General features: G+C 39.8%; 2 protein-coding genes, 1 long non-coding RNA gene and 1 pseudogene across 9 annotated transcripts; 3 read left to right on the top strand and 1 right to left on the bottom strand.

The window, feature by feature from the left end:
• The first annotated feature begins 64,365 nt into the window (after positions 1-64,365).
• RALGPS2 (Ral GEF with PH domain and SH3 binding motif 2) lies at positions 64,366-228,750 on the top strand. 7 transcript variants are annotated; one of them, XR_006815507.1, is made up of 21 exons: positions 64,366-64,504; positions 101,422-101,568; positions 107,121-107,225; positions 108,349-108,399; positions 124,231-124,314; positions 129,379-129,468; positions 141,836-141,928; positions 152,261-152,387; positions 192,217-192,354; positions 193,137-193,227; positions 197,991-198,058; positions 200,217-200,352; positions 201,130-201,281; positions 205,152-205,206; positions 207,580-207,657; positions 209,210-209,315; positions 211,870-211,962; positions 217,679-217,784; positions 220,307-220,398; positions 223,057-223,696; positions 223,747-228,750. XR_006815507.1 is itself a non-coding variant. In XM_045982375.1 (20 exons), exons 2-20 carry the CDS (start codon positions 101,512-101,514, stop codon positions 223,084-223,086), a joined length of 1,752 nt encoding a protein of 583 aa, XP_045838331.1. In that variant the 5' UTR covers positions 64,366-64,504; positions 101,422-101,511; the 3' UTR covers positions 223,087-228,750. The 7 variants fall into 7 exon arrangements, 6 of the variants coding, with proteins under 6 accessions (XP_045838331.1, XP_045838328.1, XP_045838332.1 ...); XM_045982375.1 differs by having other exon boundaries at positions 223,057-228,750; XM_045982372.1 differs by lacking the exons at positions 223,057-223,696; positions 223,747-228,750 and adding an exon at positions 220,979-223,039.
• On the top strand, positions 105,329-105,526 carry LOC123928502 (annotated as a pseudogene).
• On the bottom strand, positions 162,810-186,796 carry ANGPTL1 (angiopoietin like 1). The gene is made up of 5 exons (XM_045982378.1): positions 186,442-186,796; positions 180,059-180,904; positions 166,919-167,112; positions 165,264-165,534; positions 162,810-163,503 (listed from the first exon to the last, which is right to left on the bottom strand). Exons 1-5 carry the CDS (start codon positions 186,449-186,451, stop codon positions 163,316-163,318), a joined length of 1,509 nt encoding a protein of 502 aa, XP_045838334.1. The 5' UTR covers positions 186,452-186,796; the 3' UTR covers positions 162,810-163,315.
• Positions 228,751-228,883: 133 nt separating the features above from the next.
• On the top strand, positions 228,884-233,258 carry LOC123927672. The gene is made up of 3 exons (XR_006815509.1): positions 228,884-229,030; positions 231,847-231,878; positions 233,137-233,258. It is a non-coding gene; the product is annotated as an uncharacterized LOC123927672 (long non-coding RNA).
• Positions 233,259-260,166: the final 26,908 nt, after the last annotated feature.

Here is a 260,166-nt window from a genome sequence, read left to right on the forward strand (position 1 = left end):
GGTTTTCACTGACTTGAGAAAGCCTTTCACGAGCCTAGGAGCAAAAATGGAAAGGGGTGAGAAGAAAACAAAATGGCAAGGGGAGGAAGAAACACCATTTGGGGAAGTCTCGTGTTAATTTGATTATTTTGACAATTATTGCGTTCCGGTTGTGGCGAGATACTGGAGATACAAAGATGCAAAGCAGGAAGGAGAGACTCCGGCTGGGAGGGGTGGACAGACCAACGGACAGGTGCTCTAAAGAGCCACAGGGGCAGCAAATCCTAAAAACAGCGGAAGCACAAAAGAGAAAAGGACTCTTCTCTCTGGAGGGAAGCGAGTGGGTGGGAAAAAGTCAAAGAAGGGCATAGGAGCTTAGTCCTGAGAAATGGTTGCGTTGCTCTAGGCTCATAAATTCCCCCCATTCCAGGTGGGAGCAGCACCGGGAGCAAGAGTGCAGGACCCGCCTGCGCGGTGATCCAAAAGCAAACAGAGTCTGAATTCTCAGAAATGCCTAAGCGCTGGGGTTACAAGCCGAGAAGGACCCCCAGTCTCCTGCCCCAGTCCCATGTCAGGTCTCATTGGCACTTCGTCTCGGAAGCCTCCTGGCTCATTGGAGTTTCTGTAGCACTTGGACTCTTTGTGCCGTTTGTCTTACACTTCCATCCTCTTGGCTCCCCCCACAAACACACACATCTCCCTGCATCCCTAATACTCACTGTGAGCAACCGGAGGGCCAGGATTGGGTCGGAGCAGGCGAGGGTCGCCATGAGTGTCGCTGTTACCCCCTTTGAATGGACCGGCTCAGTTTTCCACGATGCTCTCTGTACCTCGAGTCCCACAGCAGGCATTTTTTTCGGTTTCTTGTATTTTCTTATTTGGAAATTTGAAATGAATAGAAAAGTCGTAATGAGTGAAAATAGTCCTTTTTTTTTCTTTTTGAGTAAAAGTTGCAGACTTCATACTCCCTTACTCCTTAATCCTTCTCTATGTAGCTATGTGTTTCCTGTAAACAAGGATGTTCCCTTCTCCCGTACAACCATCAAGATAGCAACACTGACATTGGTCCAACATTACCATACAGTTCCCCAGATTCTATTCAGTTTCCTCCGTTGACCCAGGTTTACCTTGCATAGGTCCTCACAGTTGTCATTTCTCTCTAATCTCCTTCATTTGCAGGGGAGACTGGGTGGGTTAAGCATTTGCCTTTAGCTCAGGTCATGATCCCAGCATCCTGGGATCAGGTTCCACAATAGCCTCCCTGCTCAGCGAGGAGCCCGTTTCTCCCTCTTCCTCTGGCCTTCAGCTCATACTCGCTCATTCTCTCTCCTCCGCTCTCTCTCTAATAAATAAATAAATAAAATCTTTAAAAAAAAAACAAAACTCCTTCATTTTGGAACAATTCTTCTGTTTTTTTTCCTTTTCTTTCATGACCTTGACATTTTTTTGAAGCCTGTAGTTATTTTGTGGAATGTCCTAACAGTTTGGGTTTATTTGATGTTTCTTGATGATGTTTTTTATGATTTATGTATTTGTAGCAAGAATGCCTCAGAAGCAATGGCTTGGTCTTCTCGTTTCATCATATCAGGAGGCAAATAACATCGGTTTGTCCTGTTACCGGTTTTTTTTGCATTTGATAAACATGGGACCTTAAAGGATGTTTCCACTGAGTCATTCATAGGTATTTTGTAAGGAGATAACTTACGAAGTCTATCATAAGATAGCCTTTTCCTTTCCCCTCCGTTTATTCATTTAATTTTTATCAGTGTAGACTCATGGATTCCTATTTTAATGAAAAGGTTAAAATCAGTAACTGTCATCTATGGTGATGCTCAGATCGCCCCAGGCTTGACCAGTAGGAGCTCATTTTAAGGCAACTCTTTGTCTTGGTGCATTTCCTTACTTTGTAGTTCAGGAAGTTCCTGTCTCATCTTCTGTGGCCCGGCCCATCCCTCTAGTCAACCATTTCTCTAAGAACACTGGTTCCTTTTTTTTTTTTTTTTTAAGATTTATTTATTTGAGAAAGAGAGAGAACACACATGGGGCATGACAGAAGGAGAGGGAGAAGTGGACTCCCTGCTGAGCAGGTACTCCCACCCCCCCCCCAATGAAACTTGATCCCAGGACCCTGAGATCAAGACCTGAGGCAAAGGCAAACACTAAACCAACAGAGCCACCCAAGTCTCCAGAAACCCTGGTTCCTTTAAATGGAAAATAATATTTAGAAGCTAATCCCTGCAAGCTAGGTGTGCTCACAGCTAAGGCTATCTTTGCTTCTGGCTCTCTCAGCAGCTAGAAGTCGGAAATATGTGTCTTTATCTACATGTGTACGTGTGTGCGCACTTGTACGTATCTGTGTGTCTCTGTGTGTATGTGCAAGCGCACACACATCTACACACATCCTACTTCTGTCTCTAGCTATGTCTATGCCTACCGGCAGCTCCGACTTCACACTAACTCCTCCAACTCCAATCTCACACAACAGGGTTTACTCTGGAATTCATTTTCCCTTTAGAAGAGATTTGTAATTCCCCTCCGACTGCAGGAAATCCTCAACGTATTATTTGCTTACTCATCCCTGTATGTCCCCCGCCCCCCCAGATGCCCTGGTCAAAAGCTTGCCCCCTCACCATAGGCCCCCATACCCTGAGGGAGGGAGGGGACTTTTAATCCACAGTGACTTGCATGATCTGAATTAAAACTCTCTGAATTCTGCCCACTTCTGCCGCTGCCTGGACTCTGAGAATCAGTAACGAAGAATCACAAGGTTGACTTTTCCCGTTGTTGCTTAGCAGAGTGAATGTTATTTTCTTTAGCATGCAGTGACTGCTTTAAATGGGTTTTTTGTTTTTTTTGTGGTTTTTTTTTTTCCTGTTGGCTCTTCTCTGCGCGTCTGATTACTCACTGGACAGTAACAGGATTAACCCAATCCATTCAAAGATGTGTAGAGCTCCCAGCTTCTCCCAGGAAGAGTGCATTATAAATATTATAGAGCTGTAAAAACCAGAGCTAGAGGCCAGAGGTCAGCCGATCCCTCCCCACAGCGGCCAGATGGTTGGCTTTTCCGGTGCATTCTCCAAGCCACAGCCTCACATCCTAGATACACATCTTTAAGTCATTTTTGACTCCTCCAGCCGTCATCCACCCCCTCCTCCATGTCCAATGTTAACTTGGAGGCAGGGAGTTTGTTCATACCAGAGTCACTTGGGTCATTTTCCCCTTGACCAGTTCTGCCCCCCACAATGTCCTCACTGTTCTGGAGGAGAGTGGAAATCCTTTCCCGAGAGCTACATCATCCCCACACTTAGAAGTTTTCTTATGGAATTTTCAAAACCAGAGAGCTGCACTGCGCCACGAGTACAAATGAAGTCGAAAGCCCCATTTCTAGGGCACCTGGGGGCGCTCAGTTGGTTAAGCAACTGCCTTCGGCTCAGGTCATGATCCAAGAGTCCTGGGATGGAGTTCCGCAAGGGGCTCCTTGCTCAGCGGGGAGCCTGCTTCTCCCTCTCCCTCTGCTGCTCCCCCTGTTTGTGCTGTCTCTGTCCCTCTCTCAAATAAATACATAAAATCTTGAAAACCCCATTTCTAAAATTACCTTCGACACGGTCACAAAACTTATATGGCGAGGGAAAATGGATGCTAACGGGGCCCACCGCCTTTCGGTCCAGAGCTGACTTTGAGAGGAGCAAGGAGAGCTGCCTGGCAACAGGACGCATCGCTGTGCATAAACTTTGTTTACCGCCAAGGCTGGAGTAAAGGAACAGATGGTAAGAAAATCGGATTTAAAGAAGGGACAGATGCGCCTGCATCGGGGAGCTTGGTAAATCTCTTGGCTTCTGGTTTGCATGCGAGAGTTGAATCTAACCTCCCCACAGCAGTCGCGCCCCTGTTCACTGTTGTCTTTGACTGTTTGCATCTCGTCTCTGTGGATGGTTAATACGGCCTGTTGCAAGCATTTATCTCTTCCCTCCCACGGGGAATGTGTTTTCCCAGGGATTTGTATGTTCCCTGTCCTTTTATGGAAAGCAGTCTCTTGATCGTCCCTGCGACTGTATATCTAAAACTTCAAGACTATTTAAGCCGTTAGCTCTGCTTGTCTATGGAGGATGGGATTATATTTCTATGATCTTAGGACTATTTACAATGAGCATGTATAACAAGGAGAAATAAGCATAAACATGTCTGCGTGATGTGTTCGTAAGCACATTCTCCCCCCAGCCGTCATGCTTCAGCATCTCCCTTCGGTGCTTTTGTGTGTGAGGGCCAAGTTTAAGAGGCTAACCCCCACAATATGTAAAACAGCTATTATAAATGTTACATTAAGGCTGCCCGGGGGCCACTCCCCCCTCCTTCCTAAGGGAAAGTGTATGTCATACTTCAATTGAGATTTTCGTTGACTCCCTCGGGGAGGTGAAGGGGAAGAACACACACATTCTAGCTCAGTGATATATGGCTGGATTTAAGAGCCCCGATTGTTCTATGCTGGAATCCAGTTATAAACATTTTTATCCCCAAATGACCCCTATGCATTTTTAGCAATTCTAGGGCCTTCGTCACTGCCCCACAAGTGACTTCCCTGCAGAGACATGCTCCATGACCAGATGGTCCGCCCATTCCTGCGTGTTGGCAACCAGTCCCTCCTCGGCAGCATCGCATTCTGTGAAAGTCACTCCTTCAGATTCATCCTGAGAAAAAGATTGACTTCTTAAGTAAATATTCTGTATGTTAGAGAAATAGTGCCTTACAAATGGTCACAAGTTGAAAATCAGAGTATCTTAGGGGTACCTCTTGATTTTGGCTCAGGTCATGGTCTCAGGGTCATGAGATCGACCCCCGAGACAGGTTTCACACTGAGCGAGGAGTCTGCTTAAGATTCTCTCTCTCCCTTCCTTTCCTGCCACTCCCGCCCCTGTGTATGCAAGCGTACTCCCTCTCAAACAAAATAAAAGTATCTTACAGGGTACCTGGGTGGCTCAGTAGGTTAAAGCCTCTGCCTTCAGCTCAGGTCATGATCTCAGGGTCCTGGGATAGGCCCCGCGTCGGGCTCTCTGCTCAGCAGGGAGCCTGCTTCCACCTCCCCCCCCGCGCCTGCCTGTCTGCCTACTTGTGATCTCTCTCTCTCTCTGTCAAATAAATAAATAAAATCTTTAAAAATAAATAAATAAAAGTATCTTATCGGATTGACTGCAAAACACCACCAGAACTGGTCTGACCCAAGTCCTTGCCTCCAGGAGTGAACAGGGCCAGCTGTGGCTCTCTGGGCACCAGCGTGATCCTTTTGGATGGTACACAGGTTGCTGCCTCCAAATACCCTCTCCGGTATTCCTCACCAGCCCCTGGGCCACACCTAGGGCTGCACTCTGGAACTTCCAGTTGGCTCTGATGTCCAGTGGGACCCTCTTCACCAATTTCGGGAAAGGCAACATTGGGATCAGAAGCCTATGGCTTGTGGTACCCCAGTCTCCCATAGCACTTGGATTCTAGCCCGTATCAGTGCAGCTTCCCCACCCGGGGCAGAGGACACAGAGGGAGTCCTGGGACTGGAAGTACAAAGGCCAGGCTGAGCATAGGGCATCTTAGGTGACAACTGAACACGGCTGTTTTATGCGAGTCATGTTCTTTGACTGAGTAGTGTTTAAATCTGCCACTGCCTCTGATTCCCTAGCTCCAACACACTAGTCATCAAGTTAAGGAAAAAAACAAGAAACCCCCAGAAGAATCCACTGTGCCGTACCCATTCACAATCATCAGCCAGGAGACACTTTGTTAGGTCTCCCTTTTGGGGGCATCTTTTCCTTTACCTGTTGCAAATAGACCCTACCTTGGGTTCTGTGAAGTTCAAACTTTTGTTTCCATGGGATGGATCTTGAGGGCATTGTGCTAAGTGAAATAAGTCAGAGAAACAAATACAGAATGCTCTCACTTGTATGCAGAATCTAAAACAAAACAAAACAAACAAACTGAACTCAGAGCATATTGGTGGTGGTCGAAGGCAGGGGTGGGGTGGGCGGGAGAGGGTGGGCTGAAAGGGGTGAAGGTCGTCAAAAGGTACAGATTTCCACTTAGAAAATAATTAAGTCATGGGGATGTAATGTGACTACATTACACCATATTAACATGACACGTTAATATCACCATGATGTGTATTTGAAAGTTGCTAAGAGAGTAGATCTTAAAAGTTCTCATCACAGGAAAAAACAATTTGTCATCCCTCTGTGAGTCTGTTTGGGATTCTCTATCCCTTTCCCTCTGCCCCTCCAGCTCATTCTGGCTCTTTCTCTCTCTCCAAATAAATAAATCTAAATACATATATATATCAAAATCTGAATTATTCTTTTTTTTAAGATTTTATTTACTTATTTGACAGACAGAGATCACAAGTAGGCAGAGAGGCAGGCAGAGAGAGAGGAGGAAGCAGGATCCCTGAGAAGCAGAGAGCCTGAGGTGCGGCTCGATCCCAGGACCCTGGGATCATGACCTGAGCCGAAGGCAGAGGCTTAACCCACTGAGCCACCCAGGTGCCCTTGAAAATCTGAATTATTCTATCCTGATTACATATTCAAATTCTCAGAAACCTGCTCAGCTTGGGGCACTTGGGTGGCTCAGTCGGTTGGGTGACCGATTCTTGATTTCTGCTCAGGTCATGATCAAGCCCCACCTTGGGCTGGTGTTCAACTGGGGAGTCTGCTTGAGATTCTGCCTCCCTCTGCTCCTCCTCCCCCCCCTAAAGTAAATAAATCTTCAACAAAAAAAGAAAGAGAGAGAGAGAGAGAGAGAGAGAAAGGAAGGAAGGAAGGAAGGAAGGGAGGGAGGGAGGGAGGGAGAAAGACAACCGCTCAGTTTATCTCAAGAACTAAAGTTCACTGTAAATCTACATATAGTGAAACGTGAGGCAAACAGGGACAGTGGCACGCAGGGGAACTAGACGTCTTGAGAACACAGTGACAGATCCAGCCTGACGGCTCTCACAGCTGTGAGTGGACGGGGTCAGACAGCTGTGAGTGCTGCCTGTCCTCAGATCCCGAGTCTTCCCCTACAGGAAGCGATGTCATATGGGAAACTAAGGCATAGAGTGGCAAAGGAGCATTTGCCAGCGGCGCTGGTTCAGGGTCCCACGTTCCTTCCAGTCACATGAGTCATCGTCGTCCCCCCGGAGGCAGACCTCATGGAGCTTCACTGTGGGGGTGGCGCAGAGACTCCCTGGTTGGCGTCCCCAGTGATTGCTGCGGCCAGAGGACTCTGTATCCTCTCCCTCGGAGTTTTCATTCATAGTCTCAGCAGGTCTGCTTTCAGTGCGGTTTCCCTGGCGCTGCTGGGCAGGGCACACTGGGCAAGTGCCTGGGCGGTACTGTTTGTCCTTAGTGGGGTGGATGTGGCGTCCTTGGAGGGGATAGAAATATAGACACATCACCACAGCATGACAGAGCCGGGAGAAAACAGCAAGCCAGAGGACAGAGAAGTAGTGAGATCGAGTCCCCTCCTATATCGCCCAGAGTTCAGAAGGCCTGAAGGCCACCCCCTGGGGGCTCCTAGAACCAGTCGGGGAGAAATTTGAAGGGACTGGAAATAGGTAGGCATGGAGAATGTGAGACCCAGGGAAATGTTGCTTTTGATGATTCTTTTCTTTTTTCACTTCAGGGAAACATGGATTACGTGTTTGTAGCTCTCACAAAATAGAGCTTTCTAGCCTGTTCCTTTCCACACGTAGATGCTCGCGGCATGTTGATTTAAGTAAACTGCTCTTTCCTTTTCACATCAAGACCAAGGCCCAAAATAGGACCATCTCCTCCACAAAGCACTCGCTTATCACCCGCAGGTTTATGGAGACTCTACTGTGTGCCACGCACTGTCCTTGACACTGAGGACAGAGCCATTACTGAAAGGCACAAGACCCTGCTGGATTGAGACATAGACCACAAGTGGGGAAAGGGCATCTCAGAGGGCATCTGGTCTACCCCTCACCCAACACAGACCTGACCACTAGCCAGTCTGCCTCCGCTCCACATTTCCACCAGGGACCAGCTCTAATTCTTAGAAAGCTCTTGCCTGCGTGGTATAAAATTCTGTTCTCCTGCTGCTTATTGGCCTTCATTTCATTCTCTGGGGCGAGACAAACTAAATTTCCTTTTATCCGACCGCCCTGCAAATACTGGTCTACAAACTCTCGTTGTCACCCTTGCTCCTCATCTCTCTGCCATCCCCCCCTTTGCTCACCAAGCACAGGACAGACCCCCTTCCCTGCCCTCTCCCCCATCCCTGCCTTACCCACTCTCAGCCTCAAGAGCCTGCCACATTTGGACTTCTTCAGCTTAAAATTTATTTGTTCTTTGTGCTTAATCTTCCTTCTTTCCTCCCACTGCATGTCCTTATACGCTACGTCTGTATTTGTTCCAACCTCTGCCTTTGCTTACAGTGCTAGTTGATTGCCATCCTGGGCAAACTAGAATTGGACAGATTGCGGTAAATGTAGCAGCAAGGAGGGGGCAAGTTGGCCCTTTCTTTTGGGCTTTGTTCTGCCCTTGGCTGGGTCTGTGACATCTCTTTACATTTAAATTATTACCATGCAGAATTATTTAAGAAACTAGGTCAGGGCGTTCATATATGTTTAAGATTTTGATCACTAAACTAAAATTGAATAAAACATGTCTACCAGCAAGGTTTTGTACAGACAAAAAGGAAGCAGAGAATTAGTAAATGAATGAATGGATGGATGTTTTCTTGTCCATACTTTTTAGAATCAGTGGTGACCATTTTTAGTTTTGTCCTTCTCATGCCAAATAGATAAGTCAAGTGGATGGTCTTCCGAATCAGAATAACCAAGTTTCGGTTCTTACAATCCCTAGTTTATTTATACTAAATGAATATATAATCCCATCACACTAAACAGCCTAATTAGCAAGCATTTATGCTGTTGAAGCCATGACCCAGTTTCCTGAAGACATCTGTTTTCTAAAAGGATCTTTTCAAACTCAGATTAAAAGATACTACTCAAGTAGGATTGCCAGATAAAATACGGGGCACTCAGCTAAATTTGAATTTCAGATACATGGCAAATAATTTTTTAGTATGCGTAGGTCTCAGTTATCACGTGGGGTAGCCTTATACTAAAATATTATCATTTTTTTACTTGAAATTCAAATTTATTTTAGCATCTTGTATTTTTCTCTTTATTTTCCTAAATCTATCAACCCTGTACCCAAGACATAACCCTTAGAAGTTCATCTCCATTCCCACCCTTCTACTGCTAACCTCCCTCTTCCCCATCCTCCTTCCCATTATATTTTTCTTTCTTTCTGTTTGGATAAAAGACTCAGATCTCAGTTCTCCCCAATATACTGACCTCATTTCAATTCCAAATTGTTTTATTTTTTTCCCCTTTGACAATGTACAACAGGTGAATAGCCTTGTTGACTTCTATTGTGGGATTTTAAAAAAATGTGTGTAGGGTAAAATGCCAGGGAAATCGGCTTAAGCAGCTTCTCAACTGATGACTAAGAATTTAACAGTTGCAAGCAGGTGAAACCAGTCTCACTGTTCAGATGATGCGAACTCCCAGGGTCAGTCTGGGTGGAGATCTGTGGCAGTAAAACATAATTCCTTGTCAACAGAAATGACTTTACTGAATGTTATCTCCAGGCATCTAAAGGCCTTGTGTGTTTAACATGTTTCTTCTTTTCACCTAAGAACTGGATTCATTTCCCTTTTTTAAAAAAATACCTTTAGACTCTATTTCCCTTTCACCCCCAAAGCTCTTGAGACTGTCCATGAAGGTTGTCAGAGAACCCTCCACTGACTGGCTTCTGAGGGCTCTGGGCCATCCCATATCTCAAAAGACTTTGTCTTGACAGTCCTGGGGAGCACAGAGCTGGGACGTGCCCCATTACGACCACCCTCAGCCCGCACGTGGAGTCATTCATGCTATTGTGCCAGCCGTGATTGATTAACCCGTTGTTAATGGGTCTGAGCAGACACATGGGCCAAATTATAAGTATAGGGGAAAAGACACACTCTTCCTTTTTAATTGAAGTAGAATTAACAGAATTTTATCTTAGTTTCATATACAATTTGTCGGCTCGGCATTACTCAATGCTCACCATTCGAAGTATCGTCACCGTCAGTTACCATACGTTTCATCTTTCATCTTTCAGTGTTATGACAGTATCATTGGATTATAGTCCCAGGAGTATTGACTATATTGTACTTTTCATCATCATGACTTATTTTTTTTGTAACTGGAAATTTGTATCTCTTATTCCCCTTTATCTCTTTTGCCCTTCCCCCTGTTCATGTCCCCTCTAGCAACTACCAGTTTGTTCTCTGTATTTATTTATTTTTAAGATTTTATTTATTTATTTATTTGAGGGAGAAGTTGCAAGCAGGGGGAGGGGCAGAGAGAGAGGTGGACGCAGACTCCCGGGTGAGTGAGGAGCCCAATTTGGGACTCGATCCCAAGGTCCTGGGATCATGACCTAAGCTGAAGACAGGTGTTGAACCGACTGAGCCACCCAGGCACCCCGTTCTCTAAATTTAAGAGTCTGGTTTTCCTGTGTTTGTTCATTTGTTTTGTTCTTTAGATTCCACACATCATCATTTCCACACATATAGTATTTGTCTTTCTCAGACTTATTTCACTTAGTATAGTTAGATCCATCATGTTGTCCCAAATGGCAAGATCTCATTATTTTTTTATGGCCGAGTAATATTCCATTGTGTATACACATACCACATCTTTATCCATTCATCAATCCATGGACTTGGGCTGCTTGTGTAACTTGGCTGTTGTAAATCATTCTGCAGTAAACATAAGGGTGCATACATCTTCTCAGATTACTGTTTTTGTTTTCTCTGGGTAAATGCCCAGTAGGGGAATTACTGGATCATATGGTTTTTCTATTTTTAATTTTTTCAAGAACCTCCATACCATTTTTCACAGCGGTTGCACCCATTTATGTCCCAGCAGTATTGCACCAGGGTTCTCTTTTTTCTGTATCCACTCTAATGCTTGTTATTTCTTATCCCTTTGATACTAGGCATTCTGACCAGTGTGATATATCTCATTGTGATTTTGATTGGCATTTCCCTCATGATTAGAGTGATGTTGAGCATCTTTCCATATGTCTCTTGGTCATCATGGACATCTGTATGTCTTTTTTAGGAAGATGTATATTCAGGTCCTCTGCCCAATTTTTAATCAAATTGTTTTTTTGTTGTTGTTGTTATTAAGTTGTATAGGTTCTTTATATATTTTGGATATTAACCCCTTATCATATGTATCATTTGCAAATATCTTCTCCCAATCAGTAGATTGTCTTGTCATTTTGTGAATGGTTTCCTTAGCTGTGCAAAAGCTTTTTATTCTGGGGTCATCCTGATAGTTTATTTTTGCTTTTGTTTCCTGTGTCTGAGGAAACATATCCATAAATATGGTGCTAAGGACGATGTTGAAGAGATTACTGCCTATGTTTCTCTCAGGAGTTTTCTGATTTCAGGTCTCACATTTAGGTCTTTAATCCATTTTGAGTTTATTTTTGTGTCTGGTGTGGGTAAGTGGTCCAGTTCCACTCTTTCTCATGTAGTCAAAAGACACATTTTTCTTTTTTCTCTTTTTTTAAGATTTTGTTTATTTTTTTGACAGAGAGAGACACAGCAAGAGAGAGAACACAAGCAGGGAGAGTGGGAGAGAGAGAAGCCGGCTTCCTGCTGAGCAGGGAGACCAATGCAGGGCTCCATCCCAGGACCCGGGGATCATGACCTGAGCCGAAGGGCTTAACAACTGAACCATCCAGGTTCCCCAAAAGACACATTTTTCTTGTTGAGAGTAGGCTGCATCAACATCTGTGGCGTGAGACTTTAAATTGTTAAGTAATTATTGTCAACATGTTAGACAACGAAAGCTGATTCAATGTACAATTATGTGCTTTACCTCACTGGAAATGATAAACTATGCGGTAGGCTGGTAGCTATGTTTAACAAAATACTACTGAGAATAGTTTAGGAGACTCTAATAAATTAACTTAAACATGGATTCTTAGAGATGTTAAAAATAACTGATTTAGTAGACCAAATATTAAGATACCCATGAGCTTCAAAGAACAAACTTGAGATACTTGATACTTCAGTTCTCACACTTTCATACGTATAAAACTGTCCCAGAGACTTTCCTTAATACAGACCAGTCTTGTGTCCCATTCCTAGAGACTCCCCTTCAGCAGCCTGTGTAGAGTTGTGGTTAAGGGCATGGATTCAGGATGCAGACTAATCTACAACTTTACTTACCTCTGGAAGTCCTCCCCTGCCTCAGTTTCCCCATCTGTAAAATGGGAACAATATTGCCTATTGTGCGCAGTTACTGTAAGGGCTAAGAGTTACTATCTGGGAAGCACTTAGTAGACAAGCTGTAGATGTTAGCAATGTTTAAAAAAACTAACACTCCAGGTGGCCGCCTCCCTGGCAATCCTCAACCCACACTTTCCTGAATGATGCAGTATGGCCCGAGGCTAACTGTTGACTCAGTTTGGGCTGCGCATAAATTAGTTAATCTCTCTGTCCATCCGTTCACTGCCAGTAAAAGAAGTCTGAGAATTCTTAATTAACCCACAGATTGAGTCCTAGAGAAAGGAAGTAGCTACGTTTTCCCCAATAGCCTGGCAGTCAGTGTTCACTCTGCTCTGGGAGAGACCTGGGAACAGTAAGAAATACATGGTAAAAAGGGCTGTGCCGAGACTGGAGGCGTGAACAAAACACTCTGGACCTTTACTCTTGCTCTTGTGGAGAGACACGAGCAGTCACAAGAAGTTTTCCATCTTGATTATCATGACAAGTCTGGGGTACATGAAGCGATTAGAGCACCGCACAGTACCACAGTACCACAGATGTGTGTGGATATGTTTGGATATGTGGAAGCTCTCAATGGCCACAAGTTCCGACTCTCCTGTCTGGCTCCTCCTTCATAAGGCTGGTGGGCCCCAAAGCTCTGACCTCTTCTAACGGATGCTCTCTTTCCAGAGAAAGATCTCTTTGATCTTTGATCAAATGATTGTGCCTAGGTCCTTGGCTTTTTTTATCTCTAACCTGAATTCTCGTTGGGTTGTAGACTCGTGTATACCCAACTATCTACTCAACATCTACACTTGCATGCCTAGAAGGATGTTAAACTTAACATGGGTAAAAATGAACTCTCATTTCCAAATCCGACAGCTCCCCACCCACACAAATCTGCATTCACTTCCTCCCCCAAGCTTTCCCAGGTACTAGACTTAGCACTAAGAGGTCACCCTCGATTCTTCTCTCCCTCAAAACCCTACAGTTTCTGACCTCTGCATTCTCTCCACCCTCTTCTCTTTCTACACTCTGCCTCACATTAGACTTCTTGCTGTTCTAGAATATTCCTGCCTCCAAAACTTCACTTTCCCTTCCCTCTACCAGGAGCACTCTGCTCTTGGTTTAACTCATAGCTGATTTCTTCTCATAATTCAAGTCTCTGGTCAAATATCAAATGTCTTGTCCTCAAAGAGGTCTTCCCTGATCACTATATGGGAAACAGCCTCCACTCACATGGCCATGCTCTAGCCTTTAGCCTGCCTTTTTTTTTTTTTTTTTTTTTTGCCTCATAGCACTTGTCTCAATCTGAAACTATGTGACTTACTTATTGACTTGCTGAATGTCTGTCTCCCACACTAGAACAAAAGCTCCAAGAGGGCAAAGACTTATCTAATTCATCACAGTATCCTGAGTTCTAGAATGGTGGTAACTCGTAGTGAGCTCTGAGTCAATACTTACTGCAAAAATAAGTGAATGAATGATGAATGAATATCAGTAATTAATAATAACAGATTTTTGGGAACCAGAAGCATAATGAATATTAGAATGCTGGAGAAACAGATTTTATTTGGGTTTTGAGGGACTAGATGAAAAGGTGAAAAAAGAAGAAATGGGTTAGCAAGTGCAGAATTAGCACAAGCAAAGCCCAGACATGGCCACGGTACTTGTGGGCAGAGAAACTGACCTGACAAGAGACGGAGAGCAGATGACAGATGCACACGGAGATGGAGGTTGAATGGTTATGGGAAGGTCAGACCGGAGCCAATGTTGAACGTGTCATATAGAGGCTCCTGGGTGGCTCAGTCTACTGGATGGCTGCCTTCGGCTCAGGTCATGATCCCAGAGTCCTGGGACTGAGCCTCGCATTGGACTCTGTGCTCAGCAGGGAGCCTGCTGCCCTTTCCTTCTGCCTCTCCCCCTGACTGTGTGTGCTTGTGCTCTCTCTCTCTCTGTCAAATAAATAATAAATAAAATCTCTGTAGAAAAGAGAGAGAGAGAGGTTATTTGGTGACTTCTTCCAAGGGGCTGACCAGCTGTTGGTGATGAGTGTGTTATCATATAGTGCTTGAAACAGGGAGTGAAGGAAAGTTCTGCCACCAGGACAACACTCAGGGAGAGCCCCGGGAAAAAATAAAGTGTTCTACAGCTAGCTTTCCCCCATTGCTTAAGTAAAAATTCCAGGACGACGACATTCTGCTCTTGGGATATATCTCAGAAACTCAGAGGTCATGGCAGATTCTGAGAATGGGTCCAGCCAGGAGGACCTTACGTCACTCAGTGGTCAGGGAGTAATTCATATTCACTGTAGAATCTGGGAAGCATAGGATCTCGTGTGAAAGCCTGGGGACGAGAGGCTTTCTAACAACACATTGGAGATATTTTTGGGAACATGTCAGTATTTTAATAACTGAAAAATGACCCCAGCAGAATTGCCAGTGAATCCCTTCCTAATTTCGCTCTAGCTCCCTTAAGAACATTGTTTGTTGTGATTTAAAATAAAACTTTACAGCCTCGCCCTGAAGATGCTCATGCTGACCTTTTGCAAAATCATATTTATTCCAGATGTTGTTTCCTGTAATAGTGGTGGAGACTTGGTTTACTGTGAGAAAAAGCTGTAAATGACCTAGATAAGTACAGTAAAACCCAAGGGGCTCAGTTTTTCTATTTTTCTATTAAGATCAAGTGACTAATTAGGTAGTAAGACCTGTTACAGTTCCCTAACTTCCACCTCCCCTTAAAGATGAGAAAGGCATGGGGCTCCTGGGTGGCTCAGTCAGTTGGGGTGTCAGGCCCTTGATTTTGGATCAGGTCATGATCTCAGGGTCTTGGGAATCAAACCCTGCCTCAGGCTCTACACTGGGTGTGGAGTCTACTTGAGATTCTCTCTCTCCCTCTGCCCCCACCGACTCCCCCCTACCCCCCGTGCATGTGTGCTCTCTAGCTCTCAAAAAAAAAAAAAAAAAAAAAGGATGAGAAAGGCACATTTCATAGCACCAAAGCAACACTTTGAAGAATGCTTCAGCATTGCCTTTATCCGCAAGCCTGGAACTAAGCCATTTGTTGCCCTTGAGAACAAAATCCCTCCGCCGTGGCCCTACCATGTCGTACGCCAGCACATCACCATGGGGTGTTGGGGACTCTGAGCTGTTGCCACCCTCTTCCTGGTTCAGCCTCAATGTCTCTCGCGTTGCCTCATGCATCACAAGAGTGAATTTCCTCCAGTGGGTGTTAGCTCACTGGGTACCCATCTCTTTGGCGGGTGCTTCACGTATCATAGCCCAGTGAATCCTCACACGTGACGGTCATAATATCACCATGTTGCCTATTTAAAAAGTAAACCTCAAAGAACATTTTGCCTCCACAGTGTGTTTATTTCAGGTAAAGAATACACTGACCCTGGGAGCTCCCATTACTGGGCTCCAAACTTCCACATTAAGAATAGCTCCACGTGGTCCCAGAGGTGCAACCCTTTGAAACAAAATCAATGACTAACGTAGGAAAGGCTAGTTCTCACTTATGTCAAGTAAAACCGGAATATACCTGGGAACAAAGAAAAATGTTCCCTTCCTCCTCCAGACAGGGACCACATCTTCTTTGCCACGATGTTCACAGTGTCCAGGATGGGGAGCAAATCAAGATAGTTCAGTGAGGGCAATTCACGGGGTGACTTTGAGTCCTTGTATTATAGAGTCTGAACTGGAAGTTTCCTCAAAGTCACTCTGGGCCAGGCCCCCTGCTTCCAAGCATGTTCACAACGACAGATCTGGACTACCTCCCGAATGCCTGAACAGCAACACAGACGGACAATAAGAACAACAAAAAGGGTCTGAAGTAAAATAAACATGATCCACATTGCCTTCCTGCCTTCTTTTTCTAGCCTTTTCTTTTGCTTTTTGTTAAAAAACAGGGATCTGTTGGTGGGAGAATTCCTGGATGTTCCCACAAGCAGATGGCAATGTTCTCTTATTCTCGTGTTGTAGGAACCAGAGAAGGGGCAACAGAAAAGGGAGTGATAGAATCAGAATTAGACTAAGCACATCTGGCCACTCATTTACCCACTATTCCTAATGACCTTTGAAAACTGCAGTATTTGCAAGACTTATTTAACATTATCACTGTACTCCCGTTATAATCAAAAAGTGGACCAGTAAGAGATTTCATTTTGATCCATTCTTTCAACATATGTGTGCTCAGTGCTGAGCATGTCAGGCTGTGGGCTAGTTGATTGGTTCACAGAGATGAATGGAACAGTCCTTGCTGTCCGCTAGCTGACCATCAAGACAACCAAGCAACAGCGACCATGTGGTTTGATCAGTTTCAGGGCATTGGCCTTCCAGGATGATAAGGAAGCCTTAGAAGGCAGTCAGAAGGGGTCATGAGACCAGGAAACATCAGAGCCATGTCCAGAAAGGGGGGGTAGGATTTAGGCGCAGGTAAAGAAACAAAGAAAGTAATTTGATGCAAGTGTAAAAGTCAGGAGTAAAAGACTCCAGCTCACATGGTTGGATATTAATTTGAAAGCAGCGGAGAACTATTGACGAGTTTCCAACCAGGAACAAAAATACCATAGGGGCATTTTGGGAAGATAATTTACTTATTTAATTTTTAAAGATTTTATTTATTTGAGAGAGACAGCATGAGCAAGGAGGAGGGCAGAGACGGAGGGAGAAGTAGGCTCCCCCATGAGCAGGAAGACCAATGCAGGACTCGACCCCAGGACCTTGGGCTCATGACCTGAACCAAAGGCAGATGTTTAATGGACTGAGCCACCCAGGAGCCCCTTGGGAAGATAATTTAGGCAGCAATGTGATACACAGACGGGAAAGAGTCCAGAAACAAGACCAGAAACAGGGATACTAGTTAGGAAGGTATGAAAAGAAGCCGAGTACAAACATACACAGGGCCTAACCAAGGAGCACCAGTGAGGGTGGAGAGGAAGAGGCCAACTGGCCAACTGGGTCTGAAGAAGGACTATGGAAGGAGACACTGTAAAGAACTCCTAGGCTTCAAGCTTGACTTACCAAGTAGATGCTAGTGTCAATAACCAACAGACAATGGTAGGGGAAGGACACATTTGGGGGAGGAGAATGATATGGGCAATTTTGGATATGTTGAGTTTGAGATGTCCAGCTGCGCGTTGGAGCCCTGTTCAGAGCTCAGGAACAAGTTCAAGGCTGGAGATATGAATCAGCATGTGGGTTAGCACCACAGCTGTAGGTTTAAGTTCTACTGTATCAGGGGCTTGCAGGTGGTTTGTCTATAACCCACAGGAGAAATACAGTTTATATCACACTCCTGTGTACATGTACATGCACATAAAAGTTCCCTAAACAATATTTACCATTACTAAGTATAATGGACTATTTTCCTTTTCATTCCTTTTTTTTTTTTTTAATGCAGGTTAGATGCATACTAACGTGTGACAAACTTAGTTCTGCTTGCTCTGGACTGTAAGCTCCTTGTGGCAGGGATCACATGTTAAACAATTTAGATTCCCCAGAGCATCCATTACAGGGCCTTTCACATAATGGATTTTTGTGGAAAGGAGGAAGGGAAGGAGGAAAGGCTGGAGGGAGGGAGAGAGGCTTTCTGATCATCAATATGCTTCAAGACTACAATGACATCTTGTCTCCTCTAAGTCTCTGGAACTTTTATACATAGTTTCTATTTTTTGACACATTTCCAAGAGGAATCAAGCATGAATCATAACGCCTGGGGTGAGACTGGATGGTTTGCTTTTCTCTCCCCACTGCATCCCCAGTACCAAGTCCCTAAACCATACCAAGTATTCTAGGCATAGTCTCCCCTCATCCCAGAGAGCGCACGCACATGCATGCAGAGGGAGAGGAAGAGAGAGAAAATTAAGAAGCCTCCACACCCAGCATGGAGCCTGCACGGGGTTCAATCCCAGGACCCTGAGATCATGACCTGACCTAAAAATCAAGAGTCAGACGCTTAAGCAACGGAGCACTCCCAGGTGCCCCCCAGACATCGTCCTTTAATTGGGACTGGACTACCCAAGCCATGAGCTTCCATGTCATGACGGCAGCTCTTTCTACAAAAAGATTGCCAGGGTCTGTACCGCATGACCCAACCACAGCTGCCTAGACCAGAGGAAGACGCAGCAGCAGCCACACATGCCCAAGAAGGGGAAACAGCAGCCGTGAGGAAACAGGGGCTATGAACAAGCTGAAGACAAGAGGAAGAGCGGACAGGATGGAGCAATTTGCTGGTAGATGCAGGAACAGTTGAAGAAGCAGAGAGTAGTTGAGAAACCGTAAGAGCAGAGCACCAGCCAAGGGCCTGGAGCCAACTTGTGCTCATAGGGACAAGATACGTAATGAAGCCTTGATGAATTCTTCCCTACCTTCCACTCCCCTTGTTACAATTCAGGCTCTGTGAGGGCCGGCTCTTCCTAGATTCCTCTTTCTCCATGAAGCGTGGTTGTCAGAAATGAAATTTCTCCCTTCCTTGCTTTCCCATGTGTTTTAAAAACTCTTACCTTGCAGAAAAGTTGCAAAAATAATATAGAGAACTCCCATCCTCTTTACCCAGATCCATCCTGTGGATGGATTTTTGCCACATTTCCTGTGTCTCTAGTTTTTTTTTGACAACTGAGAATAGGATGCATATATCATACCCCTTTGCCTCTTAATATTTCAGTGTGCATTGCCTTAGGACAAGGATATTTTCCCACATAACCGCGTTACGGGTATCAAATTCAGGAAATTTTACATTGATGTAATACTTTAATTCAGTGTAAAGTCCATGCGTATGTCTATACCACTGCTCACAGCAGCGTATTCACAACAGCCAAAAGGTAGGAACCACACAAGTGTCCATCAGTAGACAGATGGATCAACAGCTGTGGTGTACGCATACAAGGGACCATTATTCAGCCTTAGAAAGGAATGGAATTCAGATTTATGCTATAACACGGCTGAATCTTGAGGGCATGTTAAATAAAATAAGCCAGTCACAATAGGACAAATACTGGTGCCAGTATTTTAACTGGGTGACTCAGTTAGTTAAGCATCTGCCTTCGGCTCAGGTGAGATCGAGCCCCGAATCAAGCTCCCTGCTCACCGGGGGATCTGGTTCTCCTTCTCCTTCTGCTCCTCCCCCTGCTTGTGCTTCTGCTCTCTCTCTTCTTCACTCTCTCTCAAATAAATTAAAAAAAAAAAACCTCAAAAAAAAAAAAAGACAAATAACTCTATGACTCGACCGTATGAGTTAGGTTAAGGAGTCAAAAGCACAGAGACAGAGAAGCGCCTGGGTGGCTCAGTGGGTTAAGCCTCTGCCTTTGGCTCAGGTCATGATCTAGGGGTCCTGGGATCAAGCCTGGCATCGGGCTCTCTGCTCAGCAGGGAGCCTGTTTCCCTCTCTCTGCCTGCCTTTCTGCCTACTTGTGATCTTTCTCTCTCTGTCAAAGAAATAAATAAAATCTTAAAAAAAAAAAAAGGCATAGAGACAGAAAGTAGAATGGTGGTTACCTGAGTCTGGGGGGAGCTATTGGGAGCTATTGTTTATTGGACACAGAAATTCTGTTGGAAAAGATGAAAATGTCCTGGAAATGGATGGTGATGATAGTTGGACAACATTGTGAATGTACCTAATGCCACTTGACAGAACACATAAAAATGGTTAAAATGGTAAATTTCATGTTATGTATCTTTTACAATGATTTTTTAAAAAGCGCCTTGTTCAAATTCTGTACATTGTCCCAATAATGTCTTTTATATCATTTCCCCCTCTGGTCCAGGATCCAGTCCAGAATCACGCATTTTACACATTGCATTTAATCATCATGTCTCCTTATGAGGGTGACCGCTTCGTCCCTGCTCACCTGACTTTCTGGTTTTAGCACGGAAAGTCCCACATCCCAGGACACCACTCAGGTCCCTCCTCTCTGGTCTCCTTTGATCTGCAGCAGTTCCTCAGCCTTTCCTCATCTTTGCCATTTCTAAGAAATCAGTTCAGTTACTTCATAGACTGTTTCTCAATTTGATTTTACTTGCTGTTTTCCCAGGTTACATGTTTGTGGCTGGAATACTATGTTAGTAATTTCACACGCTTTTGGAGTGCGGCGAGTAGAGGTACGTTTGCTCTGCGCTGGTTTGTTAATTCCGGTCATGGTCGAAGTGTGGTCCAGTTTCACAGTCCTGCACCCACTGCTTTCCTCCCCATTCACACTTGATATATTCTAGTATATAAGTGCTCCTTGAAACCTCAAAGAGCCCTAGCAGATGCTAAACATTTTATAGGAAAGATCAGATAGCATCTTTGCACTTGACAAAAGCAAGCATTTCGGGATTCCCTTTCCATTGTCATCGCAGAGCACAATAAACTACTTTCTCACTCCCTCCCTCCTTGACCACCTTAGGGTTTTGAAAAGAAAGATTTTTTTTTGAATTTTTAAATTTTTTATTTATTTTATTTTTAAAGATTTTCTTTATTTGACAGAGAGAGACACAGCAAGAGAGGGAACACAAACAGGAGGAATAAGAGAGAGAGAGAAGCAGGCTTCCTGCCGAGCAGGGAACCCGATGCGAGACTCAATCCCAGGACGCTGATATCTTGACCCGAGCCAAAGGCAGATACCCAACAACCAAGCCACCCAGGCACATCCCCCCTTAAAAAAAAAAAAAAAAAAAAAAAAGATTTTATTTATTTATTTATTTGACAGAGAGAGATACAGCAAGAGAGGGAACACAAGCAGGGGGGTGAGAGAGGAAGAAGCAGGCTTCCTGCCCAGCAGGAAGCTCAACACAGGGCTCAATCCCAAGACCCTGGGATCATGCCCTGAGCCCAAGGCAGACACTTAACTACTGAGCCACCCAGGTGCCTCGATGACTCCTTCCTTTTATTTTTTATTTATTTATTTATTTTTTAAGATTGTATTTATTTATTTGACAGACAGAGATCACAAGTAGGCAGAGAGGCAGGCGGCGGGGATGGTGGGGAAGGCTCCCCGCTGAGCAGAGAGCCGGATGCAGGCCTCCATCCCAGGACCCTGGGATCATGACCTGAGCCGAAGGCACCGGCACCCCTGACTCCTTCCTTTTAAAAAATCATCATGTTGGGGCACCTGGGTGGCTCAGTGGGTTAAAGCCTCTGCCTTCAGCTCAGGTCATGATCTCGGAGTCCTGGGATCGAGCCCCGCATCAGCTCTCTGCTCAGTGGGGAGCCTGCTTTCCCCACTCTCTCTCTGTCTGCCTCTCTGCCTACTTGTGATCTCTGTCTGTCAAATAAATAAATAGGATCTTAAAAAAAAAAGTCATCACGTTACTGGTGAAGAAAGTATGGCTTTCTGTTTGAATTCTGTACTTTGACACTCATCCTCAAAGTGTTGTGTTGGGAAAGTCACACTATTTCTGTGTAGCAGAGATCTTTACCCTTCCTTATCGACTGCCCTGACTGCCATCAGAGTTTGCTGTAGATTTCGTTAATGATTAGTTCCAATGAACATAATTTCTTTATTAATTACCCAATCAGGCTACCAGTGAACTCTCCCAAATCACTAGCTATCATGGGAGGCAGAGCTTTGAGGAAAGAGGCAGATGAGCAAAGTTCTCTCAGCTATTTGAAGGACACAGATGCCTTTGGATGCTGGGAGCGCTGTGACCTTGAATCTAACCAGAGCCTTTATCGTGGTCTAAACATGCCACAGAGTCTCCTGATTTATTATGTTTTCTGCCTCTCTGTGCTAGAATGAAGAAATCCCCATAAAACCGAGGATCTATTTTTCTTTTGTAGATATTCACTGATGGTGCTGCCTGCCCCACGGTGTAGAATTAAGATTTGTTGAATGAATGAATCTGTTCATAATGTAATTAATGCCACTGACTTGTACACCTAAAAATGGCTAAACAGTGTCAAGCTATATGTATTTTGCCACCCCCCCCAAAAAAAAGCTTAAAAAAAGTCGTTTGACACGGATAATGCTGGGTTGCTGCTGTATTTGAAATAATTTCAGTCGATCTGCTCAACTAAGGAAGCAGTCCAGACCAGGTCCTCATCCCAAGAAGAAATGGAGGATCAGTCAGTTTTAAAGCCCCTTGACTCAAGTTTTAAGTGTTTAGTCTTTCAGAGGGGCTGGGAGAGAGAAAGAACAGCAGCTCCTTTAGTTTATCAACTTTCCTGCCTCGCGCCCTCCCTCCAGACGCCCTCCCTCTCGTTCCCACCAGCAATTGCCTTCTGCACTTTTTATAGGCAAAGGCAGGAAAAAATATTAATGTGCATTTTTCTAGCAGTATTCCTGGTCACCCATCTTGGGCTGAGTGCCTAGGTGCTGGGGGCAAGAAGGAAGTTAAGATAGTGCCCCCTCGGATAGCATTGCATACTCTGAGGAATGTTCTCAGATTCCCCTCCCCCAGCGGGGAAGAGTCCATGTTGGCTGGCGATGAAATCTAAAAAGCACAGGATGGAGAATTAGAGCTCAGGGACATTCCGCAAGATAGAAGGAACAGGGGACGATGGAGCTACATTAATCATGTGCACTGGGGAATTCCCTAAACTAGTGTTCGCAAAATGCTTTATGCTCTGCAGAGAAATGTGCAGGCTCCGCAAAGCAGAACATGCAACCGGCCCCTGGTAAAATCAATTATGGATCAAAGCTACTTTCCTTTGCCCTTCAAACTATCTAGTTTGCTTTTTAAATAGTTGAACCCTTTCGTGCAAGTCGTGACTGTGACCCAGATTTCAATACACGATGTCCTTTACCAACAGATCTTGACTTGGAAAAGCCGCTACCCCAACACTGACTCTCCTCCGATGTTTGGAAGGAAAAGAGAGACTTGAAAGGATTGGTAATTAATACAAGGCTTCAAAAATAGAATACTAGGAATATGTTGGGTGCTCCATTTAAAAACAATTCCATTGAGTTTAACACCAAAGTCAAGGAGCTGGTGGAAATTGAGGAAATAATAAGGAATGGGATTCAGAAGAGGGAGCAGTGACGTCTGCTATCATTCACAAATTTTCTGCCTCCTGTGCAAATGTAGATTCAAATGAAGCCACTAACAGATACGGGTCACCTACTTTGTACTGTTTTAATTGATTTACACATTTTATCTCATTTAAGTTACAGTCATATCTATGTCTAACTATATAGATTAGAAAATCACCAGACTCAGGGCACCTGGGTGGCTCAGTAGGTTAAGCATCTGGCTTCAGCTCAGGTCATGATCCCAGCGTCCTGGGATCGAGTCCCGCTTCAAGTTTCCGACTCCCAGTGAGCCCGCTCCTCCCTCTCCGTCTGCCTGCCACTCCCCTGCTTGTGCTCTCTCGCTCTCTCTTTCTCTCTCTGTCAAATAAATAAGAAAGAAAGAAAAATCACTGAACTCTTTTTGAGGCAAATGATTTGGTTCTCAGCTGAGCAATTTCTGTCTCCACTCTTTTTTTCTTTTCTGTTCTTCTTTAAATTATAGGAACAAGAAGCCATTTTAACTTTATTGCAGTACTACTGCTTCTGCGATGCAGGCATGGTTTTTGATATTCTTACAAATGGGGCGTGTGCTTTTGTTGAAAGGCTATGCAGTTAATTATATCAAACTCTAAGCCAATATTTTTAATAACTGTATTTTATTATAACTATAAATTCTAGTTAGAATGTCATACTGTATTTAGTTTAATTGTATGTTTTTCTGGGTTGCAATGCAAATGCTGGCTTTGAGCTAAAACTGTTTTGAAAGTGAGCAGAGAGAGAGAGAGCACTAGAAGGGGGAGGGTCAGAGAGAAACAGACTCCCCGCTGAGCAGGGAGACTGATGTGGGACTCGATCCTAGGACTCAATTCTGGGACTCAATCCTGGGACTCCAGGATCATGACCTGAGCTGAAAGAAGTAGCTTAACCAACTGAGCCACCCAGGCACCCTCAAAGTGGGATTCTAAAGTTTCTGTGACTTCACTGCATCACTGTACTTTATAGTTGTACTCTTGCTATATATTTATTCATATCTATCTTTCTCCGTTTAACTTTATATCTGAGGTATTTCTTCATGTTACCATGTTTCATTTCCTATTTTAATGGCTAAAGCTAACTGTATAAATGAGGATCTTAGGAGAGGACTGTAGCATTGGTTTAGATAAAAAATATTTATCATAAAAGTGTTTAGTTACAAACTTTTCTAAAAATTCATATTTAAGCTAATTTTTGCCCTTTTGTCCAGAAGCCCGTCCCCATCCCTGTCTACCTTCTCAATTTCATATATGTCGGGATTCTCAGACTAAACCTAGTGGCTCAAGCATGTTGTTATCTTGTGGAGGGTTATTGGTGAGAGAAGACTGCAGAGGCTCACAGGTCTGAAGCCAAACAGTTAAGCCTTGGAAAGGATGGATGCTGGCTGTCGGGGCTCTCTTGCCTTCCCCTGCCTTTCATCTTTGCCTGTTGGTGTCATCTCTCAGACTAGCTTCCAATGTGGGCAAAGACATAGCTGCCTTAGGTGCCAATCCTTAAAGCTTTTTGATTAATAGAAAAAGGAATATCTTTCTCCAGCTCAGGTTTAAAAAATATTGGTAAAAAGACATCGATTGATGTGGCTGGCACATTGTACCTACCCAGGGACAGTCAGTGTGCCCAGAGGAATGCCTCACAGTGACTGAGTCAGTGTGGGCCATGTCACTTTCCTCCAAAGTGCGTCATGACTAGTAACCCCATATGACTGCAAGGAGCATTTCCCCCAAAATAGCTGTACTAGACAGACAAAACATTGGATCCCCCCACTATGGAATCAGATCAAACCCTGCTTTTTCCCTTAACCACTTCCGGCCACATTCATTCATTATGAGAAAAGATTCATGGAGCGCCCATCATGTGGTAGGCACTGCGAGGCTCTGGAGATGGCCATCTGTGTTTTCCATCAGTCACCAAATGTTTATTCAGAGACCCCTTGGCCAGACAGCATGCGAAGATGTTGGGGAGGCAACAGCGAGGAAGATAGAAAGGGCTCTGCGCTCTTCCAACATATATCCCGTGGGCACAACACTCTAGAAACAGGTAGAGAAATGAAACAATCCTTGGTTGTGAGAAGAAATGGACACAGTACCATAAGAGGTCGACGAGGGTAGACAGGGGAAGGGGATGGGCTTAGGATGACAAAGGCTGGCCCCTCTGAAGAACTGATCATTAAAATAATTCCCAACACACTGCGTCCTGCTGAATCCCTCACATGCCTTAGCATAGACACTGAGCCCATGAAGATTTGCTAAGCTGGAAGGGAAACTGGGAAAATGAGTATCTAGCTTAGTATAAAAATAGAGGAGATTTTTTTGAAAATTAAGACCTGCGGGTTGAAAGAGGTCAGACTCCCATACAAGTTTTGGAAAAAACACATCATTTAGCAGTCATTAAGAAAAAATGTGTTGACCATAGGAACTGCAAAGTTCACAAGGCTTCAATACACATTTCAAAACAAGCCTAAGAAATAACAATCAAATGTGTCATGGCTATACAACTCATTCAAAAACAAACCCACAACAAAAGGGGAAAAAAATAAGGCTGTTTTGCCACCACATACCTAAGCGCCTCTGAAAATCTGATAGGTATGTTTACTTCTTTGCAAAGACCTTTTCCCCAGAATGGATTTGTTTCTATGAGTAACAAATATATATAGAAAATTAAATTTTTTATTTCAAGATTGCTGTGTACACATGCATAATATTTAACCACATAGTGTCATGAATATGCTCTCTCTGTATACACACACATATAAACGTGTCTATATACATAAAGGCAGGGCTGTGTGGAAAGGAGATGGATTTAATGAGATAGAACTAGGTCCCACGACACCTGGGTGGCTCAGTCGGTTGGCGTCCAACACTTGATTTCTGTTCAGGTCATGATCTCAGGGTCATGAGATGGAGCCCTGTGTCAGGCTCCCTGCTCAGTGCAGAGTCTTCTTGTCCCTTTCTGTCTCCCCACTTGCTCTCTCTCAAAAAAAAAAAATAATAATAATAACAACTAGATCCCAATTCTGGTTCTATTACTTACTAGCTGTGTGATTTTTAAGTAAGTTACTTAACTTTTCACGACCCAATTTTTTTAAAGATTTTGTTTCTTTATTCGACAAAGAGAGAGAGACAGTGAGAGAGGGAACACAAGCAGGGGAATAGGAGAGGGAGAGGGAGAAGCAGTCTTCCCGCAGAGCAGGGAGCCCGATGTGGGGCTTGATCCCAGGGTCCTGGGATCATGACCTGAGCTGAAGGCAGATGCTTAACAATGGAGCCACCCAGGTGCCCCTCAAGACCCCATTTTTCATCTGTGAAATGGAGATAATGCTACCAACTTCATAGGGTTGTTCTGAATTTTCATAACCAAGATGTGCGTTGAGTGCTAGGCAGTATGTGGAATAGAGTAGACTCAAGAAATGGTATTTATTATTATTTTCAGGAGTCCATGTATTACTAGATTGGGACAAGACAAAAATATCATTTTGACTACTTTTGTATTCGAAGAAAGAGCAAATTTAGCATATTTTATTTGTTAGCTAATGATTCTGATCACACTTGAGATATTAGTTGAATAATACTATTTCATTAATATATGAGGAATAGGTCTATTTATGAAATGATTTGAGAAGGTTAACACTGTTTTTCTGTTCTTTCTTCTATAGAGCAGAACAGACAAGGGATATATCTTATTTATGCGTAAATGGAAGACCCAAGTAATATTCAATCAAACGAACCCTTTCAGAGGTCAGAGGAACCTTGACCATTCCTGTGAATGCTGTACATCCGGCTCACTTCCCCATCTGTGGTGTGGGTCAACATGCTCTTTGGCTGGACTGACCTTCACCTCCACTCATCATCTAAATTCCACTTTTCCTCCTTACCTCATTACTCATTCCATCTGCCATCATTGCTCTGGTTTTAAGGAGAGGGGGCTTCCCAGTTCCTTGGTTCCATCAACAAACAACATTTCCTTCCGAATGCCTTAAATTCTTATCACCCTTTTATAAGTACCTCACCAAAACTCCTTTAAATCATTCTACCTCAAACATGGAGCACTTGTTACTTACAGTTCGCTAATCCATGTCCCACCTAAGGCAGGAATCCTATCTGAAGAGTTCCCACTAAATGGGAACTAGAATCTCCTGATTGATACATGTGAGATGGTTCTTTCCTAGCCTTGCCTTCCTTGACAGGAACTCCAGTTTTCCCATGAACCCTCTTACCGGGCTCCTAGAAAAGAAACCCACCAATCTGGATGACACTGGCCAGTGCAGGTCATGGAGGGCCTCTCGGGAGCCTGGACTATTTTGTCTGAACCCAAGGCTCCATTAGAATTTTTGAGCATTCCAATTCCACTGGCTCTCACCAATGACTCTCACCTGTTTTCCCAAACCATTTACCAAAATGTAACACAAACCTCAACACCCCAAACTCTGTAGGTGAAAAGAGAGAAATGTATTTCAGAATATGCTTTCTAAGGATGCTTGGGTGGCTCAGTCCATTAAGCATCTGCCTTCTGCTCAGGTCATGATCCCAGGGTCCTGGGATTGAGTCCCGCATTGGGTGGGGGGGGGGGGGGTCCTTCCTCAGCAGGAAGCCTGCTTCTCCCTCTGCCTGGTGCTCCCCCTCCTTGTGCTCTCACACTCTCTTTCTGAGAAGCAAATAAATAAAGTCTTAAAAAAAAAAAAACAACCCCACAGAATATGCTTTCTAAGAAGGAAATCCTGCCATTTGCAACAACATGAATAGACCTGAGGGCATTATGCTAAGTGAAATAAGCCCGAGAAAAACAAGTAGCACCTGGGATCACTTATACGTGGAATATAAGTAAAAAGTAAAAAATGACAACAGCAAAAAGAATATACTTTTTTTAAAAAAGATTTTATTTATTTATTTGACAGACAGAGACCACGAGAGGCAGGCAGGGGATGGGGGAAGCAGGCTCCCTGCTGAGCAGAGAGCCTGATGTGGGGCTCGATCCCAGGACCCTGAGATCATGACCTGAGCCTAAGGCAGAGGCTTAACCCACTGAGTCACCCAGGAGCCCAAGAATATACTTTTTATTCATTCCTTCTCTCCAGAAAGTCTCAATCCCTTCTGCTTCTGCTTTAGATTTCAAAACAGAATCACCACCTTTTCTTTTCTTTTTTTTTAAGATTTTATTTATTTATTTGAGAGAGCGAGAGAGAGCACGTGCCTGCGTGGGAGAACAGAAGTGCTAGGAGAGGTGAAGGGAGAGGGCTGAGCAGATTCCCCGTCGAGCAGGTAGCACAGTCCAACACAGGGCTCGATCCCAGGCCCCCAGAATCATGACCTGAACTGAAGGCAGACGCTTAACCGACTGAGCCACCCAGGCGCCGCCCAAGTCCATGCTTTAAATTGTCATGCTGTCCTGCTTCGCGAATGCTGGGTCTTGCTGCACATCCATTTCTATCTCTACATCAAGCGTGCTACATTGATTATTTCATATCCTATTTGACCTGATCCTTTATAGATCTGACACCTTATAATGCTGTGTCTCGGAAATCTTTTTCTTAAAAATTGTTACCTAAGTGTACATATACATACATAGGTATTTTCAAAGAAAAGTAAAATCTTCACCGTTGCCTCCTTATATACCAACAAATACGAGCTCACTTGGATTGTCGGCCAGGACAGGAGCTCTATTATATTGAATTCGACAGCCTGAGAATAGCTGTTAAAATAGGATTCGCCTATACTTAATCCTTCTCCAAAAAGGGAAAAATTTAGTCTCTGGGAGATGTTTATTAGTTACAGCAAGAAATATTAGAAATGAGGGAGGAATGTGCATTGGGCTCATGTTAAAAAGTGCTGCTATGACGGGGCATCTGGGTGGCTCAGTCGTTAAGTGTCTGCCTTCGGCTCAGGTCATGATTCCAGCGTCCTGGAGTCGAGCCCCACATTGGGCTCCCTGTTCAACAGGACACCTGCTTTTCTCTCTCCTTCTGCCTGCCGCTCTGCTTACTTGTGCTCTCTATCTCTCTGTCAAGTAAATAAATAAAATCTTTAAAAAAAAAAAAAGTGCTGCTGTGGTCAGAGGCCACTTCTCCTAGGGCCACACGGGCTGGCGCTCTCCAGCAGGTCCTGGGGAGCACTGGGCTGTCTTCTGCTGATTAGATCCTTGTTGCACAGAAATTGTTTTAAAACCGCTATAATTTTGAGGAGGATTCCCTTGTTATTTTATTTTCAAGTATGTAATTTAAAAAAACGATAAATTAAGAAAAGTCACATGATTCCAAAGCCTCAATGTACAAAAGGTTATATGGAGCAAAGTCTCTTCTACTCCGAAAACCTCTGGCAGCTGGTTCCCCTCCTGGGAGGCAATTATCAGTTCTTTCTGTACCTCCCAGAGATATTCTATTACTCCCCCCCAACCCCCGCCTTTTTTTTTTTTTCCTGTTGTATCTTTCCCCTGGAGATCTGTATTTGAGACTTACTATCTTGTTTTGCGCTGCTTTCCTCTGTTTCCTATTTCTTCTTAAAGTAGACAAGGTCAACCTCCCCTGTGGACTTGCTTTCAAATACCAGCTTGTAGTTGGTTGGTACTGGTTTTATCCCCTTTCCAACTCTGGTTGCTAGCTCTAGCTAGAAAGAAGTTGGCGTGTGACAGCTGGTGGTCCCAGTCACCTTCTGATGAATGATGGATGGGACCAGGAGGAGCAACCGTCCCCTAATATCATTAATTGCAAGATTTTTGCGAGCTCAAAATTCTAAGAACTGACAGTTGCCTCCAACTGTTACCAGCTGTTAATTTGGTGGAGGCAGTGGGGATCCGGCTCTCCTTCAGCAAACAATCTGGGACAGCGGCTGGCTCACTATATACCTTCCTTTACAACCTCTGTGACCCTCGATTCTGAATTTCCTAGGCCTAAAAATAATATCCTAAACCCATTCCAGAGTCCCCACATGAATCACTGGGTGCGTGACCTTGCAGAACTAACCCACGCTTGGTCCTCGGTTTCCCATCTGTACCATGGAGGGACTGGATGAAATGAGCTCTCTGCTTCCAACCCTATAATTTCCTAAGGATGGAGTCAGTTGGGGTGCCTGTGTGGCTCAGTTAGTTAAGCGTCTGCCTTCAGCTCAGGTCATGGTCCCAGGATCCTGGGATCGAGTCCTGAATTGGGCTCCCTGCTCAGCGGAGACCCTGCTTCTCCCTCTCCCTCTGCCTGCTGCTCCCCCTGCTTGTGTGTGCACACTCTTTGTCAAAAAAAAAAGAAGAAAAAGAGTGGAGTCAGTCGTTAAATGGTGACTGCCATCCTAGTCCTTTTCTCTTCCCCTCAAAGCACCTGGAACTTGAGGGAGTGAAGAATCCAAGTGCAGTCTCAAACCACTGATATGTCCCCACATTTCTAGTCCAGCTGCTAAGGGGATTCTGCTCTTTGCCACCTTTGGGCTGGAAGGTTTAAGAGCTGCTTGTCTCACGGATGCCAAAAAGTTCTTTCCTAATCCCACATACTGGCATGCATTTTTTAAAAAGCATTTTAAGTTATTATAAAAACAGCATTAATTTTTTAAGTACACAAAGTAGTGGAAAAGGGGTAATCCCCTCTTTTTAAACTGCACCTGTATATATGTAGTTAATATCTATCCAGTTAATAATTCTCACCCAGTGTGAATGCTGTCTTGTGTCATCAGAGTCACCAGAGCGGCAGATCTGAGATGTGCGTGACGGAGACGCATCTCTCTGGGAAAGGCCAACTTGGCTGCTGGTGACAGAGCTTTGCAAGTGACAGTACACTGGGCTGTCACCCTTCTGTGTCATAAAACTCAGTTTTATCAGGATCCACTGAGGTGTCGTTTTCTCAGGACCCAGCTACACAAATCAAGCTCTCAAGAGACCGACATTTTAATCAGATTAAGAAGGTATTGCCCTGTAATGGGAAATGTGCTTTCTCCAGAACCAGGACACTCGGATCTGCTGTGTAGGCAACACCCCCCTACCCCCACCCCCAAGTCAAGTTGCCTGGGGAGAAACTTTTCATCAGATTTGAGGAGCATGGAGGGAGTGAAACGCACGCTATCCTACTGTACGCTATCCTACTCCGCAAGAGAGATTCTAGAAATGCCAGAGTCTCACATTTGGTTCATTTATTCATTCAACAAAGCTTTATCAAGCCCATCAGCAAATTTACTAAGACTATGAAAGCTGGCGTTTCACCACCGCTCACTTGCAAAGGCTCTTCTCAAGACCCACTCAACACATTCATATGTTTTTGTAAAATTTGCCAAAGTAGGTATTTTAAATGCAATCGTGAAGACTTTGATCTCTTTGCAGTCCTGCTTCAGAGGCATGCTTCTTGAGGAGAGTGGCCTTGGAGTTGTCATAGGTGTTTTTAGGATCTTGCAAAGGAACTGTTGACTTGGGGATCAGTTTTGTGTGGGTTTAGTGGCTCGCAATCACTTCTGTAAATAGTTTAGTCATTTCTGGCTTCCCCACGTCAGAATAACACCTGCTTCAACAGCCCAGTGAGCCCATTTGCCCAGCACTAAGACATGAAGGTGCCAAGCCAGGAGTCACATTACAGTATGAACATGGCCTCTTGCATTGAAAGTATGTGCAGAGTGGAAGAGAATGGAGGTTTCAAACATACAATCAGAAGCAAATCCATGGAAAATTCTTGCCGTCTTCACGCATGTGAAATTGTAAGTAGAAAATTTGGTTATCACTAATTCCTATTCAAAATGAAAGTTTTCTGCATCAGGAATAGATGGAATTATGCAGTACATACAATTATAAATGTCATCCTTTTTTTTTTTCCCTCGACAGCAATGGGGCAAAACAGAACCTGTTGGAATCCATGTATTTGTGAGGTAGTGTTATAAACTCGAAATACATCTGTGTGGAAAGTTGAGGTTTTGTTTTGTTTTGTTTAAAGATTGTATTTACTTATTTAATACAGAGAGAGATCACAAGTAGTCAGAAAAGCAGGCAGGAGGGAGGGGTGGAAAGCAGGCTCCCCACTGAGCAGAGAGCCGGATGCTGGGCTTGATCCCAGGACCACGAGGTCATGACCTGAGCTGAAGGCAGAGGCTTAAACCTCTGAGCCACCCAGGTGCCCCAACAAAGTTGAGTATTTTTTTCAAGATTGATTGATTGATTCATTCATTCATTTTGAGACGGAGAGAGAAAGTGTGTACGTGCAGAGGGGAAGGGAGAGAGGAAGAGGGAAGAGAATCTCAAGCAGGATCTGCACTGAGCCCAATGTGGGGCTCAATCTCACGACCCTGAGATCATGACCTGAGCTGAAATCAAGAGTTAAATGCTTAACCAACTGAGCCACCCAGGTGCCCTGAAAATTGAGTATTTTACACATTCCTATTGTTAACATTAAAACAAATTTTTTTTTAAAGATTTTATTTGTTTATTTGACAGACAGAGATCACTAGGCAGAGAGGCAGGCAGAGAGAGAGAGGAGGAAGCAGGCTCCCCGTTTAGCAGAGAGCCCGATGTGGGGCTCGATCCCAGGACCCTGAGATCAGGGCCCAAGCCAAAGGCAGAGGCTTAACCCACTGAGCCACCCAGGCGCGCCCCCCCCCCACAAATTTTTGATCAACCAAGCTAGAAGACAAAATTTTCCTTCTATTCTCCCTTTATAAAATGATAACACAAAATTGTCACATAGAGATTATCCAGATTTTAAAGTGCAGTAAAAATAGCATTATAGAAGTATTTTTTTAAAAAGACTTTATTTATTTCAGAGAGAGAGAGAATGAGTGGGGTGAGTGAGAAGCAGACTTTCCGCTGAGCGGGGAATCCCACACGCAGCTCCATCCCGGGACCCCAGGATCATGACCTGAGCCAAAGGCAGGTGCTTAATGGACTGAGCCACCCAGATGTCCCCTACAGAAGTATTTTTGGCAATAAATAAAGATAGCATGTTGTTTCTCTCTGGATTTTATGAGTGATATTTGTCATCTTTTAAAAATTCACCATGATGAGGGGTGTCTCAGTGGCTCAGTTGGTTGAGCTTCTGACTTTCAGCTCATGTCACGATCTCAGGGTCCTGGGATCCAGTCCTGCCTTCGGGTCCCCACTCAGTGGGGAGTCTGCTTGTCCCTCTCCCCTCTCCCTGTGCCCCCTTCCCCACTCATGTTTGTGTGTTCTCTCCCTTTCAAATAACTAGATAAATAAAGTTTTTAAAAAATAAAAAAATTTTGAAAAATTTACCATGAGGGAATCCTAAAAAAATGAAATAAATATTTTTTCATTAAAAAATGTACTGTGGTGATTTTATTTTCTCATTCAAAATAAAAATTTGCCTTTATACCTTTTTTTGTATGTATGCTGTTGTCTTCTTTTTCTTTTTTCTTTTTAAACATTTTAAAATTTAAATTCAATTAATTAACATATTATTGTATCAACATTACTATCAATTATAATTATTAATTATATTAATATTATAGTAACATTATATTATATATGATTATTATTATATATTATAATATATTTTATATTTTATATATATTTATATTTTATAAATTTTATATATTATTATATATTATTATTATCAGGAGTACAGGTCTGTGATTCATCATCTTATACAATACCCACTGCTCGTTATACCATATACCCTCCCCAATATCCATCACCAAGTTACCCCATCCCTCCACCTCCCTCCCTTCCAGCAATCCTGTTTGTTTCCTATAATTAAGAGTCTCTCTTACTGGTTTGTCTCCCTCTCTGGTTTCGTCTTGTTTCCTTTTTTCCTCTCCTCCCCTATGATCCTTCGCCTTGTTTCTTAAATTCCACATATCAGTGAGATCATACGGTGATTGTCTTTCTCTGATGGACTTATTTCGCTCAGAGTTTCGAAAAGAGTTTCAGGCCCCACAACACTTGGATCTGCTCCTGACTGAGCAGCTGCCATCCATGACGAGTTAGGGTCTAGGAACACAGAGATGAACTAACGTAATCGTTGCCATCAACAAACCTGTATTCCAGTTGAAGCGGGGTGTAAACCAGTAACATGGTACATTGCTGCAGTTTTTATAGGGAGTAGGTAAGATCTTTACAGAGGAAGTGTGAATCTCAGAGGCAGACTCAGAAATGCAACAAGTATCCAGTTCTTTTCTTTACAACAACTTAATAGCAACCCTGAGCCTCCACACTCCGGGTTGGCTGGAGATTCCAAGGGGGGCCCTTCTCTTGCCAGAACTATCCAGGTGTAGAGAGGCTTTCCAGGTCTCTGGAAAATGGCAAAGTGTCTCTCAGCTCTTGCCCATCCAAGTCCTGCTGCCAGTCTTAGCAGCCTGTGGTCTCTTAAAGGCTGGCGGCATTCTGCTTTCGCAGACCTGGTCCTCAAGTCTACAAGTCTTGTGAGGCTGGGGCGGTGGGGCTGAGGTTTTATATCTGTAGATACAACGTGTAGCCAGCCCTGCTAATGCTTCTCTGGGGACTGCTGCTAAGCAGTGTAAGGGTTCCCTGGCTCCCCTTTCCTGGTCCACTTTGCCCTCTCTCTTTTTCTCCAGGAAATCCCACCTATTTTCTGCAAGGGACTTGATATTGTCACCCAGTCCACGAGGAGCCTTTGCAATCACACTCTCCGCTAGATTGTTTTGTCTGGTAAAAATCCCCAGGACAAGGAAGCGTGAAAGAGCCTGCCAATCTGCTCAGACGGGGGGAGAAGAGAAAAATATTGAGACTACAAATGAATATGAATTAAATATGGTGTCCCCAGAGGAGTGAAAGTGTTGTAGGGATCAGGTGTGGGAGAGGGGAGCATAGAAGGAGGTGTGCGTGTCTGAGTGTGTGTGCAGGGGGTTGGATTTGACAGACGCTAACAAATTCTTGCTCTCCAGGTTCCTGGAGAAGCTGAGCAGATCTTTCCCAAGGCCACCTTTTGGCAAATTCTACTCCAGTAAGCTTTGTTGGTGACAATGCTAATTCCAGTCGTGCCTCCCTGAGGTCATCCTGACTCAGTGTGAGGATTTTTTGAACACTTGACAAAGTCTACTAAACATTGCATAGATTGAAACAAACATATAATAATACAATATAATATATATAATATAATATAGCTATATGTCAAGTACTCAAACTTCAAGAACGAAAATTAAACTTCTTCCCTTTCCCCTCAGAGGTAAGGACTATCTTGAATTTTGTAAATAGCATTTCTTTGCTTTCCTTTATAGTTTTTTTTTCCCATTTTATTTATTTTTTTCAGCATAACAGTATTCATTGTTTTTGCACAACACCCAGTGCTCCATGCAAAACGTGCCCTCCCTATTACCCACCACCTGTTCCCCCAACCTCCCTGACCCTTCAAAACCCTCAGGTTGTTTTTCAGAGTCCATAGTCTCTTATGGTTCGCCTCCCCTCCCCAATGTCCATAGCCCCCTCCCCCTCTCCCAATCCCACCTCCCCCCAGCAACCCCCAGTTTGTTTTGTGAGATTAAGAGTCATTTATGGTTTGTCTGCTTTCCTTTATAGTTTTATCACATACGTTTGTTATCCTGGAACACTGTATTATCTGGTTTTGCATCTGTTTGATCTTTATAGAAATGAAATCATAAGGTAGGTGTTCCTCTGGGACACGCTCTTCAGCTCTGTGACTGGTGCGAGGCCCCTAGCACACACGTGTCAGTTTCTCTCAGGAATTTACCCATCAGTGGAATTGCTAGCCCCTATGTGCCTCTTCATTGTTGATTCAGTAATACCAATAGTTTGCAAAAATGTTTGTACCAGTGGTTATGCTTATCAGTGGTGTGTGAGTTTCTTCCCATTCTCCATATACTTATCACACTTGTTACCATCAAATTTTTTAGTTTTAGCCAAACTGGTTATACAGTGGTGTCCCATTATGATCCCAGTTTGCATTTTCCTGACTCCTAAAAGAGTGGTTCATCTTTCCATAAGTTTCTTCTGTAAAGGGAATGTTAGGACATGTTATCCTCATTTTTCTCTTGAGTGGTATGTTTCTTATTTGCTGTTTAGAAGTTATTTTATATCTGGTTATACATAGTCTGCCAGTTATATTTTTGCAAATATCTTCTCTAATTTCATGGCTTGTCTTTACTGACCAGTTTGGTGGTATTATTTTTTTAATGCAGTTGAATATATTAATCCTTTTTTTTGGCTTCATAATTTCTAATTCTTTTTTTTTTAAGATTTTACTTATTTATTTGACACACAGAGAGCACAAGCAGGCAGAGTGGCAGGCAGAGGGAGAGAGTGAAGCAGGCTCCCCGCCAAGCAAGGAGCCCAATGTGGGACTCGATCCCAGGACTCTGAGATCATGACCCTAGTGGAAGGCAGCAGCTAACCGACTGAGCCACCCAGGCGCCCCATGATTTCTAAATCTTGTTCAAGAAATCCTTCCCTACCCTGAGATCATGAAGATATAATCCTGCATTATTATTTTTTTTTTAAGTTTTACAGTTTTGCCTTGTACTCTTATGTATTCAGTCCACCTGGCACTGATTTAGGGGATATGGAATAAGATGAATGTGCAAATTTATCATTTCCCCAAGGGTGATCCATTTTCCCAGCACCTCTTACTGATCCTTTCCCCATGACCTGTGTTCACAGTATAGACCTAGTTCAACTTTTCTCGTCTGTGTGAGTCTGTTTATAGGTTCTTTATTCTGTTTTATTGGTCACGTTGGCTATTCCTGAACTAATACCACACACTTAATTACTACAGCTTTATAGTAAATCTCAGTATCTTGTAAGGCAATTACCCCCAGTTCGCCCCCAACCTTGCTTTTCTTCAAGCTGTCCTTGGCCTCTTCTTTCTCATATGTATTTTTTAAAAGTTTTTATTGTTTGTTTATTTTAAGTAAGCTCCATGCCCAATGTGGGGCTCAAACTCATGACCCTGAGATCAAGAGTTGCATGCTCCACTGACTGAGCCAGCCAGGAGCCCCTCCCATATGTATTTTTAAATTAGCTGAAAAAGAAAAGAAGAACTATGTTTTAATATTGATAGAAATTGCATTGAATTTCTAAAACAATTTGGGTAGAACTTAAATGTGTATGAAATTGGGACTTCCAGAACCTAAAGTGGTATATTTTTCCATTTACATAGGTCATCTTTAATGACTTCAACAAACTTAAAAATAATGTTTCATATTTGTCCTGCACTTCTTGTGTTATATGTTTCTATAAGCTTTATTTGTTATGCTATTGTAAAGGGAAATTTAAAATTTTCACATTTTGGGGAATGCCAGAGTGGCTCAGTCATTTAAGCATTTGCCTTGGGCTCAGGTCATGATCTCAGGGTCCTGAGATCGAGCCCCACGTTGGGCTCTCTGCTCAGCAGGGAGTCTGTTTCTCTCTCTGCTTGTGCTCTCTCCCTCTCTCATTCTCTCTCACTCAAATGAATAAATAAAGTCTTTAAAAATAAATAAATAAATAAATAGATAATATTTTTTAAAATTTCACTTTTTTAAAAGAATTATATATTTGTTTTAGGGACCAAAAGCATACCAGTGGGGGAGGGGCTGAGAGAGAGCAAGAGAGAATTAGAAGCAGACTCCCCAATGACCGTGGAGCCGGACACAGGGCTTGATCCCATGACCTGAAATCGTGACCTGAGCCAAAATCAAGAGTTGGATGCTTAACCAATGGAAACACCCAGGTGCCCCCAAATTTTACATTTTCTAACTATTCCTGGCATATAGGTAATACCATTTTTATCCATTAGCCTTGTTAAGCACTCTTACCAACTAATTACTTATTAATTTTATCTGTAGATTATTTCCAATATTTACCAGTTAGTTTCTTTCCAATCTTTATATATACTTTTTAAAGTTTACTTATTTAAGCAATCTCTACACCCAACATGGGGCTCAAACTCACAACCCCAAGATCAAAAGCCGCATGCCCCACTGATAAGTGAGCCAGGTGCCCCCTAATCTTTATAATTTAATTTTCTTCTTCTTCTTCTTTTTTTAATCTTACTCTTCCCAGCAGGATCCCCTACATGACATATAATAGTGTATAGATAGATGTATAATAGAGTAGAAATAGAAGTGATATGGAACCCTTCATCTTGTCCTCATCTTTAAAAGAATTTTATTCAGTATTTCACCATTAGCTATGATGATTGCTGTAGGATTTTGGTAAGAATAATAGCAAGTGTTTATTACTCTGTAACACACCATTCGAAAACATAATGGCTTAAAACAACAAGTATTTATTTTTCATAGTTCTGTAGGTTGGCTGTGGGGTTCAGTGGGGATAGCTCGCCTTTCCATACTATCAAAAGGGCTGGCTGCAATTTGGACAAGGTTCAAGACGGTACAGTACTGCCAAGATGGCTGGGATACAAGGGTCTCTTTTTCCTCATGGCTTTACTTCTTCTAGGACATCTCTCTTTGACTCATCTATTCAACAGAAACTCCTGACTTTCCTATATGGAAGCTCAGGGCTTCCAAGTGGATCCACAGGCTTCTTAAAGTTTAGACTCAGAAATCATACAAAGCGGTTTCCATTGCATTCTGTTGCTCAAAGCAAATCACTGGGAAAGCCCAGTTTTGAGGGGAAGGAAAGTAGAGTCAACCTCCTGATAGGAGGAGCAGCAAAATACTGTATGGCCATGTTTTTCCAACCTGCCATGTGGCCCATCTTTTCCTGATTTGCTAAAAACTGTGATCATTAATGGACACTGAATTTTTTTTTTAATTTATTTATTTTTATTTGCTTATTTACAGCATAACAGTGTTCATTGTTTTGGCATGGACACTGAATTTTAGCCAAATCTTTTGTTCATTTTTTAGAATAATCATACAAATATTCTCCTTTAATCTGTTAATGTGACGAATTATGTAAGTTGATTTTCTAGTGTTGAAGTACCTTATATTTCAGTGATAAATCCAACCTGCTAAATACAGTTATAAATATTTTGCTTAGTATTTGTACCTTTACATACATAATTAAGACTGAGTTATAGTTGTTGTTGTTGTTGTTTTTAATTTTAGTTCCAGTATGTGAGTTCCAAGTTTTGTTTCTTGCTCTGTCCTTACTTGTTTTGATCCCGAGGTTATCTATCCAAATAGTATAAGTTAGGATATTTCTCTCTTTTGCTATAATCTGGAATAAGTTTTTTTTTTCTTTTAGATTTTTATTTATTTATTTATTTGACACAGAGAGAGAGATCACAAGTAGACAGAAAAGCAGGCAGAGAGAGAGGGGGAAGCAGGCTCCCTGCTGAGCAGGGAGCCCGGTGTGCGGCTTGATCCGAAGACCCTGAGACCATGACCAGAGCTGAAGGAAGAGACTTAACCCACTGAGCCATCCAGGCGCCCCTGGAATAAGTTTTTAAAGATTGGAATGATCTGTCCTTTGAATGTTCGGTAGAAATGGCAGCAAAAACATTAGGGGTAGTGGTTGTGGTAAATGTTTTGGTTTGGTTTTGAGGAGTATTTTAAACACTTTCAAATTTTTAAGAGTATCCTCAGTTTTGGGGGAAACGTTGTTTATTTTTGTTCTTTTTTTTTTCTCCTAGGGTTAAGTTTATTCCTAAGTATTTTATCATTTGTGGTGCAATTGTAAATGAGACCATTTCCTTAGTTTCTCTTCCTTCTACCTCATTAATAGTGTATAGAAATGCAACAGATTTCTGTGTAATGATTTTGTATCCTGTGGCATTACTGAATTCATGTGTCAGTTCTGGTAGTTTTTTGGTAGGTTCCCTAGGGTTTTCTTATAGTATCATGTCACCTGCAAATAGTGGAAGTTTTACTTCTTCCTCACCAACTTGGGTGCCTTTTACTTATTTTTCTTCTCTGATTGCTGTGGCTAGGACTTCCAGCACCATGTTGAATAAAAGTGGAGAGATGGCTGTCCTTGTCTTGTTCCTGATCTTGGAGGAAGAGCTCTCAGTTTTTTACCACTGAGTATGTTAACTCTGGGTTTGTCATATATGGTCTTGATTATGTTAAGGTATGTTCCCTCAAAACCTGCTTTGTTGAGAGTCGGGGTTTTTGTTTCTTGTTGTTTTTCAAAATCTTCTTGAGGAAGTCTTGTTAAGTTATGTTTTTTAAGGAATTTTTCCATTTCACCTATGTTTTCAATTTTATTGGCATGTAATTGTCAGACCTACCTTGTAATGTCCTAACATGTGTAAATGTTCCCTTTTATTCCTAATATTGTTTATTGATGACCTCCTTTTTCTTTTTTTTAATTTAAATTTTTAAATTTTTTAAATTTCTTTTCAGTGTAACAGAATTCATTGTTTATGCACCACACCTGGTGCTCCATTGCAATACGTGCCCTCCATAAGACCCACCACCAGACTCACCCCACCTCCCACCCCCACCTCTCCAAAACCCTCAGATTGTTTTTCAAATCCATAGTCTCTCATGGTTCATGTTCCCCTCCAATTTCCCTGAATTCCCTTCTCCTCTTCATCTCCCCCCGTCCTCCGTGTTATTTCTTATGCTCCACAAATAAGTGAAACCATATGATAATTGACTCTCTCATTTGAAGAACAGTGTGGAGATTCCTTAAGAAATTAAAAATAGAGATTCCCTATGACCCTGCAATTGCACTACTGGGTATTTACCAAAGATACAGATGTGGTGAAAAGAAGGGCCATCTGTACCCCAATGTTCATAGCAGCAATGGCCACGGTTCCCAAACAGTGGAAAGAACCAAGATGCCCTTCAACAGACGAATGGATAAGGAAGATGTGGTCCATATACACAATGGAGTATGATGCCTCCATCAGAAAGGATGAATACCCAACTTTTGTATCAGCATGGACGGGACCTCTTTTTTCTTAATCAGCCTACCAGAATTTTGTCAATTTTATTTACTTTTTCAAAAAAGCAACTCTGACTTTGTTGGTTTTATCTAGTATGTTTTTCCCATTAATTTCTGCTCTCCACTGAGTTATTTTCTTCTTTCTACTAATTTTGGATTTATGCTGTTTGTTGAGTGTTTACCCCATTAACTTTCAAACTTTCTTCTTTTCTGTGTGTACTGCTGCAGCATATTTATTATGATTCAATTATAAATACTTTCTAATTTTTACTATTATTTTTCTTTAATCCTGAGCTATTTCAAAGTATGTTTAATTTTCAAATGTGTGAGAGTTTTCTAGTAATCTCTTTGATACTCATTAATAATTTAGTTGCACTGTACAGAGAGGATGAGGCCTATAAAATGCCAGTGAGTATAATATATTTACATATATTAATTAAGGCCACATTTCATCTTTCTTTCCTAATCTTATTTAGTGCTATTTGTCCTGTTTTGTTCCCTGAGTTTTTGTTGTTTTTGTTTTGCTATCTCTTCTTGCCTTCTTTTGGATTGATTGAATATATTTTTCTTTCTTTTTTTTTTGATTGTATTGGTTTATTTGAGAGAGTGAGCAAGTGGGAGAAAGAGTAAGAACAGGGGAGGAGCAGAGGAAGAGGGAGAAGCAGACTTCCTGCTGGGCAGGGAGCCCAGTGCCTGTGCCGGGGCTCCATCCCAGGACTCCTGGGACCATGACCTGAGCCAAAGGCAGATGCTTAACTGACTGAGCCACTCAGGTGCTCCTGACTGAATATATTTTTCTTTCCATTTGTCTTCCCCTATAATTGCAAGTTATAGGGTCTATTTCCATTCTTTTGGTGGCTATACAGGAAATTTTAGCCTGCATCCTTAACTTACCAAAGTCCAAAGTGTATCGATATCTTTACTTTCCTCTTAAATAACCCAAGAACCTTTAAACATTCTATTTCTTTTTATTTATTTATTTATTTATTTATTTTTAATTAATTAATTTTTTAAAAGATTTTGTTTATTTATTTGACAGACAGAGGTCACAAGCAGGCAGAGAGGCAGGCAGAGAGAGAGGGAGGAAGCAAGCTCCCTACTGAGCAGACAGCCTGACACGGGGCTCAATCCCTGGACCCTGGGATCATGACCTGAGCCGAAGCCAGAGGCTTTAACCCACTGAGCCACCCAGGCGCCCCTAAACATTCTATTTCTAATCTTTCCTTGACCTATATGCTATTGCAGATGTGCTTTTATTTTATATTGATTTTTAACCTAACAAGATCTTATTATTATATACATTATTTTATATGTTTTATTTTATATAATACACATATAATAATATATAATACATATATATTACCACTTTTTTTTTTGCTCTTTGTCTCTTCTTATATCTCAGACTTCCCATTGGGGATTATGTTACTTCTGCTTGAAATATATTCTATAGAATTTCCTTCAATAAATTGGCAAACTCTCTTAATTTTGAAAGATACTTTTTGGTAGCTATATAGTTTTTGGCTCATTGTTTTCTCTCAACCCATTAAAGATATTATTTTGCCACTTTTTGATGTCTACTTTTACTGGTGAGTCTAATTTTTATTCCTTTGAAGATAATTTTTTTCTCTCCATCTTCTTTTAAGATCTTCTCTTTCCCTTTGCAGTTCTGCAGTCAAACTGTGTGTCAAAGTATGAGGATGTTAAAAAAAATTTGTTAATCTTGCTTAGGGTTCTTAAAAACTGACAGCAATGGGACGCCTGGGTGGCTCAGTTGGTTAAGCAGCTGCCTTCGGCTCAGGTCATGATCCTAGCGTCCTGGGATCGGGCTCCTTGCTCGGCAGGGAGCCTGCTTCTCCCTCTGCCTCAACCTACCTCTCTGCCTACTTGTGATCTTTCTCTCTCTGTCTATCTCTCTCTGATAAATAAATAAAATCTTAAAAAAAAAAACTGACAGCAAAATATAGCCAAGGATTGAAATTAGGAAGACCGTTGGGGTCAGATTATGAAAGATTTTGAGAGTCATGCTAAGGAGGTGAGATTTTATTCTGTAGAGTAGTGATCCTCCAGCTTTGTAGCTGTGCACATTATATAAAACTTTTGAAAAGTATGTATTCTTTTGCACACTTTTAAGTTGACATGTATGATTCTCATCATAAAGTCTTTTTGTAAAGATTTTATTTATTTATTTGACAGACAGAGATCACAAGTAGGCAGAGAGGCAGACAGAGAGAGAGGGGGAAGCAGGCTCCCCGCTTGAGCAGAGAGCCAGATGCGGGGCTTGATCCCAGGACCCTGAGATCATGACCTGAGCCAAACGCAGAGGCTTTAACCCACTGAGCCACCCAGGCGCCCCTCTCATCATAAAGTTAAAAATTTTTTTTTTGCTAATAAGGAGAAGGATATATTAAGTATTTTAAAAGCTAAAGTAAGGCGAGGACTGACTAAAATTGGAATGCATTTTATGGTATATTCACTATATCATATTTCGTAAATATTTGTGTGTCTATATACTACTGGAAATACATTTGTGTGCTTCTCAAAAAAGCATGCCAGTAAAAATAAATCACATATAAACCTTATGTATCAGTTTTATTAAATGTGCCTTTAAAATGTTATACTTTAAAACGTTATGGTTTCACTTAAAACAGTGAAGAATTATCTACCTATATGCTGCTTCAAATGTTTTGAGTTTAGACCATTTCCCAGTATGAGATCAATATTGTTTCTAACTTGGAGCTTTACCCTTAACAGAACTCTGTGTAAGACACAGAAAGGCAGAAAGACCCAAGGTATTTGATTAATCATTAAGGAGGCTTCCCTGAAACCAATTGTCGTTCCAGGTAGTGCAAACAGTCACATAGAGGACTAAACAAATTCTACAATGTGACCATGGTGTTAGCTTCCGCCTATGAGAATTCCGTTGATGGCTTTGTATTACTTTGCACAAATTACCTATCGAATATAGAGGGAGAGGGTAGTAAAAACATACAGAGACGTAAATGATTTTCTTTTTTTAAAGGATTTTTTTTTTAAAGATTTTATTTATTTGACACAGAAAGAGAGCTCACAAGTGGGCAGAGAGGCAGGCAGAGAGAGAGGGGGAAGCAAGCTCCCTACTGAGCAGAGAGCCCGATGTGGGGCTCGATCCCAGGACCCTGAGATCACAACTCGAGCCGAAGGCAGAGGCTCAACCCACTGAGCCACCCAGGTGCCCCCATAAATGATTTTCTAACTTTAGTTCTTTTTTCAGTTCAATTTTAGAAATGTAATGACAATGCAAGTTCTCCATTTTCATCTCATATTCGTTCTCTGGTTTAGCTCTAACTTGTTGAAAGGAAACATGTTATGGTAAGACACTAAATCAGTTATTAAAATCTAATCGTTTCTTTTTTTTAATCATGTCCCAGAAAAACAAGATTACATGTTCTAGATTCTAAGTGGCATTCAACTGGGTATATATAGCATCCAGATAAAACAGGAAACATCCAGATTTTTTTTAAAAAGGAGATGTTTAATTATCCATATTTTTCATAAAACACCAAAATAATTAAATATTTAGAAACTTCTAGAGGATTGGCTGAATTTTTCACTTTTTATTCAGACATCATAATTATGAAGACATTTACTAATTGAACATGCACTAAAGCTAGTTCTGAATTTTTGAGTTATCCAAGGTAAGCTACTTTTTTTGCCCTTGAATTTCTCTTATTTTCAAGCTAGACATAACGTTGAACATTAGAGCAGGCAGCTATAGTTCCTGATTGCCTGGAGCCCCTCTTTATTTGGAGAACTGTCCCTTTGTACTTTCTTAGCCCTTGGCGGGTCTCCATTGTTCACTCTCCCCCTATCATGGTGACAAGTAGGTAAACTAGCCCTAGCTAAACAAAGTAATCCAACTCCCCAGGTAAGGTGGTTGGTTCAGCATCCACAACCTAAGATGATCGAGTCCAACTCCTTCCTTAGGAAGGACTTCTTCAACCAGAGCTAGATGTGTGGGGCTGGAAAAATGTTCATCTGGAATGCTATCTTCTCATCTGTAGAAGTAGATGAGGTCCGCACACCAGTAGAAGTTCTGGGGGAAGAGAGGAGGAGGCCTGATTATATGGCTCGGGCTTGTAGATTTAGTTCAGGTTTGACATCGAGTCCTCACATCCCCACACATAATTTGAGCTGGGGCCGCCTGGCTGACTTAATTAAGTGTCCCTGACTCTTGACTTTGGCTCATGAGATCGAGCCCTGCCTTGGAGTCCATGCTTAGCAAGGAGTCTGCTTGAGATTCCCTCTCTCTCCCTCTCCCTCTTCTCCTCCCCTGCTAGATCACTCTTTCTCTCTCTCTTTCTCTCTCTCTCCCTCTCTCTAAAATAAATAGATCTTCTTTAAAAGAGATAATTTGTGTTGGGTTTATAGCACTTGCAAGTGAAGGAGTACTGGTAAGTTCAGACATCTTTCTAATTTATTCACAGATGCAACCATTCACCGTGAAAATGAATATATCACAATGAAGCACATTAAAAACATGGTTGGGTGTCAGTTGAACCCAGGCAGTACAGCAAAGCAGTTGAAAGCCTAGTCTCGGCCCCAGGTGATTGCACATAACCTAGGGCTGAGAAGGGCTGCCTCTCCTCAAGAAACCTGTGCCCTCCAGGTGCCATAGGGCACGCCTCACACACCATGGACCAGGGCTGTTAGCCATTTATCACCACCACAAGGGCACAGCCATTTTCTTAGAAGTATGCTATAAGAAATGTCAACTATTTCTTATGTCTCTCTCTGGACCAACATTAGGAAGAGAAAGGTAGAACAGAAGAACCAAGAAACACGGGAGTGAATCTTTTTCTCTGTGGATGAGAAGAACATTCCTACAGGTTGTGCTTGGAAGGAAAGACTACAATCTAAGCCATCGCCGTGAATCATTTCATTCATTCTCACCACCTACTTGGGCATTTGCTACCCTGGCTTGATGGCTGTCTGCCCCATAATACGTTCTCCAACATTGCTTAAATATTTTCACTTGCTTGTTATGCTGCTCAAAATGTAGAGATTCATTCAGGTTAGATATTTAGATACCCACCCCCCTGGGAAGGTTAGCCTGTGAGCACAGTCTTCAGTATTTGCTTGGATTCAGAGCCCAACTCCATCACTGATGAGAGCATACTGACCTTGGGCAAGTTACTTAACCCTTCCGTGCCTCAGTTTTCTCATTTATGGGGTGCAAATAATAATAAAGGACCTAGAGAGTTGATGTGTTCATGGAGCCGTGCTCGGCACACAGGAAAGCACTTTGGACATGTCAGCTCTCCTTGGGCTTAAGTGTTGACACCTCACTTAAATCAGATCTCCTTCTCTTCCCCTAGTCTAGCTGGGGATGCTTCAGTGAGGGAGCAGAAGTTGGACTAAGGAAGGGGCTGGGGAGAGGGTCGGAAAGCAGGGAATGGAGAGGATCAAGAACAGTGAGGACGGACTTTGCAGAGTGAAGGAAGCTGTGTAGACGCTACAGTTGGAGTGTCCGGGCCCCTAGAATAAACGATATTAGAAAATGGAAGAGAAGGAAAGGAAAGGAAGCAAGAGTGTGCCAAAGTAAATAGCACACGTTTCAAAGCCTTGTCTCGTGTTGACCTGTGTCCAGAAAAGGGGGAAGACATTCCTCCCCGCCCCTTACTCTTGGACTAGTGTCATAATTTAACTACAGTGTGAATGAAATAGAGTGACAAACCTGAGATCCCAACTGTCATTTATCATGTTTCAGCAGGAACTATCTTCTGAGTTCCAAGGAACAGGCTTCAGTGAACTTTTGGAAGAGGATCCATGTGTAAGTTGGGAGCTGCCGGTTTCATGGGGTGGGGATGGGGTGGCGGGGGGCTGTGCAGCTGAGCCGGTTGGCTGGAGAGCGAGCGTTTCCCAGTAGAAACTGGAGCTTGCTGTGGCGGCGTTGTCTGGATTAGTGTCACAGCTCGGGGCAAGAGTCCAAGTCTCCAGGGCTCCACATTTCCGGCAGAGGCTGGATGACCACCTGCCATTCTTTGTAGGGGAATCTGAATATCAGGTAGGAGAGGAAAACGAGGAGATCCTCACGCCTCCTCCAAATCCAAGATTCTACGATGCTACCCTGCCTGATTTTAGACTAGACCATAGTCGGCATCACTTGTTTTTTTTTTTCCTTTTTGTTGCTACCACAACCTGGATCGCAAGAATTCCTCATTGATCAGTTTTTACAATCTGCCCTGAATTTCCAGGTTTTTGGCACCTAGAAGATACAGTTATAAACAACTTTGCATTAGAAGAGCGATAGGGAAATTTTTCTTTATTCTTATTTGAAAGAAATATCCCAAGATCAATGATGTCATTGTACTCTCCTCTACTTGACAGCTGTGGGACTAGCCATGGAGGCGAAATGTACTCTCCACTTGACAGCTGTGGGATTAACCACGAGAGGTGAAATGTGAGCCACCTCCCAGTAAATTCTCTGGTGGGACAGGGAGCTAAAGCAATGACATGTGGCTCCATACAAAGAGAACTGTCTCCTTTCACTGATTAATGGGACATAAGCATCAATGAGATTTATAGTCGGATCGGTTTTAACACAACACAAGAAAATAACAGCGCCAGTAGGCTTGGCGAGAGGACAGATCCTTAAGAATAGCTCTGTGTTGATTTTTCTCATGCAACAATAATTACGTGAATGCGAAGAGAATAATAACCACTATATTAATTGAGCATCTACTATGTGCCTGATGCTGTCTAGTTGCCTTTCCTACATCACCTCTCAACTTCATGGTCGCTCTCTTAGGGAGATTTTATTATTCCTGTTTTTCTAGTAAAGAACTGCAGCTGAGAGAATGTTGTCAGTGTCTTGCCTGAGGTCCCACAGTTGGTAAGGAGATGATAAATAAATAAATAAAATCTTTTAAAAAAAAGAGGTGGGTTAGTAATAAATATAAAGTTTATGATAAATGGAGGAGAATCATCTCGGCTACCTGATTATATTACAAACCATTGTTTACCAAAAATCATGCCTTTAATAAACATTTTTTTCTTTTTTTAAAGATTTTTTATTTATTTATTTGACAGACAAAGATCACAAGCAGGGAGAGAGGCAGGCGGGGGGGGGGGGGGACAGCCTCCCCACTGAACAGAGAGCCGACGTGGGGCTCGATCCCAGGACCCTGAGATCATGACCTGAGTGGAAGGCAGAGGCTTCAACCCACTGAGCCACCCAGGTGCCTCTAAGAAACATTTTAAATTATACTGGTTATTTAGGAAGCCGCTGTAATTCTTTCAGCGTAGAAAGCAGTAAAGTGGAGTGGTTAAGACCACGTGCTTGGAGCAAGACTGTCTTGGATCAAACCCTGGTGTTGCCACTTCCCAGCTGTATAACCCTGAGCTGGCTGCTTGTGTTCAGTACCTGTCCCGTAGGCTGCCATGAGGGTTAACTGATTAAATGCATATGAAATGCTTAGAAAGCACCTGGTCCATGGGAAGCACTTGGTCAATATTGATCAACACTGTATGCAGAATGGTGTATGAAGGACGTGATGAGATTCAAGATACAGTCCCCACTTTTTTTTTAAAGATTTTTTTTATTTATTAATTTGACAGAAAGATCACAAGTAGGCAGAGAGGCAGGCAGAGAGAGAGAGAGGGAAGCAGGCTCCCTGCTGAGCAGAGAGCCCGATGCGGGGTTTGATCCCAGGACCCTAAGATCATGACCTGAGCCAAAGGCAGAGGCTTTAACCCACTGAGCCACCCGCGTGCTTCACAGTCCCCACTTTAAAGCAACTTAGAGACTTGGGGCACCTGGGTGGCTCAGTGGCTTAAGCCTCTGCCTTTGGCTCAGGTCATGATCTCAGAGTCCTGGAATCAACCCCCACATCGGTCTCTCTGCTCAGCGGGGAGCCTGCTTTCCCCTCTCTGTCTGCCTGCCTCTCTGCCTACTTGTGATCTCTCTCTCTCTCAAATAAATAAATAAAAATTAAAAAAAAAAAACTTAGAAACTCTCTGGGAAGAGGAAGCAGCCACTTATAATATGGCTTAGGAAAAGGTACAACATAAAAACATCTCCTGAGGGCAAGGTATATGACATTGTATCATGAATAAAAATTTAGTCTGTAAGAAAGGGAGTAAAAGAGAAAGTGTGTGATGATCTGGATTTTTGAAGAAGTTGCTGGCTTACTACTACAAACATTTTAGTTCAAGAGCTTTGGAAAAGTGACTTGCCCATTATCATTATTGTTAATCTTCATTCATTATATACCTAAGGATAACCTTCTCTGGGCAAAACACCGGCAGAGTGGGAAGGAAGACAACCCATTAGCAGTCTTGTGGTCTAGAAGCTTAAAGTCTTGTTATAAGAAGTTAGATATTAACAAAATACAAGGTGGGAAGTGCCACAGAAAAGGCATTGCTTGTTGGTAATGCAATGGTTTCCAGAAGTTCTTTTAAGTACATTAAAAAAAAACACCCAAAAACAAAAAACACTGAATCTGGCACACCATGGAGCCCGGATGCCAAATGTAATGAACATAGGAGAGATCCTGTTCTTTTTGGAAGGGCCTCCTGGGGTAACAGGTATTGCAACTAGTCTCCCCTGGGCTTTGCAGGGTGAGAGACTGAGTCAGGATACGGAAGATAAGGAGACTCTACTCAATGGGCAAGAGATGAACCAGAAAGAGAATTTTCCAAATTCCCTATCTAGACTGTAGAGCTGATCATCTACATGGGCTCTCATTCTTCTCTCTCTACTTCCTTCCCTCACCACTCCTGGTAGAAAGATTCATTTTGGGAATAAATTATAGATCAAGAGATTACCTGGTGTGAGTCAGACAGAATCAACATTTTCCACTCTAAGAATATTTCTGTTTTAACGACATGAACACTTTTGTGTCCAGACAGTTACTTTCTACACTCTTCTTTTTGCATGGTTTCCCTCCCGTAACGCATTTCTTTTTTAGGAAGAGAGATTTTTTGAACATGTCAAAATTTTCAAATTTATAGTTCTTTTTCACATTGGCTACATTTTTAGTTTATTCCTGATAACATTCAGAGAGGAAACATAAGATTCTTATCAATCTCACTGCAGAGTGGGTTATGTTGGAGGGCCTTCTGTAGAAAACAAATACTACTTAGTAGTTGAATTATTTCTTTACCTGAAGATTTTGTCTTCTTTCTGACTTTTTATCTCCACCTCTTGTCCTAGATCTTGAATACTATTTTTAGATTTGACTTCTGTTTGCTGATTATATAACAAAATTTATATGGTTAATTGAATAGGATTCATATTTCATTGGAAACCTAAGTACCCATTTGGCTGTCCTTAGGGAGTTATAAGAAGCCTGAGAAAATCACATCCGAGAGCCTGCCTAATGGGAAATAGATGTATACAGGTAACATCAAATTTAAATAAATATCAAAGGAAGAGAAGTTGGAAAGTGTTTATAGGAAGAATAGGGTGGAGCTTTGTCCTTTCTGAAGAAAGGTGGAGGTGGAAAGATGATTAATTTTTTGGATCCCACCAGGAGGCTGCCTCCTTGACATCGTAGAAATGTTAACAGGAGAGTGAGGTTTTGTAATGTGAGTTTAGAACTTAACATGGGTTTATCACATAATTAACTCTGGAAAGAATAGGTGTGTTGACTACATGCTGCCTGGGTAAATTTGTGTGAATTCCCTTTCCAGGCGAGATAGGCTCAGTCCAGTTTCCAGGAGACTGACCTGGACATGGGGAGGACAAGGCTACCAGGCAGAAGGGAGGCAGGGCATTGGAAGACATCTGAAAGACAGTGTCAAGGCACAAATCTGGAACAAACTACACGCAGCCTACCTAAGCATTGACCTGATGACTCTGGGCAGCAATTTGGAAACAAGGGAGAAAATGGATATACTCTGTGTAAGCTGGTTCCAAACCTTTAAGTCAACTTCAGTGACAGAAAGAAGCGCTCAGAAATTAACATTTTAACATGTAAAAAATATTATTACTTATAATAGCTGGCACTTAAAAATACTTTCCAAAGCTGTTTTTTCTTTTCTTCTTCCTTCCTTTCTTTCTTTCTTTCTTCCTTGGATTGAAGATGTGATTTCATCTTCAGAATAATGATATGAAGAAAATCAGGGTGAATATTATCACCTTATTTTTAAAGTGAAAGAAACTAGATATAAAAAGAAGGGTTGAGTTGTTGATTGTGGTTTACCAGGACAATGATGACTAACTCCCAGCTCACCAGTATAATAATACTTCTACTAGGATAAACATTGAGAAGTATTAATAAATAAAAGATTAGTTGTTAGTCAGGAGGCTTGAAAATAGTCTGTGTATCATCGTTTGTATTTTAGGTAGCCAATGGTTGGGTTTAAGAAGTAGAGAATAGGGGCGCCTGGGTGGCTCAGTGGTTTAAGCCTCTGCCTTTGGCTCAGGTCATGATCTCAGGGTCCTGGGATCAAGCCCCACGTTGGGCTCTCTGCTCAGTTGGGAGCCTGTTTCTCCCTCTCTCTCTGCCTGCCTCTCTGTCTACTTGTGACCTCTCTCTGTCAAATAAATAAATAAAATATTAAAAAAAAAAAAAAAAGAAGTAGAGAATAATTCCCAGTCGTTTAAGAAACAGACAAGACAGACAGCCAGACACTTAAATACATAGAACAGGGTTGCCTGGGTGGCTCAGTCAGTTAGGTGCCTGCCTTTTGCTCAGATCATGATCCCAGGGTCCTGGGATTGACGCAACATCGGGCTCCCTGCTCCACGGGGAGCCTGCTTCTCCTTCTCCTTCTCCCTCTGCCTGCTGCTTCTCCCTTCTTCTACGCTCTCTCTCTCTCTCTCCCTCTCTCTCAAATAAATAAATAAATAAAATCTTTTGGAAAAAAAAAGAAGTATGGGTAAAGAGGTATACACGCTATAAATATGAAAAGATACCATATGCCATCAGTATTGTCCTGTCATTAAAAACCAAAGACTGTAGAGTGTATATAGTCATTAGAATATTATACTCAGCATTGCTTATTATAGTACAGGGTCTAATTTCGGACATTTCAACCAAAAAGAATGCTAGTGGATTCAGGAATGATTCAGAAAAGAAGTACAAAATTTGTTTTGATTGGAAATTAAGACTTTTAAAATTAATAATAAATGGAGGTATATATATGATATATGATATATAAATAATGATAAATGAACTCAGTAGGTTAAAAATAATTTTTGAAAAGTAAATGTAAAATGTAAAATACATAGGGGCACCTGGGTGGCTCAGTGGGTTAAGCCTCTGCCTTTGGCTCAGGTCATGATCCCAGGGTCCTGGGATTGAGCCCCACATCGGGCTCTCTGCTTAGCAGGGAGTCTGCTTCCCCTTCTCTCTGCCTGCTTGTGATCTCTCTCTCTGTCAAATAAATAAAATCTTCTTAAAAATCAAAAACCACCACAGCCTCCATGCTCACTGTGGAGTCTTCTTGAAACTTTCTCCCTCTCCCTCTGACCTGCCCTCCTGCTCTCTCTCTCTAAAATAAAAAATATATATATTTTAAAAAATTAATATATTTTTAAAAAATTTAAAGACCCAAAAAGGTAAACAGTGGAAAGTTAGTCTCTCTTTTGCCAGGACCCCTAGCTATCATTTCCCCTTACAGGGAGGCATCACCATGATCACTCCAGTCTATCCTACTGGAAATGTGCCCTCTGTGTATAAGCAAATAGCTCCACATCTTGCTTTTTTCAGTGTACTTTAGAATTCATTCCATATGAGTACGTTGGCTGTGCAGTATTCTAGTGATGGATGCAATGTAATTTTGGGGGGCTCTGTTTCGAGTTGATGACATTTAGTATATTTCTAGCCTCTATTATCATCCTTGCATATACATCTTTTTATATGCAAATGAGTTTATCTGTAGGATAAAATTCCTAGAAATGGAATTTCTGGGTTAAAGGGAGTGTATAGGGGTGCCTGGGTGGGTCAGAACGTTAAGCATCTGCCTTTGGCTCAGGTCATGATCCCAGCTTCTGGTTCCCTGCTCAGCAGGGAACCTGCTTCTCCCTCTCCCTCTGCCTGCTCATGCTCTCTCTTGCTCACTCTCTCTCTCTGAAATCAATAGATAAGATTAAATATATATAATATATATATAAATATATGTATTTATATATATAATATTATATATATAAATATATGTATTTATATATATAATATTATATATATAATAAAAATACACATAGCTTTATATATATTTATATATAATATTATATATTAATATATATTATAATAATATATAATATATAATATATATAATAAAAAATATATATAGCTTTAAAAAAATAAAGGGAATGGGGCTAGGGAGGGAAAAAAATGAAACAAAATGGGATCCGGAGGGAGGTAAGCCATAAGAGACTCTTAATCTCAGGAAACAAACTGAGGGTTGCTGGGGGATAGGGGGGAAGGAGAGGGAGTGGGGTTATGGACATTGGGTAGGGTATGTGCTATGGTGAGTGCTGTGAAATGTGTAAACCTGATGATTCACCGACCTGTACCCCTGGGGCAAATAATACATTATATGTTAATAAAAAAAAAATAAAGGGAGTGTATATTTTTAATTTAGAAAGAAACTGCCCAACTGCCCTCTGTAGAAATTTTACCAGTTTTCTTCCAATCAAAAATTTATAATAGCACTGGTTTGCCCACACTTTTAGCTCAGTGTAGAGTTATAACACGGTTGTGTCTAGAGTCTTACTTGCTGGGGAATTTCCTCAATTTTGTCTTCTAACTTCCTGCTGACATCTTTATACTGGCTGTTATATTTTTAATTTGTAAGAACCTTTTCTTTGTTCTTTGTAACTTTTTCATGGTATCCTAGTCTTATTTAACAAATGCAATATTGTATTTTACTATAGATATTGCTTCAACTTTTAAAAAATTTCCTCTTGCTTCACCTTTCATGTTAGAGACTTTCCTAAAATGTGTGGTGGTACTTGATTGATTGTTCTTATTTAAAAATCAGATACCTCTCCTCGAGCTCTCTGGTTTAATTCTCTATAAAACAGAAGTCCTTTCTGCCTCTGGGTTGGTAGGGAGGGGTGGCAGCTTGAGGCAGGATAGGGGCTGCGTATCCAACTGATTCTTATGCGGACTTTTCTCCAATTGCATTTTTTAAAAGATTTTACTTATTTATTTGACAGACAGAGATCACAAATAGGCAGAGAGGCAGGGGGAGAGAGAGAGGAGGAAGCAGGCTCCCTGCGGAGCAGAGAGCTGATGTGGGGCTCGATCCCAAGACCCTGGGATCATGACCCGAGCCGAAGGCAGAGGCTCTAACCCACTGAGCCACCCAGGCGCCCCTCCAGTTGCATTTTTAAAAAGATTTTTATTTATGTGAAAGAGAGAGAGCATGCACACAAGCAGGGGGAGGGGTAAAGGAGAGGGAGAAGCACATGGGGCTCGATCCCAGGACCCTAAGATCATGACCTAAACCCGAGGGCAAAGTCTTAACCACTTAACTGACTGAGCCATTCAGGCACCCTCCATTACATTTTTTTAAAAAGATTTTATTTATTTGACAGACAGAGATCACAAGTAGGCAGAGAAGCAGGCATAGAGAGAGAGGGGGGAAGCAGGCTCCCTTCTGAGCAGAGAGCCCGACGCGGGGCTTCTTCCCAGGACCCTGGGATCATGACCTGAGTCTAAGGCAGAGGCTTAACCCACTGAGCCACCCAGGCACCCCTCCAATTCCATTTTTAAAGGCATTTTTCATCCTCACTTTCCTCAGTCCCTATTGTTGTCTCCAATTACTCAACTTTCTAGAGTTCTAATGTGCGAATCAACTGACTTTTTCCTGCCTTCCCCTTCAACAGTTAATTTAACTTTTCTCGGCTTAGTTAAATCTACTTATCCTTTTTTTTCTATCTTCCAAAATTTTGTTATCCTCTCCTCTCCCATTCTTGTCATTCTTTATTGGAATTTTAGGGCAGTTTTGGGAGGTAACAGATATAAACATGTATATTCCATTCACCATGTTTAGAAGGTGGTCAGTAAATATGTTTTTAATCTATCAGAAGCCCTGCCCCTCTTGCTTTTAATATTTCAAAATTAATAATGTTGACAGGAAAGAAAAATACTGAAACATAAGTAAACATAAGCGATATTTATGTTTTGGTATCTCAGCCCAAAGCCCATTAGTTTTAAAGTGGTTTTATTTTAGTTTCAGGGTGTGTGCTGGTCATGTTTATATCAGTAAATTTAAAATAATTTTTTGAAAAGTAACTGACATATCAGGCTGTTTTTATTTTTGAAGTCATGCTTTCTAACTGGAGTCACAGTCTGAAAGTCAATCTGTAACTAATTTTGCCACCACTGTACTTTCTCCAGTGAAATACTCTTAAATAATAACTACTGTTATACAGATACGGAGACTTTCAAAGGCAGATATAATTGCCAGTATTCAACAGTGAGTTTCAATTTTGTGTCTGCAGGATTAAGTCATAATGAAGAAAGTCTGTCTTGTGAAAAGAAATCTCAATTAAATATAGTAAAAAGTACATAAAATGTATTGGTTGATCTAACAGAAATTTAAAATGCTTATGTTACTAATTTCCAGGAGGAGTAAGAATATTTCTTTCTGGAATGTGAAACCACAGATAGAATTGCATCTCTCCAGGGAAATGGACTCAGTGGTTATGCAGTAAGCTTTTCCCATCTGTAATGTGATAACCAATTTTATTACTGCACTACTATGGGAGAAAACTATCTCCTGCAATGTATTTTTTTAATACACTTGGGTGGACAAAATGAGGAACTGGACCTAAAGCCATTTTTTTCCATTTAACTTTTCCCATTATTCTACAAGTGTTTAGGTTTTTGAAAGCAGTCTTACTCCGGGACTCTTGAACGAGCTCCTATAACCAAACTAAATTCTAGAGAAGACTATTCTTTTTTTTTTCCCCCCCTAAGGATTTTATTTATTTATTTGACAGAGAAAGAGAGCACAAGCCGGGGAGTGACAGGCAGAGAGGAACAAGAAGGCTCCCTGCTGAGCAGAGAGCCTGACATGAGGCTCAATCTCAGGACCCTAGGACCCCAGGATCATGACCTGAGTCAAAGGCAGATGCTTAACTGACTGAGCCACCCAGACACTGCTCTTCTTTGAGAGAGAGAAAGGGCATGCAAGCAGGGAAAGGGAGGGGCAGAGTGAGAGAGAGCATTTCAAGCAGACTCCACGTCCAGCCAGGACCCAAGGTTGGGTTCAGTCTCAGCATCCTGAGATCATGACCTGAGCGGACATCTAGAGTCATTTGCTTAACTGACTGAGCCATCCAGGTGCTTCTAGAAGACTATATTTAAATTAAGAATAGTAATCTATGGAGGGCCCTGGGGGCTCAGTTAGTTAAGTGGCTGACTCTTGACTTCAGCTCAGGCCATGATCTCAGGGTGGTGAGATCTAGCCCTGAGTTGGGCTCTGTGCTCAGTGCAGAGTCTGCTTGAGATTCTCTCTCTCCTTCTCCTTCTACCCCCCAACTCTAAAATAAATAAATAAAATCTTTTAAAAAAATAAATATATATGGGGTATCACATGTCAAATTGTTCATTGTTAGCATAAAGTATATTATAATTAACAAGTATTTTCCATGATTCATTAATGTACATGTTATAGTGCTGTTAATTGACCAGAAGATATAAGAAGCACAGTTTTATAGGGAGACAGTGCAGCCTGGAGACTGAGTCAGCCTGCCTGAATTTAATTCCCAACATTGTCATTGCCTAGCAGCATGACCCTGGGCAAGCTATTGAACTTCTCTAAGCCCCATTTTCTTTTTTCTTTTCTTTCTTTTTTTTTTGTAAAGATTTTATTTGTTTGACAACAAAAATCACAAGTAGGCTGAGAGACAGGCAGAGAGAGAGGGGAAAGCAGGCTCCCCGCTGAGCAGAGAGCCTGACCGGGGCAGATCCCAGGAGACTGGGATCATGACTTGAGCCAAAGGCAGAGGCTTTAACCCGCTGAGACTCCCAGGCGCCCCTAAGCCCCATTTCCAAATGTAATAATATCTACCTTTCACAGTTGTTGTGGGACTAAATAAAATGACACAGGCTAAGCATTTAATGTGTTGTCTGTCTACTGTAAATGCTCAATAAACATGAATCCACAGAGAGAGAGAGCAAGAGAGTGAGAGAGGGATTGCATTATGTTCTCCAGGAGCGTCCATCGATTGGAGAATATAAGAAATGCACATACTGGTAAAAGCATAAGTCGGGATATAATACATTTTCAAAGCGAGAGAATGATACGGACAATAATCTGAGTAGAGGTTTGGAGAAGGGAGATGTCAGTGTGAAATACCAACAGGCACATCCTCATGGAAGGGGCAGAGGCTGGTCTGAAGTCAGGCCCTAAAGAGTTTGGGAATGGACACACGAGAGGGCAAGCAAAGGTGTGCTGGAGTGCAATGATAGGAGTAGGTACATAATTGGTGCTTGTGAGGAGAAATATGTGTTTGTTTATTGAATGAATAAATCGAAGGATGGGGGCGTGCCTGGGTGGCTCAGTGGGTTAAGCCTCTGCCTTCAGCTCAGGTCATGATCTCAGGGTCCTGGATCGAGCCCCCGCATCGGGCTCTCTGCTCAGCGGGGAGCCTGCTTCCCCCTCTCTCTCTCTGCCTGCCTCTCTGCCTGCTTGTGATCTCTCTCTGTGTCAAACACATAAATAAAATCTTAAAGAAAAAGAAAGGCGTGGAGAGTAGCTAAATCTAAGAGTTCAAGTAGGAGTAATTTTTATGTACATAGTTTGGTCTAATATTTGCAAAAAAAATCTGCAAAAAATTATAAGGAACAGAACTAAATGGATAAATAATAAGGAGAGAAGAGAGTCTATGGTGATTCTAAAGCCTAGGAGAGAGAAGGAACCATAAGAAGAGTGGTGGTGACGGAAATGCTGATTAAGGAATTAAAATATTTCGGATTAAAAACAACACCTTTGTTGTTGTTGTTGCTTTTATAAAGGTATACATACTTCTAATAAAAAGCAACAATAGCAAACAATGGAACTCTATGCAATAGAATAATGAGAGTCCCCTTCTCTACCCCCCATTCCATTCTCTCAGGGTAACCACTGTGCTGGTTTTGTTTGCATAGCTTTCCGGGCTGACTTCTACGTATGTACCAACCAAGAAAAGGAAACGGAACACTGGTGTACATAGATTTCACCAACTTATTTGGGTTTTTTCCCACATTGGTTTACAGAGAGCTGTCTTTTCACTGTAAGAAAATATAATTGCATTTACCCACCCCCAGAGGGAGCGACACTTACTATTGCAACTTCGGCTCTTACAGACAATATCTAGGGAGCGGCCCTGCGTAGTTCTTTGAACAGTGTCACAGCACTTTTGCAGGACAAGCATCTATGTGTGAAACTGCTGGAGTAGAGGGTGTGCACATGTAAATCTTTCCTTGCTTTTGGCAAATTGTCCAGCAAGGAGATATGTTCATTTATACTCCTACCATCAGAGTATGAGAGACCTGTTGCCCACATCTTGGCTAAAACTGAATTATATAGATTTTAATAATTGGGCAGTCTTAGAGGCAAAACATATCTGATATGTTTTAATGTGTCTTTATCAGTAAGGATGGACTTACTTTCATAGGTTTTACTAGTCATTTTAATTTGTTCCTCTGTGGCTATTTCAGTTTTAAACATATAGTGTTTGAACTGGTGATGGAATGTCCTCATACAGAGGTCATGGAGGCAATCAGACAGAAGACACGGTAAGAATTGCCGGGAGGGGGGGTTGGGGGGCACACCTGGGTGGCTCAGTCGGTTAAGCAGCTGCCTTCAGCTCAGGTCATGATCCCAGGGTCCCGGGATTGAGTCCGCATCAGGCTCCCTACTCAGTGGGGAGTCTACTTAGTCTTCTCCTTCTGCCTATCACTCTGCCTACTCTCTCTCTCTGTGAAATAAAACCTTAAAAAAAAAAAAAAAAAAGAATTCCCAGGGAAGCAGTGGTAGCTGAAATAGTAAGACCATATAATCCCCCTGTATGATCGTAGATAGAGAATTTAGGCCCACAGGAAACTCAGAGTGCAAAAGGGGAACAAGGGAAAATGATAGAAACTCAGCAGTAGCAGATTAGCAACTATAGACAGAAATAGAATCAAGATTGTGCCATCCTGCTAACTGATTAAGGGATTTTAGGTAAATCTTGAATCTCTGAGGTTCAGTTTCCTCATTCATTAAATAAAAAAATGACTCCTCAATTATAAAATGCATTGTTTCTATTATTTTAACCCAAGAGATGAGACGATTTCAGGGGAGGAGTCAACAAAGCCTGTGGGATTTGGCAGTAAGGTGGTCATTTAAAATAATTATAATGTTAGAGTCTCTGGATTGCTTTTACTGCTGCTGCTTTTTTTGAAATTAAAAAAAAAAAGCTTTTCATTTGGAAATAGTTTCAAATTTATAGACATTTTCGGGGAACACCTAAATACCCTTTACCTGGCATTACCTATTGTTAATGCTTTGCTTGTTTTATTATGTTTTCTCTTCTCTCTCTGTCTCTGTATATATATTTCTCAACCATGCATGCCTCCTAGTCCTTTACTCCTTAATACCACAGCATTTAGAGACACAACCATGGTATAGTTACCCACTTCGGTGATTTTAACATTGATACTTTGATCTAATCAATCTACCACCTGTTTTCCAAGTAAGTCAATAATGTGCTTTATAGAATTATTTCCCCCCACCCCCAGTAAAGGTTCCAGTCTAGTATTTCATATTACATTTAGTTATCATGGTTCTTCAGCTGGATTATGCTCATAGCCTTTGTCTTTCGTGATACTGACAACTTTGAAGAATATAGCCACCCTCCCCCATTAAAAAACAAGACCTAGAATATTCTTTTTTTTTTTTAAGATTTTTATTTATTTATTTGACAGAGAGAAATTGATCACAAGTAGGCAGAGAGTCAGGCAGAGAGAGAGGGGAAGCAGGCTCCCCGCCGAGCAGAGAGCCCAATGTGGGACTTGATCTCAGGACCCTGAGATCATGACCTGAGCCAAAGGCAGAGTCTTAACCCACTGAGCCACCCAGGCATCCCAAGACCTAGAATATTCTTCATTCTTCAAATCTGATATTTATCAGATTCCTCATTCAGCTTCCTCCTTAGATGCCGTGTCCTCTTGGAATCACAAGGCAGACAATGTCCATCTGTCCCTTTGCTCACGACATTAATTTGGATTACCTGGTCAAGATTTTGTCCAGTTTCTGTAGCGTATAATTAGGGTTCTTCCTTCCTTGCAACTAATAGGAAGTCTATAGGAAGAACTGTGAGATGATGCAAATACCCTGTTCATTAAAATGTCTCCTTACATTTAGCATCTATTGATGGTTTTGGTCTTACCCAATCTTTGCCACAATGTTTGCAAAATGGAGATTGTCCAACTCCAGCTCTCCCTCCACACTTACATGTTGGCATTCAATATTCCACTGTAAACAAGAGTACTCCCTTCTTCTCCACTCAATTTATTTATTACTGATATAGATTTATGAATTCCTGGGGCTTTTAATTCTAACCTTATTTTGGATGCAGGATATATAAGGAAACTCCTGAGACGATTATTATTAATAAAATCCCCACTTTCCTTTAAGTTTGGAGAACAATGCCGAAAATTTATATAAAAGAAGTAGAATGCAATAATGATTCACTTACCTGGTAAACCCAAATGTCCAAACTATCGAGGAAAACATGAAAGTTGTCAAATGGCCTTTCGATTAAGTAAATGTCCCATACATATTGGAGTTGTTTTAGCATATTCTGAGATTCTTCCCTCTTATTTTATATATACATTAAAAACATTGTTTGTTTGGTTTCCCAGGCTAATGTGGTAAGACAATTCAAAGGGAGGTGTGTTGATGTAGGCAGGCAGTGGTGTAGCACCATCAGGAAGGTCAATAATGGACACCATCCAGATCAATTAGACTCAAAGGAACTCAGGAACATAGTAGGCCACCATTATTTATTGTATGGTGAAGGATACCAAGTACTTCTAAACTCCCACACACATCTCGGTGTTATTGCTTTTGATTATAAAATACCTCTTGGTCATTAGGAATAGGTTAAACTATACTATGTTTTATCAGTTTAAGGCAGAGAAACTAGTGATATTTCAGGGGAAAAAAATCAATACATGTGGTTTACATTCAGTTGTTTCTAGTGCATAAGCTGAAAACCTCTGTTATCTAGAATATCTAATTATATTCAGGCCCTCACTGCACCTTCTTTATCCTGTCCAGGTCAGTGAGGCATCGCTGAAATCATCTTTAAAGTTAATATTGAAAATTATTAGTTCATGCAAACATTTATTTATATACGAGTTGGCCCCCAGGACTTGTTCTGGGGAAACATTAGTCACCACTAAGTAAATACTTCCCTGCTGATCCATTCCCTGCATAGAGTTGCCCATGTGAGAAACAGCTCAATCTTGAATTAGGCCTTATGCCTTTTGACAGTTGGTACTCATATTTGAATGGGCTGTTGATTATCTTTGTTCTTGCTATCTGTGGCATGTCTCACTTGATTGGGAATGGTGGCAGGCTCTCCTTGTACCTTGGTGTCAGATTTCTGGAGAATGTGTGTCTACCTCTTCAAAGTACTCCCATATATCTTTTCCCTCAGAGTGAATCGTGGGTATGCTATTTTGCCTAGATTTCTAATCAGAACATTGCAAACGTAACCAATAACTTTTTTCAAAATGTCCGGCCAGTATTTATATATTTGAAAAAAGAGATTAATGGTTAGAGAAATAATAGAGGTCTATGTCATTGCAGAAATTCTGTTGGTTGTAATAGAATTAGGTGTTATTGAAATAAGCTTTCTAACTATGACAGTTTGGTTTTCACAGCAGTAATGAGAGGAGTTGTTTGTTGATTTGGTTCTTGCTGTGGTGGTCTCTTGAAATGGCTTGTTCTATATCTAAATGAGTTATTTGGCTTCGCCCTTGGAAATAATTTTGATGGATAGTAATAAAACTGTTACATAATGGTGATTCCTCTGAAACGATTTTAAGCATATTGAATTCTTATTGATTTGTATTTTATATAATGGCATTTCTCTTTTATACATTAGTATTTTTTGTTATACTAACACTGCATATTTCTTGTCTTCTAGCAAAAGCAAATGGAATACATAAAGCAACGTACAGAATTTAACTGTGATAAAAGATGCTCTGATAAAGAAAATTTGCTGCTGGTCCTCTTTAAATATAAAAAGGCATTGTTCCATTTGCATATCAATAATTAGGAAGGGACACTGGCTTTCTAAAATAATTCCCAAGCTATGAAAAAAAAAAGATGTTGAGAATAATTTTTTTTCCATATTTTTATTCATAAATTTTTAATCTCACCAATTTCAGAAGATTGAACTCAACTCTAAAGGTTAATAAAACTATTATTTTAGAGGTTATCAACATGAGAAACAGATTTTGAATAATTATTCCAAACTCAGAAATTCAGTACTACTAAGATTTTAGTATATACATGGCCTGCCTTCTGAGTCACATGCTTTTTTCTCTTCAAAATCCAAATGAAAACTTCACTGCTCTTATGGTAAACTGTGAAAATTATTGGTAGATAAAGGAACACAGGCTTATTTGTTTTTATGAAACCCTAATTCAAGTTTAAAGTAATTCCAAGACATTAAATCTAGAATTCCCCGTTGTTCCTCAGTTTTCTTATTTCTAAATATTTATTTCTTAAAATGGGATGTGTGTGTGTGTAATTGTTGTATGTATTATTATTGGCACATAGTCAACCTTTTCCTTAATCTCTTATTAACACTTAAAAAAGAATAAACATTTACCTAACTTGATAACTAGAAGGATTTTTCCTCCAAGTGCTAATTCTGTTTGCCTGTTGTTTCTTTGGGACTTGGCGCAATTAGCATCTATGGGAAAACTTCCTGTATACCTAACACACTTCCCCCCTTTTAACCAATAGTCTGTTTTCTTTTTTCTAAGTCTATTCTGTTTGAAAGTTGTTTTTTTCCTTCTTTTGGTTTCTCTACTTCTCCCAGTGATTTCATTATGATTCCTTTCAAGACTGTCTTTGAAAGCAAAATGCAATAATATTCAAAACCCATAAACTCTTCCTTCCCTTGTTTTTCCTTCCTACCCTTCCTACTCCTTGTGGAGAGGGGGAGGGAAGGCTTTAAAGAAATAACCCTGTTGAAGGGAAGGGGTTGAAGACATTCTAGCTTCCCTAAGAGTAAAGGGCTAGGATACCAGGAGATCAAAGAAGCATTCTTCAATATACAAGATTAATCATTTCTGCTCAGTGGTTATTAAAGGGAGGAAAGAAACCAAATGGGAACAATTTGGGTTCTCTCGTGTTTTATACCCAATGCTAGTGCACAGTATTCCGTCCGCATCCTAGTGCACGTGGCCTAAAGAGCGAGCTGCGGATCATCAAATAATCATCCATTTCCAAATGGTCTAATGACAGCGTGTATAAAGGTGGCTCACTTAAAACCTTCCATTTATAGTCACGGGGCATCAAATGTTGCTAATTTTAAGTAGGCCACCCCATACAGTGCACTCTCCAGAACAACCCCCTTCCACCATTCATCCCGCTTCTACTCCTTTTTCATTCACAGAAGATATTTGATATTTCAGAATCTTGTTCACGCATTGACGTGAAAATACTTTTCACCCAGAACTCATCTATCTGAGACCCCGGGGATGTCAAATTTCTATTTGCTTGTGAAGCCAACGGCAGTCCCCTGCGTAACCCTTACCAAGGCCTACTTCTAACATTTCCCCAATCTTTGTGCGAGAGTATTGATCACCGTAATTTATGTTCCTACGGCAGTGGGGTGGCTCTGCACGTCCGGAACCCGCTCACTTGCCCGCAGCGACTAATTGTCAAACCACCGCTGGCGCGGGCGGAATACCTCATCTGGGGGCCAAGTGTTTCCAGACTTTGTTCTCCGGCCTTAAAGATGAGGTGCCGCCGCTGAAAGCGACGCACACTAGGGTGGATTTCACCGTGTTGGGCCGCGTGGAGGGAGGAGGTGGCCGGCTGCGGGGGGTGCCCCACCTGTCGGCCCTCCAACCCTTCTCCGCCCCTCCGTTGGGCGGGTAGCGGCCCCTCCCTCCCGCGAGCGCGGGGCCGAGGGGCTGCGGCAAGCGGCGCGCGCCGCGGACACCGGTCCCCCGCGGCAGTTGGGCTTGCAGGGCAGTAGAGCTGCTGGCGCGGCGCGCGCGGCGAAGACCCTGCCGGTCGCGGCGCAGGGGGCACGCACTCGTGCGCTCGTTTGGTGCGCGCGCACACGGCTCCGCCCCGCCCTCCCTGCACGCTCCCGCCAGGTCCGCTCTCCTCCCCCCACCCCCCGGCGCGGACGGGGTGGATCCAGCTCATTCCCCTCCCCCGAGCGGCGGCGGCGGCGGTGGCGGGTGCTGAATGAGAGACGCCGACTGCTCGGGTCGCCGGGCGCTAGCCTAGGCGGTGGCGGCGGCGACGAAGCCTGAAGCCGGCGTCGTCTTCCCATCCTTCGAGGCGACGGCCGCGGCTGCACAGGTCGGTGCTCTGGCCGCGGGCCCGGTGCGGAGCCTCGGCGGGCGGTGCGGGAGAGGGAAGGTGGGTGCGCTGCGCCCCTCGGGCGGCGCGGAGCTGCAGCGGCGGCGGCGCGGGGAATGGCGGCGGCTCCGGCGCTGCGGTGTGGAGCTGCTGGCCGCGGGCCCTGGGGCTGCTCGCCCTCGGCACGGAGAGGGGGCTGCGGGGCTCCGGCTGAGGGAGGAGGGCGCTGGGGGCCCGGGGCCGCGCCTCCCTCGGCGGCTCGCTCTCGGAGGCTGGAGGCGGCCGGGCGGTCCCTGCTCCTGGTCTCTGTGCCGAGGCCGGGGGCGCGGGGGCCCCCTGAGGCAGTCTCGCTCTCCCTCCTGGGTGGCGAAAGCCCCGGCCTCGGCCCGAGCTGCCCTGGCTGCCGGCTGCGCCTCAGCCTCCCTTCAGGTGAGCCGGAGTCGGGACCAAAGCGCCGGGACCACGGAGCCGGGCCACACCCCCTCCCCTGGCCCTGGCGCTGCGCCCCCGAAGCCCGCAGCTGAGCCGGCCGCCTGCTAACCCGCGCCCGCGGTCAGGGTGACCTGTTGCCGAGCCCCCTCAGCCCGGGTTGCCCGCCAGCCCGGGACCCGGAGAGGTGGCCTCGGGCCGGGCGCGCGGCCGGGGGTCGGGTTGCTGCACGGCTGGGAGCGGGAGTATCGAGCAAAGAGATTCCGGACCGATCTGATCAAACACTTGCAAAGCCGGGGTATCTGTCTGCAAATATCTGGAATTCCATTGCAGTATGGGATTAGGTAGGCTCATAAACACCCGGCTTTGGAGGTGATTTGGCAGAAACCCGAGCCAAGCGTGAGGAGCTAATATCTGGAAAATAGCAGTAAACCTGTGCGGAGCTAAATTATCCTCCCACCTGCCCCCCTTGGAGCTCTTTTCCTGTAGCTGTGTGTTGTGTAGACGCAGGCCAGTTTCAGTGTACGTGGGCGTGTTTGGGAAGAAGCTGCGAGCTGATAGGAGGTACCTTAGTACAAATGTTAATTTGTTTGAACTGGGAGGGGTAAGGGAGGAGGAAGAAAGGGCACTGATATTAACTGTGGAGGAGGGGCAGTTGAAACACTAAATTCCTGTTTAAGAGAGCGCTAAAAAGGAGTATCTAATACCCGCTGTTTAAGACCGTAAAGTAGGAAACACAGGCAGCAATTAATTGTGTTTTATCTTTTATGTGCCCTGGATTTTTTTTTTTTTTCCTTCTCCAACGCTTGTAGTTTTTGTAGAGAGCCTTGTTTTTGTACCGGTGTTTATGAATTGATTTTGTTGTATTTTGTATTCACCCGTCAGATCTACTCTTGTTTAAGTCTCTTTGAAGATGACCATCAGAATCTTGGGAAACTTCGATCCATGCGTGTATATTATTGCACTCACAGATCACAGCTTGCTAGCCATAAAGCCTGTTCCATCCAGATAATTATGCTTGTGCAAGTTGGGTAGAATCATAAATATAATGTATATTACTGTACTGTTACTGCTGAATATCTTAACTGTAGAGTTTAGAATTATGAAGGAACTTATCCAAACGGTGTTACCTTAATAAAAGTAACTTCTCTAATTCAAGCTTTGTGAGTATGAAGTTTATAATCTAGCTTTAAAAATTTGGAAAATAACTTGTCTTATTAGCTTAAAGATCAAAAAGGATACTAGATGCCTTGTATAAATAATTTCAGTGTAATTTATTCGAAGCTTGGTTTATTTTCCCTTTTTAAAATTCAGTGTAGTTTTGAAATAGTAAGATCTATCTTTTTTTTCATTTTATTTAACCTTTAATTAAGGACTTTTCAAAATACTTTGTGTGGTCTCCGGAGATACTGTTCACTTTGTCTAAATTATTCCATAATGCAACAGAACTCTATTTTTTATTTTATTTATTTATTTGACAGAGAGTTAACAAGTAGGCAGAGAAGCAGGCAGAGAGCGGGGGAAGCAGGCTCCCTGCTATAAGCAGAGAGTCTGATGTGGGGCTCGATCCCAGGATCCTGAGATACTGACCTGAGCTGAAGGCAGAGGCTTAACCCACTGAGCCACTCAGGTGCCCTGCAACAGAACTCTAAAGATAGCGTTTGGTTTATCAAGATTATAGCGTGCCTTTTCTAATATATGTGTATATTTTGATATCAGAAAGAAAGAAAATTTCTTGAGGAAAAAAAAACCTAAAAAACTGACTTTGTGAATCTTTTACTTTGTGTGTTACACGCCAGTAATAGAGTTGTGTTTTCAAATACGTAGTTTGTGTCTTTTCCAGTTTATTATGTCATTGTAATTGAGACTCTGGTTGTTTGTACCCAGGGATGGATATATATATATATAAGTGAAAATGTTCTGTTGCAACTTAAAACACTTAAGCTTTAGTCTAGAAGCCCAGTTTACTCATTCCCTCATTCATTCATTCCACACATATTTATTGAGTACATATTTGGTGCCAGTTAGGTGCCTCCGTATTTTTGATACAACAGAGAAAAAGACAGATCTGTGCTCTGGTGGAGTTTAAAGACAAAATGGGTAAATAGTCTATTATTCATTGTCAGATAAATGCTGTTTGTTTAATGTTAGTTTTAAAGTTTAAGAAGTAAAAACTCCTGTGATCAGTTTTGGTTAAGGATATTGTTTGTGTTTTTTGTTTTTTTTTTAAGATTTTATTTATTTATTTGACAGAGAGAGAGATCACAAGTAGGCAGAGAGAGAGGAGGAAGCAGGCTCCCCGCGGAGCAGAGAGCCCGATGCGGGGCTGGATCCCAGGACCCTGAGATCATGACCTGAGCCGAAGGCAGCGGCTTAATCCACTGAGCCACCCAGGCGCCCCATATTGTTTGTGTTTTTTCCTTCTAAGAATAGTGGGAATTATTACTGAGTGAACAAAAGCATTAAGACAGTTGTTTAAGAAATATGCTGAGGTTTATATACATTGGGTATCTGGTTCCCAAGTATAACCAAAAATAAACATTATACCTGAAGTCAGATGATGTGCAGTTTGCATGTGGTTAAACAACTTTAGTCTTTTGGTTTGTATAGTTAAATATTTGCTAAAAATAGTCTCTCTTGGCACTTACTTGTTTATGAGGAAGTCTAATTTTTTTTTTTTTTAAGTCTAAATTTTTAAAAACATCATCTTTTCTTGGAACGCCTGGGAGGCTCAGCCTGTTAAGCCTCTGCTTTCAGCTCAGGTCATGATCCCAGGGGTCCTGGGCTGGAGTCCTGCTTTTGGCTCCCTGCTCAGCGGAGAGCCTGCTTCTTCTCTGCCTACCTCTCCCCCTGCTTGTGCTCTCACGAATAAATATAATCTTAAAAAAAAAACAGAAAAACTCGTTTTCTTTTTCTGGCTATGTGTGTGAGTGGACCAGTGTCCCCACTCTTCTTCCATAGAATCTGATAGACATTATTGCTGAGAAAAATTTGAACGTGACAGTTTTCTTTTTTGTTTAAAATATGATTATTGGTGTAGTTCTTTGCGATCACAAAGCTTTTTAATATGTATTATTGATACTTAAATATATGGGTACTTCTCATTGACAGGACTGCTAACTTTGTTGTTTTAAAGATCTACTTATTTTAGAGAGCATGCACGTGCGTGAGTGCGCGCTTCCGGGGGAGGGGCTGAGGGAGAGGGAAGTAGAGAATACCCAAGCGGACTCCTGCCAACTGGAGCCCTTGTGGGGTTCAGTCCCAGGACCTGGAAGTCATGACCCCAGCCAAAATCAAGAGTTGGATGCTCAACTGACTGAGCCATCCAGGCACCCCCCAGGACTGCTGTCTTTGTAGGCATTGTTATCTCTATTTTAGATGTGAAAGCACAAGGCCAGTAAGCAAGCAGTCATCCTAAACCTCAGTTGTCGCTGTTACAGTACTGCAGTACTCCATCTTAGGACGGTAGAGCTCGGTGGGGAGAGCATCAACATCAGTGCGTACATGGGGCGCCTGGGTGGCTCAGTGGGTTAAAGCCTCTGCCTTCCGCTCAGGTCATGAGCCCAGCGGGGAGCCTGCTTCCCTTCCTCTCTCTCTGACTGCCTCTCTGCCTACTTGTGATCTCTCTCTCTGTCAAATCAATAAAAATCTTAAAAAAAAACAAAAAACCAAAACATTAGTGCGTACAGTAGTTACTGGTCTGCTTTTCCAGAAATTTCTAAATAACATTTAAACTTTAAACCCTACTCTTAATTGAAACAGTTAGTTGAATTTACTTTCTTTTTGCGAGTTAAACTTTAAAACCTATTTAAAATCCAAAAGTATCGCTATTACAGGATTTCTTCTCCTTTGTTGCCCCCAGTTCTTGGTCAAAAATGAAGAGGTAGACCAGAAGAAGAATGGTGGGCAGCAAACTTTATTGAGTGATAGTACAAAGCTCCTGACGCAGGAGGGGGACACAAGAGGGTTCCTGATTTGGCATTTAGATTTAGGGTTTTTTCCTTGTTGTTGTTTGAGTGCGTGTGTGTGTGTGTGTGTGTGTGTGTGTGTGTGAGAGAGAGAGAGAGAGAGAGAGTATGAGAGAGAGATTGTGAACAGGGGGAGGGGAAGAGGGAGCAACAGACTGCAGAGCAGGGAGCCCTGTGCCAGTCCCCATGTGGGACTCAATCCCAACACCCTGGGATCGTGACCTGAGCCAAAAGCAGTTGCTTAACTGAGCCACCCAGGCACCCCTAGAACTAGGGGTTTTTATGGGCTTGTTGGCAGGCGTTGTTTTAATCTGATTAACTCTCCCTGCTCCTGTCACCCAATCAGGTTTTTTGTCATATACCTATCAGTGGGAGAGGTGGTGGGCTCCTTATAAAATCCTTCTAAGGGTGGTTTCCTCTTGGGGCTGGGGGGTTTGTCCCTGCCTGCCTTTCTTCTGTCATTCATTATCACTTATTTTGCTGTATAAAAAAGACAGAGATACTTTTGGTGTACTTTTAAGGTATAAGTATTTTGAGAATAAGATACATTAAAATCCTACTTTTTGAATATGAGGTTCTATTGTATAACAACCATATTTGGGATAAAGTTATCCCTTCAACCTTAATACATTTTTTTTTTTTAGTTAATTTTCAGTGAGAAGATAATTCAAGAGGTTGAAACTCTACCTCAGCCCTCTGAGTGAGGGTCCTTTGAAAGGAAAACGAATGTTTTGCATTACCCTATAAATTGTTTCTTTAAAGTCTTATTCCCAATGTTTAGTGTTCAACCATAGTGAGAGAATGAAGATCGGATATGATGAATTTTGGTAACTTGGAATTAAACTGAAATCCTTCTTGGTTAATGTGTTGAGCTTTTGATTTAGGAAAACTTCTAACAACATAGTTAAAATATAAACATCTACATATTCTGTCGAAAAAAGTTTGAGTATAAATTTATGTGGTAACTTTAATACGTAATGGCTAGCTATGGATATAGGAAGAGTATAAATAGCGGTGTTCCTATGACTTAGGTCGAAGGTGCCTAGCAATTTATGTGCCACTACTGAGAACTTCTAGGGTAGGCTCTTGAATGATACTTTGCTTTGGAGTATGAGAGGCTTAAAATGAAGCTCTCACCTTGAACTTACTTGATACCCTCCTGTAATCCTACTTTCATGACGTTTTCTCAAAACACATTTTCATTTTTAGGTTGATTTCCTTTTTGCTGATTCTTGGAAGGACCCCTTTTCTGAAAACCCTACTGAAGTAGCATCCTTATCACACTCTACCCTTACCTTTATTTTTCTTCACAACATTAATTTAGCTGACATTCTAGCATACATTAATTTGTTTATTATTTTCTTCCCTTTGGGTATAAGCTTCATGAGGGCAAGGGCTTTTTTCCTGCACTGTTGTGTTCCTAGCACCTAGAAAAGTACTTAGCACATGGTCAGTACCTAGGTAATATTTATGGTGAGTGAATTAACTGACCTTAAATGACACAAAACCCATTTTTTTGTTTTAAAAACAAACACATTAATTGTTGACTTTAGATAATACAACTGCAGTTAAAAAGAAAATCGTACTACAGGACTTAAAATGAAAAACACCATTCCCTGCCTCATCTTGGTATAACTTTCTTCTTATGTTCTGCTCTCAGAGCTATCAGTTTTGATACTTTTAGGTGTTTCTTCTGCTATTTACTCCCATAGTTTAAAATACTTTTTGTGGGGCGCCTGGGTGGCTCAGTGGATTAAGCCGCTGCCTTCGGCTCGGGTCATGATCTCGGGGTCCTGGGATTGAGCCCCGCATCGGGCTCTCTGCTCCACAGGGGGCCTGCTTCCTCCTCTCTCTCTGCCTGCCTCTCTGCCTACTTGTGATCTCTCTCTCTGTCAAATAAATAAATAAAATCTTGAAAAAAACAAACATGGTTTAAAAAAAAAATAAATAAAATACTTTTTGTTTTTCAATTTTAGATACTATCTCCTGTCTTGCTAGTGTGGGAGTTGAGTCTGTGTTTAGGATTCTTGGGCCATCTTGAACATCTCCTTTTATCTCCCAGTAGTATATCATGCTTTTGGTTAAAGCAGTGTTCACTTTTCACATTATTATGACCTCGTAATATGTTCACCATTGAACTTTGCAGTGTACTATGATGATATTTCTTGGAGTTAAATTTTTTTTCTATTCAAGTTTTGCTTAGTTTCCCATTTGTCTCTGATTTTTTTTTTTTTTTTTTTTTTAAGATGCTGTCCCGGTATGTTTAAGCACATCAGATATTTGATTGCTCAATTTTTTAAAAATTGGGAAAAACCTTAAGTCTTTCTGTGCTTTTGCTCAAATCTGCACTGTGGTTCTCGACTTCTGCCACCCAGGTTTAGCCCATGATTTGCCTTCAGGATTCTGAGTTCTCTTTGTCTTTTGACTGTGTCAGAGCCTGTGGTCTCCAGATCCAGCCTTCCTCTTTCTCCATTTATACCTCTGTTTTAGAGAGATGTATAAAACATCTTTATACATCTTTAGAGAGATGTATAAAGTTACAGAGATGTATAAAACATCTTTATACATCTTTAGAGAGATGTATAAAGTTACAGACTTTATACTGTAAACTTTCTTTTTTTTTTTTTTTTTTTTTTTTTTTTTTTTTAAAGATTTATTTATTTGACAGACAGAGACCACAAGCAGGCAGAGAGAGAGAGAGAGGAGGAAACAGGCTTCCCGCTGAGCAGAGAGCCCGATGCGGGGCTCGATCCCAGGACCCTGGGATCATGACCTGAGCCGAAGGCAGCGGCTTAACCCACTGAGCCACCCAGGTGCCCCTATACTGTAAACTTTCTGAGAGAGAAACTTTCAAGAGAGAGAATATATGAGGAGGTGAAATTTTTGATATGTTTGTATGGCTGAAAATAGCTTGCTTCCATGCTAATACCTGGTTAATAATTTGGCTGGTTTGGGTATAGAATTCTAAGGTAGAAGAATTTTCCCTGAAGATTTAAGGGATTGCCTTATAATTTTCTAGTTTCAAGTAGTTGTTCGAGAGTCTTATGCCATTCAGTCTTCATCCTTTATAGGTGACCTCTCCCTGTTAAGATCCTTTTTTTTTGGTCATGAGTATATCTGATACATCACTGATACTGTATGTCTTGTGTGGGTCTTACTTTATTTCTTGTGCATGGAACTTAATGGGCCCTTGCAACCAGCTCTGCCCATATTAGATGAGAGGAGAGATAATCTATAGTAGTCAGCAAAGTTTTCTTCAAAGGGCTAGATAGTAAGTATTTGGGGCTTTGTGGGCAAAACAGTTTCTTACTACTACTCAGCTTTACTTTAATAGCCTGAAAGCAGCCATAGATAGCATGGGCATGATTTGCTGACTCCTGATCTATGTGCACAGGTGGAAGGATTAGCCTTTGCTTTAATAGGAGTACAGAGAGGTTATAGAAACAGGAGAGAAGATGAAATACAGTTGACCCTTGAACAACACAGAGGTTGGGGCGCCAACTTCTGTGCCATCCAGAAGTCATATATGATCTTTGACTTCCCCAAAATTTAACTACTAATAGCCTATAGTTGATAATATAAACAGCCAGCACATATTTCGTATATTGATATGAATTATATACACATTCTTAAAGTAAGCTGTACAAAAGAAAATGTTACTAAGAAAATTATAAGAGGGGCGCCTGGGTGGCTCAGTGGGTTAAAGCCTCTGCCTTCAGCTCAGGTTATGGTCCCAGGGTCCTGTGATCGAGCCCTGCATCGGGCTCTCTGCTCGGCAGGGAGCCTGCTTCCCTTCCTCTCTCTCTGCCTGCCTCTCTGCCTACTTGAGATCTCTGTCTGTCAAATAAAATCTTTAAAAAAAAATTGTAAGAGAAAATACATTTACAGTACTATACTGTATTTATTGAAAAAAAATCCACATACAAGTAAGTGAACCCACACAGTCAACCTTGTGTTGTTGAGGGGTCCGTTGTTTATAGGCACAGACATGATAGTGGTGGCCTGGGCAAGGTTTCACCTAAGGAAAACAAGGTCACTGGTTGAGGATAAGGAAGAATAGGAGTCTATATTAGGGGTTTGAAAAGAGGGAAAAATACATGATATAGTCCTCTTTTTTTTTTTTTTTTTAAGATTTTATTTACTTATTTGACAGAGATCACAAGTAGGCAGAGGGAGAGAGGAGGAAGCAGGCTCCCTGCTGAGCAGAGAGCCTGATGCCTGAGCAGAAGGCAGAAGCTTTAACCCACTGAGCCACCCAGGAGCCCCTATAGTCCTCTTACAAAGAGTGGAAAAGAGAACAGAACAGAATGGGGAAATACAGTGTGATTGCGGGGCAGCAGCGTGAAGGGCCCACTTGAATGTCATGTGCCTGACTTTCAAGAGGAATACATCTAACATCTCGTCATTGTAAGATATCTTACTTTATTTTTTTTATTTTTTTTTAAGATAGGGTTATTTATCTCCTCAAATATTTTCATATGTGATATGTACATATATGTGTATATATTTTAACGCATACAGATTTAGCCTATATAATGCTTATATCTAGAGCAACGCCAAAAGAAAGTACTATAATTTTTTCCCCACGTGCAGATTTTGATTTAAGAATCATTCATTTGGGGGCGCCTGGGTGGCTCCGTGAGCAGGCTCCCTGCATGGGGCTCTCTGCTCAGCGGGGAGCCTGCTTCCCTTCCTCTCTCTGCCTGCTTGTGATCTCTGTCAAATAAATAGAAAAATCTTTAAAAAAAAAAAAAAAGAATCATTTGGGCGCTTGGGTGGCTCAGTTGCCTAAGCAACTGCCTTCTGCTCAGGTCATGATCCCAGAATCCCAGGATCGAGTTCTGCATCCGGCTCCTCTGTTTGGCAGGGAGTCTTTCTCCCTCTGACCTGTCTTCCTCTCATGCTCTTTCTCTCTCAAATAAATAAATAAATAACTTTTTTTTTTTTTTAAAGAGTCACTCATTTATCTGTTCATTTTAAAAAAGTCTTGGGGGTGCCTGGGTGGCTCAGTGGGTTAAGCGTCTGCCTTTGGTTCGAGTCCTGGGATCGAGCCCGTTCAGCGTGGAGTCTGCTTCTCCCTCTCTCTGTTGCTCCCCTTGCTTATGCTTTCTCTCACTCTCTCTCCTGCTCTCTGTCAAACAAATAAATAAAATCTTAAAAAATAAAAGTCTTGGAGTGAGGCATTTGAGTGGCACAGTTGGTTGAGCCTTGACTCTTCGTTTCTGCTCAGGTTGTAATCTCAGGGTTGTGAGATAGAGCCCTGCGTGGGGCTCCCTGCTCAGCAAGGAGTCTACTTCAGATTCGCTCTCTCTCTCTCAGCTAAATAAATAAGTCTTAGAAAATGCTCTATGACAGGGTGCCTGGGTGGCTCAGCCGGTTTAAGCATCTGCCTTCTGCTGAGGTCATGATCCCAGGGTCCTGGGTTCTAAGGTGATGAAAATGTTCTAAAATTGAGTGGTGATGGTTTTACTTACCGTTAATCATGCAATTATTTTTTAAAGTTTCAATTCCAGTATAGTTAACATGAAGTGTTATATTAGTTTCAGGTATACAATATAGTGATTCAGCAATTCTGTACATTAGTAAGTGCCCATCATGATAAATGTATTCTTAATCTTCTGAATTACACACTTTAAACAGGTGAGTTGTTATGGTATGCAAATTATATCTTAATAAAGCTGTTAAATAAGTCATGGCAAAAGTAATCAGTGATGTGAGGACATTGCCATCATATTTGAGAAAAGCATGATGCAGAGGAATATATAAAGTATCTCATTTTTGTAAAACAACAAAAACCTAATGTATGTGTATTTGTGCATGTGTGTGTAAGTGATCTAGGTGATCTAGTAAGGGTAGAAAAATGTTGCACACTAAATATAAAGGTTTGTTACTAGTTGGGCTAAGGTGAGGAGAGGGAGAGAAAAAAGGAAAAAAATAACTGAAAGGAAAAGGAATTGATTTAGAGAAAAAAAACCCAGCATATGAAACATAATCTCAACTATGTAAAACATAAATCTTATAATGAAAATGGTATGTGTATGTGGTGAGATGCCAGATTTTTTTTCTTGTATTTTTTTGGGTTGTCTGATCCTTTTTATTAATAGAAATGTCTAAAACAAAGTTAGGAGACAGTGCAAATAAAATAAGTTATGAAACCTGAGAAAACATAACTGCTTTTTTTCATAACTCCCAATAAGACACAATCCAAATGTCCATTGACAACAAAATGGACAGATAGTATGTACTATGCTTTACATTGGAATACTACACATCAGCGAAAAAGGACTACCACCCTTCCTAGGAAGTATGGGTAAATATCACAAACGAAATATTGAGCAGAAGGCAGACACAGAGTATATACTGTATGATTCTTTTATTTTGAAGTTCAGGAAGAGGTCAAACTCCCCCGTATCGATAAAATCAGGGTAGTGTTTAGGGGTTGAGCCTAGAGGAGCAAGACTTCTAGAGTACTGGAAGAGTTCTGTTGTTTGTACAGTGGTGCTTACATGGGTGGCTATATAGTAAAAATTTCTTGAACAGTGTACCTTACATAAGTACACACTTTAGTCTTTTAAAACTCAATTTAAAAAAAGATTTTAAAAATCTGGTCCTCGTATAAAAACCTTTGTATATTTGCCAGCTATATTTCAGTTAAAAACAAATCAAAAAAATTTTAAAATTAAAACAAGGGAGGAAAATAGTCTTTGTGTACTTCCAGGAATATTTACATGACTTTCAAAGACATTTTCTCTATACTATAATTTTTAATGGTTGAATACTATCACATTATGTAGATGTATAATTTTTTTTTTGGCAACATTTTTTTAAGGCAATCCCTTATGGATATATAGGTTGTTTCTAACTTTTATATATTATAAACAGTGAAAGTTAGCATCTATTTAAAATAAGTCTTCCTGTACTTTTCTGATCATTTCCCTTATGAATTCCTAAAACAAGGGTTGCTTGTTTGGCAGTTAAGTACATTTGAATTCTTTCCCATTGTGTATAAGTGTCTCCGTATGCTATCACTGATTTGATGGTAAGCTTTAAAAGCACACATATTGATCTCTTTTGTGATAAATGCTTCCTGTTTTAATTTGCAGTTTTAAACATTTGCAGTGGAATTTTCATTTTCATGTTTTTGGTTGTTTGTGCTACATTCTCCAGTTTCCTTTTTTTTTTTTAACCTGTTTTCTTACATTCTTTCAAAAGCGTAAGTCTTTTGATTTAAAGTCTTTTTTTTTTTTTTTAAGATTTTATTTATTTATTTGACAGCTAGGGGGAGAGAGAGCGAGCACAAGCAGGGGGTGCAGCGGAGAGGGAGAAGCAGACTGTCAGCAGGGAGCCCGATGTGGGGATCCATTCCTGGACCCTGGGATTGTGATCTGAGCCCAAGGCAGACACTTAACCAACTGAGACACCCAGGTGCCCTTGATTTAAAATCTTTTAATGAAATAAATCAAATACACAAAAAGTATATAGACTAGTACAGTTAACCCCTAACTTAAATGCTACATAACCAGTGTAGTGGAAACACCCTCTTAATTAACATGTAAGAGCTTTTTATTTATTAAGAATATTTAGTCATTTGCTGTAGATGTTTCCCCTGTTTTACCTTTTGTCAATTCAGTATCTTATTGAGTCTAAGATGGCTTCAGTTGTAAGATACACTATTTTATGTACAACTAAGAATAAATATATACTTATGCTATCAGTTAAACCATGACATACTTGATTTTAAGAGACATCCTGATTTCAGAGATGTTAAAAGGTGAGAATATACGTATCTTAGAGTTGATGAAATAATGTTCACTGTGTGTGTCTTATATTTTCTTTAGTCAGTTATATCAGTATCTTGTTTCTGTTGTTAGTCCTAGAAAGACTTTCCTATGCCAATGTTTTTTTTATCACATATGTTTACTTCTAGTATTTTTATGGCTTAAATGTTTTTCATCTTTAATTCATCCAACTTTAATGTAAGATCTAGTTCTTGTCTTTATCCAGTTGGATAGCCAAGTGTCATAAAGATGATGCCACTAATGATTTTTTGAACAAGAAATGACATACTTCAATGTGCTTGCTTGAGAAACATTAATATGCCTGCGGATTTTGGTTGGGTCTAGTATCATTTGCATTTTCTATTAAATGTGCATCCTAACTTAGAGTTTAATTTTCATTGAGAGGAATGTGAATGTCAAAACTATGATTTCATGTTGCCTTAAAATTCTAATAATGCATCTGAGTGTTCTTGGAATCAGTCAAATAATTTTATAATTTTGATTTAAAATAATTTTTTTTTTCAACATAGTGGCTTTAATCCTGTGCTTAAAGTTTGTATGAATCTGGGCAAGTTTCTTTACACTCAACTTACCAATTTATAACTGGGCATTAGAGTATCTTCTCATAGGATCATTGTAAGGATTAAATGAGAGAGTGTAAGCAACGTATTTAGCTGAATTAGTTCTTCACTCTTCCTTTTTCAGGACCTTGAAGATCAAGTGTAAACACAGCTCTCATAGCTGGGGTTACTCTAGATTTTTAGGGTTACTGAAGTAAATTATTTGTTAGACCTCTTCCAGTCCTTATTTAGATTCCTGAGATTTGACTAGAACATTTCTGGCCAGGGAATTGGTATGTAAGTTTGATCAACATAGCTTATAAAAGAATAATCTGTAAGTTGTCAGTAGGATAAACTCTGCTACTTTTCAGTTTTGACTTGTGGTTGTAGTTTTTGTAACTTTATGTGATTTAGATCCTGTCTCTTAAAGCTGGGGAGACCAGGGAAGTCTACTAAAAGTAATGTTTTGAGGATATCTTACAGATAAGAAATTGCACTTTTGACTTGCTTGTTTTTATCGATAGTAGTTTTGAATATTTTAGGTAGGCACAGTGCAGTGTTATCGTAGTTTTAAAATCTTTGACCTTGCGCTCACATCTTCTTGGTGAAAGATGAAATCTTACATGTGAAATCACAGTAAATAGCATAAGACCATATGTAGTTATGTGTCAGATTGAAGAGCTGTTGACAGAGGGGAGGAGACTCAGTGAGGGGAGGGCCAGAGTGTTCCTAAATGAATGTGTTTCATTGGGCACCTGGGTCGCTCGGTTGTTTGGGGGTCCACTTCTTGATTTCAGCTCAGGCCATGATCTCTCAGGGTTGTGGGATTGAGCCCTGCATTGGGCTCTGTGCTGGACATGGGGCCTACTCAAGATTCTCCTCCTCTCTCTCTCTTCCCCTCTCTTAAAAAAAAAAAAAAAAAAAAAAAAAAAAAAAAGTTTCATTAAGTATAAAGAGTATAATTAGGAAAACAGCACAACTGAAGAGAAAACAGTGAGAATTAGTTTTTTTTGGCATGGTTTGGATTGAAGAATTTATTTGCAGTGGGGTGGAAAATAGTTACATTTGATAAGGTGGGACAAGATTATTATTAGGTGGGATGAGAAAAGAATTGGGCATTTGTACTGGGAGAAGCACAAAATTTCAAGTGAGAAATCATGAGGTGTGAAAGAGACAAGCCCAGAGCAAGAGATTGAAGATTTTGATTTCTGGCTCTATGGATACTCTTCTTCCATTATTGTAGTACTTCCATGTTTCCTGCCCTTCTCGAGACCACATCCAGTCTTTTCCCAGGAAAGAGTACAGGCTTTGGTGTCAGACTTTTGGTGGTAGAATTCTGACTGTATTCTTTTTTTTTTTTTTTTTTTTAAGATTTTATTTATTTATTTGACAGATCACAAGTAGGCAAAGAGCCAGGCAGAGAGAGAGAGGGGAAGCAGGCTCCCTGCTGAGCGGAGAGCCGGATGCGGAGCTCGATTCCAGGACCAGAGATCATGACCTGAGCCGAAGGCAGAGGCTCAACCCACTGAGCCACCCAGGCGCCCCGAATTCTGGCTGTATTCTTTACTAACTTGTGGCCTAGGGCTAGTTAACTTCTCTGTTGCAGTCCTCATCTATAATATGAGCATCATAAATAATAGCTTTCTTTATAGGATTGATAGGAAGATTAAATGAGATGACACAAAGCTTTTAGAATAATGCTAAGCATATAACAAATATTCAATAAATAGCATATCTGTATGATGTTGTATATCATATACATGTCATAGACATATATAATGCTACTTAGGGTAACTTGAATTTCTTAAAGCTTAAAGAGCCTAAGAAGTTAATTTTCTTGCACATTCACTTAGAGTAGGGCAACCCAGGTGTAGGCAGGGTAAGAAATAGTATTTTAGGTATACAGCATTAAAAAAATGCTATCTTAAGTAATTTGACTGTCTTGCTGTCTTAAGTAATTCTGGTTAGTATGCTGTTAAAAGATTTTTACACAGCACTTCAAGTGGTATAATATCACTTGAAGGTAGACCATGTGAGTTAAAGGATGTATACCATAAATCCTAAAGCAATCCTTTTTTTTTTTTTTTTTAAGATTTTATTTACTTATTTGACAGAGAGAGATCACAAGTAGGCAGAGAGGCAGGCAGAGAGACAGGAAGGGAAGCAGGCTCCCCGCTGAGCAGAGAGCCTGATGTGGGGCTCAATCCCAGGACCCTGGGATCATGACCTGAGCTGAAGGCAGAGGCCTTAACTCACAGAGCCACCCAGGCACCCCAGCAATCCTGTTTTTTATTTTTTTATTTTTTTATTTTTTTTCCCATTTTATTTCTTTTTTCAGCGTAACAGTATTCATTCTTTTTGCACAACACCCAGTGCTCCATGCAAAACGTGCCCTCCCCATTACCCACCACCTGTTCCCCCAACCTCCCACCCCTGACCCTTCAAAACCCTCAGGTTGTTTTTCAGAGTCCATAGTCTCTTATGGTTCGCCTCCCCTTCCAAATTTTTTTTTTTTTAATAAATGTATAATGTATTTTTATCCCCAGGGGTACAGGTCTGTGAATCGCCAGGTTTACACACTTCACAGCACTCACGATAGCACTTACCCTCCCCAATGTCCATAGCGCAATCCTGTTTTTTAAAAAGTTATAGATTACTCCAACAAAGGAGATAAAGTGTAATCAGAACATGTAGTTACTTAAAAAAACAAAACCCAAAACAACAACAAAAAGAAAATACAGTGTTTTAATCCAAAAGAAAGCATTAAAAGTGGGGGGAAAAAAAGTACATGGAATAAATACAAAAAATTAGTAAGATGACTTACACCTAACCATATCGATAATCATGTCAGATATAAAAGGTCTGAAAATACAGGTTAAACGGCAGAGATTGTCAGATTAGCTAAAAAAGCAAGACCTAACTATATATCCTTGACTATAAGAAACATATTTTATTTTATTTTAAAAATTTTATTTATTTGTCAGAGAGTGAGTGAGCTAGAGAGCACAATTAGTGGGAGCAGCAGGCAGAGGGAGAAGCAGACTCTGCACTGAGCAGGGAGCCGGATGTGGAACTTGATCCCAAGACCCTGGAATCATGACCTGAGCTGGAGGCAGACACTTAACTGACTGAGCCACCCAGGCATCCCAAGAAACATATTTTAAACTTAAAAGTGCAAATAGGTTAAAAGTAAACACTGGAAAAAGATATACATACTTAAATAATAGACAGAAGTAAGAGTGGCTGTATTAGTATTAGACAGAGTAGACTTCATTTGGAGCAAGGAGTATTTCCAAGGATAAAGGATATCATTATATAATGATAAAGAAGTTGGTTAATTAAAAGGACATAACAGTTCTAAATATTTTTTGCCTCTAATAAGAGAATTTCAAAAATACATTAAAAATTGATGCAGCTCCAAAGAGAAGTAGTCAAATTCTCAATTTTAGTTGGAGATTTCAGTACCCTTCTCTGGATATTGAAAATCACAAAGATACAGAGGACTTGAAAAATAGTGTGAACCAATTTGACCTAATTAACATTGATGGAATATTTCTAACAACACTCGAGTATTCTTCTCAGTTCTTTTTGTTTGTTTTTTGTTTCAGGGCCTCTTCTCAATTCTTCTTAAGTACATTTTCCATTATGGACCATATTTTGGGCCATAAAACAAGTCTCAATAATTTAAAAGGATTGAGAATATATGTTCTCTAATCAGTGGAATTAAATTAGAAATTGTTAGCAAAAACCTGGAAATTTTATGAATACTTGTAAAACTAAGTAGTATAATTATAAATAACCTGTGGGTCAAAAGATAGATCAAAGGGAAATTAAAAAAGCATTATGTACCAAATGAAAACACAGCACACCAAAATTCATGAGCTGCCACTAAAGTAATACCTATGAAGGAATTTACAGCGCTGAATGCCTATATTAGAAAAGAAAAAAGACCTGAAATTAATTACCCCCCACTTCCACCTTAAGAAATTAGAAAACAAGCAGTTTAAACCAGAGTAATTGAAAAGAAATGGTAAAGATCAGCATGGGGAAAGGTATAGAAAACAGAAAAACAATAGACAAAAATCACTGAAACCAAAAACTGTTTCTTTGGGAAGTTCCATACAATGAATAAAGCTTTAACCAGACTGACTAGTTTCAGGAATGACAGAAGTGACAACACTACAGATTCTAGACAATAAAAGGGAATATTTAAACATTATGCTTATAAATTTTACAATAAAGATGAAATGGACAAATTCTTCAAAAGACACATACTACTAAACTTCACTAAAGAGGGAATAGATGGGCTGCTGCGTGGCTCAGTCTCTTGAGCATCTGTCTTTGCCTCAACTGGTGATCCCAGGGTCCTGGGTCTGAGTCCCATGTCAGGCTCCCTGCTCAGTGGGGAGTCTGCTTCTCCTTCTCCCATTCTCTCTCTGCAGCTCCCCCTGCTTATATTCTCTCCCTTGCTCTTTTGCTCTCTCAAATAAAATCTGTTAAAAAAAAAAAAAAATTAGGGGCGCCTGGGTTTAAGCCGCTGCCTTCGGCTCAGGTCATGATCTCAGGGTCCTGGGATCGAGCCCCGCATCGGGCTCTATTCTCTGCGGGGAGCCTGCTTCCTCCTCTCTCTTTGCCTGCCTCTCTACCTACTTGTGATCTCTCTGTCAAATAAATAAATAAAATCTTAAAAAAAAATTAGAATGAATAGACAACCTGAGTGGTCTTGCCTTTGTTAAAGAATCCAATTGAATTCTGTTAAAATATTCCCACCAAAAAAACTAGGCCTGGATAGCTTCACAAGTGAATTCTAAATATTTAAGGAGCAAATTATACTCATTCTAAACAAATACTTTCAGAAAATTGCAGAAAAAGAAATACTTCTTAACTGACCTTTACCTATAAAGGCTGACATTACCTTTATTTTCAAACTAGATAAAGACAGTAGGAGAAGAGAAGAGACTACACAGAAATATTCCCCATGAGCATACATGCACAAATTCTAAACAAGTTATAGTAAATGGAGTGTAACCATTTTTAAAACAAAACATCATGACCAGGTAGGGTTTATTCCAGGAATACAAGGTTAATTTAGCATTTAAAAAGCAATCAGTGTAATTCACTCTGTTAACGAGCTAAAAAAGAAAAGCAGTGTGGTTCAATAAATGCAGAAAGAAAAATCATTTGATAATCTTACCTCCATTCCAGATAGTAACTGAGCATATTAGGATTAGAAAGAAACTTCTTCAGCCCAATAAAGGACATCTCTGAGAAAACTACAGATAATGTAATTTTAATGGTAGAAGACTAAGTGCTTTCTCCTTAAGACCCAGCACAAGGCAAGATTGTTTACTCTCATTACTTCTGTTCCTCAATGTACTGGGGGTTCCAGGCAGTGTAGTCAAGCAAGAAAGAAAACAAGTCTTTTAGAATGGAAAGGAGGAAGTAAAAGTGTCTTTCTCTGCAGATTACAGGACTGTAGAAAATCTTTTGGAAACTACAGAACTACTAAAATGTAAGTGAGTTAAGTAAAGTTTCAGAGTACAGGATTGATATATAAATATCAATTGTACTTCTTAAACTAGAACAGTTAGCCATTGAAATTTAATAAAATCACTACCATTGGCAGTAGCAACACAATTGCACAGCATTGCTGAACAAAATCCAAGAGCACTTAGATAACTGGGGAGGTAGTCCTTGTTCATGGATTGGAAAGACTCATTGTTGCTAAGATGACAGCTATCCCCAAATTGATCTCTTGATTCAGTGCAATCCCATTCCATACTCTTAGCAGGCTTTTTTGTAGAAATTGACAAGCCAATTCTGAAATTCATGTAGAAATGAAAAGGACCTAAAATAGCAGAAACAACTTTGAAAAAGAACAGAAGTTGGAGAGTTAATACTCCCCAATGTGTCAATTCATTATAAAACTAATCAGAACAGTATAGTATTGAGGTAAAGATAGAGAAATAGATCGGTGGGATAGAAGAGTCCAGAAATAAGCCGGTGCATATATAGACAACTGAATTTTAACCAAGCACAAAGGCAATTCAGTGAAGAAAGGATAGCTCGTTTGACAGATGATGCTGGCACAGTTGGATATCCATATACAAGTACATAATCTTCAAACTGTCTCTTGCCTGCAAAAATTAGCTCAAAATGAATCATAGACCTGAATGGAAAAACCTAAAATTATAGAACTTTTAGACAAAAACAAGAGAAAATCTTTGTGATCTTGAGTTAGGCAAATAGTTTTATTTAATTAATTAATTGATTTAAGGCAGATCTTTTCAAATGTAATACCAAAAGCAGGATTCATAAAATAATACACTGATTAAATGAACTTTATCAAATTAAAAATGTGTGCTTTTCAAAAAATATTAAGAGAATGAAAAGACAAGCTGTGGAGTGGGAGAAAATACTTGCAAATCAAATATCTAAGGCTTTACATCTAGAATATGTGAAGAACTCTCAAATATTTATCTATAACCTATATTATATGTATTAGTCATTAGAGAAGAATAAATGAGAATTGTAGTGAGCTACCAATACATAATTATTAGGATTACCAAACAGGCTAATTACCAGGTGTTGGCAAGGGTGTGAAAAAACTGGAATCTGTACTTTACTGTTGGGACTGTAAATAGTACAGCCACTTTAGGAAATAGTTTGTTTCTTAAAATGTTCAATATAGACCTACTAGCTATTCTATACCTAGGTATTCATAGCAGCTTTATTTGTAATAACCACTAAAATCCAGATGCTCATCAATAGATGAATGACTAAACAAATTGTGATATATCCGTTTGACTTAGTAATTAAAAAGCATGGGCTGTTGATATACACAGCAGCACAGGTGAATCTCAGAATAATTACCTTGAATGAAAGAAACCAGGCACCTTGGGAGTAACTGGGTATGTTCATTCACTATCTTGATTGTAGAGAATTTTTTCATGGGTGTTTACTGTGTACTTTGAACACGTGAAGTTTACTGTATAAGGAAAGCTGTTTTTAAAAAGTGATGTGATAAAGATCCTAATATAGATATGAATTGATAAAAGATTTACTAAAAACTTTATATAACATAGATCATTGCTGTATCTTTCACATAATTATTTTAAGTACACATAAAGCAGGAAAAGTCCGTTGAAATCTTTTTCTTAGAAATCAAGAAATTTAACTCATTTGCAACTGGTTCTCAGCTGGGGTCATTTTGCCCCCCATGGGACATTTTTTAGTATCTGGAGACATTTAATTATCAAAACTGTTAATAGCTTTTGGTGGATAGAGCCCATTGATGCTACCAAACAGCCTGCAGTGCACAGCACAGTCCCCTTCAACAGAGAATTGTCTGGTCTCAGATATCAGTAGTGCTAGGGTTGGGGTGCCTGGGTGGCTCAGTGGGTTAAGCCTCTGCCTTTAGCCCAGGTCATGATCCCAGGGCACTGGGATCAAACCCTGAATCAGGCTCCCTGCTCACCGGGGAGCTTGCTTCTCCCTCTCCCTCTCTGTGAACTCTATCTCACTCTCTCACTCTCTCAAATAAATCTTGAAAGAAATAGTGGTAGTGTTGAGAAACCCCAGTTTAGAGTCATTGTAGCCACTTACTATTTGAATCCTGTGTATTCCTTTGTTGAACGTATTACTGGTAAAACAAGTTGCTAAACAAAAATCTTCGGAGAAGGTAGTGTCTTATACTTTAGGGAATGTGTGGATGATGTATTTATGAGATTCTTTCATTTTTGAAATATTAGTATTTTTTTAAGGGATTATTTATATGAGAGAGCGAGAGCACAAGCAGGAGGGGGAGAAGGAAAGGGAGAGAGCATCTCACGTGGACTCTGCGCTGACGGTGGAACTTGACCTAGGGCAGGATTGCACAGCCCCGAGATCAGATCTGAGCCAGAACCAAGGGTCATTTAACTGACGGCACCACTCGGGGGCCCCAAAAGCTACCTGAAGTTGATCTATTTGGATATATTGCAGTATTTGTTTTCATATCATTTGAAAAAAATGTTAAAACATCACCACTACCATGTGTGTAATTTCCCAACCAAGCCTGTAAGAGGCATTCAGTAGAGCCTAATTTTAATCAATGGACTAAAACTGAGTTTTTGTTTGTTTTTCAAATAAGTGGCTATTTGAAATACAAAATTTTAGGTTTAAGTGTCATTAATTTAAAATGCTTACCTGGCCACCTTTTTGCTCATGTTCCACAAACAGACCAAGACTCTTGTTCTCAGATCAGACACTTGAGCAGTTTTACATCGTGATACTTGGATCTTCGTATTTTCTCTTTTTTTCCATTTTAAACAACAAGGGAGGGAGCAGGCAGATTTGAGTGGAAGAAAGAAGGCTAAGGACAAGGATTTGGATTGGGGTTGAGAACATTGACTCTTAACACGTTACTTGAGTGGAGGGGTATTTTTTCAGTAGAGTCGTTTTTGGAATTCTGTATATTCGATCTGTTTAGCAGTAAGTTGCAGCTGCTGCAGATGTGTGTGCGGCTGCCTCAGAAGACTGATGTTACACGGTTGAATTTGGGAATACCCTATTCTTGCACTAGAGGAGTGCTCTCTGAAGTAGAATCTGTCCCAGGTTTTGTTCTAGATCACAGATCTGCAAACTTTCTATAAACGCCCAGACTCTAACTACTTTAGGCTTTTTTTTTTTTGGCAGGCTGTGCAGTCTCTGTTGCATCTATTCAGGCCTCCCTTTTGGGGGGCGGGGTGAAAGTAACCATAAACAATACATAAATAAAGGAGCGTGTCTGTGTTCCAATAAGAATTTTAATTTATAAAAACAGGGCTTAATTCAGTTTGTGGTCCCTAGTTTGCCAGCCCCTGTTCCACACCATCAACATTTTGTGTTGGGACAGTTGGTATTGTCTGGTCAGTTCCCAGTGGTAGCTGGTTGCAAATGGGAGAAAGCAGTGCCCTTTTACTTGTAGCTGCTCTGAGGTTCCGAACAGCCTTTAGAGATGATGGTATGGAATGAGTGAATGACATGAGCTACAAAGGAGAAGTAGAATGTCAAGGCATGCTTACAGCTTTGCTCACTCACAACCCATATGCAGATGTTCAACAAATTCTAGCAAGTTTACTTTTGAGAAGTCTGTGGAATTAGGTTTGAAAAATGTATATATAATCTCCTGGCTGAAGTAGGGCAAATAACCTCCTTATTGCTGTCTCTGCTTTTAAGGTTCTCTCTAATCTACCGGCCTCCACGCATGTTGCCAGTTTGTTTTCTGAAATAAAAGTGGTATGGCACACTTCCCTGCCTGTAATTACACGGTTAACTCCCAGTCACCCAGAACGGTGTTTCCTAACCACTTTTTATCTTGAGTCCCTTTGAAAATCACTTAATACCTGTGGAGCCAGGAAAATTAATTTTTGTGTTCATTACATAATTTTTATACTTTGGGGGAAGTTGTATATTTCTTGGCCCTAGGATTTAATTCATGGTCTCCTAGTTAAGAAATTCTGATTTAGAGAGTAAAGTGCATGTTTCTTTCCATGCTGTTGTACGCATTTCATGATCTGTCTTCAGTCTGTCTTTGCAATTTATTGTTGTGTTTCTTTCTTTCCTCCCATGCCTTCACTCTCTCTCTCATACACACACACACACACACACACACACACACACACACACACACACACACACACAGGTTTGATTTTTTTTTTTCCCCCTGCAAAGAATTAACCAATATTCTCCTGCCATGCCAGTTTCTCCCATTCCTTTGTCTTTGCAAGTATTATTTTCTCTTGCTGGGAATGTCCTTACTACTTCCCCTCCATCTGCCCAGTTTCTAGTTGTTCAGACTCATTTCAAATATCAGATTCTTAGTGAAGACTTTCCTGACATTTCCTCTTTGTCAGACATAAGTAAGTATGAAGGAATTGTAGCCAGTGACACATGTAGGGAAGCCTGCCTTTTATGGCATTGGGGTGGGGAAGAGAATGAGAAGAGGAAACCTTTTAGGGAAGATTTCTTTGCTCTTAGGATGTATCTCTCTCCTTAACTTCTCTGAGCCTCAGTTTCCTAAGTTGAATATAGTAATATTTACCTTGGGCTGTTAAATGAAGAGCAGTGTTCCAATCTCTGTAGCACCTCAGTATTTATACAGGAAATTCTCTTCTTCTGGTCAGTGAGTGGCCCAGGAACATATGCAGGAGTAAACATTTTCAGAGACCCACTTTGTTCAGTTCTGAATAAACTGTCCTAATGGAAAACTATATTGTAAATTTACTAAAATGAGAAGATTTCTCCTAATCCTTCTGCTGAAGTTATTTTAAGGTGTATGTACAAGATACAGGTTGGCATGGGGCGCCTGGGTGGCGCAGTGGTTTAAGCTGCTGCCTTCGGCTCAGGTCATGATCTCAGGGTCTTGGGATCGAGTCCCACATCTGGCTCTCTGCTCAGCAAGGAGCCTGCTTCCCTCTCACTCTCTCTGTCCGCCTCTCTGCCTACTTATGATCTCTCTCTGTCAAATAAATAAATAAAATCTTAAAAAAAAAAAAAGATACAGGTTGGCATGCAAATATTTGTGTTGATATAGGCATCGCTACTTTTAAAAGGCCAGTGGGATTTTTACTGTTGGAGTACATGATGCTTTTTTGGCCAGTGACTTGCTGATAGACTGGATCTCTGTCTTTCACAAATTAACACTTATGGTTTTCACTGTTCTGTGAATGACTTGACTAGTGTATGACATAATGATGATTTGTGATTTTGCTGAGCGCAGATGTGTTACTAGTCCATCATGCTGTTTTCGAAAACCGACCTCCGTGCTTTGGAACCAGAATATAATGGGAAGAGAGTTTGGGATAAAGAGGACCGATAGCTTTATTGCTTTGACGGACAAAGGAGGTTGCAGCAGGCTAAGGTCTTCGAAACTGCAAGCCGGCCTGGAGGAAGAGGCTGGAGGGATTATAGGGAAATCCAGGACCCTAGCTGGTTTTTTTTTTTTTTTTTAATATTTTTATTTTATTTATCAGAGAGAAGGAGAGAGAGAGAGAGCACACAGGCAGGCAGAGGTGGAGAGAGAAGCAGGCTCCCTGCCGAGCAAGGAGACCATGCGGGACTCGATCCCAGGACCCTGGGATCATGAACCGAGCTGAAGGCAGCGGCTTAACCCACAGAGCCACCCAGGCGTCCCCCTAGCTGGTTTTGACAGGAATTGTGTACATGCTGCTGGCCTGGTTGATCGTGTTTTCAGGATAGTGCCCAGAAGGGTGGAGGGGAGGTTTTCTGAAGAGAGGAAAAAGATTACTTAGTTTAAAATTGAGCCTCCTTGCTGAAGCATTACTCCAGCCATTTTGATTTTTGTTCAAGTTTATTCTTTTAAGTGGTTTCAAGCCAGGAGGCATGTCTCTGTGGCATTGATTATGCTCTACTTTTTTGTGTAGTAACTTTTGTTGCCAGTCCTGTTGATGCTTCCCAAGCCAACTCCTCGTGCTGGTGACCAAAGGGAAGCTAAAAGTAATAGTTCTAGAAAGAGGAATTTTGAACAGAATAAAGTGTTAAGATTCTGTGGTGGCTTAAATTAATGGTATAAATCAATCTACTTTGCAATTTGTATGGCAGTGTAACAAGTAAATTACTTCACAATTTTTAGATTCATTAAAAGGCTTGTAGAAGTAAAAAAAAAAATTGGTTATACTTTAATGTGCTATACGCCATAGTAGAGTAGTAGTTTCGAATTTGGGGATTTTTCAGGGTTTCCTGGGACAGATTCCTCATAAACATCGAGGTTCTGTTATACTTGAAGTCATCACAGTGGTAACTATTTGTTGAGACTTCTGAATTCAGTAGGAGTGACTAATGGTCTCTATGTGTGTGCAGTATAAATCATTCCTTCTGAATGAAACTTCTAAGATCATATAAGTTAGTAGTCCATTTATAAGGACTCTGTCTCTTACTGCCTACAGGATAAAGTCCAGGCTTTTCTTTTTGCTGTAACAACCATTGCCCTTTATACCTACTTCTTCAGACACAGTTCCTCAAAGTTCTCATCTCTCTCTTACATTTTGCCCTTTTAATTATACTGTGCTTAACGATTGGCAGTTCCCTAAATGCCAGTGAGAAAGGATTTCACCCTTCCTAACCTTTGTACATGCTATTTCCTGTGTGTGTCCTTTTTCACCTCATGAACTTCTTTTAGAAATGAAAATGGAGAGAAATCAGGTGTTCACCCCCAGGTTTTCATAGTATTTAGACATTCCATTAGGGGTTTGTTAGGGGTTGGGTAATTTGGTATTGTAGAAAGTGCTGAGGATTAGTGAGCAGAAGACTTGCATTTAAGACCTACCTGTGTGACTAGTTGATTTTATGTGAGCTTGGCCATACAACCTCCCCTGAGATTGTTGTCTTCTGTAAAATCAGGGAATTAGAATATAATCGTGAGTAAGCAAAGTTGCCTTTCCCCCCTCTTCCTTTTCTTTGTCTTTACTTCCATTTTTCTTCCCTCCCCTTCTTTCTTTCTTGCACATTTGAAGACTACAACAGTTTCTACGACTTGCTAATAAATTATACAGCCATGATTTTTCAAGAATGGGATGTAGGGCCTGTCCTGGGAGTAACATAAGGGGGAAAACTTGGGGATTTGAAATGTATCCTAAATTGGGATCTCCAAAGTACTTTCTGCCTCTTAAATAAAGTCATCTGTTTATTCTTTGTATTAATAACACGAGGCAAAACATTTGGGTTCTACGTAGCTTAATTCTGAAAGGCTGTTCTTGAGACCATTTTGACTGTGAAGTCAAAAGTGACCACTAACGCCATCTGTTGGTGGGAAGAGTTGTACTTTTTAAAAATTGGATGTACAGTTTAGTATCTATGAAATTTTGCAGATTAAAGTAGGGCTTCCCCCATACTTTTTATTTTGAAATAATTTCAGGGTTTTTTTTTTAAATTTTGCCCTGTTTGCTTTATCATTTAGTCAATTCTCCCATACATACACATGCCGATTTCTCGAAATATTTGAAATTAGTTTGCATACCTCATACCTCTTTTCTTGACAGTATTTCATTTGTTTTTCTTAAAAACAAAATTATTCTTTAAGTAACCACAAGTAATCAAGTAACCATAAGTAATCAAATTCAGGAAACTGATACAGTACTTTAATCTGTAGTTAATATTCTGATTTTGTGAATTTTTCCGATATTTTAGAGCATTTACTGTCCTCCAGTACAGGCTCTTTAGTTGTCATGTCTCTGGAGTTTCCTTTAATTTTTAACAGTTCCTCAGCCTTTGTTTGTGCATCATGAAACATTGAGATTTTTAAAAGAACAAATTCATAGAATGTTTCTTGGTTTATTTCTGTCCATTTCCTCGAGATCAGATTCAGGTTATGCATCCCCAGCTCATACTCATACGTGCTGTGCCCTTCCCAGAATATCCCAGCAGAGCCCCATGATGTCAGTCTGCTCCTGGGTGGCGGTGGTAATTTTGATCTGCATGCTCAGAGTGTTGTCCTGTTTCTTCACACAGTGTTGCTACTTATTTTCTTCTTGCAACTTATAAGCAGTCTGTAGGAAGACACTGTTTTTGTTTTAACCTTTTTTCTAATGAAAATAATGTCTTTGTAGAAATTTTAAAATATACAGGTAAGCCAAAGTTAGGGGAAAATTGACTTGGAAAACTGGAGAGAGCTCCATTGTAGTGCATGTTGATGTGATCTCTGATGTCCACTGTAATAATGACAATGACAGCCAGAAGGATTATACCTTAGGTACAATTTGGCAAATAATTGTTTTACTCATTTAGCAGCATGCTGTGAATATTTTCCCATGTGTCGCCGAGTTTTCTTCTGTGATGTTTTAGAGACCGCGTAGTGCTGCACTGTGTATTCCTTTGCTGTGCGTCACTGTGTGCTGTTCAGCTTAGCCTTACCTTTCAGGTACCGGAATCTCTCAGGTGTCCAGGCTATATAGTTGCTCTTCTTTCTAGGCTTTTGCTTTTTTCTTACAGCCTGAGGGAAACAGTGCTGTACTGTCAGCTCATGTGAAGTTTTCACTCCGACCATGGAGCCCTGACTGACTGTGCTGTTTGTCAGTTCCACAGGGTGATGCTACCACACTCCCAGTTCTTTCCCTGACCATTTCCGGGCCTGCAGTGGTACACTTCTGCCAAATATATAAAGCTTTTTCAGATTCAGCTGGATTGTTTTCATGCTTTAATTGTTCATATTATATAATATGTTGGGTTTTTTGTTTTTTTCCAAATGTGTGGTATTATGAGTTAAATGGACTTTCATGAGCTAGTGTTCTGAGCAGAGCATATGGCTAAAATGCACACACACCCGCCAAAACCAAAAAGATACAAGACAGAAACATTTGGAGCACAGACCAACTTTTTGCCTGTATCTTTCTGTTATCTGAATTCTAGTTTACCACCACTTATATTTTGGGCCAAGTTTCATGGGAGATCTCGGAGCACTTATGTATTAGAATCACTTGGCAAATTATCTTCAGTGAACCTTCTCTACTGGAGGTGGAGCAGAACCTTTAAGGCATTACTTAAGACTTCCCCGTTACTGTTTAGTCATTTGAAAATCTCTCATCAAGTATTTGGTTTTGGGCCAGTTAGGTACATGGAAATACAAGCTTTCTGTATAGATATAGGCCAGTTAATAAATGGATCATCCCGTTATTTCTACACTTGAGTACCAAATCACATCTGAAAGGCTTAGGTGTGGAGTCTCTTTACTGACGTAAGGTAAAACCATTTTAATCCTAGTGTACTTTTTAAAGTAGCTTCATTTTTTTAAGCCTTTCTTTATTTGGGAAATAATAGTTGCTATTTTATAGGTGGTGGGGTACATTTTATATGGGTCAGTTACTTTTCTTTGCCCATTGTTAATATATGGACTATACTTCAGGTAGCGTAATAAGGTAGCATTGTGATAGGTGAAACAGTTTTCTGCTATCTTTACCTTTTTCCTTTTAATTTAAGATCTTTGTTTTGAAAATAATCTTTCTTCAGATTCTCATACACATCTTGAGTATGTACCTAAAATATTTAGAAATAAAATATATGCCTGGAAAAAATATAAACGTACCTAACTTAAATAATAGTTTGGTAAGTGATCTAGCAGATAGTCTTCTGGGAAACGGTTTAGTTCTTTTGACATGAGACTTCTAAATGTGTGGATTAATTTAGACATTATCAGCTGTTTTTTTTTTCTTTAGCAATGTGGGTGGTGTGAAATTGCTAAACCTGTCATTGTGGTTGGCTTACAGTGATTGAAGTTTCTCCAGAAATTTGTCTTTTTTCCCTTAGTTTGGTGTGTGCTTCTTACCGTATGAATTGCTGTCATTAAAAAAAAAAAAAAATGCTTGCTACCCCTTTGATTAAGAATGAATTGTAGTGGGGCACCTGGGTGGCTCAGTGGGTTAAAGCCTCTACCTTCAGCTCAGGTCATGATCCCAGGGTCCTGGGATCGAGCCCCGCATTGGGCTCTCTGCTCAATGGTTGCCTGCTTCCCCCTCTCTCTCTGCCTGCCTCTCTGCCTACTTGTGATCTCTGTCTGTCAAATAAATAAAAAAAATCTTTAAAAAAAAAGATGAATTGTAGCTTAGAATTTTTTTATTACTTAGTCTACAATACTAGGAATAAATGGAATAATTTCAAGTTGTGTGCTTTTGAATGAATTTATAAAATAATTTAGAACATTTATGTTTAATCTACACATACAAATTAGTTTCTCAAGAGACCCCTCGTCATTAGCTTCAATGGCTTTGTATTGCAGCATATTCGTATGGTTTTTTGTGCTGAGAGATACAATTGTTATTAGTTAACATGTTTATGCATTTACAATTTCTAAGAAATGAATATTTTTTAAATAATGTTTTTAATCATTTAGTAAATTTCTTTTCCAGTGTACTTATGTCTTTCAAAATGGTTCATTTAGAGGAATAGTTTACGCCTTTCTGATCCATTGATTTATATTGTAATTTTAACATGCTTCTGGAATTCAGAAGTAGAAGAAGGGCTCTTAGAGGTGTGCCTCATCCTCCCCTTTTTTCCTTTATTTAAAATTTTATTTATTTATTTTTTATTGACATATAATGTATTATTCGCACCAGGGGTACAGGTCTGTGAATCGTCAGGCTTACACACTTCACAGCACTCACCGTAGCATATACCCTCCCCAACGTCCATAACCCCACCACCCTCTCCATAGCCCCCTCCTCTCGGCAACCCTCAGTTCTCTTTTTCTTTTTTAAGTCACATCACTGATGGATGGACTTGGAGCCTCTGCTTAAATATTAGCAAAGTTCCTTACCCAAGGCCTTGTAGCTGGCTGATAATGCCTAGATCAGGATTTGAACCCATGACTTTCTGACTCCAAAGTCTGTGTTCTTTCCATTATACTATACTATTTCTAGATGCACGGAGTTTTTCCTATGATTTCTTTTAATTCTTACAAAATCTCTGTGAGATATATTTTGCCATCACTTGTTTATAAATGAAAAAAAAACAAAATTCAGAGATTAAATAACCCAGCATAATACATCTGGTTTAAGTCCTAGAATTTAGTATTCCATATCTCACGATTTTACCACTGAACTGCCTTTTCTGTTGCTTGTTTGGTCTGCAGTGGGGGCAGGGGAGTTTTGGGAGGGCCTTGCTCATAAATTGACAGGACTTCCATTAACTTTTTGTTAATGTCCTCTGAGATTTGCCATCTCTGTGGCACCAGGGATTCTGGTGCTGGTAAGATGGTAAGATGAAGATGACTGATGTGAGGGGGTACCATGTGAACAGGGGAGAGCTTGTACAAGAGAAGACTAGAAGAGGGTCCTGGAGAGCAGAGATTGGAAACGCTTGGGTAGGGAAGGGGCCTGCACACCACTTCGATACTTTGCTGGTTTTGGCAAAAGGTGGAAGAGTGTTGTTTCCTACTCACCTTCCCTAAGACCCAGTGGCATACCTCTGGCATATTAAACCTTGAAATATACTGGTTTTAGTTCTCTAAGCTCAGTTCCCTACTTAGATACCTTTCATGATTGCTAGTGCCTGTCCTTTCACTTCTTCAGCTCTTTCCAGAGTTAAGCGCAAGGGTTCTGCTAAGCCAGCAGGCGAGCACTCCACACTGTACCTTGTCTCTGGGCCATCTTCACGTTTGTATTTGCACCTTTGTTTATGGTGTTCTTACTTCTCCTTTCTTCCAACTTCAGCTTGTCTGTCTTTTTAAACCCAAACATCATTTCATCCTGTAGAAATTCCATGACTTTTGAGCTGAATAGAAGTGTAACACGTAGTAGTATTCTGATCATTTCATTTCCTGGTCTTTCCCGCTCTAGCCATAATGAACTTGCTTAGAGTAGGAACAACCTTTCAGGTTCCCTTTTCTGTTTCCCTCCTTCCCTTATTTTGTTCCCCCCTCTTCCTTCTCCCCTCCATCTTTCCTTTCTCTCTTCCGTACCCTCCTCCTCTGTCCTGTTTTTTTTTTCCCTGTCTATCCATTTATAAGTTCATCTCTTTTCTGTCTTTTGTTTTTCCCCTCTGTCCTCCCTTTTATCCTCCTTCCAGCTGTCTTTCCCTACTGTGTAAGCAATCACCTATCCTCTGAACTCTAAAAATGGGATATAATGAACCTATGAACCTTCATAGGTTCGTTTTGACGATTGAGAGCTTTTTTTAATGAAAAGTACTCAAAGCAGGCCTATGAAGTAATAAGCACTCCTGGATGTTAACCTTTGTTTGTGGTTGTTGTACTGATTTGTGTATTCCAGTTTAAACAAATGATAGGACCTGCTATAAAGGGGGATATAGTTTTCCTTTTTTTGCATAAAAGTAGATAATTATTTTTAAAAAGTTGTTATAGAAGTTAGTTTTGAACTTTTAAACACTTTGACAATCATCCAAAAATATCAATTGTATTAACAATCATGACTAAGATAATTATTTCTACTTTGAGAAAAATTATTTTCTCATGTTTTACATTTTTAAATACATTACAATTGCTTGCCGTATGGACTAATTTTTTGGTAAATTCTTTACCTAAAAGTGTCTTCGCTGTCTCTTGAATGAGAATTCAGCTGGGTGTGGAATTCTAGGTTGACAGTTATTTTCTCTAAGTACTTTGAAGATATTTTCTTTTCTTCTGTATGCATTATTTGTTGAGAAGCTTTCCATATAATTTTGTTCCTACGTAAGTAAAGTGTGTTATTCCACTTGCTTCTAAAATAAATACTCTCCAGTGTAGAGTAACATATAGAATATGACTCTCTTTATTTTTCTTGCTCAAGACTTGTGATTCCTGAATAAGAAGAGTTTGTCTTTCCCATGCAATGGGAACTTCTCAGCCTTTATCTCTTCAAATATTGCCTGTCTTTTCCTCCTCTAGAACTCCTCTTAGACTGTGTTAAATCTTATTATTCTGTTTTTCATTTCTCTTGATCTCTACACATTTTCTGTATCAATAATTCTTTGTACAGAATTTTTGCATAAATTCTTCTACATTTTTTAAAAAGATTTTATTTATTTGCCAGAGAGAAAAAGAGAAGGAGCACAAGCAGGGGGAGTGACAGGCAGAGGGAGAAGCAGGTTCCCCGCTGAGCAAGGAGCCTGATTCAGGACTCGATTCTAGGAGCCTGGGATCCTGACCCTTGCTGGAGGCAGATGCTTAACTAACTGAGCCACCCAGGTGTCCCTGTCTTGCATTCTCCATAACATCTTGTTTTGTTTTCAGTTTTTTCTTTTAAGGCTGCTGATTTTAATCTCTCCTGTTTTATAGCTCATCTTAAGTTCTCAAAAGGTAATCTAATAATTGTTGTGTTTCCCATTTTTACTTGTAATGTGTTGTTTGCTTTATAGAGTTGGTAAATTTTTATTTTGATCTTGCTAGTGGGGCTTTATTTGCAGGAATCACATACTGCCTTTTTGTTCCCGTCATCTGCCTTGGGTTCCAGGAGTCTGGCTTGTGAACTTATTTTTGTGAATTTCTTGTCTGAAGGATCTTGAACCGTGCTGATAGTATAAATTCACATTGTGTGTCTGCTGGAGTCTGTTGAGGATTACAGATTGTCATTTTGTAGACAAATTTGTGGTCAATCTCCTCTAGTCTTAATGTTAAGTTCAGGCCAAGACTGATAAGTGTCCTTATCTTACACCAGTATCTATCCATCCATATCCATCTACCCACTCTTCCTCCCTCCCTCCGTTCCTCTTTCTTTCTTTCTTCCTTTCTTTCTTTAACCATTTTACATTGATGGGATAGACCATCAATATGTCTGGCTTTATTCTAGGTAAAAGTATGGTTGGGTAGAGTGGGGAGCAAAGTATGTGTCTCAATTCTGTTCTCATCTCTTGGTTGCCTTTTCTATTCAATTGGGATCAAAATTTAACTTACAGGGCGCCTAGGTGGCTCAGTGGGTTAAGCTGCTGCCTTCGGCTCAGGTCATGATCTCAGGATCCTGGGATCGAGTCCCACGTCGGGCTCTCTGCTTAGCAGGGAGCCTGCTTCCTCCTCTCTCTCTGCCTGCCTCTCTGCCTGCTTGTGATCTCTCTCTGTCAAATAAATAAATAAAATATTTTTTTAAAAAAATTTAACTTACAATTCCTAAATTTCTTTTGTATTACAAAGATTTTTTTTTAAAGATTTTATTTATTTATTTGAGAGAAAGAGCTCACAAGCAGGGGGGAGGGGCAGAGGGAAAGGGAGAAGCAGACTCCCCATGAACAGGGAGCCCTGGGATGGGCTCTGAGACCCTCACCTGAGCAGAAATCTCAGGACCATGACCTGAGCTGAAGGCAGAAACTTAACCCACTGAGTCACCCAGGCGCCCCAGCATTTTTATATTGTTTATTAGCTATATTGCTGGAAGTAGAAATCCTCATCATATTCTTTTAGATGTGTGTAGTATTGTATGTATTGATTATTTTTTGATTGCCATTCACCCTATACTTTAATTGGGCATGTATGTAATGTCCTGTGAATGACTGCTTTATTTATTCATTCATTCACTCTCTTATTTATTTTTTATTTTTTTAAGATTTTATTTATTTGACAGAGAGAAATCACAAGTAGGCAGAGAGGCAGGCAGAGAGAGAGAGAGTGGAGAAAGCAGTGCGAGCAGAGAGCCCGATGTGGGACTCGATCCAATCCCAGGACCCTAAGATCATGATCTGAGCTGGAGGCAGAGGCTTAACCCACTGAGCCACCCAGACACCCTCATTCACTCTTTTAACAGATACTTATTAAGTAGGTAATTGAGGTCAAGTATTGTGTTCATGTGCCTGAGTGAAAAGATAAAAAATAATGGTTTTTCTGTCGTTTTGTTTTAAATACGGGTTTTTAATATCTAGGAATTTTAAATGCATTAAGGAAATACACAAATAAATCAGTGGGGAAAGATGGCATTAGAATTTTGACAAAAGAACAGTGGAAGCACAGAGGCAGGAGACTAATGATGTCTCCCCAGGAAGCAGTGGGGGTCTCATATAACCCTGGGCGTACATCAGAACCTTTTTCTTTTTAATTTCTTTTGTTAAATTGAACTTTTAAAGGGTGGTAAATAGCAAATATAATCTTGCTTAGTGTTACACTGGGGAGGGGGGAAGCACCGGACTGCAGGGTTCCATGTGGGGCTTGGTCCCAGGACCCTGAGATCATGACATGGGCAGAAGGCAGATGCTTAACCGAGCCACCTAGATGCACCCGGGCTGTTTAAATCTTTGGGCCTTTCCCAAGTGTCAGGTAAAATACGTCTTCAATACTCACTTAAAAATAAATGTTAAAGGAGAGCAAGTTCTGTAAGAAATTTTAAATATCGAACTGCAATTATGGTGTTTTAATACTAACCTGTTTTTTCTCATGAAACTTACAAGAATATTATTAATAAGAAGATGTAGTTTCTGTTGAACCTATTGCTTCTATTTTCACCTTTCTTACAGTTTTCCATTTGAGTTTCTTAATGTGGTTGTATGTAAGGGCGTTAAAGTGGTTCTTACTTTTGTAAATAGTGCTTAAAGTAGCTATATTTTTCTCTTTCTCCAGAGTTTTCATAAGGGGAACTTCCAGGACTAAGTTTTTAAGCCAAAGTGTATAAGCATGTCAATTCTGTATTGTCTGAATGTTTCTAAAGAAATTGCTCTGATTAATTGTATTTCACTACCATTTCCCTTATGGTTGCTTAACTCTTTTACAGTATGTTTTATAAAACTATTAAATTTCTTTAGCATAATATTCTTAATGATGATAGCATAATTTATTTTAGAAAAGAATATGTAACTACTGCTATGAAATGAGGTTAATCAGTGAGAAGTTGACACTTTGACTTTAATCCTTTGTTCATTTGGTTAAAAAGTACTGGTTTCTGGTGTGATTCTCATGAGAAGGTGAGGTGTTCAGGAGACTGAATAAGCCTGCAGTTTAATAATCTAATTCTATGACTTCAAGCAAGGAACTAAATCTACACATTTCAGATTTCCTGTTTGGGGATTATATTGCTTGGAGAGAAGAAGTATCCTTGTTTTTGGATTATAATTGCTTAGAAAGAAGCAATATGCTTGTTTTAGGATTTAAACCCAAAAGAGATTAACTGTCTATAGAAGTTTTCAGAAGAGAATAAGTAAGAAATAATTTAATTAAGAAGAGAGCTGTTGTGATGTCGGTAATTATAAATGATTGTGCTATTCATAGCACTAGGAAAAACATGTATTTGTCTTTAATTTGAACTTTCCTGTGTGCAAAGCACAGAAAGGTCCTGAAATACATACTAAAAAATAAACCCATTTCTTTCTCTAAGGACTTAGTGTTTTTATGGTATCATATGAGGTTTGTTATTCTTCAGCAGTATTAAATACAATTGACATGTAGTACATTTATAAATAGTTCTGAATATGATTTTCTTTAAGGTATGCTTTGCTGTAATTATTGTTTTTTTTTTTTTTACATGTAACGGATTTTAATATAACCTTAATATTTGTGGACTATTTGAGTGGCATTTTAATTAAAACCAGGCAAAGGAAATTTGATTCTTTAGTTATAGTTTAAGGTGTGTAATGTCTTGGGCACCTGGATGGCTCAGTTGGTTGAGCGACTGCCTTCAGCTCAGGTCATGATCCTAGAGTCCCCCATCAGGCTCCCTGTTCAGCAGGAGGTCTGCTATCTCACTCTGACCTTCCCCCTCTCATGCTCCTTCTCTCTTTCTCTCAAATAAATAAATCTTTTTTAAAAAGACTGCTTTTTTAAAAAGATATGTAATGTCATATAGTTTAAAAATATGTAATTTTTATTTCTGGTCTGTATTATCTCATTTTCAGTAAATACTAATATATATATTAGTATATATAAAATCTTTTTCTTAACACTAGGGGGCACTCTTGACTTATGAATTCATATCTAAATGACACTTTATGCATAGACTGGGATGAAATGAAACTGAAAACATGTCATTAATAACTGAGAGGCTTCAGAGAGAATTTGGATTATCATTTAATCATTTTATATAGCAGTGTAAATATAAGTTGATCCTTAATAGTGTCATAAGGATAATGAAGCTTACCAAATGAAATGCTGTAGATTAGAGGAAATTAAAGTATTTCTGTGCTCTGTTCACTTTTGCATTGATTTTCTAAATGAGTCTAAATGGTTTAAAAAACCTATTATTTCTAATATCTTTCTCATTTAAAAAAGAGTCTAGCATCATGTTTTGCTCATAGCAGGTACTTAGAGTATATCTGAAGAAATGAATATTAATTTAAGATGTGACTAAAGGGTGCAATCATTAGTAATAATTTTTAAGCATTTGAAAATCAGCAACATGTTTTGCTACATTGAGGAAACATTTTAGGCATTTTCATTCACTGTATTTGCAATTAGGATTTTGGAGATCTCCACCAACATGTATTTTGCCAGAGGTGTATTAAGGTTTTTGTCTTCTTTAATTTGAAGACTCTGTGGAATTTCAGTTTTGTGTGGTTTAAGTAGATAAAATCTGCATGGTCATTATTGTGCCCTTAACATGTGTTAGCACTCTTTTGTGGGTTTTGTATATATATTCATTGCTCTTCACTCCAACTCTGTGAGGTAGGTACTTACTGTTACCTTTAATAATAAGGAAACTGAGCCCAGAAGAGTTAACTGTTTGCTGGGTTCAAACTTAGGCAATCTTGTTCTAGAGTCTTCTAGATCACTCTCCTATATTGCTTCTCCAGAGAGAAAACTTAGCATCAAAAGAACTATTATTGCTATTTCAGACTCAGTTCTTAAAGTTGGTAGAATTTAATATACCTATTTTATAGGCATTTCTCATTTCTCTTATGCAAAAGGGTTCTTGAAATTAAAAGTTGAAAAGGGGCCCTGAGTCCCTTTGCTCCTGTCATTTTACGGAGAGGAGGAAATTCCATCCTAGAAAGGTGGAGTTACCAACGTAGTGCTATACAACGAGTTACTTGTGGAAAACACAAGTAAATACTCTGACTTATAGTATAGTGGAAAGAAACGTGGTGTTGTGGAAATAACATTTGACTGGAATTTCAGATGGCTTCAATTTTATTCTTGGCTCTTCATTGACTGGCAGAGGCTCTGTTTCCTTGTGTTATGTGAGCATTAAAAATGTCCTCCTTAATTTAGTCTTACTGGCAGTTGTGAAGATCAGTGAGATAATGATTGAAGATACTCAATAAACTTTAAAACTCTGTACAAATAAACATACCATGGTCGCTGTATGACACGTTTCATAATATTATCAGTTACTTGTTCTGTCTTCATAAACCAGTTTATCAGCAATGGTACACTTACTGTTGTCGCTTTATAGATGTCATTTAGATCCTGCAAGATTTCTTGAGTTATGCCTTGTGTTACTCTGCCACATGTTATTTTACACTTTTTATTTACTAAGAACTAAAAAAAGTTACTGAATTTTTCTCACGATAAGTGAAAAATATATACTTATGCTTTACTGATGAAGAACACAGCAGTAACATGTTTTGAGCAGTAACATGTTTTGAGCCCATTGGGTGTTTCTGACCATTTGAAAAGAGCATGTAAGATAGTCCTTGAGCTGGATTTAGTAATTTAGCTGAAATAAAAAATAGATTTCAGTAAAGTTTTTTATTTCTTGGCATGTTCTCAATACAGTGTTTTATTTCTTGGCGTGGTGATAAGCATGGATTTGTTGTCTCAAACTTCCAATAAGACAGGTTTAAAATTTTCTGTTTATTTTTTACAGGAATAATAATGTATTTGTGGCCTTGGACATTGAAGCAGTCAGTCTTCTGTTGCTGTTAACATAGCGTCAAGGACTGATGTTGTGGGAAGCATGGACCTGATGAACGGGCAGGCAAGCAATGTTAATATTGCTGCTGTTGCTTCCGAGGTAAGACATTTGAGAAGGTTAGCTGCACAGTTTCTTACCTGACATTCTAATTTTTCAAGCATTATGATTGGTCACAGATTTAAATCAGAACTTGAGAAGAAGAGCTATACATTTTTTAGTTTTAAAAAACTTTTTAATTATGCCATTCACACATTTACTATACATCTTAGAAATTATTAATCCTTATCCATTTAAGATACTTGACAAATAATGATTACTTAAAACTTTTTCTTGAGTTTAGTTTTAAAGGATATGTAGAATGTCTTTTTAGGGTGTTTTTACATTACATGAACCTTGAGGCCAATAGTACAAGTGAGAATGAAATATTCTTTTATTAAAATCACATAATTTGACACCATCTAGATCCTTTGATTTGAGGCCTGTTAAAAGAGTCAAAAACCATTAGGCTGAAATGTTGGAAGGGATGTGGCTTAGAGTGTAAAAGATGGAGGTGAAGACTGAGCTAGATGCCCATCTCTCGGGTTAATGTGCTGTGATTTTACTTGTGCTTCCTATTTTTTTTCTTTTTTTGCTTTGTCTTTCAATCCAGGGTACTTGCCCGTTTTCCTTAGTAACTTTAGTGTCTAGCTCCTATATTTCTCCTTTATTTTTCTCTTACTATAGATGATGAGAATAATGTCTATGACCTTCTACTTCCTTAGTCTCAAAGTTCATTAATAGCTTCAACTCCATTTTGCTCCAGCCAGTTACTTAGGCCTTGGTAGCAATGAAAATAGTCTGTCTATGGTTTTGATGATTCTTCTTATGCTGGTGATTTCTGTATTTCTATGTCTAGCACTGGCTTCCATCATACATTTTTTTTTAAATAGAGTACATTTTATTTTTTTTTTAAAGATTTTATTTATTTATTTGACAGAGATCACAAGTAGGCAGAGAGAGATAGACAGAGGAGGAAGCAGGCTCCCCGCTGAGCAGAGAGCCCCATGCGGGGCTCGATCCCAGGACCCTGGAATCATGACCTGAGCTGAAGGCAGAGGCTTTAACCTACTGAGCCACCCAGGTGCTTCCCATCATACATTTTTATTAAGCATTTCTGATGGACCAGACATTTTATGTATAATATGAACAAAATGAAGTTACTCATTACTGTTCTGCTGTGCAACCTGTAGAGAAAATAGTGCAGCCCCTTTCTCTGACTTCTGTTAATAGCATCACCGTGTCCCATCACTGTCTGTCTCATCACTGTTTACCTGCCTTCTGAGTTTAATCTTTAGATTTCCCCTTTGCGCATCACAGCCGCTTGCTCATCCCAGCGGGAGAGAGCGCACTAGCAGAAGTTAGAGCCTTCTGTAATTTATCATGGAAGCGACAGCCCATTCTCTCTGCCATGTTCTGTTGGTCACAGTGCTGCCACACTCAAGTGGAGGGAATCACACAAAGATGTGAGTGCCAGGAGACAGAGACTGTCACTTGGCAGCCGTCTGAGAGCCTGTCCAGACCTCATCGCTAGGATCCGGTCCTTTTCTCCTTATTTCTTCCAGTGCCATCTGAGTTTGGCCATTATTTCTTATTTATGTTACTGCAGCAGGCTTTTAGTTTGATCATGTACTTCCATTCTCTTGGTTTTGGTCCATTTGACTGGAATTCAATTTTAATATTCTTAGAATACAGCTCTTAAGCTTTATTGTATCCCCACTGTCTGTGGTTCCCCATTGCCTACTAATGAAATACAAATGGCCCTAAACCTTTTATTCAAGACTTCGTCAAAGTGACTCTAAATTTTCTTTTTAATCAGTTTAAGCCCCACTAATTACTGACTTGAAATTTCATTCTAATGAAAGAATACTACATCTTGCTGATGTTTGTATTGACCATTGTTTTCTCCTACTTTTGTTACAGTTTTCTCTGTATCAGTTTTTCTACATGGCATTTCTCTTCTCACTCCAATGTGCCCCTCCTTCTCTGCACAAAAAAAGACATTTGGCTGTCTTTCAAACCTACTTCAAATGCTACACTTTCAGCAGTCTTTTCCTGATCTCCTAAACAGATAGCTTTCCTGTTTTGAAACTATCAGTTAAAAAAAAACCCACTTTTAAAATAATTTTTTCCATAAATTTACACATTGTTCTTCTTTCTCCTTGAGAAAGAGATTATATTACATGTTTGTATATATGTCTAATATTACATGTATGTTTACTTGGTATTTTTATAACCATATTTTTTGACTATGTTAAGTGTGTATGTGTGTGTGTGTGTGTGTATGGCATTTATAACTATATATCCTGAAACATTTGGTCTAGTATTACAGGAAACAGTATATAATTATTTGTTAAATAAAATAGATCATTTTACTTGTGTAAAAAAAATCTGTTACCTTTCCTAAGAAGGTAAATGAACTAACATCAGGCTCAGAGTAGTATAATTTAGTACTTGGTAAGTGGACAAAAAGGCTGTCTTTTAAATTTTTCTACACTGTGGCAAGAAAGTAAAACTAAAAATACATATTCTTCACCTTCTCTTAAAATACAGACCTATTAAGATATCAAAATGCAAATGTCCCATAAATCTGATAAGCTTACAGAATGGATAAAATACTTGATCTGGGTGATGGACTTTCCTGTCTCAGTATCTTTATATTTAACTTTTACTAGAAGCTCCTGACATCAGAAGTTGGAGTGAATTTTTTTTTCAGCTGTTGAGAAGTATCAGTGGTTTTTAGTCTTGTCTCGAATAAAGAATTACTACTATTCCCTTAGTGGACATTATGTGTAAGTACTGTGTAGCTTATCAGTACCAGCTTATTTATTGGTATTGGGGAGGCAGATGGAAGCATCTGGCTCATAATTTGTTAAGCCTCTCCTAACAGCTTATAAGAAAGAAAAAAGGAAAGTGATTACTTGTTTGATAAGTAATGAAATTGCCATTATGATTTGCTGATTTATCTTGAATGAGTTAAAAACTTGGAGAAAGTTACGTTTAAAGTTAATGTCTTTACTTGACAGAATGTATTTAGTTATTTGGTCAGAAACTGATGTCCGATATTAAGTTAATACATGTTAAATATGTCTGATAGTGTTAAACTGATGTTTAACATTATGAATAAATTTCTAAATTAGTCTTGGGATATAAAATAATACTGTTGACATAAGCTAGCCATAATTACAGAGAATAAACACATGAAATAAAATACTACATATAAAATCTGATTATGGGACTTTGGGTTTCTGCTCATATATGTAAAAGAGGTTGGAATTCATCATTACTGCCTTCATAACCTGAAAAAACTAAACAAACTGAAACTCAGTCACTCTTAGCGCTGTCAGAAAATTGATGTCATAGGGCAGACTGAGAGTGATGACCCAAAAACTGGAGAGAAAGGCAAGTAAAGATTTAGTTTACCAGGAGAAGAAATCACTGAAGCCAGAAATGGGTAGGAACACTTAAGCTGTAGTTGAGAAATTGTGGGAGGCTACAGTGTGGACACCTTGAAGTTAGAAACTCCATTCCCCCAGCCCCCACTTTTGTGTTTTACCTCTAGAAGCTCTGCCAGGTTCTCACAGGGAAGATCAGAGAAAAAGCCCTTACTGCTTCTAGCAGGGGGAGGGGAAAATAACCATTTTGAAGTGTGCCCAATACATTCTGTTCTCCCCTGACCTCAAGAGAAACCACTTCACCAGAGCCTGATCTATTTGAAGGATGAGAAATACCCAACTCCAGCCGCCTCCAGCCTTTCTTTCTCACTTTCTACGGGATTGGCAGTGGCTGTGGGGTATTGAGAGGTATTTGAGGGCACAGGCCCAGCTTTGTGCAGTGGCAGTATCGTAGCCAATGAGGTTTATCCGAGGCGTGATTATTGCTAATTGAGGGCACAGGCCCATTAAAAGACCTGACTATAGGTCTTACAGAATACTTCTTCCTCAGTACTTTACCACCACGTAACAGGGCGCTTGTGAATAATGAAGGAGTATAGCTGAATGACTGGCAAGGAACAGATTCTATCCAAGAAGGAGTTTTTAGAGAAACCAAAGAACAACACTAGAGGAAATTGAAGACCCAGACACCTCAAGTACAACAAACAGTAAACACAGCGTAACTCCTGCCTGCATGCAAGTATATATCCTTACACTAAAGGCCTATTTACCTCAGTTCCTATTACCCAATACATTATGTCTGGGTTTCAGCAAATTATAAGGCCTGCTAAAAGGTAAGAAAAACACATAGTCTGGAGAGACAAAGCAGCTAACAGGGCTAGAGTCAGAGATGGCAGAGATTTTGGAATTAATCAGACTGGGAATTAAAATAACCATGATTAATAATGGTAAGGGCTCTAACGGAAAGAATGGACAACTTGGAAGAACAGATGAGTAAGGTAAGCGGGAATATTGAAATTCCAAGAATCAAAAGAAAATATTAGAAATCAAAAACATTGTAACAAAAATGAAGAATAACTTCCTTCAGTTTACCAGTGGACTGGTGGTCACCAGTCTGCTGACAAAAGAATTCATGAGCTTTTATGTCAACAGAAACATCCCAAACCGAAATGCAGAGGGAAAATAGAATGAAAAAAAAAAAAAAGAGGAATAGAATATCCAAGGACTGGGGGAGAATGACAGAAAGTGTAGCATATATGTAACGGAACTACCAGAAGGAGAAGAGAAAGGGGCAGAAGAAATACTTGAAATAGAATAATGGTTGAGAAATTTCCCAAATTAATGACAGGTCCTTCCTTTGAAATGATTTTGATAATCAAAATTGCTAATGAAAGTGAAAGAAAACATAAAAATGAGGCGTAAGGACAAGTGCTCAAAACTGATGTCTCACAGGGGCTAGGCTGACACGTGTATTATACATTGGTAACTGAAACTTTGGGGGTTTTTTGTGCCACTAACTGTAACTTAATATCCTGCCTCCATTTAATAGAGCATGATCTAAATGTTCTTACGGCAATGATGCTCTGATTTTAGCCCACTGAGGCAGAATACATTTTTATTTCATGGTATAGATGTGGAAATAGAACAGAAATAAGATTTTTCAGAGCCAAAAGCCACGTTTTGTTCTACATGTAGTAACAGCAAATCTGAACTTGAAATAGTAACCTTAAAGCAGAAAATCCTTAAATTTGTAATATAATAAGAATAGTATCAATTGTCCTATCACAGGTGTACATCACTTAGCAAATACGATTGGATTATTTAATGAAGTCCTGTTTTCTTATGCTTTAAGTTATGAAATGTTTGTCTTTTTCTTTAAAAATAATGTTTCTTTAAAAACATTATTTATAAATTATAAATAGCAGTATTCTCCTCCCTAACTTCCCTCTACCTCATTTGAGAATCATCAGTCTTGTTAAAATCTTTAATATCTGTAAGACATGGTAGGATGTCAGGATGAAGAAACTGACAGACAAGAAGAGGACTCCAGAACCTAGAAGTTAGATTTCCGGTTGCCTGACCCTGTGTCTAGAGCTCCTTCAGCTAAGCAGCGTGTTGTCCCCAGTGTTTCACTTTCCTTGTGTTGAACGCCGATCGAGTTTCCATGGCATTGATTGGGAAACAGTATTAAAATGACTGCATTTTCTTTCAATTTAACAGAAAAGTAGCAGTTCCGAATCATTAAGTGACAAAGGTTCCGAACTGAAGAAAAGCTTTGATGCGGTGGTATTTGACGTTCTTAAGGTTACACCAGAAGAATATGCGGTAAGCCTCCCCCCCCCCCCACCGCCCCCAAGTTTTTGCACATACCTTACACATTGATGCTGTTGAGCCAAGGCGCAGAGGAGGCGGTTAAAAAAAACTGAATGTGGAAATTGATGGAGAGAGAGTAGCACAGCAGGGGAGCAAGCAGAGGGATGAAACGGAAGGGAGGAAATGCTGCGGAGAGCTTTAGAGCAGCTTCCTACCTTAAACCTTTGGCTTGGCGAGAAAGAAACTTTTATAGTAGGTTTTGCCCCCTGCCTGTAACGCCCTCTCCAAGCCAGCCAGCTGTGCTTTATCGACCCATGTAAGAAGTATTTTTACATTTTTGTAAATTAAAGAAACGGAAAAATGAAATTTGAAGGCATTGCAATATCATGAAAGATACCTAGAAAAACATTTATTTCTTAACTGATGTGAATGTTCACTGAAGTTCTCCTTCTCCTTTAATTTGTTAACAGTGCACTTGATTTGCTATTGTTGAATGCTCTTGCATTCTAGGAATAAACTGTGTTCAGTCATAACATACTATTCTTTGGTATATTACTGAGTTTTAGTTTTACAGCTGTAGCCTTAAGTGAGACTGAGATAGGTCCACAGGTGTGTGCAGTCCAACAAGACCAGTGCTCCAAACCCTGAGCTGTGGGCGCAACCCATGTGTAGTCTTTTGACATGCGTTGCCACGAGAATACCTGCCATTGATTTTTATAAATGGGGAAGAAAACTTTATTAACATCAGATTTTATATTACTCTTTGAGGAAATACGACTTAATAATCACCATAATACTGCTCCATGAAATCAGTAGATCTGATTTTTTTGTTTGATTTTGATTTAATGTATGACTGTGTCCAAATTTTTAAAATCATTTTTATTTTCTAACTGTACCTCATTTATCTCATTAGAAGGTATGAATAGGTATGAGATAATTTGAAATAATCATATTTAATAATGACATAAGGGCATATTTTCATTTCCTGTAATCCCTTGTAAAATTGCCACTTTTTTCTAATAAAAATTTGAGTATTCAGTATATTTTAGTATAGAATATAATTTTAGTTTAGAATATATATCATGTTGTAGAATTCCTAAGGACAAATTGTCATTTTTTTTACCATTTATTTCAGGGTCAGATAACACTAATGGATGTTCCAGTATTTAAAGCCATTCAACCAGATGTGAGTAGTTTTAAGAACTTTCCTTTTAAATATACAGAATGGTTACTAATAGTATCCCAAATTAAGAAGTTTTAGAAACGTCAAATTCATATTAGTGTTTAAATGTTTAAAGCTTTTGATGTGACTGTCCATATAATATTCAGTCCTCAGAAACTCATGTGGCAGTCATAGATAAACATCACTGAGTCATAGGTAGGACTGTTTAAATCATTTTGGTTGGTTGGTTAGGCTTCATCACTCTTACAAGGGGTGAATAGACTTAGGTTAACTGATTTACCCAAGGCTTTGAAGCTTTTTCATAGGACATTGGGAATAAGAAACTGGGTTTCACGACTCACTCCAGCAGTTTTTCCCCTTACATCTCTTATTTATGACTTTGTAATATGACAGTGGTTAACATTTTGGAGAGAAAAGGGAGGATCATGGAAGGCATTTCTTACTTATTCTATATCTACCTGCTGGAAGCCATTTATTACGCTCTGTGTGTGTGTGTGTTCATGCCTGAGTGTGGTAATATCTGTTTTACTGATGAGAAAACAGGTTAACATTGTCTTTGATGCACAGCTAAGTGTAGGAATTGGGTTTTAGACTCTAAAAACTGATGCTTTTTCCACTCTTACTAAGTAAGAATATAAGTTTGATTTTGTACCCCAAAACTGAGTAAGTGATGAGGCACCTGGATGGCTCAGTGGTTAAGCATCCAACTCTTGGTTTCAGGTGAGGTCATGATCTCAGGGTCTTGAGATTGAGCCCTGCATTGGGCTCTACTTTCAGTGGAGTCAGCTTGAGATTCTCTCCCTCCTCCCTCCTTCTCTGCCCCTCTGCCCAGTCACATGTGTGAGTGCACACACACAGTCTCTCTAAAATAAAAGCTTCAAAAAAAAAAATTCAGTATTCAGTACCATAATATAGATAATTTTTTTTCAGTTCTTTTGGGAACAAGATATAGTATATGTGTTGTATATATAAGTATGTAGTGGCCCTGAACACTAATTATTACAAGGAGTTGGAGAAAACATCTGTGTCTTAGGTGGTATAGACAGTATTAGTCTTGTGACTTTCAAGTAGGTTACTTAATGTCTAAGCATCTCAAGTTTGTCACTTACAAAATGAAGGGCTGGGCCTAAATGATCTCTGAGTCCCTTCATTTCCACAGTTCTGTCTATTCCTAACATTTACTCCATACCCGAGAATTCTCTCAGTAGAACCATTAGATTAGGAATAGGAGAAGCAATGTATTCTACACATAAAGCAGAAAAAGAAAATGGCTTTTGTATATAGATGACAAAAACTGGGCACCTGGGTGGCTCAGTCTGTTAAGCATCAACCTTCAGCTCAGGTCATGATCCCAGGGTCCTGGGATCGAGCCCCCCATTGGGCTCCATGCTCAGCAGCTAGCCTGCTTCTCCCTCTCCCCCTGCCCCTCCCCCCGCTCGTGCGTGTATGTTTGCTCACTCACTCTCTCAAATAAAATCTTTAAATAAAATATAAAAACTGAAACATTAATTTCTTCACATCCCTGAACAAAACAAACTAAATTTTCTTTACAAATATTACATTTTCGGGGCGCCTGGGTGGCTCAGTGGGTTAAGCCGCTGCCTTCGGCTCAGGTCATGATCTCAGGGTCCTGGATCGAGTCCCGCATCGAGTCCCGCAGAGACCTGCTCTCTGGTCAGCGGGGAGCCTGCTTCCCTTCCTCTCTCTCTGCCTGCCTCTCTTGTGATTTCTCTCTGTCAAATAAATAAAATCTTTAAAAAAAAAAAATTACATTTTCTTTGCCCTGAAATTTGGCCATCTTATCTTTTGATATATTTTTTCCTTTTGAATAAATGGCAATGGCCATGTTGCTATTTCCTATGAGATTAGTGCTATCCAGTGGAAGTACAATGTGAGCCACTTAACGTAACTTTATATTTCCTAGTAGCCACATTATGAGCCAAAAATGAAACAGATGAAATTAATTTTAATAATTTTAGTTAACCTACAGCATCTGAAACAGAACCACTTCAGCTTTTGTAACATTATTGAGGTAGTCCGTCGTCTTTTTTTTCCTCTACTAAGACTTGGAAATTCAGTGTGTACTGTATAGTGAGGACATGTCTTTGCAGTAGCCACATTTCAGGTGCCCAGTGGTCATTTGTGACTAGGAGCTTTGGACATTGAAGTTGTAGATAATGATTACTGAAGACAGAGAATTCAAGTCAGTATGGGACTTCTTTATTTTCCTGGGACATCTAACACTAACTTGTGAAATTTAAAAGTGAACCTTAAAATTCCTTTGGCCCCAATCCCTTATCTAACTTAATACCAGTCTCACTGATTTTTTTTTTTTAAACATCCTGAGTGTCTTGTCTATGCCTTCTCTTTCTGCTCTCAACATCCCAATCCAAGATACCATTTTATCCCAGCTGTGTACCTCTTACTGACCTACTTGCATCCACTGACCCTTCTAAAGTCCTCTCTGTCCAGCACCCACGGTAATGGTTTCAGACATCAAAATCTCATATGATCCCTCTTCTTAAAACACTTTAGTGGCTTTCTGTTGCTCAGAGGATAAAGACAAACTATCCTAATAGGGTCTACAAATTCCTCATAGTTTCTGGTCTAGCTGCACTGGCCTTTTAGTCCCTGTCACCACTGATCTTGTGCATATCCTGATTAACTCTTCTTCATCCTTCAGTTCTCAGACCAAGTTTGACTTTCTCAGCTCAGGTAAGCTTTTCTTGTCTTCTGCAGATTCTCCTAGCACTCTCCGCTTCTTCACTGGATATGTCAGTTGCAAGTTTACATTAATGTTTTGTGATTCAGCAAGTATTTGCTGAGTGTCTGTTATATGCCAAACATTGGTTTAGTTCCTTGAGGCACAGCAGTGAACAGACTAAAATTCCTGCCCTGGTGGATCTTACATTTGAGTAAGGTGAACTAGATAGTGTGTCATGAAAACCATAAAGCAGCCAGAAGAGAACAGAGAGGGAGGGCGGTGGGAGTTTCAGTTGCAGGTAGGGTGGTTTCAGGAAGCCTTCCCTGGGAAGAGGCCGTCTGAGCCAAGACCAGAAGGAAGTGAGAGAGCAAATCATGGGTGTTTGGGGAAGAGTGTTCCAGGTAGAGAACAGCCAGTGAGCTATATGAGGGAGGGAGGTAGAGTGAGGGCTAGATGTCATCCAGGGCCTTGCAGATCATTACTCTGAAAGAGATGGGAAGCTCTTGGAGGGTTTTGAGGAGTGGCAGTTTCTGACTGAGATTTTAAGTAGCTCTTCAAGTCACTTCTGGCTGCTGACTTGGGGGTGGGACTGGTACTAAGACTGAACTGTGAGAGACAGTGTGGCTCGGGTCAGGATGGGAGTGGACGAGGTGATGGTAAAGTTGTCAGATACTGTGTGCAAGAGGAGTCAGGGATGATGCCAGGCAGGGTTTTTGGCCTGACACCAGAAGCATGTCGTTGATACTCTGAGATGGAAAATTGTTATTATTGTGTTCACAACTCCTGGGGCTGCCGTTCATACAGAATATTATGTGCAGTGCTGCCTTGTGGAGAAAGGCCAGAGCAGCAGCTGGTGGAGGAAAGAGCAAAGCCAAACTTTGGACGTGTTTGGGTTTATATGTTCGTTAGTATGCAGAGTTAGGTAATACGTAACTGTATTACTGTCCAGGTTTCAAATGTAGTTTGAGAGAGGTCACTGTAGAGGTATTTCAGGTGTGGGTGAGGTTACCAAGAAGGTGAATATAGATGAGAAGAGGGGTCCTAGTTAGTGTTTAGGTGGAACTAGCAAGAGATGAAAAAACAACAGCAAGTGATTTAGCCAGAAAGTCAGGTTATTAGTACGGAATTTGATGAGCCAAGTGAAGGAAGTATCTTTAAGAAGGAAGGAGTGGTGAGGTATAAAGTGTTGTTAATCATGTACTTATTTATTAATTGCTTGCTGCTTCCACTAGGTTTTAAGCTACATGAGGTCAGAGACCGATAATTTTGCTGCTTTTATCTGTCTGACATGTGGTGGAATTCAGTAGTTAGAATGAGAAAATGAATATAATATTCAGTAAATACTTGTTCAGTGAGAGAATGTTTTCAAAAATTGAAGGAGTAACTATTGGAAGATGTGATGTAGCACAAAAATATTCTTGTTAGGTGTTAGTCTCATATAATCAAGATTACGTGAAATCTGGCAGTATAAGGAGAATTTTGTCATCTGGCAGAAAAATGTTTTCTAATTTACTATGAAATATTTAAGACCTACAGCAAGGCATAAAGACTAATAAGATGAACCCCTGTGGACCCACCTAACCAGTCCTGTTGAAGCCATTCTGCGTTCTCCCATGTTTGCCGTCATCCCTCCTCCCACCAAGGGTAGCCACCATCCAGTATTGATCTATATCATTCCTGTGCTCACTAAATAGTGAGCTCTATTTCTCTAAGTGTATGTATTCCTTAGCAATAAATGCTGTTGCAGGTTTTTAATTTTTCATGTAAATGGTATCTTGTTGTTGTCTTTAGCTTGCTCTTACGTTCAGCATTGCTGACCAGCACTGATGGTAATATCCACACTCCAGTGCACTAATTCCTGAGTTGTGGAGCATCTTTGTTGTGGGATATCTTTGAGTCTGTTAATGACCACCAGTTATCTGAAATGTTTGTACAGATGTTGTTTGTCATGTCAAAACTCTTGCTGTTGACAAATTAATAGATAAAGCCATGAAGTCAGTCTAGTGTATTAATCTTTTTTATTAGCATAAATGGTGTTTACCTCATTATATAGTTATTAGCTTCACTAAAGAATGAAGACTTTTGTTAAATCAAAATTTAACCTCAGATATTATGAAAAGAGAGCATTATCCCTGAATCTAATAAATTTATCTTGTGATGCATTTACCCATTATGTCAGTATTTAAGTCCCTATATGACTTTATGTAAAACTTTTTTAAAAAGCATGTATATGCTTTATGAAATTTTTTAAAAAGATTTTATTTATTTGACAGACAGATCACAAGTAGGCAGAGAGGCAGGCAGAGAGAGAGGAAGGGAAGCAGGCTCCCCGCGGAGCAGAGAGCCCGATGTGGGGCTCGATCCCAGGACTCTGAGATCATGACCTGAGGCGAGGGCAGAGGCTTTAACCTACTGAGCCACCCAGGCGCCCCTACTTTATGAAATTTTAAAAGCTCTTTAGTTATCCACTGAAACTATTAATCAGAACTCACTATTATATGTACATATCCCTGTGTAATTTATTTCAGGTGGTAATTCAAGTTTTCTAAAATGAAATCTGTACAGAATTTGAACTTTGAAGAATATTTCTTCTTAATCCAGCTGTATGACTTGGTGATTGAGTGCAGGTTGGTGATTGCACCAGCCAGGTCTCACTCGATTTTTTTATAATAGAGGCAATTTGAGTCACCTGGAACTCACTGAAATATATATCTCTCATTAATTCAGTTCCCTAAGTAGACCCTATAATTCCTACCAGTTTGTGGAATTCTGTATTCCTCAGTCTTTTGTGTTAAGTACAGTTTAGGTGAACTGGTTCTACCTAAACTTGTCCTTTAACCCACTGAGCCACCCAGGCGCCCTACCTAAACTTGTTCTTAACTTGTAGGAAGGAAAGGGCACCTTGCAAAGTGCAGCCACCGTCTCAGGCTCTGGCCACTTACCTGCACAGTGCCTGTCACACAGCACACTGCAGAGTTGCTCAGGGGGAAAAGGAAAAATTCCACGCCTTTTTTTTCACTGTAGAAACTATCTCCCTTATCTTGGAACTGGCACAAAAATTGTTTATGGTACAGGGACTGTACTTAGTCATCAGTAGAATACTGGCTAAATAAAGTCACATCTTTAAGAGCAGATATGAATCAAACAAATGCTAAGTCTGGTTTTTCTCCAACCCTGTCTCACATTTGAAGTTACCTCAGATCGAAAGAAGAAAAAAGAACAGATTTTGGTACTTTGTTTTCTTAGTTTTTTTGTTTTATGGTCAGAAGAATGGAAAACATGCTTAACAATGAAAAGAATTTAATGCTACAGGAAGGTTCATCAGTGATACAGAAAACTCTTTGGTAGGAATATAACTACAAGAAAAGGTGTGCTCCGGTTTTATTTTTAAAGATTCCCTGTCTACGTGGTATGCGCCATCTGTGCATTATTATTACATTCAGAACCAACCCTAGGAGTCACTCCTTTCCCTTTTCTCTCCATCCTATTTCCCCTGTTCTCCAATTGATTTTACTTCCCAAAAAACTTTTCTCTCCTTCCCCATCTCTGTCAGCTCTGAACGATACATATATATTTATTTATTTATTTTTTTATTTGACAGAGAGAAATCACAACTAGGCAGAGAGGCAGGCAGAGAGAGAGGAGGAAGCAGGTTCCCTGCGGAGCAGAGAGCCTGATGCGGGGCTCAATCCCAGGACCTTGGGATCATGACCTGAGCCAAAGGCAGAGGCTTTAACCCACTGAGCCACCCAGGCGCCCCTGAATGATATTTATTAAAAGAGTACCGTGTTTTCATAAGGCTGCAGCTCACTGGCTCTAGAAATATGAGCACTCCTTTGTGTCTGTGCAGGATTGTTGGGCCTGAGACAGGTCTCAGCACAGCCAGTGCTCTCTGTACCGTTGGCTCCCTCTCCACTGGAACACTTGGCCCTGATTCCCAAAGCTGCTGCTACAGAAATCCTAAGAATCTTCATGTCCCCACTGACCCAAGCAGCATGGCCAAATTTGGAAGGTTCTATGGATGCTGATCCATCTCACACAAAACCCGCCTTTTCACTCTTCTTCCCTCCCCTTGCTAAGCAGCCCTCTCTCAGTGGTGGGGAGAGTGCACAGTGATACCGTTGCTGAAATGGTCATTACAGTGATCACAAAGAAGGAAAAAGTTTAGCAGTTTGATCATTTATAGTCTACCATTGTTAATGTGTCCTTACAACTCTTATTTCCATGGAGTTTTGTATCTCTGTCTTTTTTTTTCTTTTGTTTAAACCAGTTTTGGGCACAAATTGCCATGTATTTTGCTGCTCTTTTTTTTTTTTTTAAAGATGTTTATTTATTTATTTATTTATTTGACAGAGAGAGAGAGAGAGAGAGAGAGAGAGATCACAAGTAGGCAGAGGGGGTGGGGGAAGCAAGCTCCCCGCTTAGCAGAGAGCCCCATGCGGGCCTTGATCCCAGGACCCCAAGATCATGACCCTAGTCGAAGGCAGAGGCCCAACCCACTGAGCCACCCTGGCACCCCTCTTTTTTTTTTTTTTTTTTAATCAGTGTCTAACCTTCATAGCTCTGAATGGGTGCTCAAAATTTTTTAATTATTTAATTTCACTTATTTTAGCCTTTTGAATCCCCAAAGAGGATTTTTAGTGGCAAAGCATAAAAGCAGGGAGCCAGAAGACTCGCAGTTTTTTTCAGCTTTGCCATTTATAGATTGTGCCATTAATAGAATCTATTTCATATCTTTGGCCTTTTTAAAAAATTACCGAATCTATGAAGTAAAGGATTTTGGACTGTTGGTTCTTTAGAATACTGTTTAGGTCTTTCAGAATTCCTGGAAGTAGGATTGTTTTTATTGGTGACTTCAGAGTAAAAGCGACAGTTAAGGGTAGTTCTCAGTCAGTAATAAATATAATTTTGATCAAAGCTGCAGGAGTCTTAAGCAGCTGATAAGGGTCGAGTGGTGTTAGGGGATGTTATCCTCTCACTAGATAAATTCCACAAGGGCAGAAACGTTTGTCTGCTTTGTTCACTGATACGTCTCTAGTGCCTAGAATAATATCTGTTCAGTATTTGAGTTCGGTAAGTAACCATTCCAAGGCTTTATACTGTAGAGCCCACAGGCACGTCATCTCCCATTGTTTATCGTGTTTGGAATCATTTCCGCAAAAGTCTGTTACTAGTCCAAGAATGTGACTCTTTTAAAATAGCGTTCTTTCTATGGAAATAGGAGTTTTGGGTTTTTTCCCCACCCACAATTAAGAAAATTTTCAGGTTTTTTCCCCTAGTATGAATTATTTAATGCTTAGTAACAGCAGATTACAGATTTTGTGCATTCAGTAATTTCTGGGGTGAATTTTCTGTTATTTAGTTGAAGCTCAGCTCTTGTTAAGGTTTTTCCGTATTTCATACACATAGGATTTTCTTGGCGTGATTTCTCTTTTGATCATGAATGTTTGTTTTCTTTTAGAAAGCTCTGACATGTTTATAGGGCTTCCCTCCAGTGTGAGTTCTTTCATGTTGAGGAAGGAATGACTGCTATTTTGAAGGTGTATTACATTTATGGCTTTTTTGGGTCTTGTCTATTACAAATTCTCTTATATTCTATAAAGCTTATATTTGTTCTGATGACATTGGTATGTTTATTACATCAATAGGGTTTCTCTTCAGAATGAGTATTTTATTACTCAGCACAGGACGTGTTATGACAGAAAGTTTGCTTGCAATCAGACTTTCTTTCTAATCGCAATTCTCTGGTGCTTTTGATCATTCTTAAAGGGTGAACTGTGCTGGAAATCTGTACTGTAGTCATTACACACTGGATAACGTTTGCCTCTTTTACGAGGTTCTCAAGTGTTCGTAAAGTGTCTGGCTCTGACTGAAGGTTCCTGACATGTATTGCATTCAAAGAAGAAAGTTTCACACTTTATTATAAAGTTCTAGTAAGTCATTTAGATTATTTCAATAAACAGACATTATATACAGAGCAGAGATACACTAGAGATTGAGGAAGAATTGTGATGAAATGAGGAAAAGTACATAATAGGTAATTCTGACTCTTACTAAAACATTTCTGAAAAACTTAAAGTTGATATATAAAACTGATATTTCTGACAGTATGTTGAAGGCCATTCTGTATGCTAACATTTTTGTGTATGTTAGAGACTAGAATCTTGGCAACGTCCCAGATTCCAAAATCAGGAATACCATAATTCTGTGTTGTTGTTGTTGTTTTTAATGAAAATTATCATTTGCATTAGAATTAAAATGTAAACAATTCATGAATATGGTGAGAGGTTTGAAGAAAACAAAGATGACATGAAAGACTTGGAATTTTCTGTTAGAAGCAAGGTGGAAACCCTTCTGTATGTTATATTATTGCTGCTCATCACCATGAGTGTGGTGTATTAAGCTTAGGCTTAGAAAAAAACCAGAGAAGGAAGGGGGAACATTGTTGATTACGGGAGTGGGTGTATCATGGCATCAGTGGTAGCAGAAGGTAGCTCCTGCCTTTATCTCTGCTTTCATTCTAGGGGCAGCTGTAATATGTCGGGAGGAAGGCAGAGGGGGAACAGAGGATGTGACTACATTAGAAAAGAAAGTGATACTTTCGATTTAACATAACGCATTAAAGTTTTATAGTTTCAAAACTTTATTCTGTTGATTAAAAATACAGGAATCATAACGAGCACATCATCTGTGGCTGAGACTTCTTTCTAAATAGCCATATAGGCTGAATGCTGATGGAGATACCATCTCCCTTTAGAGCTTTGCATCTTTTGAGCAGAAGAGTACCTTAGCATAATGACCTTCTTCTGTGTGTCAGCTGTACTTCAGTGAAACAAAAAAAAGGTCTTCTTTCGAGGATTCTCTGCCCCACCCCCCGCAGTCTTTTATAGATTCCATCACTTTTTCTTGTCTTCTCTCAATCTCTGTCTACATGCTGGTCTATATTGGCCTTTTCTCTTCTTCTATCTTTAGGTATCCCTACAACATCACCCTTAGAGCAGTCCTTTTAAGAGTGTTGGAACCTACAAGATGAAATTTAGAGCAAGAATTTGACTTTACAGAACAAACCTACAAGAGACATAAGAGAAGCTGTGACTCCTGTGAAATTCAGTAATTCTTTCATAGGGTAGGTGGTCGTGAGTTGTGGTGTTTGCTCCCCACGTGCTTCCAAAATAAACTCAGTGGAAAGTCGGGCTTCACAGTTTTATGGCTCAGAGTGAGCCCATGAGTATTCTTCCACATATTCTTTCGATGACCATTTAAAAATTGCATTTGTATCTGTGAATTGCTGTTAGATTTCTTTTTACTGCCTGATTTTAAAATTGTAAGTTAATCCATTTGAACAGGTTTTAAGAGGTATCAAGGCTGGTGTATTTCATTAAGCCTTTGCTAAAATAGAGGCTTACTTACACAGTATACTTAAATCAGTCCTATTCTTAAGCCAGACTCTTAAAAAAAAATCATTTGAGTCACTAAGCTTGCTTTTTGGTGTTCATGGGAGATGTTTTAGTATCTAATAACCCTTGACTAGGCTGATATGTTGTCAAATGCAAGATACCACTGGTGGGAGAATTTATTTCTCAGATTGCTTATAGTGTTTTCTGGAGGAAGATCCTGGAGTCTGAGACAAAAAGAGACAGAGACAAAGGGAAAAGCAATTTTTTTTTCCTCACAGAGTTCTGTGGTTGTTGAGAGAGAGGTGGGGCAGGGCAAAATTCCTTTAAGGCTAGCTAATGTAAGTGCTGGTCAGGGTTTAAGAAGAAAGTAATGAATTCATTCCTGGAGTCCCAATGCAATTCCAGCTCCATAATTCATTAAATGAGATTTTTTTTTTTTTTAAAGATTTTATTGACTTATTGGACAGAGAAAGAGAGAGAGATCACAGGTGGGTAGAGAGGCAGGGAGAAAGAGAGGGGGAAGCAGGCTCCCCGCTGAGAAGAGAGCCCCATGTGGGGCTTGATCTCAGGACCCTGAGACCATGACTTGAACCGAAGGCAGAGGCTTAACCCACTAAGCCACCCAGGTGCCCCATTAAATAAGATTTTTATTGTTGTTGACTTTTTATTTTGAGGTAATTACAGATTCACTAGAACTTGGGAAAAAAATCGTACAGGGATAATAATAGATTCATAGATTATAGATTCATAGGAAGTTGCAAAAATATTGCAGAGAAGTGCCACTCACCCTTCACCAGTTTCCCCTAGAAGCTACATCTTAATGTAAGTATGGTACAGTAGCTGGACCAGGGAATGGACGTTTGTACAACACGTGCCTGTATAGTTCTGTAACATTTTTTTCTATGTATAGTTTTGTCTAACCATCCCCTCAGTCAAAATACAGAACTATTGCAATACCACAGTGATTTCTCTCCCTTGTGTTAGCCCTCTTTAGTCAGCCAGTCCCACTCCTACTCACTCCCCACCGTCCTTAACTCCTAGAACCACTAATCTGTTCTCCATCATTGTAGTTTATTGTTGTATCAGATGAAATATAGCATCATCTCAAAATGGAAATCCTTTCTGAAGCAGAAGCTACTGTTTTAACAGGTTTTAAAAAACCTGCTTGTGTCTTACATTTTCTGATTACAGATTTCTTTATTTTTTTTTAATATTTTATTTATTTATTTGACAGAGATCACAAGTAGGCAGAGAGGCAGGCAGAGAGAGGGGGGCGAAGCAGGCCTCCCTGCCGAGCAGAGAGCCCGATGTGGGGCTTGATCCCAGGACCCTGAGATCATGACCTGAGCCAACGGCAGAGGCTTAACCCACTGAGCCACCCAGGTGCCCCTAATTACAGATTTCTTTAAAATGGTGGGGTCCAGTGGAATTTTCATCCATTTGCTACCAACTACATGGAATCATTCATCCCCACCTGCTTTCTGTCAGCTTAGTTAAAGGGACAATGCATTTTTTCCATTAAGTTAATGATGTTGAAATATACTAAGAATTAGATGAATTTTTTATCCAAATTTTTATCCATTTTTATCATTTTTTATTTGAGGAGTCAGAAAAGCATTTGGAAGTTTTTAGTGTAAAAAAAATAAAGCTGTAGTTCACTGATACTTTTATCTGGATTCCTTGTTTATTATAATTTATAATAATGATGAAGATAGGTTCAAAGGAGTTGATATGTATAAAACACTTAGACTACTGCCCGGTGTACAGTAATCTCTGTAGTGTTAACTCTACTTTTACTGCTGCTGTTAAGACAGCCGTTCTCAGGCTGAAAAGGCCTTTCCAAACATAAAACCAGAAGATGAAATCACACAGAAGAGGACAATATAAGTATCAGCTACTTTAAACAAACAGAAACCAGGCCTCAGTACGCACATAAAGAAGATTGGGAAGGTGTGTTTTCACAGATTGTCTGTGGTGGGTTTATAGTTGGTTCATGGCCCCACCCTCCCTTTTCTCTCTTTTTAACAAACGTAATTACTCTTACAATTGGGGAAATTAAAGCAATGAAAGGGGATAAATATACCCCGATTCAGTAAGACTTTTAAGAAAATGATACTCGGTAATAGTATAAATGACTCAGTATTTCAGGAGGGCAGTTTGATGGGTATCAAAGCCTTGAAAAAGTTCATCCTCTTTGACCTAGTGATTTTACTTCTAGGACTGTAAATTTAGGAAATGACCAGAAATGTGAGAAAAGGTACAAGGATATTCATTAGTTAGAGTGTAGCCTTCTAACAGGAGGGTGAAATTCACTTTCTGTGTAAAAGTTTGTTACTGAGTTTGAACTGTTAAATGGCTACATTGCGTAGTTTGATAAGTATAGTATCAATTTGACACAGACACTTTGATCATGGCATTAATACAAATTTGGGAATAATACTAATTGGTTAAAAACAATTCAGTATTTATAGATGTAATCCTAGGAAATTGTCCTAAAATATGATGTCTCTATATAGTTATATTAATATATATTCATATAGTTAAATATTTATATTTTTAAAATAATACTTTGTAGTAGATGTTTTTAATATAGTTATCATGTCGTTTTTACATTCATATAATGTCTGTCACTATTTTCTATCTATACAGGGAGGTAATGTGAAATGGATATTTAGGCTCAGTAACAAACAATTCTTTTTTTTACTGTTGTTTTATATTTTCCTCCAGTAATTTCAAATCTGAAGGTTGTAATCTAGCTTTAGGTTTTAAAAAAGTTAGTAATTGGTATCTTCAGAGCATTTATTGCTTATCTACTGTGCTGAAGCAGTAATTGCTGTTTCTTCTCTCAGTGTATTCTCCATCTCAGTTACTTGGGCCAGAAAAGAGAATTTGTGTATCTCTGGATACCTCATTTCTGGCTTATGCTATATAGATCCAGTTTTGATCAAGGCCTGCCTGCCTCCAAAATATCTGAATCTACCACTTTTTTTCAGTATTCACTGAAATCACGCCAGTCAAGGGAGTAGTACTTGTGTTTTTGAAGTATTGTATCATCATAACTATTTCCTCCATCTTCCGCTTAGACTGTTTCTTTTTATTTCTGTTTCTAAATTTTATGGAAGATAGGAGTACATCACATTTAAGAAGTCACATATTTTCATCAGCCCCATCCTCGAGCTGCATACCCATCCAGTGTCTTGGTTGTTCCTCCTTGGAGGAGTTTATGTCCAGTTTTCAAATAATGCATCTAAATGTCTATCGTTTATAATTTTTAAAATTTTGGATATGATTTATTGACTCTGTAGAAGATGATTTCATAGTCTTACATTCTGTTCCCCTGACATTTACACAGTTCACTTCCTCTTCTTTTTTGCATGTAGTTATGTCATAATTTTGACATGAATAAGTAATCATGACTCAACTATTCTTTACAACTGAGCCGTGCTTACTTACTTAAATTTTGTTTTCCTTGAGCTAATAACTTAATTAAGCTTTCTCTGTACTGGTCACTAATTTTTCTGCCAGTGGTGAATATAGTGAATGCCTTCTCAGTGTGTTCAAACTCTTAGACATTTCTTCATCTTTGAGAGGCACCCTTCTTGTAATTTCTGTCTTCTTGCTAGTTAATGTCTGAGCTGTTGTTCTTTTTTTTAAAAAATTAATTTATTTATTTGACAGCGAGAGAGGGAACACAAGCAGGGGGAGTGGGAGAGGGGAGAAGCAGGCCTCCAGCTTTGCAAGGCGCCTGATGCAGGGCTTGATCCCAGGACGCTGCAATCCCAGGATCCCAGGACCCTGAGCTGAAGGCAGGCACTCAATTGACTGAGCCACCTGGGTGCCCCTAAGCTGTTGTTCTTAAGCTCTGCCCACAGTTGTGTCCCAGGATCTCCCTTTACTGTTAATCTGGGTATTCCTAGTATTTCCTTTCTATTTCCTAGTATTTCTATGTTTGTTAATAAGTTTCCTGGATCCCATGTTTTCCTTTATCTTAATTTGCTAGTTTGTTTTAAGGAACCATATAATTTTGCTGGCTCTCTGAGAATAGGTACATAGAAAACAAATTCTCTGAGACTTTCATGTCTGAAAATCTCTGCAGTATATTTTCATATTTAATTCACATTTTTGTTGGACACAATTCTAGGATTTTGAAGACATTATTTCAGTTGTCTTCGACTTTCAGTGTTACTCTTGAGGTATCGATGCCTTTGATCCCTTTTTCTGCCTGTAATCTATTTTTATTTTGCTTTGTTTTTTAATCTTACTGATTTATAATCCCTTAGTTTCTAATACTCTAAACTTTTTGATGTTAGGCCTTGATTTTGAGGTGTGTGTGTTTTTTTTTAATTTACCCCATTATAAAAGGCATGAGATAGGTCTTTTCCTGTCCTTAAGGTCTAGAGGCATTAAAAAAAACATTTTGTTAAGTTATTTTTCTCTGTTCTTGTTATTATGCAGACATTGACTCTTATGGACTCTATAAACATAATATCTTGTCTCCTATTTTGAGTTTATTTTGTAAAAGATTTTATCACCTTTATCTCACAACTCTTATGTTGGTTTTTAAAATCTCCCTTACCATGTTTTTCATTTCTAAAAGCTCTGTTTTGTCCTCTAAATATATCCTCCTGTTTTTGCCTAATGGGAGCAATACCTTAGCTATCTGAAAGTAATAGTTGTATGATTTTTTTTTTCTGTTTTTGTTTGTTTTCCTGCCTTAACTCAGTTTGCTCAGATTAGATAGATAGATTTCCTCAGATCGATTCTGTCTCTTTCTGATGTGGTTACTGCATTACAGCAGGGTTCTTCACCTGCTTTGAACCTTGGACCCCTTTGGCACCTGAACAAAGCCTATAAGAAGCTGAATACCTCTTTAAAATCAAAGGAATCAATTCTATGAAAATATGCTTGTCAACACATTTTTATAACTGTTACATAGCAATATATATGTGCTCCCTTATTAACCCATTAAGATACTGAGATAATGAGCTAATTTCAAACTAGTGATAAGTATAAATGATATTTTTGGACTGTCTATACCAACTGTAATGTGATATGAAAATTTTTTATCAGTGACAAAAGTCACAGGTATTGTTAACTCTTCTGTAATCTGTACTCTGCATTTATAATTAAAAGGAGTGTTATATCAGAGGTTAGTATAAAATAAAAATTTAATTTTTTGACATCCAGATTTATTAAGCCCTTTGAATTCTATTGACAGACCCGGTCAATAGAATTGACACCCTGGAGTGTCAATTGGGGTGAGACTCCGTGGGGTGTCTTGATACCCCGGAGTATCAAGAACTCTTTTTTTAGAGGTTTGATCACACATTTCGGGTGGTTGCTTGTCAGCTCAAAGAGTGAGGTTCTGGGAACCTAACTGAAAGTTCTGAGTAACTGAATCGGGCTTGGCAACTACTAGGCTTCACTATACATTGTAGGAAGCTCAACTTTCATTATCTGGGATGATTTGGGATTCAAATTGCTTCAAAGAAGAATCCACCAGTTTCCCTGTAGAGTGTAACTCTAGTCATCTGTATTCTTATAGACAAGTAATTTTCCCTCTTACATTCTACTAGTAGAATTTGTTTTTATGATTTGAGTGGTTATAGTATTAGATACGTTCCTATTAAATGGCTGTAGGAAAGGACACAACTGTCTTTTATGTTTCGAAACCTTTAATATAATAAGAAAACTAGGCTATTTAATGAATTTATTTTTACTCATTTTTTTCAGGAGCTTTCAAGTTGTGGATGGAATAAAAAAGAAAAATACAGTTCTGCACCAAATGCTGTTGCCTTCACAAGAAGATTTAATCATGTGAGTTGCTTGTAAAATTTTGATTTTGTTTTTGAAATTCAGTTCCTTAATATATTTTCATTAAGAAATAGTTTAACTTCTCACGTCAATGCTGGAATATTTTCAGCCACTGTCTCTTCTAACATTGTCTCTCTGATGATCTCTGTTTTTTTCTTCTGTAATTTCTCTTGGAAATTCTTTTCTACTCTCTTGCTCTTCTTTTCTACTTGCATCTTAACTTACCATGTTTTGTATGTACACCCATTCTGAATGGTTTCTTCAGATCTATATTTCAGTTCACTAATTCTCTTATAGATAGGTCATACCTGTTTCAAATCTGTGTGCTTTTACGCTAGTGTCATTTTTAATATTTCTTAAATCATTTTCAACATTTTACAGTATAATTTCTATGTTATTATCCAAAGACCTGGGAGTACTAATTCTGTGTTATTTTTGCTGATCCTTATACAACATGGTTTTCTTATGCATTTTGTAATTCTAGATTGAGAGCCCTTGTTCATTTAAGCTTTATCTGTGCTACATCTATGGGAATTCTGCTGCTGCTTAGTTTGAGGGTATATCTCTTCTGAAATGCTTTTGTTTGCTTTTGCTGGTACCAAAGACTATAATGACTTAGTTAAGTTCTTCATAAGTTTTGGTTGGGAATTTCCATATGTTATATAGTGAAAATTTAAACTTGAAATCCACTTAAGAACTAGTTACAGATTCTTAAGAAAAACTTATTTTTCTCCATCTCCTGTGTTTGTCTTCCCCTGCCAGTAAGTGAATTGTTTTAGCCTACAGGTTCTCCAAGATCATAGCACTTTGAAGATCCCTTAGATATGAACATCGTAGAATAGAGATGGGCAACTTGTATTATGTCTTAGGAGGAGTATTAAATCCAAAGCCCCTAAGTCACTGAGAGAAAATCCTCCATGGGTAGCTGCAGTGCCCTTTCTTTTAACCACAGCTTTGCCTTTGTTTCCTCCCTTTTTTCCCCCTTCTTTTTGCCTCTAGAAGAAATCCTTTCTTTCAAGTTAGTCACACATTTAAAAAAAAAGTTTGTTGTCTTTAACCCAACATTTCTAGAAGTTTATATAGCAAACAGTTTTTCAGGTTATTTGGTTCACTGTATTCCCCAAAATGAAGTGGATCAAAGTTCTTAAAAATGAGATTAAACCATTAAAATAGGGTATAAGGCAACCATGTCTTTCACTGAATTTTATATTCAAGTTATATAGTTATATATTCAGATTTTTCTGAATTGCTTAGAATTTGTCATCATATAAAATTTTTTTGCTATACAAAAACATTGTTATAATATTCACAAATAGGACTTTAGATTTTAAGCCTGTTATTCTTAAATAAGCCAAAAAGTTGCCAGAGTCAAATATGTCACGTTGTACCAAAAGCCTTTATCCTTATTCCAGGTTACGGTTGATCCTACAGTCTTACTTAGTTGGTCCATTACTCTGTTAATTTCTCTGAGCAGGATCATAGGTTTGAAATAGCAAATTATGAAAGAAGTTAGTCTTTTAAAAGGAATCTATCTGCCCGATTATTATTATTTAAAGATTTATTTGAGAGAGAGCAAGCATGAGGGGGGTGGAGGGGCTAAGGGAGAGGGAGAAGCAGACCCCTCACTGACCAGGGAGCCCAATATGGGCTTGATGTGGGGCTTAATCCCAGGACCCTGGGACCTGGAGCCAAAGGCAGATGATTAACCAACTGAGCCCCCCAGGTGCCCCTTGAAGTGCTTTTATAGACACATTTTCCTTCATCTGGTATTTGCTTGCCCAGAGATTCATTTCCTATAAGCAAGGAAAGATAAATGTTTGATTCTTCCCCTTTATTTAATAATTTTGAAGATAACGAATTGGTGTTCTGTCTTTCTCTAATAGTGACCAAGTAGTTTTTTATTTTTAATACCGTTATGAATTCATAAATTTAAATGCATATGATATGTTTCAACCCATTGCGGTTATTATCTTTATTGAAACTAATACTCCATTTTTGGCCAGTGGAAGTCTTTTCAAGTTGGCATTCACGTCCTTTGTCATGACCCTAGTAGTATTGAATAGTTTCCTTGCCATCTGGTATACAGAGATGTTTCAGGTTCATTTTGCCCATTACCTGTCCCTGGTCTACAATCAACATTTCTTTAAAGTCCTGGTTTCTTACTGGGGGTAGTGGACCTGGATGCCAGGAATGCTCATTGCTGTCAGAATGACAGCTTCTGTGCCTTTTTCAGCAGAGATAGCTAGGATATCTGTGAATCATACAGATAACATAGACATACAACTATTTAAAGATAAATCATCTCATTAGTTCATATTGATACTTTTAATTCAGATTCAAGACTAGGGTTTTACTTCCAACTCTTCTGTATTACATCCACATGTTCTTTCTTCCACACCCAGAATTCTGGTTTTCAAGGAACACAGGACATGATGCAGTACCCTATCATATACTCATTTGCTTTATCCTACTTAATAAACAAAAGGCTCAGAATAATACTAATACCAATAATGTTCCTATAAACAGATAGATGTTTTGCAGACGTTCTGTTTTTATAATTGTACTGTATATTGTCTGAGCATATAGGCATTATATAATGCAGTCTCTTTTAACTCTCTTTTAGTCTTAATTCTTTGAAAAAGTACCATCCTTGGGGCGCCTGGGTGGCTCAGTGGGTTAAGACCTCTGCCTTCAGCTCAGGTCATGATCCCAAGGTCCTGGGATCGAGCCCCACGTCGGGCTCTCTGCTCCGCGGGGAGCCTGCTTCCTCCTCTCTCTCCGCCTGCCTCTGCCTAGTTGTGATTTCTCTCTGTCAAATAAATAAAATATTAAAAAAAAAAAAAACAACTTTAAAAAAGTACCATCCTTATGTTGGTGTTTCTTTAGGCATTTTGGTTGCCTGAAGCTCATTCTCTGTTACAGTACTCAGGAAGGACTCATTAGAACAGTAAGGCCCGAATTCTTTTTTTTTTTTTTTTTTTTAAATATTTTATTTATTTGACAGAGAGAAATCACAACTAACTAGGCAGAGAAGCAGGCAGAGAGAGAGGAGGAAGCAGGCTCCCTGCGGAGCAGAGAGCCCGATGCGGGGCTCGATCCCAGGACCCTGGGATTATGACCTGAGCCGAAGGCAGAGGCTTTAACCCACTGAGCCACCAGGTGCCCCAAGGCCCGAATTCTTGCATACTGACAAATTTTCCTGTCCTCTGTATGAATTTTTTTTTCCTTGATACTATGTTACTCCATTTTTTTTTCCTGACAGTGTTGCTGTTGAGAAGTCTGATGATAATTACATTTTCTTTTCCTTAAAAATTACTTGATCTTTTTGTCTCTGGCCAACAGATTTTTTCCCAGTAATTTTATTGAACTGTATCTTAGTGTTGGTCATTCTGGATCAGTATTCTCAGGTGTGGTTGGCTTTAGCTGCGTCTGTCAGCTGGAGAGCACCTACACTTAGCCTTTCCAGCATGGTGGTCTCAGGTAGTTGTACTTCTTACATGGTAGGTAGTTCAGGAATCTCAGACAGAATGTTCCAATAATCAAGGCAAGGCCTGCATGTTCTTTTATGACCTTGTCCTGGAAGTTAGCATCAATTTCATTAATCTTCTGTTCATCAAAGTAGTCACAAGCCTGTCCAGATGACATGGAGGTAACATATACCCCAACTTCCAATGAAAAGAATGACAATAACTTTTTGGCCATGTTTTAATATCTTGATCGTTATTAGTCTTAAAATTTGTCTCACATTAAACTTTTTTTAAAGATTTTATTTATTTATTTAACAGACAGAGATCACAAGTAGGCAGAGAGGCAGGCAGAGAGAAGGGGGGGAAGCAGCTTCCCTGCCGAATAGAGAGCCCGATGTGGGGCTCGATCCCAGGACTCTGGGATCATGACCTGAGCCGAAGGCAGAGGCTTAACCCACTGAGCCACCCAGGCGCCCCCATCACATTAAATTTAGTTAAGTCAGTGATCATGCAGTTTAGATTGAGTTCACAGGTGATATAGGCTATGGTTGTTGATCAAATATCTAAAGTATAGCTTTTGATATATTTTAGAAGTAAACTTTATCAGAATCAGGGATAGTTATTGCCAAATATAGTAACAAATATGAAGGTGGTTTTGTAAAATATATAAAATTTGAAATGTTTCTCACTAAAACAGGGAGATGAATTGTGAGGCAGTGGCACTATATTTTGCACTGTCATTTCTTACTAATATACTCTGATTTTAGACTTACAGAAGTGTGAGCCAATTGATAGTGCTTTGATTTTCTTTTCATAGTAAATGAATTAAAAATGTTACATTATACCATATGGTAAGCAAACTACTTTGATCAGAGTGGATTAGAGCCTCTTAGTAGTGTTATAGATAGATCTAGTATGCCTTCTGATGAATTATTTTTAATGATTTTGAAAAGAAATTGTGAATACAGTTTATCGAATTAGAGAAAGCATTACATGATTTTTTAAAATACAATCTTAATTTTAGAATGACTTGGATACACTTTTCTTTATGATATTTTATTTTATTTCATTTGTACCAAGAAACACTTGGGATTCTTCACACAGTTATGCTTGATGTAAATAAATGGCAATGTGGGATTACACAGCCACAGAAAAGCATGCTATAAGTAGCATTTTTTATAATGTCTTCTCTTAGAGCTTATCTAATTCTGCCACAGTGTTTCAGAATACAGCAAAATCACATGTATTGGTATAGTGTTTTTCTTGTATCACTCCAATTTTATTGCATTCTTCTCTTAGCTCTTTTCCTTCAAAAGTTGTTTGCTTTTACAAATGAAAAATCATAGTGATGTTTTTATGTGTGTGGTAGTACATACATATATATATATATCTGTCTCTATGCACATACATATCTCATATGCATATGAATTGTATGCAACATCCAAAGATTGGGTATATAGCCAACTGGGTGGTGTGCTGGGAAAGAGAAAGTATGGTTTTTTAACCAGCTACAGGTAGTTCATCAAGTACTTCCTGTCATTAATTAAATCCTAGTGAGTAAAGAGTCTTGCCATTCACCTATTTTCCTTTTCATTTGCAGGTAAGCTTTTGGGTTGTTAGAGAAATTCTTCATGCTCAGACGTTAAAAATTAGAGCAGAAGTTTTGAGCCATTATATTAAAACTGCTAAGGTAAGAAAGACTTCTGTTTTTATTTTTTGAGTCCAGTCATTCAGCACTGTTTGTGAGTGAATGTCTGCCTGTGACACCTTATTTACTATTAACTGACCCTGGAAAATAAGGCCTGTTGATCAGTATGTCAGTTTTTTTAGTTGGGTGTCTGTATTCTTTGCCTTTTCTTTATTCCTCCTCTCCTCCTCCCTCTTATATCTTTCCTCCCTCTCTCAGAGTAGCTGGATTATATTATTTATTTGACTGGATAAATTGGCAGAGATCAGATTATGGTGAAGTAGGATACAAAATACTGGATGCTTGTGCAGGTAATTGGGAAAGCCTTACGGGATTAAGTAGGAAAATACATATCAGTTATTTGCTTTTAAAATATATCACTGCCAACATTGTAGAGAATGATAAGACTTCATTTATAAAAGAATAATATAAAGAGGATACTCACCAAATACGTTAGTTGAGTACTTGTCGTAGGGCATGAGTAATAAATGCAGCAAGAGAAAAGGAACATGGACTTCAAGGATGGTCAGAATTTAGAGAGGAGGGTGAACAGGCCATTTCACAAGAGGATGCTATTACTTTATTAAAATGCATAAAAACTCCAAACTTATGTTAAGTTCACTAAAAGATGGCATAATTATAGCCATATTCTTCATCATTCTTGTGGTAAATACATAACTTACCGTGTGTCCGAATGAGAGTGGACTAAAATGAGGATATGATTTTTACAGTTTTAAATTATTATAATTACTGTAAAATTGTAATTGCTGTGAGTTGTAACGCTTCTGTATTTTCCTTGAACACCTGGGAACAATTATATTCTAACATTGTGTGGCACTAGGGGGCAGAGCTAGCTTTCTAAATATATTTTATGGCAGTGTCATAAAATTTATAAAAACGCTCTGTGTGATATGTTCAATAAGTAATGAGTTTTAGCTAACAAATTCATCTCTTTTCTCCACAGAGTCTGAATTTGTTTTATTGTTTTCTGGTATTTTTGTGTATGTGCTTTACATGTTCTGTTCAAAACCACCAAATTCTGCCTATCAGTCTTCCTGTTATCCTCCTCATCAAGTAATCATTTAGTACCAGTGCAGATTCTTAGACTTTAAGTTATTTTTGACAGTAGTTGCTTTCGTCCCAAGTCCTAGTAAGTTCATACTCTTTTTTGTCATGCACCATCTCTTAAAATCCCTCTGTTCTGCGCCTCTGCCTTCTGTATTCAGTCTGTATAAAACTGGCAGGTCTTTTTCTTCTTTTAGTAGATTTTATCAGGGTTCTCTAGAATGGGAGGATAAATATACATATATATAAAATATATAAAGAAAATTAAGGAATTGGCTTCAGTAGTTGTGGGAGGGGGCTGGCAAGTGTGAAATCGATTGTAGGGCTGGTGGACAGTCTAGAAATTCTGGCTGGAATTGAAGCTGCAGTCTTTAAGCAGATTTTTTTTTTTTTAAAGACTTTATTTATTTATTTGACAGAGAGAGAGAGATCACAAGTAGGCAGAGAGGCAGAGAGAGTAGTAGGTAGAGTAAAGAGAGGGGGGGGAATGCAGGCTCCCTGCCAAGCAGAGAGCCTGATGTGGGACTCAATCCCAGGACCCTGGGATCATGACCTGAGCTGAAGGCAGAGGCTTTAACCCACTGAGCCACCCAGGCACCCGGAAGCTGCAGTCTTGAGGCAGAATTTCTTCTCTGGAAAACCCTGGTTTTTGTCTCTTAAACTGTTCCAGCTGATTAGATACAGCGTACCATATTATCAATGTAATCTCTTTTAATTAAAATCAGCTGATTATAGATGTAAACTATATCTACAAAATTGCTCCACAGCAATGCCCAAATTAATGTTTGATTAAATTACTGGGTACTATTGTCTAATCAAGTTTGATGAATAAAACTGACCTCAGAGACACACAAAAAAATTATAAAATAGATTAAAAGTAGCAAAAGAATGGTAAGGTGGATGTCCATGTATTCACTGCCCTCTTTGAATTCCCACAGGTCTTCTCATAGGTGATCCCTACCCTCTCATTACAAAAGGAACTATTGCCCACAACGTTCTTTGCTTTTCTTTGATAGTTTTTTATGTGTGTGTGTGTGTGTTCCTGAATCTCATATTGTTGTATATGTTTTTCAGTTTTATTTAAATTGTTTCCAAATTACATTTATACTTTTAAAACTTGGTTTTTGTTTTGTTTTAAGGATTTTATTTATTTATTTGACAGATGGAGATCACAAGTAGGCAGAGAGGTAGGCAGAGAGAGAGGGGAAACAGGCTCCCTGCTGAGCAGAGAGCCTGATGTGGGGCTTGATCCCAGGACCCTGAGATCATGACCTGATCTGAAGGCAGAGGCTTAACCCACTGAGCTACCCAGGCACCCATAAACTTGGTTTTTTTTACTCAACACTGTTACTGCATGGTTTGGGGTATATCTCTGTTGTAGAGTGCCCTCTTGTTTGCATATACCAAAAATTCTTCAGCATACTCTAGCTTGGATAGTTTTCAGGTTTTTGTTGTTACTATCACTGCTGCTGTAAAGCTTTCTTGTGGGAGTTTCTTGGTGCTCATGTGAGCATTGAAGCCCTAGGAATATAGAGAGAACAGATAAATTACTTTTAAAGAAATGACAGACAAATAACCTGCATTGAACGTGATGAGATTGAACAATTTTTTCTCTGTTGGCCATTTAGGTTTTCTCTCTTGAAATGTCTGTTCAAGATCTTTGAACAGTTTTCTTTTATTTATTGATTTTTGTAGGAGGTTTTTTTTTTTTTTAAATTTAAATCTAGATGCTAGTTCTCTGTTAAGTGTTTTCACATGTATGATGCTATTTGTGACTTATCATTTTTCATGTTATGTTTTGATAGGTATTCTTAAGTTTAGTAGTCAAACTTACTGATCTTTAATTTTTATTGTCTTACTTAAGCATATATAACTTAAAGTTTTCTAGCTTTGACTTTTGTACTTAAGTATTTACTCCATGTGGAATAAATTTTTTATGTAAGTATGAATATGGATTACTGTTTGTATTTTTCATTTGAATAATTCTGGCACCATTTTTTTATTGACGTGTAATTGACATACGGTATCCTGTTAGTTTGAGGTGTACATCATAGTGAATCAATGTTTTTATACATTATGAAATGATCTTAATGATAAGTCTAGCTCCCATACAAAATTATTACAATATTTTTAAAATTATTTCCTATATTGTACATCACATTCCCATGATGTACTTATTTTAGGACTGGAAGTTTGGACCTCTTAATCCCTTTTACCTGTTTTGTCCACTCCCCCAAACCCTTCCCTCTGATAACTGACAGCTTATTTTCTTTAAATCTCTTTCTGTTTTGTTTGTTCATTTATATCGTTTTTTAGATTCCACATATAAGTAAAATCATACTGTATTTGTCTTTCTGTGTCTGATTTATTTCACTTAGCATAATACCCTCTAGATCCAACAAGATAATCACAAATGGCAAGATTTCATTCTTTTTTATGGCTGAGTAATACTGCATTGTATCATATATACCACATCTTTATCTGTTTATCTATCAGTGGGTACTGGGTTGCTTCCGAACCTTGTCTGTTGTAAGTAGGGCTGCAGTGAACATAGGGGTGCATATATCTCTCTGAATTGGTGTTCTCATTTTCTTTGGATAAATACCCACAAACAGAATTGCTGGATCATATGGTAGTTCTGTTTTTAAATCTTTGAGAAACCTCCACAGTGCTTTCCATAGTGGCTGCATCAATTTATAGTCCCACCAGCAGTGTGTGAGCAGTGTTTCCCCCACATACTTGCCAGCGCTTGTTATTTTCTGAGGTTTTTTTTTGTTTTGTTTTGTTTTTAAATAGTAACCAATCAGCACTATGAGAGGATATCTCATTGTGGCTTTGATTTGCATTTCCCTAATAATTAGTGATGTTGAGCATCTGACACCATTTTTTTTTCATTTTATTTATTTTTTCAGCGTAACAGTATTCATTCTTTTTGCACAACACCCAGTGCTCCATGCAAAACGTGCCCTCCCCATTACCCACCACCTGTTCCCCCAACCTCCCAGCCCTGACCCTTCAAAACCCTCAGGTTGTTTTTCAAAGCCCATGGTCTCTTATGGTTCGCCTCCCCTTCCAAATTTTTTTTTTTTTTTAATAAACATATAATGTATTTTTATCCCCAGGGGTACAGGTCTGTGAATCGCCAGGTTTACACACTTCACAGCACTCACGATAGCACTTACCCTCCCCAATGTCCATAGCCCCCTCCCCCTCTCCCAATCCCACCTCCCCCCAGCAACCCCCAGTTTGTTTTGTGAGATTAAGAGTCATTTATGGTTTGTCTCCCTCCCAATCCCATCTTGTTTCATTTATTCTTCTCCTATCCCCCTAACCCCCCATGTTGCTTCTCCATGTCCTCGTATCAGGGAGATCATATGATAGTTGTCTTTCTCCGATTGACTTATTTCACTAAGCATGATACGCTGTAGTTCCGTCGTCGCAAATGGCATGATTTCATTTCTTTTGATGGCTGCATAGTATTCCATTGTGTATATATACCACATCTTCTTTATCCATTCATCTGTTGATGGACATCTAGGTTCTTTCCATAGTTTGGCTATTGTAGACATTGCTGCTATAAACATTCGGGTACACGTGCCCCTTCGGATCACTATGTTTGTATCTTTAGGGTAAATACCCAGTAGTGCAATTGCTGGGTCATAGGGTAGTTCTATTTTCAACATTTTGAGGAACCTCCATGCTGTTTTCCAGAGTGGTTGCACCAGCTTGCATTCCCACCAACAGTGGAGGAGGGTTCCCCTTTCTCCGCATCCTCGCCAGCATCTGTCATTTCCTGACTTGTTAATTTTAGCCATTCTGACTGGTGTGAGGTGATATCTCATTGTGGTTTTGATTTGTATTTCCCTGATGCCGAGTGACGTGGAGCACTTTTTCACGTGTCTGTTGGCCATCTGGATGTCTTCTTTGCAGAAATGTCTGTTCATGTCCTCTGCCCATTTCTTGATTGGATTGTTTGTTCTTTGGGTGTTGAGTTTGCTAAGTTCCTTATAGATTTTGGATACTAGCCCTTTATCTGATATGTCGTTTGCAAATATCTTCTCCCATTCTGTCAGTTGTCTTTTGGTTTTGTTAACTGTTTCCTTTGCTGTGCAAAAGCTTTTGATCTTGATGAAATCCCAATAGTTCATTTTTGCCCTTGCTTCCCTTGCCTTTGCCGTTGTTCCTAGGAAGATGTTGCTACGGCTGAGGTCGAAGAGGTTGCTGCCTGCATTCTCCTCAAGGATTTTGATGGATTCCTTTCTCACATTGAGGTCCTTCATCCATTTGGAGTCTATTTTCGTGTGTGGTGTAAGGAAGTGGTCCAGTTTCATTTTTCTGCATGTGGCTGTCCAATTCTCCCAGCACCATTTATTGAAGAGGCTGTCTTTTTTCCATTGGACATTCTTTCCTGCTTTGTCGAAGATTAGTTGACCATAGAGTTGAGGGTCGATTTCTGGGCTCTCTATTCTGTTCCACTGATCTATGTGTCTGTTTTTGTGCCAGTACCATGCTGTCTTGATGATGACAGCTTTGTAATAGAGCTTGAAGTCCGGAATTGTGATGCCACCAACTTTGGCTTTCTTTTTCAATATTCCTTTGGCTATTCGAGGTCTTTTCTGGTTCCATATAAATTTTAGGATTATTTGTTCCATTTCTTTGAAAAAAATGGATGGTATTTTGATAGGGATTGCATTAAATGTGTAGATTGCTTTAGGTAGCATAGACATTTTCACAATATTTATTCTTCCAATCCAGGAACATGGAACATTTTTCCATTTTTTTTGTGTCTTCCTCAATTTCTTTCATGAGTACTTTATAATTTTCTGTGTATAGATTCTTAGTCTCTTTGGTTAGGTTTATTCCTAGGTATCTTATAGTTTGGGGTACAATTGTAAATGGGATTGACTCCTTAATTTCTCTTTCTTCAGTCTTGTTGTTGGTGTACAGAAATGCAACTGATTTCTGTGCATTGATTTTATATCCTGACACTTTACTGAATTCCTGTACAAGTTCTAGCAGTTTTGGAGTGGAGTCTTTTGGGTTTTCCACATATAGTATCATATCATCTGCGAAGAGTGATAGTTTGACTTCTTCTTTAGCAATTTGGATGCCTTTAATTTCTTTTTGTTGTCTGATTGCTGAGGCTAGGACTTCTAGTACTATGTTGAATAGCAGTGGTGATAATGGACATCCCTGCCGTGTTCCTGACCTTAGTGGAAAAGCTTTCAGTTTTTCTCCATTGAGAATGATATTTGCGGTGGGCTTTTCATAGATGGCTTTGATAATATTGAGGTATGTGCCCTCTATCCCTACACTTTGAAGAGTTTTGATCAGGAAGGGATGCTGTACTTTGTCAAATGCTTTTTCAGCATCTATTGAGAGTATCATATGGTTCTTGTTCTTTCTTTTATTAATGTGTTCTATCACATTGATTGATTTGCGGATGTTGAACCAACCCTGCGGCCCTGGAATAAATCCCACTTGATCGTGGTGAATAATCCTTTTAATGTACTGTTGAATCCTGTTGGCTAGTGTTTTGGCGATAATTTTTGCATCTGTGTTCATCAAGGATATTGGTCTGTAGTTCTCTTTTTTGGTGGGATCCTTGTCTGGTTTTGGGATCAAGGTGATACTGGCCTCATAAAATGAGTTTGGAAGTTTTCCTTCCAATTCTGTTTTTTGGAACAGTTTCAGGAGAATAGGAATTAGTTCTTCTTTAAATGTTTGGTAGAATTCCCCTGGGAAGCCGTCTGGCCCTGGGCTTTTGTTTGTTTGGAGATTTTTGATGACTGTTTCAATCTCCTTACTGGTTATGGGCCTGTTCAGGTTTTCTATTTCTTCCTGGTTCAGTTGTGGTAGTTTATATGTCTCTAGGAATGCATCCATTTCTTCCAGATTGTCTAATTTGTTGGCGTAGAGTTGCTCATACTATGTTCTTATAATTGTCTGTATGTCTTTGGTGTTAGTTGTGATCTCTCCTCTTTCATTCATGATTTTATTGATTTGGGTCCTTTCTCTTTTCTTTTTGATGAGTCTGGCCAGGGGTTTATCAATCTTATTCTTTCAAAGAACCAGCTCCTAGTTTCATTGATTTTTTTCTATTGTTTTTTTGGTTTCTATTTCATTGATTTCTGCTCTGATCTTTATGATTTCTCTTCTCCTGCTGGGTTTAGGGTTTCTTTCTTGTTCTTTCTCCAGCTCCTTTACGTGTAGGGTTAGGTTGTGTACTTGAGAGCTTTCTTGTTTCTTGAGAAAGGCTTGTACCGCTATATATTTTCCTCTCAGGACTGCCTTTGCTGTGTCCCACAGATTTTGAACTGTTGTGTTTTCATTATCATTTGTTTCCATGAATTTTTTCAGTTCTTCTTTAATTTCCTGGTTGACCCATTCATTCTTTAGAAGGATGCTGTTTAGTCTCCATGTATTTGGGTTCTTTCCAGCTTTCCTCTTGTGATTGAGTTCTAGCTTCAGAGCATTGTGGTCTGAAAATATGCAGGGAATGATCCCAATCTTTTGATACCGATTGAGACCTGATTTGTGACCCAGGATGTGATCTATTCTGGAGAAGGTTCCATGTGCACTAGAGAAGAATGTGTATTCTGTTGCTTTGGGATGAAATGTTCTGAATATATCTGTGATGTCCATCTGGTCCAGTGTGTCATTTAAGGCCTTTATTTCCTTGTTGATCTTTTGCTTGGATGATCTGTCCATTTCAGTGAGGGGAGTGTTAAAGTCCCCTACTATTATTGTATTATTATTGATGTGTTTCTTTGATTTTGTTATTAATTGGTTGATATAGTTGGCTGCTCCCACGTTAGGGGCATAGATATTTAAAATTGTTAGATCTTCTTGTTGGACAGACCCTTTGAGTAGGATATAGTGTCCTTCCTCATCTCTTATTATAGTCTTTGGCTTAAAATCTAATTGATCTGATATAAGGATTGCCACCCCAGCTTTCTTCTGATGCCCATTAGCATGGTAAATTGTTTTCCACCCCCTCACTTTAAATCTGGAGGTGTCTTCGCGTCTAAAATGAGTTTCTTGTAGGCAACATACTGATGGGTTTTGTTTTTTTATCCATTCTGATACCCTGTGTCTTTTGATTGGGGCATTTAGCCCATTAACATTCAGGGTAACTATTGAGAGATATGAATTTAGTGCCATTATTAGCCTGTAAGGTGACTGTTACTGTATATTGTCTCTGTACCTTTCTGATCTACTACTTTTAGGCTCTCTCTTTGCTTAGAGGACCCCTTTCAATATTTCCTGTAGAGCTGGTTTGGTGTTTGCAAATTCTTTCAGTTTTTGTTTGTCCTGGAAGCTTTTGATCTCTCCTTCTATTTTCAATGATAGCCTAGCTGGATAGAGTATTCTTGGCTGCATGTTTTTCTCGTTGAGTGCTCTGAATATATCATGCCAGCTCTTCCTGGCCTGCCAGGTGTCTGTGGATAAGTCTGCCGCCAATCTAATATTTTTACCATTGTATGTTACAGACTTCTTTTCTCGGGCTGCTTTCAGGATTTTCTCTTTGTCACTAAGACTTGTAAATTTTACTATTAGGTGATGGGGTGTGGACCTATTCTTGTTGACTTTGAGGGGGGTTCTCTGCATCTCCTGGATTTTTTTTTTTTTTTTTTTTTTTTTTCCCTTTGCCATATTAGGGAAATTCTCTCCAATGATTCTCTCCAATAGACCTTCTGCTCCCCTCTCTGTTTCTTCTTCTTCTGGAATCCCAATTATTCTAATGTTGTTTCGTCTTATGGTGTCACTTATCTCTCGAATTCTCCCCTCATGGTCCAGTAGCTGTTTGTCCCTCTTTTGCTCAGCTTCCTTATTCTCTGTCATTTGGTCTTCTATATCACTAATTCTTTCTTCTGCCTCATTGATCCTAGCAGTGAGAGCCTCCATTTTTGATTGCACCTCATTAATAGCTTTTTTGATTTCAACTTGGTTAGATTTTAGTTCTTTAATTTCTCCAGAAAGGGCTTTAATATCTCCAGAGAGGGTTTCTCTAATATCTTCCATGCCTTTTTCGAGCCCGGCTAGAATGTTCAGAATCGTCATTCTGAACTCTTGATCTGACATATTACCCATGTCTGTGTTGATTAGGTCCCTAGCCTTCGGTACTGTCTCTTGTTCTTTTGTTTGTGGTGATTTTTTCCGCCTTGTCATTTTGTCCAGATAAGAGGATATGAAGGAGCAAATAAACTACTAAAAGGGTGGCAAAGACCCCAGAAAAATGCGCTGTAACCAAATCAGAAGAGACCCCTAATTGTGGGGGGGAGAAAGGGGATAAAAACAGGTTCTGAAAAAAAAAAGAAAAAAATTTAAAAAATAAAACAAAAAAATATAAAAAAGAAAGAAAAAATATATATATTTAGATGAACTAGTCAAAAAACATTAAAAAAGAAAAGGGTAAAAGTTTTAAAAAATTTAGCAGAAGAAGAAAAAAGAAAAAAGAAAAAAAATTGAAAAAAGAAAAAAAAAATTGAAGTAGCCGCAAGACTAAAGATCATGGGGAGAAAGCCATGAGTTCCGTGCTTTGCTTTCTCCTCCTCTGGAATTGCTCTGCTGTCTTAGGTATTGAACCTGCTTTCTCCTTGATAGATGAACTTTGTCCTGGCTGAATATTTTGTTGATCTTCTGGGGGAGGGGCCTGTTGTAGTGACTCTCAAGTGTCTTTGCCCGAGGCGGGATTGCACCGCCCTTACCCGGACTAAGTAATCTGCTCGGTTCGCTTTTGGGAGCTTCTGTTCCCTGAAGGCTTTCCGTAGAGTTCCGGAGGACGGGAATGAAAATGGCGGCCTCCTAGTCTCCGGCCCGGAGGAGCCGAGAGCCTGGGGCCCCACTCCTCAGTGCGCCCCCAGAGGACAGCACCCAATCACTCCCGTATCCCCAGCCTCTAGCCGCGCTCCGAGCTCACCCAGCCCACGACCAGTTCAAGGTAACCCTGAGCTAAGAGTTCAGTCCTCGGCTCTGTCTCTGCAGCCGGCTTCTCCGTTCTAATACCTGGGAGCTCTCCGACACTCCGACACCCCCGATCCTTCTGTGACCCTGTGGGGCCTGGGGCCACGCTGACCCCGCGTGGGGTTCACCGTGGTTTAGCCTCTGGAGCAATGTCCCTCAGTGGAACGGACTTTTAAAAGTCCTGATTTTGTGCTCCGTTGCTCCGCCGCTTGCCGGGAGCCGGCCCCTCCCCCCGCGGTCTATTCTTCCCGTCGTTTTAGATTCACTTCTCCGCCAGTCCTACCTTTCAGAAAGTGGTTGATTTTCTGTTTCTAGAGTTGCTGTTCTTCTTCTCTTCGCTCTCCCGTTGGATTTGTAGGTGTTTGCAATGTTTAGATAAGCTATCGAGCTGATCTCCTGCTACCTGATGTAGTCTCAGGCTGCTACTTCTCCGCCATCTTGACTCCTTCTCATCTGACACCATTTTTAAAAATCCTTTGTTAAAGTGATCTTTATTTTATTTAACCTAGAAGTCTCTTTATGTTTCCTTGTTCTTAAAAAAGGCTATTCCAGTGGTGCCTGGGTGGCTCAGTCAGTTAAATATCTGCCTTCAGCCCCATGTTGGGCTCCCTGCTCACTGGGATGCCTGCTTCTTCCTCTCCCCACTGCTCTTGCTCTCTCTCCAAAAAAAAGGAAATAAAATCTTTAGAAAAGTACAATTCTAGACTTACAGATTTTTGTATTTGCTTTTTGTTCTTTACTTTGCTTAGGATTCCTTGAGCTTCCTGACCCTAAGAACTAACAATGTCTTTTCAGTAATCTGAGAAAATAATCTGCCATTACCGCTCAGAAGCTGTTTCTACCAGTCCTTTTTATCATCTTCTGCATCTCTGACTAGATAAATGTTGGCCTTTTTTCTGTACATTTCATGTCTTTGTTTCACATTTTTAAAAAAACTGTCTTTTATGTTGCATTCTAGATAGTATCTTCATTTAATCTTCATTTCTCTGAGGCCTATACTTGATGTTCTCCATTTGTGAATTCTTATTTCCTTATGTTTTTTAATTTTCCATTTTTTAATTTTCTTAAGCTTAAGCTTTTATTTTTATTTATTTTTTTAAAATATTCATTTGACACAGAGAGCGCAAGTAGCAGAACAGCAGGCAGAAGGAGAGGGAGATGGGGAGCCCAAAGCGGGGCTTGATCCCAGGACAGATCATGACCTGAGCTGAAGGCAGATGCTTAACCAGCTGAGCCACCCAGGCACCCCTTGTTTTCCATTTTTTTAAAAAATTGAGTCTGTTGAGTTCATATTTCTGAAACTTATGGGAATTCTTTGAGACCTGAGTTAAGGTGATATATTGGTCAGAGATCTCCAGAGAAACAGAGCCCTTCCCCTTCCCTTGCACTAATGTTCAAAACAGGCATTTTGCTTTGGAGTCTCTTGGTGGTGGGCAAGGACCATTCTAAATGACTTTCAGATAGGACCATTAAGATGTAAGTATGTGGTAGTATGAGGAAATCAGGGAAATTAACATTAAATGTCAAGTAGCTCTCTTGGCAAACTGATAGAACCTAATGTTAGAGAGGAGTTCTGTAAGGAGACTATAAAAAGCAAGGTCAAGTATTGGGAAGCAAGTGGATGTCCCAACACGAGTGAAGAACAAAGGATCAGAGGATTCAGGCAGGAGGAAGCAGGAAATAAGGACTATGGAAAGCCGGTTTGAACCCTAACCCTGGAATTATGAGGGTACTGAGTAGGAAACTAGATCAGGATCCTTTCTTGAAACTGGGATAATAAGGCGGAGGCTTAGTATTTCAATATAAGGAAGGAGACTCCTTACTAGAAACTGGGGTGCATGATCATACTGGGTAAGCCTTATACTGAGCCATAACTTTGGTTTTCTTTCTTTTTTTTTTTTTTTTTAAAGATTTTATTTATTTATGTGACAGATAGAGATTACAAGTAGGCAGAGAGAGAAGGGGAAGCAGGCTCCCCGCAGAGCAGAGAGCCCGATGCGGGGCTCGATCCGAGGACCCTGGGATCATGACCTGAGCCGAAGGCAGAGGCTTTAACCCACTGAGCCACCCAGGCACCCCAACTTTGGTTTTCTTAATATATTATGGAACCAGAGGTAGATTTGTTCCCAGAGCTTGGAGACAATGCCAGGTTAGAATATGGAGGTTCTTTTGTGGGCCAGAATCAACTTATTGTAAACATAATGGGTACTCCAAAGACAAATTTCACTGATGAGGGTAAGAAGTACTAGAGCACTACGAGTTGCCTAGATTTTACTTGTTAATCTAAAGTTATCCTTACTGTTTTTCATCTCCCCTCCCCTTTTTCTTAAATCTTCAGAAGCTGTATGAGCTGAATAACCTTCATGCACTTATGGCGGTGGTTTCTGGCTTACAGAGTGCCCCAATCTTCAGGTTGACTAAAACATGGGCGGTAAGTCATCTTCCTAGTTAATGAAAGGGCTAGACTTCCTGTTAGAAATAAAGATGTATTTATTTCTTCTGTAGTTCTTAGTAAGGTTAATACTAAAATAGATAAGAACCTTTAAATTAGTTTATATTCTTTTTTCCTGAAGCCTACATTTTCTTCTTTTAAGTGTTACACTAGACTTGTCAGGTAATTTTGGGTAAAGTATAGCTTGGTGCTTGCTTTTTGCCATTTAGTAAATCATTTTTGTAGAATCTATGCATTTTCAACAACATAGCATTTCATGTTTACTGATGGGAAAGTATAATTTTTCTTTTTGCATTTAATATTAGTAATTTTTGCATTTAATCTTACAAAGATTAAACTTTTGGAAAATTCAAGGAACATCTAAATTGCAACTTTTAAGGAATATTTACTTACTTAGATTTTCATTTTTTTTTTTTCAGTAAACTTAGATTTTTTTCCCTCAGGAGTAATGAAAAATCTCACAGCTACCATGGGACTATGCAGTGTTGCTGTACATTCTGATACATGTTAATTGTATTTGGTTCTGTCACTTTAACAAGGTCAGGGTGTGAATTTTGACTTCTGCAAATCTATGTACTTTCATATTTGAGTGACATGGTACTGGCCTTGAGCTTTAGGTATTTTTCATTTAGACTTTATATAAGTAAAATTTGAGATCCAGTTAAATCTGTTCTTAGTGGTATTCTTTGGTGTAAGGAGTAATGATTTTGTTTATTACATTTTATACAAAGGGTTACTGTATTCTTGGGGTCCTGTGATAAAGAGATGACCAACTTCTAAAAACTTTTTTTTTTTAAGATTTTATTTATTTATTTGACAGAGCGATCATAAGTAGGCAGAGAGGCAGGCAGAAAGAGAGTGGGAAGCAGGCTCCCTGCTAAGCAGAGAGCCTGATGCGGGGCTCGATCCCAGGACCCTGAGATCATGACCTGAGCCGAAGGCGAGGCTTAACCCACTAAGCCACCCAGGCGCCCCAGACTTTTTTTTTTCTAATAAAGTGTAACCATTTTTATTTTTTTTTTATTCTTTTTTAGATTTTATTTATTTATTTGACAGACAGAGATCACAAGTAGGCAGAGAGGCAGGCAGAGAGAGGAGGAAGCAGGCTGTCCACAGAGCAGAGAGCCCGATGCGGGGCTCGATCCCAGGACTCTGGGATCATGACCTGAGCTGAAGGCAGCGGCTTTAACCCACTGAGCCACCCAGACGCTCCTAAAGTGTAACCATTTTTAATTAGCCTAGTGTTGCTTTTACTCTTCATAGTATCTGAAGAGATAGATGTTTCTCATGAAAACCAGGGAGGTTTTCTGTATTGGAAAGACATTAATATCGAAGAGCTTATGATCCTCTTTATATTCTGTGTGTGTTTTAGAAGCACCTGGGTGAAAGTTTTCTTACTTTAAAAATTGCTCAATTGTTGGTCATCTGCCTTAGGCTCAGGTCATAACCTGGGATCGAGCCCTGCATCAGGCTCCCTGCTCAGCGGGAAGCCTGCTTCTCCCTCTCCCGCTCCCCCTGCTTGTGTTCCCTCTCTCACTCTGTCTTTGTCAAATAAATAAATAACATCTTTTTTAAAAATTTATTATAAGATGACCTTATCTCTTTTCTTAAAACTTGAATTTCATTGGTGACTGGAAATAAAAATACACAGTAATGATTTCCATCTTTGGAGTTTTAGGGTAAAGAATTATACTCTGATTTATATTGGGGCTTAGAAATGAGATACATTTCCCTCAAGTTAATTTTTACTTTCTTGAACATATTTTTGTCGTCTCTCTCATATATTTACATGAAAAAGAATTTTCATTCATTAACAGTTCATTATTAATCTGAATAAAATTTTTATTGTTTACAGTAAATTGTAAAATAGTTTATACTGTAACAGGCACTGATTGCTTGGCATACAGCAGTAAGTGATTCAGATAAAGTCCTACTCTGAAACAGCTAACATTCTACTGGGAAAAAATAAACTGTAAAAAGTAATGATATTTTAAATAGTGATGAATGCTCTGAAGAAAAAGCGGGTTAAATGGGTTAGAAAAGAGAAAATAGGGAAGTATTTTATATAGTACAATCAACCCTTGAACAATGCAGGGATTAGGGATGCCAAACCCCCCTGCACAATAAAAAATCCACATAAAACTTTTGACTCCTTCCAGACAATAGCCAGCTGTTGACTTGGAAGTCTTACCGATAACAGAGTCGATTAACATGTATTTTTTTATGTTATATGCATCATATACTGTATTCTTAAAATAAGTTAGAGAAAAGAAAATGTTACTAAGAAAATCATAAGGAAGAGAATATGCATTTACAGTACTCCGCTGTAAAAAAAATTCATGTATAAGTGGACCCACGGAGTTCAAACCCATATGGTTCAAGGGCTAATTGTATGTGGTAAGAGAATCTCTGTTCCATGACAGTTGCCTAGAGAGCTGGAAGAACGGAGAGAACCATTTGTGTGGAAATCTGGGAGAAGAAAATTTCAAGCAGAGGTGATAGCCAGTACAAAGGCCCTGATAACATTCAAAGAAGAGCAGGGCAGTCAGTGTTGAGAGAGTGGAGTAAGCTATGGGATAGTTGATGGTAGGAGATGAGTGAGTCCAGAGAGGTCGCATCAAATCAAATAATGGAGATGCTGTTTACTGATATTCTGGGGGTATAGGGAAGGAGTGTGTTGGTGGTGGGGCAGGGAGGTTCTCTTCTTACACATACCAAGTTTGAGTTGGCTGATAAATATCCATCTGCAACTGTAAGGTCAGAGTGGTATACAGGTTTAAGGGAGGAGTTAGGGCTAGAGATATATTTATCTTTTTGATCATCAGCATAATGGTATTATTTAAAACATGAGGCTGGATAAGGATCACCTCAATTATAAGTACAGATGAAGAGCCCTGGAAGCCTCCCAAGATTTAGAGATTGGAAAAATGAGGACTCAGCAAAGGAAATATTACAGTGGGAGTTTTCCACAGTCAGGTAATGAAACTGTTTCAAGGAAGAGTGATCATGGGGCGCTTGGGTGGCTCAGTCATTAAGCGTCTGCCTTCGGCTTAGGTCATGATCCTGGGATCGAGCCCCACATCAGCCTTCCTGCTCGGCGAGACTGCTTCTTCCTCTCCTTCTGCCTGCTGCTCCTCCTGCTGTTCTCCCTCTTTCTCTCTCTGTCAAATACGTAAATAAAATCTTAAAATTAAAAAAAAAAAAGTGATCCCACATGTCATATGCTGTTAGTAAGTTGAATTAGGTGAGAACCTTGACATGGGCACTGAATATGGGCAGTTGGATTGGCAACTTTGCCACGAGTGGTTTCAGTATAGTGGTGGACCAAAAACTGATTGGATTTGAGAGGATGTGGAGAAGAATGTGAGACAGCAAATACAGAAAATGCATTTGAGGAATTTTATCGTAAAGGGCAGGGTTGAGGTGCTGCAGAGAAATCTGACAGCTACAGGGGGATGTAAGACCAAATTTTGTTTTTCGAAATGAGGTCCTTGACAGTATGTTTGTATGCTGGTGCAATGACCTAATAGAAAAATGGTAGGAGAGCGAGAAGTTAGTTACTCTAGCAATACCCTTAATCAGGCAGGAGGGAATTGATCTGGTTCTGGAGTGGAGCAGGAACAGTTTATTCATTTTAACAGGAGAGAAGGGGATGCATTTGGTTATAGATGCAGGTAAGTTGGTAGCTGTGGTGGTGAGATTCTATAGAAATTCCTCTGATACTTGTTTCTTAAGACATGTAAAGCAGAGTCACTGATTGAGAGTGAATGGGGGAGAGGTGTTAGAGGTTTGAAGAAAGAAGAACAGATGAAAGTCATCTTGTGAAGAGTATGAGAATGAATTAACTAGGGAAATAGGGTAGGTTTGGTATGGTAGGCCTTATGATTGAGATCTTTGGTCATAAATTAAAGGTGAAACCAGTCAGCGAAGCCATGTAGTCTCCAATCAGGTGTATGATTCTGTATATACCAGGTACCAAGAATAGTCAGATTCATAGAGACAGAATGTAGAAGATGGTTGCTAGGGGCCCAAAGGAGAAAGGAATAGGAGTTACTGTCCAGTGGGTGTCTAATTTCAGTTTGGGAAGATAAAAAGAGTTCTGACCATGCATGGTTGGTGGTGATGGTTGGTTGATAAGGTGAATGTACTTAATGCCACTAAAGTGTACACTTGAAAATGGTTAAAATGGTGAATATTATGTATATTTTACCACAAGTTAAAAAAAAGTTTATTACAGTGACTGAATATACAAACAGTACACAAAACCAGTTGTATTTGAAACAGTTTGAAAATGTCACTTGAAAGGACACCTTTTACGGTATCAGTAAAAGAAACACAATAGCAAACAATATATGGGATAACATATGCAAGACGTTTTTTCAAATAGCGATCTCAGAATAATTTGCCTTTGGTTTAAATCTGACCAGTATAGTCCATGAAACATTGCTCAATCATCCCCAGAGTGAGTGGTCCAGAGTAGACCATGACAGGTGATCTAGCTGATTAGCTTCTTCCTTACAGGTTTGTTTTTCCAAGGCTGAGGGCTGGGTTCTGTTTCTTTGCCATGTATTTATAGTATCAGCCCTTAAATATATGTAAGATGTATATGCAGAAAACTATAAAACTTCACAGGAAGTCATTAAAGACCTAAATAGATGGAACAATATCCCTTAGTCATGGATAGGAAATCTTAAAGATGCCAGCTTTCCCCAAATGTATGTAGAGATACGTGCACCTTGAATCAAAGTCCCCTTCTGGGACAAGATTGCTTATAAAATTTACATGGAAATGTAAAGGGTCAGGATAGCCAACTTATTTCTGAAGGAGAAAATGGGGTTGAATTGAAGACTTTGACACAGCCCTAATAGATATCAAGATATATTGTATTATTTAGGTAATGTACAGTTAGTGCAGGTGTAGACATGTCAACCAGTGGAACAGAAGAAAGAACCCCAAAATAGATAATTGCTTTTATAGAACTCTGATATATGATGGTGGTGGCATTATAAATCAGTGGAGAAATGAGGGTCTGTTTATTAATTGGAGCCAGGAAATTGATTATCAGTTTGGGGAAAAAAAGTCTTTGTTAGATGAATTAAAGACTTAAACATGTGAAATGAAAAATGTGGAAGCTTTCAGAAGAGAAAAATAGCTTAATATCTCTCTGGCTTGGTATGAATAGATTCTAACTTGGAATCTGTAAAGGTATTTCAGATAAGATACAAAAACCTCAAACAGTGAAAGAAAAGATGAAAAAATTTTACCACATTAAAGGAAGAATTTCTGTTCATCAAAGGATATTTTAAAGAAAATTGAAAAGAAGTCCCAGAATGGGGGAAAATAATGTGAAGCAGTTGTAACTGATCAAGAATTTATATCTGGAATATAGATATATATGAAGAAATCTCTTAAAAAGCAAAAGAAAAAAGAAAAATAGAAAATGATAGTACCTCAGAGAAGAAGATATACATAGGGAAGCGGTGAAAATGAGTGAACTACAGCCACACGTAACATTATTGGTGGAACTTCAGTGTCAGAACATTGAATGAATAAATCCAAAGATTAAAAATAGCATGATATTGTTTGGTCAAAAATCAAATAAAATTTAGGAGAATGATAGGCAAAATTTAGGAAGGAGATTATTGGATACTTACAGTCAAGGGGAATGCCTGGGTGGCTCAGTTGGGTAAGCATCTGCCTTTGGCTCAGGTTGTGATCTCGAGGTCCTGATTGAGCCCCACATGGGATTCTTCCTACCTGTGCTTATGCTCTCCCTCAATAAAGAAAATCTTAAAAAAAAAAAAAGTCAAGGGATTTAGGTATGGAAGGAGCACATATGTAGATGTGTTATTGGTGTATGGTTCTTAGGAAAATTGATACGTATGTGTTTGTTAGGAAATTTAAGAATAAATCAATTTAACAGGAAAGCCATATCAGAAACTAATGATAATTGAGTGTCATGAACAAAAGATAATTAACCTGCATCCAAGGTTCAAGATAAATTAATTATGCAAATGAACACATTTGTACGTATTGTATGGGGATACAAATCAAGGTGATGAGGGGTGATCTGGGAATCTTATATTTCTTATGGTGAATGACATGAATAGGGGTTCATCCAGATTTTCCAAAGTAGATTCTTATGGTAACATGGTGTAGAGATCTGGCCAAGAACATTTGGAGTTCCCACATTCATACATCAGTGAACATGTGAAGAGCTCTGCCCCTGGTTGTCATGCTCTTCACCAGAGGAAGAGTGTAGTACCTAAAACATGCAGTTGTGAACCACTTTGTTTTCCTATTTTTTTGGTGGGAAGAGTATAGTGAAGTAACATTGTAGGGGTAACATTAGGAACATCAGAAAAAGATTTGAAAAGCGGAAAAAGAATCAGGACTTCGTAGATAAAGCTTTGGGAGCATTGGACGAGTTTCTGAGATATCACTGGAAACACCTTATTTTAACATCTAATTAATTCTTTTGTCCATGCTCTTCCTATAAATAGTCTTCCTGAAAGAAGGCTCTGTGGTCCCACACCAGATTGAATCCTTTTAATCTGGCTATCGATTATTATGAAAATTCCAAATATAGGTTATTTTTATACATACTATTTTTTAAAGATTTTATTTATTTGAAAAAAAGATTTTATTTATTTGAGAGAGAGAGAGCAGGGGGGAGGGGCAGAGGGAGAAGGAAAAACAGACTCCCCACTGAGCAGGGAGCTGGATGCAGGGCTTCATCCTGGGACCTTACGACCTGAGCCGAAGGCAGATGCTTAACCAACTGAGCAACCTAGGCGCCCCCTTTTTATACATACTAGACCATGTAGTTCTTTACCAGAGTTCTGTTTCAGATGTGCCAAAATCAATTGTGTTTCTTCTGATATTGTACCAGAGTTTTAGAGTGATTGATTTAAGAAAAAAGGAACAGGTTTACTGTTAACCCTGCCACATCACATCACCGTATTTTCCATATCCAAATACTCTGTTAGGTGGGAGAAAAGGGATGGTTGGACTTCCAGGTAACAGCAGAGATTTGTGCCTGATCTTGAAAATACTAATAAAGGATGTTGAAGCTGGGCCAAGCAAAAGATTATGCAACTGCTGTTTTAGACCGTGGGCTATCTATCTAAAATATGAAAACAAAAGACTCCTTAAAATATTTTGTTTTGAAGAAGGAGGAATACTGCTCAGATAGATTTCTGGTACAGATTATCTGAAAATAATCTGCATCTTGGAACCTATGAAAAAAGAAATTCCAATGTGAATCCCAGTTGTACTCTTTGTAATACTCTATATAAAAGAGTAGTGCATTTGGCATCAGAATTGTCTTTATCTTCAGAACCAGACTGAGACACTGAAAAACAGGATGTCTTTGTGGGTGGATGACTGAGAGAGTATTAGTATGTTCTGCTTCTTGCTAATCCTGTGATCAACTTTGAATCTCTGTCTCCTTATCTCTAAATTAATCTTCAGATTTTCTGTTACCCTCAAAAATTAGATGAGCATTTTATAGGTGGACATATTTTGTATCCTAAAATATAACATTTTATGACATAAAGTGAAGTTTATTACATCATAATGAAATAGAAACTTCGTATATTTAAAGAAAAAAATACTTTTTTCCAGAGTCTTTGAAATACTTAAAAACATACTTTCTGAATTTTTTCATTAATATTTTTAAAATACCCTTTCTTAACTCAAGGATAATTAACATACAGTGTTAACATTAAATATGTTGCAGATGTACAATACAATGGCTCCACAGTTCTGTACATTCCTCAGTGCTCATCAAGATAACTGTTTTCTTAATTCCTTCTATTTCACCCATCCATTTCTCCTCTAGCAACCCCTAGTTTGTTCTCTAAGAGTCTGGTTTTGGTTTTTTAGGGTTTTTGTTTGTTTGTTTTGGTCTCCTTTTTCTTTTGTTTATTTGTTTAGTTTCTTAAATTCCACATGTGAGTGAAATCATATGATACTTTGTCTTTCTCGTATTTGATTGATTTCACTTAGTATTATACTCTCTGGGTCCATCCATGTTGTTGCAGATGGTAAGAACTCATTTTTTAGATATATATATATACCGCATCATCTTTGTCCATTTACCTGTCGAGGAACTTTGGGTTGCTTCCATATTCAACTACTGTAAATAATGCTGCAATAAACATGTTCAAGGAGTACATATATCTTTTCAAATTATTTTTTTCATTTTCATTGGTTTAATGCCCAGTAGTGGAATTACTGGATCATATGATAATTTGATTGTTAATATTTTGAGGAACTTTCATACCATGTTCCACAGTGGCTGCACCAATTTACATTCCCACCAATAGTGCATGAGGATTCCTTTTTCTCCACATACTTGCCAACACAAAATACCAATAGCATCTTTGACAGAACTAGAACTAATAGTCCTAAAATTTGTATAGAACCACAAAAGACCCCAAATAGTCAAAGCATTCTTGAAAAAGAACAAAACTGGAGGCATCACTATCTCATATTTCAAGATATACTACAAAGCTGTAGTACTCAAAGCAGCATGTTACTGGCACAAAAATAGGCAGATAATGGAACAGAAGAGTCCAGAAATAAGCCTGTGCTTGTGTGGTCAATTAATCTGTGACAGAGGAGGCAAGAATATACAGTGGGGGAAAAGATAGTCTCTTCAGCAACTGGTATTGGGAAAACTGGACAGCTACATGCAAAAGAATGAAATTGTGCCACTTTCTTATACCAGACACAAAAATAAACTCAAAATTAATTGTGAGACATGAAACCATAAAATTCCTTGAAGAAAATATAGGCAGTTATTTCTTTTGCATCAGCTGTAGGAATACTTTTCTAGGTATGTCTCCTTGGCAAGGCAAATAAATACAAAATTAAATTTTTAGTACTACACCAAAATAAAAGGTTTCTATACATCATCAAAATAAAAAGACAGTCTATTGAATGGGAGAATATATTTATAAGTTATATATCTAAGGAGTTAATATCCAAAATATATAAAGAACTTACACAACTCAACACCAAAAAAAAAAAACCAAATTTGAAAATGGGCAGAGGACCTGAATAGACCTTTTTCCAAAGAAGACACGCAGATGACCAACATGAAAAGGTGCTTAACATCACTATTCGTCAGGGAAATGCAGATTAAAACCACAGTGAGGTATCACTTTACACCTGTCAGAATGGCTAAAATCAAAACCACAAGAAATAACAAGTAGTTAATACTGTTTTGGGTAATTGACCTTCTCTTTTATTCCCCTAGATTGTCTCCATTTTCCTCAAAGGACACTCACTGCAAATCTACCCCCCATAAGCTTCCTAAAACAGTGCAGTTGATTGTTCATCAACTGTGTGAGGTAGCACTGATCAGCAGGATCAAAGAAAAAGTGTCTTGTTAAAAATCCAAAAGTGTGAATCACAGTTTTATGGTTATTGTTAGGACTAGTGAAGAAAGGTTGTTACTGAAACCACAAAATTCAGTATTTATCTCTTAATGATTATGCAAGAATGATCTTCATCTTTGAAGAGGCAGGGGACAGTGTATTAAAGTATTTGGACATTTGAGGTGGATATGAACATGTAATTATTTTAACTTAGGAAAGTGGTCAACAAAATCGTTCAACCATTTAAAATAGTGAAGGGTGCCTGGGTGACTCAGTTGATTAAGTGTCTGCCTTCAGCTTCGGTTATCATCCCAGAGTCCTGGGATCAAGCCTTGCATGGCATCAGGCTCCTTGCTCAACAGGGAGCCTGCTTCTCCCTCTGCCTGCTGCTCCCCCTGCTTGTGCTCTCCTCTCTCTCTGTCAAATAAATAAAATCTTATGTAAGAATAAAATTGTGAAGATGAGAAATAATGTATTATAATTTGCTACTTAGTTAATGATTTTGTGTACATACAAAGGATATTATAATTTTTAAAAAGTGGATTTGGTTGCCCCCCCCTTTTTTAAAGATTTATTTGTTTATTTTTAGAGATGGAGAGCACGAGTTGGAAGAGCACAGGCATAGGAAGAGAAAATCTCCAGCAGACTGTGCTGAGCAAAGAGCCTGATGCAGGGCTTGATCTCATGGTGCTGAGATCACGATCTGAGCTAAAATCTAAGAGTTGGTTGCTTGACTGACTACACCACCCAGGCACCTCTGGGTTTATAATAGACATGTCTGATTTTGTTATATTTATACACTACCAGAGTATAATTGGAGAAGGTATAACTCTGAAATTTAAATTTATAGTAAATACAGCTTCAATTCTTTAATATAATAAAATGGAATTTGGGAATAACTTAGACTTTTCTGTTTGTTTTTTAGTTACTAAGTCGAAAAGACAAAACTACCTTTGAAAAATTAGAATATGTAATGAGTAAAGAAGATAATTACAAAAGACTAAGAGACTATATAAGTAGCTTAAAGATGACGCCTTGCATTCCCTATTTAGGTGAGTAATACCACTGTGTGTTCATTATGCCCAGTTGTTCTGTCTTGATTAATCAGTAATTTATATAAAATCCAAGGTATTTTAAAAATGTGTGTATATCCTTCAAAGAAATTACTGCAAGATTGTTAAGTTAAAAAAATTGACTAAAGAAATATGTTACCTTGTTACCTGGGATGTATTTTCATATTAAATTAGCTTTGGCCCTTAAGGTTTTTCATAGTATTTTTTCGTAAGATGGACCGTGGGGAGAAAAAAAATAAAAAAATAAAGATGGACCATGGAAAAATAATACATTTTAGCTCTTTTCATAATGCTTTTAAAAGAGTGAAAGTGTGCAATGAAGTTTAATGCCACAAAAACATTTAACATTAACTAAAGAAATTATCTAAAGATTTATTGAATTTATTTTCAATATCATGAATATGTATAGTTATTATATGTATATAGTTGGCAGATCTTTTAGGGTAAAGTGTGAAAAGCAGTCTTAGTGAATGTTGGTATCGTCGTTTTCCTGGGGAAAAATTTATTTAGCTGTGAAAAATTAGCTAGGTGCTGAGACAACCAAGTATGTATTTTGTATATCATTTCACTAAGAATTTATCTCCTTATGTATATTTTACAGTGTTTATAAATTCCAGGAAGTATTTAACCAATAATATTACAAGATTATTTTCAAGAAAAAAGGAATAATGCTTTGTTATGTGTTTCAATGAAGTCTCAAACTGCCCATTTAAAAATGTATATGTAAATTTAAATACAGAAAATATGTGATAAGATGCTTAGCATATATTAAGATAAATTGGTTTGATCTTGTGCAGAGAGTAATCAGATGATAGAGTTGTTTCTTTCTAGTAACCTTTTTGTCCTCTGTCTCCATTGTCTTCATGTAATTACTCACACTGGGTTTCATAGTAACTATTTTTGAAAGTAATTGAAAATCCATTATTTATTTAAATGTCTCAGTGTTATCTTTGAACTCTTTATGATGCCCACAACTAGAAAACAAAGTAGAGACAGAGGCAATTGATAATACTCTCATTCAGCTCTAATAGAGCATCAGTCTTAGTTTTTCAGAGAAAAGTAGAACTCACTAGAACCATGTAGGACATGATAGGATTCCAGTGAAAATGGGCAGTGTTGTGCATTCTGATTGAAGGCAGAATATCCCAAGCATAGCATGGATAATGGCCACTACATACCAGAATACTATGCTGTTTCTTTGCTCAACAGTGCAGGGCTATAGTACACATGACTCCATCAGAGAGGCTCTAAGCTAGACGTTAGGAGAGACTTTCTGCGTGTGCTTCGCTTTTCACCATGGCCTTGGTTGTGCCCGCTCTTCAAAATGTCATCGGCAGTACGGAGGAATAGAAGATTTTTAAAAAATCATCAATATCTTCTTACTCTGTAAGAACATAACTTAAAGAACATTAGACTGAGAATCAGCAGCCCTCAATTCCAAAATGACTCTTCTGTACTACTAACCTTTCAAGTCATTGAATTGTCTTCTTTGAGCCTTGGTTCTCTTTACCTGGAAATAGCACACAAAGGACCAGATTCATGCTCTTCTTTAGCCTGGATGGGACCATGGCAATTTCTTCTGATTCACTTACTTTATAATTTAGAAAATTAAGGTCCATAAGGCAGAAGGCATGGCTTATAGTCGTAAAACCAAGTTCCTGATTGATCTGCATTCTAAGTCTTGATCTGTAATCTTTCCAACTGTCCCTGTTCTCATTCCAAAATTGACTGATTCTATGATTGTATTTGTTTCTCATTGAAATGTTTTTCTCAAATTCTACAATTTGTATCTTTTAGAAAAGGAAATTAAGGTTCTTCTTTATTGAAAATGAGCAAATGAATATAAATCTTGGTGCCATGATGTCTAGGTCAGGAGTCTGCTTTACATTTTTTCACAGCAGAGACTTTGGTACAGGATTTGAAGTTGTCTGTGCATGTACATACATTCTTGCCCTGTCATGCACATATAGAGGAAAGAAAGAGAAGGGAGCAAACCACCAGTGTGACTAGACTTTAGTGGGAACTGGGAAGGTTGTTGTCTTTTAGAGAGCATACTTATTTTCTCCCAGCCTTGGTACTGGCAACAGACAACAGTGATTATTCCTGTGAGTTAAAGCTAATGAGGCAAATATTGAGGTGCAGAAGTTGATTTGGAGAAAATATTAGAACCATTATCTTGCCTGTATCTTCAGTTTGGTCTCCAGTGATTGACTCCTCCTCTTTTCAGTTCACTTCCATTTTCTATGTTCTCATGCTCCAGACTCTTCCTTCTCACCATTACCATGTAATTCTCCTTCACTTTATACCTAAGCTAATAAAAAGTATCCTATTCTGGGGTGCTTGGGTGGCTCAGTGGGTTAAGCCTCTGCCTTCAGCTCACGTCATGATCTCGAGGTCCTGGGATCGAGCCCCGTGTTGGGCTCTCTGCTCAGTGGGGAGCCTGCTTCCCCCTCTGTGCCTACTTGTGGTCAAATAAATAAATAAAATCTTCCAAAAAAAAAAAAAAGTACCCTATTCCTTTCTCTTTTTCTTGCTGTTTTCTTTTGCTCAGCACGCTCTTATCTCCCTTTTCAGTCATAGAAATGTTTCCAGTAGGGCGACCGTTGATTTCCTAGTTGAAATGTTTGATAGGTATTTCTCAAGCCTCATATTAATTTTGTGAGGTTGATAGTAGATATTTATTTCTTGAAATTTTCTAGTAGTAGCAACCATTCTCTTGGTTTACCTTCTACATTTCTGGCTTTTGTTATATTGACTCCCTATTTCTCTGTTTTTCTTACATCCATTCTTCTAAAACTCTCAGGCCACTGCTTTTATTTACGCTGTACTCCCTGGAGTGGTCTCATTGAGACGTCTGTAATTCACCCAATGGCTCCCAAACCTAGTCTAGCAATTCTGGTACATCCAGCTGTCTAGCAATTACCAGTGCCTAGAAGCATTTTAGATAATCAAATACCGACTGAATGAGATCTCTATAGGTAACTAATTCAGCGTGTTTAGGAGTAATTTCGTCATCCTTCCTCCTTCCTCTAAACCTGTCTTATCTCCTCACTTAGTCTACCAGTGAGGTGGTATGGCATTATCTATACCACTCCACTGCACTGAAAACCTGGGGGTTTTACTGGAATTTTTCTCTGATTCTCATGTTGCCTAATGAAATGAGATTGATGTTTCTAAGAGTTATCCAAGAATTAGAAACCAAAAGGGGAAAAAACAATAAGCAGCTGAAGTTAAAATAGAGAACATATTCTTTAGCATCTACTTAATTTTATGTGTTGGTAGTCTTCATGTGATTTTTCATCCCTTCTCTAGTTTGTAAATAAACATCTGAGACTATGAGATAATTGTGGAACATTTGGCAATATAAAGTTGGTAGATGGGAGAAAGGAAAACTTAATGTTTGTTAGGTAAGTTACTATGACTAAGTTTGTTTCCATCTGAAAATAGTCTTTTTAATGTAGAGACAGTTTGTGGTACAGCAAACCTTGAAATTAAATGTATCCATCTTTCAAATCATACATGCTTTTTCTAAGAAAATATAAAACATTTCAATTTATACAACTTTTTGACCGTTTGATTTAATATTTAGGCAACTGGTTTGTTTTTTTCATTGCTGATCTTTAATACTGAAGTGTTTTAAAGAATGAAGACTAAACAACAGCTTATATCTTGTTAATAATTTGCTTTTTCCATATTTTATTCTAATTTAAAATTAATGAGGACTGTGGTTTTTATATTTTATATTTAAGTTGTCTTATTTCAGAATCCTTTCCTACTCTTAGGAAAATTGCCCAAATGTCAACATTTGCAAGATGCTGTTGGATAGGACAGAACTTGGCCTAAAAGGACACCTGGGTGGCTCAGTCAGTTAAGCCTCTGCCTTTGGCTCAGGCCATGATCCCAGGGTCCTGGGATCAAGCCCCGCATTGGGTTCCCTGCTCAGCGGGAAGACCTGCTTCTCCCTCTCCCTCTGCCTGCTGCTCCCCCTGCTTGTGAACTCATTTGTGTGCACGTGCGCGTGCTCTCTCTCTCTCTCTCTCTCTCTCTCTCTCAAATAAATAAATAAATAAAACCTTAAGGAAAAAAAAACTTGCCCTAAAGATGTTGGAAAGATGGTACTCATTATGCATACTGGTAGCTCCTATTTAACTATCCCTCCTCAGTATACAGAATTCGCATAATGCCACCCTTTATCTGTTATGTTGCAAAGGTTCTTATGGAAAGAGTGTATCAACAGAAAGAATCTATAGTTCAGAGAAAAGGTAAAGACACATCATGTTTGTTGATGAGAGAGGGGATCCAAACTTAATGATGTTGCTTCAAAGCACTATGACCAAAACCAACCATTCTTAGAGAAGCTTTTAAAAGGAGGTGGCAGTTTGTATGCTGAGAAAACTCTTATTTTGATACTGCCAAATTTATCTACAATTCAATGTGGATTAAATTATAAGAAGTTAAAATATTTTCTTGGCTTTCAACTCATCATCCCTTGAAAAAAATTGTCTCTTCTGTTGGTTTGCATTCAAGGTAAAAATTAGTCAGCCTGGACAATATAGTGAAAAATTCTTAGAATAAGGATGCAGTATTTCTGGAGAGAAATAGTTTGGCAAATCTCAAGGAAAAAATTGTTTTATATGAGAATTATTGCTTTAAATCTGAAAATTATTAACAGCACTCATTTGTTCTTGTCATTGGATAAAAATCTTAAGGGGCTTATTGAAGAATTTGGTGTCGGAAGTTTTGCTTTGCTGGAGAGAGAAAAATAGAATGTTGTGCAAAAATGAAAATTTTAGTTGTATGAAACATAAATATTCTTTTGTGTGCATATCCTAGCCTCATTTCTACTTACTCATGTAGTTTGAGGAAAAGACAGTAGCTTAACAAGCTTAGGATGTTTTCTGGGAAAGAAAGCAAGCAGAAATAAAACAATAGAAATAATTATTGTGGTTAAGTTATTGCTTTTGATCAAGCAGAAGCAAAGAAGTTTCTGTAAAATCTCCTACCTTTCTGTAGTACATCAGTATGTTGTGTTGATGCATCTAGGTGTGACTCCTCTTACTCTTGTAAGATTCTCTCCCCCCATCACACACACTTAATTTTTGATTTGTTTGATTTTCATAATAGACCTTTGTGGTTTGTTTTTTTGAGAAAAGAAAAGCTATCCTTATAATCTTCTGTAATGTGGTGTCCCTTCCATTCTTGATTCTCAAAAGCACCATTTTATTTGTGTTTCATTCATCTTTCTCTCCTTTGGCAGTGTAAGTTCTTATCTCTTGGTTCAAGGCTTTATCTTTAGCATCTGGAACAAAAAGAATGCACTTATTTATTGGTTGAATTAATTAATGATCCCTTCCTGGCTCTTGTCATTCTTCTAGTAACTTTATTTGTTTTAAATACAAAAGATTGATTTATGAGTCAGTTTTGTTTATCAGCTTCCTACCCACCCCAGTTTTCTTTTAGTATATCCACCGGCCAGCCAGTCTTTGCTCAGCAGTATGCATGGTGCCACAAAATGAACTTTGTCCCCGCCCTTATGGAATTTAACATCTCTTTAATACCAAAGGCTTAGATTGACATCATTACCTTGTGAAAAATCGCTTCTCTGTTCTTTGTCGTGGAAGTAATACATTTCATTGCCAGGCCATGTTCGTGGTGTCCTCTTTGCACCTAATGAGATGTTTAAAGGAAGCATGCCTAAACTTACAATGATCTTCTGAATTTATCTGATCCTCTTTTATTTTTCAGTGTTTTTCACCTGCCTTGATCTCTTAGTACGATACAGTTCTTTATTTTACTTTATTTTTTAAAATTCTTTTTAAGATTTTATTTATTTACTTGTCTCAGAGAGAGAGAGCAGAAGCAGGGTGAGTGGCTGTCAGGTGGAGAGGGAGAAGCAGGCTCCCCACTGAGTAAGGAGCCCAATGTGGGACTCAATCCCAGGACTGGGATCATGACCTGAGCCGAGGCACACACTTAACCGACTGAGCCATCCAGGCACCCCTATTTTACTTTAGTTGTAGAAATTGCTACTAACCTGTGTACAAATATTTTTCAAAAATACTGTTTTTAGGGCGCCTGGGTGGCTCAGTGGGTTAAGCCGCTGCCTTCGGCTCAGGTCATGATCTCAGGGTCCTGGGATCGAGTCCCACATCGGGCTCTCTGCTCGGCAGGGAGCCTGCTTCCCTCTCTCTCTCTCTGCCTGCCTCTCTGCCTATGTGTGATCTCTCTCTCTCGCTGTCAAATAAATAAATAAAATCTTTAAAAAAAAAAAAAAGACTTAATAAAAATAAAAAAAAAATACTGTTTTTATTCACATTTTTATTCAGATAATTTTTACAAAATCCAGAGCTGTCTGCAGCTCTGTGGAAATTAACGAGTTTTCCCCTTCTCCTTTGGTAGAGTTTTACTTGCTTAAATGTATAAAAGGCTCTAACACTGGGTCTCAAAAATGTCTAATGGTCAAAAAATGTCACTGGCTTTTGGTCTTTTAAGACTTTTATTCCCTTTTCCTTTCTTTGATTTGATTTGTAGATCCTGTACACCATGGAGTACTTTACCTCCTCCTTCTCACTGGATTATGTATTGTATTCTGAAACAGCAGTAAAGCATGTTCAGTCACTTTCTTTTGAATCCCAAGAATGAGCTCTAACCAAATGGCAGCTAGCCCCAGCTTTTTCTTCAGCCAAAATTACATCTGCATTTTCCATTACCTCACTTACATGCTTTTTGCCCTCATTCTTTTTTATATATTTAAAATTCCTCTAACATTCTTTAATGATAATTTTCTGAGGTTTACTTTAGATCACTTGAGAACTTGTGATATAAAAAGGTTGGGGCTAGGGTTACATTAACTTCTTTACCCTGTTCATAGTCTTTCTTCAAGAGCTTTTATCTTAAAAATAAATAATGTGTAGCAGCTATACAGATCTACATTTTAATTGTAAGCAGAATCAGATTCCCCCAGTTCCAGCAGCTTTGCTGGTGGCATTTCTGTTTGTTGATGTTTCAGTAATTGCAGCAAAAACATTTTATAATTTTTTTGAGCAAACCTTAATGGGAAAAGAAAAATAAAAATCTTAGTAACTGACATTTATTTAGTACTTAATTTTGTGTGCCTGACTCTGTTTTACATAAATTATCTAATTCTTAACAATTTTATGAGGTAAGTAATACTATCATTATTCATATTTTACAAGCGAAGAAACAGAGAAGGGAGGTTAAACTGACTTGCATATAAAAATATGCATTATAACTATTTCATTTATAGTTCAAAGAAAGTATTAGGGCATAATATTAGTATTTTGGGAATTTGTATTGAAATTAAAATTTTGAGCTTGTCTTTCCTATAATCATCTATAAAATTACAACTTAATAACTATTAACCCCACTGATAAAATTAAGTGAACTTATTTTTAAATGGCTTTAGGGGATGAGGGGGAAGGGACTTGGCATTTTAAATACCATCATTCTTTTCTAACTTGGTTATCTTTCACAGACACTAAAAGACTAAAATTTTGTTAAGGTATAATTTTAACTTACTATTAAGTATATAAAAATCATATTAGTACAAGTTTATAAATAATTTGAAATTTTTCATAATTTAAGAAGTTTTTATACACTTACTATATTATTACCAGTAGGTGTCCTAAGAAATAAAACACTAGAAGAATTAGCACTCTCAGGGCACCTGGCTGGTTCAATCGGTTAAGCATCTGCCTTCAGCTCAGGTCATAACCCCAGGGTCCTGGGATGGAGCCCCATATCGGGCTCCCCACTCAGCGGGGAGTTTGTTTCTCCCTCCCCCTGCTCATGCTTGAGCTTGCTTGCTGGCTGTCTCTGAAATAAATAAATAAAATTAAAAAAAAAAAAAAAGTATTAGCACTCTTATGTCATGACTCATAGAGTCAAGGGAGCACTAGACTGAAAATTTGCTTGTTATTCTCTACCAGGCTTAGAGACTTGAGGATAAGTTTATTTGTAGATACCTACTGAATTTTAAGGCATTGTCTAATGTTAGCATTATTCAAAATCGGAAGTTTTTAAAGTCTGTGTCAGAGATGCCAAGTTTCCTAGACATTGATGGTATCTCCCATTGAGTATAGAATAGCATCTAAATCATTCTTAGGATAAGTTTCATTTCATTTGTTAAAAATAACTGAAGGGGTGGAGGGTGGGAGGTTAGGGGAACTTGGTGGTGGGTATTATGGAGGCCACGTATTGCATGGAGCACTGGGTATGGTGCATAAACAATGAATTCTTTACACTGAAAAGAAAAATAAATAAATAAATAAATAATAAAAATAACTGAATCCTTTTGTAAACCAGCTCCAAGATTACAGTTCAGTCATATTGAAGGTAGGGCAACCATGTCTTTATTCCTAGATAACCTGCAAAGTAGCTAGCTATTGGACACAAGTGACCTATTTAATCTCTCAGAAGATCCTCATTTGACTGAAATTCCTACCATGAATATCCTCACCTTAGTTTTTCTTTATCTTTTCTTACAGTCTGGTTTCTTCGCTAACTGTCCTAATAGCATGACATAGCTCTGTTAGGTTTGCAAATGAACATCATGGATCAAAGTAATTTTATGTCTGAAAACTTGGGTAGTATTTCTTTTTAACACATTTGTTGATCACCTGCTCTATGCGAGGCACCATGGTAAGTGTGGCAGAAAGTACATAGATGAATAGTAATAATCTGACAGCCAAAGTCTACAGAGTCTTTACATTTTACCACTATAATATACTACCTCATTTGATTTTTGCAGTAACCACATAAGCTAGGTACTGTTCATATCCTCATTTTATAGGTAAGAAAGTGGAGTATAAAAAGCACCCAAGGTAGCACAGCTAGGAACTTGATAGAATTAGGCTACAAATCCAAGCAGTACTGACTTTAGAACCTACCCTTAGCTGTCATACAACTCTGGTGCTTATTCCCTGCTCTCCAGAAACTGCAGAACAGAGCTATATAATGTCTGCAAAGGAGAACTGAGTGGGCCTAGTGGCCAAGACAGTTCAGCATTCAGCCCAGTTTTCTAGTTTGTATGTGGACTTCACATCATTCTAGTTTAAGTAATATATTCCTTTTCTGTGAAAATTCTGTAAGGCTTGCCTTTGATTGGGTTTTGGATGTTTAAGTGAAATGCTGTAGGTCTGTCAGTAAATGGAATACCCTAGGAAAATTTTACTAAGATTTGATACAACTAGATGCCTAATTTGTCCCAGAAATCTTTTTTTAATATTTTTTAAAATTTATTTATTAGAGAGAGAGCACAAGCAGAGAGGAGGGGCAGAGAGAAAGGGGAGAAGCAGGCTCATTGATGAGCAGGGAACCCAATTTGGTTCTCTGTGCCAGGATCCTGGGATCATGTCCTAAGCTGAAGGCAGACGCTTAACTGACCGAGTCATCTGGGGGCCCCATCGCAGAAATCTTACAACAGATTTTTTGTTTTTGTTCTGGGGGTGATAGGAGGGACTTCAAAACCATTTGAAGATGACTGTTAGGTAAAACAAAGAATAAAAATACTATAAGGTTTTGATGTTCTCTTACCTTCTTTCATCAGAATTTTAATTTTAACATGTGACAGAAAAAATACCGGTCATGTTGGTGGGCTTGAGTTGTTTAAATGTCATCTTCAGTTCTGATTGGGTTTTCTTTTTGCTTGAACAAAAGTGGTGAGATTTCTCTAAATTTTTAGTTCACAAATGAAATAAAGAAAGGTCATCTGTAAGCAATGAACATGTTTCTGGAAGGAAATTATTCCAGAAGATCAGTAATAAAATTGTTAGATCCAGAGGTGAATAAATCACACACACACACACCCCCACCCACCCACCCACCCACACACACACACCCCCACACCCACACCACCCACCCACCCACCATAAAATGGAATTAGCGAATTGGACTAGCCAAACCCCTGTGGATTCTCTGAAGCTATTCAGTCTCAGTATTGGGAAAATATCTAACAGTTCCTTGAAATTGTATTAGTCCCACCCATCAGTATGCAGTAATGGCTTGTAAAGCTCTCCAAGCTTTCTGACTTTCGAGTAGCAGATTTGGGGGTGTGAGCAAGAAAATTAATAAGCTTATAGTTATAATTCAGATCTGAAAACCTTTAGCTTATTAAATTTTTGTAATACCAGTATTTTGCTGATACAACAACACAAATGCATTTCAGGAGATTTTGATATTCAACAAATCATATGAAGATGATACGAAAAAAATCATTTGTCTATTTCTATTTTTGTAAATTGACTATTTAAATATTGCATACATTATTTTTGTTTTAAAATACCTATTTTAATACTGTGGGTCACTTAATTCTTTTGGGAAATTGGCATATAATATGTTGTCAAGAATTCAGATATAATCATTTCATGTGAAAGGCACAAATTCGGTTTGAAATAACTTTTATTCAATGCAAAATGTATTTTCTTTTGGCAAAACTAGAGTTTTCTCTAATTTCCTGTCTGTAATTTTATAAATAAAATGTATTACTTGGCTTGAAATCTTAAAATTACTTTTCTATTGGAAGTTAGAGCAATCTCATAAAGTTTTTAAATAAATTGTTCTTGAACATGTATTCAGTTTTGATTTAAAATAAAGCTAAGATTTGTTATACATTGTGGCAAATATTTACATTTTATAAAACAAGCTTTACCTGTATTTAGTCAGTATAGTTTTTAAAACAGGATTATGGGTACAAATAACCTTCTGCAGTATATTGAGGAAAGATGAAATTACATTCATAAGTCCCCCTTTATAGTTACGATAACATTCATTTTTAAAACTGTATCTGTAGCAATGAATTGTGCAAAACAATATACATGTAACATTTACATTTTTAGGAACTGAAAAATACAGAGTTCTGTGTCGTTTAAGTTGGAGACTGTCTCTCTTCAGTCAATAGGCTTGATCATCATCTGAACTGCTCTCAAGGAGTATGACCCGCCTCGATATTCAGCCCAAAAAATTCCATCTTGGTACTTGCTTCTGTAATGGCCTCCTCTGTACCATACTCCATTTAGGTTAGAATGCGCACAGGCATTGTACCACCATCCTCCTTTATGAAAATGGGCACAGTTTCCTTTGAGGAAAAAAATAGAGATATCAAAGTAAAGGTTTCTTCTATGTGCAGTACTCTGCAAACCATCAAAAACTTAAGCTACCTTTGGGACTATTTGAGTTTTTCTTACTTATTTCAGTTACCTTTTATCTTTGTGGTTTTGTTTCTTTATTCATTCTGTTACTGCTCCTGAAGTATCAGCTACTTGAAATATCACTTGAATTGCCTTCATCTTGCCCTTTGCTTGTTTACTACATGCTTTTTTTTAACTAAGTGATTTAATTTTTGGGTAGCAGGGTAAATAAAACACAAGTAGCGTTTGTGAAAGAGAAAGGGAGAAGGGAGAGTTTGGGAAGGAAAGATACAGAGTTGCTAAAAGTAAATTTGGGAAAATTCAATTATTAAAATAGCACAAAACAATATAAAAGAGAATAACCCTACCAGTGGTCAGATGTGTTTCTGTAAATATGGTGTATACTTTGGTTACATCTCTCCCTTTTTTCCTCTTTTGCCATTGTAAAATAGGTTAACATAGAGACCTACATGTTTCTGGCCAAGATACAGCTGAAAAGTAGATCAGTTTGCAGGAGGGATATCTCTTTATCGGGGCCACAAATCTGGGTTGAAAAGGCAAAAGCCTAGGTGGCTCAGTCGGTTAAGCATCTGCCTTGGGGTCAGGTCATGATCCCAGAGTTCTGGGATCAAGTTCCACATCCTGCTTCTTGCACAGTGGGGAGCTTGCTTCTCCCTGTCCCTCTGCCTGCTGCTCCCCCTGCTTGTGCACACTCTCTCTGTGACAAATCTTTTTTTTTTAAAGGAAAAAGTATATGAAAATTAATGTTAAGAGCTTTTTTTTTTTAAAGATTTTATCTGTGTGTTTGTTTGTTTGTTTATTTATTTATTTGAAACTCCGCTTGCATGAACAGGAGGGGAAGAGCTGCAGAGGGGGAAGCAGGCTCTCTGCCGAGCAGGGAGCCCACGACCCTGAGATCATGACCTGAGCCAAAGGCAGATATGAGCCACCCAGATGCTATAGCGTTAAGTGTTAAGTCTGGATTGCCTAACTGATTTTAAAGAGAATATTAATTTCCCCACTGAGTAAAGCTTTTTTGCTGTTCTACCACATGTTGCAGTCGTACTATTCCCTTCCATGTAGATACTAAGAAATGCCTTTATCAAAGCCATATCCCCAAATGGCTGGCCTCCTTCACTCCCTTCAGGTCTTTATTCAGATGTTACCTTCTCAAGGTAACCTTTCTTGGCCACTCTGTATAAGATAGCACCCATTTTACCCGCTGCTGCTCATCACTCAGTGTTCCCTCACTGGTTTTATTTTTATTAGGGTACTTGTCACCACCTGACAAATCATTTTGTCTCCTGGAGAATAAGCTCTAGAAGGGCAGGAACTTTTTTCATTGCTGTATCCTTAGCACCTGCAACAGTGCCTGGCATGTAGTAGGTGTTTAGTTAGTAGTAGTTATGGATTTCAGGCATTGTTTTGTTTCCAGGTGAATTGAGTTTTTGCTGTTTTCCCCCAAACCCCCATCCCAACCCCTGGTTGGAATGATAGAACTTTGCTTTTCATAGAGTTCATTCACACTTTGGGCTTGCCTTATAGAAGAGATACTAACCTTTTGGCAACTTGTGTAACCTGTGATTGAGTCCAAAATTACCTTTCTGGAAAGATTCTTAGTACCATATACTTTAATAGCAGGGTTCTCTGTAATGCATATAGAAGTTGGTCATTCTACAAAGAATACACATCAGTTTTTCTTACTCACCTGCATACATATCTTTATCTCTGTCCAGTGTGGTGAACTGTTTACCATTATGCCACATCATGGAGTCCCCTGCATTTCCCTGGTAAGTTCCCAGACGCAGTCTAAAGAATTCACTTTCAGGTTCTAGGCGAAAGCTGCTATATTCTGCATAGACTTTTTTGTCACTCCAGTCTTCTAATTCAATCAACAACTTATAATTATCTTGATTGCTAAGCATATAGATATTTTCCAGTCCAAGCCAATATTCTCCATCAATGTTTCCAAACCCTTTCTGTTAATAAACAAACAGCGTGAGGACATAAATAAGTATAGAGACAGTAAACTTCTTTACAGATAAGTTTTAAACCTTTGATAAATATTTGCCATTTAAGTGGTTAGGTTACCTGATTTTTACAAGCCCCACCTAGTCATTTTGTTTTGTTTTGCTCTCCTTACTTTGTCTATTCATTTGAACAGCTAGCTTCAAACTTTATAGGTAAGAAAAAGGCAGAAGAGAATGAAAGTTATTCCTAGCTACTAAAAACATCAACTAATAAGCTACCCAGATCTCTGAAAAGGATTCCTAATCTCTCTCATACACAAAGAGCCAAAATTTTCTTTCTTAAGAGTATGTCTGTAACTGTCCTCCTCCACCCTGATAGTCAAACAAAAAGGATATTTAACATCTTATGATCACTCAGTAAAAATGATAGTATTCTGTTGTTAAAGCACATTGTCTTCTTTAGCTCTGTTATAATTAAATATCAGAAGATACAGCAGTAATCTTCAGAGTTCCACCTTGGAAAAGTTGTCGACTCTTTTTTTAAAAAATAAATCAAGGAACTCTTCTGTTTCCATAAGCGTTCACCACAGTAGGTAAACAGCACAGCCTAAGGCTCAGTAAACATCATCTTAACACTACCTGTGTTCTCAAGAAGATTGTGTTGCAGGACTTTTTTTCGCCTAGTTACTTGCTTAGAAATAACGTCTAACATGGATGTATTAATGTCTCAGTTTTAACTGCCAGTAAAATGTCACCTAAAAGTGAGTAATCACATGACTTACGTAATTCTGAATGAAGAATTGACCATGTAGAAAATGTAATCTCACCCATCTGCCGTCCTTGAACTGGAGGGTGTATACCACTCCTACAGTTAGCATGTAAACGTCAAAATTATTAACAAGGACTGGTGCTTACTTTTCCAAAATGACTGCTGCACGGCTCTGGTCCCGTTTGACAGTCAGCGGTACATTACTTCCCAGCAGCACCAGCCTCTGGGGTTAGCAGTTTACAACATGAGGGGACAGTTATCAGAGGTAATCAATCCTAGAGAAATGGTCATTTTTTGAAGTTCTGTAGTTCATATTACTTAAATACAGTTGCTGATCATAACATGGTCATAAACAAAAAAGCAGTTGTCTTTTTAGAAAATGGAATCAGCAGTAGTCTTTGCTAAGAATTAAATATATGTATAAATCATCCAGACTGAAAACGGGCAGTTTAAAGGATAACTTCAGATTCTCTTTTACCTTTTCATTTTGACTTTAAAATTGGAGAGTAGATAATGAAAAATAAGTGGATAGTTGTTTTTAAACTGTATTATTTATTTGCACAGAATGGCTACTTCTGTAAGAGCTGCTGTGTTCGACTTTCTGGATCGGAATCACTGATTTACCTTATAATTTTCCCAATTTCTGAAGAAGTTGACAGAGCCGTCTGTTCTTTTCTGAATAACAGTCCAACCCCCAGGATCCAGACTGTTCTCACACCATAACTGTATTGGTCCATTGCTGTTTCCAGGTTTAATCATATAAATCCCACTGACTGAATGTCCAGCTTCTTTTGCATGCTGACAGTCTTTGAATGGTCCTATAATGAAAATGTCATTGATTACCGAGAAACTTAATAGGAACAGAGCCATATTGAGATAGTTTTTAATCAAAAGTCTTCCCTTTATAGCTTTCTTTATAAAGATACCACTTTTTGTCCGTTATATACACAACACATAAAAGTTTAAGAAACCAAATAAAAGAATTACCCCAGTCCCACCATATGGAAGATTAACTTGTTTCGTTTTCCACTGTTCTTGTGAGTGTTTGTCCATAGAAAAACATTTTTATATTGTCATCATTCTGACACACAGAAAGTTGGATTCTGTCTTTTAACAGAAATTGCGGTGGGACTGCAGTCATTTTGACACTTCTAGTAGCTGTAATATAAATTTTTAACATTGATACATCATTGTTTATTCCTTTGTCATTGGATATTGAGGTTTCATCTGATTTTTGCTATTATAAAAGTATACAAAGTGTCATCTTACTGTCTTCATTTTTTTCAAATAATTACTTATAAAAATGCTCTGGGATTGATCTACTGGATCAAGAGGGTGTGAACACTTTTACAGCTCTTCATAGTGCCTGGTTTACAGTTTCCAGAATTTGATTTCTATGAAACACACTAGTCCCTTGAGGTACTGAGTGAAAACGGCCAACCATGGTCAAATAAGTTTTATTATTGCTAAGTATTATATTACCCTTTTGGAAACCCACAGTGTGCATGCACATATGAAAGATGAAGAAGCCCTGAAATAAACCAGAGTTCCCCAAACTTAAAGAATCTGTTAACTTTTTTCCCTCATTCAACAGTCCATAAGAATACACTTCAGGAATGTTGGCAAAATGCCTTTCTTTCTAAAGAGTTGTATCAATTTATATGACGAACAGTAATTTTCTTATTTAGTCTACACAGTGACCCTGTGATCGTTTACAGATGAGCTGTAGATGCAACAGTTAACTCGCCTGAGGTCCTGTATCTTAGAAGGTAATAAGCCCTAGACGTAAACCCATTTCCTTCTAATCCCAGAGTCCATGCTCTGAACTGCTGGCTGCATTTGCTCTTGTGTTATTTTGTAGTTTTATGGGTTCCCTCCCAATTTTTAATACATGAGTAAGTTCTTCATATCTTTTAAAATGGTAAAACATTTTGTGAAATGTTTTGTAGAGGAGCTGACTCTTGAGCTTGTGATTTCCACATTTTTTGGATCTAAAGAAAGATTGCTTCTAAGTTTTACTGAACAGTCTTTAGTGGCACCATTCTTCAGTATTTTGATCAGTTGTTTTTTTATAAGCATGTAAAAGTATTAAGTGATTCAGAAATAAGAATTACCCCACAGATCTTTTAGAACAACACAAAAAAAGTATAGAAAACTCAGTTGTCAAACTTTATATTTTACTAGAAATATTTAAATTTTGACGTGTAATTTTTTTAAAAATTATGTGAAAATAGAGTTTAGTCAAGTAAAGCTCATACAAGAAAATCCTCACTATAATGCTAATAGGATTGTTGAAATTTTAAGAAATGTGTTATCTGTACTGTGCCAATATATACAGGATCCATTTGGGACTAATTGGGGAAAGATTCATCTCATTAAATAAATAATTACACAATTGCATCATTAGAAGGGGTTCTTAGAGACTGAACTCTTGCCTCTAGATTGCTCCTTGAGGATGGTGACTATTTTCATTTTTCTTCTGACTGCACATTATCAGCATTTTAACTATTGGCGGGTAATCAGTAACTTTTTTTCAATTGAAATTCAGTTAATTAACATATAATATATTATTTGTTTCAGGGGTACAGGTCTGTGATTCATCAGTCTTACACAACACCCAGCACTCACAACACATACCCTCCCCAATGTCTGTCACCCAGTCACTGCCTCATGGCCTCCCCATCCCCCTCCGCCCACCCCTCCCCTCCAGCAACCCTCAGTTGGCTTCCTCTCATGGTCTGTCTCCTTCTCTGGTTTCATCTTCTCTCATTTTTTCCTCTCTTCCCTCTGATCCTTTGCCTTGTTTCTTAAATTCCACGTTATCAGTGAGATCATAAGATAATTGTCTTTCTCTGATTGACTCATTTCACTTAGCATTAATCCCTGTAGTTCATCCACGTCATTGCAAATGGCAAGATTGCATTTTTTCTGTCAGTCATTTTTTAAGTAATTGAATTAATTAACTTGCCTTCACATTTTAAAGATTTTACTTATTTATTTGACAGAAAGATCACAAGTAGGCAGAGAGGCAGGCAGAGAAAGAGAGGGAAGCACACTTCCTGCTGAGCAGAGAGCCCGATGGGGGTCTCGATCCCAACACCCTGAGATCATGACCTAGGCCAAAGGCAGAGGCTTAACCCACTGAGCCACCCAGGGGTCCCGCCTTCCATTTTAAATACAGGAAAATTGAAAACCACAGACAAAATCAAGTAAAACCCACTGAGCCACCCAGGGGTCCCGCCTTCACATTTTAAATACAGGAAAATTGAAAACCACAGACAGAATCAAGTAATGATCTATTTCTCTAGCCCACATTTTAATGTTTTATCGAGATTTCTGTTTCAGAGTTTTTATGATACAGTGACTAAACACTACATAATACTAGTAAAAATTTTGAGAAACTACCTGTAAAGACTTAATGCTGTCTTTCTTGGGTTACGTTTATTTTAGGTATGGAATTTTTTAGTTCTAGAGTTTAAGTTTGTTTTTGTTTTTGTTTTTAAGTAGGCTTCATGCCCAGCATGGAGCCCAATGCAGGGCTTGAATTCACAACCCTGAGATCTGAAATTGAGTTGGGTGCTTAACTGACTCAGCCACCCAGGCACCCCTCAATATGATTTTTTTTAATAGTTTTTAATTTCTCTTCTGCAATTTCCAAGCTTTCATTCATTACAAACATATCCTTTAAGCTATAATAACTACTTCAAAAATTCTTGTTCCTTCTGTTCCTAGCTTTCTAAGCGTTTTATCATGATGGGCTTTGGATTTTGTCAAAAGCTTTTTATTTATCTACTGAGACAACAGGGTTTTCTTTTTTTGTTTGTTAATAGGTAAATTCTGTTGATTATTGATGTTAATTAAACCAACCTTGTATTTATGGGATAACCTTGACTTGGTCATAGTGTATTATTATTTTTAAAGGTTACCAGATTGCTAAAATTTTGTTGAGAATTTATGCTTCTGTATTCATGAAGATACAGGTTAGCCTGTGAAAGCTTATAAATAGGTTCTTAAGCTAGGGAAGACTATGATAAAAGTAACATTTTTGAGCTTATCAGAATGGCCATAAGTTAGATCATACTCCATTAAAATTCAGTGTGAATTACTTTTATATTATCTACCTTATCAGGTACTGAATCTAAATTACAAAGTATTCAGAACTTTTTACACAATACTTTACAGAGTAGTCATCATCATTAACTGTTAGTAGCCTTCTTTTGTCCTTTGTTGCTATCCCTAACGCACAGCAGTAACTTCTTTAAATTTATATAATACATATAAATATACATATTTATTATATAAACTATATTATATAATATATAGTTTATATAAATATAAACTTTAAATTTATTAAATTTAATATGGCTAATCAAAGATGAATGTATAGTCATGCCTATTGTAGAAAATAGTGTATTCCTGAAAACCCTCATGTTCTATAAAATATTGCACCAAAATTAACAGCTGATGTTAGCTGTTAATACTCCCAATGAGCCAGTATGACCTCTTTGTTTTACTGATATTCTCCTTCTTTTTTACCAGTCATATATGAGCTACTAAACATTACAGAAACATACATTGTAGTCAGATAAGAGAAGGATAGAAAGGTTGTAGTTCGGATAGGATGAAATGTATAGAACTTTAATTTTATATGTGGGAGTGAAATAGAAGGAAAAATAAAGTCTAATTTCCGGGTCCATTCTTAGATTACTTTGTGTAATGCATGGTAATATATTCATTTGTTTACACATACAACTGTCCATGGCAACGATTATATCTTGTGGTTGCCTTTCCACAGGTGAGGCCCACTTAGAAACTCAAATATTTATTGAACTCAGTGATTCCTGGAGCCACCGTGGTTTCCAGAATTTCCTCAGTTGTGCATTTTTTTCCAGATGCATCTATCTGCATCAACAATAGGCTAGAAAATTTTAGGCTCTGGTGGTATAGAAACAACCATAGAGTCAAGTGGGAAGTTGGGGAAATGGCAAGTAAAGAGAGAACTCCTTAACAATATGATAGGGACTTTGATGGAGTTCTGTAGGGCACATGGGACACTGGCCAGAAATAACTAACCCAGATTAACAGAGATCAGAGTCTACCTATATGTGAGCAGAATCTTGAAGATTGAAGAGGAGTTAGGCCTGTGGTAAGGTTAAGGAATCTGATCACGGCCACACATGAGTCACCAGAGCTGAGGGATGGAATCCAAAGAGAGCTTGATGTTACAGAGGAGTTAAAAGTCTAGTACGTCTGAAATGTAAATGGCTACGGGGGATACTTGGAGCCCTTGAGGTTGGCTGTAGAGTTGAAATTGATTCTTCAGTGTAGCCACACTTTTTCTAAGTTGTCACTTCCGGAATAGCCAAGGATATCTGAGGAACGTTGCTCTTATTTTAAACTCTGTTGTAGTTAATGCACACATGTAGTCTTGTTGGAATCCACATAAATATCTCTCATTTCAGAAACTTGTTTATTCTCACAAATATCACCTTTATGTTGTTTATTTTATGAATGTCATTCTTCTAAATATTTGCTCTGCACTCATTTAATTATAGTTTTGACAATTTACGTTTTATATTTAAGGATATATTCAGCAGTTGGACTTTCATTAGGTTATTTGAATAGGTTAAAATACTTAGAAACATCAAGCTTTTGAGTGTTGACAAAGTATTTGTAAAATAGTATTTGTTTCTTCTCTGCTATTTAAAAGGCCCTTGGATAGTTAACCAAATTGGAGAGTTTGGGGTTTCCTAAATCCGCTTTCGTTTGATAAGACTTTATTTTATACAAATTTAAAATGATCTTTAGGGGCTCCTGGGTGGCTCAGGGGGTTAAAGCCTCTGCCTTTAGCTCCGGTCATGATCTCAGGGTCCTGGGATCGAGCCCCACATCGGGCTCTCTGCTTAGCAGGAGGCCTGCTTCCCCCTCTCTCTCTGCCTACTTGTGATTTCTTTCTCTTGCTCTCTGTCAAATAGATAAATAAATAAAATCTTTGAGGGAAAGAAAAACCCTTTTCCAGAACATGTGGATAAAATTAGTAGTACTTTCAGCTACTTTTTCTCCTCAGTAAAGATAGTAATCAGAATTTAGTATTTATTTGTATTCATTTTTATAAATCATTAACCTGTCTTAGCCAGTGTGTATTGTTGATCTTAACAGAAATATTTTTTCATTACTATTTGAATAAGTAAAGAATACTTACTTTCTGCCTAGAGTTAGAATATGACATTCTCATATTAAATGTTTCTTCTTTCTCTACCATAAAAATCATTGCCTAATAGGAATTCTTAAATGATTAGTAGAAAAGTAACAGCTTTGTTTTTGAGAGGTCAGATTTAACTTGCAGGTTTGCATATTATTAGGAATAAATTAATTGACATGCTTCAGGAATTTGTTCATAGTGGTACACCATACAGTATAGACTGGAAGTACCTTTCTTTTAAAATAGGAGTTTTATTAACCTTTTCCTTGCATTGAGTGATCTTGAAATAGTCTTCATCTTTGTTGACACACAATTGGACTCTTCTTAAGGCAGGAAACTAGAATTCTGTACATTGAATTTGAAGGACCAGTGTCTCTCTTCCTCAGTTTATCTGATGATTAAAAGTTTGTATTGGACTAACAAACTCCAGTTAATAGATCTGATTCATAGAAAGAAAAATACTGAACAGTCATGCTACATTATTTCCCAAGGTGTATTTCTCATTAAGAACCCTTATTTTTAAGTCAAGCAGAGAAAGTCAGTTATCATATGGTTTCACTTACTTGTGGATCATAAGGAATAACATGAAGGACATTAGGAGAAGGAAAGGAAAAGTGAATTGGGGTAAATCGGAAGGGGAGATGAAGTATGAGAGACTGTGGACTCTGAGAAACTGAGGTTTTGGAGGGGCAAGGGGTGGGAGGTTGGGTGAGCCTGGTGGTGGGTATTAAGGAGGGCATGTATTGCATGGAGCACTGGGTGTGGGTGCATAAACAGTGAATCTTGGAACACTGAAAAAATTTAAAATGAAATAAAGATGTTTAAAAAGGGGAACCATATTTTGCCCAGAACAATGGGTTAGTTAACAAAATTTTTTCATACTTGGAATTTACCTTTACTGGGAACCATCTTTAACATTCCTGGTTTTTTTTCTGCAAAAAAAAAGGGTTTAATTGCTTAAGTTAAAAGGTAAATCCTTCCCTTTCTAAAGTTGTTGAATTCCTCATTTATTTTCTTAACTTTGTTCCATTCCTGTGCTCTTTGTGATAGGAGAAACAGGACAAAAAAGATAATCAGTTTAGAGCTTTCAAAGAATTGGTCAGCAAGTACAATCTTCCTGAGAGGTAAACTTTTTAATTGGGTTGTGAGCGAAGTATAAGATAAATATATTTGACAGCATTTCAGAATGGGAAGTTTGAGGCAAATACTTTCTGAAGCAATAATAGATTCTTCCATAATGTGGATTACTATGTTTATTAATCTCTAAGTTTCAAATGCAGTTTGCAACCCAAGCATATATTTTTTAATTACAAGAGTTTATCAATTGTTTCTCGTAACTGTAACAAGAGTCATATTCCAATGGTCCCTTTGTCTAAACAGTCTTTAGTTTTTCCTTTTTAAGTGTTAATATATGAGTATTCCACTGAAATCACTTGCATCTTTAAAATATACCAATAAGAAGCATTATACATATTTGAAAATTAGCTTATCCACTGAAAAGCATATGAAGTTTCTAATGACTGCTTTTAAAGCTTACCTATTCTGTCCCCATACATGGCAAAGCAAGGCACATATAGGGAAGGGCACAGAAAAGTGGAATAATTAATGATGGTCAGACCATACACAAGCATGTTTATATGCATCACCTCATTTAATCACAACAGTCTTCTTAAAAAAGTCTTGCCAAAATCCAGATTTCCTGATACTCAGATCTGTGCCCTAACACAGTGTGCAGGAACTTTCTCAAGTCCATCTTCCTACAAGCGATAAACTTATTTTTATAAATATACCATTTGTAAAAGAGTAATGTGTTTTGTTTTGTTTTTTATAAAAGACTAACCCAAAATGTAGCCACTGAATAATATTAACAGTTAACAATTTTACTGATGGCAATTTGCCAAGTGTGTAGTTAAATTCTCAAATATTTTATTTTTAAGCTGGAGGGAGAGTAACATTTCTGGAGATAATTATTTTTAATCTAACAAAAGTATTGCATTATTTGCTTTAAGTTCATTTATTTAGTTTGTTTTGTTTTAGAAGATTTTATTTATTTGTCAGAGAGAGCGAGCACTGAAGGGGGAGTGGCAGGCAAAGCAGGCAGAGGGAGAAGCAGGTTCCCACTGCAGGACTCGATCCCAGGAGTATGGGATCATGACCTGAGCTGGAGGCAGACACTTAACCGACTGAGTCACCCAGGCACCCCTTGCTTTGAAATTCACTGTAAGTTTTTTTGAGGTGCATTTTTCTTATAACCATTTTAAAAGAAAAATATAAAATTGTCATTAAAACACCTTTTTAGAAAAATGATGGTAAGATATAACAAAGTTTACCAACTTATCATTTTTAAATGTACAGTTCAGTGGCATTAATACCTTCTCTTTGTTGCACAACCAATCTCCACTAGTCTTTTCATCTTGCAGAATTGAAACCCTGTGTCCATTAAACAACTTTCCATTCACCAGCCGCCATTCTACTTTCTGTCTGTATGAATTTGACTTCCCTAGGTATGTTGTATTAGTGGAATCATACAGTATTTGACTTTCTGTGACTGGCTGAAGCAGTAAACTATTACTAAACTGTAATAACAGTTTAATACTTTTAATACTTGTAATAATAGTTTAATACTTAAACTGTATTTTAAATAATACATACACATTATACATTTAGAGACTTTAGACTTCTAGACCATGTTCCCACACAGAGAGTACAGTAATACAAATTTCTCGGTGCCAGAGCGTCTGTAAGTACATGCGGACCATTCATCTTTGTCCCTTTTGTGCAAGTACCCAAACAGCTCAGACATATTTTCCAGTCTGATTAGAATAATATGCACACAGATTTTTGCACATTATATATAAAGAAAAGAAAAGGGCAAGTCTGTTTATTATTGTTAATAGTAATTTATATTTGATAGGAATCATAGAATATTAGAACTAAAATGTGATGTTACAGTTGTCCAGTCCATCCAACTCATTATACACATGAGAGAACAGATCCAGACAGGCAAAGTCTGTTATTAACCCAAAGGTTAATAACAGAGGAAACAGGTTTTCTTAATTCTATGCACTTTCTCTTTTATGTTTGCTAGTGTTCTAATGACCATTCTTACAGTGTAGCTCATTATGTCCTTGAATATCAAAGACCAATATTTATAGAACAAAATAAGTGAAAAGTTAATGTCAACAAGTAAATAGTGAATACCAAGTTATATCTTCCCTTAATTTTTACATTAAGGATTGGTAAATAGGAATATAAACACCATTGTTTTATTAAAACAAAAGTCTGTTTAATGGGACTTTCGATATGCTGAATCCCTAACATGGGATTTAATTCTGAAATACAGGATTATTCCTGCACTATAACTCAATGTATAATAAAATCTAGAACTGATAGAGCTCATTTTGTATAAGCCTTTTAAAATGTATCAGTGTATGAATATGTGAATAATAATTTCTCTGAGAACTGATGATACCATCCACTTAAGATTAAAAACCCACAGAAAATACTCCATGGTGGTCATCTCCATGCCTACCTAATTGTACATTCCATCAGTTAAAAAAAAAATCCACAAACTCAATTATGTTTATTTATGTTATATGAATAAACTACTTTGCTGAGAAGTATACATTAAAAGCTTAAACAAAACACATACTTTTCTTTTTTTAAAGATTTTTATTTATTTATTTGACACACACGGAGAGAGATCACAAGTAGGCAGAGAGGCAGGCAGAGGGGGGCGGGGAAGCAGGCTCCCTGCTGAGCAGAGAGCCCAATTCGGGGCTCGATCCCAGGACCCTGAGATCACGACCTGAGCCAAAGGCAGAGGCACCCACTGAGCCACCCAGGCACCCCAAAACAAATACTTTTTAAAAGATTGTTTAAAATACATATTTTTTTCTTTCTATACCCAGTGGATCATTTTGTATACATCTTTCCTTTGAAAATCAAAGGGTATGAGGTAATAGTGATCATCATTTACCTAACAATGGTATCGTAGCCTGTTGTTACTGACAGAACAGTATAAATTGAAGGATACAGTACAGTAGAATGTACTAAAATACTTTCATGAAGGTCTGTGGAATGACAACTTTACAAAGCTCTATGAAAAATGTAGTAACAAGTTAAACCAACATTTATTTAGCATCTGCAAATGAGATAGAATATCCATCTACTAGGAAGGAGCTTACATTATAGTTGGAAGGCATTTTACTTAAATTGTGTGTATTTGAATGCTGTAAATACATGTGAAGATATGATAATTCAAGAGGGAATAGAAGGAATGTTGTGTGTGTGTGTGTGTGTGTGTGTATTTTTAAGATACTTATTTATTTATTTGTCAGAGACATAGCGGCACAAGCAGGCAGAATGGCAGGCAGAGGCTGAGAGAGAAGCAGGCTCCCCCCTGAGCAAGGAGCCCGATGCAAGACTTGATCCCAGGACTCTGGGATCAAGACTTGATCCCAGGACTCTGGGATCATGATCTGAGCCGAAGGCAGTGGCTTAACCGACTGAGCCACCCAGGCATCCCTGTTGTATATATTTTATGTTCCAGAGAAAAGAGACATTCATGGAGAGGAACAATCACTTTAAGCCTGAGGAAGTCAACAAGGGCTTCAAGGAGGAATTGCTACTTTTATTTTATTTTATTTTACTTCACTTTACTGTATCTTATGCCTGAGCCTTGTGATCTGATAGGCAGAAAGCATGGTAAATATTTCAAAGACAATGAATTGATTCATTTTATTGAAGCAGATGGTTTTTGTGAAGGAAATTAGTAGAAGGAAAGCTAAAGAAGTTTCATTTGAGGAGGATATTGTTTTTACCCAGGCTAAGCAAAATGCACATTTTCTGTCTGTAATGGGGAACTGCTGAGCAGAAGTGTGATGTGATCAAAGTGGTAGTTTAAGAAGATAGATCTGTTGGCAATATAGAATATATTCTGGTGAAGACAGAAAATGGAGCTAGACTAGTCAACAAACTATTATACCATTCCTAATAAGAGTTAACATTTTGAGTGCCAGGCCCTATTCTGAGCACTCCTCAAGTGTTAAATTCTGGAGGTGAGTACAATTATTATCCTCTTTTTTTATAGATGAGGAAACTGGGGCACAGAGCAGTTGCCCGCCCACCCCACCCCACCCCATCCCAGTGTTACACAGCTGTAATAATCCAGAAGTCTCCATCTTCCAGGTGCTGCTGTAAATAACTTGGATCTTGGAATTATGGCTCTGAATAGAAATGAGGGACAAGGGGCACCAGGGTGGCTCCCTTAGTTAAGCGTCTGCCTTAAGCTCAGGTCATGATCCCAGGGTGCTGCTCAGCAGAGTCTGCTTCTCCCTTTCCCTCTCCCTCTGCCGTCCCACCCCACCCGATGTCCATGCGCACGCGCCTGCTCTCTCTCAAATAAATAAAATCTTAAAAATAAATAAATAATTGGGGGACAAGTCCATGAAAGAAAAGCAGCATGGATAGAACTCTGCTGACTACACGTGTGGGGCAGGAGGGAAGTGACAGGGATGAGCCAAGCAAATTCAGAAATACGGAGCAGCATGAATCACAGTAGAGAAATCAAAATCAAATGACCTGTCAATCTTAGTAACAGAGATTTATCCTAAGGGTATAACCACAGAGAAAGAAAAAGCAAAGTTGTCTTTTAAAATTATAAGAATAGTGATTACCATGTTAACAAGAGGGGGGAAAAAGAAAGACTTGAAGATTATTACGGAAGGGTTAACTTTCATTTCTGTTTGGATAATCAGTGAAGCTTTTTGAAAAGCTTATTACTATTTTCTAGATTTTCTTCAATAAATATGTATTACCTCTATAATAATTACTTCTAAAAGGAGAATGCTAGGCTGGGAAAAGGATTATTTTAAGCTTCAGTTATTCATTCACTGATTCCTCAGATATCTATTGTAGTGCTTGAAATACGCTGAGCGCAATGTGCCAAAACTTGATCCTGGCTAGATGTTTGAGACCGTTCACTCTTCCAGAAGCTTTCAGTCTAGCAGGAAACACACATGCAAACAACCCTAGTGTAATGAACTACCCTGTTCAAGGCATAGTTAGCAGTTTGGGGAAAGAGCCATCGAGATATGTTTGTTTGAATCTGGGAATGTGTAACGTTCAAGATACTATTTTACTTAAGACTTGAAAGCTGCCTGGTTGACAGATAAGCTGGAAGAAGGCATTTCAGGAGAGGAAGCAGCACCGTGTGCAGTGATGGTAGAGCATCCAGATGCAAACATTCAGCACCGGTTAGAATCAGGAGGGAGAGCTCTAAGCAGGACGCATTTGAACAGTGGTGATACTTGGAGCCTTGAAGGTGTGTGAGGCCTGTAAAATAGGGAATCTTGAGGCAAACTTCTTAGGCTGTAGGAGAGGAAGAAGATGCAAATGAAGGACCTAGGGAGGTAGGAAGAGTCAATATTACGATGTGGATGCCCGAGAAAGCAGGGATGTGGTCCATGGTTCCACAGCTGCAGAGAGGTGCTCATGCTGTGTGTATTTCCAGTCTGTGTGTTGCTTTTCGAGGTCTAAAATTGTTCCATAGTCTGCGTGCAGTTTCATGTGCTGCCATTTCAGTAAGTGAATGAACTATGATTTGTTTTTTAGTTTTGGGCCTTTGGGCCTTTGGCCCACTCTGAGGAAACAAATCAATTTGTAAAGATTCAGGAGAATGCTTTATGAGAAAATGGATGTGGGGGTAAAATATTTAGAAAGTTAGCAGTGAGTGTACTAAACTGAAACAAAGGTAAAGTGTTCATCTTTGTATTCTGGGCACTTAGATCAGTGATCAACAAGGAAGGAAAGGGAGGAAGGAAGGGAAGGAATTATGAAATAGACGTATGGATATTAAGATAAATTCTAGGGTTTTTTATTATCATAGTGAAAACTTACTTATACATATGTGGGTATAAGATACAAGTTGTAGTTTATTTAGTCTTGGAAATTGGAAGGGATACCTTTTCCTCTTAGGACTGAGGTCAAGAAGGCATGGATGTTGTGCAGATGTTTTTAAGATACGCGAGAAGAAGGAACCTAGGACTAGGTAGACTTCATCTCACTACAGCAATAGATGATGTGTGTCTGAGAGTGGAGGTAAGGAGGAGGTATAATTACAGGCTTAAGGAAAGTGAAATCAAATTTTTAAATGTTCCTTTTGGGGAGGAGGAGAATGAGAAGAGCAGCAAGAGGTAAACAAAAGGATTGTTGAGCAACAAGAGGACCCAGCTGGAGGCTGATGGGATGGTTGTAGAGGTTAGAAGTGGATTGTGGACTCATTCCTGTCTTAATGCTAGTAACTTAGATTGTAACTTAGATTGTAAGAATTTGGTTGGAAGGTAATAACTTTCCTCACAGAATACTCTGTTTTTAGGAACTCTTGGACTCAGAGCTGAGAGATGTATTTAAGTTCAATTCTTGATTAATAGAAAACAAAAATGTTCATGTATAATTACATCACCAAGATGAAGAATAAAGACTTATTATGTGCATTGTTTCATAAGCCATAAAACGTATTAACCTCATACTTCCATTTTTAACAGTAAGAGGTAACTTACCTTCATTGATGAAAGTTACTGGTGGTATCTTGAAGGGACTTTTGGTGGGAGAAGTTCCCAGATCAGGTGGTGGCATTAAGTCTCTGGGATAACCTGGATCCCTCTGTATCTCGTTACCCCCCAGCAGTCCGGGAGTGTATTGATGACTGTTAGGGATATGCTGTGGCACTACCTGAACAAGAGGAGGAGACACATGGGGGTCTTGTCGGGAAAATATGTTCAAGCACTGTTCTTCCAACGCAGTGATCATCACAGACTGGTTATTGACGAGATCAGTCAAGGAAGCATATTTCACCTCTAGTTCCCTGTACCTTGTTGCCATCTTCAGCATTTCTGTAGTGACATTGAGGATTTTATTTTCCAGCTGGGAAAGTTCAAGTGAATTATCCCTCTTACGGATAATCTCATGTAGTAGTTGCATATAGAGCTGAGTAACACGTGAGTTCATGTTACGGCTTTCTTTCCTCAGCAGCTTTACCTCATTGACAATGTTTCCATCTACATCCACCACCAACTGCAGGACGTCTATCTCCCGCTTCTGCCTAGAGAGCACGTCCTTCAGGTTTTCAAGGTCCATCCTGGTGATCATGTCTTTAATGGTACTTGAATCTTGCCCTTTGGTATTAACACAAATTGGCCCTGTAATTTTTTGTTCAGGTACCAGGAATGTGTATGCACATTTCTTTACTTCCTCTTTACCATCTGTGGCACGAGGGTATCTCCTCTGGGATGTTTTTTTTATTTTGAACTCTCCTCCTCCGCAGTGTCCAGTGCCCGTTAGTAGGAAGAATAGCACACTTAGGGTCCAGAAAAAAGCCTTCATTTTGAAATGAGGTTGTATGAAGTCTTTTAAAAAACAAACCAATGAAAACATAAATAAGTAAATAAAGTAGAATAATAAACATGAGCAAAACCCAGGATGTGTCATCTTGCAGTCAAGATGATATTGTTACTAGCTGGTTGTATTATATTGGGGTTAAGAGTAATTGTTTATATTTGAGGTGGTCCATTAAAAAAATAAACAAAAACTAATAAAACCAGTGTGCTCCAACAGAATTCTCAGCCGTGTGTGGATTACATTGCGTGCACTTCCTAATTTATCAAAAATTGTTAAATATACTATTTCTTTTTTGAATTCAAAATGTGTTACTAGAAAACTGCATTAAAGTTCATGCCTTTTCTTAAGTAAAAAAATAAACCGATGAAGGGGAAAAGTAAAAATCAATTTTAACCTATTTTTAAAGTCAATTATATTTAAAAAATAAGGGGAAAACTGGGTATCTATTGGTGTTACTAAACTGGGCCAGAATTAATGTTATTAATTTGTTAAATTCAACACCACAGTGCGTTTGCATTTGCCTAAAACTTAGGTTTCAGAGAATAGCTCTCCAACTACCACCTCACAATAATGCTTTTTATTCCTCAGTTCAGTGCCCACTGTGTGCAGAGGCATAGGGTTAGTGTTCTTGGGTGCTTTGAGACCCTAATAAGACACTTTTCTTACCTTTGGAAAGTTTACTTATTGTCTGAAGGCCCTGAAAATGATACACAATGCTTGTAAGGCATTGATTAAAACATTCTTTCCTGACTAGTATTAAATATATTTATTTATATCTTTTTTCATATATTTATTTTAGATTGTATTTATTTATTTGAGAGAAAAGAGAATACAAGCAGGGGGGGAGGCAGAAGGAGCAGCAGTCTCCCCACTGAGCAGGGAGCCCGATGTGGGGCTTGATCTCAGGACACTGGGATCATGACTTGAGTCGAAGGCAGATGTTTAACTGACTGAGCCACCTAGGTGCCCCTCTTTCCTAACCAGTATTAAAGTTAATAGCAGGTGACTTTATTAGTTATTATTTTATATTTATGTGGTTTTAGTTAAATCGGCCCTCTATAATAAGTATCTTTTTTATCTGTCAAAGAGACATATTTTAGACATATCTCAGACCAGAAAGTTTCGGCATTATGTTTTTTGTTTTTGTAGCCTGTCCTTTTGGGATTAGTGACAAGTTTAAGAACGAGAGAATGTTTACAGTCATTATTGTGGGTAATTGTGTTTTCTGAACTATAATCATATAAATGCTGTAAGCTTACATATGATTTAGCAGGGTCATTCTTTTTTTTTTTTTTAAGCAGTTTAATTCTTATAACAGAGAGTCTACTGAACTGTATTTTATTAAAATTTCAGGACTCTCTGTAGTTGAGTATGATTGTTAGAGTTGGAAGGTGCCTTCAAGAACCTCTTTGCACCCGTGTACATTTTGAAAGCCTGGACCACGCAAATCGGTAGCATTAGAACCGGGTCAAGGATTCAGGTTGCCCAGCTCCTCGTTTCAACATTGCTAGCAGTGGCATGCATTGCTGGCGTGTGTGCTTGGAGTGTTTCATTTTTGCTGTAACAGAGAAACACTTGTCCCTCATAGTACAGTTTCTGTAGAAACACCAGTACTCGCTCTTAAGAACCGAAGCTGCTTACTGTTTCACGAGTTACCTCCCTCGGGAGTGGTAGCAGTAAGTAGAGTGGCTGAGACGTGCCGCTTCCCTCAGCCGCACAAGCAGGCTGCTGGAGCACATGCCCACCGTCCCCCCTCATAAACTGGGTGCCTAACTGCTGTTTCTGAAGGATGGCAGTGGAAACACTAAGGCAGAAATCTTCTGTCCCACTTTCCACCCAAGTTCTTGTTTTTTTGATTTGAGAAGTCAGGTCACAAGTTGTTTATGCCTACAATTAATAATACCAATGCAGTAATAACAGTATTTCATACTTCTTGGGTTTTTTCCTTGTTTTAAACCCTTTTGTATGTATTAAGTAAATTACTTATAACTCCAGCCCTTTGAGTAGATTATTACAGTCCTCATCTTCAGTGAAGGACTGGCATCCAGAAATTAAGGACCTTACCTGGAGTGTCACACAGCTTCTGAGAGACGGAGCCAGAATCTGAACCTAGGCAAAAGACTCCAGAGTTGATGTTTCTCTTTTTCATTAACCACTACCACATATGGTGACATATTCTGTCCTATTTTCTATCACCAAGAGCATAACAATCTCTTAATGCTTGTTAACTATTTGCATTTACAACAACACTGTGAAATAAATGTATTCTCCTTTTACAAAGAAATAAAGTCCCAGAGAAACCAGAATTAGCACTCACATTGGATTCAGTTCCTCTCGTAACTTTTCCGGACCTGTGAACTTTATCATAGTCATGCTGTAACTAGAGAGGAGCCTTAACTTTGTGCTTCTTGTTTTTCAGTCTTTTTCTGGTTTGTAGGTCTTTACATGGACCCATTACTTATTTATGAAAAGGTATTTGTGAATCGTTTTTGTTAAGATGTTTGCATCGTTTTTCAATCCCACACTTTCTGCTGTCATTCCTTCCCCCCGTATGTATAATTACTACTTGATAGCTACAGAACTAACTTGTGATTAGGAACCCTCCCCCAAAAATGAAGGTTCTTACAATCCATGAAATATGGACTCCAACTGCTTTCATAAAGATGACTGCTCCTTTTTAAACCATGTCTCCTTTGGTGTTTTCAAATAAATGGTGTTTTCAAAGTGGAGTGATAATGAAAATACAGCAGAGTGGATGGAGTGTAGAAAATCATTTGTCTCTCACTGACATAACCAAGATAAGAGGAATGAGCACAATAGTATTCCATATTTGTATCAGAGGCCGTCTGCTGCTTGGTGATGAAAGTGCACTTGGATGAGTACTTTTAGTTTTTTGTTTTTATATTTTTGCCTCTGATGTCAAGAGAAAATTTAGACCTTAAAGTCTTCTATTTTATAATAAAAGGACTTTTATTGTACTAGAGTTACCAATAAAAGATTTTTCGTTATTTTGCAGATTCGTGGGATTTAGATGTGGTTTATTTTTAAAACTGGGACAGTAAAATGTACAGTATTTCTCCTACATAGTTAACTTACTAGTCCTCAGATTCACTCATTTCACTTTAATAATAGAATGGAAATTCTTAGACTATAAACTTATTTTATTTAAATAATCTATGAAATAAGCTACCAAAACAAGGGAAATTCAGAAGCTGTCGTGTAACTTCAAAACAAGTAGACTTCCATGAGCAGTATTCTGATTGGAACAGCTTGTATTCCTACCAGACACAGATTTGTATGGGACAACTAAGAACATGTAATCCAAGACTGTTATTGTGACCTTACGTCAGTGTTGTCGTGAAAGAACAAAGATGAGAAATTAAAATAGCAGTAGCTTCCCTTTGTTGTGGTCTGCCTTGGCTCTTCATGGGCTCCTGCACTATTAAATCGTAAGATAAATCATCGTGTACCAAAAGAGAATCTGACCTAAGTATTTAAAGGAGGCAGCTAAACATTTGTTCTTAAATAAATATAATTCCTTTGACCTTATACAAGTAGTGACTTCGTTGTCACCTAAAGAAGAATAAGGAGACACATTTCTGAAGTAGTAGACTAGCTACGTCATGAGTAAGAACTGGTTTAAAAATACTTTTACTGTTACATTTTCTGAAAACATTCTCTTATTTAATATTTTCCCACCACATTCTGTTTTAAAAGTGTAAGTTCTATAAATCTGTGTTACCTCATAAAACCTTTCTGTATATGTTAAAACTTTCCTAGGTCCCAAGAGAATGTTATAAATTAGTTACAGTATACTTGGGTTTAAATCAATGCCTTTGCTTGGTTGTTTTTAGAAAAAAAAAGGAGGGGGGGGAGTCCATGCTTTGAGTTAATTTTCTTGGTATTATTTCTCTTCATAGTTGTTACACTGCCAGCTAGTAGAAGAAATAAAAATCAGGATTTACTTCCTTTCAAAGATGGCAAATGCATAGAGGCATTTAACTGGCTGTGTCACGCACTAAAAACAGTGTGAGGCAATGAACCTAAATTTATGAAGCATTGAAGATGCTTTAGATACTTCTAGATTGTGAATTATGTTCTGGGAAAAGACTTGAGAACAGTCTCATCCCCTGGAGATATTAAAGAAAGGGATAGTAGTTATCTTTGTGTTTGGGGTTTCAGATTCTATGCTTGCCTTAGGCGTCAGTAAGAACTGAAGTTTAATGAGGTTCTGCACTTTTCATAGGAAACAGCAACAGAAAAGAGAGAGATGGCAGTATTGCTTGGACATTTTATCAGTTTCTTTTAAAATATGTTCAACAGAGATCCTCCCAGGATTTAGAGTATGAATCTTTAAGGAAAAGACATGAAAGTAAAGTTGGAAAAAATCTGAGTTTTACAGTTATTTGCTTATTGAAGTTTCTTACCATTTAATGTCTTTAGTTTTAGAAAAACAGAGGATCCCCCGATCATAAAAAAAATACTTAAGTGTCTTTGGTGTTTAAAGCAAACTAGTGATTTTGCTAACTAGTAATTTTATTTTTAACAGTTATCATAATATGATTAAAGTAGAATATTGAAAGAAAGTAGAATATTGAAAGAAACCTCTTGCTTGGTTACCGAAATTATGTCTATCTAAAATATATATATTTTTGGTCTTTTGATCATGTAATTAAGTAATTGTACTTAAAACAGTTTAAGTAATTCTATCTTCTGGGTTCTTATTTTCTACAGTTATTGCTGACTACTTACTTAATACTTAAGTCCCATTTTCTTTTTTTCCGTAATTCTAATCTGCAAAGTTTTAGGTGTTTTTTTTTAATGTATCAGTAACTTTGCTTTCTTAAGTAATTCTAGGAATAGCAGTTTTAATTTCTGTTACCCAAGTCAAATAACTGTTATATGTAAACCTGAAAAGTTATTTAAAATTCTAGAGTTTTTGCAAGAAACACCATAGACTTAGTTTAAATCTTTACAAAAATTTCTGCTTGATATTTGGTTATACTATAATTGAGGGATTGTTGCAAAGCCTTTCAGTTAATTTTATATCTTTTTAGCTGTGTTTTGTAGCTATACTTTAAGATAAGATCTCCAACAGTATACATGATCTGCTAGCACACACACACTGGAATTGCGGAGAGAGACTAATGTTTACAGCTCTTTTCTTTTGTTTGTATCCCTTTGTTTTTAAATCACCGTGTTATAAACTTTATACGTTGAATCTGTTACTTGTTAAAATTTGTTTCTGGTGTCACTAAAGCACTTGTTTTCTGAAACCTAACATGTATGTAGCAATGTATAAGCATATATACCAAATATTACTAAATTGAACCTCAAAACATGCATTAATCATCACAAAGTACATAATGATCAGTTTTTTAACATAAAGGTGCAAAAAAAAAAAAAAAACCCAGCCCTTTTTCAACTAAAATAAATTGTTAGTATATTTTTAAATTCTTTGTTTAATAAAAGATTTCGAAATTTCTACAGATGTAAAATTTTGAACATACACAGAATGTCAAAGAAAAAATAAATATTAAAATACCTTTATGCATCTGTTGATAAAGCAGACCCAGAAACTTGCTGCTCTTTTTCTTGCTTTTAAAAATCAGTGTAGAAGTTTGTTCCTCTGTGACTTTAATGGCAATTGCATTTTTGCTTTGGACCGTCAAATCCAAGCTATAATAAGGAACTTCTTTTTCTTCTTAAAACACTATAATCAATTGAACTTGACAAGCCACCTATGTAATTTTAAGTAGTATAGTGGAAGTTCTGGTCTGTGGGCTGTCTTTAATCCGGCAGAGAAAGCATTGTGGCTTTGCTCTGTCTGCCACATGGAGAAGTGCAGTAACCAGCCGCAGCTGACCCAGATCGTACATACAGCACCCTCGAATAGTGATTCCCTCTCTTTCTCAGTAAACTCAAGTTCAGCCCACATACTACGTCACTAAAAATTGCTGGAGACTAAGGGGGAAAATCTCCTCCTTAGGATTTCCTCTCTGTAGCCTTAAATAGGGGTGGGGGTGGGGGGATCAGCAGGAGGTTGAATAGCTCTGAACAAGGAGAGACTGTGTGCAGGTTGAAGGAAGGGCACCATCTGGAAACAAACTATCATAGTTCAGCGGGCAATTATAAAACAAACATTTTAGTCTGCTGGCCAGAGATCTTTTAACTTGAGTACTGAAAAAATAGTACTCAACTTCTCAGAAATAGTAAAAGGCTGATAAGTTTGGTTTTTTGTTACAAAGAACAAGAGTTAGACTTTGTCGCCGGGCAGCCACCTAAATAATGTAATACTCTTTATATTGTAGAGAATTTTTAAACACTTTACTAAGTTGCCATTTCAGAAGGTTTTAAACATAGACAAATCTTGATGTTGTTGTGATATATCTGTGTAATGTCTCTTAATAAAACTGTTCATACATACAATTACTAAATATAAATGAAAGTCTGTATGTGAAATTCATTAATGTAATACGTCGAAAATTCTGATGTTATATAATGTCACTTCCTGCTATTCTAAAAACATGACCCCTCTTGTCTGAATAAGGTTATTCTTAGTAGTTGATGTTTTGAGATTTAAAAGCAAACATAACTCTGGCCTGAAAAAAGAGAGTTCTGACTCCCTGCTGGTTCTGTGGATTTAGAAAAGTCTAGAGAGAGAATTAGTAACTGTTCAGTACTAACTGTGCTATTATATTTCATTAAACCCAGAAGTGTTGATTAAGTAGCTCAGTAGCTAATGAAACAAAAATTGGGGCATCTTAACTGATTTGGTACTTCAGTACTAAGTAGTAGAACAGGGTTTGAATCTAATTCCAAAGCATTGTGCCATACTGTCTCTCCTTGGATTCTATAATTACTGATTGCTGCTTCTAGGTAAAATTTTGCAGGGCTTCTAATTTTTATATATACCATGTGCTTTCCTCTCCTTGCTGTCTTAGCTTGAGCTGTTTTTTCTTTCTGTCGAACCACATTGTTTATTTAAGTCAGCCCAGTTTCTCTTTCACAGAATTTGTTTCTTTAAATTCTGTGACATATATAGGTATACCGGGGTTACAAACTCAAGGTGTACAAAGACAAATGCTCACAAGAATGAGGCAAGTAATATAAATAAGTGAAATAAACCAGAAGTAAAGTAACAAAGGAAAATGAGTTAGGACAAACCGGCATCCTTGAGGTTAATACGGTGGGATCTGCATTCTTCTCAGCTGTGCCTCATTATTGCCAGATCTTCCCATTTTTTAAGAAGAGATAATCACTTAGATATTTCCTGGTTTTAAAAACATTGGGACAGATAGAATGCCAGCTTTTAGGCTCTGATGTATGTTACATAATGTATTACTTGATGATTCAATATTACTTGATCCTCTTGTATTCACTAATAACCTAATATGGGAGAAAATGCAAGATGGTAAGTTTCTCCTGAACTGTTCTACTTTAGAGTAGTTTTGAACTTTCTAACTTTAACAATTAGTAATATCTCTAACCAAGGTAAGAAGTTGGGATGTCATGTGTTTTGAGACAAATAATGATTAGTTTGGCATGTTAAATTGAAAATTAAAGATTTCAGTTCTAAAAAGAGATTTGAAAAGTCATTGGCAATTAGGTGATGGTTGAGGCTACAGAAGTAAAATAATCCAGGAAAGGAACATGCAGAGTGAGATTAATGACAGAACCATGGAGAACACCAATTTCTAGGGAACATGAGGAAAAAGAAGAATGGGGGGGGTGGAGCTAGGAGGGTCCAAGCCATTAGAGCCAGTAAAGCCCCAAAGAACAAAGGGAATAATAAAAATACTGAGACACTAATGAGCAGCGGGAGACCAAGAGAGATGTTTAAAGATTTAATAATGAGCAGGTCCCTTATACCTTTGTTGGAGTAAATGTCAGCAAGATACAGATTTCAGACTATTTTTTTTAGAGATTTTATTCATCTATTTGAGTGAGAGTGTACGAGCAGGGGGAAGAGCAGAACATGAGGGTGAAGCGGAAGAAGCAGACTCTCTGCTTAGCAGGGAGCCCAGTATGGGACTCAATCCTAGGACCCTAGGATCATGACCTGAACTGAAGGCAGGTGTTCAACCAACTGAGCCACCCAGGTACCCCAGATTTCAGACTGTATAGTAGGGTGAAAAGTGGATTAAATTTAACTGCCAAGTGGATTGGTTTCCACAATATATTAAGAACTTAGAAATCAGTAAGAAAAAAGACAACCCTGAGGAAAAAATGGATAAAAGACATTTCATAGAAATATAAATAATGTAACCTCATTACCAATCAAGAAAATGAAAATTAAAACACAGTGAGATATTATTTTATACCTATAAGTGCTCGCTTCGGCAGCACATAATACTATTTTATACCTATAAGATTGGCAGAAGTGGAGAAGACTGATAATATCAAATGTTAGCACAAGAGTGGATAAGTAGAAACTTAAATGCTATCAGTGGTAGTGTGAATTAATAAAGCTTTAAAAACCAGTGGAGGGGGGGCACCTGGGTGGCTCAGTGGGTTAAAAGCCTCTGCCTTCGGCTCAGGTCATGATCCCAGGGTCCTGGGATTGAGCCCCACATCAGGCTCTCTGCTCTGCGAGGAGCCTGCTTCCCCACCCCCACCCCCCACTGCCTGCCTCTCTGCCTACTTGTGATCTCTGTCTGTCAAATAAATAAATAAAATCTTAAAAAAAAAAAAGTGAAGTTGAACATTAATAAGCCATATAAATGCCATATACATAATATAGTATGAGATATATCCTAGGAAAATTCTTGTACGTGTGTCCCAGGAGATATTTATAAGAATGTCAATAGCAAAGTGTAGGGAGGGAGGAAGTAACTTTAAAGTATCAAATAAGTAAGTGAATTGTGATACAGTTACATGTTAATATATTCTCAATCTAAGGAATTACTGCTGCATTTAACAACACAAATAACTGCTGGAAACAAAATGGTGAGATGCAGCAATCACAGAAGGCCATATTTTTAAAAATTTAACAAACACCTATAAATTATTTACTGTGTACCTATGTTTACGAATGTTATCATTGAATTTAACCATAAGCAAAAGTAAATATGTTGTGCAGGGATACAGATAGATGTCTTGGGAAAAACAAAACAAGGGAATAATTTTAAGTTTTGGAGTAGTGGTTAGTTACCTCTGAATGGGAGGCAGGGAGATGATACAGGGAATGAACAGTACAGGTGATGTTGTACTTCTTAACCTGCCTGGTCATTCACCGGTATCTATTACATTGCTTGATAACAACCAATATTACATGAGTTAGAGTATACTTTTTAAAATGGTAAAATCATGATTCTTAAACACAAAATGAATACATGTCACGGTTTTATTTAAATCATTAAATTTATAAGGGGATCAGGAGGATACTGCAACCATTTCAGGAGAGAATTCAAAGTACCACACCTACCATATAGGCACTAAGAATGCTAAGATAAATGTATACATAGTTGCAAAACTGGTCAACATCCATAGGGCATTAATCATTTACATTTTACTGAACATAAGGCATTGGCATTTCTATGGACAGGAGTTTGTATTAGGCTAGTTTTCAAAAACTTACGGAGTTTGTCAGATAGCTCAGAAAGTCCGGAAGGATACACTGGAGATAGGACACCTGGTAATTTTTTTTTTTTTTTCCTATTTCAGAGTCTATCATAATTTTTTCTGACTCACTTAAACTTTTATATGTGTCAAATATTTCATTAAAACGAGATGAAGGGTTAAATCAGTGGAGGAGTCTCTATTTCTCTTTTAAGCTGTTTGTTATAGAGAAAGGGAAAGGGGTCCTGTCCAGAGGAGGAATCAGTTGTGAACAAAGAGTTACCTTGATTTTGTTTTCTTCAAGAGAGGAGGTGTAAATGTAGGCCTCCACTCCGCTCCGGAAAGGAGCCCACGGCAGGTGAGGAGGCTGTCGTGATTACATTCAAAATCACAGTGGAGGGGAAAAAGGGATTCTTCTTCCTCTGAGATTGAAGGAAAAGCAGCTAAGCTAAAGATTCATTTGAAGTCATTAAAAAAGAAGTTGAGAGTCTCTAAAGTAAAGGAAGTATTTATGATAGATGGCATTAATAATACCATTAAGACTTCCTGAATGGAAAAAGAATGAATAGGATGAGTAAAAGGATTGCCAACCCAAGATTTTAGGTTGTTTTAAGCACCTATTGTCAAAACACTGCAGGGGATTTTCATTTTCTTAGAGTGCAAGATAGAGCAAGTGCCTTAAATGAGTTTATAGTCGTGAGCAGATAAGGTATAGAGTTTAAACAGATTATAAAGTCATAAAAATTACCAAGTGAATAGTATTACAGATATTGTATGAATTTATAACGGGGTAGTGGAGAAGCTAGGGTACAGGTATTACAGGTATATACTCCGAGGTCTAGCTCTGTTACTAACAGTTCACATGGCATTAGTCTGTCAATATCTGTGGACCTCAGGGGTTAGACTGGACAGTTTCTACATTCCTTTCTTGGAGTCTGTGAGAAAACTAAAGAACAGTTGACACTGATCTGGATATTAAATAAAATTGAGATGGGCAGAGATAAGTCCCGGAAATAGTCAAGATGAAAGAAACAGCATGAAAAAAAACACAGGGCTTTTTTGGAAGGCAGTGTATGTGATACATAGGTGGTTTTTTCAGAGTCCGTGAAATGTGCAGTAATGAGGTTAAAAAGTAGGAAAGTGTATTTAATTATAGATGTCTTTCTTAATACACTTTACATGTGTGGTCTTGCATATCTAGAACTGGTAAAACCAAGTTCTATTTGGAGGTTTTGTTGGCACAGAGAAGTGGGGCAGTGGGGTTGCAGTGGGGGAAAGAGTTTCAGTTTGTAGTCACATGCACTGTTTCAGAAATCCAACTGTCAGTCTTCAGAACAAGACAATATACAAACACTTCATGTCTAATGCCATGGGAACTGCTATAAAGTTCATCGGGAGCGCCTGGCAAGCTCAGTTGGTAGAGTACGTGACTCTTGATCTTGGGGTTGTGAGTTCAAGTACCCCACGTTGGGTGTAGAGATTATAAGTAAATAAACTTTAAAATAGAAATAAAAACAAAATACCCTCATAAGAGAACATTTACAACAACGTTTTTTATGTATCTGACCCCAAATCCATGGAAACCTATGCCTCAGTGATTATGATTTAGCAAGGCTGTGGTGTATTAACAATAAATCCTAAATACAGCATATATTAAAATGTAGTGATGAGCTAGCTTTTTTGTTTTCTTCTTCTCATTTTTATCATGCTCTTCCAAACGACAAGTAAGAAAACACTCATTTATCTCATTTTGTTTCAGGTATCTATTTGTCAGATTTAACATACATTGATTCAGCATACCCATCAACCGGCAGCATTCTAGAAAATGAGCAAAGATCAAATTTGATGAATAACATCCTTCGAATAATTTCTGATTTACAGCAGTCCTGTGAATATGGTACGTTTCTGGGGAGTAATTATGCTGTGATTCTTTTGACTCATTTATCTGAATTGATAGCCATTTTTGGACAGCAGGGAACATCATCCTACTATAAAGGAAAATAATGATTGTATAATATTTAGCATCCTGTTTGATATCTTTTAAGGAGTTGAAGTATTTCATATTTAAAATTTTGTTTTATCTTTTTTCTTTTGTAGCAACTTTGCTAACATAATTTATAAGATTATTTTCTGTTATCTTCATCTCATTTGATATCCCTGGTTACAGAAATAGTTCTTACATTTTTCAGTTTGGGAAGGGACTAAGACCTATGATCCTTGTAACAGTTGACTAGCTTTCTTAAGTTCATCATTAAATAAATAACCAATTTTTTGTTCAAGAGTATTTAATGGGAAAACATGTAGAAAGAACTTACACAAGCCCAGATAATGAGAAAAAGTGTAGTATTTTTTTCTCATTTTTTATGATGTTTGGATGCGTTCAGCTTGGTAGGGAATAAAGATAACCATTACTGGTATATATTTTTAAAATGTTAAAAAAAAAAGTGAGTTTACATTATCCAATTTATTTAATCTGTACAAACAGCATAAAACTGTAATTTTTAAAATTACGATCAGTTTTACATTAAATAAAATCTACCTCAGTAGTGTCTTCCTAGAGTTTTAAATTTTGGTGCCATGCAACCTTAATTTTTCTTAAGTATGTATTTCTCAAATTTACTTTTAAAATTCTAGTTAAGATATACTGCATCAGATAATTATTTATCACATTTTGCCTAGATATCCCCATGTTGCCTCATGTTCAAAAATACCTGAACTCCGTTCAGTATATAGAAGAACTACAGAAGTTTGTGGAAGATGATAATTACAAGTAGGTTGGATCTTCAGAAGTGGTTTAACTTTGATCTGTGTTCTACCCTTTCGTCCCCATGTGTTTAAACATCTGAATTTTATATCATGCAAATGCCTAATCCAGCTTACAGTGCTTATAGTGATAAAGATATTTGTATACATTTCTTTATTTTATTTTATTTTTTTTTTTAAGATTTTATTTGTTTATTTGACAGAGAGAGACACAGCGAGAGAGGGAACACCAGCAGGGAGTGTGGGAGAGGGAGAATCGGGCTTCCCGCCGAGCAGGGAGCCTGATGGGGAGCTCGATCCCAGGACACTGGGATCATGACCTGAGCTGAAGGCAGACACTTAACGACTAGGCCACCCTGGCACCCTTATGTATTCTTAAGCACTTGATATGATTGAGACAATTTACAAATACCTTATCTGTTCTTTTGTTTAAAAGTGTTTCACTGTTCTCAGGTTGTTGAGAGCTGATCTTTGATAGTTCCAGTATAAATGTCTTCCTTTCTTTATATTCAAGCACTGAATCTTTATGGAAATTTATCTTATAATAGATTGAAAAAATAATGAAACCCTCTATAAATAGGAAAATTATTCCTTTTGTAATGGTAATTTTTGGACACATCTTTGAATTTGTTTTCAGTTGTTTTATGGATTGAGACAATATTGAACCTTCCTACCTCTAGAGTAGAGGCATGTGTCCAGTACCACACTTAACCTTTTCTCTGTTATAGCAAGTCCTTTATTAAAGATTTCAAAAATCACTTTTAAAATACAGCTGCCCATTTCCTTCTTTTTAACATCTACAGTTCTGCCAAGTTAGGAAGGATTTTTACATTTTAACCTTTTTTATTTTCAGTGAATACTGTACCTCTTAACTGCCAGGTTTTAGGATTTTTTTTTTTTGTTTGTTTTTTGTTTTTTCAAAAGATGGAAGGACAAAGAGTTTATATCTCTTGAGGCTTCTGATGCTTCTTGTAACTTCATTTGTTAATTTCAAATAAAAAGTTTTTGCTTAGCTTTATTAATGCAAATTCGTCCCAAGCTTTCATTTTACTTTGTGTCTTTTACAAATGTTTTTTCCAATAAATTCCAATAAACTTCCATACTTATACATACTTCAAAAACTTACAAAGTGAGAGACTAGGTTATTTTTCATTATTAATGCATTATATAAAAATTTTCTTGTATGATGTGATTATCAACTGCCTTGTTCCATTAAGTTTCAACAGTTTTCAGTGAATAAAGTACCAATAAAAGGCTACAAATTCTGGAAAATAACTAGAAATAAATTCTCTTCAAAGATTAAAGCTCTAGATAATATATATTTAAATGTATCTAAGATTTTATTAACGTTTAAAAACACGTTTATTGGGGCACCTGGGTGGCTCAGTCAGTCAGGCATCTATCTCCCTTCAGCTCAGGTCATGATCACAAGATCCTGAGATTGAGTCCCCTGTCAGGCTGCCTCCTCAGTGGGGACCCTGCTTCTTCTCCCCCTCCTTCTGCTCCCTCTGCTTGTGCTCTCTGTCTCTCTCTGTCAAATAGATAAATAAAAATAAAAACACCTTTACTGCCATCTTTCCCCCATACCATAATATTACCACTTTATATTTCTGTATCAATTTTTATTTTATAAAAGATTGTTACATAGTAGTTCATTTGAAAATGTCTGAGGTCAGTGGATCAGCTTTTCAAGGCTGCAGTTTTTTCATAGATTTGTTGTCGCCCTGGGTTAGGGGCTTCTTGCGTTTGATGGTGTGTATCTTATGTTTACCACTATTTCTTCCATCTTAGCTCTAATCACTGGCATAGCACAAAACACTCATGTTTTGTCTGGTGAGATATCTTAAACTCAAAATATGATTAAATAGTTGTTAAAAATTTCTATATCTGGCTCAAACTTGTTGAATTTAAAAGAAGTTAAAGTATTTAATAGTGAAGTCTAAGAAATTATTGCACAGTTATAGAGGATGGTAAATTTTTATTTACTGTGGTGAAAGTAAAAGTGTTTAGTTAGGCTAATTCTTACTTTGTGAAAAAGGTACAGTAGCCAATGAAGCCATTAAGTAGCTTTAACTGTCGGTTACTGATGTGCGATACCTTCATTTTTGTAGGAAAGCTAATGCTGTTGTACTGATTTCTGTTTTCATGAGTGGCTAGAACCAGAATGGCCTTCCCATTACAGTCATTTTAACAAATAGTTATTAAGCATTTGCCATAGGTGAGTTTTTTGTGCTACTTGCCAGAATTATAAAAACAAATTCTTGTTCTTGCCCTTAAGAAGCTCATCTCATACAGAACACATGCACAAGACAGATGATGACAAAGCTGCGCAGACGTGACTGTGACAGATGACATATGCTCAGGGTGCCATGGGAACATAGATCCGGGGCGAGACCTAACTCAGTTTTAAGTGGGAAAAATGAGGGGAAAAAGAACATGAATGGTTTCAGGAGACAGTGTCACCTGAGGCTTATTAATCTTAACAGGCGAGTAGATGGTATCTCCTTGTAAGGAGGGAGGAAAAGTGTTCCAGGGGATGAAAGGATCAGAGGATTAGGGTGGGAAGCAGTGTTTTTGCTTTGCAGAATGCTCAGTCACTTGGCAGTATTGGGGCATCAGATGGGAGACTGAAGAAGACAGTTTTTTAAAGATGCAGTCGTGTTTTAGGAACCTTCTAATTCAGTATGCTGAAAGTCAGCATTTTAAGATAAGAGCCATTAAAATGATTGGGAAAAAAAAGGTCTTTCTGACGAGAGAGATTTAAATAAAAATAACACCTTTGGTTTATCCAAGGCTTCATCTATCTATAGGCAACCAGTGTAGACACTACAAATTAATGCGTGGAGTTTTTAAGATTTTATGTATTTATTTGACAGAGATCACAAGTAGGCAGAGAGAGAGGGAGGAAGCAAGTTCCCCGCTGAGCAGAGAGCCGGATCCCAGGTCCCAGAGATCATGACGTGAGCTGAAGGCAGAGAGAGGCTTTAACCCACTGAGCCTAAAAACACCCTAATGCGTGTTTTTTAATCAGGATGGAAATCTTCCACACTTCCTCCATTTTAATACTGAACATAATCTCTTTTCTTGGTGAACCAGCGTCACTGTTCCTGAATGGTGTTTTGATGATGAGGTAGGCGCCCACCCTCTGACTTGACTGCTGCGCTCTAAGATGCTTCCGCTTTTTGCACTGCCGACAGCGGCGTGACTCACCCGTAGCTTCCTCTCTGTTCCTTTCAGTTGCAGTTCTGCGTTAGGAAATTGTAGTTATTTTATTTACTTCTCTGTCCTCCACATACTAAACTGTAAACTTCTCGAGGGCAGGATACTCTTGTCTGCCTTAATCTTTGTTCTGTTTCAGTGCAAAGAGCACAGTGCCCAACACAAAACAGGTGTTCAATAGCTGTTGATCAAATGAATGAATTCAGTATAGTCTGTAGCCCAAATAGTTAAAGTAAACTGCTCCGTAGAAAGAAAAAGAACAGAGAGTTCTGGTTAATCATATATCTGTCTGTTCAGGACTACATTTTACACTGTCAAATAACTGGAATAGAATCACATATAATTCCATGTGAGGTTATCAAGGAAATAATAAGTTGAGAACCTATAATAGATTTATCATGATGCGTATCACTTGTATTGTATAATTTCATTAAAAAAGCTCCAGTTGGTAGAATGCTTTTTTAAAAAAAGTATTAATATTTAGACAAATACTTAGTAATAATAGGCTTTGTGGGCTATACCAAAGTATTTTCTACAACTGCTGTATTATCCTGTTTCTTGAAATGACATCTACTGATAGGAGTCATAATCTCTTTTTGCTGTGGAACTCAAAACTGGATATATAATCCTAAATGGAACTTACGTATCAGCTAATAAGCTTTTACTTGGGACGTGGATTTACCAGGAATTTTGCTAACAACTTTTTTATTATTAAAGATCTTTTAAGGGGCACCTATGATCCCAGGGTACTGGGATCAAGCCCTGCATTGGGCCTTCTGCTCAGCAGGGAGCTTGCTTCCTCCTCTCTCTCTGCCTGCTTCTCTGCCTCCTTGTGATCTCCATCTGTCAAATAAATAAAATCTTTAAAAAACAAAAAGATCTTTTAAGAAGTTGAATTGGGGGGCGCCCGGGTGGCTCAGTGGGTTAAAGCCTCTGCCTTCAGCTCGGGTTGTGATCTCAGGGTCTTGGGATCGAGCCCCATATTGGGCTCTCTGCTCCATAGGGAGCCTACTTTCCCCTCTCTCTGCCTACTTGTGATCTCTGTCTGTCAAATGAATGGATAAAATATTTAAAAAAAAAAAAAAAAAAGTTGGATTAGTTGTTTTGGGGGATGTTTTGGAAATTTTCAGTGCTACAGAAGTCATTTGTCTGTCCAGCAACAATTCTAGAAGTAATTTGTGTAATACATGAAAATTCCTGAATTTAAGTGTCAGGTATCAATATAACTTTAAGTTAAATCACTACTTTTTAGTCATTCATCAAATATTTTTAAATGTGTTGAACCATTTAGTTTGGGGGAAATTTTTCTGTTTTTAAGTATAACTTTTTAATGTTTTTTTTTTTTTCTCTGCCTAATATTTCTAAGAATGACCATAAGATATGCTTTGTATGAAAGAAAGAAGAGATTTACTATTATTGAAGATTGCTCTTGAAGAAAAATATATAGCTGAGATTGTTATTAAAATGCTTTATTTTTTGTGAAGAAATACATAATTTTAATATTGTCAAATGTTAATCATTTTATGTGTTTTGTTTATTTTTAAAATTCAGGCTTTCGTTAAAGATAGAACCAGGGACAAGCACGCCACGCTCTGCTGCTTCGAGAGAAGATTTAGTAGGTTAGTGTGTAGTTTTTTCTGATTACTGAATAACAAATCAGATAACCTAATAAGAAAGAATATGCTCCAATGTAAATAAATACTTAGCACATTTTATAATGCATGCAAAAATTTATTTTTGGTATTAAAATATATCACTTTGGCTTTTTTTGTTTTTTAATTAAGAAGTTGTTACTTGGAGTTTATAGTAATGTACAAAAAAAAAAACTCATCAAGGAAAATACATACAACAAACAGAAAAAGGTAAGTAAGTGTTTATAAATACCTGTTCTTTTTTTATTAAGGATACACTATCCTGGTCAGTGAAGGTTGATGACATTAAAATTTTCTGTGATTTCAGTGGAAATTTTTATTAACGTGAATAATTATGGAAATCAGTTTTAGTAACATTTTAGCAATTTCACTCTAATCCTGGCCAGGTACGAAAAATAATAAAAAATAGTCACAATCCCATAATTCACCTATTGCATTATAATGGGGATAATATATGTGTACCACACATAATTAAAAATATAAAATTGGGGAGAATTGTTCATTGTTTGAGAAATTTTTTTCTCAAATAAAAAAATAAATAAATTTATTTATTTGACAGACAGAGATCATAAGTAGGCAGAGAGACAGTGGGAGGGAGGCGGGAGGGAGGGGTGTAGGAAGCAGGCTCCCCACTGAGCAGAGAGCCCAGTGCAGGTCTCTATCCCAGGACCCTCGGATCGTGACCTGAGCTGAAGGCAGAGGCTTTCACCCACTGAGCCACCCAGGTGCCCTGTTTAAGAAATTATTAATAAGTACTTTTTTTAAAATTTCAAATGCAGGGGGCGCCTGGGTGGCTCAGTGGGTTGAGGCCTCTGCCTTCGGCTCGGGTCATGATCCCGGGGTCCTGGGATCGAGCCCCGCGTCGGGCTCTCTGCTCCGCGGAGAGCCCGCTTCCTCCTCTCTCTCTCTCTCTGCCTGCCTCTCTGCCTGGTGTGATTTCTCTCTGTCAAATAAAAAAAAAAAAAATAAAAAAAAAAATTTCAAATGCAGACTTTGGCACTAAACTTCATAATATTAGATACCCTGTAAGTATTTGGAGGCCCATTCAATAAGGTGTGGAGGAAGCAAGGGGGCAAGCCATGATGATACCCAGGGGGAGAGTATATTAAAAGCAGTGGAAAACATGGCAGTCTGAATCCCTTAGATTTGCTTTTGTTTTCTTTGTTAAAATGATATTTTGCAAATCTTTATACTTTTCAAGTTCTGGTTTTTTAACTCACATAAGTCTGAACAGTGTCAAAATAGATTGAAATTCCAACTTGAATGCTTGACCTGCCCGATATGCTCTTTCTCCAAGAAGAAGCTAAAACTAAGAGAGAGAAGCACTGTGTAAAATTAAATGAGCACTGAACTGGGACTCCTCTGTGTGATTAGTTCCAGGCTTAATCTATGATTGTGATATTCTGGGCCCATCTCTTCTAATTCTGCTTCTTCCTCTTGAAAAGGGGCAAATACTAATACTGCCTGCTTAGTGCAATAAGATAGAAATTAACAGATTTTGTATGTTTTGGATTTTGTGTTTTAAGACTCAGAAAGCAAATATTTTTTTTTTTTAAGATTTTATTTATTTATTTGACAGACAGAGATCCCAAGTAGGCAGAGAGGCAGGCAGTATGGGGGGTGTGGGGGTAAGCAGGCTTCCCGCTGAGCAGAGAGCCTGATGCCAGGCTCGATCCCAGGACCCTGAAATCATGACTTGAGCCTAAGGCAGAGGCTTAAACCACTGAGCCACCCAGGCACCCCAGAAAGCAAATATTTTAATGTTCCATCAATTAAATAGAATTAACTATATCATTATCTTAAAATTTAAATCACATTTTATATTTTCTATCAAGGGATTAAAAAGAAAACAATCTTTGGGGTGCCTGGGTGGCTCAGTGGGTAAAGCCTCTGCCTTCGGCTCAGGTCATGGTCCCAGGGTCCTGGGATCGAGCCCCCCATCGGGCTCTCTGCTCAGCAAGGAGCTTGCTTCCTCCTCTCTCTCTGCCTGCCTCTCTGCCTACTTGAGATCTCTGTCTGTCAAATAAATAAATAAAAAAAAAAAGAAACAATCTTTTTGAAACAATCTGAAAAATTTCTCTCCCTCTCTGTCTCTGTCTCTTTCTCTTTTGCATTTAATCGCTAGGTCCTGAAGTAGGAGCATCTCCACAGAGTGGAAGGAAAAGCATGGCAGCTGAAGGAGCCTTGCTTCCACAGACGCCGCCATCCCCTCGGAACCTGATTCCACATGGACACAGGAAGTGCCATAGCTTGGGCTATAAGTCAGCATTTTTTCAGTTTATCTTTCAGATTTTTAAGTTGTTTCCAGTTGAATTTGTTTTCTCTATGTTTTATTAGTTAAATATAGTTTTATTTGTATAACAGTAGTTTTTTCCTGATTTAGTAAAATATCTTCTTTGCCTGGAAGCATTTAGTTCTTCTTTTACCTTAATTTGGAAATAAGCTTCTCCCAACAGTGCCTGCATTTGGGAGAAATAAATGAGCTATATTACAGAGTATCATCATAAATAAAATGAGGAAAGCAATTGCCCATTCTCCTTTTAAATTACAACTTTATATCAAAACAGTCATTGCTTGTCTTAAAAAGTAGGTCACCATAAGGAAAGGTGTATAAAAATTACTCCTTTCATTCTTAAATACAATGAAAAGGAAACTGATTTTTTGTTTAACACTGTTACCTTTGCAAGATTGTTTACTCAAATGGGGCCCGTAGTTTACCTTTGCCATAATTTTTGTGAAAATGTAATAGCTGTTTCCCAAAAGTGAATGTGGAACTATTTTTAATGGACCCAAGACTCTAGATGAAATTAAAATATTACCTGTTACATAAGATAAGGCCTGGCCTGGTTTCCTAAAAGTTAAACTGTTAATTTTAGGCTTTTATGGGAATATCTATGTGATATCTTAGCATGAGAATTCAAAAGTCAGCTTAGGATAGCAGGTAAATGTTCTATATCTTGAGTCTTTAAGAGTATCTTTTATATCCTGAATTACCAACAATAATAAAATATATGAAAAATGTTTCTCTTTGTTTCCAGTTTCATTCATAAAATGAACACAGCAGAGTTTAAGAGTGCAACGTTCCCAAATGCAGGGCCAAGACATCTACTAGATGACAGCGTCATGGAGCCCCACGCACCATCTCGTGGCCAAGCAGAAAGTTCTACTCTTTCTAGTGGAATATCAATAGGTGAGAAATACTTCTCTGGAGGATTACAATGTATAAAAATGGGATTTTTAATAAAACATTTGAAAAAAGGTCACTAATCCTAACATACATGATAAAAGCGAAATAGCAGTTAGATATAGGATCATCTTACTAGTACCTACTGAAGTTAATAAAGAAATCATCGTGTTTTTAAAAACTGCATGATATTTTTGACTCCAATTTGAGGAATGGTGGGAAGAGAAGGTGGACTGGTTGAATTGGTTGTTTTATGCAGTTTGGTTGTAGGAATGAGGAAAGAGGTAGAGTTGGTATACTCCCAGTTTTTTGGATTAAGCAGTTAGTTAAATGATGATACCATTGCCATGATAGAGAAAACCAGAAGAGCAATCATTTGTAGGTATTTGTGAAGGATGACTGGGTTTGAGGAGTTTGGAATCCTATTTTGGACATGTTTGGTCCACATGGAGTTGTCAGGTAACTGAATATGTGACTTGAGCTCAGTGGACTCAGGTTAGGTCTGTAGATATTAAGTATGGGTATTTGCATATTTAGCATAGTATTTCAAGCCATGGGATTGGTTGAGGTCACCAAAGGAAAGCATGTAAATAAATAGGAGAAGACACACTAACATTTAGAGGTCTGATTAAATTACCTTTTTTTTTTCTTTAAAGATTAATTTATTTTAGAGTGAGAGAACATAAGCAGGCAAGGCAGAAGGAGGAGAGAATCTCAAGCAGACTCAGTGCTGAGTGCAGAGCCTGATGCGGGGCTCGATCTCATGACTGTAAGATCACGACCTGACATGAAACCAAGAGTTGGATGCCACCCTGTTGCCCCCTAGTATTTTTTTTTAATAGATGCATCATCAAAGGAAGTACAAAGAGGGATCAGTGAAACAGGAATAAAAGTCAGGGTATGGTATCACAAAAGCCCAGTAGAAGAGGTATCTCCAGGAAGAGGGAAGTATTTAATGTATCACTATCAAATGCAAGAAAAAAGATGAGGATGGGAATTGATCAGTGCATTTGGCAAGATAGAAGTCATTGGTGACCTTGATAAGACCTGCTTCATAAAATAGTGGCATCAGAGCCCTGATTAGAGTAGACTGGAGAACGAGAAGCCAGGGAATAGAGATGAAGGGGACCAAAAAATTGGGACCATACTGGAAAGGGATGTGAGGTTATGAGGAAAATTTGTTTTTACTTCCTAAACTTTATTTTCTGAATCTTTTAGATGAGCATTATTTCTTTTGATTATCGGAAAAACCTTCCTACAGTGTTTTGTTTGTTTGTTGTTTTTGTTTTTCTTAAGAAGGAGTAGAGGAGGAAAATAGCTTCTCTGATTTAGTGCCTGCTTGCTCAAGGGCTAAGTCTATTATTATTAACAGGATCATCTCAGTATTGATGAATAGTCAGTAGAAAGAAGTCTAAGAAGGAGTTCATTTTCTTAAACAAATTGACTTCCTTAACCCTTTAAAGTTCCAAACGCAATGAACAAAACTGCCTTAGAGCTTTCCAGCACCATTCAGCAATATTTAAATTCCAAAGTTTCCCTTTTGATAGGTACAGATGATTAAATAATGATAAAATTCACAAAATAGAAGACAAGTTAGCCACTTCAAATACCTCTTCACTAATGCTATAAGCTGTTTCTATGCAAATATCAACCTCAACCTGAAAAATAATGCATAGTGTAATTTTGCAAAAGAGAGAAGAACTTTCTTCCCATTAAAAATTTGTTACACTATGGAATCTGGCATGCCACTTAAACCAAAGAATAATTTTTAAAATTACAGCTCAAGTATATATAATATTTGACTTTTCCTCATCATAAATTTTTTTTTTAAGATTTTATTTATTTATTTGACAGAGATCACAAGTAGGCAGAGAGGCAGGCAGAGAGAGGTGGGGAAGCAGGCTCCCGGCTGAGCAGAGAGCCAGACATGGGGCTTGATCTCAGGACGCTGAGATCATGACCTGAGCCAAAGGCAGGGGCATAACCCACTGAGCCACCCAGGCACCACCCCCCCATCATAAATTTTATAATGATAATTCTTTAGTTTATCTGTGGCTTTTTCACTGATGTTCTTTTGGTTTTCACAAGATAATTATCTCATTATTTCATTCAGTTACAGTTAGTGTCTCAGTTTGGAGGCCTTTCTTTTAGAACAGGAAAAGACTAGGGATGCCTGGCTAACTTAGTAGAGTGTGCAACTCTTGATTTGGGGGTTGTGAGTTTGAGCCCCACTTTGGGTGTAGGGATTACTTAAATATAAAAAACTTTTTTAAAAAAGGAAGAGACTTTTAATTTTGCCTTTGTATTTATTTATTTTTATTGTAGGGCTGTTAAGTGGGTAAACAGTAAAGATTGTTAAATCCTTGTTTGTAAATTAGAACATTAGACGTAGATATTGCACGGTTTTTGTTTTAAAGCTCTATATTCTGGAAAGAAAGAAATTTACAACCATACATGGTAGATGTTACACACACAATTTATAGTTAAAAAAAGGTTTTTTGGGGCGCCTGGGTGGCTCAGTGGGTTAAAGCCTCTGCCTTCGGCTCCGGTCATGATCTCAGGGTCCTGGGATCGGGTGTCTGCGTTGGGCTTTCTGCTCAGCGGAGAGCCCGCTTCTCTCTCTCTCTGCCTGCCTCTCTGCTTATTTGTGATAAATAAAATCTTTAAAAATAAAAAAAAAGGGTTTTTTCCTTAGCTGTAGCTTTAATCTACAATATTAGTCTGTACTATGGAGATTTTGAGAAAGTACTCCACAGAAATTAACCAGTGCTTGGGACAGTGACCTCTAACATGTGGTGTAGAAGGCTTAGATAACCTAAAGTGGTCTTGCCCAGCTAAGAGAAGCATATCCACTCTGAGTTTCATGCTTCTAGAAAGACTTACATTTTTCTGCAAATAAGTCATAGTAATTATGATTGAATTTTCAGTGTTTACCATGTAATGCTACAAATCAAAAGATAATCTACAAGACTCTATTCCAGTTTCTTATCTGAACCACACAACCAGAAAATTTTTTCCTGTTACTGTTAACTCAGTTCTTCCAAGGATATTATATATAACTAGTGCCACTCTAAATACATAAATAAGGTATTAATCCATCACCTACAATGTGTACCTTTTAGCACTGGAGTTTGTGTCTCTTACAGAACACTGGTATGAAAGTCTCGTAGACAGTTCACTTGATATATAAGGGAAGATTAATCACCAGTTTTGTTGAGAGCCAGAATTATCTTTAAAATAACATTTAAATCAGTATAAGTTGTTTTAGACTCTCTAAGTTTATTCCCCTCAGTTTTTTCTTTAGTTAATGTGAAACTTTATATATTTAACTGCTATTCTGGCTAAAGAGAAAGTTTTTGGATTGTTACAGCACCATTTTTTTTTTTTTTAAATTTAGGGATTCCATCCTCTTCTACCTTGCCTCTGAAGGCAAAAATTAAATTTCATTAAGCTTTTTATCCTTAGAGTAATAAAAGGTTTTAAAAGGCTTATAGAGATAAAATAGAGCATGAACCTCTAAGAATTTCTCAACTATATTGGTCTTAAATTTTGACCGTATTTTTAAATTTAAAAAATTTTGTGCTTATGGTACATTCTCTAATGGTAGAAAATTGTTTATTAACATAATGTGAGCTGTAAGTAGCTCCACAAAAATGTTCTATGCTGTTTTGTTATTTTAGATAGTCTTACTAAATCCCAACGTACTACAGAATGAGCCTAACAGCATTAATACTAGAAGGAAGAATTAATATGTGGACGTTCACCCACGAATAACATGACTGTCATTTTAGAAGTACAATTAGAGAATCTATTTTTAAAATACAAAATTAAACTGTAATTCTGATGTTTAAAAAATAGAATAACTTTTGATTTTAGGTAGCAGTGATGGTTCTGAACTAAGTGAAGAGACCTCATGGCCTGCTTTCGAAAGGTAAGAGTTGTTCGTTTGAACTGCTTCAAGTTTAGTTTGTCTTTCTTAAAAGATGTGATCATATGCATTTTAACAGATAATATTTGTTACATATCTGTAAGGGACTATTTATATAAGCTTCCACCTGGTGGCAGAAATTAAAGTTGATATTTAAGTCTTAGCTAATAAATACATGTTTATTTGGTGACTTGATACATACTTGAACTTTAGTGCTTTTAAAATTATAAATTTAAAATCGTAATAACCAGTCATAGTCAACTTACCTACTTATGGTTTAAAATTATTTCTTTAGTTCATTTAAGTAATTTTAAGGCATTAAGTAGCATAGCCTACTTCATTCTCTGCTACCTTGTCAAGGGCAAAAAGACTTGGTATTAAATTATACTATAAGTAAAGCAGCTTGAAGTTTGAATTTAAATTGACATTACCTCGGAGTATGTACAGAGTGCACAGATTTCTACTGAAATCCTGTAAGGCATACTCCCTTCTCCTTTCTTTATTGCTTTAAGCTTTAAAAGTTGCCATCTGCCTACAGCGTGTATGCTAATATTGATCTTCGAATGTAAGATCTCCTTAAAAATGTAGCCGAACAGTGCAAATAATTTATTTACTAAGCATCCATTAGGACTTTTATATTGTCCTTGACCATTTCAGTTCTTCTATTTTTATATTTACAGGATGCTTGACTCTTGCCAAAATAATTGCTCCCTTTTGTATATAAACTGAGCAGCCTAAGTTTCTGAGCAGCTTTGAGGGGCATATTGAAATTGATGGTGTTGAAAATAGTTATCTAACTCCGTATCAGTCACTTTTTTAGTAGAAAACAATTTTATTGACTATCCATAAATGATACTGGAATTGGTTAATTTCATGCTGTCTAATTGGAATATTATATTCTTATTTGTCTGTTATGTGATTAAGATTTTATTTGTAGACCCAGCATTTCAAAGTACTCTTGAGCCTTTCTACTCTAATTATCAGTGTTCCTAAGTCTTACTGTTTTTGAGGGGCCTTAACAACTTGTTTTTGCATACTATTTCTCTTCCAACTTTTGCATTCAGTCTCTTTATTAGGGTTTGCCTGAAACGAGAAAAACACAAGTTGCCTCTGGCATGCTGTCTGTACAAGTGATTTTAGTTCTCTCCCTCCAGGAAGAGCATCATATGTTGATTATAGAGTGTATTGTAATCTTTAGATAAAAAACATTGAAAAAAATCATTTCTCTGTTTGCACCAGGATGGTGTTGTATTCAGTAATCTGGTCTCATCCCAGCAGGTTACTTTTGAAGAAAGTATTCAACGGTGTCACCTTCACATCTCAAAACAATATATTTCTTCTATGACACATGTTTTGCTTTGCAGACGTTTGCAGCTAAAAAAAAGTCTGTACTTGTGCCAAATTTAAATCTGTGGCTTTTGGAATTTTGAGAGCAAATTAATGCTTCCCGGCAGGATTCAGACATGGAATAATAAACAGTAAATAAAGAGCTAGGATTTTTTAAATACTTGTTGTGGAGAGTGAATTCGAAAATAGTTTTCTGAATGTTGAACATATCACTCTCTGTCCTTGTTTCCTACAGAGACATCAAATATGTTGCTGTTTAAGTTGCTAAAATAATGCTTTTTGTTTTAAATCACATTAATCAACAGTGCAACCTTTGGCTTTTCCCAGGCAAAGAAGTGTTGGTGATTCTGTGTGTGTGCGTGCATGTGTGTGTGTGTGTGTGTGTGTGTGTTTATTTCCTTTGTTAAGTATTACGTGCCATTTTGGATAAATATTATCTCAAGCCATTTTTATCATTTCTTGGCTTTACCATTTATTTCAGTTGATGTAGAAATAAAATAATGCCTTTTTACTCAGCTTGTCTCTTTTACTAGTTTTTTGGATTTAACGCAAAGGATAGAGAGGAAGATATAGATGTTTAGGCCACATTAATTTTAAGTTTAGAGCCCACATTGCTTTTAGGTGTCTTCATAGGGACATATCATAAAAATGAGTTATTTATATAGATCCAGATACCATTTTTAAACTGGAGTCCAAGAACTGGAATAGAAACAAAAGGATTTTTGAAGTATTTTCCAGGTTTTGATAGTGCTGGTTATAAATAACTCTCTAATTATCTTAGCAGATTTGTGAAAGCAAATGAATATAAAATGTATGGTATATACTAAGACCTGTATTTCTAGAGTCAGTAGAAGAAAACATCTTTTTTTAAATCTGTGCTGCATGCTTAAAAAAAGAGGAGCAACCACATACTATCCTTTTGTAGGATTTAGAAAACTGTTTTAGAGGAAGAAGTTGTTAATATTGTTCTAGGTATTGTTGTGAATAAATGCATATGTAATATATACGATTTATAATGGAATCCAACAGGAACAGATTATACCATTCTCTCGGCCCGGTGACACGAGTGGCACGAAATGGCTATCGAAGCCACATGAAGGCCAGCAGGTACAATCCCCCTGCATTCAGGGGTCACAGAACTCCCCTCTGGTGTTGGTGATTGGCTAAATGGGTGTGATTTCACAGTATCTCTGTTCTTTCTCAATTAATTGGCTTAAAAACTAAAAAAATACCCACAAAAGCTTTCTTTCCAAGATTTAATCTAGAGATAAATTTGAACTTTTCTTTCTGATCCACTGAGCTGATTTCAAAATTAATTCCAACTTGGTGGCCTTATAACAGCTGCTGGTTCGTGGATAAGCATTATTCAAAGGCTACTGTCACAGCATTTACTTGGCCAGTAAGTCTCCAGTTCATCTTTGTTAAGAATTTTCCATATATACTGCAGGCTCTGAATTTCGATACGTCTCAGTAAATACTATTTGTGCTTTTAGACTCATTTTGTTCAGTGGTTTATTAGTTAAACCGGGTCTCTTTCTGTACCATATTAGCTGTGGAATTAAATGAGACTGTTAGATTGACATGGGGCTAGAGGTTGCTGGTAATGGGTAATCAGCCACTTCATAATACAACAAATAAAATAGCTAACTTCAGAAGTAAACTTTCTATCAGTTTGGTGTCTAATCTCTTTGTGTATACCTGCCTGAATATAAATAGCCGTAGCATGAAATTTCTAGTGGTCTCTTGGTTTTTAAGTCACTTTGAAGACACCTAAATAATCATAACGGGATAACCTGGCAATCTTCAGTTTTCTTCCCTGCTGTAGGAATTCTGCAGTTCATGTCAGATCCCCAGAGAATGACAGATTTTTATTAGTGTGTATGTTTTAATTGACTTGTAGAAGTTACTGTTGTTTTAAATATAGGACCTAAGGCAGTTGGGTAAAGATATTTAAATGTTTAGTTATTTTGTGGTGGTTTTCTTAAGATCAATGAAAAGGAAATAATTGAGTTTTGGAATTATTCCTTTCTTGGAGAGCTGTTAGGCTATAATCAAACACTTATGCATTGAGAGCATTTAAATGTCATTACAACTTAACTGCAGTAGACTCGTTTTTTAAATAGGTTGTTATTGCCTATACCACTTCTCTCACCTGTTTTAGAATTAAGCATGGGTTTTCTTTTTCTTTCTATCTTTTTTGAACTTCTGCTCTTTTTGCTTTGAATTTTATATGCCTGAATACTTTTTTTTTTAACAAAAAGAATCCTCACCTTTCCTACCAGGACTTAAAGTTTCTAATGGGAAAAAATGTTTACAGCAGTGATGCAAATGTGGCATGTTAAGAAGAAGAAAAAGTCTTAAATCCTTACTTTAATCTTCATTAAAGTGAATCACTCTATTCTTTCTAAATTACATTTGTTCAGATATGTAATAAAATGTGTGTTTTTTAACCACCTGCTGAGTTTAATAACTTCCTGATTAAACTTTTGTGACAGCTTAGAAATTTTAGATCAGTAAGCCTTTATAATTAGTCTTCTAATGCCAAGTACAGTAACAAGGTTTTAAAATTACGAGTAATTACATTTCAGTTAAGTACCTACTTTGTAACTACTATACACAAAAGGTCTTACATGTTCTTTTTTTCATTCCATTATTATAGTTCTGCAGAATCAGAGGATTTGGCAGTGCATTTATATCCAGGAGCTGTTACTATTCAGGGTGTTCTCAGGAGAAAAACTTTGTTAAAAGAAGGCAAAAAGCCTACGGTAAGATCTTGATGTACTATATTTTAACACATCTTTAAAAATAAGCAAACATATAGGACCCTAAAAAATATGAAAACAATGAAATAAAACCAGATGTATAGTACACTTGAAATCATTGGAAATGCGCATTTGCCTCACCGGGTTTCTTAATTTAGACTTCAGTTAGATCATACATTGAGGGTGCTCCCGTACTCCTCTCCATCCCTTAATACAGTTCTTATACAAAACCACTTCTCGGAGAACCTTGAAAGTATATGCTGTTATGAAATATTTTAGTAATAAGTTTAGGAAAGATAAAGAATAGAGAGTAACAACCCCCAAAAGTGGAATGCAACCAGTTTTGTTTTGTCAGTCCTAAGTTGTTTATTTAAATCTCTGTAATGCAGTTTCATTTTCCTTCATAGTAAATGTCCTCCAAACCTTCGTTCTGTTTTTTTTTAAACAATAAAAGTTTAGTGGCACAGAGCCTTTTGTAGATAACTTAGAAGTTTCTTCTTTCCCAGCAGCAGCAAGCAATTTGACTGCTAACGAGAAAAGACTTTTTTTTTCTTTTCTCAAGTAATAGTATAATTTACCTGTTTTGGAATAAAAACTTCAGTGTGTATCCAGACTTAACACTTTCGAAGATAGGAGAGCTTCTTCAAATGTAAAAGTGGTTTACATCTAAGCAGTCTGATTTTGCTGCTTACGTCACGGTAAACCTTGGGCACACATAGTCGAGAAGCTACACGAGGCCAGCTAGGAGAAACTAGGAGCAGTGTGTCAGCTGGGGCATTATGATGCTGTTGCGTGCTAGATGCTGCAAATAGAGCAGCAAACAAGATGAGGCCACATGCCTGCCTTGTGCAAGTGACATTCCAACGAGACAGAAAGTAAGCCCCTTGAAATAAGGTGATGGGATGGCAAGTTGAGAGGATGAGGAGAGGCTGAATGAGCAGGAGAGCCAGCCACATGAGGATCCCAAGTTCAGGCAGCGAGAAGGCCCATGGCCCTGAGGCAAGTGGAGGAGACGAAGTCAGAGAGGACAGTCGGGGTTGCTTGATGAGGTATTAGGTACGGTGTATGAGAGAGAGCATGAAGGTGAACGTGGTGTCAGGGTTGAGGGGCCAGTAAGTCTTGGCTAAGTTCACTTAACTATGCATTTTAAGTATAGAAGTGGAGACGTCAGTTTGTCTCTAAAAAGTACAGTTCAGAAGTTCTGCCAGAGATGGTGGCCAGAGATGGAGATTTGAGTGCTGTTAGCATACAGATGGTATTTAAAGTATGGGACCAGGTGAGACCGATTATCTGTGAAGAAAGTATGGCTGGGGAAGAAAAGAGGGTGAGGACAGAGTTCTATAGCACGTCCGGGTCTGCTCTGAGAAGCATAGAGGAAAACGAAGGAACTGTTACCAGAGAAGCATAGAGGTTACAGTATTTCATGAAGAAAAGAATGACTAGCCATGCCGGCTATTGCTAAGGGGTTGAGTGTGGTGAAGAACAGAGACTTTGGGATATATCAGGGATCAAGGACCTTGACAACAGCAGCCTCACTGAAAGCAAGCTGAGGAGAAAACGGGCAAGAGAGAAGTAGAGTCAGGGATTAGCGACGCCTTGCAAGGAGGTATGCTGTAAACAGGAGCAAAGAAATTGGGTGCTCTCTGTTGGGGCAGGGGACGGGCAGTGGAGGGATTTTCAGTGATGGGAGTGCTGTGAAGCCTCATTTGTGTAATGATGGGAGAGGGAGAGAAATCAAGTCAGTGGAGAGAGGAGTAAATTACAAAAGCAGATTTCTTGAGGGAGTGAGATAGTAGGATCTGGAGCATGAAAGGAGGGTCGAGTTTCTCCTTTGATAGAAGGGGCATTAGCTCTTCTGTTGCAGCAGGAAGAAAGGCTGAGTGGGTGGGTCAGCAAACAGATACTTGGTCTGGGGAGATGAGGAAGTCCTAGCCAGATTTCACCTATTTTTCTCTGTGTGTGTGCAGTGCTGTTAGAAGGGAATGGAGGACTAGGATTTTTAAGAAAAGGAATGAAATGGTTGTCTCCAGAGAGAAAGAGTATGATGACTTGATGGGGTAAAAATGAAGTACTGTTGATTCCTTCATGAGATTGCTGGTTCTAATTTTACCAGTTGGCACAGTTTGATGTTTCCAGCAATATTCAATTACTATAATGTGCCGAGTAATCAGACTGTTAGATTTAAGTAAGGCTGGCGTTCTATCAGGAGAGAGGGACAGTGAGATTCAAGTATTTGGAAGGGAATGGGTATAGTGCTGGACCCTGTGGTATTGGCTAAAAATGAAAAAAGGAGAAGGAGGCTACAGGATGGGGAGGCAGCGGCACGGCTCGATAATGCTGAAAAGTGGTATGATTTTTTATGAAACCAATAGTTATCTGAATAAAAGTAGTAATGGAGTCTTTTTGGTGCAAGTGACAGGAATGTGGGAGGTAAAGATTTCGGAACTGATTCAACTCGAGGCTGAGGCGGCTGGAGTGGAGCTAGAGGTCATTGGCACTAAGAAAGTAAAGAAACTGAGAAGCCAGTGGTAATATGTTTCTGTGTTTGTCTTTCCAGGTAGCATCGTGGACAAAGTATTGGGCAGCTTTGTGTGGGACACAACTTTTTTACTATGCTGCCAAATCTCTAAAAGCTACAGAAAGAAAGCATGTAAGTATTCCTCCTCTAAACTGCTAGCCGAGGTTCAGTGCCTCTTCATGGTTGTAAGGAAAGTAGTCCTAATGGGATGCAGCAATTTGGATTTTTTCCATATTCTAATCCAGAAGTTCTTACGTCTCTTCCTTGTGTGACTGTTGTGGTAAAATTACTTCTATTTAGTAAGACCATTCCAGGAAAGGTCTTGGAATAACTTCCCTATTTAGAGGTTTCTTTTTTTGAATGCTACTTTTTCATCAAAAGGTCAAAAGTGCACATTACTGCTGTCTGTCTTGGCATCAAAACCTTCCCAGGCCTGAGTTTCTTATTCAGAAAACAGTTGAAAACTATTGCTTTGGAGTCTCAGTTCATAATCTGTAAAAGTGAGAAATTGAGACCGTCATCTAAAGATCTTTCCACCTCTGTCTCAGACGGAGTGGTTTTGCTCAACAGTGAAGAGGAGTAATTGTTACTCTCCCTATTATAGTCCACTTTCTTGTGTTGCAAATTACTTAGAAGAAGCCTCTCAATGCACTTATTCTCCAAATGTAGAGCCTTCCTATAAATCTTTTTTGCATGCTGTTTTGTTTTTATATGCTAGTGATCCAGTCTTTGAAAGAAAGAAGTTTTCCATGTTGCATTAATAAAATCCCCTTGAGAAGAATTTTATTTCTAAGTCATGTATTTTGGAGTGAAATTAAGTGGTTTACCATACTGAGGAAAGGTAATCCACTAAAAAAATGGAGTCCTTTTACTGTGTGTAAATGATCAGTGACGTTGCATAATTCAGAGATGCTCTTCTCTATTCTTGTGGTTCTGGTTCTTTATAATCAAACCAGAAAGGTGCATTTTCTGTTCAAGTGAATGCCGTAAGTGCCCTGAGATGGTATCACCTTCCTTCCTTCCTTGCCACTCCCACATCTATCGTTGTCCTGAATTTCACATTGATCGTTGCCTTCCTCTTCTTCAGAGTTTACCATATATGTTCCTTAAACAACACATGGCTTCATTCGTGGACTGTACCTGCATGGAATCGTATGAATTCTCAAGTTCTGTCTTGTTTTGTTTTGTTTTGTGTGTGTGTGTGTTTGTTTTTGTTTTTGTTTTTTGAAAGGGAGAGGGTAGGGGAAAGGGCAAAGGGAGCGTTGGGGGGGGAGGAGAAATTCTTAAACAGGCTCTATGCCCAGGGTTGAGGAGCCTGATGTGGGGCTTAGTCCCACGACTCTGAAATCATGATCTGAGCTGAAATCAAGAGTCAGACACTTAACAACTGAGCCACCCAAGCACCCCTGAAGTTCTGGCTTTTTGGCCCACTAATATTTTACAGTTGTTTAGGTACAGTCCTCATATTGAGGTAAAGGACTGTTTTTTGTAGTCTGGTTAAAGTGACTATTGCTCACACAACCCACAGAGTTACACAGACTAGTTCCACCAAACATTTTGCAGAGTAATTGCCTGATCAATACTGCTATCCTCAAAGGGAGGAAAAAAGGTTGCTATAACGAAATTAAATCCTTTGTCTTCAGATATAGTTAACTTTTCACATAGCCACTTTGAGATGCTTGGCTTGATTTCACTTAGTTGACAATTATAAAAAAAAGTAGCTATTCAAAATTAAATTTTTTTTATTTTTTCCTAACTTTTTAGAAAGAAGCCAAATGAAATTAGAGCGTAGTGGTTTGTGAGGAAATCAAATGAGTGCCAAGGAAATGGACTATATTCCTAATCTTTTTAAAGTAAAACTGTTCAGTAAAACAAGAAATTGTAAGAACAACATAGAAGGTAGAGCGACAGGCTCCTGATTATATTACAGAATCAGATTTAGAAGAGATGTGGCACAGAACTAGAAGCAATGAAGGAAAAAAATTATTAAAATCATTTTCAAACAAAATACAAATTGCAAGAAAATAATGGCTATCTACAAGCAACAGATAAAGGATTAAAATGTATTCTATAAACAGAGCACCGCCTGTGTGGTGTTCTTGCAGTTTAACTGAATCTAATCATGAAGAAACAGTCAAATCCAGATTGTGGGACATTGTACAAGACAACTGGCTTGGATTCTTAAGACCAAAATTTGGTGGATGGAGGGGGGTGAGGGGAACAGGAGGACTCTTACAGATTAAAAGAGACTGAAGAGTCTGAAAGATAAATGCAGTGTGTACTCTGGTTGAATCCTGGACGTAATGTCTTTTTTTGTCTTTTTTTTTTTTTTTTTACAAAAGTCATAATTGGGACAACTGAAAAAATTTTAATATGGACTTTATAAAAAATGATATGTCTGTTAAATTTCTTAGATACTTATATTGTAGTTATATAGAAATACATTCTTATGCCATACATGCTGAAATATTTAGGACTCAGTTTTATGATGTCTGCAGTTCAAAAAGATCAAGCAGATGCACAAAATGTAGATTTGTGGGTAACCACTGTGGCATTCTTTCAACTTCGTAGTTTCAGCCTTTGAAAATTAAAAGTCAGAGAGAAAAAAATTACTAATGAAAATATACCTGTTCGTTTAAGTCTATAAATGCAGAAGGGGGAACTCCAGAAGCCCACAAACCCATAAGTTTTATACTTTTTTTTGCCTCTGAGGAGCAGAATAGGCTTGGCAGTGTGGACTAACTGCGGAGACCAAAGGGGGACTCGTATTTTTATTTTTTTTATTTTTATTTTTTAAAGATTTTATTTATTTATTTGACAGAGATCACAAGTAGGCAGAGAGGGAGGCAGAGAGAGAGGAGGAAGCAGGCTCCCCACTGAGCAGAGAGCCTGATGTGGGGCTCGATCCCAGGACCCTGGGATCATGACCTGAGCCAAAGGCAGAGGCTTTAACCCGCTGAGCCAGCCAGGCACCCCAGGGGGACTCCTATTATGTCTATTTTTAGATGGGCTTTTTTTTTTTTTTTTTTTAAGATACTATGTATTTGAGAGAAAGAACACAAGCAGGGGTGGTGTGGGGAGGGGCAAAGGGAGAGGGAGCAGCAGAGTCCCCGTTGTTGAGTAGGGAGCCTGACACAGGGCTCAATCATGACCTGAGCTGAAGGCAGGCGCTTAACCAACTGAGCCACCCGGGAGCCCCTGGTTGGATATCTTAAAATGAAAACACTCACTGTAAAAATACCCTTTAATGGAAGTTAATTCATTGTTTTTAAAAAAAAAAAAATGTACAGGTATGTTAGAACCCATTACTGTGTGGTGGAGAGGAAATAAATACTGTTTGCTTAGTTAAATTTTTAAAGACCAAGACTGCACCTGAAAAGAAATCTGTAATAAAACTGAAGACGTTCCACAGCTCCATGAGAATAAAACAGACACTAGAAAAAGGGAAAGAGGAGATAAATAGAAGATGAAATGTAAGTGGCTAATAAACATGAAAAAATGATCAACCTTATTAGATACCGAAAATGCAGATTAAAGAAGATCCCCTCTTTTGCTATTAGGCAAAAAATTTGAAGATTCTTAACAGAGACTTGGCCATGGTATAGGGAAACATAGACTATTGTCCATGATTTTCAGAAATTTAAATTGGTATTGCTTTTGTGGTGGGCAGTCCTGAATAAGCAATTTAGGGTGAATTTAGGGTGAATTTAGGGTGAATTGGCATCTTTACGAGTCAGACCATCTTCTTCATCTCATAGTATTTCTTCATTGGTTTTTGTCTTCTTGGATGGATGCCTTTCATCAGTTCTACTTCTGGATATCTTTTGTCACGTGTATTGCTAGGTGCCTCTCTTAGAAGTGACTTTTCTATTTCTCATGTATAGAATTACAGATGAGAGACACCTGCGTGGCTCAGCTGGTTAAGCGTCTGCCTTTGGCTCAGGTCATGATCCCAGGGTCCTCGAATTGAGTCCCACATCCGGCTCCCCGCTCAGCGGGGAGCCTGCTTCTCCCTCTGCCTGCTGCTCCCCTGATTGTGTTTTCTCTCTCTGTCTGACAAATCAGTCAGTCAGTCAGTCTTTAGAATTACAGTTGATTTTCATACTGATCTTTTCCAAGTGTCCTGGTTGTGCTTTCTCTTTCTCTCCGACCAGATCTGTCTGTCTGTATGATTTTCATACTGATCTCTTCCAAGTTGTCCTTGCTCATCATTCTTAACTCATTTGGTAGATACGAGTAGATTTTCTTTGTCAGTATTATGATCTGTAAGTAATGGCATTTTACTTCTTCCATACTCTTACACCTTTTATTTCCTTTTTGTTATCCTGTTAAGCTGACTTAGGTCTTCAGATTCTCTGTTGAATTGAAGCAGCAATGATGGGCATCCTTACCTTGATACTGATTTTGAAATGTTTTTAGCATTTTACCTTTGAGTGTGTGTGTGTTGCAGGGTTTTGGTTTGGGGATTTATTTATTTATTTATTTATTTTTGGTCTTTTCCTGCTTTATTTTGGTTTGGTTTTTGTGTAAGTTTTGGTTTGCTTGGTGGATACTCTCTATTGAATTAGAAAATTCCTTTCTATTCCTAGTTTGTCACAAATACACATTATATTTTTGCAAAAGCTTTTTGGGTAAACTGAGTTGAATGTATTTTTTTCCTTTTTAATCTGTTAATATGGTGATTTAGTTTAATAATTTTTCTGAGGTTAAATAGATTTTCTAAAGTTGAACTCATCTTGCTTTCTCGAAATAAACCCAATTTAGTTGCCTTAGTTGATTTCTAACATTAAACCAACTTCACATTCTTCAGATAAATCCAAATTGGTCATCATATATCAGTTATTTTGGGGTTTTGTTAAGATTTATTTATTTATTTTAGAGAGTGAGAGAGAGCATGAGCAGGAGGGGCAGAGGGGGAGAGAGACTCTCAAGCAGACTCCACACTGAGCGTGGGGCTCAATGTGGGGCTCCATTTCACAACCATGAGATCACGACCTGAACGGAAACTAAGAGTCAGACACTCAGCCAAGACTGTACTACCCAGACGCCCCATTAGGTTTTTTATACACCATTATTTTACTTAATATTTTTTCATTTATGGTCATGAATGAGATTAACCTAATTTTCTGTTCTTTTCTAATAGCTCTTTTTTCTATTATATTTTTTTCAAGTATAGAAAAGTAACAAGCATACTAAGAATACCTTTTTAAAGAAATAAAGTAAGAAAATATTATTAAGAATTGTCTGGGTCACCAGGATGGCTCAGTCTTGATCCTCAGGGTCATGAGTTCAAGCCCCATGTTGGGCTCCATGCTGGGCATGGAGCCTACTTTTAAAAAATTTTTTTTTTGTTCAGTAGTACTGCTCATTTAATAAATCATCAGGTTTCAGATAATAACCCTATTACATTGTATACTTTAAAGTTATGCTGTGTTATTTGTTAATTATATCAAGCTGGGTAAAAAGAAGATAGCACCCTGATTAAAATGCAGGTGTGTTTCCTAATAAAGGAGGGGTTTGGGGCAGCATAGTAAGGAACAAAAAAGAAACCACAGATATGAATTTATTAGACCCAGCAACAGATCATGCTTTTTTGGGACTCGAGACTCAGATAGTTAGGTTTTGATGAAGATTTGAAGCTAGGAAGGATCTGAAGAGTAGTAGACTATCTAAACGGGGCATGCCTACATGGAATTTAGTAGTAAGTAAAAAGACTGTGAGCAGACTTGACCAACATGAAGTCACAAATCTCTCTCGCGGGAGAAACTGAGAATGTGCTTATCCTTAATTTTTGCTTAGGATGTGCCATAAATTTGGTGTTTCCATTAATGATCTTTTTATCTCTCAGTTCAAATCAACGTCAAATAAGAACGTATCTGTGGTAGGATGGATGGTAATGATGGCTGATGACCCAGAACACCCAGATCTCTTCTTGCTGACTGACTCTGAGAAAGGTGAATCATTAGAATATCTAGTGTTTAAGGTACTGCAAGTATATAACATTCAGTTGGTCCAAACATAGTTTAATTGGAATACTTGACCAGGAGCATGTTTAGTGGTTTTATCTTTTGGGAAATAATCCTGTCACGTAATGTGTAATAATAATATCAGTATTTTTGGTATCAGTATCTATTATAAGCATATTTTCTTTGCTGTGTGGGCGTAAGCTTGCAATTAAAAGCCCAGGTAATCCTTAGGGAGCTCAGAACCAAGCCAGGGCGGGAGGAGGGAGGGAACTGGGGAATCAGTTACCTTAAAATCTCAGACATTTGCTATATATACATAGGTAGTACCCCTTCATCTGCACCCTGAGATAAATTGTTTTTCTTAACTTCTGAATGTGGCAGAGGTTTTCCTCTGATTGTGTTCCATTATTTTTAATTAAGCTAATTGGTTATTTAACTCCTATCACTTTCCAAATAAGTAGAGTTGATAGTTAATACTTTGCTTACAATGTAGGGAGAGACTTATGGATGGAATTATTGACTATTGACCAGAGGAGTTGTTTTTTTTTTTTTTAAAGATTTTATTTATTTATTTGACAGGCAGAGATCACAAGTAGGCAGAGAGGCAGGCAGGGAGAGAGAGGAGGAAGCAGGCTTCCCGCTGAGCAGAGAGCCCGATGCGGGGCTCGATCCCAGGATCCTGGGATCATGACCTGAGCCAAAGGCAGAGGCTTTAACCCACTGAGCCACGCAGGCGCCCCGACCAGAGGAGTTTTTTAAGCGGATCAGAGAAGTTGGAGGGTGGGCCATGTAGAATCACACCGTGTGCATCTCTAAGTGGAGGCCGCCGGTGCATCCTGATGTGATTGCTGCTCTTCCTTCATGACAACTGCCAGCTGTTGATAAGCACCTCAAAGGAAGCCAGACAGCAAACGCATTCATATCTGCCCAGAATCTTCAACTACAGCAGCTCACCACTGAAATGATAATTATTGACTATGCACCTATAATTTGACCTCTATTCAGAATGTATTTTGTATCAACAGATACTCTGCTTTTAGAATAGTAAAGCATTTTAAGTGAAAACTTAAGCAAATATGTTGTATATGGAAAAAAATAATAGTAGCAGAATGTCTCATTTTGAGATGTATAGATTGAGTTACGGAGCAAGAACTTCCTATTCAGCATTCTGATTTCAAAGTCCCTGCTCCACCCCCAGATCTCAAAGGCATTATTCATAAAATTACATTTTAAGGAGATCATTTTCATTGGGCTTAGTTAACAAATTCTTTCTTTCAGTTTCCCTAGGGTGGCATGATAAAAGTATTTCCAAATAGCCAAGGTTTTTGTGCCATCTGTACTAATTGGTCTTTCAGAGCTGGGGCGGGGTGAGAAAGTAGATAAATGGCAGCCGTGGGCAGCTTTATTGTAGGTATGCCTTCAATTCAAATCGTTCTCATGTCCACGTCTGAGTTCAGCAAATAAAGCAGTATTATTTAACATTAAACATTTGGTGAAAAAACTCTTGCTTCTAAAAGTGAAAAAGTTCTCTGAGTGTTCCAGTCTCAAAGGAAAGCTCCAGCATGCGTAAAGGAAGGTCAGGCTCTTGGGCCATTGAATGCAGTAAAAAAGGAGGGAGTAGAATTCAAAACGAATTGAGAAATAAAAAAAACTTAGGTCAGTAAAAAAAGGGAATAAAGCTCAGCTTAGGGCAGCCTTCAGTACGTAAATCCTTTCTTTTTTCAGTTTATCACCTCAATACACACAACCGTATAAGATATATTTATTATCTGTCAGTCTTGAATTAGTCAATGCAAGTTCTAATATGCACAGCACGGATGAATTTCTGATTTTCTAAAGGAGGAAAGTGACTCTTCAGATTTTCCCAGAAATCTGTGATAATTTCGGCAAACGTAACTAACACCTAAAAGCATAGTTGATGTTAGCTAATTAATCCTTAATCACATTATATACCTCTGTTTAAGTGTTAAACTTGTTAAAGCACTTTGCCTGTAAAAAATTAATATCAACATATTCTGTACTCTCAGTCCCACATACAAATCTAGAAGGGCCAAACAGTTCTTTTATTTGGGTATACTTTACTGCAAAGAACATTTAAGGAGACAAATATGGTTCTCTTCACATTCATAAACAGCAAAATGGTGACTTTCTGAATAACTGATAGCGTGTGAACATAGCATAGAGAACTCTTTTTTTATTTGTATTAGAAAATCAGCACTGGGTGTTGTGCAAAAAGAATGAATACTGTTACGCTGAAAAAATTAATAAAAGGGGGAAAAAAAAAAAAATATGATCACCCCCATGGGGGAAAAAAAAAAAAAAAAATAAACTATCAAAAGTCCGAAAATATTAAAAAAAAAAAAAAAAAAAAAAAATCAGGTGCTAGAGACAGAGAATTCTGAAAACTGAGAATTCTAGTTGCGTTTTATTTTGCTCCTTGATATCAGGCTGAATTATATGTGAGGATCCTTAAAATTTTATCATTTTTCCCTTGTTTCTAATAACCTTAGGAAACTCATACAAGTTTCAAGCTGGCAACAGAATGAATGCAATGCTGTGGTTCAAACATCTGAGTGCAGCTTGCCAGAGCAACAAGCAGCAGGTGAGCGGCAGCTCCCAGGCCTCAGGACGCTCATCCCTGGGGACCATGTGTAAGAGAGTTCCAGGGGAAGTCATCAGACTAACATGATGCATGAAGCAGAGAAATGATACTGTTTTTATTCTTTTTCTTATTGACAGCAGTCAGCAAGGTATGAAGTCCACGTTTTAGTGAGGAGATAGTCAATAAAATAATGAACAAACAAAATTTCAAATGCTTAAACTATGTAGAGAACAATACAAACTGTATAAGGAAAACAGAATTATATGATACAGAGGGATAAGAGTAGACACAACTTAAATAAATAAGAGTGAGCAGCAGAGATCTCCCTGAAGACATTGATAGGAGTGACAAGAAGGAACGGCCTTGTGAAGATCAGGGGAGCAGTCGTCTGGTCGGAGGCACAGAGAGTTCAAAGTTCCTGAGGCTGGAAGGAGCTTAAGGTGTTCAAAAGAGGCAAATGTAGCCCATGTCAGTAGAATATAGGGAGAGGCAAGAAAAAATAGAGCCCCAGGGAGGTAAGACTTAGATGGCACTGTAATAAAAATTGTTCTGATTCATCTTTATTAATAACTTGATACAGCTTCCTGTGGTGGCAGCAAAACCCAGAACCATTTGGATTTGTTTGTTTTTATTTCACCAAAACAAAGATGGTCTAATTCAGACACTTCTCAGCTGCAGAGGAGAAATGAAGCCATGGTGTTGATTTCCCCAGACCCTGTTGCAAATCTAAAGTTGAGCGATGAATTAGTAGAAAAGATGTGAAGTAAACATAACTACAGTTATGGAAATACACGTAGACCTTTTGTAGGCTCGTTTTTAGTTGGATATATTTGAAGACCATTGACTTCAGGTACTGAAATTCAAAAGTGTACAATTAAGTGTTATCCATGACTTACTTTGATACTATAAGACACGACGTAAGTTTATATCATCTGTTAAAAGTTTTTTTCACCCTGTACTGTCAGGACCAAAGTTTTACCCCTTTTATGATAAAGGAAGAAGCTAAGTCTCAGAAATGCTGAATGACATACACAGGGTCAGACAGTCAAATATCTTTATCTTTTAGGTCCATTCTTTTTAAACATTATTAGAATAGGCTTTGTTCTCTTAGAATTTTTATTTCTCATATATATACACACACGCACACACACACACACACACACACACATATATACATATATGAATATATATGAAAGACTGCTAGCAGCATTGGTATCATTTTTAGTACCCTCCATTAAGGACATGAAATGCCATAGAACAAAGTCTACTTTTTTGCCTTTGTCAAGTTAGGATCTGGGACAGAATGAAAGAAACAGACCTTCTTTTGCCTAGACTGAGCTTATGTGCAACTCAGCTTACACTTAAAGTGTGCTTAAAGTATTAAGTGTCATTTTTTTTTTAAATCTCAGATTTCAAGATTAATCTAGACACCAACATAAAGGTTCAGTTTCTTTCACTGTATTAACAGATCTTCCAGCTGAACAAGTATAAGTGGGGTTTTTTTATTTGTTTGTCCATGTACTTGGGAGAATCAGAGTAGTAACAAATATATAAATAGAAGCTGTGAAATATGAAAATTTTTGGTAGAAGACTCTGATTCATTCAAGTACAATACCTTAAGTCACATTCAAGGGACTTAGGAGGAAATGAACTTATACTCTGTTTAAACATGGGTTTCTTAAACCAGACCTGAGAAGTTATACTTTTAAGTACTTGAGCATTTGTATTGCACTTGATTTATGATTCAGTTATGATTGTGTTATTACAGAAGGTGACACGTATAAAAGATTCCCCCCTTTTTTCCTTGAATATCCTAGGTTTTCAGAAAAGATTACTGAAGGGATAGCTGTTGAGCTGTTTTAAAGGACAGAGAAATGACCACTGAAGTGGGAGTCTCTCTCCCACTACAGGTTTACAAAACAGTAAGGGTTAAGAGTGTTTTTAACATGGTGAAACCCTCTTTAGTCCTTGACTGGAGGACCCATCAGCTGATTTTCAAAAACAAAACATATTCATATTTCAAACATTGATTGTGGGATTTCTCTTCACTACAATGTGGACTTCATGTCTTATTGTTGGTTTCTATAAGGAATTGAATTAAACCCGGTCCAGTCTGTAAGCCTCACACTGTAACCTGGTGATTTTTCAGAGTCACCAGGTGTCAGATCACAATTTATCTAGCGATGAGTTTTATTCTTTCATACTTAATTTCATGATGATTTCACAGATTTTTAGTAATGTTCATTATAAAATCATCCATGCTGGATTTTAAAATGTGCATGTAGGAATTCCTGGTAATACAGATAATGAGAAAACAGATAATACGTACATTTGCCAGAGTGTCACCCTGACGAGAGCCATGCATCTTGTTCGTTTGCTCACTCAGTGGACATCTGCTGAGCGCCCTGTGGTAAACAAGAAAGATACTGTCTCCATCCTTACTCCGTTTTCAGTTTTCTGGAGAGTATTAACTCAGTGATTTTCTCAGAAATGTTCTAGCATATTTTATTCATTATTCATAAATGATTGCAGTACCTTCTGTCAAATTCCTTTTTTAAAAAAGTTATCTGGGATTAAAGTAGCAAAGAAAGATAAGAAATAGTACTTTGAAAAGCACCTTTTAAATACTATCAGTTTTGTACTGCTTATATTTTTAAGGTTCCTACAAACTTGATGACTTTTGAGTAAAAGCCTAAGAAAGAAGCGAGGTGAACTATTGCCCCTAAGTGAGAGCAAGTTGCTGATCAAAGCGCCAGCTATAAGCCAGCTCTGCGCCTCGAAGAGCCCAGAGGCTGTGTCTCAGCCTTTGGAGTTCTGAACCAAAAAAGCATTAATTTCAGGGAATGAAGTGAGATATTCCCAGAGAACAAATTGGAGTTCTAAAACAAACTGCCATGGACCACGCTTCTTTTCTCTGAACTGACCTGCGGAAACCACTGCCTTAAAAGAATGAAAGGAAAACCAACACGAAACACCAAATAGTGTGTGTGAATTTTCTGGCGGTGCTGTGCTGGAATAGATCGTAGCTAATTTGCATTTCTTTTAACTTTGTACTCATTTTGGAGGGGGGAATCGCCTTTTTTTTAGATACACTTTAAAAAGGAAAAACATTTCTTATGGGTTATATGAGGGGCTGGTGTTGAACGGAGGTATGAAGATGCTCTGCCCGAGTGGAGTGGGGTGCTCCCAGCCGCCTGACCTGGGGTTGTGGGGGCGCTCTCTGCTCCCAGTCATCTGCGGCCTCCCTGGCTCTCCCACGGCTAGAGTTTCAGAATTAGACATGTTCATAATATGAGTTGTTGGGGTTCGCTTGGGATTGAGGGCGGGGGTTGTTTGGAATAAGGGGAGTTGGTTTTTTTTTTTTTTTTTAAACACTAACTTTGGAAATTTAGTACTGTATGGGGAACATTATTTCCTACAGGAGGCGTCAAGGCTGTGAGTGTTTGTAGTCCAGACACTTTTCAAGTGGGCTCCAGAAAACATGGTTGTTTTTAACTGGGTTTAAAATTTAGCTTTCTAGATGAATTCATTGTTGGACTACAGATCTGCTTAGGAAAGAACCGTAATCCCAGTCTAAACTTTTCTGGGATTTTACAGTAATTACATTTTTTTCAAGTTAATTGAATTATCCCTTCTACCAGTCACTGGTGATTTTTGTTGTCAAGATGATATACTGATCTTTCATCAGGATATTTCCTTTTACAGTGTTTAATGTACACAATGCCATTTTTTTTTATTACTCATGTTCATTATTTTTGTTAACTATGAGATTCAGGGTCACATTTGTTTAAAAAGCTTCCACATATGTATTTGTATATGTATTTTATTATAAAGCACACAAAATAGTTTTAAAAGGGAAGAAGGTGAAAGATTGAGATTCTGGGAATCTTAAGTATCAAAACTTGCCTTCCTATATGTAACTTTCCTTTATTACAAAACACTTTTCTAAAACCGTACTATAGGTCCCAGCCATGAAACCATATTTTGTCAGTAGTTGACCAAGCTGTTTTGGGAGAGCTCTTCCATGCAACAGTGCGTTTAATTTCCAGAATAAATGTTGAATTGCAGAAAGAAAGAAAAAAGTTTCAAGGTGAACTGCCTTCGAGTTTTAACAAAAAATGGCATTTGAACAAAGGCCACATGTTAGATGTAGAAACTCATGGGGCATCCTATTTTAGCCGTGGCCCAGAATAAGAAATGCTTTTTGACTGATCTCTTCCAATAAATTTGTAATACTTTGGGCCTCACATAAAATTTCTCACATTTGCACTCTTAAAGAGTTTCATACTTTTTTTAAAATCATCTTGAGGCCATGAAGCTTAAATATTAAATAGAAAATATTGCTTGCTCACAGAATAATTAGCTAGGAGTCTATCCAAAGGAAAGTAGAAGAGCTTTGGGAAAGGATGTTAAGAGTTAAGATATTTTTCTCATATAGCACAGTTAGAAATTACCATTATTTCAGGTTTTGTGGACAGTTACATGGACTGGAGAGGGCAGAATATTGCCTATGCTAAGTGATTATTCAATAAATGATCTCCCAAGCTTAACCCACGTTGGGTACATAGACACCACCTGCATCGCCAGCAGTATTACTATATAGACCTTGCACATCTTTCTTCCATTTTACATTTTTTTTAAATTCCTTAATTTGTGTATTTCTCTTCAGAAATAAGTGTTTTTAACAGTGTATGTGCTTTTTAAAAATACTGTGGATAAGAACCCTGTGGATTTTTTATGATTGTTTTGTTTGTCATAAATAAGCTACTAGGTACATTTAACCATATTTGGTTTAACCATATTTGAGGAGGTTTGCAACTGGAAGTCAGAGCCTGACATCACACCATGCCAAAGAGAGAGAGCTAAACTGGAAGGTGTGTTTGATATTTCAGCTCTAACATTAAGAGATATGTGCACAGGGAAAGAATAGTGTTCAGATTTGGTGAATAGTCCCCGGATAGAATTGTGGCCTCCAACTGAGCAAAACTCTTAACTGTGCAGTAAAAGTAGACATTGTTCTTCTCTCTTCAAATCTGTCTATTCAGAAGATCAGACAGTGCTTTTGAAGATTATTTTAGCATTTGAAACAAATGGAAACCAGTGAGCAACGTGAATTGAAATAGCTTAGGTGAATTTTTGATCTATAATTCACCAAATGACATCATAATTCAAGCAAAGAAAATAGGACACCAAAATATATTAAATATTTACGTAGTTTATTAGTAGGAAGATGAAATTTTTTTCCTCTTATTAAGCTTGTGCTTAATAAATTAGTAAATTAGTGACTCAAAAGCTTGAAATTTCTATCATATTAAGCTCATTTGTTTCTCTCCTAGCCAAGAACAACTTGTTGGAAATTCCATTATAATTTAAACTTAAGCTAATTTATGAAAAGCATAAATATTGGCATACAGTCTGGTGTAGTAGTATATAGTACTAGCCAAAATACAGTTTGAGGCACATCTCATTTTTTCCACAGTTTATCTGACCATGAAAGCTTATTTTTCCACACAAAAGTAACATCAGTTTTTAAAATACAACTATAAAAAGAACTATACAACTATACAAACTATAGTTATATAGTTTATACAACTATAAAAACAATAATGACCTTCAGAGTACTAGTTTCGGTTTCATGCCCCCTCTGTGTTTGGACTTTGCTTTATTTTTTTCAGAGGTATTATTTTTACTATAATCTCCAGACTATAAGCTTTGAAAGAGAACTGATCAAACACACCTTCTATAGCGTTTTCTTCACTATGTAAATATTATTTGTATAAACATAGCAAAAAGGGATCCAAACAATATGAGTATATATTTTTTTCCTCCCTGGGTATGTGTTCCAAGGACAGTTATTTTTCTGCGTAGAAAACGCCATATGACTGTCGCACTACCTTTTGTGCGGGCTGTCTTGGTATTGGGTATTTCCATATGTCAAGAGTTGGGGTATTCTTCGCTCCCAAGTTTTTGTAAGTGGCTTGATTTCTCTTCTAGATGACTTCTAGAAGAGCCCAAGGAAGCACTGCTGTTATAGCAGGGGAATGGTTGCTGACTGTGGTGTACACAGCCCACGGATTAGTTTAACCGCAGACCCCGGGATTACTAGAATTTACCTGGCCCCCTGAGTTGAGCAGTCTTCCAAGCTTAAACCCATGAGCTGTACTCCTTTCCAACTGAAAACACCTTCCTAAAACTATACAGCTTTAATTGGAAATCCATAATAATAATAGTAGACTTCATCCATTAACTTTTTAGAAGAATATATCCACTATTGATTTCCTTTTTGTTTTCTGAGGCACATTCCTTTCCACCCATTCTTAAACCACCATAGTACCACGTTCTGCCAACAAGGGGAGCAGTATTGCTTCGCAGAGATCATCTCTAATAAAAGAAGTCTGCTTCAGAGGCTTTTGAAATCCTTGGATCCCTTTTTGAAAGTGAAGATGAGCTTGCCCGGGCCCCGGGGGCCCGTGGCCCTGCTGTCGCCTGAGCAGATGACACAGAGCACATGGGGCGGTTTGCCTGGCCTACCTGGTGACCCTCTAGGGCTCGCTTTCATTTTCTCTCTCCTTTTATACTACTTTTTCAAACATAGTAAATTTATGATTTTACAGTCAGATGGGTATTCTGTTTTTTCTAAGCTTTAAGATGCAGACATTGTTACTTAATCACGTTGATGAGCATTATTTTTAACGTGAAGTCAACCTTTTCAAAATGATCTAAGTCCTTTTTGGTCTTGCTCCCCTAAAAATGGCTTGTAATTGAAGTGACTTTTTTCCCCCCCATTTAGAGGATTCTGATGAAAGATCTGTACATGCAAACTCTTAAAAGTTGCTGAAAGCAATTTCATTACACCAGTATCTCAAGCTGTAGTGTGGGGAAAATTTGGTCAGTGCCTTAACAATTTGAAGACCAATTTTAGGGCATCGAGTATGACGATAATCATTTGCCCTCTTAACTCCTTTTATTTCAGGAGTGTGTGCTATCCCTCTCCCCACCAGCTTACTCTTTGTCCCGGCAAGTGTAAGAGAGTCTGTAGAGATGCCTCTGGGTCATTGCCGCAGCCCTCCAGGTCATGAGTCTTTTCAGACTAACTCCCTCCCTGCTCCTCTCCTGATGAAAAACCCACCAAATCAACCTTTAGATGAGCACTTTTAAGAACAGCTTTGAAGCGCATCCATCCAGCTGAGTTTGTTTCTATGTTGTGTTGGTGGTGGTGGTGGTTTTGAACATTGATTTAATTATAAGGCCCTTTAGAAAATCCTAGAGGAATACATTACAGCCAGAAAGATTTGTTTGGGGTCTTATTAAAGCTACTGAAGTCTTGTCATGAGATACAACCAAAAATGAAGTTGAGATTGGTTCATTCTTAAATTTAAATTAAGACTCAGAACAAACAGGCAGTCACTTAACCTACCAGATACTGTTTCTTTAGAACTACCATGGCAGGAACATGAAAACAATTCCAATATATAAATTTAAAGGGAAGCTAAGAGACTACACTAGCTTGCTTCTCTGAGACTCCTAAAAGATCTGAAGCTACTGTTCAACTGAGTCAAAATGATATTTTCACATTTTTTAAGGGCCAGTATGTTCTGGAATAGGGCAGTAGACATAGTCTTTAAAGCCAGATGAAGGGTTGACTGATCTTGAGGGTTAGTAGTAGTAGTTAAATTTTGCTTCTAGCATTTGGCCTGTGATGTGGTGATGGAATTAAAGGAATGGAATGTATAGTTAGAGTGCTTTGAAAGGATTGAAGTTTTTTTTAATAGACCAGCTGAAAATTTCATAAATGTTACGTGCGCTTTAGATACCAGTTAACAAATACTCCGTTTCCTCTAAAGATACTGTCACCTATTAGGACTGTTCGCAAATACAGTCCAATAATCATTGACTTGTCAGGCCTGACACAGTAGCTGATTGTAAGTCACCAGACTCTCCAGAGTGCCAACCTCTTAATTGTTGACAAATGTGCTGTTTCTACAACCCACTGAAGTGTGTGTATGTGGGGACCGGGTGGGGAACTCGTTCACAGGGTAATCTAAAGGAGATAAACAGATAAAAAATCTGTGGGGGTAAATATCTGATGATGATGATGATGATACACAGGAAAACACAAGCCATTTTTATTCTTTATCCCAGTTAACTTGAGGTACTCTAATGATGAAGCGCTCGATTGCACTATGACCTCCCTGAGTGATGTGCAGCTTGGTTCCTCTCTCACTTTTTGTTTCTCCTTAATATGCAAATGTGAGTGTGAGATCTTCAGTGTGTTTGCATAAGCTAACTTAAAATGAATTTAAGTACAGTTTTCTGAAATATTTCTATTGAAATAAATTACTTAAAAATGCAGATTGTGTGGAGGTGATTTGTTGCCGTATTTACATTTCTATCATTAACTTCTAAAGTGCATTTTATCATTAAGTTTTAAATAAGTGCTCTAACTTGATCCTTTGCTCATTCTAAACTAGTTGGCAAGGGTTTTTCTTGGTACAGAAAGCTGCTGTCTGGGTACACTTCAGTAGTTCTTCCCTGTCCTGGAATGAGGATGCGCTCGGCGTGCCGACGGATGGGGTCTGGAGGAGTAGGGGCCACAGGTCCGGTACTTCCAGCGTCATCTTCCCACTCCCAGGTATATGATGTGGTAGGAGCGGTCCCCAAAGAGGCCTTCTTTGCTAGTACGTACTGTATTTCATGGTTTCTCAGAAGTACAGAAATAGCTCTCTGGAGTCTCTTCCCGTAAGGTATTGGCTGAGATGTTGGCTATGCCCTAAGAATTCCTCATGAGTTTGCCTCTAAGAACTAGTTTTCAACAGTTTCTTCACCTCTCTAACGGCCTTTGAAAATTTTCGGTGTCCCTGAATTGGAACCAAAAGAGAATGACAATCCTCCAGTGGGGCCAACCTGGCTTTACTACTTCACACATCACCACCTTTGTCTGGCAGGAGCTTTCCATATGTGCTCGGTTTCTGGGTTCCCTTTTCTGCTTCAGTAGTTGTTGGTCTTTGAGCCAGGACAAGCATACTTGCACCTCAGAGATACTGTATTTTTTACAGACCAAGGTTTGTGGCAACCCTGCTTCACACGAGTCCGTCGGCACCATTTTTCCTACAGTACTTCTCACTTTGTGTGTCTGTCACGTTTTGGTAATTCAGTATTTCAGATTTTTTTCATTATTATTGTGCTTGTTCTAGTGATACATGATCAGTGATCTACTACTGTAATTGTTGGAGGGCGCCACAAGCCATGCCCGTTTATAAGACGACAGACAATTGAGCAAATGTTGTGTGTGTTCTGACCACTCCACCAACTGGCCGTTCCTCCCATCTCTCTGTCCCTAGGACACAAATATGGAAATTAAACCAGTTAATAACCCTGCAGTGGCCTCTCTCTGTTCAAGTGAAGGGAAGAGCTTTAGGTCTCTCACTCTCAATTTAAAAGCTAGAAATGAGCTTAGTCAAAAAGCCAAGATAGGCTAAAAGGTAGATGTCTTGCACCAAACAGTTGGCCAAGTTGTGAATACGAAAGTAAAGTTCTTGAAGGAAATGAGGAGTACTACTTCAATGAATGCACAAATGACAAAAAAGCAGAACAGCCTTAGGGCTGAGATGGAGAAAGTTTTAATAGTATGGAGAGAAGATAAAACAATCACAACATTTCCTTAAACCAAATCCTCTTCAGGAGCAAGGCCCTAACTCTCTTCAATTCTCTGAAGAAGGAGCGTGGTGGGAAGCTGCAGAAGAAAAGTTGGAAGCTAGCAGAGGTTCATTAATGAGGTTTAAGGAAAGAAGCTACCTCTGGGGACGCCTGGGTGGCTCAGTTGGTTAAGCAGCTGCCTTCGGCTCAGGTCATGAACTCAGCGTCCTGGGATCGAGTCCCTCAGCGGGGAGCCTGCTTCTCCCTCTGACTCTGCCTGCCTCTCTGTCTGCCTGTGATCCCTCTCTCCCTCTCTCTCTCTCTCTGACAAAAAAAAAAAAAAAAAGCTACCTCTGTAACACAGAAGTACAGGGTGAGGCAGCAAGTTATCCAGAAGATCGAGCTAAGACCTGATGGAGATGAAGCCTTATCTTGGAAGAGAGTGTCATCTGGGACTTCAATAGCTAGAGGAGTCAATGCCTGACCAGGGGAAAGCTGGCTCTCGGTCCGGGTGCTCATGCAGCTGGGACAAAACCTGGATGACAGCACCTCTGTTTACAACATGGTTTACTGGATATTTCAAGCCCACTGTTGAGACCTAGTACTCAGAAGAAAAAAAAAAAAAAAATATATATATATATATATATAAAACGGCTCACTGACCATGTACCTGCTCACCCACGAGCTCTGATGGAGAAGGACACCAAGGTTCATGCTGCTTTCATGCCTGCTGACACCACACTCATTCTGCAGTTGTGGATCAAGGAGTACTGGTTTCTAAGTCTGATTTTAAAAAAAATAAAATTGTGGGGCACCTGGCTGGTTCAGTCAGTGGCATGTGCGACTTGATCTCAGGGTTGTGAGTTTGAACCCCACCCTGAGTAAAGAGATTTTTAAAATCTTTTTAAAAAATGAAATAGTTTTCGTAAAGCTAGAGCAGGCGCAGATAGTGATTCTTCAGACGGATCTGGGCAAAGTAAATTGAAAACCTGGAAGGGATTCACCATTCGAGATGTCATTGAGAATACTCAGGATTCATGGGAAGAAGTCCAAATACCAACATGAGCAGGAGTTCGGAAGAAGTTGATTCTGCCCTCTCACAGATGACTTGGAGGGGTTCGGGCCTTCTGTGGAGGAGGTAACTGCTGAGCTAATGGAAATAGCAAAAGAACCAGAAGTGAAGAGAGTGGGTTTTGTTGTTTGTTTTTTTAAGATTTTGTTCATTCATTTGGCAGAGACCACAAGTAGGCAGAGAAGCAGGCAGAGAGAGGGAGGGAGTCAGGCTCCCCGCTGAGCAGAGAGCCCGACGTGTGGCTCCATCCCAGGACCCTGAGATCATGACCTGAGCGGAAGGCAGAGGCCTTAACCCACTGAACCACCCAGGCGCCCCAAGGGAATGGTTTCTTAAGATGGAATCTAGTCCTGGTTAAAATGCCATGACGATTATTGAAATGACTACAAAGGATTTAGAATCTGACATAAATTTAGTGACAAAGCAATGGCAGGGTTTGAGAGGACTGACTAATTTTGAAAGACGTTCTCTTATGGATAAATGCTATCAAACAGCATTGCATGCTGCAGAGTAGTTGTCATGAGAGGGCCCACTGATGTGGCAGACTTCATTGTCCTATTTTAGGAAATTGCTCAGATGGTGGTTAGCATATTGTAGCGATGGAGTATTTTTTAATTAAGGCATGTACTTTGGTTTTTTAGACATAACGCTGTTGCACATTTAATATACTATAGCACCATGTAAACAATTTTTATATGCACTGGGAAACCAAAAAAGTCATTTGACTCACTTTATTGCAGGGGTCTGGAATCAAACCCACAGTATTTCCAAGGTAAGCCTATAACCATCTTGTTCTCCAAATTTGCCTTAGAATTCTAGGATCATTGTGTCAAGATCAGTGAAAAACACTGTTGGTATTCTTACTGGAATTGCTTTGAATTTATAGAATTAATTTGAGAATTAGTAGTTTTTAAACATTCCCCTTATGAAATAGCTCAGCATTCATTTTTAAGACTTAACATCCATTGCCTTATTGGACTCCCCTATCTTGTTCTGATGGTTTGTCCAGTATGATCCTTTTGTCATATGAGCTGTAAATAAGGTGACAGATTGGGAGAAAATTTTTGGAGCTTGTAAAACAAAGGATTCATACCAAGAACATGCAAGGAATTTTTGCAAGTTGGTGAGAAAATGAATTCTGTAGAAAAATGTGCTAAAGGATGTGAATAGACAGTTTATAGAAGGAAACCCATGTGGCTAATCTGTGAAAAGATGTTCAGCCTCACTAGTAGAGAAATGCAAAGTAAATCACCAGGGAGGTATCACGTTACATCTGTCAAACTGGTGAAAAATAGGCAGGTAATACCAGTTATGGTGAGCTATGTGGGTAGGAGTGTAAGCTGGTAGGAACCATGCCAGACACCTTGTGGACAATATTAGGGAACTTGTATTTGTATATAGAGCACTCCAACACTGCACGACCTTGAGCAAGCACTCAGCCTTCTCGCTCAAGTTTGTCACGTGTGGAATGTCCACAACAGCAGAGCCCACTCGTGGAGTTGCGAGGCTAAGCGCCTCAGACCCTTAGAGCAGGACTCCCTGACCCTTAGGCAGCACGGGCAGTGGTAGACTTGGGGTCCCTGTCACACAGTCTGCTCTTCGACTCAGGTGCAGGGAGTGGGATTAGGGAGAAAGGGGAAGTTTTAAATAGAGAAAAACAAGAAAAGCCACCCATGAAAGAACCCCTGCCTATTACCGTTGATTACGAAGACCAGGAAGTATGTCGCCCACGTCCGGGCCTATTTAAAACAGTGGCAAAATTTAACTTAAAACCATGATTTCGGAATACCACCCCAGACTGGTTAAGTCTGAATCTGTGGTGGGTGCCTGGTGCATGCTGAAGCTTGAACTCGATGTGGGTTCCTTTGCCCACGTCCCAGGCTCTGCAAGAAGTAACAGTTGCTGAATCCGCTGTGTTATTCCCTAATAGTCAGAGTCAGGGTTTTGTCCCGATTAGGTTCAGAAACTTAGCATCTATATATTAAGCTGTTGTAGAAGAAAGACAAGCAAGTTGCTGTTTTTATTGCCAGTAACTATTCTGAGATTTTAATATAAAAGCGGACTCTCTGCTATTATTTGTGAGAGAAAAACCTGGAAATTCACTGTGAATCCTTGGATCGGCGTCCGCCAACCAGTAAGTCCTGGAGCAGCCATGTTTCATGATCTCATACGACCTAAATCATTACCAAGTCTTAAACCGCACAAACACGCGGTTAGAATTTCTATTTCAAGATAGGTAAGTGGTTGTATTTTGAATGTGATCGTATCTCACTGGGTGCTGGGAATAGACCTAAAAACAGTCTAGAGTGTGGCCTGTTGCGATCTGCATGGAGACCTTTGATTCTAGCCTAACTTGCTATGATATAGCTAATGAAGTTCTAGGGCTCTTGGCAGATCAAGGTAACTTACTGCACTTGAGTTACAGAAATAGTAGTGATTCCTTAGTTTCACTAAATTAAAACTGATTCCCCTCTTCCAAGAACACTCATTTCCAGTTTCATGGTTTTCTGTCCTTAAGAGGCTTATATTCTGTTTTCATATTGGTTAAGTCGTCCATGGATGCCCTTTGTTCTCTGAGCTGACAGGGGGAGGAGGGCCTTCTGCATTAAAGGGACTTTCATAGGGACCCTTCCTGTTCCTGATGGGGACTTGAGGCTGGCTGTCACGATTTAAGCTTATTTTATCTGCTTCATCTATCTTAACTCATGGAAAAGGGGAAAGGACAGTTTTAACAGAACATATCAAATGTTGAGTGTTTCACAACATAGTGAGCTGTGTGTTTTGAAGCCATAAAAGGGACTTTCAAGTAACACTAACCTGCAGTATTTAGAAACCATTGATACATACTTGTTGCCAAAGGAGGTAATGAGCTTTCCAGCCTCATTTAAGCCCTAGGAGTAGATAAGGAGGCTGGGTGGCTCGGCCAGTTAAGCATCTGACTCTTGGTTTTGGCTCAAGTCATGATCTCAGGGTTATGAGCTCGGGGCCCACGTTGGGCTCCAGGCTGGGTGTGAAGCCTGCTTGGGATTCTCTCTCCTTCTACCTACCCCCTCCGCTTGCAGGTGCACTCGGGCTGTCTGTCTGTCTCTCTCGCTCGCTCGCTCTCCTCTTCTCTCTCTCTGAATAAATAAATCATAGAGTGGAATATCCCCAACAGTGTCTAACCCAAATCATCTCTCCTCCCTTATGCTTCTGTTTTTACAGTTTAACCCGTCATGTTAGGTTTTGGTTTTTGTTCTTCATTTTATTTCAGTGTATGAATCTCACTTTTGGATTTCTATGTAATCATTTATAGTATAATTTTCTGCCTTCATATTTATTTAGATCAGTGATTCTCAACCTTGGCTACAATTTAGAACCATCCAGGGAGCTTTTAAAAATCCCAAAGCCCAATCTGCACACCAGACCAACTCGTAAATAAGAATTGGTAGGGGGAGAGGCGGGGGGATATGATCTATGCATTAATAATTTTTTAAAGCTCCCCAGATAACAAGAATGGGTAGCCAGGCTTGGAAACCAGCATTTAAGTTGTTGGTCTCTAAACGTTCCAGGGACTTTAGAACAGTAGCTTTCAACCTTCACAGGGCACCAGAATGCCCTGGAGGGCTTGTTAAGACAGATTTCAGGGTCCTGCTCCCCAAGTTTCTGCATCAGCAGGTGCAGGGTAAGGCCTAACAATGCGCCTTTCTAACAAGGTTCCAGGCAGTGCCGATGCTGGGTCGTGTGGTCCACAGTTGGGGAACCATTGGAACTTAGAAACTGGGATAGAAGGGAGCACTGGAGTGTCAGGTGAGAGCACAGCTCCATCTCTGAGTGTGATGGGACGCCATCCAGAGCAGGACCGGCAGCGTGGGGTGGGCGGGACCCAAGGGGGAAGATATCACCCCCAGTCAGGGGAAGCTTGGGATTTTGCCAAGGAGGCAGAGTGCGTGACTGAGCAGCAGAGGAAAAACCTTCACCTTTATCAGATCTCGGGAAGGTCAGGTCCTCCTGCTGCTCGGGGCTGGTTTCTGTAAGAGTGAATGGGTGACTCAGCCGCTGGCACAGTGCATTTACTCTCAAAGGAATTATTTCAGAACATCCACGATCACCTTTTGCCCTCTAACTACAACAAAATAGCCTGAAGCAACAGGGGAAAAAATTACCTTGTATTTGAATGCCTTGGGCAGGGCCATTCAGTCCAGACCCCTGCAGACCCCCCCATCCCTTCCTATAGTCCCAAGACCGATTTTCTCCACTCATTTTTTACGGACCTAGGTGTTGTAATGTGATCCCTGGAACTAGGCTCCCACTTTATGACCAAGAGAGAAGCTGGCCAGAAAGCAAAGCTGTCCGCAAAGAGAAGGGAAGATGGAAAGAACCTAGGTCCTTAATGATTTCCTTGTGCTGCTGAATTAATCCAAGCCTACGAGAGCCTGACTTTTAGACTCCTGTATAATAATAATCTTCTTTTAGGAGAATAAAGGAAGTGAAAGAAAATGGAAATAAAGGAGTAAAAGGAGAGAAGAGAAAGAAGGGATAGGAAGAGGAGGAAAAACAAAAAGGAAAAAAGGCAGGCTGCCTCTAAGACTCTTACCTGTGCTAAGGAATGATGTAGCTGGAAAAAAAAATGCTAGAGAACTGTCTCACGATTTCTGCTTGTGTTCCCCATCTATTAAATTTTTAGAAGTGCAACCAGGTGGTATTCACGATCTCAGAACAGGGGAGAGAAAGACCTATTCCTTGTGGGTTTTTTTTTAACTCAAGTAGGGAGGAAATGCAACCTCCACAGGCAGCAAGGACATAAGCCCCAAACTGGGTCGGGTGTCCTGGGAAGCCCGCTGAGCCCAAGCCAGGCTGTGCCTCCCGTGGTCGCGGGGCCTCACACCGCCTCTGTCCCAGTGCCCACTCCGCAGCGCTCCTGCTCCAAAGGAATGTCCTGTTCCTTTCCTCGGGGAAAGTGAGCCCACGGGGAGGTGCACACAAGGCCGGCCTCTTCCTCCCGGGCAGCCCCCTGCCCTCTGTGGGCCCTCTTCTCCCTTTGCTAGCGACAGCACCAGCTTCTATGAGATGCCGAATCCTTAAACTGCTGAAGCCAGATTGTTTCCCTCATTGCTTTTGTTTTGATGTGTCTTAAAATAATTAGGCTTTTACTCTCAAATATTTCCATTCCCCGCTGCTGGCTAATGAGGCCTCTGTCACACAGCCCCTGGGCGAGGCGTGCTACTATGGTAGCCAGTAAACAGTGGCTAAACAAAGCCCAAGGCTTGCTTACGATGTGTTCTCTCTCGTACTTGTCTGTCTTCTGTCCTGAGCTGTGTGCTTGCTGTCAAAAAGGGTAACCTGGGGCACCTCTGGGCAGTGCTTTAAGGAAGGCAGCTCCTTGAATCTTTACCGATGGCTTTCTTGAGACATCTTAATTACCCATTTATTGGTTAGCTAGTTGGTCTAGGAAGAAGTCTTTCTTTATTCTTGGAAAGGGTGTACTTGGGAATGTCCAACAAAAAGCAGAAGGCGCTAAACTCATGCCGTGTGCCAGATGCCGGGGCATCAGAGGCTGCCTCTGGGCGAGGTTCCCCCAAGTCAGGGTGGGAACCAGGAATGACCACGGGCCCCGCGAGCCGCCACCTGCATGAGGCCAGCCGCTGAGCTCAGACTTCGGAGGTCACTGCGAAGAAGGGACCCATTTCTGTGTCTGGGGACGGCGACCGGCCCGTCACCCAGTCCCTGCGCTGCGAACCCAAACCCTCCCCAGGCCAAGGTGACTAAGCAGCAGTCTTCCTGCCGGCCTCTTCTCTGGTGCTTCCCTCTGTCCTCACGGCGCCCCTGCAGACACCAGCCAAGTCCCTGGCGTCGTTCACAGACACTGTGCAGTGGGATTCAGCCTCTCATCGTTGACGACGTGGTCATGATCTTATACGCAAGACTTCATTTATTGCTCGTAACCCAGAAAGGGAGGGATAATTCTGCCCAGATCACAACAGGAGATGTCAGACGTTAAGGAATTTGTGGAGCCAGGATTCAAACTCTGAGGGGTCTGGTTCTCAGCCCTGCTAGCGGCACAGACACGCGGCAGATAATGCGATCTATGACGTGACTCAAAGAACAACCCAGCATCTTCCTGTTTTAATTATCCTTGCTAATAACGGTTTCTGAAGAAATTCGTGTGGTGTCAACACACAGACGTAACTTTTTTCTCTTCGGGCCTGAGCCTCCCTGTGGGCCTTGCACTTGGGTCCCTGGAGGTTTGCAACCGCACTGCACGCAAGACCGAGAAGTTCGCGCCGATAATCCTGAGTCGCTTAAATGCCACATGTGCGTATGAGACCAGGGAAGCTCTACTTATTCGGAGGGGGCCCTGCACTATGACGGGGGGCGTCAGGAGAGGTCGGGAGGAACGGGCAAGACCTACGTGTGGGTAGGATTTAGGGCAGAGGAGAACTGAAAGCAAGAACTGGTAGTACACAACTGAGGCTGGGAAGAGTTCACGCCGCCAAGTGGCAGGACATAAAAGTGGACACGGGTTAGACCCAAGCTGCTGAGGGCTTTATCTGCCGGGATGAGGAGTTGGACGGTGCTGGGAGAATAGGCAGGAAGGAGTTGTGCTCCAAGAGTGGGACAAAGCGGGTCTGTCCCCAAGTGGATGCACAGGGGGAAAAAAAAAGACTGCAAAGCATTTTGAAGGAAGCATTCCCCCCACCACCACCTGGTCCCATGCCCCACGGTCCCTGCACTATGCTGAGCAGGACAGCCAGTAATGATGAATCCCTGAGCCGTTGGCAGGCGACGCTGGACCTCGAGAACCACACGATGACCTTTCTGGAGCCAACGTGGGACCTTCACTCCCAGGAGCCTCCCTGCTCAAATGCCCATTTCCCTTGACTCGTTCTGTCGACTGCGCTTAACCTCCCAAGCCTTTAAATCAGCACGAAACAGTTCCTCGTTACTGAGGTTATTGCGAGGTCAACTGAGAGAATGCATGGAAAATGCAAAGCACGGGGCCTGGCGCGAGTGAGCAGTCAGCAGATGGGAGCCGCGGGTAGGATGGCTCTGCTCCCTTGGTCAGCGGAAACCGGTGCCTCCCGGGTGATGAGCATGCTTTTGGAGGATGTGCCTGCTGTGGAAAGTGGCTGTGTCACTCTTTCTCTGGGAGATGTTAGACACAGGCAGACAGCAGAATGTGCCATCAAGCAGATTTAAAGTACCACTTTTGGGGCGCCTGGGTGGCTCAGTGGGTTAAGCCGCTGCCTTCAGCTCAGGTCATGATCTCAGGGTCTTGGGATCGAGCCTTGCATCAGGCTCTCTGCTCATCAGGGATCCTGCTTTCCACCCCCCGCCCCGCCTGCCTCTGCCTACTTGTGATCTGTCTGTCAAATAAATAAAGATCTTAAATAAATAAAGTATGATCACTTTCTGGGGCTTCCTGTAAGGTAAGCTGGACAGAGGCCACTCTCTCACACGAGGGGCAGAAGTCATTCCATGCTGACAGCAAAGCATGACTTCATAGTTACTTACATTGTACAGACAGACGTGGTTTCCCCTTTGTGTTTATGCTCTGAGGCCCTGGAGCCAAGCGGTCACGGGTCGCTGGGTGGGACTCAAGGATGCTTTTGGATCCCAGCTATAGAGGTCATGTCCCCAGAACACTAGGCAGACCCTTCCCATAAGACTTGACTCCTCCTCTTCCCCAATGCACTGTGCGCAGGAGGAGCAGAGAAACTAACATTTATCCAGCTCTGTATGACCGGACACCACACTGTGCGTTTGACAGATGCGATGTTACCCCGTCCTCACATCAGTCCTGTGAGATAAGGGTTGTTATCCACATTGTGGATAAATGAGAAGATAGAGTCCTGGTTGAAAGGTCTTGCCAAACCCACTCCTTTAGCCAGTGTTGCAACAAAATCCTGTCTTGTGCATCTGGCTCGAGCCCCTTCTTTCCTGCAGGTGTTCCTCCCTGCCCCTCACCACCACATTGTCCTCAGGCCTCACAGTAAGCCCAGTACTGCTGTTTCGACCATCCAAGTTCAGCAGCTTTTTTGTTGCAGGAATCGTGAAAGGTTTGTAGCCGCATAATGGTGATTTGCTGTAAGAATAACCTCTAACTGCATAATTGGGAAAGAATGTAAGCCCTGCAATGTAAGCCCCAAATAGCATCGCAGGTCATGACAGGTAAATGACAGGTTGAACGAAAACAAAAGCCGTAGGACAGAGTATGGGAAGATGTGGTGAAAAGGAATTTCTTGCTCATCACTCGAGTGGAGTGGCGTGAGAGTCGAATCAGACACACAGAAGATCCAACAACAGAATGTTAGTCTCCTTTAATCATGCTGTTTACAGCTCGATTCCAAAGAGGATATATTTGCACTTCTTGCCTTTTCAAATGTCTTTGCTGATAAAGCTAGTCAATACATCGAGTGTCCCTGTGGTCGAGGTACCCTACATTTCATAAAGGACGGAGGAGGAGGGACCGTGTCCCTGCTACAGAACACGTGGCACTGGAAGGAAGAAGTGGAGAGGAAGGACTTGCGTAAGACAGAATATGTACAAAGTAACTTACCAGCAAGCAGAACCAGAACCAGGACATCTGCAGGTGTGGAGTTGCTGGGTTACACTATTCCATGGCTCAAGTCGAGCCTCAGAGGGCATCTGTGTCCCAGGGCGGGTCTGGTCTAGATCAGGCCCTTCGCTCTCGGGTTTCAGGAACCTCATGTAATGGGTCCCCCCAAGACTGACCAGTCCCCAAGAGGTGAAATCCTGCCAGCCAAACTCACCACGGACTGATAGAAAAACCAGAACGCTGGTTGAACTGACTGACAACAGAGGACGTCCTTTCCAATTGCTGCTCCAGGGCCCCCTGCGACAGCAGTGTACCAGAAAAAAAGAATTAGCATTTTAAAAAATTACTTTTTATTTCAGCATTTAGTTCAGCATGCAAGGGGCTTGGAAGTCACTTCAGTCCTAACAATAAGTTAAAAAAAAAAAGTTGAAGAACCTGAAAAAGCAATTCTTTTAAGATCCGTAAAAAAGGGGCGCCTGGGTGCCTCAGTGGGTTAAAGCCTCTGCCTTGGGCTCACGTCATGATCCCAGAGTCCTGGGATCAAGCCCCACATCAGGCTCTCTTGCGTGGCAGGGAGCCTGCTTCCTCCTCTCTCTGCCTGCCTCTACGCCTTCTTGAGATCTCTCTCTGTCAAATAAATAAAATCTTAAAAAAATAATACAAGATCCATAAAAGAAGGAGGAGGGCATAGGACATAGCACTGCCCTCAAGACAGGAGAGACAGGTGAATACAGGCATCACAGCTCGCCAGACAGATGCAGGAGCGGCGACCAGCCGAGAAAGAGCGGAGAGAACTCCAGGTAGGAAAACATGAACTGTAGTTGATGATCTCTGGAGGCTCAGGGTGGACACCTGAGAGGTAAGAACCCCAGGAGGAACCTCATCATGGGCGAGAGGGAAGGGGCACCCTGCTGCGAAATTTACCTCCAGTTTCCCACAGTAAATACCTGGGGAAAATGACCCTCTTGCTGCCAGCATGGGCAAAAGGAACCATTTTGAACTTTGGCCAAGCACTCTTCTTCTTAAGGCCTGCCCTTGGGAAAAACTAGTGAGCCAGAGCATAGCCTGCTGGGGTATTATCAGAGCCTAGCTGACCTGGGAGGAGGCTAATACCCCACGCCAGCCGATTCTCACCATCTTGCCCCAGCTAAGGGGAAAGGAAAAAAAAAAAAAGCAAAACACTTGGGAAGTTCACGGTCCAGAGGTATAGGCTCACTAAAAAGGCTGGGACCTAGTCATAGGAGTGTAGAATGCCTCCCCTCCCCTGACACCTCACCACCTCCTTTCTAAAGGGCTATTCGGAGAAATTTCTCTTACCCAGGGTGTTGTGTTCAGCTATCCAGAAAAAACTGCAAGACACACAAAAATCAGCAAATATGATTTGAAGAGACAGAGCAAGCATTAGAACCAGATATGGCAGGGACGTTGGAATTTAAAGCAACTATGATTAATATGCTAAGGGATCCAATGGTTAAAGTAGACAGCGTGTAAGAACAGATGGGCAATGTAAGCAGAGAGATGGAAATCCTACGAAAGAACCAAGAAGAAATGGTAGAGATGAAAAACACTGTAATAGCCATGAAGAATGCCTTTGATGGCTTAACAGGATCCTGGACACGGCTGAGGAGAGAATCTCGGAGCTTGAGGATATCTCAGTAAAAACCTCCAAACTGAAGAGCAAAGACAACAGAGACGTTAAAAAAATAACAAATTTAAAAATAAAACTAAAGAAAAAAAAAGAACATTCAAGTTTTGTGAGACAACTGCAAAAAGTGTAACATACTTGTACAGGAGTCCCAGAAGGAGAAAAAAGAAAAAACAGTTGAAAAAATATTTGAAACAATAATGACTGAGAATTTCCCCCAAATTATGTTACACATCAAACCACAGATCCAGGAGCTTGGAGGACACCAGCAAGATAAATGCAAAAACAAACAGAAGAGTGAGAATCCATGCCTAAACCTATCATTTTTGAACTACTGAAAATCAAAAAGAAGCAACCCTGAAAGGAACCAGAGGGAAAATACACTTTACCTATAAGAGGAGTCAAAGTACAAATCACATCTGCCTTCTCCACAGAAACCATGCAAGCAAGAAGAGAAAAGTGTTGAGAGACCAAAACCACCAGCCTAGGATTCTGTATCCTGAGAAATTATTGTTCGAAAGTGACCAAGAGAAAAGTATTCTCAAGGAAAAATTGAATTTGTTGCCAGTACACCTATCTCGCAAGAACAGTTAAAAGGAATTGCTTAGAAAGAAAAATAGATTAGGAACCCAGATCTACACAGAGAAAGGAAGAGCACTGAAGAAAGGATAAGTGAATAAAGTGAATAAAGGATAAGTGAGTAAAATTAAAACTTTCTTTTTCTTAATTGATCTAGCAGAAACCAGTTTGTTCAAAATAATAATAGCAGCAATGCCTTAGCTTATGTGTGCTCATGTATGTGTCTGTGTATATATATGCTTATGCATGCTAGTATCCAAAAATCTATAAAGAACTTATCAAACTCAACACCCAAAGAACAAATAATACACTCAAGAAATGGGTAGGGGTGCCTGGGTGGCTCAGTGGGTTAAGCCTCTGCCTTCGGCTCAGATCATGATCCCAGGGTCCTAGGATCAAGACCCACATCAGGCTCTCTGCTCAGAAGGGAGCCTGCTTCCTCCTCCCCCTCTGCCTGCTTCTCTGCCTACTTGTGATCTCTCTTTCTCTCTGTCAAAAATAAATAAATAAAATCTTAAAAAAAAAAAAGGATGGAGAAAAATATACCATGCTAATCCTAATTAAAAGAGAGCAGGAAGAGCTACATTGATTTCAGACAGAGCAGTTCTCAAAGTAAAGAAAGTGATCAAGGATAAAGACAGGCATCCCGTGATGATAAAGGGCTCAGTCTCCGAGAAGACATAACAGTCCTCTGCATGAGGCACCAAACAGCAGAACAGCACTACACAATAACTGCTTGTCAAGCAGGAATCGGGAGTAGATAGTGAAGCGTGTGGGGCTCGGACTGTGGTAGAGTTTGGAATGCCTTCTCTACCATTCCCTTGACACCCCTGGACACACACTTAACTACATTCTTACTCCTCAGCCCTCTTTTCCCAGGCTCTACACGGGATAGTTCATACCTACTTTTTTTTTTTAAAGATTTTATTTTATTTATTTGACAGAGAGAGAGATCACAAGTAGGCAGAGAGGCAGGCAGAGAGAGAGGAGGAAGCAGGCTCCCTGCAGAGCAGAGAGCCCGACACAGGCCTCGATCCCAGGACCCCGAGATCATGACCTGAGCTGAAAGCTGAGGCTTTAGCCCACTGAGCCACCCAGGCTCAACCCAGGGCTATCTCCTCTTAATGGAGCAAACCGTGAAATGCTCAGCAGCACACATGCAAAACCTCCTTGAAGGCAGGTTGTGTCTGTAGATGATTCTGTTAGCTTCTCCCTTCAACAGCTGACACCTTCTGATCCTGTCCCCAAATGCTCTCTACTGCCCACATAGACAGCCGATGTGTTATGGACTCTAAAAGTGCTAGAAGATTCTGGAGGGAAAGAGGAACTGAATTCATTTTGGCCTGAAACAGAGGTCTGGTATCATATAGTTTTTCTTCCACGTCTAATGCAGCTCTAGTGTTCCGATAATTCACAGAGCACCTCCTCTCTTCTCTGAATTCTGTCTCCGTCTGCTGGGGCTGCTAGTACAAAGTACCGTAGACTGATTTAATAGACATCTACTTCTCACAGTTCTAAAAGCTGGGAAGTCCAAGATCAAGGTGCTAGCAATTTCTGTTCCTGGTGAGAACTCTATTCCTGCCTCACAGACAGCTGTTTTCTTGCTGTGTGCTCACAAGAAAGAGCTCTGGTCTCTCTGCCTCTTCTTAAAAAGGCATTAATCTCAAGGGTGCCTGGGTGGCTCAGTCAGTTAAGCGTTGAACTCTTGGTTTCGACTCAGGTCATGATCTCAGGGTTGTGAGATCAAGTGCTGTGTCAGGCTCCTTGAAATTCTCCCTCTGCCCCTCCCCTCCCTTTTAAATAAATAAATCTTATTTTTTTAAAGGCACTAATCCCACTAAGGGGGCCCCACCCTCATGCCCTCCTCTAAAAATCGAGTTACCTCCCGAAGGTGGTTCCTCCAACTACCATCACACTGGGAGTTAGAATTTCAAAATATGAATTTGGAAAGGACATAAACATATAATCCATACAGATGCCCACTGGTCCCGTCATACCAGGCATTTTCTGTGAAACAGGGAAACAGTGAAGAGTTTTCAGTTCTCATGCAGTCATTGGTATAGAGCCCAAGGGAATGGTGGAACAGAGAGGTTTGTCTCCTGACCAGCTTACTAAGTGAGCTTCACGTAAAGGGTAAAGGAAATTAATGTGCCTAGGTTTTGGAACATGGTTTTGGTGAGGATTGTCCAGGGTCTTTTAAGGCCATAATTAGAGAGCAGACCAGACCTTTCCATTCCTCATCTGGGCTTCTGGACTCCAAAGTGTTGCCTTTCTCCAAAAAGGAAAATTAAAAACACAAACTCTCGAGTGGTTTGATAGTAAGTCAGCCCAGCAAATTTTACTTTCCATTAAAAGTCACCAGCTATCATGTGCTTAGCTTTAAATGGAAATAACTTGCTCTCAAAGAACATTTTTCAGTTGATGTCACTTGTGAGTTTTATTTTCACCTAATGAAAAATGTATTCGCATTCGTGTGGCTTTGGTGACAGGAAAGCCCTGGACAGAGGCCTGACTGGGTGATCTGCCCACGCCTGCCCCAGGAAACTTATTGCTCTAATCACTCAGTGGATTCCCGGTGCCTGGAGGGGGCTTTGGGGAGCAGGAGGGGCGGGTGCCGAGATGGTAACCATCTGCCTTCTGGCCTGAGGGTCTCACAGCACTCCTCCCCTTAAAAAAAAAAAAAAGAAAAAGAACCACTTCAACAAAAAAGTGCGTTTAAGTGTTGAAGAGGTTTGGAGAGGGGAGTGAATTAAGGTGATGAATGGTTTTAGGAAGGCGTGTTTGCTGAGAGGCTGCTGTGGCTGAGGCAGGAGCCCTCCCCAAGCTCTTCTCAAAGGAAGCGACCCGTGGGCCCTCCTCCCGCTGAACCCAAGTGCCTAGAATCTCTGGTCTGGTGGCGGCTGGAATCATCTCTCCGGACTCTCAAGTACAAAATGAAAAGAAACCTCTAGGTGGACCGGCTCTGAGGCCTGAACCCTGTCGTACGCAGTCAGGACTGCGGCATCTGACGGAGGCGCCTGGTCCCCCAGGGCTGCTTGGTGTGGGCACTGTGACCAGCCTTGGGGCCCAGCAGATGGACGAGGTGGGAGGGTGACAACCAGGACCCCCAGCTTTTCCTACTGGGTGGTCCCTAGTAGGAAAGACAGAACCGGGGTGTCCCTACCGAGGAAAAATGACCCAAGGGGACCAGAGACATGGGGAGCTGGTTAAGCCCTGGCTACCAGGCACCAGGGAGACGGCCTTCCACTGGACCCTCAGAAAGGACTGTCAGGCCTCCCCGGCCCCCGACGTGAGCACACCCGCTTGCTCACAGGTGCCCACACATCCCAGGCCTGGGGCTGAGCTCCTCACGCTCCCAGGTCCATGCTCAGAAGTGAAGAGTCCACAGACACCCGAGCCCGGGGCTGCCCCCAGGGAGGACTTCCCTGGCAGCTCCCGTCTGAGCGGCTGGGGCCAGCTCCAGGAACACTAAATTCTAGCTGCACTTCGGCCAAGGCCTGGTTACTTTAGATTCCCTCTCCTCCCCCCGTCTTCTGGAGCAGGAGCCAGCCAAGGGATTCGTCATGTTTCCGAGCTCTACCCTGCTGCTTGATTTATGCCAGAAAGGGCAGGAGCGCAGACTCCAGAGTAGGGCGAGGCTTCGCTCCGGGGTGGGCAGTGGAGAGGCACTGGAGGTCCTGTCACCTGGGGGTGGGGGGCGTGGGGGGCGGCACTGACAGGGTCCCGGGCTTTGAGATTGACCCTTCAGCTCAGTGAGGGCGGAGAATGACAGGCTCCACCGACGGCAGGTGGGACAGAGATGAGCTCTCTCCATCTCTCTGTTTCTGTCTCTGTCTCTAGTGACATGTGGCCATAAACGGAGTAAAGCTCTCTTTACCCTCTTGGTGGGCTTCACCTAAAAGGGCTTTTAAAGAAGTTTCCAGCCTTCTCCTTCGGGACATTGGATGTGGTCTCTTTGGCCAAAGAGAAAACGAGTAACAGATGAAGTCCACGCAGAGGAAGAGGCCAAACCGAAATGTTAATCACCTCGAAGTATGTGCTGCTGCCTCCAAAGCCTCCCTTGGCTCTCCTCGGAGGCTCCCTGATTGGGGACGTTTCCCCCGTGGGGTAGGGGTTCGCCGCCATTCTCTGGGAATGCATTTGAGGGTCCCACTTGCGAGAAGATAAAGCGCTGTGATCAGCGCGTCTACTGGGCTCATGCCGGTGACTTCAAACGGTTGAAATACCGACTGCAGCGCTTGCTTAAACTAATACTTCTGCGACGCTCTCATAAAAGCTCGGGACGCTGTCATCCAAGATGAATAAAAATGCCTCTTTTTATTGCACTGCATATGAAAACATGAGATCATTGGAATATATTTAGAGTGAGGTTTGGCAGCCTATACATGTTTACGGTTCTTGGACTCGACGCTCTCCTGTGAACCGGAGGCTCTCTTTTCCCTCTTCACCTTCTTTCCTTTCTTGGGGATGGGGACTGCCTGCTCCCGGAGTTTATAATCCCTTCTCTTGCTAGGACCCGAAGCTACCCTTGCTCTCTGGCTAACAGCATCCCCAGCAAGGCCGGCTAGCCACAGAGTCCAGGTCTGGAGACCTTAAGATGTTACTGCCTCACCAAAGTGGCTCCCGATCACCCATCACCCATTGGCCAGGGCAGAGCATCCAGGCGCTTTGAGCAGAATACCTGAAAATACTGACTTCTCCTCCGTGCTTTGAATCATAATTTGGTCTGACTCTTGGCTAGAAGTCTAAAGCGCCTTGTGGTCACTGATGCTACATAGATTTCCAAGTTATTTCTGGAACCTTCAGGAACAGCCCAGACTCAGCAGGGGGGCGGCTTTCACTGTCTTATACTAATTTGCCTCTAGGGTGCTGGTTCTCAAGGCTGGCTGCACCTCAGGATCCTCCAGGAAGCGTTAAACAACACTGATGCGGGGTCCCCCGCTCTCGGAGATTCTGACTGGACTGATCTAGGGTATACCTAAGCATCAAAAGTCTTAAAAACAGTATTATACTCTTCTCCCAATTCTGTTTTTTGAAATTATATATCACAGGAAAGAGATTTGGAAGAACTTTCACCCATGGGTTGACTATCTCTGAGTAGCAGAATTAAGAGGAATCTTTATTCACTTAGATACTTTTCTGTGTGTCCTGATTTTTTTTTTTTTTTTTTTTTTTTTTTTTTGCAACAAAACAAGTGTTAAGGAAACAAACGTGCACAGGAGGGAAAACCTGTTTCCCCGTTTGGAAGGAAAGAAACTCAGGATACACACTGCAGAACTCCCCTTCTTTACCCCCTGCTTGGATTTCCTCCTGCATCCCCATTCCTGAAAATGGCACCCGGTGCCCCCCTGCTGCCCTAGCCAGTAACCCTCCAGGCGTCCTGCCTTCCCTAACTCCATCCATCCAGTGACTTACTAAGTTTCTACATTCAGCTTCCTTCACACTGCTTCAGTTTCTCTGCTTCCATCCACAGGCCCCTTCCTCTATCAACTTCATTTGAGCCTCCCGCTATCTTGCGTCCAAACTGATGGAGCTGGGTGTTCGGCAGGCCCCGCCCTGCCCCGCCCTGGCTCCGCCCCCGCCCGCCCCGCCCCCCAGCTGCTGTGCTCTCTAGAGACACAGCCATGGACCCGACACCCACTCCTGCTCCTGTCCCTCACCTGCTCACAACTTCAGCGACCTCCTCCTTCCAGAACACAGGTCTGGTGTGGCTCCCAGGGCCCGCCCGGACCGGACCTGCCCTTCCTCCCAGCCCTCACCTGCGCCCTTCCCTCTCGCCATGGACACCTGAGTTCCTGACTCAGAACCGTTGCGATGGGGCTCGCGTTTCTGGAAAGCCCTTCCCTCCCCATTCTAACCTTTCCCCGGTGGTAAATTCCTGCTACGCAAGATTCCGCGGTGGCCTCCTTCTCCAAGAAGCCCCCGTTTTACGGGCTCCTCGACCCCTACCCCCGTCTCTTTCACACTCCTGTTTGCCCGGTTGGTGCTGGTTATATTTTCTGTCTGTCTGCCCCACTGCTGTCTGTCTGATGCGGAGCTCTCAGTGTGGCCCCAGCGCTGCTCATGTTGCCTAACAGTTTCCAGGACCTCGATAAATGAATTAAGGAAGGAATAGATAATACTAAGCCCTTAGGTTTATACGGCTCTTTATTTTTCAAAGTACTTTTTCATGTGTTTGGTATTGGATTGTGTGCCCCAAAATGGTCCCCAAAGTACCACCTGCCCTGCCTGCATTCTAGTTTAGCCCCTAGGCAAGGTTGAGAGAGAGGAGGGGTGTATCCCTCCTCAGTAGGGGGAGTGGGGTGCGGGGACTGAGGGGCAGATACTGCCTCCCCCAGTGCTCCCAACTCAGATGCTCCTACGGGCTATAGTGTGAAGCCCTGGGACAGGCACTGCCCCTGCAAGGAGCAGGAGGGCACATAACTGATTTCCGTAAACTCTGAAAAAGCACTACAAAGTGCCAGATACTATGCTAAAGAGCCTGTCAGATGGGGACAAATTAGACATGGTACCTTCATCAGAAAAAAGGCACGTACCCCTGCAGACAGCCACCATGCCAGGAAAATGGTGACAAGATATGCAAGTAAAGTGCCATGGGCGTTTGGGAAAGAAGATTTCCAGATGGGAATTCACCAAAGACTTCTTGGCAGAGGTGGCATTATTTTAGCTAAACCCCAAAGTGAGGGCACAATTTGAACAAGAGGCATTGCTGGTCGGGGATGGAGGGAGACGGAGCAATTGAGACACGTGAAGGCTCTTCAAGTTGCAATGTGTACTATTAGCTTGAACCACATGAAAATGCTGATATTTTACTGGTTTTACCTATAATAACAATTTCGAACAACTCGACATAATACTTACCAGGAAAGTGGCAGTGGGAAAACATGGCGTAGAGAGAAAACAAGGCAGAAGTTCAGTGTTTTCATCAGTAGCCGGTATACTTGACACTGAATTTAAACTTTAGATAATGCGTTGACAGAAATGTGCTAGGGGTGGCATTTTCCTACCTTCTCGAAAGGAGACGGATACTGTAAGCCTTGTCTGTTGTCCAGAGACTAGTCCAAGTTGGACTTGAACTTTAGAATCAGCCTGAATTTTGCAGGCACAGGAAGGCGGTATCACACCCCTAAATCCAAAAGATGGGAGTTTGCATCCTGGTTCTACCGTAACTTTCCGAGCTTGGCTTTTCTCACCGGAAAATGGTAACAGTAAGAGAATTCTGCTTCGTCCCAAGATGGCGGAGACTTTACGTGAGATGATGCCTAAACATTGCTTAGCACAATCACTGACCCTCGGAAGTACCCAGCGGCTGTTTGCGGGGTTGTAACCTGCTTTAGGAAGAACAGGAGGCATGGAGGGAGGCACCCGGCCCACAAGTCATAAAGAGAATTCCATCGTTTTGCCTCAGAGCCATGGCTTGTTCAGGTGGCGACGGCAGGACTGTCACCTAAAGAAGACACAAGGAGACATATGACACTTGAGTTGCTCAGGCTGGAATAACAAGAATAACGAGGCCTCCTCAGGATCCTATAAAACCCTAGACTTGCTTCCAGCCCTCAGAGCCAACCTGCTGAGAAATTTCACACTCACAGCTCTGTCTGGCAGGCACACCTGCCTCAGAGATGAGTTCTTTGAGCAAAAGGGTTTCTGCAAGCTACGAAGTAGCACACACACACACCGGCCTCTGGGCAGTGGTGATATCCTCAAGGGCAGGCCTGGGACCAGAGGTGGGCACCAGAGGTTCAGGAAAAACAGGCTCCTGGCTTTTCAAGAAAAAGCCATCTTGGCCACTCTCAGGAAACAGCAAGTCCAGAGCAGTAAGGCACTCAAGTGGAGGCCCAGGCGGGGCAGCACCGAGGCAGGACTCCTGGCTGTCCCCCTCGTGGAGTGACTTGCCTGTCTTGGCTCCCAGCCTTCTATTTTATTCTAAGCCATCTCCTGCTGGGATGGGGATGGTGTCCTACCAGCACCTGGAAGACTGGCTTGTGTATCTTACCAAAAATGTCAGTAGAATTTCTAGATGTCAATTAGAACTCTGGAGTAAATGGTGTTAATGATGGGGCACTGCCCTGGGAGAGTAGGAAACAGCATCAGGGGAGGTTGTCTGCCTGTCCCTCCCCCTCCTGGCTGCTTCCTCCAGGACCCCATCTCCCTGACCAGAGGGGTGGCAAAGCGGTCCAGGGGCCATCCAGGGAGGCCCTACTCCCTGCAGGCTCCTGAGGCCGGTTCCTCTGGCACCTCTCCGTTTTCCTGTTCCTCTTCTACAACCTTTTTCTCCCAAGGAGAATGGATGGAGCCAAGCACCCTGAGGTAGCATCTGTTTTGGAGACTAGAGACCCTTGTAAAGGCCCCGAGAATAGCTCTTTTCACTACAGCCCTGAAAAATTCCCCTGCAGCTTAAAATTTTCATTCCAGTCACCATTTCCAGCCCTGCTGACAAGTCCACAGGGTTGGAGAGTGATGCTGGCTGGAAGCAACATGGTCAGCGGGCGGCCAAGGCCTGGGCCTGGGGCGCTAACGCCGTGGAGCCAATCCCAGAGGCCTGAGGCCCAGTGCTTGGTGGGAAGGTGGGACCATAGGCCTCTGCGGCCGTCTGGAGAACCCCACGCCTCAGCACTTGCCAGGGGCCCTGCTCTTGCTGTCCCTCAGCTCACTTCAACATGCCCTGGAGAATTTCCCTCTAAATTAAAAGATGGCATCCTGTTCTACTCGGTCCTGCCATGACTGTCCTTCAAGACTAACCCACCCTGGGAGATAAGTCCGCAGAAGTTCAGAGAGCTTCCGGCCTCACACCAGGCTCTTCTGACTCTGAAAGGACGGATACGTCCGCAGGCGCATCTCAAGAGCCTTGAGCTGGAGGGGATGAGATGGAAGGGAGCACGCCAGAGGGTCAAGACACTTTTTCCTTGTGGATTCACACATCAGCCCTGGAACAGAGCCTTTCCCCAGGAGGTGTCACTGGAGCTAATCTGGAAAAATGGAGCGCGGTCAGGGAAAGAGGGGGCAGCATTTGCAGAGAGCCAGGAGGCAGGAGTTGTGAAGCCTCTGGCATTTGTGTGAAAAGCAGGGTGTGACGGGAGCTGAGCCTGGAGAGAGGCCAGGAGCCCCGTCACAAATGACCTCACCTGCCATAGTGCGCCAGTCACCGTTTACCCGGTAGTTGTGAGCAGAGTTGGGGAAGTTGCTGGTTTGCAATATTTGTGCCGACTTCTGTGGTGTAAATGCTTCCAGGCAGATTTCTATCTACTGATCGTTTAATAACCAACTCACAAAAATTCCTGAAAATCAGCTTGTGAGCTGATAAAGACCCGTTCCAACACACTGCTGTATTCCTGGGTCACATAGAGACCTCTCCCCCTGCCCTGCGTCCCTGCGGGGAGGGGCCCCCATTAGTTAGCCTGCAGCCTGCTGCCACGGGCTGTGGTGTCCTCACCTCGCCCTGCCCGTAGCTGGTCCTTCTCTACCCCTCAGGGACACCGGTATGGAGCTCCGTCACTTCTCCTGGAGTTCCGCACAAAACAGCCCGCACTCACGCAGGGCAGCCCACTTGTGGAAATGGAGCCCATCACAACAACGCTGATTTCACCAAACAAAATATTAAGCTGCCCATTCTTAAAGTTTTTCCTAGTCATTTCCACCGTCCTGAGTTTTGCTCCCCCACCATATTTCTGTGTCTCCCTCTCTCCAACCTTGACTAACTCCCTTTGCCCTTGACACTCCTCTCTAAGTCCTCCCATCTACAACCAGGAGTAACTCGGCCCTTCCTCACCCGCTTCACTCAGGCACATGCTTTCTGGCGCACAGACAGACCACCGATGTCTCATCGGGTCTGAAGAGCCTCTGGGCAATGGAGAGGAATGTTGACTACTATTTACACGTGGTATGAAGCCTAGTTAAAAATTTTTTTTAACTGAAGTGTGGTTAACCTATAATATTAAATTAGTTTCAGGTATATAACATCTCATCCCCTTCAGCTCAAGGCTCTTGAGATGCGCCTGCGGACGTGTCCGTCCTTTCGGAGTCAGAAGAGCCTGGTGTGAGGCCGGAAGCTCTCTGAACTTCTGCGGACTTATCTCCCAGGGTGGGTTAGTCTTGAAGGACAGTCATGGCAGGACCGAGTAGAACAGGATGCCATCTTTTAATTTAGAGGGAAATTCTCCAGGGCATGTTGAAGTGAGCTGAGGGACAGCAAGAGCAGGGCCCCTGGCAAGTGCTGAGGCGTGGGGTTCTCCAGACGGCCGCAGAGGCCTATGGTCCCACCCATCCTGCCAAGCACTGGGCCTCAGGCCTCTGGGATTGGCTCCACGGCGTTAGCGCCCCAGGCCCAGGCCTTGGCCGCCCGCTGTTCAGGTACATAACATAATTGTCGAACATAAATTCGACAGTTTTATACATTTTGAACTGTAAGTGTATTACAGTATTACTGACTATAATCCCTATGCTGTACTTTTCATCCCCATGACTTGATTATTTTATAACTGGGAAATTGTACTTCTTAATCCCCTCCCCCACCCCATCTCCCTTGGCAACCACCAGTTTGTTCTCTATATTTATGAGGCTGTTTCTCTCCCTTTTTTGTTATTATTGTGGGTTTGTTATGTTTTTTAGATTCCACATGTAAGTGAGATCATATGGTATGTTTTTGTCTGGCTTATTTCCCTTAGGATAACACCCTCTAGATCCATCCATACTGTTGTGAATGGCAAACTTTGAGTCTTATTATGGCCGAGTAATACTCCGCCTCTTCCGTATCTGTTCATCTGTGCGTGGGCACTTTGGTGGCTTCCGTCTCTTGGCTACTGTAAATAATGGAGCAATGAACATGGGGATGCATGTATCTCTTCCAATTAGTGTTTTTGTTTTCTTCGGGTAAACACCCCAAAGCGGAATTACCGGACTGTATGGCACTTCTGTTTTCAGATTTTTGAGGAACCTCCGTACTATTTCCCACAGTGGCTGCACCAGTTTACAATCCAACAGTGCACAAGGGCTCCCTTTTCTCCACGTCGTCACCAACACTTGTTATTTCTTGTGTTTTTTATGCTAGGCGTCCTGACTGGTGAGAGGTGATATCTCATTGTGGCTTTGATTTTCATTACATTTCATTGTAAGCAATCATGAGATACTACTACCTACCTCTTAGAATGGCCAACGCCCCAAACAATGACAGTAACAAATGCTGGTGAGGATTTGGAGCCACAGAAACTTTCCATTCATCACTGGGGGGATTACTGGGGTGGGCATACAAAATGATATCACCACTTTGGAAGGCAGATGGCAGTTTCTTACATAATGGAACATACTCTCATATGATCTGGCGATTGTACTGCTTGGCATTTACCCAACTTCTGTCCACACAAAAACCAATGCACAGATATTTATAGTTCATAATTTGCAAAACCTGCAAGCAAATGAGATGTCCTTTTGTAGGTGAATGAATGGGCAAATTGCGGCACATCTGGACCATGGACTATTATTCAGCACTAAAGGCGGGGTGGTGGGGGGATAAGCTAGCGAGCCATGAAGACGTGGAGGAAATGTAAGCACGTGTTACAGAGTGGAAAAAGTCAAAGTGTAGAGGCTACATATGGTATGACTCTAACTATAGGACAGCCTGGAAAAGGCAAAACTAGGGAAGCATAGAAAGATCAGGGGTTGCCAGTGACTAGTGGCGAGGAAAGGATGAGTAGATGGAGTGCAGAGGATGTTTAGGGCAATGAAACTCTTCTATAGGACAGTACAATGGTGGATACATGTTATTATACATTTATCAAGACCCATAAACTGTACACCACCAAGGGCCAACCCTAATGTCGGCTGTGGACTTCGGCTGATAATGACATGTCAGTGTGGGTTCATTGATTGTAATAAGTGTCCCCCTCTGCTGGGGCATGTTGGGAGGGTGGGAGGCTGTGTGCCGTTGTGGGAGTATATGGGAACTCTCTACTTTCTGCTCAGTTTTGCTATAAACCTAAAGTTGTTCTGAAAAAATAAGATACATTTTTTAAAAAAATAATGCATTTAGCACATCGGATTTTTACAAAGATTTAACACTGATTGCCAGCTTAAAGAAACACCTCCAAGCATTTAAATACACAAATTTAATACAGCAGATCCTTTTAAAAGCTCTAAATGTCTTAAATATACAAAACATCACAGTTCCAAAACTGCTTAATACCTTTATATCAAAACCTGTTATAAAAGTGCTAATAATATGGATTTCACTCTGTTTTTCATCCTAAATTCCGCACCTTCCTGGGGCGCCAATTTTAACACCTTCCTAGGATTTCAGTGATTTTTACCAAATACTATTTTTACCTTCCTAGGGATTTTAACAATCTTAACAGACCAAAAGAGAAGCATCTCAAACCGCTAGAGTCTGTGAAAATCTGAGTGGTTGAAGAATCAGTCCTGGGTCAGCCTGTGAGCCTGGATTGCAAAGTCTGATGAGAAGAGATCAAATATGGGGAGAAGTTTCCTTTGTACAATTAAATTTTGTTACTTCACTACGACTTTTCAAGTCCACACCTTTCGGGAACACTTTCAGTTTTGCGGCGTTACATTTTCCCCCTAAAATGAGATGAGTTGGCATCTTGCTTGGCCAGCCTTATGTCATGATATAGTGCCCTGGTCTGTTAGCGTTTTTAAAAATCTGAGTCTCGGGGCGCCTGAGTGGCTCTGTCGTTAGGTGTCTGCCTTCAGCTCAGGTCATGATCCCAGGGTCCTGGGTTTGAGCCCCGCATTGGGCTTCCTGCTCGGCGGGAAGCCTGCTTCTCCCTCTCCTCTCCCGCTCCCCCTACTTGTCCTCCCTCTCTCGCTGTCTCTCTATCAAATACATAAAATCTTAAAAAAAAAAAAAAAAAAGAGGTGCAACTCCTTGCTGATGTTGTGTTATCACCTAGAGGGGCCATCTCCAACTTTTATCCCCTAAGGAAGGAGGCGCCAAATCTCTGCATTTCCTGCCCCCCCTCCCCGGGCCCACTGGGAACACAGGGGAACCCTGCTTTGCTCAGTTGTCCTGAGTGACCTCAGGACTGAGAAGCCCTTTCTTCGGACAGTGCCTACTTTAAAAAAACAACCACCACCAAAAAATTGGCTGATTCAGAGTTCCTGCATGTATTCTTTCTTGCTTTCACAGTTAGAAATAAGCACATGTCTATCCTTTGTAAACAGATTTATAATTAGTAGAAGAAACAGAAGACCTGTTCCTATGAAATGCCTCGCTTACTAAAGCCGATACAAATTAACAGAGCCCATTGTATTCACCCTCTTTTTGATCTCCAGCCACTTCTCTGTACACTTTAAGGTTTTTGGTTTGGGTTTTTGTTTTTGTTTTTTTTGGGTTTTTTTTGAGTATTGTAATGAACCCACATTCCTTCTCCAGCTCACCCTGTTCTAATTAATGTCCTCATGGTCAAGGCTTGGTTCAGGAACCCCTTGGTTTGGCTCCTCAATCCTCACAGCACTGCCCTTGACATTGTGGAAAGCATTCTTGCTTTCTGGCAACAACAAGACGTTCCAGACCCCATCCTGATTTTTTCCCTGCCTTAAAGACGTGGAATCAGCTGTCCTCTGTGGAATCCTCATTCCTGTTAGTGGAAAATGACCACAGTCTGGGAGCTTTGGGTGCACGTGAGCATGGGGGCGGGAGGAAGTGAGGGACAGGGGGCAAGAGTACTCCCTTGGTGGTAATGGACACTGAAAAATATTAATTAATGTATTTATTTTAAAGATTTTATTTATTTATTTGACAGAGATCACAAGTAGGCAGAGAGGCAGGCAGAGAGGGGGAAGCAGGCTCCCTGCCGAGCAGAGAGCCCCATGCGGGGCTCGATCCCAGGACCCTGAGATCGTGACCTGAGCCGAAGGCAGAGGCTTTAACTCACTGAGCCACCCAGGGACCCCCAAAATATTTATTTTAAAGATAAGGTGCTCATAGCCCTCTTTCCAGCTTAACACAATGTGCTATATAGCTTTCACCTACTTTTTTTACAACATGAACCTTCAGTGACTGCTAAGTCTTTCTCTGTGCTGCCCTAAACAGTAAGTCACAAATTCAGCCATTCTCACGTATTCTCCCCACTCCTTCCTACAAGGGGAAGGAAGCTGGACAGAGATCTACATCCCCACAGAGACTGGGCCACCACCTCACCCTCAGAGGGACGCTACCCTGCAATGAATGGTTTGCAACTGTTTTCTCCCCTGTCCATGTCAAGGGAGTGGGGGCAGGCCACTCGATCGGCTTCATATTTTGGATGGATCCCCCTAGTAGCTGGGTCAAGGATGATTTTGAGAAGGGACAGGACAGAGGTAGGAGGATCATCAAACAGTGAGCTCTGACAGTTCAAAACGAGACCCCTAAGCCCAGGAAGCATCAGACACGGGGAGGACGATGGAGAGCTGGGACAGCCTGGTGTCTGGATGGAAGAGACAAGGGCGTGTCCCACGTGCCTGGTTCCGGTCTCTGGGAGGGCGGAACCCACCACCGAGTGAGAAAGGGTCAGAGAGAACAAAGTGGACACACAGGGCTGTCAGGGGTAGGGGGAGACTTTGGCTTTGACCTATTAAGGGTGAGGTGTTTCCATTCCAATGGAAATATCCAAGAGTCAGTGGGACATGTGGGTCAGAATTTCTCACCTGAACCACAGGCAGAGAAAAGCTCTCCAGTTCTATGCAGGTGGTGCGGGGCCGGCTGTTGCCAAGGGGTGTTCTCCAGGGGCTGTCAACAGCTTGGGCTGTTGTTGCTTACACTGCTTGGGAGGACTTGGAGACTCTTCTGTTTTTCTAAGTCTCATTTCGTCTGAGTCCCTGCCAGGAATCCCTGATGTTTTTACTTAACACCAGAGTTCCAACCAAAATTAGCAAACAGCTCAGAGGCTGGGACCCAGAGAAGGGCCTAACCCTCTCTCCCACTGCCCACCCTAGGGAACATGGCGAGGGCGGTGGAACCCCAGAGTCGAGGCGCAGAGGCATTTGGAGCGAGCCCCGGCCGTTCCAGAAGATGGTCCCTGACTCCCCCGGTTTTCCTGGTAGGTCTGGCGCTTCTGGTGAGGAACAGAGGTGAGGAACAGAGAGGGCGTTGCAGAGAAAGGACCCTCTCCCACCTCCCAAGCAGCCACCCTGTTGGTGCTGTGCAGTGGGTCTGGCCTGAGCGTCACCTGCCCCCAGAACTCAGCCTTGACCAAGGCAGTGGCTAGGCCCCGCCCTCGGAGTCCCTGCGGCTCCCTCCGGGACCCTGTCTGGGGCTGTGCTCATCGGAGAATGTTGTTTGAATTGAGACAGGCCTTAGCCTGTTTTCACTCAGGGTCTGGACTTGGCAGCGTGGATCTTGGTTGTTTACCTAATCTAGTGTTGGGTTATGTTTTTCCCCTTGACTGACCACGAGAAGGTGCCAAATGTAATCAACCCCCTCACCCTCATCACTGTTCTCCACTCTGAGCCAGAGGAAATCAGACATGGAAGAGGAGCTCTCTCCAGGCTAAGGGCTCGTCCCAGGGCCCTGTTTTCAGCCCGGTTTCTTTCCCCAGTGCAGACCCAACCTGGGGAGTGCGGTCTTCTCACTGTGCCCCACTCACCCCCCACACTCCCTGCCCATTCCCCTCTCCCACCTGGCTTGCCCTTCCTGTTTCTTTATACCAACTCGGATCACACCCGTCCTTCAGAGCCAAGCTCAGGAGGCTGCCCCACAGTGGTGGGGACTCATCGATTCCCAAGGCTGAAGTAGAGTGTAACCCAGACCCTGCCTTCCAGAAGCTTCTCACCCAGATGGAGGCACAGTGCATACATTAAAAATGACAGCCACGATGGAGAAGCATAGGAACCCCCTCTGGGGTATTGACAGGAAAGCCCCACGTGGATGTAGACCTTTGCCTTCTTCAGCTCTCACGGGAGCTTTTGCCTGTCACCTTATTGTCACCTCACCACCACGTCGACACCCCAGCCCCTCTTCCTGCCCAATGGGGTGTGGCTCCAAAGTTCCAGCTGCTTCCTGAGGTGGTTGGAAATGACAGCTTTTGCTCTGTTGAGACTTCCTGACTCACTAGGTCCTGGGAGTGATGGGAAGCTGACACGTGCGGATTCGAGCCCATGATCACTGCCTTCTAGAGACAGCGTGGGTCCTTCCTGGCCGCCTCTGTCAGACACCTACCCCAGCGTGTGAGGGCATGCAGGAAGCTCACTTGCATGCAGCGTTAGGGTCGGGGACATGCGGTATTCATGCTGGGTGCCCAACAGCACGACGTACACTCCTTCCCCGCCCTCCCCAACCCTGCCGCCACGCACACTGCTCTGCGTCCAGCTCTCCGGAAATAGCGTTCCGAGGTGAGTCTTCCCTTCGTGGTCAAGTTTTGCAAATGTAAGCAGGAAGAGCGCCAAGGGTCTCAGAGCCCAAGACCGCACAGAAGTTGCCAGGGCTGCACGGGCCGCGGCTGCCCACAGGGCGGTGGCGGGGAAGCCTGCTTCCTGAGCCTGGCTGGGGCAGACACAGCCCAGGCGACAGAGGATCTGCCCGCACTCCCCACCCCAGCCCAGCCCTTCTCATCCCACAGCCACACACGGCAGTCCCGGCCTCCGCGCCCCTGCAAAGGGAGTGTGTGGACAGAGGCGTCCCTCACACAGTCACATGTAAAATGAACCACAGTTTCGGGCTATTGGGGAACGATTTGACCATGAAACAAACTAGGGGACAGAAAGACTCTGCAGATGCTAGATCCGGGCAGCGTGAGGACGAGCCCAGGAAAACGTGTTTATAAGCTGGTTCGAAGTAAAATAAGCAGAACACAAAATTGTTTATAAGCGCTACGGTTAGAACAGTTTTTAAAAACTGTACATTTCTCCGACTCAAGATTAGAAAGTGGCACGAAAGAAAACTGTGGAAGAGGAGTCGTGAAGGTTGTACATTGTGCTGTTTTCTCTTTAAATTCTCTTAATGCGGGGCTCCTGGGTGGCTCAGTGGGTTAAAGCCTCTGCCTTCGGCTCAGGTCATGATCCCGGGATCCTGGGATCAAGCCCGCATCAGGCTCTCTACTTGGCAGGGAGCCTGCTTCCTCCTCTCTCTCTCTGCCTGCCTCTCTGCCTACTTGTGATCTCTCTCAAATAAATAAATAAAATCTTAAAAATAAATAAAAATTAAAAAATGTAAATTCCCTTAATGTTAAGGTTATGTTAATAATAAAACTGTCGGGGCACCTGGGTGGCTCAGTGGGTTGGGGCCTCTGCCTTCAGCTCGGGTCTTGATCCCGGGGTCCTGGGATCGAGCCCCACGTCGGGCTCTCTGCTCAGCGGGGAGCCTCTGCCTGCCTCTGCCTGCCTCTGCCTACCTGTGATCTCTGTCTGTCAAATAAATAAATAAAATTTAAAAAAAAAAAAAAAAAAAAAAAAATAATAAAACTGTCCTGTAAAATTAAAGTGCCAGCCCACTGTCCCAGGCTAAGTACGTCCGTGTCGGGAGGATCCTCCCATGGATGGGGCCACAGGGACCCAGAGGAGTGCAGGAGACACCCCGACCAGGCTGTGGTGTCAGTTATCAGGACCAGAAGCAAGTCACTGAGGTCTCAACAGCGGAGGAGGACCTTGGCAGGTGAAGGACCTTGCCCTCAGCTGACAGCAGTGAACAGGGTGAGGCCGTTGCTGGGGGTCATGACACTCCAGGTGAGAAAGCAGGGACTTTGCAACCTGAGTTTAGATCCTAGTGCTGTGGCTTCCTACCCAGGTGATCTGGAGCAAGCGATTAACCTCCCTGAGCCTTAGCTTTCTCATCGGCAAAATGGGCATTAATGATCCCCACCTGAGTACAGAGAGGCCAAGCGTGAGAAGGTACCGTTCCTGCTCATGGCAGGCACTCAGCAAATACTGGTTTCCAGCAGGTGTTGGTGGTGGAGCTGGAGGGGAAGCAGCGCAGTCAGCCTCCAGACCCATGACTCTCCCACCGAACTGCATGCTGGGACGGACAGAAAGAGACCTGGGAGTCAGGGCCGGGAGCACAGAGACCCCAGACAGCCCCCCAGAATATGTGGGGTGTGTGTGGCCCAGAAGGTTCCCCTGGGTGTGGTTCTTCCTTCTAGATTTTTACCTCCAGCAAGTTCGTGTTTAACCTTCACCATCCTTATCGGCCTCAGTACCAAGACGCTCTACGTCCGTTCTCAGAAATTGGGCAAGGTCTCCCTGAAGGACTTTGCCCTTTGGGTTTATTAAAAGTCAGGGGAGGGGTGCCTGGGTGGCTCAGTGGTTTGGGCCTCTGCCTTCGGCTTAGGTCAGGATCTCAGGGTCCTGGGATCGAGCCCCACATCGGGCTCTCTG

This window comes from Meles meles, chromosome 17 (genome assembly GCF_922984935.1).
Source record: "Meles meles chromosome 17, mMelMel3.1 paternal haplotype, whole genome shotgun sequence".
Lineage (NCBI taxonomy): Eukaryota > Metazoa > Chordata > Mammalia > Carnivora > Mustelidae > Meles > Meles meles.

Coding starts and splice junctions, on each gene's coding strand:
- RALGPS2 (XM_045982372.1), top strand. CDS start 101,512: ATGGACCTGATGAACGGGCAGGCAAGCAATGTTAATATTGCTGCTGTT. Junction 201,282..205,151: donor TTCTAGTGGAATATCAATAG/GTGAGAAATACT, acceptor TTTTGATTTTAG/GTAGCAGTGATGGTTCTGAA. Junction 207,658..209,209: donor AGCCACATGAAGGCCAGCAG/GTACAATCCCCC, acceptor CCATTATTATAG/TTCTGCAGAATCAGAGGATT.
- ANGPTL1 (XM_045982378.1), bottom strand. Junction 167,113..180,058: donor AGTAACTTTCATCAATGAAG/GTAAGTTACCTC, acceptor TTTTCATTATAG/GACCATTCAAAGACTGTCAG. Junction 163,504..165,263: donor AGATAAAGATATGTATGCAG/GTGAGTAAGAAA, acceptor TTTTCCTCAAAG/GAAACTGTGCCCATTTTCAT.